Source organism: Moschus berezovskii, chromosome 23, assembly GCF_049115385.1.
Source record: "Moschus berezovskii isolate FMDL1 chromosome 23, NW_MosBer_1.0, whole genome shotgun sequence".
NCBI classification, from domain to species: domain Eukaryota; kingdom Metazoa; phylum Chordata; class Mammalia; order Artiodactyla; family Moschidae; genus Moschus; species Moschus berezovskii.
Genome location: NC_142482.1, coordinates 49,594,730 through 49,883,087, shown reverse-complemented (window position 1 = coordinate 49,883,087; position 288,358 = coordinate 49,594,730).

The following is a 288,358-nucleotide window of genomic DNA, read 5'->3' as shown; positions in this document are numbered from 1 at the left end:
AATTAAAAGACAACTACTTGAATTAGAGAGAAGAGGCCAAGAGATGTTTAATTTATGCCTTGTACTTCATGGGAAATAGGTGGAAAAACAGTGGAAACAGTGTCAGACTTTATTTTTTTGGGCTCCAAAATCACTGCAGATGCTGATTGCAGCCATGAAATTAAAAGATGCTTACTCCTTGGAAGGAAAGTTATGACCAACCTTGATAGTATATTAAAAAGCAGAGACATTACTTTGCCAACCAAGGTCCGTCTAGTCAAGGCTATGGTTTTTCCCGTGGTCATGTATGGATGTGAGAGTTGGACTGTGAAGAAAGCTGATTGTCGAAGAATTGATGCTTTTGAATTGTGGTGCTGGAGAAGACTCTTGAGAGTCCCTTGGACTGCAAGGAGATCCAACCAGTCCATTCTAAAGGAGATCAATCCTGGGTGTTCATTGGAAGCACTGATGCTAAAGCTGAAACTTCAATACTTAGGCCACCTCATGCGACAAGTTGACTCACTGGAAAAGACTCTGATGCTGGGAAAGGTTGGGGGCGGGAGGAGACGGGGACGACAGAGAATGAGATGGCTGGATGGCATCACCGACTCTGTGGACATGAGTTTGAGTGAACTCTGGGAGTTGGTGATGGACAGGGAGACCTGGCGTGCTGTGATTCATGGGGTCGTGGAGAGTCGGACACGACTGAGCGACTGAACGGAACTGAACTGAACTGACCCTGGCCCACAGCCTATTTTCATAGCTGGACCAACACAGCAGTAAATAAATGAATTCTCAGAGTGGAGAAGGCTGCCTATGAAGACTGTTGTCCAGACAGAGGATACAGTTGGTAAATAGGACAAAGAATTGAGAAAGGAGAGATGGCTCCATTTCCTTGGGATACCTAGCTGGTGCTTGAAGAATCCATGTTTTGTTCCTTTTATCCCATGACCCTAAATGAAGTATTTTTTGGCATATACACTTAAGAGGAAGGTTCCAGCATGTCCCATTTACCACAGAATATTTCAAGTTTATTTCAGCACCATTTGTAGCAGCCAAAAAATATTTGGGGTTATGAATGGAAATAGATAAAGAATGGCCTATTATTTCACCCAGTTAGCTGAGAGTAGACTCTGTAAAATGTACTTCAGAAAATGAATATATTTTCCCCTATCAAACATATACAATGAGGTACAAAAACACTCAAAGGCATTGGATTTGATTTTTATAAGTAATAACCTAGCATGTTCTTTATCATCCTTCAAGAGATTCAAGTGGTTTGGTCTGGAGGCAAGGCAGGTGTCTATTAATAGATAAATGAGTGATGGAAACTTTGATTCTAAGCAAATAATTTGGAAACCTTGGTACTTCTTTGATAGGATAAACCTGGTTTAAGTGTTAGAAGACAGGATGTCCTATGTCTATTTTGCCAGTAACATTTTTTATGACCTTAGAGAAGATACTTAGGCTCTCTGTGTCTTAGTTTCCTTATGTACAAAATGAAAATAACAACCACCCCAAGACTACCTATTATAGGTTGAATTGTAACCTGAAAAATATGTGGTGAAGACTTAATCTCTAGAACTGTGAATATGACTTTATTTGCAAACAGGGTCTTTGAAAATGTAATCAAGTTCAGATGAGGTCATTACTGTGGGCCCTAATTGAATCTGACTGCTTTTCTTACGGAGAAGGCAATGGCAAGCCACTCCAGTACTCTTGCCTGGAAAATCCCATGGATGGAGGAGCCTGATAGGCTGCAGTCCGTGGGGTCGCTAAGGGTCGGACACGACTGAGCGACTTCACTTTCACTTTTCACTTTCACACATTGGAGAAGGAACTGGCAACCCACTCCTGTGTTCTTGCCTGGAGAACCCCAGGGACGGGGGAGCCTGGTGGGCTTCCGTCTATGGGGTCACACAGAGTCGGATACGACTGAAGTGACTTAGCAGCAGCAGCAGCTTTTCTTACAAGAAGAGGGAAATTTGGACATAGAGACACACAGAGAGAAGGCCACATAAGCTACACAGACACCAGAAGCTAGGGAGACACGAGGAAGGATTTTTATCCAGAGTCTCAAAAGGAGGTTGGCCCAGCCAACAACCTGGCTTAGGATTTCTAGCCTCCAGAACTATAAGAGTATATATTTCTATTGTTTTAAGCCACCCAGTCTGTGATAATTTGTTATAGCGGTCCAAAAAAACGAATTTACTACCTAACTTATGTGGTATTATGAAGCTAAAAGTAATAAAGTTAAAAAATGTTCTGAAATCTATTACATTAGGATAAATTGCTATAGAAAGATTAAGATTACTTCAACTTTCTATGTCTTAAAAGATGACTAAAATGAACTTTAAAGCAGACAGTGTTATGGAAAGGATAAATTTAAAACCCTGTTACAATACTTTTTATCACTAAAAAATATTTCATGACAAGATTTTAGCCTTCAAAAATATCTCTAGTAGAACCCTGAAAAATAAGCAGTTAATAAATATTCTCATTTTCTGTCTTCTTTCATTTTTATGTATTTAAATAATTTTCCCCCCTAAGTACTTGAGTTTTTTTCCAAGGAAGCTTGAGTGTCTTATTCATTATACTTGGAGTGTTGGCTTTTGTACAGCCTACACAATAACCAGAAAATAAAAACAGCAAAATAAAGAAACTTATGAGATGTAGCCACAACAATCCCTTAAAAGGTCTGATTCGCCATTCACCACCCCAACAACCACAGAGGTGAAATACTATCACATTGTAGTCATTTTGCAATACTCTTTGTTCATCCAAAAGAGTGATCGGTCCAAAGCAACACATTCATCATGTCAACAATTATATTATGCTTCAGAGAGGACTGTGGTGTATCTCCCCTTCTATATATGTCTATGAGAGGAATTAATATAATTATTGTTATAGACACCTGTTAGTAGTTCCTCTTCATTTCTCATGATTTTCTTGAACTTGAATTTTTCTCATCAGGAGATGAGAGTTAAATGTATCAGACTAAAAACTCAGAAACTTTAGAGGTCATGCAGTTTAAATCCTCTCATTTTACAGATAAGGGAAGCACAGCATAGCTGTTCAGTGACCTGTTGAAGGCTGCCCAGGGATTTGGTGACAGAATAGAATTCCAGTCGCCTGACTTCATCCAGTCTGGTCTCTTTCTTCTCTAAATCCACAGTGGTCATACAGACTTGGTATTAGTTCTTGGATCTCTAACATACTAGCTATGTGACCTTGGATAAGTCTCTCAAATTTTCTGAACATGTCTTTTCTAGCTTATAAAATGAAAACAGAGACATCAGTAAAAGCTGTAGTGCAGCTGAGAGAAATATCCGGGCCACAGAGTGTATCCAATCTGAGAAAACATCAACTTCGCTTCTCCCTTCCCCATGCCTTGTTAATGACTACTTGTTCTTTTCAGAGGTGGCTTTTGCGTGTTGCTTCCTTGACCCTAAGAGACCTGCAGAGGACCCTTCCTTCTGCACGTGTAGCTCCTGGGGCTGTTCCTCGTGTATAAGCACTTTCCCACTCTACTGCAGTCCCTGATGATTGGACTATAGAGCTTTGATTGCAGGAACTGTTTCCCATTCACTGTTATACATTGTGACACTTAAGATATTACTCAAGAAAATGTGCTTGGTGATTGATCAATGAATGAATTGTTTAGTACACACATTCTAGGGGGAGGGGTTTTGGGAGCAACATATTTTTATGGAAGGAATTCCTTCGTTTTCCCAGCTGCAACCAATGTAAAGTTTGGATCCACACATTTTATGGATAATTTTTTTTTCCTAGTGATTTTTAACCTTCATGATTATGTTTTGTGTAAGGATACTGGTGCAATTACTTTGTATTACCTGAGCTTGTACTGACTAAGGGTGGAGGGAGGTTAGGCAGCCTTGGGCAACCATGGTTTCACCAGAAAAAAATTCAATTTAGAATCATGTCTTTACTGACCACAGGGTGCCACATTACTTGTAAATAAATAAAGATTTCTGAAGTGAAAGAGGTAGTTGTAAAAGAGTTGAAAGTACTCCAAGGTTATTGTCAAGTTTCCTGGATCTGAGTCCATGATTCTGTGTTCTTGTTCATAATGTGAAGATAACAGTGTCCACCTCATAGAATGTGAAGGATCAATGAGAGAATGTTCATGAACATACTGTGTAAATGGTGAAGTACTGTGTGAATGTGAGGATGTGTAATCATGACTTTGATTACCAAACTAGAGAAGGACAGCTAATTCCTTTCTTACTTTAGTATCCAGGACTAGAAAATGGCGAAACTTGGTCATTTCATCCTGTTAGAAAGTAGGATGCCATTGACAGTGTTCTAGGGTTTGCCCAACTACCGATGCTCAGTGACTGCTTAAACGCTCCAGTTTGAGCTTGGGAAGCAGAACGATCTAAAATAAACCAGGAAGAACAGGAACAAGAACATGTACAAGCATTAACTCCTGGAAAATCTGGTGCTGGTTGGGGAGATTTGAATGAATAGCAGCACTTTTTCTCTTATCCTAGAGCTCTGTTCTAGCATGATTTTCAGAGGACAAAAGTCTGAAATTCTCAAATTAGTTCTTTTCAATGGATCTCTCATCTGCATGGTTCCTAAGCTGTGAGTTTAAGTCCACCCCAGGATACATATCAGTTCAGTTCAGTTCAGTCGCTCAGTCGTGACCGACTCTTTGCGACCCTGTGAATCACAGCACGCCAGGTCTCCCTGTCCATCACCAATTCCCAGAGTTCACTTAAACTCATGTCCATCGAGTCGGTGATGCCATCCAGCCATCTCATTCTCTGTCGTCCCCTTCTCCTCCCGCCCCCAATCCTTCCCAGTATCAGAGTTTTTTCCAGTGAGTCAACTCGTCGCATGAGGTGGCCAAAGTATTGGAGTTTCAGCTTTAGCATCAGTCCTTCCAATGAACACCCAGGATCGATCTCCTTCAGAATGGACTGGTTGGACATATCAGTTCAGTTCAGTTCAGTTCAGTCGCTCAGTCGTGTCCGACTCTCCGCGACCCCATGAATCACAGCACGCCAGGTCTCCCTGTCCATCACCAACTCCCGGAGTTCACTCAAACTCATGTCCACAGAGTCGGTGATGCTATCCAGCCATCTCATTCTCTGTCATCCCCTTCTCCTCCTGCCCCCAATCCTTCCCAGCATCAGAGTCTTTTCCAGTGAGTCAACTCTTCACATGAGGTGGCCAAAGTATTGGAGTTTCAGCTTCAGCATCAGTCCTTCCAATGAACACCCAGGATTGATCTCCTTTAGAATGGACTGTTTGGATCTCCTTGCAGTCCAAGGGACTCTCAAGAGTCTTCTCCAGCACCACAGTTCAAAAGCATCAATTCTTCGGCGATTAGCTTTCTTGGTTTCTAATATATTAAACTAATGATTTTTATTTTTCACTTTTTATAGAAGGCTTGTAGAATATTTTAGAGCCAAAAGAAAACCTGTAGATCATTATTTCTCTGTTTTTCATTTTGGTGTATAATCAGGTAGGTTCCATGATTGACTATGTAAAAGCTTATCTCTTCATATATTTGACCGATCATTATGTAGAGTTTTCTTTTAAAGTTACAGATTTCTTTTAAATCTACAGATGTAGATTTCAGCAAAATTTTTTGATTCACCAATTTAACAATTTCAGTTAGGACTTAATATTTGAGTAATGTCACTACTCTCCAAATCTTCCATAATTATAATTCAATTTGTCAAAATTTACTTAATAGCCATGTGCCTAAGCATAAGGGAAATGCTTGGTCTGTTTAGCAAACCTTCTGTCAGAGCAGGAATACAAGAAGACTGTAGCTGTTGATTACTGTTTTAGTGTGGGTAGGATATGCCATATGATGCGAGATGGCTCCTGCCAACTAAGTCAGCAAAGGATTTTGTTTAGCAGAATTCTGTTTAATAAGAAAGAGTTTTGATAAATAGTCTTGTCTCACATGGTTTAAACTATTGATTTACCAATACTGCTCCCATCTTGACCCAAGGGGACATTGTTGATGCCACTTAGAATATTACAAACTCTCTGCCATATGCATGTTGTCTTGCCTGTGCTTCAACCCTATCACCTTTCAGCAGATTGCTTTAGACAAGAGATCTCATGGGCAAGGAATCTGCAATGCATATAAGCTTACTTGCTGATTTAATACAAGAGAGTCCTAGATGTTGACCTTGTCTTGAGTTATTCTAACTTGGCAGGGCTGTAACACTGCAAAGACCTGCAAATCCCTTTTTAACAAGGCTACCTGAACCAAATGGCCCCAGTCCAAATACATGAAAATTTAAAGATGTCCAAGAGATCAGTGGCTTACAGTATTAAAGAGCAGGAAGACTGGCACTGCATTGAACTCATTCTACTTGTTTATCCAGTCAAGGATTCTGTCTCCAAGCATAATAGCTGCTCTGTTATCACTTTATAAATTGCTGTGCATATTATTTCAATGATAAACTGGGAGAAGACATTCTGTTTGCAGATATTAAAGGCACAAAATGCCCTACTACAATCCCCAGATGTTCAATTATTTGAAAGAAATTATTTCTCCTCTAAGCAGTTGTATATTTAATTTTTCAAAAAACAGCAGGTAGAACAGATATTATAATGTCCATGGAGCCTATGGTCCTTGAAGTACCCACAGGTATTACAGGCCAACCAGAGTGGTTCTCAAGGCAAGAGGCAGGCCAAGAACGGGATGCAGGTGCTCACAATTCTGCTTATGAGTGCTTTCTTTCATGGGGAAAAAAAAATCCTATCATTTTCCAGGATGAGAGAGAAATTGGCAATATCTATCAACTTGGCACTAAGTAAGCCTAATTTGGCAAGATTTATAGTATACCTATTGCAGAAATGATCATATGTGCACATCATGTACTGTGGCTAAAAGGGCAGCCTAATGCATTCTTTGCTACTCTAATGATGGTGTATTGAGCACAAGTGGTCTGTGAGTTTTGCATGGAGAGTCTTCCCTTGGCAAACACTTCTACATTATGTGTTGAAAAATATCAGTTTTCAAAAGGAAAGCAAGCACACAAATATTATATCTGTATCTATCTATCTATCTGTCTGTCTGTCTCCTATCTCTTCCTGTACCAGGGCATGTGAATTTAAACACTCTATAGTTCTATTGTATGTAATGTATTTCAACATGATCTGGACCAAACACTCCCGGTAAGAAGCAAAGTAAAAACAAATGGATGCAAATAAAGAACTAAAGAAAGGCAGAAGCAAGTTTTTTAGAAAAAGAAATATAAGCAGTGGTAAGCACCTACTGTGGATGCTCTGGTAAGTATCTTTCTTTAACTGAGCTCCAGTTTCCTCATTGTAACATGAATGAATTCGAGTAGGTGATTTCTTAGCCTAGTAGGTATATGGTTAGCCTGATATTGTTGTTTAGTCATTGAGTAATGTCTGACTTTTTTGTGGACCCCATGGACTGTAGCCCGACAGGCTCCTCTTTCCATGGGATTCTCCAGGCAAGAATACTGGAGTGGGGTGTCATTTCCTTCTCCAGGGGATTTTTCTGACCCAGGGATCAAAACCACATCTCCTGTGTTTCCTGCATTGGCAGGAGGACGATTTACCACTGAGCCACCTGGAAAGCCCACAGTTTCTATAATAAGCATGGTTAAACCAGAACAAACATACAGACAAACCTTTAAGTTTATAATTCGGCACTCACATGTTGCCCATCCATCTTAGTCCACTAGAATTCTCAGATTTAAACATGCCCATATTATGAAGAAGGAATAAAAACAGGTAATTGTGGGTTTCTAAAGGAGTTTTCCTGTGAAAAGGTGTTCAGGGCAGTATTGATGGTTGTGTGCAAATAAGGAAGGAAATGTGCTTTCATTCTGGGTTGGCAGGCACCCCACCAAAAATGAAATAAAGGAGGAACTGATTCACTGAATAATCTGGACACTAGAGAATGCAAGCAGGAAACAATGAAAGTTTCCCTTCAAAATTCATCTTTAGTTCCTTCAGTCACCCTCTGTGGATTAATTCTTTTTCTGCCCCTGGATGAACCCATAGGCAGGCCTTGCCCCTTCGATGATAAACAAACAGTCCCTTGTTTGGGGATTAAAACCTCAGTCTGATCTAATAATCACACTACTCCAGTCCAGAATATTAATCAAGACTTCACATGCCTATCCAGATAAGTCTTCTTCCTCCCCCCACCCCCAACTTGGGCCTGACCAAGAATCCAGGGAAAGGTCAGGGTCATTTCTTCACCACTTCCTGTGGCTTTTGACCCCTCTGGCTTTGGAGGGGATGATGGGGGAAGTAGTAGGGAATGGCAGAGTCTTATCTGCCTGGTACCACTGTGGTGATACCAACTGGATACAGCAAAGTCCAAAAGATGAGTCTGTCTTTTGAACAATTTTTATGGATATCTAGGGGATCCACTGCCTTTTTTCCAGCTGGGCACAATTCTCCACTCACGTGTTCCTTACAACTCAGTCACCTGGAGAGACAGAAACAAGACTGATAGAGATGGACTTAGGTTTAGAACTAGGGTTAGGGTTAGGGTTAGGTGAGAGAATAATCTCAGATATGCAGATGACACTACCCTTATGGCAGAAAGTGAAGAGGAACTCAAAAGCCTCTTGACGAAAGTGAAAGAGGAGAGTGAAAAGGTTGGCTTGAAGCTCAACATTCAGAAAACAAAGATGATGGCATCTGGTCCCATCACTTCATGGGAAATAGATGGAAAAACAGTGGAAACAGTGTCAGACTTTATTTTTTGGGGCTTCAAAATCACTGCAGATGCTGATTGCAGCCATGAAATTAAAAGACGCTTACTCCTTGGAAGGAAAGTTATGACCAACCTTGATAGTATATTAAAAAGCAGAGACATTACTTTGCCAACCAAGGTCTGTCTAGTCAAGGCAATGGTTTTTCCCGTGGTCATGTATGGATGTGAGAGTTGGACTGTGAAGAAAGCTGATAGCCGAAGAATCGATGCTTTTGAACTGTGGTGTTGGAGAAGACTCTTGAGAGAGTCCCTTGTACCGCAAGGAGATCCAACCAGTCCATTCTAAGGGAGATCGATCCTGGGTGTTCATTGGAAGGACTGATGCTAAAGCTGAAACTGCAATACTTTGGCCACTTCATGCGACGAGTTGACTTACTGGAAAAGACTCTGATGCTGGGAAAGGTTGGGGGCGGGAGGAGAAGGGGACGACCGAGAATGAGATGGCTGGATGACATCACTGACTCTGTGGACATGAGTTTGAGTGAACTCCGGGAGTTGGTGATGGACAGGGAGGCCTGGCGTGCTGTGATTCATGGGGTCGCGGAGAGTCGGACACGACTGAGCGACTGAACTGAACTGAACTGAGGTGAGAGAAAAGAAACTGAACCTGCCCCTGACTGTGTCCTCAGTATCTCAGCCTGAAGGAGGCCTGATCTAAGGGTCGGAGCATTGTTTTTAATTGTGGTAAGAACGTTTAACATGAGATTGACCTTTAAAAATTTTAAATGCTCAAGGCAGTAAAGAATCCACCTGGGATGGAGGAGCCTGGTAGGCTACAGTCCGTGGGGTCGCTAAGGGTCGTACAAGACTGAGCGACTTCACTTTCACTTTTCACTTTCACACATTGGAGAAGGAAATGGCAACCCACTCCAGTGTTCTTGCCTGGAGAATCCCAGGGAGCCTGGTGGGCTTCCATCTATGGTGTCACACAGAGTCGGACACGACTGAAGTGACTTAGCAGCAGCAGCAGCAGCAATGTGGGAGACCTGGCTTTGTTCCCTGGGTCGGGAAGATCCCCTGGGGAAGGGAAAGGTTACCCACTCCAGTATTCTGGCCTGGAGAATTCCATGGACTGTACAGTCCATGGGGTCACAAAGTGTCAGGCACAATTGAATGACTTTCACTTCACTTCACCTTAAGAAGGGGAAGAACAGTACTCTGTGAATCCCCAGTGGTTACTGAAGAAGCACATAAGGGATTCTGGGAGATACAAATTTGTAAGAAAGATTTTGAAAAGAGATCAGGTGGTCCTTTATCCCCATGTCATCTGCTGTGATGACTTAGAAATGAGTAGCTACAATGAGACAGCACATTGTTTGAACGCCTTGGAAAGGGAACATTTCTAATAATAACACTAGGACTAATGAGTTCCACATTAATTAACGAATGTGACAGTAGTTGAATCTTATTCAAATAACATGAATACAAACAAAAACATGCCCAGGCTTGCTTGTCACACTGCTGCACTGAATGGTACAGTCTGTTAAATAGCTGGGCCTGGGCCAACAAAATACCTGGAGTGCTTCATGGAATAATACTCAGTAGTTCACCAGTCAGCATCTGAAAAAAAATGATCTATTCTTTTACGGCTTTAGGTACAAGTAGTGAAGTACAGGCTAGATGTCTATATTTGTGAAAGAAATGCTTCTCCTGTATGTTCCATGTGACTACGAAGCTCCCATTACTGATATTTTCCCCCCTAACAACGTATTACTAATGTTGGGATCCTGAGATTTTCCTCAGAAAGTCAGGGAGTTCCTTCCAGACTAATCTCAAGGAGCAGGGTAGGTCTCCAGATACCTGTTACAGAACTCTGAAATCTTCTGCAATCCTCTGTGGATAGCTGGGCTTTGCTTAGACACGCATGGCACGCTGTTAACATCAGCACGTGCATAGGACCTGTGCTAGCAACTTTACATGCGCCAACTTTTGCAAGGGTTTTTTCAACAATTGGGTGGGACTCGGTGAATAGAATTATAGCATCTAAATCATGTTTTGTTTTCAGTATATATTCCCTCAACCTGTGAAATTTTGCCTCCATATTACCAGAGAATTCTATGGATCCCTCCAACCTAAGGTGCCTAAGAGCAGAGTTTCTCGATCACAGCAGTGCTGATGTTTTGAGCAGGATGATTCTTGCTGTTGGGAGAGGATCTTGGCATCCCCGGCCTCTATTCTCCAGATGCCAGCACAACTCCTCCAAGTTATGATGACCAAACATGTTTTCAGAAATGACCAGATGCTTTCTGGGGAGCCAAATCATCCCTTCCCCCAACTTGGGGACCACTCCCACAGAAAGAGTCCTCTCTCCCTTTCCAGGCTCAAGCCTTGAAAATGCCTTGAATATGACTCACATATGGTAGCAAACCTGGAAATAACCCCAGGGACCTTTCCAGAGTCCAATTTTAAGCTGACACGTGAGTGTTGCCAGTTTTCAGAAAGAATGCACATTAACAGTTGCACTGAGATAGAAAATACGGTTTTAAGTAGACAATGGTGGTTTTAAAAGAGCAGGTGCATTTTAATAACATGCTTCCATTTTATAATGATATGGGTGAATTGAAAGTGAAAGTGTTAGTCACTCAGTTGTGTCCAGCTCTTTGCGGCCCCATGGACTATAACTCACCAGGCTCCTCTGTCCACGGAATTCTCCAGACAAGAATACCGGAGTGGGTTGTCATTCCCTCCTCTAGGGGATCTTCCCAACCCAGGGATTGAACTCATGTCTCCTTCATTGCAGGCAAATTCTTTACCATCTGAGCCACCAAGGAAGCCCTTTTCCAGTGATAACAACTCTAATAATGCTATTAATGCTAATAGTTTAATGATTCATATATCACTATTAGCAAAACTGCCCAGTAAGATGCATAAGTCAATCTTTTTATAATGAAAAATGTGAAACGATGCATAGAATAAAATAGTTGTACTTGGGATTTTGTTCAAGGGTGAAAACCTAATTCAACAGTTATAGGACTAGAGATAAGTGATATGCAGAGAGAGAAAAAAGCAACAGGAAAAATTTAATAGTTACAGGAATAGAGTTAGATAATCAGCAGAGAAAGAGAATAGGAGGGCAAAGTGACCCAAAAATAATTTCAACAGCAAATGGTCTCAGTACTCCAAGTGAGAACCATTGAGCATAGCTGAGAAAGTAGTTTTAAAACACCTTCTTTGAGGAAGAACATTTAATGAGTGTCTATAAATGCATTGCCTATGATGTCTAACTTGTGAATCCTTCCCCAAAGCCTGGAGCATTTAGAGCTGCCTTTTAAAAATTATTTTCTCAAAATAATGGTAAGTGAAGAAAGTGGCATGCTGATGATCAGAAATCCTATGAACACCAGAAGAATAAAATGGAAAATACACTAAAATGGTGAGTATTCTGATCACTTTCCTGTCTCACCCTCAGAAGCAGTATGAATCTACCCAAGCTCCGTGGTGATCATTTAACCACTGAGAAATTTTTAGTCATAATCGTTTGTAGGAAATACCATTAATGTTTTTAGAGACACGGAATATGTTTAATTAAAAAAAAAACCCAAGCTTACCATCTTAGCCAAAAGAAGCTGCTTTTTTTTTAATACAGGAAATTAAATTTTTTTTGCCAAAGGCATGCTTGCAGGTTGAATCGTTTATTTTCCTCTGAAGCATTTCTGAAAACATTTGCCTTTCTAATAATAGTTCATTAACTTGAATGCATCCTTATTAGGGCTGTGTCTTGGCCTCTGCATAAGTTTTTAGAGGGCTATCGGCTAAGTGTCCCCAGAATTTATCTGACAGCCATAAAGTTATTAGGAGTAGGAGAATTGCTTACATAATGTGAATAAAAATACTTCATGGGCTGATACTATAAATCATTGTTCTCCAATTCTCCCTTTTAAAAATGATTCAAGAAGCTGTTATTTTATTTTCACATGAAGATTTTATTCAGATATATTCTAATGCTATAGGACTAGGAAGCTGAAAATCTTCAAGCTCACTTTCAAACAAGGAGTGTGGTTTGATGGGAAAAGACATTAAATTTATCATGGATCATGGGACATGAATATAAGTGCTATCTCTTCCATGTATTTCCTGCGGATGGTAGAAAGAACACTGCCATGTTGTACAACTCTAGGAATATTTCCCCCATTTGAGTCTTTACAAAAACCCTGTCCCGTGAGGTATTTGGGAGAAATATCAATAACCTCAAATATGCAGATGACACAACCCTTACGGCAGAAAATGAAGGAGAACTTAAGAGCCTCTTGATGAAAGTGAAAGAGGAGATGGAAATAGTTGGTTTAAAACTCAGCATTAAAAAACTAAGATCATGGCATCCAGTCCCATCACTTCATGGAAATAGATGGGGAAAAAGTGGAAACAGTGACAGACTTTATCTTCTTGGGCTCCAAAATCACTGCAGATGGTAACTGCAGCCATGAAATCAAAAGACGTTTGCTCCTTGGAAGAAAAGCTATGACCAACCTAGACAGCAGGGCCATTACTTTGCCGACAAAGGTCCATCTTGTCAAAGTTATGGTTTTTCCGGTAATCACGTATGGATGTGAGAGTTGGACCATAAAGAAAGCTGAGCGCTGAAGAATTGATGCTTTTGAACTGTGGTTTTGGAGAAGACCCTTGAGAGTCCCTTGGATTGCAAGGAGATACAACCAGTCCATCCTAAAGGAAATCAGCCCTGAATATTCATTGGAAGGACTGATGCTGATGCTGAAACTTCAGTATTTTGGCCACCTGATGTGAAGAACTGACTCATTTGAAAAGACCCCAATGCTGGGCAAGATTGAAGGCAGGAGGAGAAGGGGACAACAGAGGATGAGATGGTTGGATGGCATCACCACCTTGATGGACATGAGTTTGAGCAAGCTGCCAGAATTGGTGATGGACAGGGAGGCCTGGTACGCTGCAGTCCATGGGGTCTCAAAGAGTCAGATACTACTGAGCGACTGAACTGATGAGGTATTTGAATCAATAGTGCTCATTCTCTGAGACTTTGTATCAGGTTAGTTTTTTCAGGTCTCCCTGGGGATTCTTGACATAGAATATAGTCTGTACATCAATTGTATAATTTTGTTTTTGTAACCTTTTATTTTGATATCATTTTAAACTTATAGGAAAGCTACAAATATAGTGGAAAACACTCATACATATGGAGATCCAACCAGTCCATTCTAAAGGAGATCAATCCTGGATGTTCATGCTAAAGCTGAAACTGCAATACTTTGGCCACCTCATGCGACGAGTTGACTCACTGGAAAAGACTCTGATGCTGGGAAAGGTTGGGGGCGGGAGGAGAAGGGGACGACGGAGAATGAGATGGCTGGATGGCATCACCGACTCTGTGGACGTGGGTTTGAGTGAACTCCGGGAGTTGGTGATGGACAGGGAGGCCTGGCGTGCTGTGATTCATGGGGTCGCGGAGAGTCGGACACGACTGAGCGGCTGAACTGAACTGAACTGAACTCATACGTATTCCTCACTCGGACACCCTAGTTATTGACATTTTATCAAATTTGCTTTGTCATCTTCTATCTCTTCTTTTCTTCCCCTGCTGCTGCTGCTGCTAAGTCAAGTACTTCAGTCGTGTCTGACTCTGTGTGACCCCATAGACGGCAGCCCACCAGGCTCCCCCGTCCCTCTGATTCTCTAGGCAAGAACATTGGAGTGGGCTGCCATTTTCTTCTCCAATGCATGAAAGTGAAAAGTGAAAGTGAAGTCACTCAGTTGTGTCCGACTCTACATCTCCATAAACATGTATACCATTTTTTTGTGAACCATTTGAGAGTAAATTGAAACATGATGCCTTTTACCACCAAATATCTTAGTGTATATTAGTTAAAAGAAACAATTCTCTTACATAATTTCAGTAGAATTGTGGAAATCAGAACAGTAAAATTTATAAAATATTAATATCTAATTTGTAGATTATTAAAATTTCAGTCATTGTCTGATTAAATCATTTTACAGAGAAAAAAATTGTGGACAGAATTCCATCATGAATTGAATCTAGTTACTATATCTTGTCCACTTTACTCTGGAATAGTTGCTCAGTTTTTGTGACCTTGGTGTATTTTTTGATGACATATGGCCATTCTGACCAGTGTGTGGTGATACCTCCTTGTAGTTTTGATTTTCATTTTCCCAATAATTAGTGATGTTGAGCATCTTTTCATTTTCTAAATATTTTAAAAGTTGTATATCTAGTTATCAAATTTGCTAAATAAATTTTCTCTTTCTGAAAAATGCAACATCAGAATTACAAATAAAGGTATCAAGATAAAGCTTTAGTATGACTAAAAATTAGCGAAAAGAAGCCCCCAAAGCTGGCTGGATTTATTGTTATTGCACATACCTGAGTTTTCTCTTGTTTGTACAGTGATGTTTCCCCCATGGAAACAGGCCCTGAGGAAAGACCTTTGGTGCAGGTAACCAATTAAGGAGGTTATCCTAAAAAGTACAAGGGAGAGAGCAGGGAAATTGAGACAAGAAGGGGAGAAAAGCCAAAAAATGTGTGGTTTTGATTAGCCTATGATGGCGGACAAGTGGGCCTCAGTCCACCTTGGAGGAATATCTTTAAGAAGCCAGCTTTTGCCTTTGTCCATGATCATGATGAAGTTGTTTCTCTTTAATATGTAGTTCAATTACAGGAAATTAATTTTCGATGCTGGAAGCATGTTTGAAGGTTGATTAGTTTATTTCCTCTGAAGCATTTTGGAAACTATTTCTCCTTTCTTATAATAGCTGATTAACCTGAATGCATTTTCATTAGTGCCCTTCATTAGTCTGGTCCACATCTAAGAATTGTTTCACAGTGAGATGGGGAAGCTGGGGGAATTTATTCATCAATTTTGACTCTCTCTTTGGTTGGTGATTGTTTGGGAGAGTATTAAATTCCCCACTGTTTGGGACTGTTCTGTGCCCTGTCTGAGCCAGGCCCCATAACAGTAGAGGAAGATCTCACTAGAGAAACAGGAAGTTACAAGCCTTTGAGTTGATGTTCCCCCTGCACCCCCCCCCAGCTTTTTATAATCAAGTTTGTGGTATCATGTCTTATATCCAGAGTAATAAGCTAAATGCATCTTAAGCCCAAAATTGCTATATTTTTCATTAATGATGAAATTTAAAGTAAATATAAAATTAAGGTGTTATTTACAGGTTTTTAAGTACTTCAAAAACATTTAAGTGATGAGACAAAATACAAGTTTTCCTAAATTCACATCAAAATAATAAATACAAACATTTACAAATGAAATTAGAACATTCCCTAATACCATATACAAAAATAAACTCAAGATGGAGCAAAGACCTGAATGAAAGGCCAAACACTGTAAAACTCTTAGAGGAAAACATAGAATGCTCTTTGACATAAGTTATAGCAGTACGTTTTTTGACCCACCTCCTAGAGTAATGAAAATTAAAACAAAAATAAATGGAACCTAATTAAACTTAAACATTTTTTGCACAGCAAAGAAACCATAAACAAGACAAAAAGACACCCCTCAGAATGGGAGGATATTTGTAAATGAAGTAACCAGCAAAAGATTAATCTCCAAAATATATAAGCAGCTCATGTAGCTCAATATCAAAAAACCAAACAACCTAGTCAAAAAAATGGGAGGAAGATCTAAATAGACATTTCTCCAAAGAAGGCATACAGATGGCCAATAAACATATGCAAAGATACTCAATATCACTAATTATTAGAGAAATGCAAATCGAAATGACCATGAGCTATCACCTCACACTGGTCAGAATGGCCATCATCAAAAAATCTACAAACAATAAATGATGGAGAGAGTGGGGAGAGACGTGAACCCTCTTACACTATTGGTGGAAATGTAAATTGGTACAGCCACTATAGGGAATAGTATGGAGGTTCCCCCCAAAATAGAGAAAGAACTACCGTGCTCCGCTGCTGCCAAGTTGCTTCAGTTGTACCCAACTCTTGGTAACCGTATGGACTGCAGCCCGCCAGGCTCCTCTGTCCGTGGGCTTCTCCAGGCAAGAATACTGGAGTGAGTTGCCGTTTCCTCCTGCAGGAGAGCTACAGTATGACCCAGTAATCCCAATCCTGGGCATATACCCGGAGAAAACCATAATTTAGAAGATATATGAACTGCAATGTTCACAGCAGTACTATTTAGAATCGCCAGGACATGGAAACAACCTAAATGTCCATCAGCAGAGGAACTGATAAAGAAGACATGGTACACATATACAATGGGATATTATACTCAGCTGTAAAGAAGAACAAAACAATACACAATATTGTAAAGCAAATACAATAAAAGTTGCTTTAAAAAAGAAAGTGAAGGTAAAATGAATGTATTTCAATATTCTAAAAACAAAATTAAGGAATAAAATTATATAATATGTTTACAGTAATGTAAAGATATGTCAGATACAAGGAGTAAATCTGTCGAAAGATCATCAAAGTTCTACACAGAGAACTATAAAAGATTATTGACATGTTTTAAAATAACGCCTGTTGTCTGTCGTGAATGACGCTGCTATGAACTAGGTGTACAAATATCTGTTCAAGTCCCTGCTTTCAATTCTTTGGGGCATAGGCCCAAGAGGTGGAATCTTGGGATTATATAGTAATTCTGTTTTTATTATTTTTTTGAGGAACATTCATTCTGTTTTCCATAGTGAATGCACCATTTTGCTTTCCACAGAGATTGCAGAGGGGTTCCAATTTCTCCACATCCTCATCAATGCTTGTTATTTTCTGTCGGAAACTAGCAATTTTAAATATGATGAGGAAATAAAGCTTTACTGAATAGATGAAATTTGAGTAAAAACTTTAAGAAAGTGAAAGTATGCGCCATATAGTTCTCTGGGAAGAATAGGGAAATGATATGAAGAGAGAAGAAAAAGAGGGACATAAATGAGTTATGTAAAGTAAGAATAGAGGAGAAAAAGATGGTGCTTGCCAGATATGAAGTCAGTAGTAACGGCTGTCTATTGATTTATCATCATGGAGATCACTGGTGGCCTTGACAACATCTGTTTCAGATCAGCATGAGCACAGGGTCCATTAGAGTGGATGTGCCCACACAGAAAGCACGGAGAATATATTTTTAAGAAGTTTGGTTGTAAAAAGGGAGATGGTGATAGTGAGGTTTCTGGGGGGAATGGCAGCTGAAGAGCTGTGTTGGTTTTTCAGGACAGCAATGTCTTGAGCATGTATAATTGTTGATGACAAGATGGAAATAGAGAGAGGTTGTGGCCAAACATATTGAAAAATGAGAAGACAGTCAATGAGGTAAATAGGTTTCTGGGATGATGGGAGACAGGGAGACATTGGGATCCAGGTAAACCTTTAATGGAAAGAAGGTAGAAGAGAAATTGGGTGTGGTTGAAGGGAATCTACGGGACTTTTGATGGTTCTTTTGATGATGACATCTGTTTCAGTGTGAGGTAGGGTGAGCTCATCATCTCAGACTGGTAGTAGAGATGGTGGGACTGAATATTTAAGATGAGGAGACAAAAAGTTTGTGGATTTCTTTTGAGGACTTGACTAGAAAATAATGAAAGTATTTTTTTGTGAGCAACATTGAGAATACATTTGAGATCAGACATAAATATAGATTTATGAAAGAAAGTGTTGGTTGCTCAGTCATGTCCAACTCTTTGCGGCCCCATAGACTGTAGCCTGCCAGGATCCTCTGTCCATGGGATTTCCCAGGCAAGAATATGGAATGGGTTGCCATTTCCTTCTCCAAGGGATCTTCCTGATCCAAGGATTGAACCTGAGATTCCCACATTGCGGGCAGATTCTTTACTGTCTGGGTCACCAGGAATGGTAATTATTTAATACAGGATTATTTTTATAGGAAAATCATGCTTCAATTAATCACTTCTATGTACTCAATCACGTTCAAAGAAAGTGTTGCTTCATGCATCCCTAACTTGAATTAGGAACTTCTGTTTTTATGACAGCTACCTGAATTGGAGGGAAAATGTCCAGAAAGAAAGAATCTGATTCAGTAGGCTTGATTTATTTAAACCCTATCAGGAAAAAATATGGGAATGTGAACTTATGTGAAGCACAAATGTGAACTTAAGAGAAGGAAGAGTACTTAAATTCATAATAAACAATTCAAAATGTAAATGAGTATTTACCAGTTTAGAAATGACACTTTGGAAATACCTCAGTTCTCTGTGCTGCTGTAGGAATTTCTTGGTGAAAGACTGAACCAGCAATTACAAACTTTACAGATGAGGAATGCACATGTCCCCTGCCTGGTATCTGTTGCAATTGCCCTTTATTCAATCACCCACAGCTGGAGTAATTGGATCTTTAGGTACAGGTTAATGGGATAATTAGGCAAACACGATCAAACTTGTATACGATGAGGAAATGGATGGCTGCTGTCTTCCAGCCTCCTGTTGTACACCGTGCTTGTGCAACCTGTTCTTCATTTCTATGGGCAATAAAGTAGGAGATGGATTAGCTGCAAGCGATTTCGTCTGTCTGTAAGGGGAAGTGTGGTTTGATTTAAATGATTTTTTTTTAAGAGGCAGCTACTGGAATAACTAGCTGGAGACGAAATGGATGAGGTATGCTTGCTTCATAAGCCAATGTAATTTGGCCCTAGTATCTCACAGAATCCTTTGCCTGCCATTTTCTTCCTAGTATATTAATAAGATATTCATCCATAGAGTGTTTTCTCATCATAGGCCTTATAGAGAAAATAGAAAATGGTATGATTTCATGGAGGAACATAACAGGAAGCATATACCCAGCAATGATCTCCCAAATAGACTAAAGCCAGCACAATGCGAAAGGTCTACGATATTGTCTTCTGAAAACTAACGTGATTTGATCTATTTTTTCATGGTTATTTCTGCACGTTCTCACTGGTTAGTTCTCTTGTGTTATGGGACAAGTTGGGAAATTTGATGACTGACTTCCAGAGATAGAGCTACTTTAGTAGCACAAATATCCTTCAAGGAATAAAGACCTTGCATCAACAAGCATAATATGCTTCTGCTATTGAACCTCACCCTCTCCTTCCTTGTTTCACAAGCCCCCTGTGAGAATTATTAAGTGACTTGTAACCAAATTACCTCAATGGATTGTACTGCTATGTAAACCGGCTGATGCTCTTCTAGAGCTTGTCAGATTAACTTGCTGAGTGCTCATGTATGGGACTGGAGTATAGAAGAGGGAGGAAAGTCTGATGAGTCTAACAAACTCTGTTAAGGAAGGTGCTGAGATATAGATATCAAGCTTGGACTCATGTTCTGGAGCAAGCATTTGGGTGGTAAATTTGGTACCACACACAACTTTCACGTTTGCCTCTGCCTAGGGTCCATCTCACTTTTGCAAACATATAGTGAATTCAAATGAGAACACTTTATTATTTTTTAAAATAATCTTTTCATTTTAGGACAGTTTTAGGTTTACAGAATTATTATGAAGACAGTACAGTGAGTTCTCATATACTCATGCTGTTTCCCCTATTAACATCTTATATAACGCTATTATATACAGAACAGCATAACTGTTACAACTGACGAGTCAATATTTATATGCTAAATATTAACTAAAGCAGTAATTTATTTAGATTTCTGCAGGTTTTTTCCTGTTTTATTTTTCCTTCTGTTTTTGTTGCTTTGTGTTCTGTTCTAGGATCCTATCTAGGGTACCACACTGCATTTAGTTGACAAGTTTTTTTTTAATTAATTTATTTTTTAATTGAAGGATAATTGCTTTACAGAATTTTGTTGTTTTCTGTCAAACCTCAACACCAATCAGCCATAAGTATACATACAGCCCCTCCCTCTTGAACCTCCCTCCCATCTCCTTCCCCACCCCACCCCTCTAGGTTGATGCAGAGCCCCTGTTTGTGTTTCCTGAGACATACAGCAAATTCCCATTGGCTGTCTCTTTTATATATGGTAATGTAAGTTTCCATGTTACTTTCTCCGTACATCTCACCCTCTCCCGTCTCCCCATGTCCATAAGTCTATTCTCTATGTCTGTTTCTCCATCACTGCCCTGCAAATCAATTCTTCAGAACCATTTTTCTGGATTCTGTATCTATGTGTTAGTATGCATTATTAATCTTTCTCTTTCTGACTTCACTCTGTATAATTTTTTTTTTAGGCTCCTCTTGGTTGTGACAGTTTCTTAGACTTTTCCTGCTTTTAATTGACCTTAACAGTTTTGTGGAGAGCTGTTCAAGTACTTTGTAGGGTGTCCCTCAGTTGGATGTTGTCTGATGTTTTTCTTATGACTAAACTGCAGTTATGGGTTTTGGGGAAGAAATCCGCAGAGATGAAGTGCCACTCTTCCCACATCATGTCAAGGGTACACACTCTCAATATTACTTGTCACCATTGATGTTGACCTTGATCACCTGACTTGAAGTAGTGTTTTTCGAATTCTCTACTATAAAGTTACTCTTTCCCTGCCTCCCTTTCCATACTGTGCTCTTTGGAAAAACATCACCATGCACAGTTCACATTTAGAGAGTGGGGAGTTATCTTTGATCTTTTTAGTATGAAAGAGCTACCTAAATTATTTCTGCACAGGAATATTTTTCTGTTCTTTGCCGTTTATGTATTCAATCATTAATCAAATCAATATTTAGTTTGTACTTGGAGTTGAAAGTCCAATACTACCTTATTTCCTTGCTCCAGCTGTTCTAGGGTGGGTCTTGGGAGTCCTCTCTATCCGTTCCTGTGTTCCTGTGATGCATCCCCATTGTCGTGGAGCCTTTTACATTTGTTAGTTTGTTTTTAGCACTTTCTAACATTCTGACATTCCATGGGATGCTCCGTGTGTCCTTCCTTCGCCAGTCTTAGAAACAGCTATTTCTCCAAGGAACCTTTTATTAGCGAATGGTACTAGAAACATAGATTTGGGCAATAGATGTGCTTGTTGGGACTGGGCTGTCATTGCTTCTAGGCCTTCTTGGCTGTCAGAAGGAAATATATGTATGTATTCAGAATGAACGGAGTTTGTCATGCAGGAAAAATAGAAATGGGATAGTAGCATTGGGGAAGGAGGGAGGTGAGAGGGTTTGTACAGTATATAAAGGAAATTAAAGCATATTTGGACAATAAGATGAAAGGTGGTATATGTTGGGATGGGGAAAGTTGAAGGGAAAGAATAATTCAGAAAGTTATGATGTTAAAAGCACAACTGGTTGAATTAGTTCTGAAAAAAGGAGATGGATGAGTAATTTTCCCAAGACAAGAGTGAAATACTAAAAATTCTTGCTTTTAAAAGAATAGTATATGAAAATGTAGTGTTATTTTTCTTTGAGGACTTTTTTAAATTAGAAAAGCACTGCATGCCTACAAAAATTCAAACAATATAAAAGTATATAAAGTAGTATATTATAAACCTGCTTGCTTCTCCTAATTCCATATCCTGGAGATAACCACTTTTAACAATTTGGTTTATGTTCTTCCTAGTGTTTCACACGGAGAAGGCAATGGCAAGCCACTCCAGTACTCTTGCCTAGAAAATCCCATGGATGGAGGAGCCTGGTAGGCTGCAGTCCATGGGGTCGCTAAGGGTCGGACACGACTGAGCGACTTCACTTCACTTTATAGTTATTATAGGTGTGTGAGTATGGGCACACATACATATATACATATGTGCATATATACATTTATGCACGGGTGCGTGCTAAGTTGCTTCAGTCTTGTCCAACTCTGTGCAGCTCTGTGGACTGCAGCCTGCAGGCTCCTCTGTCCATGGGATTCTCCAGGCAAGAATACTGCAGTGGGTTTCCATTTCCTCCTCCAGGGGATCTTCTCAACTCAGGGATCAGGATCAAGTCTACCTGAATGGGCAGGTGGATTCTTTACCACTGGTGCCACCTGGGAAGCTCATATACATTTATATGGGTATACATATACATTTCTCTAAATATTTCGGTATATAACCATCTGTATCTGAGGTCATACTGATGTCTTAAACTCTAATCCATTACACCACATGGATCACTATAATTCTTCCTCTTTCTTATTTGTAGCCTTCTACTCTAACAGTGAGAAACCTGACTCCTATCATCTGCCATCTATTTACTTGAGCTGTTCAATTTCAGTGTATATATGTAACAATATCAGAATTGTTAACCTGTCTTCCAGTTAGAAAAACTTCATCACCTAGAATACAATGCTTATGTACAGTTCCTTTGCCTTAATTCTTATTGACTCAATTCATTTCTAAATGAGCACCTTATTCTCACCCTTTTCTATTTCCATTTAACATTGAATATCAGAGTAATCAATACTGTATTAAGAAGATTGTTTTAAGCTTAACACCAAAAGCTTTCAGACGTTCCTCTCCTTGGATTAGATGCTTATACTCCATTGTGATCATTCTATGTCCATCTCAATATCCTTCACCGTTGCTTTCTGGCTATTCAGTAGCCAGTAATATTTGGGTATAGACAGAAAGGGTCCTATCTCACCTTAGATTATCCCCATGATCACATTGACTTTGGACAGTCCTAAAATGGAAAGTCTCAAGTCAGAGGGAAAGAATACATTTCAGAATGAGCAAAAACTACTGTTACCTTCTCTAGAGTCTTTGCTGGGTTTTTAGCTTTGTTTCCTTTTTTTTCCCTAGACTTAGTCTTCACAAACTCTTTAATGTCTAGTTTTTGACAACCTAGGAATACTACTAAGCATAAACATTTGAAAAAACTATAAATTGAAGAAAATGTGCAGGTCGAAAATTCTTGCTTTCTTCTCAGACATCATATCTACAATGATAGATATGACCAAACCATGGCAATAGCTGGGATAAAGCTTCTAGGTCAGTCAGTGTGTAAGAAGCATAAGAAGAAATGTTATTAACGTGATTTGGTGAAGTTAAAACTGAGTCAACACAAGCAGGGATACTTCAGATAAATCCTTGGACTTCCACTCAACTTTAATGTCTGTATTTTAGTCAAACAGAGTAATAATATTTGTACCCATGATTCATCAATTAAAATATAGAACTGGAGGATTGCAAGATGGCAGAGGAGTATGTGGATGTGGAATGCATCTCTCTCCATGGATACTTCAGGAATATACCTTCAGACACAGAAGTGCATGCAGAACACCAGCTGAGAGTGGACAGGAGGACCTGACCAGCAGAAAAGAATATATAGACCCACACAAAACTCAGTAGGACGAAGGAACTAGGGGGAAAAATGGGAATGTTAGTAGGACTGGACCTGCCCTTGGTGGGTGGGGGAACTGAAGCAGGGGTCTGATCCCCACATCAGGGCTATTGTTTGAGTCAGAGGAGAAACACTGAAGGCTGAGAGGGAAACAGCTGATCTGTGGCAGCCTAAATGGAATGAGAATCAGACCGTCCTTGAAGCAGCAATACATACCCTAGACTGAGCAGTGGCTGGGAGCTGGAGTTTAGGGATTGTGGAGCAATCCCAGGGAGAGGGCTGCTGTTGACTGCAGAGAGGTGGATTGAGGGGATGTGAGAGAGGAGATTGTGGTGGGAAATGCCTGTGGAGGAAAGCTGGGCAGTCATGAGAAGCAAGGGGACACTGCTGAGTCATACATAGGGGGTGGAACCATCACCATAGTCTCTCTCCACATGCCAGCATCGGCAGCTGAACAATAGAGAGGCTGGCCCACTGAACTATAGAGTAAGACCCCACCCAGGGTGCCTCCTTAAGGGCCTGACACCCTGATCTACAGAAAAGGACCCCAGGCAGGGGGTGGAGGGGGACTCTATGTGCCTGACGCTCTGAACAACAGAGAAGGACTCAGGCAAGGAAGCCGTCTAAGTGCCAGAAAGGGCAGAGCTTTGGAGAAAGACAAGCCAAAGAGGCCTTCTGATCGCCAGATCGAAAAAAAGACTCTGATAGGGCTATGACTCCTGCAGTGGAGGCAGTCTGAGTCCCTGCACACTTGACGCTGCCAGGGTCCCCATAGGCCAAGCAGCTGTGCCACCTTCATGTTCAACTCTCATTGGGGCAGAGCTGCCACAGGCAAAAAAAGTCTTGTGTCTATGCATGCAGGGTCACTTTGGTTGTGTCTGACTCTTTGTGACCCTGTAGACTGTGGCCTGCCAGGCTTCTCTGTCAGGGAGAGGGGTTCTCCAGGCAAGAATACTGGAGCGTATTGGCCAATACTCGTTGCCATACCCTTCTAGAGCACTATATTTCCTGCTTCCCTAGCCACCAACCCCTGAGTACCTGGTGATGTCAGAACCCCTGAGACCCAAGCAACTGCAGCACCTCCATACCTGGCTCTCACAGGGGCAAACCCAAGTCCTCCAGGGCAGCCTCAGGAGCAAACCCCAGTGGACAGCCCCTATCCAGAGGTGGAAATAAAACCACAACTGAAACCCAGGGGCAGTGTGACTAAGGAAGAAGACCCAAAACCTTCCCACCATCTGTACAAGCTGCAGATTAAATCCACATGATCAACTAGGCAGATTGTGTCTATGGAATATATAAAAGGTCATTGACAGCTCCCACAAAAGAAAACACACTAGCTCTGATAGCTGTGGACACTGGAGGCAAGAATATAGAGGAGTAGGAGCAGATTCGGAGAAGGCAATGGCAAGCCACTCCAGTACTATTGCCTAGAAAATCCCATGGATGGAGGAGCCTGGTAGGCTGCAGTCCGTGGGGTCGCTAAGGGTCGGACACGACTGAGCGACTTCACTTTCACTTTTCACTTTCACACATTGGAGAAGGAAATGGCAACCCACTCCAGTGTTCTTGCCTGGAGAATCCCAGGGATGGGGGAGCCTGGTAGGCTTCCGTCTATGGGGTCACACAGAGTCGGAGACGACTGAAGTGACTTAGCAGCAGCAGCAGGAGCAGATTAGAATCTGAGCTGCCCTGACAGCAGGTCCAGGGATCAGCACAGTGTTGGAGGGCATCCTAGGAAGGTGAAGTGGACTGTGACTCCCAGCCAGGGAAAGGACTCTGACAGCAGTGACTCAAGAAAAACATTTATTATTCTTATGTTTTGGCTTGTTCTGTAGATTCTTTTGGATTTATCCCCCCACCCCCACCCCATTGTAGTTGTCGATTTTATTGGCAGTATTGGCACTATACCTAAGCTTTTGAGCTTTTTTTTTTTTTTCCTTTTCTTTCTCAGTCACATTTTTTATTGTTGTTACAAACCTCTTCCTCTATATTGGACTTCTGCAGTTCTGGGGATTTTTTTTTTCTTTTCTTTTTTTAAAATTTTAATTGTTTAAACCTATTATTTTTCTACAGTTATTCCTTTGTTGCTTTTCCTATTGTTCTTTTCCCCTTGCAGTTAACCTTTAATATATATAAATCTTCTTTATCTACCTCTATTTAACTTTGCATATCTATTCTTTCTTTCTTTCCTTTAGTCTCCACATATTTGTTAGTTTTATTTTCATTGTTTTATACCCCAGTTGGCACCTTGCTTTAGTTTTGTTTTCCAGTTTGTGCTTTAGTTAGTTTTGTTCTGGTAGACATAATTTTTGGTTCCCTTTGTTCGCCAGGTCTATCTACTGTGCTATATTTTTGTTGGAGTGTTTTGATTTTGCTTATGGGTGTATATGTGTACATTGCATATTCAGTCACACTTTTTATTGTTGTTATAAACCTCTGTTGTTATCTACCTTGGGCTTTTGCAGATCTGTGGAGTTTTCCTTTTTTTTTTCTGTTTTTCTTTGTTCTTCTGTTTTTGTTTGTGTATGTGTGTCTGTTTTAATCTTTTCTATTTTTGATACTTTTAACTTTTAATTTTTTAAATCTATTATATTTTTTCTACATTATTCCCTTGTTTTCCTTTCCTACTGTTCTTTCCCCCTTGCAGTTTATCTTTAATGTATGTGAATCTTCTTCATCTACCTCTATTTAACTTTGTATATTTATTCTTTCTTTTTTTCTTTCTTTCCTCTCTTTCCTCTCAACATATTTGTTAGTTTTCTTTTCATTGCTTTATTCCCCACTTGGCAGTCTTGTTTAGTCTTGTTTTCCAGTTTGTGCTTTAGTTAGTTTTGTTCTTAAGTGGTAAATATAATTTTTGATCTCCTTTGTATGCCGGATCAATCTATTGTACTTTATTTTTGTTGGAATATTTTGACTTTGCTCATGGGTGTGTATGTATATGTGTATATTCCATTAATTTAATTATTTTTTTGCCTGACTTTGTAACTGCCTTTTATCTGTGGTTCATCTTTGGTTTCTTGTTTTTGGATATTTGTTTTAATCTCACTTAATGCCATAACAAACCACTTGTGGAATCTTCATTCTTGACCAGAAATCAAGCCCTGAGCCTTAGGAATAGGAGCACTGACTCCAAGACCCTAGATTACCAGAGAACTAACCCTCGGGGGTATCAAACAGTGAAAACTCACACAAAGGAAACCACTGTAATACAAGACCTGGCATCACCCAACCACCAATAGCACCCTGTGCAGGAGCTTCATCTAAACAACAAACAAAACAAAAATACAAACCCAATCATCAGCAGACAGGATTACCACCTCACTCAGCCTTGCCCATCAGAGGAAAAACAAATAAACAAACAAAAGCTCAACACAAATCTCACCCTATACTAAGCTTACACAAACCACTGGACCAACCTTAGAGAGCAGAAACCATAAGGAAGAAATAATTCAGTCTTGAAGCCTAGGAATAGGAGACCTCAAACACAATAAGCTCAAAAAATATAATGAAAAGGCAGAGAAACACTACACAAATGAAGGAACAAACTAGAAACACAGAAGTCCAAATAAATGAAGAGGAAATAGGCGAACTACCTGAAAAAGAATTCTGAATAACGATAGTAAAGATGATCAAAAACCTTGAAAGCAAAATGGAGAAAGTGCAAGACTCAATTAACAAAGACCTAGAAGAATTAAAGAATAAATATGCAGAGACAAACAACACAATTACTGAAATTAAAACTACTCCAGAAGGAATCAATAGTAGAATATCTGAAGCAGAAGAATGAATCAGTGAGCTGAAAGATAAAATGTTAGAAATAACTTCTGAAGAGCAAAATAAGGTAAAAAGAATGAAAAGAGCTGAGGACAGTCTCAGAGACCTCTGGGACCATTTCAAATGTACCAACATTCAAATTATAGGGGTCCCAGAAGAAGAAGAAAAAAGAAAGGGAACGAGAAAAATTTTGAAGAGATTATAGTTGAAAATTTCCCTAACATGGAAAAGAAAATAGTCAATCAAGTCCAAGAGGCACCCATACAGAATAAACCCAAGGGGAAACACACCAAGACACATACTAATGAAGCTAACAAAGACTAAACACAAAGAAAGAATATTAAAAGCAGCAAGGGAGAAGAAACATATAACATATAAGGGAAACCCTATACTCTTAACAGCTGATCTTTCAGCAGAAACTCTGCAGGCCAGAAGGGAATGGCAGGATATATTTAAAGTACTGAAAGGGAAAAATCTACAACCAAGATTACTGTACCTGGCAAGGATCTCATTCAAAATTGATGGAGAAATAAAAAGTTTTTCAGACGAGCAAAAGTTAAGAGAATTTAGTACCACAAGAACAGCTTTACAACAAATGTTAAATGGACTTATATAGTCAAGAAATACAAGAGAAGAAAAAAGACCTACAAAATCAACCCCAAATAATTAAGAAAATAGCAATAGGAACATATATATCAATAGTTACTTTAAATGTCAATGGATTAAATGCTCCAGAAAAAGACACAGACTGGCTGAATGGATACAAAAACACAACCCATATATATGCTGTCTACAAGAAACCCACTTTAGAACTCGAGATATATATAGACTGAAAGTGAGGAGATGGAAAAATATATTCCATGCAAATGGGAAGAAAAAGAAAGCTGCAGTAGCAATCCTCATATCAGACAAAATAGATCTTAAAGTAAAGAAGATTACAAGAGATAAGGAAGGTTACTACAAAATGATCAAGGGATCAATCCAAGAGGAAGACATAACAATTTAAAATATTTATGCACCCAACATAGGAGTATCTCAATACATAAGACAAACACTAACAGACATAAAAGGAGAAATTGACAGTAACACAATAATAGTAGGAGGCTTTAACACCCCACTCACACCAAAGGACAGATCATCAAAACAGAAGATTAATAAGGAAACACAAGCCTTAATGATACATTAGATGAGATGGATCTCATTGATATCTTCAGGACATTCCATCCAAATGCAGAAGAAAACACCTTCTTCTCAAGTGCACATGGAACATTCTCCAGGTCACATCTTGGGTCACCCAACATCTTGGGTCACAAATCAAACCTCAGTAAATTTAAGAAAATTGAAATTGTATCAAGCATCTTCTCCAACCACAATGCTATGAGACTTGATATCAATTACAAGAAAAAAACTGTAAGAAACACAAACATATGGAGATTAAACAACAAATTTCTAAATAATCAACAGGTTACTGAAGAAATCAAAAGGGAAGCCAAACAATTTCTAGAAACAAATGACAATGAAAACACGGCAACTCAAAACCTATGGGATGCATGCAGCAAAAGCAGTCCAATTTTATAGCAATACAATCCTACCTCAAGAAACAAGAAAAACATTGAAGAGAACCTAACTTTACACCTAAAATGACTGGAAAAAGAAGATTAAAAAAAAAAACCCAAAATTAGTAGAAGGAAAGAAATCATAAAGATTCTAACAGAAATAAATGAAAAAGAAATGAAAGAATAGTAAAGATTAATAAAACTAAAAGCTGGTTATTTGAGAATATAAGCAAAATTGACAAACATTGATCTAGACTCATCAAGAAAAAAAGAGAGAAGAATCAAATCAACAAAATTAGAAATGAAAAAGGAGAGGTTACAACAGACAATGCAGAAAGACAAAGGATTATAAGAGACTATTACGAACAACTATATGGCAATAAACTGGATAACCTGGAAGAAATGGACAGATTCTTAGAAAAGTTCAATCTTCCAAGACTGAACTAGGAAGAAATAGAAATTATGAACAACCCAATTACAAGCACTGAAGTTGAAGCTGTGATCCAAAATCTCCCAAAAAACAAAAGCCCAGGACCAGATGGCTTCCCAGGAGAATTCTATCAAACATTTAGAGAAGAGCTAATGCCTAGCCTTCTAAAACTCTTTCAAAAAATTGCAGAGGACGGAACACTTCCAGACTCATTGTACGAGACCACCATCACCCTGATACCAAACCAGACAAAGACAACACAAAAAAGAAAGCTACAGGCCAGTATCACTGATGAACATAGATGCAAAAATCCTCAACAAAATTTTAGCAAACAGAATTCAGCAACACATCAAAAAGCTCATACACCATGATCACACTGCGTTTATTTCAGAAATGCAAGGCTTCTTCAATATATGCAAATCAATCAGTGTGAGACACCATATAAACAAATTGAAAGATAAAAACCATATGATCATCTCAATAGATTTAGAAAAAGCCTTTGACAAAATTCAGCACCCATTTATGATTAAAACTCTTTAAAAAATTGGCATAGAAGGAACCTATTTCAACATAGTAAAGGCCATATATGATAAGCCTACAGTAATCCAAAGGAACTTTTCATGCAAAGATGGGCTTGATAAAGGACAGAAATGGTATGAACCTAACAGAAGCAGAAGATATTAAGAAGAGGTGGCAAGAATACACAGAAGAACTGTTCAAAAAAGATCTTCATGACCAAGATAGTCATGATAACGTGATCACTGACCTAGAGCCAGACATCTTGGAATGTGAAGTCAAGTGGGCCTTAGAAAGCATCACTAAAAACAAAGCTAGTGGAGGTGATGGAATTCCAGTTGAGCTATTTCAAATCTTGAAAGATGATGCTGTGAAAGTGCTGCACTCAATATGCCAGCAAATTTGGAAAACTCAGCAGTGGCCACAGGACTGGAAAAGGTCAGTCTTCATTCCAATCCCAAAGAAAGGCAATGCCAAAGAATCTCAAACTACCGCACAATTGCACTCATCTCACACGCTAGTAAAGTCATGCTCAAAATTCTCCAAGCCAGGCTTCAGCAATATGTGAACCGTGAACTCCCAGATGTTCAAGCAGGTTTTAGAAAAGGCAGAGGAACCAGAGATCAAATTGCCAACATCCGCTGGATCATGGAGAAAGCAAGAGAGTCCAGAGAAACATCTATTTCTGCTTCATTGACTATGCCAAAGCCTTTGACTGTATGGATCACAATAAACTGTGGAACATTCTGAAAGAGATGGGAATCCCAGACCACCTGACCTGCCTCTTGAGAAACCTGTATGCAGGTCAGGAACCAACAGTTAGAACTGGACATGGAACAACAGACTGGTTCTGAATAGGAAAAGGAGTACGTCAAGGCTGTATATTGTCACCCTGCTTATTTAACTTATATGCATCATGAGGAACGCTGGGCTGGAAGAAGCACAAGCTGGAATCAAGATTGCTGGGAGAAATATCAATAGCCTCAGATATGCAGATGACACTACCCTTATGGCAGAAAGTGAAGAGGAACTCAAAAGCCTCTTGATGAAAGTGAAAGAGGAGAGTGAAAAGGTTGGCTTGAAGCTCAACATTCAGAAAACAAAGATCATGGCATCTGGTCCCATCACTTCATGGGACATAGATGGAAAAACAGTGGAAACAGTGTCAGACTTTATTTTTGGGGGCTCCAAAATCACTGCAGATGCTGATTGCAGTCATGAAATTAAAAGACGCTTACTCCTTGGAAGGAAAGTATGACCAACCTTGATAATATATTAAAAAGCAAAGACATTACTTTGCCAACCAAGGTCCGTCTAGTCAAGGCTATGGTTTTTCCCGTGGTCATGTATGGATGTGAGAGTTGGACTGTGAAGAAAGCTGATCGCCGAAGAATCGATGCTTTTGAACTGTGGTGTTGGAGAAGACTCTTGAGAGAGTCCCTTGTACCGCAAGGAGATCCAACCAGTCCATTCTAAGGGAGATCGATCCTGGGTGTTCACTGGAAGGACTGATGATAAAGCTGAAGCTGCAATACTTTGGCCACCTCATGCGACGAGTTGACTCACTGGAAAAGACTCTGATGCTGGGAAAGGTTGGCGGCGGGAGGAGAAGGGGATGACAGAGAATGAGATGGCTGGATGGCATCACCGACTCGATGGACATGAGTTTGAGTGATCTCCGAGAGTTGGTGATGGACAGGGAGGCCTGGCGTGCTGTGATTCATGGGGTCGCGGAGAGTCGGACACGACTGAGTGACTGAACTGAACTGAACTGAAACATTATTCTCAATGGTGAAAAGATGAAAGCATTCCCCCTAAGATCAGGAACAGGACAAAGGTGTCCACTCTCACCAGTATTATTCAACTAGTTCTGAAAGTTCTAGCTATAGCAATCAGAGAAGAAAAAGAAATAAAAGGAATCCAGATCAGAAAAGAAGAAGTAAAGTTCTCACCGCTTGCAGATGACATAATACTGTACAAAGAAAACCCTAAAGATAGTATCAGAAAGCTACTAGAGCTAATCAGGGAATTTATCAAAGTTGCAGGATACAAAATCAATACACAGAAATCACTTGCATTTCTATATAATAACAATGAAAAATCAGAAAGAGAAATTAAGGAATCAATTCCATTCACCATTGCAACAAAAAGAATTAAATATCTAGGAATAAACTTACCTAAAGAAACAAAAGAACTGTACACAGAAAATTATAAAACACTAGAAATCAAATATCACATAAACAGATGGAGAGATACTCCATGTTCCTTGGTAGGAAGAATCAATATTGTGAAAATGACTGTTCTACCAAACACAATCTACAGATTCAATGCCATCCCTATCAAATTACTAATGGCATTTTTCACAGAACTAGAACAAAAAATTTGACAATTCATATGGAAACACAAAAGACCCCGAATAACCAAAGCAGTCTTGAGAAAGAAGAATGTAGCTGGAGGAATCAACCTTCCTGCCTTCAGATTATACTACAAAGCTACAGTCATCAGTATGGTACTATATGGTGTGGTATGTGTACAGATTTGTACTGGCACTAAAACAGAAATATAGACCAATGGAACAAAGATAGAAAGCCCAGAAATAAACCCATGCACCTATGGGTACCTTATTTTTGACAAAAGAGGCAAGAATATACAAAGGGGCAAAGACAGTCTCTTCTATAAATGGTACTGGGAAAACTGGACAGTTACATGTAAAAAATTAGTTTAGAACACTTCCTAACACCATACACAAAGATAAACTCAAAATGGATTAAAGACCTAAATGTAAGGCCAGAAACTATAAAACTTTTAGAGGAAAACATAGGCAGAACTCTCAATGACATAAATCAAAGTGAGATCCTCTATGACCCACCTCGTTGAGTAATGAAAATAAAGACAAGAATAAACAATTGGGACCTGATTAAACTTAAAAGCTTTTGCACAGCAAAGGAAACTATAAGCAAGGTGAAAAGACAACCCTTGGAATGGGAGAAAATAATAGCAAATGAAACAACTGACAAAGGATTAATTTCCAAAATAAACAAGCACCTCATACAACTCAATACCAGGAGAACAAATAGTCCAATCAAAAAGTGAGTAAAAGACCTAATCAGACATTTCTCCTAAGATGACATACAGATGGCTGACAAACACATGAAAAGATGCTCAACATCGCTCGTTATTAGAGAAATGCAAATCAAAACCACAGCGGGATATCACCTCACATGGGTCAGAATGGCCATCATCAAAAAGTCCACAAAGAGTAAATCTTGGAGAAGGTGTGGAGAAAAAGGAATGCTCTTGCACTGTTTGTGGGAATGTAAATTGATACAGCCACTATGGAAGATGATATGGAGATACCTTAAAAAAATAGGAATAAAACTAACAGCAATCCCACTCCTAGGCATATACCCGGAGGAAACCAAAGTTGAAAAAGACACATGTATCCCATTGTTCCTTGCAGCACTATTTACAACAGCTAGAACGTGGAAGCAACCTAGATGCCCATCGACAGATGAACAGATAAAGAAGCTGTGGTACATATGCAGAATGGAATATTACTCAGCCATAAAAAGGAACACATCTGAGTCAGTTCTGATGAGGTGGATGAACCTAGAACCTATTATATACAGTGAAGTGAGTCAGAAAGAGAATGATAAATATTGTATTCTAACACACGTACGGAATCTAGAAAAATGATTCTGAAGATTTATGGAGAAATAAACATAGAGAATAGACTTATGGACATGGGGAGAGGGGAGGAGAGGGTAAGATGTATGGAGAAAGTAACATGGAAACTTACATTACCACATGTGAAATAGATAGCCAATGGGAAATTGCTATATGTCTCAGGAAACTCAAACAGCGGCTCTGAATCAACCTAGAGGGGTGGGATGGGGAGGGAGATGGGAGGGAGGTTCAAAAGGGAGGGGATGTATGTATACCTGTAACTGATTCATCTTGAGGTTTGACAGAAAACAACAATATTCTGTAAAGTAATTATCCTTCAATAAAAAAATATGGAACTAATATTAACTGTTTCTGGGAGTCATACTGTATTGAGATGCTTCAACTGGACTCAAAATTAATGGTGATCTAAAATTCATTTAAATAAACCATCTTCTTCCAAGTTCTTTGCTGGAGAAAGCTACTTTTGTATAAGTGAGATTCTTGCTATAAATGTCTTTCTAACTGCAGGTGGAGGCAATGTTCTATTACAGAAAGCTGCTGTTTTATTTTGCAATTTTGAAGATGTGGGTAAAGCCAAGAGATGCTTGGAATGCTGGCTTTATAGCAATTCATTCAAGAAAATCAAGGCCTTTTAAATAGGAAACTTGAAGTGAGCATCACCTTCACATAGAATTGTTATTATTGTTATTCAATTGCTAAGTCGTGTCTGACTTGAATATTCTGTTCTAACTCCATCATTGTAGCTGTCACCTGACAAAAAGTAAAGTCAATGCTTTACTTTAGCCCTAATTAGCAATTTATTTTAGCCCAAGATTAGCCCAAAAAAGGGTGCTAAAAGGCTCTTTTGATTGGACAGAAAAGAAGATGAAATAGAAGTATAATTCAGAATGAGCTGTCTAGATTTCAATTTGTAACCAACTCCCTGTTTTCTATCCTTGTACTTTGTAAGGCTAAACATTTAATCAATTTACTTAATATTAGTGCACAAAGAGAAGGTGTGAAGGAGAACACTTTTGGAAAGCTAATGGTTAAATCACAAAGAGGATTAGGGCATGTAAAGTAAGAAAAAACACAGTAAAATGTTAAGAGCCAGACAGTTCTTGTTGCTGCATACCAAAGTGCTGATATTCATAAAGAGAAGGGAGATGTGTAGAGGTGGATATTTTGCCATTACATAGAAAGTGCTGTATAGGTTTTACCATCACTGAGAGAAAGTATTAAAAGCAGGAAAATACTTGTTGATATATATATATGAAGGCAATGGCAAGCCACTCCAGTACTCTTGCCTAGAAAATCCCATGGATGGAGGAGCCTGGTAGGCTGCAGTCCGTGGGGTCGCTAAGGGTCGGACACGACTGAGCGACTTCACTTTCACTTTTCACTTTCACACATTGGAGAAGGAAATGGCAACCCGCTCCAGTATTCTTGCCTGGAGAATCCCAGGGACGGGGGAGCCTGGTGGGCTTCTGTCTATGGGGTCACACAGAGTCGGACACGACTGAAATGACTTAGCAGCAGCAGCAGCAGCATGTATAATGTATCACAGATTTATTTCATCCTATTTGTATATTGTTTTACGGCTTTTTAAAAGTAATTGTGTTGATGGGTTACAGGTATATACATATATATATATATATATATATATAAATTTTATTTCAGGACAGTAAAATTGCCTAACAAAATCAATTTTATAAAAAGGAGGTGTTATGTTCCATAGCATTACTGGCTGGAAGCATTATTTTAACGTATGTATCTCCATTCCATAGCAGTCATTCCGATAGCTGTGCAGGAAATATATCTGTCAGGGACCAGACTGAAGGCAGGATGTCCTGCTGAGTGACTGTTATACTAGATCATGCAAGACAAAGTTCTAAGTCGGTGAGTGTGGACACGAAGAGAGAGATGTATTAGAGATAGTTGTAGAAAGTACAAATGCAAAATGAATGGAAGATGGGAACAAATCCAAATCGGGAAAATGTTTTATCCAAATGTGGACCTCAGGTGTACGTATATATTTTTTAACCCAAAAGTTTAGGTTTGCTTCGTCCTGGAAATGCACAACTTTGCTGATATTTTTCTAGCCCTGTAAGCACTCTTGTTTCAGCACCAAGATGTCATACACAAACTCCAAAAATGCTTATGCCAACAGAACTCCGTATCTTCTCACTAAAACATTTATCTTTACCCTTTTCTGGCACAACTGATGGTTGATGACATCATCAACTATCTACCTGTTCAACCTGGAAATCTCAAGAGTTATTTTTCTTCCCCACAGCCATCATCTCCTTTCATCAAGCTCTGTTGAATATTCTTCACAGTGACCATTGTGTATCTGCTTACCTGCCTCTCTACATAGATTTAGGTCTTCCCTTTTGTGTAGTCTCCTGCACTTTCATAGTTTACCTGCCTCCAGACTTTACAACAAAATTAATTCTGTACGTGGCTGCAGAATTTTTAAAATCCCAATCCTAACTAGCCTTCCCCAATATAAATTAATCATAACATTCTTCCTGAAATCCTTTTATTTTAGATTAAACACTCCTGGCTTTATATACTTTAAAATGATTTCTAAAACAAAGGTCCATATAGTCAAAGATATGGTTTTTCCAGTAGTCATGTATGGATGTGAGAGTTGGACCATAAATAAGGTTGAGCACTGAAAAATCGATGCTTTTGAACTGTGGTGTTGGAAAAGACTCTTGAGAGTCCCTTGGACTACAAGGAGATCAAACCAATCAATCCTAAAGGAAATAAACCCTGTATATTTATTTGTCAGAAGGACTGATGCTGAAGCTGAAACTCCAATACTGTGGCCACCTGATGCAAAGAACTGACTCACTAGAAAATACTTGGATTCTGGGAAAGATTGAAGGCAGGAGGAGAAAGGGGCTATAGGAGAAGATAGTTGGATGGCATCACCGACTCAATGGATCTGAGTTTGAGCAAGCTTCTTGAGATGATGAAGGATAGGAATGCCTGGTGTGTTGTAGTCCGTGGAGTCAGAGTTGAACACAACTAAGCAACTGAACAACAGCTATTCTTTCTCTTTGTCTTGCCCTAGACTGTCGTAGTAGGGGATCAGTTTCAGTTCCCCAAACAGCTCATGAACAATGATGTTTCTATACCTTCCTTTTCTTCATGTATTTCAGAAGATTAATGCTGGATTTGTTTTTCTCTTGTCAGCTCTAGATTAAATAGGGAGTTTTTAATTATTTCAGTTAAAGATGTTGGGCAACATGCTGTTGGTAAGGAATATAACCACCTTATTGCCACGTGAAAATAAAATTTAACTGATACCTTTTGACCCCCTGCTCTTTCCTAGAGATACATTTTCTTAACATTGACAATTGTCTATTTCATAGAAATCAGTCAAAATTAGTAAATTATGCTTGCTTAACAGACTGTGGTCCTCAACAAAGCACATGGAATGTGTTTAGCTTAATCAACTATTATTGGGAATGATGATCATTTTCAAATTGCTCCAAAGGAAAACAAACCAACAAACTTGTAAACATGTGCTTGGCACAGAAATTTGGCTTAATTGAACTAAATTTTTAAACGGAGAGAGAGAAAGAGAACCAGAGTGAAAGGCATGTTTGATGAAGGCTGGAAAATCTACATGTCAGCAATGATAAACTTGTTATTTAATAAGGTTAATAATAGATAAAGTCCCCCAAAGATGAATTGTTATCACAGTTGACGACTGTTTTATTAAAATGTTAATGGCCTGAGGCAAAAGCAAACTGTCCCCTTAGTCTGCCAGAAGAACTGCTTTTTCAGTAATTATCATACCGCACAGCACAGGGGATCTGAACAAGCCATAATAAGCATATTTAAAATTTGGACTAGGCACCACTCCTGAGATCTTAACTCAACTTGACTAAACTATGGATGTATTTCACATCTTCATTCATGGTCAGACTTCTTCTTGTGAGCTAAATCTATGACACTGACTTTTGCACTTGGAACTCTACTGAAAGAAGCTTCTATAGATTAATTTTGTTTTTCTTTTCAAAGTTGAAGAAAATAACTAATGAGATTTTTTTCTTCCCCTCACATCCATGCAATAAAGCAAGCCAAGGGTGTTTTCTAGTGAACGTAATTGCCTGTACCATACAATGTACCTTTTCCATAATGACTGGAATTAAAATTAAAGTATTAAGCAGCACCTTCAAGGACAATCAAGTGAGTTAATTCAAAGCCGAGTTATACACTGTCTGTGTATAACTGTGATGGATTACATTGTGATTTGTTTGGGTCCATAATCAGAAACCCCAAAGACCTCTGTCAGGTAATGCTGTATTTCTCCCAATGTAATATTAGCTCAGATCACAAAAGAAACAGTGTTCAAATTCAATTCTTTCTTATCAGCATTTTCCATAGATTTTTTATAACTACACATGTATGTATGTGGTGTATATCAGTGAAAGAAATTACAAATCATAAGTACACCATAACATTGACCTTTGTATTTTGTGTCTCAAAGAGGAGCAAAAAGAAATACTCAGTACTTTTCAATTATAAGTGAATTTAAGGGGCCTGGTGGTAGTATGGAGGTGGAACTGACACCTAGGAAAAAATGTTATCTAGGGTAAGTGTGGCATAGATTCAGGACAGGAAAGAATCTGGAAAGGACTGTTTAGTGAATGCCAAAGCTCTGTATATGCTAGAGTTTAAACATAGACATTCAGTTAAAAAGAGAAGCAAAAACTGTCGTTAAGTCCAAATACAAAGAAAAAATGGAAAACCAAAAGTTGTAAGACCCAGGGAGGAACAAGTAGTCTCTCACCTGTACTAGCAAGATGGACTGTGGCATCCGATCCTGTTTAATGGTATGTATGGATTATTGCATGAAAGGCGGGGTAGGAAACCTTGAACCCATAGGTGTTCATTTCTTTTTTTTTTCTAATTTATTTTTTTATTGAAGGATAATTGCCTTACAGAATTTTGTTTTCTGTTAAACCTCAACATGAATCCGTCATAGGTATACATATATTCCCTCCCTTTTGAACCTCCCATCCCCCGCCCCATCCCACCCCTCTAGGTTGATACAGAGCCCCTGTTTGAGTTTCCTGAACCATACAGCAAATTCCCGTTGGCTGTCTATTTCACATGTGGTAATGTAAGATTCCATGTTACTCTTTCCATACATCTCACCCTCTCCCCCGCTTCCCCCACGCCCATAAGTCTGTTCTATATGTCTGTTTCTCCACTGCTGCCCTACAAATAAATTCTTCAGAACCATTTGTCTAGATTCCATATATGTACATTAGAATACTGTATTTCTCTTTCTGACTCTCTTCACTCCGTATAATAGGTTCTAGGTTCATCCACCTCATGAACTCTATTTTTAATGATAGTATCTTTATTGTTGATTTTCTGGCTATAAAACTAATACATTGTTCAAAAAAATTTAGAAGTTTAGCTACTTGGTTTTTTATATTTTAAGAAACAAAAATTTACATTATAGTCAGTAATTTTCTAAATTTGTGTATAAATACCAATTGTTTCTTTATGAGTTCGTGCATATTTTCTGTAAGTTTTATTTCCTTTCTTCCTTTCTTTTTCCTCTTTCACCTTTTCTAGTACCTATGGCCTCTAATAAAATGCCAAATGGGTGTTAGTGATCTAGATAAGAGGGGAAATTTTCTATATTTCACTACTAAATGTGGTGTTCCAGGTGGCGCTAGTGGTAAAGAACCTGCCTCCCAATGCAGGAGACATAAGAGATGAGGGTTTGATCCCTGGTTCCGGAAGACCCCCTGGAGGAGGGCAAGGCAACCCACTCCAGTATTCTTGCCTGGAGAATCCCCATGGACAGAGGAGCCTAGCAGGCTACAGCCATGGGGTTGCAAAGAGTCAGACACGACAGGAGAGAATTAGCATGCATGCAGATATCCTTAATCAGGTTAACAGAGTTACCCCATTTGTTTGCTATGAGTTTTACCATAAGTGAGCAGAGAGTTTTCATTAACTTTTTATTGAAATATAACATATTTACACGTAACTGCACAAATTATAAGGATATAACTTGAGAAAGAAAGAAAGATAGCGCTAAGTTGTGTCCAACTCTTGCGATTCCATGAACTGAGCCTGCCAGGCTCCTCTGTCCATGGGATTCTCCAGGCAAGAATATGAATTCGTGTTAAACCTGAGATTTGGTATTATCTTCTGTTTTCGTTTTGGTGTTATAGAAGATATGGAGTAGTAGTCACACATCTTAATTTAATTTGCATTTTCCTATAGAATAACTAAGCTGAACACAATTTCTCCGTGCTCATAGACCATTTGGATATCTTTTACAGTAAAGTGATAAAAACGTGATAAGAGTTTTTACCAGTTTTTCTCTTTGATTTCCTGCAGCTTTTGATTGATTTGTAGGTTTTCTTTGTATGTTCTTATATTAGTCCTTTTCAGATATCTGATTCAAAAATTTCTTTCTCCACTCTATGGCTTGTCTTTACACTTCTTTTAGTGTATCTTTTGATAAACAGCCACACTTTATTTTACAATAATATAATTTAAATGTCTTTTATTTATGGTTATTGATTTGGGGTTTGTTTTTGTCTGTACCAGTATCATGAAGTTTTATCTGGTTACCTTTTAAATGTTCTCGTTTAAAATTATTTTCGCATTTAAACCTATAAGCTGTCTGGAGTTTATTTTTCCATGTGCAGTGAGGTAATGGTCAACACTTTCCCCCATAGTGTTATCTAGTCATTCTAGAACCATTTATTGAAAAAAAAACAAAAAAACACTAGCTACTTCTCTGCACTGTCACCTTTGTCATAAAATCACATGTGTAAACGTCTGTGGCTGGATTCTTTGTTCTGTTTCGTTGGGCCATTTTCCTAGCCCTATGTGAACATCAAATTGTCTTAATTACATCTGTAGAATAAATTTCCTTATCTTATAGGTTAAGTTCTCCTGCCTTGTTATTCCTTTTCAAAGTTGCCTAAGTACTTTGTTTTCTTTTATCAATTTCAGAATATGATTCTCAATTTAACCAAAAATTCTGTCGAAATTTTGAATGGATTGTATTTAAGCTACGATCAATGTGGATAGAACTGATGACTTTACTATACCAGGAAAAAAGCCAGAAGTTTACAAAAGAAGACAAAATTTAGATATAAGTCTCCCTGCTATCCAAAAATAGAGCATTCCTTTAGAACGTTTCATAAACCAACAAGCTGTAAAACTAAGAAGCAATTACCTTAGGACACAAAATAAGACATCTGATCTTTTGTTAATTAGCTTCTTCATATGTATTAACTATCTTTAACCTCTGAGCAATTTTTAAAATATATATTATTGTTCTTTTTCTAAAAAAGAAAAATACGATGTCTAAAGAAATTCAGGAACATGTAAAGTCAAAAGTCATGAAGCTTGAATCGGAGGTCTTGTCTGTGAGACTGAAAGTTCAGGCTCATTTCTTTTTTCCTTACAGTTGTATTAATACAATACAATGATTTACAATTTTTAAAGGTTATACTTCATTTATGTGTGTGTGTGTTTAGTCTCTGAGTTGTGTCTGATTCTTTGCAACTCTTCGGACTGTAGCCTGCCAGGCTTCTCTGTCCATGGGATTTTTCAGGCAAGAATACTGGAGTGGGTTTCCATTTCCTCCTCCAAGGGATCTTTCCCATTAGAGTTAATATAAAATATCAGCTATATTCCCTATGTTGTACAATATTATCTTTGCAGCATATTTTATACATAATTCATTACCCCATATTTCATCTCCCTCTTCCCTTTCCCCACTGGTAACCTCTAGTTTCTTCTCTGTATCTGTGGGGATGCCTCTTTTTTGTAATATTCATTATTTTGTTATATTTTTTGATTTTACATCTAATTAATATCATACCATATTTGTCTTTCTTTGTCCGACATTTCATTTAGCATAATGTCCTCTAAAAGTCCAAGTCCATTCATGTTGTTTCAAATAGGCACAATTTTGTACTTTTCTTTCATATCTAAGTAGTATTGCATTCTATATACAAGTTTACGTATGTATACATATAAGAAAGTGAAAGTGTTAGTTGCTCAGTTGTGTCTGACTTTTTGTGACCCCATGGACTGTAGCCTGCCAGGCTCCTTTGTCCATGTGATTCTCCAGGCAAGAATACTGTATGCCCTTCTCCAGGGGATCTTCCCTTCCCAGGGATTGAACCTGGGTCTCTTGCCTTGCATGCAGATTCTTTACCGTCTAAGCCACCAGAAAGCGTGCTGCTGCTGCCGCTAAGTTGCTTCAGTTGTGTCCAACTCTGTACAACCCCATAGACGGCAGCCCACCAGGCTCCCCCGTCCCTGGGATTCTCCAGGCAAGAACTCTGGAGTGGCTTGCCATTTCCTTCTCCAATTCATGAAAGGGAAAAGTGAGTGTGAAGTCACTCAGTCATGTCCAACTCTGTGCAACCCCATGGACTGCATCCTACCAGGCTCTTCTGCCCATGGGATTCTCCAGGCAGGAATACTGGAGTGGGTTACGGTTGCCTTCTTCGATCAGGAAGCATATTCCTATGTAAATATCATGGTGATCATGAAAGAGAAACATTTCTGTTTCTTCACAAAGTTCCTTCATGATGATTTCCTGTAAATTCTACCAAGCCCCACTTCCAGGCAAACACTGAAATGCTTCCTTCCATTACAGTTTAGTTTGACCTGTTCTAGAATTTCATATACAGAATAATACAATATGTACTGTTTTGTGTCCTTTCTTGGCTGTCATGTTCCTTTTCATAGCATTTATCATCTGTGTTTATGTATATGTATATGTATATGGGTTGCTTCCATACAGAAACACTAATTCAAAAAGATACATGCAGCCCGATGTTTTTAGCAGCATTATTTACAATTGCCAGACTTTATTCTTAAACTTCTTACATTTTCAGGTGCAGATTGCCGAAGAATTGATGCTTTTGAACTGTGGTGTTGGAGAAGACTCTTGAGAGTCCCTTGGACTGCAAGGAGATCCAACCAGTCCATTCTAAAGGAGATCAATCCTGGGTGTTCATTGGAAGGACTGATGCTAAAGCTGAAACTCCAATACTTTGGCCACCTCACGTGACGAGTTGACTCACTGGAAAAGACTCTGATGCTGTGAGGGATTGGGGGCACGAGGAGAAGGGGACAACAAAGAATGAGATGGCTGGATGGCATCACCGACTCGATGGACATGAGTTTGAGTGAACTCCGGGAGTTGGTGATGGACAGGGAGGCCTGGCGTGCTGTGATTCATGGGGTCGCAAAGAGTCGGACACAACTGAGCGACTGAACTGAACTGAACTGAAACCGCCTAGGGATCTTGTTAAAAATGCAGATTCTGAGTCAGTAAGAGTGGATTGCAAATAACTTGCAATGCCAAAAAATTCTCAGGTGAAACCAACTCTGCTGGTCCAAGAACCACACTACAAGAAGCAAAGCAGTTTATAATGTGTTGTAGGAAATTTGAATTAATAAAATAATTAGAATGCTAAATAGCATTTTAAAAATTGAAATGTAGTTGATTTACAACGTGTGTTTAGTTTCAGATATACAGCAAACGGATTCTGTTATAGTCTTTTAGATTCTTTTCCACTACAGGTTATTATAAGATATTGAATATAATTCCCTATACTGTACAGTAGGATGTCTTGTTGATCTATTTTAAATATAGTATTATGTATCTGTTAATCCCTAGCTCCTAATTTATCCCTTTCTCCCCAACCTTTAGTATTTCTAATGGAACCATAAAGTATAATTATATAAAATATATATAGTAAATATTTTAAGGGCTTCCCAGGTGCCACAGTGGTAAAGAATCCGCCTGTCAATGCAGGAGATGCAGAAAACACAGGTTCAATCCCTAGGTTGGGAAGATCCCCTAGAGAAGGAAATGGCAACCAGCTTCAGTATTCTTGCTCGGGAAATCCCATGGACAGAAGAGCCTGGTAGGCTACAGTCCATGGAGTCACAGAGTTAGACACAGCACAAAATATGTTAAACATGTATAATTTTTATATTAAAAACTCAGGTGTTTTCACAGAATTTTTGAATTGTCATTATGAATCTAGATCCTAACTGCTCTAAAAAAAAAAAAAATCAGTGCTTGTTTAGTCACTGCAGGTCATGGATACTTTCTTGTACTGGTACATCCATAGAGATTAATTTTTAATGCCCATCTTTTAAATTTTCCAGCATTGACTTAATTAAGAATGATCATTTTGCTAAAATAAAAGTAAAAAGAACACCAAAAACAATCAAGATTGGCAATTCAGAAATTATTCTAATTAATGAGCTACAGGGGTAATGAATGTGTTTCCTTAAAAATTTTTTTACCTCGAACTTCTTAAAAATGGCTGTTCCATATTGCCTAGAGATCACTTCTGAGTTGAGAAAGTAGTATTTTTATATATAGTAACTCACGAATCACCCTGACCCCTCTTCCTTACAGCTAAATAAGCTGCAGAGCATGTGGTCTTTGGTGTTCTGCTGGCAGGAGCAGGGAGATAAGAATTCCCACTCTGAACACTGTGTTATCCTTTTGCCACTATCTACTGATTAAACCTCAAAGGCCCTTTCAAACTGTCAGGAAAAGCACACACAAGGTGCTCTATGTGGATACGTATGGCAGGAAAGGACAGGCAGTTCTTGAATTCTGCATTTTGTGAATACCTGACTCCATCCTTAAAGCACGTTGTGCTTCTGCTTTTGGATGTAGCATAGGATTGTGCTTCTAGGAATGCTGCTGGTAATAAAGAAAACACCAGGTGCAAGCTGTAACTAGAACTCAGGGGAAATTATTAGACTCTAGCATATGAGGCAGTACAGGGTCAAGAGCAGGGCTAATGGAAGAGAGCTTTGTGTCGATTAGCAAACAAACAACTGCAACCTATCGGGTCACAGGTGGCAGGAAGCTTATATTATCAGCAAAGGGAAAATACATATCACATGGGAAGCTCTCAGAAGTGGAGCATGTCACACTGCTTCACCAGTTTGCTAAGAGTGGGATAGGGAGAAGGTTCCAGAGGCTTGCAAAACGTAAATATTGTTTAGATGCACAGATGATGAATATGTTAGCTCCAAATCTTGATCAGACTCACAAAAGTGCCTATAGATTTGAACCCAAGACATTTTATTTAGAAACAAAGATCATTTAATGTCACAAACTAGGCTGAATGTGATGGTGGATTCCAGGCTGGGAGTTTCTTGATTCCTGAGGGAATAATAGTTTCCTGGGGTATCTGCCTGGTGGACAGACATTTTCCTGAGAGCGGATCTATCTAAAGATGGTTCTTGATTTGTGAAGTATCTCTACTAGAAAATCCTGACTAACCAGCTATGATTTCTAGACGGGGGCTACAGGAAGAGAAGGAGAAGGACCATGTCATAGTTGGGGGGAGCAGTCTGCATGCTCTCACTAACAAGGCCCTGGTGGCTTCTGCATTGGTTACTCCACCTGCCCTAAAGCACAGACATAGCTGTTGGGTCCTTCTCACCCAGGGGCTTTGAAATTAGTATGAGATCATATTTATTGCAGAGCTCGTCTAGATTTTAAAACAGGTACTCTGCTGGTAATGCTTCAGATGGAGAGAAGTTAGGGCAGGAGATTTCCATTCTTTTCCTTACTTAGAGGTCAAGCTGCATATTTTCGGATATGGAGAGAAATCAATGGCTATGGAAATTTTTATATGAAAGTGACCATGCCTGAAACAAGTCATTATGATAATGTGGTCTTCCTTAAACACTTTTCAGTTCAGTTCAGTTCAGTCGCTCAGTCGTGTCCGACTCTTATTGACCCCATGAACCACAGCACGCCAGGCCTCCCTGTCCATCACCAACTCCCGGAGTTCACTCAAACCCATGTCCATCGAGTCGGTGATGCCATCCAGCCACCTCATTCTCTGTCATCCCCGTCTCCTCCTACCCTCAATCGCTCCCAGCATCAGAGTCTTTTCCAGTGAGTCAACTTGTCGCATGAGGTGGCCAAAGTATTGGAGCTTCAGCTTTAGCATAAGTCCTTCCAAAGAACACCCAGGATTTATCTCCTCTAGAATGGACTGGTTGGATCTCCTTGCAGTCCAAGGGACTCTCAAGAGTCTTCTCTAGCACCACAGTTCAAAAGCATCGATTCTTCGGCGATCAGCTTTCTTCACAGTCCAACTCTCACATCCATACATGACCACGGGAAAAACCATAGCCTTGACTAGATGGACCTTGGTTGGCAAAGTAATGTCTCTGCTTTTTAATGTGCTATCTAGGCTGGTCATAACTTTCCTTCCAAGGAGTAAACGTCTTTTAATTTCATGGCTGCAATCAGCATCTGCAGTGATTTTGGAGCCCCCAAAAATAAAGTCTGACACGGTTTCCACTGTTTCCCCATCTATTTCCCAAGAAGTGATGGGACCAGATGCTATGATCTTCGTTTTCTGAATGTTGAGCTTCAAGCCAACCTTTTCACTCTCCTCTTTCACTTTCATCAAGAGGCTTTTGAGTTCCTCTTCACTTTCTGCCATAAGGGTGGTGTCATCTGCATATCTGAGGTTATTGATATTTCTCCCAGCAATCTTGATTCCAGCCTGTGCTTCACCCAGCCCAGCGTTCCTCATGATGTACTCTTCATAGAAGTTAAATAAGCAGGGTGACAATATACAACCTTGATGTACTCCTTTTCCTATTTGGAACCAGTCTGTTGTTCCATGTCCAGTTCTAACTGTTGGTTCCTGACCTGCATACAGGTTTCTCAAGGGGCAGGTCAGGTGGTCTGGGATTCCCATCTCTTTCAGAATTTTCCACAGTTTATTGTGATCCACACAGTCAAAGGCCTTGGCATAGTCAATGAAGCAGAAATAGATGGTTTTCTGGAACTCTCTTGCTTTCTCTATGATCCAGCGGATGTTGGCAATTTGATCTCTGGTGCCTCTGCCTTTTCTAAAACCTGCTTGAACATCTAGAAGTTCACGGTTCACATATTGCTGAAGCCTGGCTTGGAGAATTTTGAGCATGACTTTACTAGCGTGTGAGATGAGTGCAATTGTGTGGTAGTTTGAGCATTCTTTGGCATTGCCTTTCTTTGGGATTGGAATGAAGACTGACCTTTTCCAGTCCTGTGGCCATTGCTGAGTTTTCCAAATTTGCTGGCATATTGAGTGCAGCTTAGGTTCATATTAAGTTCTGGCTTAGATTTTTTTTTTTAATTTTTTATTAACTTGCTAATGTCTCTTTGATCTTTACAGATAGCATTCTTAGACTTAAAGGTGGAAAGATTTTAGATGTGATCTATATTAGCAATGGTAAAGGGGTTATTGCATGCCATTTCTGGTTAATTGGTGTACCTTTCTATAGCCCTGGACTGAGAAAACTACAACTATGCCTGCAAGTCAATTAAGAAAAGAAAATGCCATGATCATTTTGTAATGTTTTTCATGGGGGTAAAATGGGACAAATGGCTATATACATTCTTGATCTTGAGCATTTCTTTTATTTTATAGTTGAGGAAAGCTCAGATTAAATAATGCAGATGACTTGCCAGAAAGTGAAAGATAAAATTAGAACCTCAGAAGCTGAGCTCTATTTTCTATGTTCTTTCCATTATGCTCTCAAATTAATGCCTTTCACTTTTGATGACTGTGTAGAAAATGAGCTGATGAAAAGGAAGCTATGATTTGTTTATTAATTATCATACACCACTGGGAAGAGAATATGTAGTCACATGAATTTATCTCAGTGGAACTTATATCCCTTTAATTCATCCATGCACTGTCTCAGTGAAGGTGTCCTCTATTATTTGGAGAGTCCTGGTGGCTCAGAGGTTAAAGCGTCTTCCTGGAATGCAGGAGACCTGGGTTCAATCCCTGGGTTGGGTAAATCCCCCCGGAGAAGGAAGTGGCAACCCGTTCCAGTACTCTTGCCTGGAGAATCCCATGGAGGGAGGAGCCTGGTAGGCTACAGTCCATGGGGTCACAAAGAGTCAGATATGACTGAGCGACTTCACTTTCACTTTCATAAGTACCAAATATGATCTGGAGACAAAATTTTGATTTTGGAATAAACAGATTTTGAGGGTAACATTTTGTAAGGTGGGAAGGAACTCTGACTCTTTGGATCCACTGATTAATGGTTGTTTCACGAATACATATAGGTATAAATGAGAAGTGTAGTGTACTAGAAAGGAACTGAAAGAACACGTGAGTTCACACTTCAGAGCTGTTATTTGGTAAAGCGTCTGTCTGCAATGAGAGAGACCTGGGTTCGATCCCTGGGTAGGGGAGTTACTCTGGAGAAGAAAATGGCAACTCACTCCAGTACTCTTGCCTGGAAAATTCCATGGACGGAGGAGCCTGGTGGGCTACAGTCCATGGAGCTGCAAAGAGTCGGACACGACTGAGCAACTTCACTTTCACTTTCAATGCTTTAGGAATGCCATATAATTTCTCTGGTCCTTGGATTCCTCACCTGGAAAAATTTGGAGTAAAAATGAATGCCTTTATGATTACTGTAAAGGTTGGAATCATGTATCTAAAACTCGTGACTGTGTGACTAATAAAAATAGCTTCTCAGTAAGTATTGATTTTTGCTATACAATTTTACATAAAATTAAGTAAAAAATAAAATTCCACTTATGTGAATTTGGAGAGTTCCATTTAAAAATCTTCCTGGTGCTGAGGCATCACAGCCTCTCCTGAATGCATTTAAAACAACATTTCCAGAGTCAGCATGGCAGCCTACTACATTCTTACTTGGGAATCTTGTTAAAAATGAAGATTTCTATGAGTTGTCCCACCTTAGACTTACTAAATCAAAATGTCTGGGGAGAAGTCTAATTACCTCTATTGTTTAACAAACTCATTCTTGTTGGGAGTCTCAACAAACCTCTTCGTCTCCTGACTCGAGAAGCAAGAAAAAGGGCACAAAATATTACATTGGTTACTCTTAAGATTTACATTGAAAGAGGTAGGTTATGTCTGTAAGTCTACTCTCGAATGTTGAACCCCAGAATTAGAAAAGCATGCTCTCAGTCACAGGTGATGCTGAACCAGTAAGCCAGTCACCCCCGGACTTCAGACTTCTGGAAAGGAGGAGGAGAGAATGCAGGCCATCTTGTCCCCTTGAGGAAGTGGCAGGATCACTTGGGCAAACGTGCCATATTTCTGCTGTCAAAATCACAATGTAGGCCACTTCACTTCCTGCTGACAAGCAAAGGGTAGAGTTGCGGGCTAGGAAAACCACTCAAATTTATATCCCTACACATGAAAGAAAACTTCATCAGTGAATAAAAAACATCCACCACCACCCCCACCTTAGACCCAATCCTGAGCTATTTTTATACACATCGCTCAAAAATACTCGTTGGTCTTGAGTCTACATTTCTGTTCAGTAGCCCTCTGTAAAGTATCCCTGGCCTAACTCTGCTGCTGCTGCTGCTGCTAAGTCACTTCGGTCGTGTCCGACTCTGTGTGACCCCATAGACGGAAGCCCACCAGGCTCCCCCGTCCCTGGGATTCTCCAGGCAAGAATACTGGAATGGGTTGCCATTTCCTTCTCCAATGTGTGAAAGTGAAAAGTGAAAGTGAAGTCGCTCAGTCGTGTCCGACCCTTAGCGACCCCACGGCCTAACTCTAACATAGACTAAATGCCACTGTATGTCTGGAATGTCTGCAGGGGTTGAGTGTACAATGAAGTTGGAGCCAGTGCGATACTACTGCTGTGGTCTGGGGCTTGGATGACGTGTAGTTATCTTCCCTGTCCCTGGGACACCTGCGACTGCTCTAAACTCCCAGATTTGTGAGAGGTCATTACAAAGGAATATAAACAGTCCTGAATATTCATTGGAAGGACTGATGCTGAAACTCCAATACTTTGGCCACTTGATGCGAAGAACTGACTCATTGGAAAAGACCCTGATGCTGGGAAAGATTGAAGGCGGGAGGAGAAGGGGATGACAGAGGATGAGATGGTTGGATGGCATCACCAACACGGTGGACATGAGTTTGAGTAGTCTCCGGGAGTTGGTGATGGACAGGGAAGCCTGGTGTGCTGCGGTCCATGGGGTCGCAAAGAGTCAGACACGACTGAGCTACTGAAATGAACTGAACTGATTACAAATGAAGGCTTGACATACCCTTGTCAGCTGACCATTTTTCCAAACACCAAACTCTTAAATGAGGAAAGTAGGAATAGAAGAAAAGCTCAACATGTGTGTAAAATAATAGGCATGAGAAGAAACGATGACTATTTAAGAACACAAAGGACATGGAAAAATCCAGACAATCTTTGGTTTTCTCTCACCTAAAAGTGATAATATGCCACGGATTTATTTATTATAGTTCCCCATTTATGGAATATTTCTTATGCACAATGTTTGCAGTAAAGGCCATGTAATGACTGCTATTGCCATTACTACTAATGCTATGAATTATAGCATAAAACAGTAAAGAAAAGTTTATTTTCTGTTTGAAAAATAAAATCTAGAAATGCAAGAATAGAGTGTTTTTATTGGGCTACAATTGACTTACAATACTGTATTCGTTTCAGGTGTACAACATGGTGATCTGATATTTTTATACATTACAAAATGATCACCACGATAAGTCTAGTTACCATCTGTCACTATACAAAGTTATTACAATATTATTGACTGTATATCCTATGCTGCACATTACTTTCCCGTGACATTTATTTTATAACTGGGAGTTTGTACCTTTTAATCCCCTTCATCTATTTTGCCTGTCCTCCCACCCCCATCCCCTCTGGCAACCACCAGTTTGTTCTCTGTATCCATAAGTCTGTTTCTGCTTTGTTTTGTTTGTTTGTTTTGTTTCTTAGATTCCACATATAAGTGAAATCATACACAATATTTGTCTGACTTATTTCATTTCGTTTAACTTTAGGTCCATCCATGTTGTTTCAAATGCCAATGACAAGATTTCAAGAGAATGGAGTGTTTTAGTGGTCTGGAAAAAGCAAAGAAACAAGGGAGCCGCATGTCTGTTACTTCCAACACCATCTCCTTCACTGACTAGAATTTTTTTCAATAGTAAGAATGTATGAGTTGTTTAAAACAGAGTTTGGCTAATTGACAGATGAATAGATAAAGGAGATGTGGCATATATATGCCACACACACACACACAAATATATATATATAAAATGAAATATTACTCAGCCATAAAAAAGAATGAAATAATTGCATTTGCAGCAACATGGACTGACCTAGATAGAGATTATCATACTAAACAAAGTAAGCCAGACAAATATCATATGATATTGCTTATATGTGAAATCTAAAAAAAAAGTGATACAAATGAATTTACTTACAAAACAGAAATAGACCCACAGCCATAGAAAACAAATTTATGGTTACCAAAGGGGAAGCTGGAGGGGATAAATTAGGAACTTGGAATTAACATAAGCACAGTAAGTAAAGTAAGTAAGTAAAGTCGCTTAGTCGTGTCTGACTCTTTGCGACCCCATGGACTGTAGTCCGCCAGGCTCCTCTGTCCATGGGATTCTCCAGGCAAGAATACGGGAGTGGGTTGCCATCTCCTTCCGTATATAAAATAGAGAAGAAACAAGGACCTATTGTATAGCACATATCAGTATTTTAATATCATATCAATATGATATAAAACATCATATTATGATGATATATATCAATGATATCAATATCGATATTAATATTTTATATTGATACCATATAAATATTTATAATACAGGAAAAGAATTAAAAATAATATACATATATGTGTGTATATACACACATATATATACAATATATAATATATATATGTGTGTGTGTGCGTATACACACACACACACACACATATGTATGTATAGGGCTTCCCAGGTTGCGCAGTGGTGAAGAATCCGCCTGCAGTGCAGGAGATGCAGGTTCAGTCCTTGGCTTAGGAAGATCTCTAAAGTAAGAAATGGCAACCCACTCCAGTATTGTTGCCTGGAAAATTCTATGGACAGAGGAGCCTTGCTGGCTACAGTCCATGGGGACATAAACAGTTGGACACGACTGAGCACTCATGCATGCACGCAGCCACATGCATACATAACTGAATCACTTTGCTGTATACCTCAAACTAACACAACATTGTAAATCAACTATATTTCAGTTTTTAAAAATGCCATCTATATAATAGAACAATAGAGTCTGCCTGGGTGCTTGGTTGCAAGAGGATATTTATATTTCTGAAAAAGTATGAATCTAAAGCATGTAAGAAATAGTTATAAAATATACAGTAGAAATATAATCCTACAGAAAAGTGAGCAAATAAAATAATCAGTTTATAAAAGAGAAACCTAAATGGTTGACAAATATAGGAAGAGACGTTCAGCCTCACCAATAAAGAAATAAATAAAAATTAAGATAAAAAGAGCAACTTACATCCATGTGATTGGCAAAAAATAAATTTTGACAATATCAAGTACGGAGAAATTTGTATCCTCAGCCACTGCTAATTGTCATGAAGGTGGTATAGACCTTTTAAAGAACAAGTTAATAGTAAAAATAACTGAAAATGCCCTGTGCTTCAGCTATTCTCTTTTGGATTTTTTTCCATGGGGAAAAAACTATACAAATATTTTTTTTCTGCAGGAAGCTTTTACAAAGATGAAGTATCTTCTTGAAGTACTATTGATAGAGGCAAAGAGTTGAAGACAAACTAGAGTCCTCCTTGTGAAAAACAGAGAAGCAAAATATAGAATATGCACCAAAAGGAATAATACACAGGAGTGAATTAAATCTATAAATGGAATCATGAGCAGATTTCAAAAATATAATGCTACAATGATAAATGATAAGAAATGTGAAATTAGTAGCAAACAAAAATTTATATACATTTTAAAATTACACAGAATGTTTTATTTTTTATAGACACACATATAAGAAAAAAGGGCCTGAAATTTAGACTGAATATACATACCTTAAATATTTGAGAATGGGTATTTTAGGAGAAGAGAATGGAATTGGCTAAGAGATGCAGAAAAAAAAGAAAGAAAAGATGACAATTGCATCAACCAGAGACTGTATCATGCCAGGCATGATAGGGGTGATTGATGTAACTCTATTTGTCTATGAATCTCAAAAACATAACTGTACATTATTAATTACATAGATAATTATTAGTAAAACAGAGATCAACTGGCATTTCTTGACACAGTATCTTCAGATTTTTCACTAAAATATCAATGTGAGCAAATTAAAAGACAAAAATAATACAGAAAAATCTGTTGCCTGGATGAATTTCCATTAACTCTTAGGCCAAAGCAGGTGGAATAATGCCTGTACTATGGCCTGGCCAGGTTTGGCTTCATGAGATCAAGCATCCCTGTTCTCCTGCCAGAAGCTTGGAAGGTGTTTTGACCACCTCTCCAACCCTGCTCCCCACCCTGGCTTGTAACTGTATGATCAGAATATGTATTAAGCAGACAACTGGCCCACTATTCCTTGATTACCAAGGGCCTGATGATAGACATGACCAGAAATAATCTCAGATCTCACTTTCTATATCCGAAGTAATCAAGAAGCAGATAAAAAGCATCAGTTAGGTTTATTGGCTGTAGCATTGTTTGTAATAGTGGAAAACAAAATTATCTGAAGGCTCAGTAGTCAGGGAATGGTTAAATAAATCATATCATAGCCAGATGGTAGCATATCATATACCCATAATAATCATGTCTTTGAAGAATACTAAGAATAGAAAATATGCATAATATTAAATGAAAAGAGTAGACAACAAAAATTATATAATATGCCACCATTTTCAATTTAAAAGCAGACATAAGCGTGTATATGTCAAATATTGGTAAAGTGCTAAGAATGCCAACATATTGTCAATGGGTAGCTTTGGATCTTAGGAATAAATATGGTTTTCATTGTCTTCTTTTCTCCATTTAAAAATTTTTTATAATGAATACACAATAAAATTTACAGTAGCTAATGCTTGATAACTACTTACTTTGTGCCAGGCACAGTTCTAAATACTTCTTATGCATAAACTCCTTCCATCCTCACTGCAGATCTTTGAAGTAGGTACCATAATTGCATCTACTTATCTTACCCTTGGAGGTCCCTGAGACAGAATTTGAGCAAATTACTCATTGGCACTTTAGCTCTGGCGTCTGAGTATAACCACTGTACACATTATCTCCCTAGTCTCCTTATTCCACACCTGGAAACAAGGCTTAATGTGAATTCGCATTGAAAGATGGTGGGTTCTTAATAACAGCTTTGGGACCAGGGAGGGGCCAATGTACCAGGTGAGGGGGAAAAAAAATGAGGGGGGAAAGGAGAAGCAAGAGCCTGAAAGAGAGAAAAAACCTTTTGTCAAAACAGTGCCCTCAGTTCTAGAGCCAAGTCGTTTTAAGGAGAGAAAATAATTAGCTTAATTTAGCTTTGTTTGGTGTGCTTCCTCTGAGAAGAGGGAAGGGGGAGCAAAAGAGACTCATGTTAGTTTCATGGTTAGCCACACAAACACCTGTGGAGCTGCATGCTTTAGTGCATACCGTTGATGGTTCCTGAAGAGAGTGCTCAAGGGTGGTGGTGTTGGGGGGCCCTTTTTGAATGAGATCCCCAAATGAAAGCGCTTCACCTTTCAGGTCACCCACAGATAGCAGATCTTCATCCCCAGTGAGATCTTGGTATTGAAATGGATCAGTGAGACCATGGCGCAGTTCACGTGAATCAACCTTCCAGCCCCCTTCCCGTTTGTAAGAATCTCTGGTTAAGCTGTTGCTCTCATGGTTTTACTTTTCTTATTTCTGATTTTGTAATGTGAAGCCCCAAATTATTAGTCAGGGCTCTCTGGGAAAACAGAACCAGTAGGAGATCAATCTATCTATATGAAAGTTTATCAGAAGTCTCACCAGCTACAAAAGCCAGGGGTGTAATTCAGTCCCCATCTGAAGGCCGGGGAATTGGTGAGCTGATGTTGTAAGCCTAGATCTGGGCTCACATAGAGAAAATTCACTCTTCCTCTGCCTTTTTGTCTATTCAGGCCCTCAACCGATTGGATGATGCTCACCTACATTGGTGGCAAAAAGGCAAAGCTTGTCTTTAACACCCGGGTAATGCTGCATCGTCAGGGTTCAGATCCATTCACTGCTCCTTCAGCAGTCAGCAGTAACTGAGAAGGTTTCTGTGATCATCAGAGATTTGAAGCTCTTATTCTATCTTGTTAAAGAACTGCCCCATCATCTTTCTCCCTTACCACCCAGACCAAATTTAATTGCTTCAAGCTCTGATCCTGAGCTCTTTTAGTGCCTCCAGAACCTGATTAAACTTTTAAAGGTTTCACTGGGGCTGTAGGCTCTTGTCAACACTAACCTGTTATGGTGCCCTTCGAAGTACTTTTTTCTCCAGTGTTGCAGTGAACTGGGAGATCTTATTTAGCATTTATTAAATAGTAAATAGCTAATTACTCAAAGTAGCTATTTACATATTGAATTTATTTTTCTTGGCATCTTTAATGTCTGATTAACATTTTCTTCCTACAGCTGGAAGATACTTACACAGAATAAAACATTCCCTTATTTAATCTCAAGTGGAATATACGATAAGTGTGATCATTTTAATTTGTGTCATTTATTAGCAGGAGAGACAGATCGTACAGGTGGGATGCTCTATCACCCGCCAATTAGCAGGTGGCTTAGAGGGCAAGAGGGAAAACACTTCCACCAAGGGGATTATAGAAGTCACAGAAATAGAAGTTCAGCTATGGGGAAAGTAGAGGAAATGACACTGGGATGTGTGATTTTGGAGACGGGGGACAGAGCTTAAAGCAGTAATAATAACCCTGTACAGACATCCTAAGAGAATACTCAAGATAGGAAGTCTGGCACTCTCTTTGTAAAACTCACAACTTCTTTTTCTAATCATAAAAAAAACCCAGAAAGTGAGAGCTGAAGGAGACCTTATAGATCTAATGAAAGTTCATTATGTAGATATGGGAACTGAGGCCCAGAGGAGTCTTGTTCAACATACTTTAAGCTAGTACCATGGACACGTGTGAAATCTAAGTCTGCTATCTTTTGTTTTGTTGAATTTTAAAAATCTATATACGGTAGCATTTTTTTTTTTTTTTTTGCCTCCAACACACTCTTCTGAGTTGGTCCTCTGATGGCCTACATCAGGGTGTTTCGTTTGTTGAAATAGGAAGTATGTCATTCTCTTTAGCTTCCAGCACTGAGTGCAGAATTAATTTTATTAACTGAGAAAGTATTGAGTTGACCAGAAAGTTCATTCAGGTTTTTCTTCAGCCCCTTATGGAAAAACCTAAATGAACATTTTTGCCAACCCAACATTTTGGACTGATTAAACCCAACATGCTCCTGGAGGTTTTTGGTGACTCCAGCCTTCTTCCCTGAGTGGTTGTATGTGTGGGTAATTTCCCTTGGTATCCTACCCGTTTTCAGGTTGGGGAGCTGATACTCACAGGTGGATAGCTGTTGCTGGCTTCTATGCCTTCACACTTTACACTTCTTCCACACTACTGTGTTCAGTGGAGGCTGATTCACGTGAATTGCGCCAATAAGCTCTTCTGGGTGGGTTCAGTCAATGGCGCTCCCTGATAGGAGATTGGAGGAAGAAGATATTTATTCCTGGATTCAGATATTTATTCCTCTAGCTTCCTCCCTGAGAAGATGCTTCAAAGTTGTCTGTTTCAACCTAAGGTTTCAGGGTCTCATGGTTTCCTTCTAAAATCATTAACTTTCCCTTCTAAGTACCCAAGACCACTCCTTTGTCTCACTGCACTGGCTTCAGGAGTGCTAGAGGCTCTGTTGTTTCTGCAGGTTATGGTGCTATCCCTTATAGTTTTCCTACTCGCCACCCCACCACATATCTGTAAATAATTTATTAAGCCTTCCTCAAATGACCCTATTTGGAGAATACCACATGTCTAATCTTGGACTCAAGGCTTGACTACTTAGTACCATCCTAACATAAGTCAAAGGTGTGAAGAGCTGAAATCTCCGCCCTGCAATTTGCCCTACTTTGCTGCTCTCCTTAACAACCCTCTAACTCCATCTTCTGTCTCCTTTCGTGTTAATCCCATCTTCAGCCTTTGCATCTTGGTTTACCTGTTTTTTTCATGTCACCTCAACTTTCAAGTCTGGTGCAAAGTTATGTTTTTCACTTGGGTTCAATCATATTTGGGATGATTTCACCTCCCTTCCATGTGTTCCTGGAGGACACTGCCCAGGACTCCCCAGGTCTGCTTCCTTCATGGACTATCCCCTGAAGATAGTTTTCTGACAAGTTACAGCTGCATTGAGTGTGAGCCACTTGTGTGTCCCTTCACTTATTTACAATAGGAAAATTGCTACAAGTGAGCCCACCCTCTTTCTTTCATTTTTGAGAAGACCATTCCCTCCTATACTACATCAGCTGAAACTTCAATCAACTCCCTGCCATTCGGCTTGGTGTCTTGGCATACATATTTTATGAGGTTACTGGCCCTTAGTCTAACAGAGCAATAACTTTAACAGATGAATTCTTTAAGGTTGGGACCTTGGGTTATATAAAATTAAATGAGTTCCCTGATGTTATCAGTTCTATAAATCCAAAGTTTTGTTGTATTTACATAAAATGAAGGTTCATTAAATTTTATCCTCCTTGTAGTCTATCCCCAAAATGGTATTATAAATTTTATTCTCCTGGAGTTCTTAATGATCCAAAATAGACTCTTTAAGGAGATCTACTGACAGTGTTCTGAAATATAGAAACGCTGCCCTAACTATAGATTTTTTTTCCACAAAAGGTCTGGCTGCTGCTGTTTGTAGATTTGTCTTGAAATCTGTGCCTGTGAAATATTAAACACTAAATGCTGAGATGTAGTGGATAAAAATACTTACATCTCTCTGCCTGCATATCAGGGGACAGGACTTGCTCAGGAAATATTCATGAGAAAGTAAAAGACTGTTGATGAAGCAGGGCTCAGATGCTCCTTAAATGTCAAGTCAGAATCAATAATAGCATTGAGACTTTATCCTAGTGGGAATGGAGTATGAGAATTGAGCACACTACATTGTGGCTTTCAGAGGGTGACAAATGGGGGAGGGATTGATAAGGACCTGTCAATAAAGTATACGAGTGAGTTTTGAGTTCAGTTCTAGTGATTGCTAAACTCCTGAGTATTGATCTCTGACAGATGTTAAGATAAAGAGTTTTCTAGAAATCTCACTGAAAAGTAGTTGTGAGTCACAACTACCCTTTAAGATGTTTATGATTCAGAAAGTAATCCTTAGGTTCACTGAGCTGTGAGAGAAGTGTCCTCACAAGAGTAGGCTGAGTAGATTTCAGGGCGCCCTAAGCAACTCCATCATCCAGAAGTCACCAAGGCATTAGGAATGCCCCTACAATGGCTCCCTGCAAGTCACTGCAACTTGAAACTATAGGAAACTATTTTTACCTCAGAGCCATCTGAGCATTGTTTGGAGGAGGAAGGGAAACACCTTCTTGATCTAAGAAAATGTATTAAAATAGGTGAGGAGTCACTACAGTGAATCTAAGAAGTACTGACTTGCTGGGTCTGATCATGACAGGTGTTGGAGGGTTGGAAAGTTTGGGAACCATTGAAACAGGCTGATAGCAGTGTTGCTATGGGCATCTTGAATCAGGACCTAAACATACGGCTGACTTTGAAATGTTTCTATATCTACATTTCTGTAAGAGTGTCACCACTACAGCCTGTAACTTTTCATCTCTGTATTCCTAGGTCCCCTCATTCTCCATAAAGCCTCTTCTGACAAAACTCACTCATTGTAAACTCACTGGACCCATTGAGTAGACACAGACACTTATTTTCCTATCCTATATGTTTAGATAACTTGCAATTAGATTATAATCTCATGAGGGGCGATGTTTCTCAGCCTTCTTTAATTCTCCAACATGAGCTCTGAGTGTGCCTTATGATAGTACACTCTTAAAAAATACCCTGGTGGAAGAGTAATAAAATACTTAATAAATACTCTAAATACACTGGTTGTTCAGCTGATCCTGACATTACCATCATATTCTAGATCATTCTCAGCCAGCTGATGAAGTCAGGCCATTCTGGCCATTAATATTGCTTGGTTTGGGTTCCCCAGCTGGCTCAGTGGTAAAGAATCCTCCTGCCAGTGCAGAAGATGTGAATTTGATCCTCGGATTGGGAAGATCCCTGGAGGAGGAAATGGCAACCCATTCCAGTATTCTTGCCTGGGAAATCTCAAGGACAGAGGAGCTTGGCGGGCTACAGTTCATGGGGTTGCAAAGAGTCAGACATGACTGAGTGACAGCGTACACACATTGCTTGGTTTCCTATTTGTCTACTGCTAATATTGTGTAAAGGAGATCAATCCTGGGTGTTCATTGGAAGGACTGATGCTAAAGCTGAAACTGCAATACTTTGGCCACCTCATGCGGTGAGTTGACTCACTGGAAAAGACTCTGATGCTGGGAAAGGTTGGGGGCAGGAGGAGAAGGGGACGACAGAGAATGAGATGGCTGGATGGCATCACCGACTCTGTGGACATGAGTTTGAGTGAACTCCGGGAGTTGGTGATGGACAGGGAGGCCTGGCGTGCTGTGATTCATGGGGTCGCGGAGAGTCGGACACGACTGAGCGATTGAACTGAACTGAACAGATATTGTGTCAGGCATTTGGAACACTGGAAACATGCTGTACATGTATTGAGTGTTTCAGATGCTCTATAATATGTTGTCTCACCCACATACATTGAAAACTGATGACCCTGTATGCCTCAAATCTTTCTAGTTTTGGAACTGAGTCTTCCATACTCTAGGCTGAGCCTCATGCCAGACCTTGTTATCTAGGACAGGGAATAAAAGGAATCATGTTAGGAAACCTGGCTTAGCTTCAGGCTAGTTCTTTACTCTTCATAATCTGAACTGGTGGCCCTGTTTTTCAGTAGCATCTCTGAAAGTCTCTGTCCAATGTTGTGTCCCTAGTTAGATTTCCTACCTCTGAAATTCAGGATCCTCTTGCCTGGATCTTAGATTCCTGATGCTACATTTCCTATCATCATATTAGCCCAGTTAAGAGTGTTAGGTTGGATCCTAAAGTCTTGGAAAAAATTTGTAATTTTCACCTGCTCTCTGAATAAAATTTCAGATTCTCATTGTGGCCTATGAGGGCACCCAGCATCCAGCCAATGCCCGTTTGTCTGCTTCTTTTCCTGATGTTCCTCCCAGGAGAGTCTCCATTACTTCTATAATTTCCCATGTTCCTTCACCTTTGGTCTTCCTCTTTGGGATGGTCTTCCCTTATTTAACTTTTACTCAGTCTTCAGCTTTCAACTTTGATATTACTTCCTCTGCTAAACTCTGGTCTATTCCCAAGGTACCACATACTGGCCTTATGGAGTATAATATCACACTGGAGTTGAATATCTTATTTGATTTCTATATTCCTCATTAAATGTTAAGTTCATGACGGCTGAGACCACAGCAGCCTTCTACACAATTTTATCCCCAATGATCAATACCCTTTTTAATGAGAATGAATATATTGCAAGGATGGATAGATATCAATCTCTCCTACTTAGATCTCCTCTAATTATATTTTGGATTCCTGAGATAATACAGACTACAGCTGTGATACAAAATGGAGAAATATGCCTGGTTTTCTTTGTAGACTTGTTTCTCTCTCATACACAGAGAGAGAGACATACACAGAGACTGAGAAATGGATAGGAGTGGATGTTAAGAACTCTGGGAAAAGCTTACGCTACTTAATGGAAAATGTATTTCCTAAAATGTTCTTGGCAAAATGAATTGTTCCTCACCTAAATAAAACTACTTAAAATCAAGGGTCATTTGACAGATCCACAGAACGTGGTGATTCCCACATCAGCCTAGGTGTCATCTTAGTTGCCTGTTTTCTCAATGTGTGAAAAGCACTCAGAAAATTCACAGCTTGTCAAAAGACAGGGAATCACCTAGTCTGGGAAAATGTTCAGATCCATAAATTGCAGAGCCTTCTGTCTTTAATGAAACAAAAATCTACTTTCTTTGATTTGCAAATTTGGAACTTTGCAAAATGGATTTTCATAATAGATTTATTCATGACTTAAAAAAAAAAACTTGTTGAAGGAGTTGATGGGGAGGGTAAGGATGAAGATGAGATAGATGTAAGGACTATATATTATAAAGTATAATGCTTTACCCTCGGGTTTAAAGTACTAATAGGTACACACTAGCCTCTGGGTCTTCTGACATCATTGCAGAGAGCAGGCACGCTGATGGGCCAAACCAGTAATTCTCCCATGGCTTTTATTTGACTCTGGAATGTATAGATCTTGAAAACAGTCTATTGTGACGTCTGGAGTATTCACAGTGTGTCAGGGCCTTGCATTTGTAGGAAAGGTAGTGGGTTCTACTGTGGAAGAGAACCATTTCAGAAGACTGCCCTGTAAACAAGGCAGATTCGACATTGCTGGTGGCAGGCAGTTCAAGCCTGCAGCAGATGCTGCTCTGCATATGGCTGCCTTCTCAGCTTTCAAGAAAACAGGTTACTGAAACCCACCTATCTGTCCTTCATCAGCTGGTGTGTATAGTACACATAAGCTGTTGAGAGGAAAACAGAATATCCTGAAGGGGAAATGAATTGATGCTCTGTTCTTTCACATGTTATATAACTTTTATGTCCAGAATGATAGAAGCATCATGTTTTCCAAACACATCTCACTTTGAAACACGTACTTGACTGTGCTGAGGCCCTTAGGACTCTGGCTTTCCTTGCTGACTTGTCATTCTGTTTTGTCGTTACAGAAAGTGTGAACTTGGGAGCATGGCTCTCTGAGACATGGGGGGCTAGAGGCGGCTGTCAGAGTCATCAAATGGGCTGAAACAGCTGCTCTCCCCTCCTCCACTTTGGCTCTGAACTTCACTGCACACTGCTGTCCCCCAGGGTTCAAAGAGAGACTTGTCCCCAGCAAGGACCAGGACTCTGCGACCCATTTGCTTTCACAGTTGGCAACGTTCCCTAGTCTGATCACCCCTTAAATTTTTGCACCTGAAAGTAATTCAGGTTCAAAAAATGTGAGGGAAATTCATGATTCCATCTATAAACAATTGAACATAGTATTTCGTGTTACTCAATGCTTCTAACTTGGGTTTAAAATTTTAAATTTGTTTGTTCTGTTTTCAGTTCTTTTCATCTTTAGACCCTTCTCTCAGATTCTAGTTCCTGCAGGGAAAGATCTGGTCAGTTTGGTATACTTTCGCTCTCTCTACTCCAAGTCTGAGCCCCCTGTATTCCCACTTTCATCTCTGGAGGAATAAATTGATGTCTTATTTAGGTACTACACAGTTTGGAAGTCCTCAAGACGTTCCTGTCTGACATCAGTTGCAAATTCAGAAATAATCAAGACCACGCTCAGGTTCCAGAGTTTACTAGTGTCAACTTAAAAAAGGACAGTGTGAGAGCTGTGAGTCGAGTGTTCTCTGGGGCAAAATGATGACTATAGCCCAGGAGACAGCATCTCAGATAGCTCTGAGAAACTGCTCCAACGAGGTGGGAGAGAAAGTGAACATGGATGTGATTTTGGGGAAAGGGGAGTGCATGCAATTCAGCATTGTGTGGTTTTTTTTTTGCAGATTTCTGCTAGTCATGAGGAGCACTCATCACCACTGAAGGATTTTAGTGCTTTTCTGGCTATGAAGAGATATAAAAATTTTATATATATATATAATTTTTTATTTTATTCTTTATTTTTTGGGGCTCCAAAATCACTGCAGATGGTGACTGCAGCCATGAAATTAAAAGACGCTTACTCCTTGGAAACAAAGTTATGACCAACCTAGATAGCATATTAAAAAGCAGAGACATTACTTTGTCAACAAAGGTCTGTCTAGTCAAGGCTATGGTTTTTCCAGTAGTCATGTATGTATGTGAGAGTTGGACTATAAAGAAATCTGAGCACTGAAGAATTGATGCTTTTGAACTGTGGTGTTGGAGAAGACTCTTGAGAGTCCCTTGGACTGCACGGAGATCCAGCCAGTCCATTCTAAAGGAGATCAGTCCTGGGTGTTCACTGGAAGGACTGATGCTAAAGCTGAAACTCCAATACTTTGGTCACCTTATGCGACGAGTTGACTCACTGGAAAAGACTCTGATGCTGGGAAGGATTGGGGGCAGGAGGAGAAGGGGACAACAGAGGATGAGATGGTTGGATGGCATCACCAACTCAATGGACATGGGTTTGGGTAGACTCCAGCAGTTGGTGATGGAAAGGGAGGCCTGGCATGCTGCAGTTCATTGGGTCGCAAAGAGCCGGACACAACTGAGCGACTGAACTGAACTGAAGAACTGGGTTCGTAAAATCAGCTCCTGAAGACATTTAACTATCTCAAGACCTGTTCTGCCAGTTTTTCTCAGAGCACAGAGTGCCTCATTTCTGCGTTCCACCTTGAGAGTCTTTCAAGGAGGTGTTGAAAGTCAGCAGCCGCCACAGCACATGATTTAATTCTTGTGGAGGTAGATGGCAAGTGCCAATTTGTAGTTGACACTGGAAGGACTCACAGAACTCATTCAGGATTATGGTTTATTACAGCAGAAGAATTCAGAATACGGTCAGCCAAGGGCAGAAGGGCACAGAACAGGGCCTGGAGAAGATGCAAGCAAGGAGCTTTCTGTTCCCCTCTCTCAGTGACATTGTGTGGACAGTGTTTACTTGTCTCAGTAACAACGCATGACAATTCACATAGAGTATTGAAAACCAGGGGAGCTCACCTGACCCTCGGGGTTCAGAGTGTTACTGGGGCTCAGTCGTGTATACATGTTTGACCACCAGTGTATCTGACCTCAGTTTCCAGCTTCAAAGGTTGAAGTGATACCATAAATCACATTTTCAGCATAGACTATCTGGCATGTCCCAAGTTTGTAAACACTCTTATCAGTCAGGACATTCAAAAGACTTAGAGATTACCTCTTAGAAGCCAACACAAAAACCAAACCTATCTTTGAGCAAGATTCATCCTGTGCAGAATAGGTACTTTTATGCCTCCAGTTAAAAATGTTTTGGGTCTTTTCCAACTTTTAGAAATTTTGTTGTTATTATTTTTATTTTATATTTTTAACCAGTGAAAATGTTTTAGTCATGTCTGACTCTTTGTGACCCCCATGGTCTGTAGCCCACCGGGCTCCTCTGTCCATGGGGATTCTCCAGGCAAGAATACTGGAGTGGGCTGCCATACCCTTCTCCAGGGGATCTTCCCAACCCAGGGATCGAACCCATGTCTTCTGCATTACAAGTGGATTTTTTACCCTCTGAGCCACCAGGGAAGCCCTTTATCCAGTGGAAATGTTTTAGTTTGAGATAAATGAAGTTTTGGGGTCTCCTTCTTGAAAACCTCCCTACTGGCTGGTATGTTTCAGAAGGCAAATCTTGGGCTGAATTCTGTCACACATACAAGCTCTTACTGTCAGACCAGTGAGAAATAAATTTTTAAGATTGCAAAAACACTTTTAAAACTCAATAAAATCTTGGCCCTTTTTCTTTTTAAGGCATTCTCCCAATCTTAAGCAAAAAGTTCATTTGAGGCAGATATGAAAATGTTCTAACTTCACGATTCAGGTAAGTAGTTAGGTGATAGAATCATTTTGAGTCTATAAACACAGAAGCCACGTGTTCTAGGGCCAGGGAACCCATTCTGAAAGTCGTAGTTTGCTGTTGCACTCAGATTTTTACACTCCGTGTGTGCTGTGCTGTGCTTAGTCGCTCAGTCATGTCTGACTCTGCAACCCCATGGACTGTAGTCTGCCAGGCTCCTCTGTCCATGGGGATTCTCCAGGCAAGAATATTGGAGTGGGTTGTCATGCCCTCCTGCAGGGGGATCTTCCCAGCCCATGTCTCTTGCATTGCAAGTGGATTCTTCACCATCTGAGCCACCAGGAAAGGCCAAGAATATACTGGAGTGGGTAGTCTATTCCTTCTCCAAGTGATCTTTCAAAGCAGGGTCTCTTGCATCGCAGGCGGATTCTTTGCTGACCGTACTACCAGGGAAGCCTACGCTCTATCTAGAAAATGCAGAAGGTATATAATACATGTATATAGATCTATGATATTTTGTCAATCTTGAATTCATTCCAGCAGTGGAAAACCATTTCTTATGCTAATTATAAAACCCTTCAGCAATGGTGAAAGCTTCAAGAGAGTTGATGTTGGTGGCTCTCTGGAGTGTAGATTCTTGATTATTCTTTCAGAGGCTAACTAAACACTCCATCATATGTATCCTAATTAGAATACATTGAATGTTAACTAAATAACGCCCATAGGATATACACAAACTCTGACCTGTGACTATAACACAGTCTTTAGACAATATAAAAGGCCTTTCTAGAGACGGCTGTTTCTTCAGCTCTTCTGATTTCAAATTCACCTGGATTCTTTTGCTTTCTTTCTTTCTTTTTTCCCTTCAATGTCATAAGACCCCTTGGGTCCTCACAGCTTTCTTTCATTCTCATTTCACTGGCCTAATCTGAGTTTCTCTTGAACTGATCCTAGGACTTACTCACAGGTGAAAATGTATAACTTATTCTGACAAATTTTGTGGGTCATTTTTAAAGCACTTAAATCATCCTACATGACAGGGAGGCCTGGCGTGCTGTGATTCATGGGGTCGCAAAGAGTCGGTCACGACTGAGCGACTGAACTGAACTGAACTGAACCGATTCATTCAGAAAATTTTTATAAAATCCTATTCTTTGTCAGTAAACTTTTCTTTTTAATGAGAGAGTTCCTAAAAGAATGGTCCAGAGAACACTGGTCTGCAAGCCCCATACTATTTTCACAGTAACTAGGATGTTATTTGCCTTTTACATGGTATTGACATTTGCAGTGATGGTGCAAAAGGAATGGTGTGTAAAACTTCTAGTATATTAATGATCAAGGCAGTGGCATCAAACTGAAGAATGGTTACCCTAGTCTTTCCAGTTTAAATTTAAAAAAAAAGACCATTTCTCTTTTAATAAGCAATACAATTTATTAATTTTTTTAAACCTGACCTTTGAGTAAACATCTTTTTTACTATTTTGTGTGACAAAATAGGAAGTATACATAAAATATTTTTGCTTTATGATGAAGTATGAGGGCTATCATGAGGCTGAGTTGTGAGCTGAACTATTGGCTTTTTGCATAGAAGACCATTTTTCCTTGACAGAGCCTCTGATACCGAAACTATGGTTGTTCAGATTTGTGTACTTTACAGACATTTCCTTAAAAATCTCATTTAAAGAAAACAAACTACTGTATTTATTGCCAAGGATACAATTGGAAATTTTAAAGTAAAATACGTTTTTGAAAATTTGTGTCTTAACTTGGGCTTGAAACCTGGAGAAAGGAGTGACAGCCCACTCCAGTATTCTTGCCTGGAGAAGCCCATGGACAGAGAAGCCTGGTAGGCAACAGTTCATGGGGTCACCAAGGGAGGGACACGACTGAGTGACTAACATTTTGGGCTTGAAAACTTCCGCATTCTTAACTTCCCCATTTCTGATAAGCTCAATGATGATACAAAGGTGCTGCTGCTGCTAAGTCACTTCAGTCATGTCCGACTCTGTGTGACCCCATAGACGGAAGCCTACCAGGCTCCCCTGTCCCTGGGATTCTCCAGGCAAGAACACTGGAGTGGGTTGCCATTTCCTTCTCCAATGTGTGAAAGCGAAAAGTTAAAGTGAAGTCGCTCAGTCATGTCCGACCCTTAGAGACCCCATGGACTGCAGCCCACCAGGCTCCTCCGTCCATAGGATTTTCTAGGCAAGAGTACTGGAGTGGCTTGCCATTGCCTTCTCCGGATACAAAGGTGAGGTTTTGGTATTGTGTAGTGAAATATGTTAATGTCTGGAAGATGAGTGTAACTCAGTAAACCAATATTTTCTAAAAGGTGTTGATGTATAATGCCACAGAATTATGTGTAGCAAGAGGACCACTTGATGTACAAGATAGACCAATTGATTTTAATGTAATAGAGTAACAATGTTTACTTAGCCAATTTAAGTTTCCACACTGTGACTAAACTAAAAGACTTCTGCTTATTGAGTTTTGATATAGCTTAAAAAATAATATCCACAATCATGTGAAAAGAGCTATGAAAATGTCTCCTTTTTTCTCAGTATCAATGTATGTCTTTTGAAGTCACATATTTTTCAAATACTTCAGCAAGAGTATTAAGCCAGACATCAAAGATATTTGCAAAAATGTGAAACATTGCCCCTCTTCTCATAATTCTTTTCTTTGGAAAATATAATTATCTTTTGTAAAACCGGTGTCATTTTATTTAAAAATAATAAAAATAGGTTTATCGTCATTAATTTTAAGTAAATACATAGTTTTGAATTTTTTAGTTTTAAATGTTGAATGTCACGAAGTGACAAATGTAATGTTCACCATCATTCATGGTGACGAATTTTTTTTCTCATGATGAGAACTGTTAAGATCCACTCTCTTAGCAACTTTTAAATATGTGACACAGTGTTACTAACTGTAGTCACCATGTCCTGCATCACATTCCCATGACTGATTTATTTTACACTGGATGTTTGTACCTTTTGACCCTTTTTGTTCATTACATTTCTTCTTGATGAGGTAGTAGATCCTTTAATAATTCTTTCATCTAGGTTTGAGTGTGGATAATAAAATCTCTAAGTCTGTGATGCTTCATGAGTGAATGATACTTTAGATTTTTTTATTTTTACAGTTTCACTTATTGTGTTACTTTCTATCTCTATTTTTTGCTGATGAAAAATCTGATTGATGTTTCTTTGTAGACAATCAGTATTCTCTGGGATCTAAATACCTGGATTAGGCACACTAGCAGAATTTTTTTTTAAAAGATGTTTTGGGGGCAGGTGCTGCTTCCAAATCCTACTGTGTAGACAAATGTCAAGTTTGCTTCTGAATTAGGCTTTTGTCTCTGGGCCTATCACTGTTCCCAACCCATAAGAGCTGTTCAAGACAATTGTTTGTTCTTGTTGTCTGTTTTATTTTTTAATAAAGAACCAATGAATGAATGACTAAATCTTGTCAATTATGTGGGCAATTATTATAAAACTCAAACTTCTTGCTGGTGGAGGTGTTGCTGAAGGAAGTTAATTTGAGAGTCTAGAGTCTGAAGCTTTGTGTAGCACAGAGACAAACCGAGAAGTGGATTTGGTGGTTAGGATTGGTAGAAATCTGCGCGGTGCCATTCCATGTTGCACAGGATCGCTAAATGTTGCTTGCTGAATTTTGCTGACATGGCTGCAGTGGGATTCTGACCCAGTGTGGTCAGAAATGGTGCCTCTACACTCCACACCTAGGAGTGAGGTCCTTAGAAATATTTCAGGACCTTGAGTCCAGGCTTGAGTGAAAAGCAAGAAGTCGGGAACAGAAGAGATCAGAACCCACTAGTCAATGAAACACAAACTGATGTGAGAGAAAAAAGATCTTAACCAAACCAACGGTGCATGATGTGGGGACAGGTTACCTGGTTCAACTGCAATGTCAGGCCAGATATTAGCTTGACTTTACTATGATGCCATGATGATTTATTCTGAAAACTGAATCCACATTTTGAAAAAAATTCTTAATGCCGTTTCTTTAAAAATCAATTTGTGTAGGTGACCAATACCAGACATTAGCAAAATCTTATTATCTATTTCTGCTTATTAATCTCACACCCTCATTCTGGTAACCTGCTATAGGACTTTGTAGAGAATATTGTTTGGATTAGCAATAATTTCTAAAATATCTTTTAGCCACTGGAGATATGCAGGCTATTATATCTCTGCTTAAATCACTGATACACTCATATACACCCCCACACCCCTAAGCGGACCCACACACACATATACATATACACTCCTGTAAGTACTTAAGGAAAAGTCTAGAGATGTGTATTATTAGATGTAGAAACCCAAAGCAAAATTTTTGATGTCAGTGAACTAAAATTTTGTCTTTCCCCAAGCCCCTTAAAAAAGGCTTATAATATTTAGAAACATGTGGAAGAATGCCCTGCCTGTCTTTCCTCTCAATCCAGGTTGAGTTAAGCGCTATGTGGTCACATTCTTGGTTCTATGTATGATTGAATCCTACTGCACTCCTCGTTGTTGTTTGTTGGCTAAGTCATGTCTGACTCTTTGTGACCCCATGGACTGTAGCCACCAGGCTCCTCTGTCCATGGGATTTACTGGAATGACTTGCCATTTCCTACTCCAGGAGATCTTCCAGGGATTGAACCCATGTCTCTTGTTTGACAGGCAGATTCTTTACCACTGAGCTACCTGGGAAGCCTGTATTACTCTCCTTGTGCTGTGCTTAGTCGCTCAGTCATGTCTTACTCTTTGTGAACCCATGGACTGTAGCCTGCCAGGCTCCTCTGTCCATCGGGTTTCTCCAGGCAAGAATACTACAGTGGGTTGCCATGCTGTCCTCCAGGAGATGTTCCAAACTCAGGGATCGAACCCAGGTCTCCTACGTTGCAGGTGGTTTCTTTACCATCTAAGCCACCAGGGAAGCCCAAGAATACTGGAGTGGGTAGCCTATCCCTTCTCCGGGGGATCTTCCCAACCCAGGAATCAAACAAGGGTCTCATGCATTGCATACAGATTCTTCACCAGATAAGCTACCAGGGAAGCCCTATTACACTCCTTACTTGTATTATTTATCTCTGAGCTTTTCCCTACTATTAAGCTCCTTTTCCTCACCCCATTGTTGCAAACAATGGGGTGAGGAGGTGGTCATTCTTTAACAGCTTTTGTGTTTGTGATTGTCTTTGACCCTACTCTCTTTCTCGGAGTAATAGGGTCAAAATTTTGTTCTAGTCTGGAGGTGGTGATGTACATTTGTCTTTAAAACCCTCACTGGGAAGAGCTTGGTTTCTCTTAGAAGCTGGCCTCCCCAGCTCCCATCTCACACCTGCTTCCAGCTGCCACATTTCATGAGCCTGCTGGGCTAAAACACGTTAAAATGGCAGGCACTGACAATTTCACATAATCCCCAAAGCCAGAGAAGCTGGATCAAGGGAAAGTTTACCCAGTGAAGATCAAGGTGAAAGAATTCAGCTCTTTATTAGCAGTTTTGAATTCTCCATTGAGGAGCCGAGAGAGCCTGCCTCTGTGAGTCTGAGCCAGAGCACTAGTTGCTATACTCTACGTGGCTGCTAGTGGAATTGACAGTCACAGGCAACACTCAAGAGTACAGAAAACTTATTGTATTTCTACAAAACCCAACTCCAAATGCTAAGTCAGTTTAAAATCCCAATCAGGGCATTTTCCATTCTCAAATACTCTCTTCTTTTCTTCCAGAACAGTGTGTGGACAGGGAGTCAGAAGTTCCAAGGTAACGAGGAGGATGTATGAGCCTTGTAGATGCTCCCAGCTCCCCGTCCCCTTACTGGCTTCTGCTGAGACACCTCTTCTGTCTGTGGCTGTGGTTATCCGCTGTCCCCAATGCCTCCCAGTTAATGGAGGACACTGTTGCTCCCACCTAGGGTACCTCCGCTGCCCCTGGCTGCTGGATCACCTGTTGACCAGGTAGGCATCCTATCTCAGTTCTCATGTACTGTCTGAAGCTCAGTGACATTATCTAGAGTCGGACACAAGTTAGCAGCTAAACAACAAATTTCACTGTATTTGCTTTATACATTTCTGCTGAAATATCTAAAATAAATGATAGATTGTGATAATACATCACTAAATACTTTAGAAAGAATTTCCCCCTCCCCCAAATAAAGACATTTTCCTATTTAACCACCTACTTAAATTTATATTATCATCCATAGCGTCACCGACTCGATGGACAGGAATTTGAGTAAGCTCCGGGAGGTAGTGATGGACAGGGAAGCCTGGCATGCTGCAGTCGATGGGGTCAAAAACAGTTGGACACGACTGAGCGACTGAACAGAACAGATAAGCCCTTACTATTAACTGATATCCCATCCATATTTAAATTTCCTCCATTAGCTTTTAAATGCCTTTAGGTGTTGGTGTGTTCAAAGTGGGATCCAGTTAAGGTCCACACACTAGCTTTGGTTGTTACCACTTAATAGTTTCTCACCAGGAACTGATGTACCCACCGTCGTCCCCTTTTCCCCCTGTGCCATGTTCCTGGTGAGCAGACCCAGCAGGTTATCTTATAGAAAATCCCACCATCTAGATTTCTCAAACTCCTTCCTGGTTTAACTTGCTCCTCTCATAGCTGCTATTCCTATTAGCTGGAAATTAGATCTACTATATGGATTAGATGTATAATTTATACAGAGCTTCTGGTAGCTCAGATGGTAAAGAATCTGCTTACAATGCAGGAAACCTGGGTTTGATTCCTGGGTCGGGAAGGGAATGGCTACCCACTCCGGTTGCCTGGAGAATCCCATGGATAAAGGAGGCTGGTGGACTACAGTCCATGGGGTTGCAGAGTCAGACACGACTGAGTGACCAATACTGTCACTTTCACTACAATTTCTACAATTAGAAAGACTATTTCAGGGGTGAGGGACAGGGGCCATGAGTCTGGTTGATTCACCCTTGGTGACTCTGCTATTGATTACTATGTGAAGGTGATCCTTGTTCACTTCTAAAGTACTATATATATTTGCAGTATTTTTCACACTTTATAATTTCAATTAATTCTGGAATCTAACTTGGGCATGTGTACTCACTGAATAAGTCAGCTTTTAGTTTAGGACATTGCTCAGGTTCCATAGAATACTGAATGCAGGCATTTACAAAAAGATAAATGGTGCTTTGGATGGTGCATTCAATATATTTTCAAAATGAAACTAAAGTTGCTATTTTTCACTAAGGAGACATATAGACTACTCCTTTGATTCATTTCCCCTGCTTCCCTGTAACCTTCAATTTTTTGTCTAATCATATTCCCAAAGCAGCTGGGTATGTATATCTTACCTTACCAACACTTCAGAGATCATAAGAGCAAGGGCACAGATTGAAGGTTTTTCCCATCTCCATGTCTCTGAAACACACACAAACATATACACATATGCCCAGAGAGAAAAAGAGTTGCACAATAAACATAACTCATTTACTCAGTTTTGTGATGAAGTTTTCACATAACATTGATTATCAGGACAGGTATCGCTATCAGTATGTATAATGTGTGTATCTCTCTCTGTGTGTATGTATCATATATTTAAAAAGCTAATTCAAATCTAAAATGTGCCTGCAAGTGACTGCATTTTAGAATCAAGGGGATTTGTGAGTATACCTGCTTGAATCAGCTGTGTGAAAAAAAAAGTCATTCCTTTATATTCTGTATGTTTATGTACTTTCCTATATAGCGGTCTTGATGTATTAATAATTTTTAAAGTAATTTTGTTTTCACTGAGAGTAGCACTTTGTTGTGGGGACATGTGGCCTAGCTTCACTGATCTGCAAACGACACCCCCTCCGAGTACTATTATCATCCAGACGGTTTTCTTACTGAGCAGTTATGAAGGTTTATGACCAAGTTATAAACAGGGGAAGGGAGCTTATGTTAATGAGGTCAACACTGTTTCTGTTATGTCTTTGACTTATTAAACAGTCCCCCAAAGGGAATACCTTTTCCAAATGGGCTAAACAGAGAGATAAACTTTTACTAGCTGAAGACTTAAACTACAAGTGTACTTAATGATGTGGAGCTGATCTAAGTTTACATCTAACTTTGCAATGACACCAATGTCATAGAAACTATTAGAGTAATATTTATTTAAGTATTTGTATAGATAGTTATTTCTGTGACTATCTCAGTCAGCTTGGGGTGCCATAGCAAAACTCCATGGACTGAATGACTTAGACAACGGAAACTTGTTTCCGCATAGTTCTTTGATTTCTCCCTTCCTGGCCTGCCGGATGCCATCTTCTCATGATGTCCTTACATGGCAGGGAGAGAGTGAGCAGGCAGCCTTTCCAGGCATCATGAGGGCCCCACACCTGTGACCTCCTCTAGTCCTGATCTCTGTCTGAGGACCCCGCCTCCAGATACCCTTACTTTGTGGGTTATATCTTCATCATACAAATTTGGGGAGGATATAATTATTCCTTAACAGTCTTAATATGGGAAGTGGGTGAATGAGAGGGAAAAAAATAGATCTATTTTATTAGACTGACTGGTTTACCTACCAGCCTCTAGAGATTTAGGGACTTCCCTGTAGCTCAAACGGTAAAGAATCTGCTTGCAATGCAGGAGACCAGGGTTCGATCCCTGGGCAGGGAAGATCCTCTGGAGAAGGGAATGAAATCCATTCCAGTATTCTTGCCTGGAGAATCCCATGGACAAAGGAGCCTGGCTGGTTACAGTCCATGGGGTCACAAAGAGTCAGACATGACTGAGCAACTAACACACACACACACACTGGAGATTTAGGTTGTATGTGCCTTATTCTGACACTGTTGAGTTCTGTATGAGAGGAGATGCCCTGGCCACAGTCCAGTCATACTTGATTGCATGAGAATATGCCTATTACCGATGAGTTTGTGTAAAAGCAGACATTACAGAAAAGTTCAAATATTGAGTATATGGTTGATAGTCTATATAGACTAGCTCATTCTAGCACAGTGAATAAGAGCATGCTGGTTGCAGTTTTGTTGTCAATATTTCCATGGTTTATCAATTTACAATTATAGTCTTAGCTCAGGATTTGTACAGCTTTTGATAAGGAAGCCACCAGCTTGCAGTTGGGTGGGGTGGGTAACCAGACAGCTGCTCTTGCATACCAATGAGGGTTTTGTCAATGCAAATCTGGAGAGCCCTTTAAAAAATTTAGCCCTTAGTGTCTACTTTGAGCGTGGATGTGATATGTGATATGAGACCACTTAACCAGCAAGTTTACCTCTAATTTTAGCTTCACCTGAATTAAAACTGGCGTGATATTGCATACTGCTACAGACATTAGCAACTTTAAAGTGAAAAAAGAAAGAACTGGAAATTAAATGCAGTCCAAGGGAAGAATCATAAGAATGCCACTGGTGGTTTTGTGTTGTTGTCAAATTTTCAGGAAATCTCTGATGAATATTAGGATAAAAGAGATAATTTGCTTCTTCACAGGAACACATTTTTAATGCCATTTATTTCCTGCTTTGGCAGTTTAAGACAATCTGCCCACATACAAAGGAAGCAAAACAAAACAAAATACGCTGTTTGGGGAACTGATTCTTCAACAAATCCCTGTTGAATAAGTCAGGTCTCCAGTAAAACAGTATGCTTTATTCCTCCTGCCTGCTCCCCAAACATCTGACCACTGGGCTGATGTTCCATCAAACAAAGCAGCTGGACTGGCCATTGTGCTTTGACTAGCCATTTTGTTTTGACTAGCCCAGGGGTATAAGCTTTGTCTTTTTTGTGTGTGAGGGAAGAGAAAATACAAGGTTTCTCTATCTTCTCCTAGATTATTGAAGAGACCACTCCCTGACACTCACGTGCCAGTAAAGTGACTGGAGACTAGCTGTTCTCATTGACTGTACGGAATGATGGTGGATAGGAAAAGGGACAGTTACACCTGGGATAATAGTCACAAAACAATAAAATGAAGAATATCCTATAGTTGTGTGCATGCATGGTCAGTCAGGTCCAACTCTTTGTGACTCCATGGACTGTAGTCCATCAGGCTCCTCTGTCCATGGAATTTTCCAAGCATGAAATACTGGAGTGGGTTGCCATTTCCTACACCAGGGGATCGTCCTAACCCAGGGATCGAACCTGCATCTCCTGCAGTGGCAGGCAGATTCTTTACCACTGAGCCACCTGGGAAGTCCAGTCTTATAGTTAGTGAAGGCTAATTATGCAGGAATTTATGGTATTAATTAACAAATCAAATCATTTTGCACTAGGAAGTGTTATAAGTTTTAAAGACCCAGAAGTGTTAAAGTGTTGTCTTTACCTTCAAGGGATTAGCTGAGAAGCATGTCAATATGCAGATGAAAGTATTATATTCACTGTGATATAAGTTTGTACCATATACAAGAGAGACTCTTAGGAGCGAGCCAGCCTCCTTACTGGGGAAATCAGGAAAGGCTTCAGAGGAGAAATAGAGAGTGAAATACCAGGGGAAAAAAATCACAAAAACATCACAAAGCAGTAAATATTAAATAAAAATGAAGAAACCAATATCTACTGAATAGGAGCTAAGATAGGTGAAAACTTCTATTTAGAAAGGGAAGATAACATAAAAGAGGGGGAAATGGAAGTGGCCTCGAGTAATATTTGTTGTGTCATTGGAAGAGGAGAGTGAAAAGGTTGGCTTGAAGCTCAACATTCAGAAAACAAAGATCATGGCATCTGGTCCCATCACTTCATGGGAAATAGATGGAAAAACAGTGGAAACAGTGTCAGACTTTATTACTTTGGGCTCCAAAATCACTGCAGATGCTGATTGCAGCCATGAAATTAAAAGACGCTTGCTCCTTGGAAGCAAAGTTATGACCAACCTTGATAGTATATTAAAAAGCAGAGACATTACTTTGCCAACCAAGGTCCATCTAGTCAAGGCAATGGTTTTTCCCGTGGTCATGTATGGATGTGAGAGTTGGACTGTGAAGAAAGCTGATCACCGAAGAATCGATGCTTTTGAACTGTGGTGTTGGAGAAGACTCTTGAGAGTCCCTTATACTGCAAGGAGATCCAACCAGTCCATTCTAAAGGAGATCAATCCTGGATGTTCATTGGAGGGACTGATGCTAAAGCTGAAACTGCGATACTTTGGCCACCTCATGCGACGAGTTGACTCACTGGAAAAGACTCTGATGCTGGGAAAGGTTGGGGGCGGGAGGAGAAGGGGACGACGGAAAATGAGATGGCAGGATGGCATCACCAACTCTGTGGACATGAGTTTGAGTGAACTCCGGGAGTTGGTGATGGATAGGGAGGCCTGGCGTGCTGTGATTCATGGGGTCGCGGAGAGTCGGACACGACTGAGCGACTGAACTGAACTGAACTGAACTGGAAGGTGGAAGAGTTGTTCAATCTGAGCTATTCTAACATCCTTAGTTCCTTCTTATACACACAATCTTTGGGGGACCAGGCCTAGTGATGTGAGGATAATTGGGGCAACAGAAAGCTGTAAAGTTGTAACCTTCTTGATATATGTGAAGATGAGAAGATAGAGCTAAGCCAGCCCAAACTGGGCTTGTGATTGACATTTGGTTTCCCAGTATTTTGTTATTTTTTTGCTTTAAAAAAAATTAATATACTTTTCTAGAAATACATATGAAGTGAAGTCGCTCAGTCGTTTCCGACTCTTTGCAACCCCGTGGACTGTAGCCTACCAGGCTTCTCCATCCATGGGATTCTCCAGGCAAGAATACTGTAGAGGGTTACCATTTCCTTCTCCAGGGGATCTTCCTGACCCAGGGATCGAACCTGGGTCTCCTGCATTGGAGGCAGATGCTTTAACCTCTGAGCCACCAGGGAAGCCCAGAAACACATATAGAATTAGCTTATTCTCCACTACAGTGTAGTTTCCTATGAAATAGCATGAAGTAGAACTTACATAGTGGCAACTATATTATGGTACTAGACAAGAGGGAGAAATGTGAAATTTGTCTCATTTGAATATAAACTTATGGGAGGAAATCTTAGTTTACATTTTGAGCTTGACCCTTTATCTCTTAAATCATTCCCAAGAAATCTTTGAGTAAATGTCCTTGGATTGCTGAGTGATTGCTTCCTCTCTGAGCTATAATCAAAGTATTCTTACCACTATTAAAAATGGATTTTGGGTTGGGCAGACTATGTGATCTTAACGATCACTTAATAACTAGTTCTTAACATAACATGAAGTAGGGTACAGATTTGTCAGCTTTCTTCAAAGATACCTCTTTCCAACTGAGGAAATTCTTCATGGTTAATCAACTAGCCACTCACTCATGCAGGCCCCAAATGGTAATGTCTGAATGTGAGTGTTTGTGCCTTCTGGATGTGTGCAAGCTTTTTTGTGCAAACCCCAAAACCTATAAATGGTTTGATGCATTAAATAGAGGCCTAAATTGGTATATCACATTGGTTACATTTTTATCAATACTTCTCAATACTAGACTAATTCTCTCATGCACAACAATGCAAGCTTTATAGGTAAGTTTCGTCATGTGATGGAAAGACCCCAGAGTGTTTGGATGGATTTCTAGTTCCTTCAGTTCAGTTCAGTTGCTCAGTCGTGTCCAACTCTTTGTGACCCCATGGACTGCAGCACACCAGGCCTCCCCATCCATCACCAACTCCCGGAGCTTACTCAAACTCATGTTCATCAAGTAAGTGATGCCATCCAACCATCTCATCTTCTGCCATCCCCTTCTCCTCCTGCCTTCAATCTTTCCTGGCATCAGGGTCTTTTCCAATCAGTCAGTTCTTCCCATCAGGTGGCCAAAGTATTGGAGCTTCAGCTTCAGCATCAGTCCTTCCAATGAATATTCAGGACTGATTTCCTTTAGGATTGACTGGTTGGATCTCCTTGCAGTCCAAGGGACTCTCATGAGTCTTCTCCAACACCACAGTTCAAAAGCATCAATTCTTCAGCACTCAGCCTTCTTTATAGTCCAACTCTTACATCCATACATGACTACTGGAAAAATCATAGCTTTGACTAGATGGACCTTTGTTGGCAAAGTAATGTCTCTGCTTTTTAATATGCTGTGTAGGTTTGGCATAGCTTTTCTTCTGAGGAGCAAGTATCTAGTTCCTTAGCTGTGCCTTGAATTACCTCTAAGACCTCAACTGCTTCATCTGGGGGGACTTTGTTTTCTTCTTGTTTCAATGGAATGAGTAAAACTAGTTGTCAGTACAAATCCTTCATATTCAATAGTCTTTGATTCTAGGAGTTCTGTGCAAAAATCAGAGTGGTCTTAGTTTCAAAAATGAGACTTTTAGAAATCTACTGTTAGGGACATTAACATCGTTTGATTCCTACAGTGTCTAATTCAAGCTTACTATCAGGAAACAGCTATCCATCTTGCTGTTGAGAGATCGACATGGAGTTTGGTAATATTGCCTAAATTTGGAAGTTGAGTTATATAGAACCCAAACGGAGAAGACAATTTGTGTAAGGTTACACGTGTCATGTGGGTGACAAAATATGTTCCAAGATAAAGTCTTTTTTCCCCTACGGCTCTTGGCTATGTCAGAGGAATTTTGTTTCTGCTAGTATTTCTATTACGGATAACAATTCCTATTATAGATAATTTACCTTATGATGGCAGAAAACTAACAGGAAATTATGACCATTTGGTAATTTGGTGTAGCTCTGGTATATAGAGGGCTTCCCTGGTGGCTCAGATGGTAGAGAATCTGCCTGCAATGCGGAAGGCCTGGGTTCGATCCCCAGGTTGGGAAGATCCCCGGAGGAAGCTACAGAAATCCACTCCAGTATTCTTGGCTGGAGAATTCCATGGATAAAGGAGCCTGGTGGGCTGCAGTCCATGGTCACAAACAGTTGGACACGACTGAGCGACTAAGCACAACTGGTATATAATGGTAGGGAGGCATGGTTGTCAGGGGGAATCGTGACCTCTTTTTTGGAGCCATGTGGGGAACCAGTTTGTAGGATTTGTCCCATCCATACTTTGCTTAATTTTATATGCATCTGACCAACTATATCCAAAACTATTTTACCCTAAAGAATTGATTATTTGCTATAATATGGTGGCACAGAGGTTAAGAACCTGCCTGCCAGTGCAAGAGATGCAGGAGACACAGATTTGATTCCTAGGTTGGGAAGATCCCATGGAGAAGGAAATGTCAACTTGCTCCAGTATTGTTGCCTGGAAAATCCCATGGACAGAGAAGCCTGGTGGGCTACAGTCCATGGGATGTCAAAGAGTAGGACACAACTGAGTGACTGAACATACAATATTCAAGGCATTGTTTTAGCCGCTATAGAAAACACGAAGATGATCCTTTTCTTCAAAAAAAGAAAGAAAGAAAAAGAAAAAAAAATAGTGATGGAGACCAGTTCACAGTAAGAATACAAACCGTTATTCTGTTTTTAGAAAATAAATGCTAATTATACTATTTATATAGTAAAAAAAAAAATACCTAAGAGACCTAGAACAAAACCATGCCAATGTTTTTTATTCAAAAGTGACATTAAATTTTGTTACAAGCAATGACTCGTTATACTCAGAAACTTAATTCAGTTCATGCTTAATGGATAGAATCCCAGGTGACCCATGAAAAATACTTGCATGTAAGAACTACTTTTCACTTGATAGGAAATGTCTAATTTAATTTTTCCAAGTTGAAATATGTAGGACAAATTATAATAGATCATTTTCCTTCTTAGGAAATTTTAATTATTTGGCTTGCATGATACCCTATCATGAAAAAATGTTTTCACCCTACAGCTTTTTAGTTGTTCTCGTCCAATTTCTAGTTGAAGGATGAGGGTACTGGTACTTTTGATATTGATATTTTAATTAAGGCTTAGGATGTGGACAATTATGAGAAACCAGAGGTGTCATTTCTTTACTTGTAAATGTAGATTTGTATTTGAACCTGGTTCTACAGTTCAAAGACTCTTGTGGGAGAGTAAAACTCCTTGATCTATAAGCATGAAGGACATTATATTTCCCAGGTGGCTTGAATGAGATAGTAACTGTGGTTATAAGGTTTTCAGATCCTTTGATTCTCTTACTTTCTAAATTTAGTTAAACACTATGGAAATAATTTCTTCTGTCCTGTTGTTACTATAAGAGAGATAAGAAATGCATCTCAAAAAATATAAATGGGGTGGACATGATCACCTAAAACATTCAAGACGATAAAAAAAATCTCTACCTAGATTGATTTATACTTTGAGGTTACAGGATTTTAGAATCTGGAAAACTTCAGGTTAAGAAAAGTACCTGTTTATAGGCAGTGATTTCTCAGGAGCCACGCTATCTTCCTGCTGGTTTCCTCCACATACATTTTTCAACAGGATAAGAGAGGCAGGACATTTACACACAATCCCTTCATTGATATTTTTTTCCACAGAATACTCTTCTATTAAACAAATAGAAATGCTTTTTTTTAAGTGTTTCATTTCATTTTGATTCTGTAAGAGTAGAACAGGTGTAGAATAATACTCAGGTGAAAAAAGTACCCTTCTTAAATAATGATTCAGAAAACTTTAAGATACACTCTCTCATTTATTAAGGTTTGTTGACCTTCTGGCTCCCAAGGGAAGTTGCTTCCCTCAGGCTATAAATGTTAATGTTATGGAAAAGCTCCATGTGGAGGCCTGGCTTCCAAAGGGGCAGCTCTTCCAGTTGGTCCCAGGAGCTGTGCAGCAGTGGATGGAAGGAATATTCCACCATCAGCCCGTTAAACAACACTTCCATTGAACAGACGCTGTTCTAGGGAAGATTAAATTTTGGAAAACTATAGATAAAAGAATATTTGCATGATACTTGATTCAATAAAGCTGATAGGTGTATCTACCTTGAAAGCGAAAGTGTTAGTCACTCAGTCAAGTCTGACTCTTTGCAACTCCATGGACTTAGTCCACCAGTTTCCTCTTCTATGGAATTCTCCAGCAAGAACACTGAAGCAGGTTGCCATTCCCTTCTTCAGGTATCTACCTTAGGTCTTCTTATAAAGATTAATATGCCAATACTCATGAGGAATATCCTGGTAGGGTGATGCTGTGAGCATGGTCTTCTAACCATATTGTGCCAGGCACCCCATGGCACACAGCAGGCGAGGTTTTGGTCTCTAACCATTGTTTTGTCTTTATGACCTTGCCAATGACTGGTCCAGATGAAGCCTTAGGTGCTTAGCTGGAAGGATTCTGTAGGTTTCCAAATTAAGAGATCAGCACAACTGGATCCTAAGAATGGAACCAGTTTCTAGCTGCATTTGCTAAGCTTTCTTTGTGGGCAAGCGCTTCTGTTGATGTGTAGCATGGCTAAACTAGACCAAAGCATGGCTCTCAGCGACAAAACTGTGGCCCGAACTCATCAAGATGCCTGTGTGGGAGAAGTGCTGCACTCAGACTGTCCGCAGAGGGGGTGGCTTGTGTACTGACTGTAGACAAACGGTTCTGACATCTGGCCATCCATTCCATTGCCTGCCATGAGGCCTCTGCATATTAAATCGCTCTTTCGCTGCAAAAATTGAAAGCAGCTACTTGGACATAAAAGTACAGATCTGACAAATCTAAGCCCAGCTAGAGGACCCAGACTTCTTCCTTAGGACATGCATAAAGGCATACTATGTGTCCCTTCTTGAGACAACTCAACATTTCTGAGTTTTAATGGAAGGTGATCCCCAGTATCCTCCAAACTAACAGGCAAAAGATATACACACATATATATGTATGTGTATGTTATACACATACTGTATATTAAAAGTCTTTCCTTCAGCAGGAAAGAGGATACTGCTTTAGTTTGCTCCATCTTTCTTTCTGTTCTTTGGTGTTTGTCTGTCTGCCTGTCCTCTTCGTCTCGTTTCTACCTCTAGCTCTTCTCTTTCTCTTATTCTTTTCCCATCCTCCCTGTCTCTTAGCAAAGCTGCTGCTTAAAAATCTCTCCAACTGCACTTGAAAATGACTACGCTGTCACCTGTAGTTGTTACTTACTAAGCATTGCAAGGCAGACAATAGTTTTCCTGCACCCTAGAGGAAAGAGCTCATCTTTTCGCAACAGCCAACTTTTTGAAAATAATAGCTTTCATTTCTGTGGTGCTCCTGTAGAATTTACAAAGAACTCTCACACACCTAATCTCATTTAATCCTCACGGATATTGTTATCATCTTCACTTATAGGTGAGGAAAACCTAGGGCAGGGAGCAATGAATTAATTATGTGAGGTGCCTTAGCAAGTGCCTGGGAGGTGGGAGGTGGTCCTGAACTTCCTTTGTCTCTGCTTAGGCAACACGCTCAACCTCAGTTCCCTGTCTTCCTACTCCAAAGAACAAACCCCACATTAAATCAGCGCCTCTAGGACATAGCCATCGGTTGAGCTGTGCGTTTCTGGAACACAAGAGAGAGGAGGTCAGCAGTGTGGCTAATTCTCTGTCTCCCTCCGCCTGCTGTCAAACATCATTTCTTCCTGGATAGAGAGGGTGGGAAGCCCTCTGAAATGGCAGTTTAGACGGACAGAGAAAATGCATTCTTGTGCTTCTGATTTGTTTGTGAAACTGAAATTGCAGCATACCTATCTGTAGAAAGGGATAGGTTTTTCTTCGGGTGGCTTTTCCCCCTCTGTTCATTTATCTTGCAGAAAACACAGTGAACTTCCCTGCCCTGCAGGGCCCTGGATTTGAGGCACACTTGGGGACAGGAGAGCCACGCGCGCAAATACAACGCGAGCGGTGGCGCAGAAGAGTGAGCGGCAAGTGGTCATTTTTGTTGGAATGCTTCACAGAACAGATGGGCTTTTATGCATTTTCTGAAGTTTGTTATTATAAATCTAAACTGTTGTTCTGAGGATTCTTTCCTGCTCCGTACATTTTAATATCTCTATTTGTGTTTGGTGCTTATGAGATGGCAAGGCGGTTCCCCTTAGAACTGGGCATCTCAGGGCATTGTAAACGTCCCTCACTAGGCATTCCACCTCTTCAAGCTGTTGGGCTGGGGGAACAGATTTGGCGGTAGGGTCTGTGACCACACCTGAGGAATTGTTCAGGGGAGGTCATGCTACAGAAACAAACTCATTGCCAGATATCATGAGAGACCCTAGGTTTATTTCTTGCCCTTGAATTTTAACGCAGGCTCTAGGGGTGCAGGATACGGGAGGGCAGTGGCACCGTCTTCCACATGGTCAGTCAGGATATAGACTGACCGATGCCCCGACAATGTCACATGAGGTTTACCAAAACAGGAAAAGAAAGAACCTGGAGAATCATGGAGAGAATTTCTATCCCCATAGTTCAGAAATGACAGAGAGCCTTCTTTCCCAAGCCTCATTGGCCAGAACCGATTGCATGGCCTTGCCTACCTGCAAAAGGATCAGGAAGCATGGTTTTCCATAAGCCAAGGAGGAAGAATAGAAAATGGAATTTTCTCTGAGAGCTCTTTCTCAGCCTTGTTAGATATTAATATTTGCAGAGATATTGAGTTCACCATTATTTGAAATTTGGTAATGGATGTATGTTCCACCGCCTCCTTCTTTATTCAAAGTGAGTGAGTGAAGTTGCTCAGTCGTGTCCGACTCTTTGCAACCCCATGGACTGTAGCCCACCAGGCTCCTCCATCCATGGAATTTTCTAGGCAAGAGTACTGGAGTGGGTTGCCATTTCCTTCTCCAGGGATCTTCCCGACCCGGGGATCGAACCCGGGTCTCCTACATTGCAGCAAGATGCTTTACCATCTGAGCCACCAGGGAATTATTATTCAAAGAGAAGAACAGAAATACATGTAATGAGAACAATCAGATAATAAAATAATTCTTTGCCTTTAATTAAAATATGAATTGCTTTATATACATAACCAAAGTTTCTATGTGACAGTCACCTTTTAATTGCCACTTTCTCAAGTAAAACAGTTTAAGCACACATTAACCATTGAGCCAGGAAAGACCCTAAAATTTCCTGAGTGGTTAGGACAGGTCAAAGTAGCATGAAATAGACATGTCTTTGCTATTAGAGCTCCATCCATTTAAAAATTGAACATGATGAAATTTGAAATTCAAATGGTAGGGCTTTCCTTTGGTGTTTCAGGCTGAAAACCACATCTCTTAATAGTTTCTAAATGCCAGTTTCATCTACTTTTAAAGACAGAAAAAAATTAAAACCAAGGTCTAAACATTTGAAGGTGAAAGGAAATCACCTCATGCATTTCTGGTAGCATTATAAATTAATACAATCCTTTGGGAAAATAATCCAGCAAAATGTATCAAAAGCTTCACAAGTGTAGTGTTGCTACCAATATGTCAAGAGTCATAAAAATGCTTATAACCTCACTAATCCCACCTTTGGGAACCTAACTCAGAGAAACACAGTAATCCCTTATCAACCATCTCAGGTAACATTCATGAAAGGCAGTGTGGTTGGCTGCCACCCTGAAAAACTACTTTGATAAGGTCATGATTTGATTAAAATTAATGGATCAGTGATAGAGAAAATATGACCTTATATAGATTGTTTTCAAAATTAGGTAAATGAAAATCCTGCAAAGTATCTATTAACCTGAATATGCTAGGTTGTTTGGCTTAAAATCCTGGTTCTTCCATTTTTCTGCAAGATCACTGTCGACATTGAGAACTCTTCTGGCAGAATCACCCAGAAGTTTTCTGTTCTACAAACTATTTCTCTCCAGGTTCCCAACAAATACTTAGTGGCCTGGAAATCTAACATTTTTTCACTTTCATTCTTGTGTGTTTTATACCATAAATGTTGACAAAATTCTTAAGTAACCAAGTGGCCTTAAAAATATTCGTGTTTCATTTTGGCATATATTTTGTAGGTCTGATTTCCAAATCCATATACTGAAAGTATAGAGGATACATACATTTTGCCTCCATGTTATGTTCATAATATATTACATAAAAAGCAGAAAGTTATCCTGTTATTTTTCTCCACTTTTCATTTTGTTTTGTTTTAGGAAATTGATTTGAATGGGCTATTTGTACAAAGAATGCTAGCTTTATATTTTTACGTATCTCTGAAATGTACTTTGTAAGAAATTCTAATTTCATAATTTGGGTAGAGAAGTCTCTTTGCTTAAGGAGTATCACTTAAAGAGCATGACAGATTTATTTCAGCATTTTTAATTTCAAGGAGAATTAAAGTACCACCCAAATATTAAAAACTTAAAAACAATATAATAAATCATTCACTGTATGGAATATTATGCAACTTAAATTAATTCTTATGAAGACTATGAATCACTTGCGATGTAATTTTTGAAGAATTAATATAAATAACCACTTTCTACTGCTGCCTACTCTGTACCAACCATGCTGTCTCCTGCCCACTCTAACCTTAATGTCAAACATTTATCCTAGGAGAAATTAAATATTGGGCTGACAGAGGGGCTGGAAGTGAATGTAACTAGGTTTGGGGCAGCATCTCTGCCTCCCTCTAGTTCCTCTTAAGCCACTCCCCATTCAAGCCTTCCTGGATTCTGAAGAGCTCCTGTCCATGGTGAACATAGTGTAGGAGAGTACACATTCAGCTTTCTCTCTTTTCATAGCCCCCAACCCCAGCTCTGCCCTCAGGCCACACCCCTGAGCAACCTTGCCAAGCAGCTGTGCTGCAGTTGGCTCTGCTTTACTTATAGGAAACTCAGGACTCAACATATGTGTTGCATCTGTGTCTGCAGATTAGATAGGAGCTGCATTTGTGCAAGATGGTTGCTATAGGAGAGTTAGGGGGCCAACCCAATCATTTTTGCTTTGGTTTGTATTAAGGTACTGTTTTTTTTCCCCCAGCTTGATTGAGGTATGACTGACAAATAAAAACTGTATACATTTAGGTTGTACAACATGACTTTTTAAAGGTGTATAATATGATAATTTAATATATGAATACATTGTGAAATTAGCCCAATCAAGTTAATTAACACATCTGTCATCTCAATAGTTACCATTTGTGGGTAAGCTAGTTATAAACACACACAAGCATAAAGTCAGAACAGGCTACCTTCTTCAGTATCCATGTTTTTTTTTTTCAGTTTCTTTGAATGTGGTTTCCTAAGGGATTCCAAAAAACTCCTGTGCAAAATTTTATATGTATGTGCTTCTTTCAGCAGACTCTCTAATGCACCATAGGTCAGTTGGTAAAGAATCTGCCTGCAATGCTAGAGACACCGGTTTGATTCCTGGGTTGGGAAGATCCGCTGGAGAAGGGATAGGCTACCCACTCCAGTATTCTGGTCTAGACGATTCCGTGGACTGTATAGTCCACGGGGTCGCAAAGAGTCAAACACGACTGAGTGATTTTCACTTCCACTTTTTCACTTTCAAAAGCACCTATAATGTTAAAGAGCCTCACTTTATAATGCCCTAACTCTTAAGTTAGGTTCATTTCTCCTAATGAAAAGCAATGTAAATACCAGTTTCCAATTGTGATCTCATTTTAGAGATTTAAGCACCTGAGTCACATAAGACAGTTAAGGCTTTCTAACTTGGGAGCTAAAATAGAGATTCAGATTTGATGTTTCTCTAAGTCCAATCATTCTGATGGTTTTATTTAATATAAAACCAGTGTCCATCCAGGAGGATATTGAGCCTTAACACATGTCACAATCTATATAGTTCTTTCTAAATTCGTATGACTAAATAGTTTAAATATATTTATCGTGATGTATAAAAACATTGACATTTATTTTGATAGTTTCCCCAGGAAGAAAATATCTTTGTCTCTTTCACCTTCTCCTCTAACACCAGAACTAGCACAGACTGCATTAAGACTGTTTCTTTTAAATTATTTACTTGGAGTTTTGTACCTTCCTGTGAAGCAACACCCTTGTTCCGTCTCCCCAAAATATACTTTTCCATGAAACCTCTGGTCTGCAAAGATGCATGATGGCCTTGGAGTCTTAGTACTCCTAGTAAGATGAAGGGAGGAAATCTGTTCAATTGCATTTCTATGAGATAAGAAAGAGGGACAAACATTGTTTGCAACTAAAAAGTCATAAAACCATTAGTATAATTTGAAAGTAGTAATTTGTGTGTGTGAATCAGAAGATATAGATTCTCAGGGAAGGTGACTTGTCTCATTTATTTTTGAAATCTAGTGCCTGAGTAAGTGCCAGATACCTAGAAATCATCCAATACCTGTTGGTTGAGTAAATGAATCAATGTTTGCCCCAAAGATTTTGAAAGGCATTAATGACTGGGAAAGTCGAGGGTGCCAGACACAGCAAGGTAGTTATATTACCTGTATATGTGTTGATTATTTTATTTTAGATTCTTTTTATTGTTCTAAGTAATAAAATATTGCTATCCATTTCACTCATGTAATTTTAAATGCCATAAAAATTGATGATTTGCAGATACATCAAAGCAAATAGTGAAGAGTAATTCCTAGTGGATCAAAAAGCAGCAGTGAAAAATCCTCGTTTCTTTTTAAGGAGCCAAGTGAAAAAGAAGAAACAAAAACTAATTGAGTGTGTATTATTGGTGTGTTTGTGCATGGGTGCACTGTCTTTCAAACATTCTGTTCAGTGTTTTACACACATTCAATTAATCTTCTACTCAACACGATGAGGAAGTTACTATCCTTGTTTCCACTGTACAGCTTTTAACAATAAGATAAGACTTAGAACACTTAAGTAACTTATACGAAATCATTTATCTGGTTAGTGGTTGCTGCTAAGTCACTTCAGTCGTGTCCAACTCTGTGTGACCCCATAGACGGCCTCCCCCGTCCCTGGGATTCTCCAGGCAAGAACACTGGAGTGGGTTGCCATTTCCTTCTCCAATGCATGAAAGTGAACAGTAAAAGTGAATTCGCTCAGTCGTGTCTGACTCTTAGTGACCTTATGGACTGCAGCCTACCAGGCTCCTCCGTCCATGGGATTTTCCAGGCAAGAGTACTGGAGTGGGGCGCCATTGCCTCTGGTTAGTGGTAGAGCTGTGTTTTTAAACCAAACAGTCTGATTCTAGGACCCATGCTTATAGCTTTTATACTATACTACACTCTCTTTGTATTAGGAAAATAACACTTTCACGGGCAAAAAGATTACTATTTTCATACTATATGGGGAGGTCAGAATAAAAAATCAAAGAGATAACGAAAACTGTAAAAGTGAATTTCACTGTGGTTCATTGAACCCAGAAATAGTCTCCTACAAACATGAGTGCTGGAATCACTTTCTAGAAATAAATAATAAACTTTCTTTTTTAAAAATTTTGAATCCTTAAAGACTCTATTTCAATGTGTTCTCTGAATCTTCTAGTATCTCTCTGCTTTAATTAGTAGCTGTTTCCAAGTGTGATAGGTGATTCATGCTAGTCTTAATATTGTATATAATTGGATCTCTAAGGCAAATTTATCTGTCAAAGTAAAATTGATCTACAAGTAGTTCCCTCTAGCTAATACCTAAATTAGTTTCACCTGGACTCTGCCCTCTGATTCCTTCTGAATTATACCCAAGGAAAGAAATCTAATAGCTAGTATAGGAAAGAGCAAGACTGTAGGGTGAGTCCAAGCTGATTATGAAAGGAATAAGAAAACTAAACATGTTTATAGGACAGCTTTGGGAAAATCAAGCTTACAATGCATCGTATTTAAGAATAGTTAAAACCCACAAATCAGAATGGATACTTTGAAGAAATGTTGGTTAAGACTTTTAAATCAGTAAGTATTAGAAAACCGTGATGAGCCAAGGGTTTTGAATTCTACCGTAAATGTTTTACAGTGTAAACATAGGCTCTATCTAAGTCTGTTTTCCTCATTATTTCCTCTTATTTTTAAAGAACCTCAAAGGAGTGTCCATATCTACTTACTTTCCAGGGGCCAAATATGCAGTGATTTCTCACTCAATGGATAATGAGTTAGTCTTAGTTAGAGGTAGAGTAAATAATGATTCATTTTGTGTATTCTAAGAGCACATTCAGAGAAGGCAATGGCAAGCCACTCCAGTACAATTGCCTAGAAAATCCCATGGACGGAGAAGCCTGGTAGGCTGCAGTCCATGGGGTCGCTAAGGGTCAGACACGACTAAGCGACTTCACTTTCACTTTTCACTTTCACACATTGGAGAAGGAAATGGCAACGCACTCCAGTGTTCTTGCCTGGAGAATCCCAGGGACGGGGGAGCCTGGCGGGCTTCCATCTATGGGGTCACACAGAGTAGAACACGACTGAAGTGACTTAGCAGCAGCAGCAGCAGCAAGAGCACATTGCTATTCGAAAGTTCTGTTTTTAGGAGCACCCCACTGCGATAGGGCAGTGCTCCACAATGCTATGCAAAGTGTGTCCCCTCAGCTCTGTGTCTCGTCACCTCCTATCACTTTCAGGACCTCATCATGATAATCATCTTTTCTTCTGTATTAGGACACTTATCAATCGTACTCACTATGTCTTGTCCTGTTAAGTTATGAATTCTCTTTTTCTTATATCAGATCTCAAGTGGCCTCCCACAGAGTTGAGAATTCTTCCATCATCCATTATCGGAAAAATTGCTGGTGAAATTGGAAGCCCCAGTTCTAATGTCAATAAGACACTGGGGCTACCATGGGTCTCTGATCATCGTTTTCTTCTTTGGTTAAATGCAAGTAATCAGCATCACTAGTTTTGTCCAAAGCGAAGAACACCAATTCTGTGGGATTCTCTACAAATAAACTGATTTTCTCTCAAAAATTTTTGGCAAATATTCATATAGCCCTTTTAGACATCAATGGCATATGAGGAAGGCCCTTAGAAATCCTGAAATCAGAAATAATGCAAACATAGATTAGATTTTCTGTACATTATATCCTCACATTTTTAGACCACGGAAGCCTCTTATAAGAAAATGTGTTAATATCTTGTAACACAAGATTCCAAGAGCGAAAGTGAGGAATCATCAACCTGCAAAATCCCTTCTAATCCCTTCCAGAATTATTACTGGGCAGCATCCGTGAGTATATCACTGTCAAGACCAGAATATACTGGCAGAGATAACATATTAATCTGGATGCCAGCTGTCAGCCTTGCATTTATTTTCTCCTTACAACAAGCAGTCATTCAGTATATATTACACTAGAACTTACAGAGGTGAAATTAGTAATACAGTTCATTCTACAACAACAGGGGTTTGAACTGCAGGGATCCACTTATATGCAGATTGAAAAAAATCAGTAAATAGTACAGCACTACAGATTGAGTTCGAATCCATGAATGTGGGACTGGAGATGGGGAAGAACCAAAGATAAGTTATCTGCAAATGCTCAACTGAGCAGACGGTCGGCACCACTAACCCCCACGTTATTTGAGAGTCAACTCTCGTAAAAAGGTTTTGGTATAAGGGAGGAGGCCAAAATATAAAATATAAGAACAATATAGTTTCTGATGGCATTATGTGTGAAGTGCACGGGAGACACAAGGGATATTTGGCCAAGTCTGGGAAAGGATGCTGTGGGGGCATCATTATAAGAAGGAAGGTGCCCCTCACACTGAGTTTTGAGAGATAGCCAGGATCTATCATGGAGGAGCATTTTAGGGAGAGAGAGCAGAATGAGCAAAGCCTGGCTTGTTCGGAGGTCACTGGAAACATTTGCCAGAGTGGTTTCAATGGACTTGAGGGAATGGAGGCCTGATTAAATGGAATGACACATGAGTTGGGAGATGAGGAAGTAGAGACACACTTCAAAAAGACTGTTCATGAAACGAGTATAAAGAATGGATTTGCGACTGGAAGGGGAGGTCTTCCTGCAAGTGGGTTTATCAGAATGTGATCTCCCCCAATAGTGAAATGGATCGAGAAGCAGTAGTAATGTATCAGAAAACTACTGATGGAAGAAGAGAAAACTTCAGAGCATTGCTGAAAAGGAATATGTGAGCTTGAGGTGCTCATATACTTTTAAGTTAAGCAGCTTCAAAGAGAGTTAAAAAAGTGCTGAAAACACAAACACATTTTCCCCCTAAAACTTGGCTGGGTTAAAAAACAAAACCTAAAAAACAAATTCTGATTTCTCACTTTAAATATTCAGAAGGCTGGCTTTATATGATTTAATATAAAAGGATGACATTTCATTGAGCTAGTTCATAAAAAATAGAAAATTACCTTTCCTTTTTGTCTATGCTTATATATACCTTGAGAGTATCCAAAGTGTTTCCTTGCAGGCTGGATACGTTGCTCTGAGCTGTATAAATCCAAAAGTGAAGCAAAATATAACCAGCACAGTGGTCTGACTTGATCTTAAGAACTGTTTTCTAGGGAAAGAAAATGTAATTCATAGCATGCCTTTCTGGAGAGGTAGCGTTCCCAGCAAAGAGACCTATATTATTGTAAATATCAAGCAATCCCAGTCCTGTGCATTCTCTTTACAATTTATCTGCCTCAAGTTGATAATAATAATAATGTGTTCACTTCTGCAGCATCTCAAATCCAGGGATTTCCAAGTGCTTTGTAAATGTGAATCAAATCTTAAGACACCCCTGTGAGGCAGGTGAAAATGGATACTAATATTTTATAAAGACAGTAATGGATGAGGAACTTACCAGGTTCACAGAGTCATTCGTTTGTTGAAGCCTAAGATTCTGGGATGAAATCATGCATGTGTGCAAACACACACACACATATACACACATTGGGCCCTGACTTCTGTGAGTCCAACACATCAAAAGAGGCAAGTGTGTAAAGAAATCATTGTGCTAAATGGAAGATATGTACATGATCCAGATCTGGTTCAAGGGAGGTAATATTACCTCTGCTTGGGGAAACCAGGGAAAGTTTCAAAGTACAGAAGATATTTGGTCATAACTCTGAAGGATGTTAAGTATTTACAAGGCAGAAGGTGCATAGGGTATAAAGCCCTGAAGATAGGAAACTGCATAATGGATATATATATATATATAAACTAGAAGGAGTCCTGTATGACTGGGACAGGGATCACCAACTGAAATGCCTATAAGGCAGCACATAGTTGTAAATGAAGTAAATGGTCTATGTGGAGATGCTGGCAACTTATAAATTATGCACTTGGCATAGAGGGCAGGGGTTGTTGCTCATTTCCAGCTGGGCTGTTGCCATGCAATGTCATATAGCTTGCTTTTTCAAGATAAGCTAGAGATCAAGATTTCAAAATGGTCTCTATTTTTGAATGTTTGTGACTAATTTTATTTTTTTTTAAATTGTGTACACCAGAATTATCTCCACCACATCTATAGATAAACTCAGCCTATCCGCAGCTATGTTGCCACTTCTACAAATGTCCAAAGAAAGGGATCTCAGTTTTCACCCTCCTGTTTTGGTTACAAGGGGCAGAAACAAAATCTAAGTTAGTCTTGGAGCTGTATCTGGAAATTTAGAGAATCTATGGGAAGCCTGGAGAACAAGGCATGAAAAATCATCACAAACCAAGGGAGATTAGACAGGGAGCACAGCTGAGGTCACACTACAGAAAGAGTCCTTCTGCTGGACTCTTGATGGTGCTATAGCTGTCTCTTAACCGCTCCTAATTCCTAATGCCAGAATCTTGACCTCCCTCTGTGATGTATCCTGCCCTCCATAGTTTCAGTATCAGAATGGAGGACCCAGTGGGCACAGCCGTGGTAAAATGCTCACAGCCAAGTTGCTAGGAGGATGGTATGGTCCATCCAGTTCAAGAATGGAAGATAGAGTCTTAACTCTAACCGAGACTCACACATTGAGGATTGGTGTTCAGTGCTTTATAGCTCGAAAATGCCAAGTGTTTACCTAACATATATTGAGATGGTAGAATAATCAACCCTCTCATCTTGGCTCAGAAATATTACCTCCTGTGTGCTCCTGGGTTAGTTACTTAACCTCTCTGGTGTTACTGTCCATATCTATAAAACTAAGAGACTAGGTCCAGAAAGGCTCTAATGTGAGTAGTAAGTGAGGCTTCTAATTATAACTGATGTTATAATGATAAGTGATGTTTCCTTACAACTCTGTAATTGAATGATTTTCATTGTCATTACCATCAACACACAAAATGTCTAGAAAATGAACATGACTTCTATAAGATTGCTACAGTTCGCAGTCATTTAGAATGTTGAACAGTTAGAATGACTCAGCACATTGGTAGTCTGGACACTGATGTTTTGCACTGGCTACTAATGCCTTTATATCACAGAGCATTTCAAGAGACAAACTATTCCAGTTTTTCTTTTCCTTAATTCCACTGTAATCAGCAAATATACCTTTAAGTGTGAAGGAACAAGTGAGAATGTATCCTTTAAAGGCAGAAGTTGCTGTACTAAATAAAAAGTAAGAAAAATGCACATTAAATATAAACATACAGGGAAGCTCAAGGTAGAATGATAGGAAAATATATGATGCAATCTCTAAACATTAGAATGCCAGAGGCTGGTGTGGCTATTAATATGGCATAAAAATAGACTTCTGGAAAGGAGTATTACCAGGAATAAAGAGAGAAACTTTATAATGCTGAAGGGGCCAACTCATCAAGAAACATTATTTCTAAATGTATTGTGTGCTCAGTTGCTTGGTCATGTGTAACACTTTGTGGCCTCATGGACTATAGCCTGCCAGGTTCCTCTGTCTAGGGGATTTTTAGGCAAGAAAACTGGACTGGGTCACCATTTCCTACTCCAGTGGCTCTTCCCAACCCAGGGACTAAACCCTCATCTCCTGTGTCTCCTGCATTGGCAGGCATATTCTTTACCACTGCACCACTGGGAAGCCCAAATATGGATACCTTATGAAGGAACTGAAAAGAACAGGAAGCAAATTGATAGACCTTAGGGAGGCCTGGCGTGCTGTGATTCATGGGGTTGCAAAGAGTCTGACATGACTGAGCGACTGAACTGAACTGAAAGATGGAAGTAGAAAAATTCATAGTTACTGTTAGAGATAGTGATACTCCTTTCTTAGTACTATGTATAACAGGTAAACAGACAATCGAAGAGTATGAAGAAGATTCGAACAAATAACCTGACCTAACTGACATACACAGAGCACTCCAACCAGAGCCAGAAGAGTACATGTTCTTGTCAAGTGTATATGAAACATTCACTGAGATAGACCACATGGTGGTTCATGAAACAATAAATGTAAAATGATTCAATAATAAAAATGTGTTCTCTTATCATAACAAATTAAATAATAAATAATAAGTAGCTTTCTGGGAAAAAATTCAAGGTTATTTTACATTAGATAACACCCTTTAAATAATCCATTGATCAAAGAAGAAATCACAAGAGAAATGTAATCCAAAGTTGATTCCTTGGAAAGATCATTAAAACTTATAAAACTCTAGCTGGACTGATCAAGAAAAAAAGAAGGCAGAAGACACACTCTGCCATTATTGGGAGTTTAAAAAGGAGGAACTGTATTTCCTAGAGATGTTAACATAATGATGAGACTGTTTATACCAATTTTCTGGTGGTTTTGAAGAAATAGACAAATTTCTTAAAACTCAAAAATTATCAAACTGACACATGAAGAAAGAGAAATCTAAATATCTACCTGTTTATTACAGCAAATTAAGGCATAGTTTAAAATCTTCTCTCAAAGAAAGTTCCAGAAGTGTCTGGCTTCATTGGTGAATTCTATTAAGCATTTAAGAGAGGAGAGATATCAATCCTAAACAAATTATTTTGGTTGGTAAATGAAGAGGGGATGATTCCAAACTTATTATAAACCCAGCGTTACCCTGAGACCAAAGTTAGAAAAATGACATTTCAAGGAAATACTATTAATAATTTTTTTCAACACAGAAGTAAAATCTTAACAGAATATTAGCCAAGTGAATCCAGCACTACATTAAACTGATAATACATCCTGAAAAGTGGAGCTTATCTGGAGAATGCAAAATTGATTAACATTTTAAAATTGGTCATGTCACTAAACATATTAATATAACAAAGAATAAAGCACATAAATATTTCAATATGTGCAGAAATACTTGACATTATTTGACAGAAATGAACACCCATTCACAAAAAACTCAGCAAACTAGAAATAGCATTTCTCCTGTTATATTATGGGCATCCTAGGCAGCTCAGATGTTCAAAAAATCTGCCTGCAATGCAGGAGACCTGGTTTCAATCCCTGGGTTGGGAAGATCCCCTGGAGAAGGGAATCTCAACCCACTCCAGTATTCTTGCGTAGAGGATTCCAGGGACAGACCATGGGGTTGCAGAGTCGGACACAACTGAGCGACTAACACTTTCATTTCACTTTTACTATTATAATAGAATTAAAATAAAATATTTAGAAATAAATATGAAATATTTGTATGCAAGACCATATACTGAAAAGTGCAAAATGTTGCTGAATGACAGCTAAAGCTAAACACGTGGAGAAATACACTGTGAGTCATCAGGGAAATACAGGTTAAAACTACAATGCGCTTCCATTACACCTCCTTTGCTGCTGCTGCTGCTGCTAAGTCACGTCAGTCATGTCCGACTCTGTGCGACCCCATAGATGGCAGCCCACCAGGCTCTCCCGACCCTGGGATTCTCCAGACAAGAACACTGGAGTGGGTTGCCATTTCCTTCTCCAGTGCGTGAAAGTGAAAAGTGAAAGTGAAGTCGCTCGGTTGGGTCTGACTCTTCGTGACCCCACGGATTGTAGCCTACCAGGTTCCCCTGCCCACAGGATTTTCCAGGCAAGAGTACTGGAGTGGGTTGCCATTGCCTGCTCTGACACCTCCTCTAGAAAGGTTAAAATTAGAAAGACAGACATTTAATAACAAACCTAAATCAACTGAACAAGGATGAAGTTCTACGATTCTATTATTATAGAAGATCTTTTCTAATAGAAGGAAATAAAATTGATCTTAAGACACCCTTTCTCACATCATTGATGGATGTGGGATTTAGGACAGAATGCTCATTCATCACTGGAGGACCAGTTAACTGCCAAAATCAGAGCTACATACTGAGCACAGGATCCCTTCGTTAGAAGCACGTGCAACTGCTCTGAGTCCAGACCCAGTGAGGTCCGAGTGGAGAATGTCTAAGCCGTGCTGGTCAGGGAGAGGATGGGGTAGAGGTCAACCTGGAGAAGTGCCAGATCCTGACAGCAGGCACCACTTGCCTCTCAGCAGATGGGCTGTTCTCTGAAAGGAAACAACTGCTAACTCTCAGACTTATTTATGGGCTTCCCAGGTGGCACAGAACCCATCTGCCAGTGCAAGAGAAATGGGTTCAGTCCCAGGGTTGGGAAGATCCCTCGGAGGCGGCATAGCAGCCCACTCCAGTATTCTGGCCTGGAGAATTCCATGGACAGAAGAGCCTGGTGGGCTACAGTCCATGGGTTCGTAGCGTCGAACACAACTGGAGTGACTTAGCACAGCACACAGACTTATTTGTAAAGAATTTTCACTTTATTGGAACCATTGTTAATGAGTTCCCACAGGAAGAAGTCTCTAGACTTGTGAGTTCTGTCCCCCTAAATCAGGATAACTCCCATTTCCAGCTCCAATACAAATACCTTCCCATTTTCTGAGTCAGAATGGGATGTAGAAGGCTCTATGCCCAGACAATTCTGACCCCCATTAATCTCAGTCATGGACTGAGATGGAAAAATAGCTTTACTGTAACTTGATGTCTTGGACTTTTCCCACCACCTTTCTGGCCCTGAATTTACCATGTTAATAATAAAATACCCAAAACAAAAATAAGTAGGCCTAGCTGACCTCAAGTATAAAATTGGGGCTGGAGGAAATGGATCTGCTTCTAATGGATTTTCATACAAATCTCAGGCACCTCTGTGGCGCTGTGACTCCTATTTGAGAAATGCTTTTATAGATTAATGGTTTTATTTTTTATCCTTTGTGTGTGTGTGTGTGTGCGCGCGCGTGCACACGAGCGTCTGTGGTTTGTGGGATCTAAGTTCCTTGACCGGGGATTGAACTTACACCCCCTGCAGTGGAAGCATGGAGTTTTAAACACGGAAACACCAGGTCAATTAACTGTTCTTAATTAGTTAAAATATAGATGCATGATGTTCTCCGCAGAATGGAGAAAACTGGTTTTCAAATAAAACCAAGAATTTAATGTGGTTTCTTCCATATGCATACATGCATGCTAAGTTGCTTCAGTCTTGTCTGACTCTTTATGACCCTGTGGACTGTGGCCCTCCAGACTCCTCTGTTCATGGGATTCTCCAGGCAAGGGTACTGGAGTGGGTTGCTATGACCTCCTCCAGGTGATCTTCCCAACCCAAGGATTGAACCCATGTCTCTTAAATCCTGCATTGGAAGGCAGGTTCTTTACCACTAGTGCCACGTGAGAAGCCCTTTCTTCTGTACATTGAAACACCTAATGAGAAAGTTCCTCTAGTTTATTGAGATATTTACTCTATTTTAGTGCAGTTTAGAGTGAGGACCAAGTGTTATCAAGAAAAGATCAAGTGTTTAGGAAAGTGTTTAGAAAGTGTGTGATGTGTTTCAGAAAATTTCATCTGCAACTAATAAAATATATATTTAACTTCTTAATTATAAGGATTTTTGAACATATACAAAAATAGAAAAAAAAAACCCTTTTTTTATACTTAATACTCAGCTTCAACAATTATCGATGTGTCCAGTCTTGTTTCAAATAGAGCCCTTCTGTCCATATCCCTACCCTTCCCTGTACTGCTGCTAAGTCACTTCAGTCGTGTCCAACTCTGTGCGACCCCATAGACGGCAGCCCACCAGGCTCCGCCATCCCTGGGATTCTCCAGGCAAGAACACTGGAGTGGGTTGCCATTTCCTTCTCCAATGTGTGAAAGTGAAAAGTGAAAGTGAAGTCGCTCAGTCTTGTCCGACTAGTAGCGACCCCATGGACTGTGGCCCACCAGGCTCCTCTGTTCATGGGATTTTTCTAGGCAAGAGTACTGGAGTGGCTTGCCATTGCCTTCTCCGTTCCCTGTACTAGTTTGGTGCAAATCCCAGAAATGTTATCATTTCACTGGTATTAAAAGAGACTGTAGCCCACCAAGTTCCTCTGCTCATGGAATTTTCCAGGCAAGAATACTGGATAATTTTCCTTAATATCCCTCATATCATCAAATATTCTGTTAATATTTAAATTTCTACACTGATCTCATAATTGTTGGTTAGAATCAATGTGCATCTTTGTCTCTTTTAATTTGTAGTTTATTGCTAATCCTATTTTATCCATTGTAATTTATTTGTTAAACTGAGTTTTCATCTGATTGAATCATTTCAACATTCTGAGTCTTACTGATTGTACTCTTGCGCCATCCTTCAACAGCTATTTTGTACTTTCTGTAGTTAGAATTAGAAGGTCATAAGGTCAATGGCAAGCCACTCCAGTGTTCTTGCCTGGAGAATCCCAGGGACGAGGGAGCCTGGTAGGAGGCCGTCTATGGTGTCGCACAGAGTCGGATGCGACTGAAGTGACTTAGCAGCAGCAGCAGCAAGGTCAAGGAAAAATTGTCTTTATTCTTTAGGGATGCATACCAGTGAAATGATAAAATTTCTGGGATTTGCACCAAACTAATACAGCGAAGGGTAGGGATATAGACGGAAGGGCTCTATTTGAAACGTATGGTTGTGTGTTAAGTCACTTCAGTCATGCCTGACTCTTTCCGCATGGACTGTAGCTTGCTAGCCTCCTCTGTCCACGGGATTCTCCAGGCAAGGATACTGGAGTGGGTTGCCATGCCCTCCTCCAGGGAATCTTCCCAACCCAGGAACCAAACCCTAATCTCTTATGTCTCCTGCATTGGCAGGCAGCTTCTTTACCACTAGTGCCACCTGGGAAGCCCAGTGTTATGGTTATGGGAAGGAAAAAAAAATTTAATACTCTGCCATAAAACAAGAGTAAACTCATCTATTTGGAAAACTTGATAACCCTGAATGACTCATACCTTAAAAGTTCTGAGTAACTCCTTTCTTTCTGTGGTAATTATTTTTATTTTGAGTAACAAAATGAGAAAACTGTTCAAAAATGAAATGAAAGAACCAAATTCTGAATTCTAAGATAAACCTACCAACTCTAGATTCCTTCTGTTTTGAGAGGCCAAGAGCTGTGTCTAAGAGCAATAAATAGCAGAGCAAGATAACCATTATTGTCTACATGCTGCTTTTCTTTTAAATAAAGATGCCTGGAAAACAACCCTGAGTCTGGCAATACCTTTCAGCTTTTGTGATTTTCGCCTTGTTAAAAACAGAGGGAGTCATTATTTTATGAATCCAGTTCAAACACTCTCCTCTATCCTGCAGGGGTGATGTAGGCCATTGTAAAAGGTACAGAGAAGATTCCTTGAACATTTTTCCCCCAGACTTTTCACACCATGCCATATATTTAAATAACGGGCAGAAATGGGAAATGATGAGTCTCTTAAGGAAATAAATACAGCACTCTCATTAGAAGGCTCATTAAGAATAAAGTACAGGAAGGGGCCTCTGAGAACAGACTCTTATTCTGGTATTTATTAGGACAAAGCATTCTTTTTAATGGAGCAGCTGAAAAGCTCTCTGCTGCAGTCATTATTAGGCATTAGTGCTTTTACTAACTTCTTGGGTTCAGCTTTGCCCTTCTCTCTGCCTTGGTAAACAGTTGACAGCAACATCCTTGTGTTCCAGGCTTCTGTGGAGAATTTGTTCACACTCTGTCTTTGTTCAGGACTCCATCCTTGCAGGCTGGTCTGAGAGGGCATTTGACAACTGGATCTCCCTTTGGAGCAGTGCAAATTGGAGGACATAACCACACTTTGATTGCAAGTCTTCTCCACTAAATCTCTCTTCTCTTCCTCCATTTCACGTACATCTCTCCTGTTCTCTTTCTGTCTCCCTTAGGGTGTGGGTGTGTGTTAGTTGCTCAGTTATGCCTGACTCTTTGCGACCCCATGGATTGTGACCTGCCAGGCTAGAATACTGGGGTGGGTTGTCATTTCCTCCTCCAGGGGATCTTCCCGACCCAGGAATCGAACCCAGGTCTTCTGCATTGCAGGCAGATTCTTTACCATCTGAGCCACCAGGGAAGCCTCTCCCTTCCGGTAGAAAAGGTTGACAAACTTTTTCTTTAAAGGATCAGTTTGTACAGTTAGTCAACATTTTAGGCTTTGCAGTCCATAGGGTCTCCTTTGCAACTCTGCTGTTTCAGTGCAAAAGCAGTCATACACTATACAGGAATGAGTGGGTGTGGCTATGTTCCAATAAGACTTGATTTATACAAGCAGGTGGTGGGCCAGATTTGGTCCACAGGCTGTAGTTTACTGATCCCTTTCCAGCAATGTAAAAGGGAAGTTCCCATCAGATTTATCAGATGAAAATGGGCATATAGTATTCCCAAACAGTTTTAACTTCATTCATTCATTGACTCATCAAATTTCCCCAAGATTTTTTAAAAATTTATTTTAGTTAAAAAAAATTATTTTATTTTTTGGCTGAACCACTCAGTATGTGGGATGTGCCCCCTGCATTGGAAGCACAGAGTCTTAACCACTGGCCCACCAGGGAGGTCCCCCCTACTAAGTTTTTAACACTGACTCTTTGCCAGATCCTGTCTAGGCATTGGGGACATGGAAGCATAAAAACCCAAAGAGCTCACAGCCTTGTGAGTAGTGGGGCAGACAAACAGCTCCAATATGATAGATGTGCTTGAGAGGGTAAATAAAATTGACAAACCACTAGCCAGACTTATCAAGAAACAAAGGGAGAAAAACCAAATCAATAAAATTAGAAATGAAAATGGAGAGATCACAACAGACAACACAGAAATACAAAGGATCATAAGAGACTACAACAGCAATTATATGCCAATAAAATGGACAACTTGGAAGAAATGGACAAATTCTTAAAAAAGTACAACTTTCCAAAACTGAACCAGGAAGAAATGGAAAATCTTAACAGACCCATCACAAGCATGGAAATTGAAACTGTAATCAGAAATCTTCCAGCAAACAAAAACCCAGGTCCAGACGGCTTCACAGCTGAATTCTACCAAAAATTTAGAGAAGAGCTAACACCTATCCTACTCAAACTCTTCCAGAAAATTGCAGAGGAAGGTAAACTTCCAAACTCATTCTATGAGGCCTGCATCACCCTAATACCAAAACCTGACAAAGATGCCACAAAAAAAGAGAACTACAGGCCAATATCATTGATGAACATAGATGCAAAAATCCTTAACAAAATTCTAGCAATCAGAATTCAACAACACATTAAAAAGATCATACATCATGACCAAGTGGGATGCAAGGATTCTTCAATATCCGCAAATCAATCAATGTAATACACCACATAAACAAAATGAAAAATAAAAACCATATATTATCTCAATAGATGCAGAGAAAGCCTTTGACAAAATTCAACATCCATTTATGATAAAAACCCTCCAGAAGGTGAGAATAGAAGGAACATTCCTCAACATAATAAAAGCTATATATGACAAACCCACAGCAAACATTATCCTCAATGGTGAAAAATTGAAAGCGTTTCCCCTAAAGTCAGGAACAAGACAAGGGTGCTCACTCTCACCACTACTATTCAACATAGTTTTGGAAGTTTTGGCCACAGCAATCAGAGCAGAAAAAGACATAAAAGGAATCCAAATTGGAAAAGAAGAAGTAAAACTTTCACTGTTTGCAGATGACATGATCCTCTACACAGAAAACCCGAAAGACTCTACCAGAAAATTACTAGAGCTAATTAATGAATATAGTAATGTTGCAGGATATAAAATCAACACACAGAAATCCCTTGCATTCCTATACACTAAAAATGAGAAAATAGAAAGAGAAATTAAGGAAACATTTCCATTCACTGTTGCAATGAAAATAATAAAATATTTAGGAATGTATCTACCTAAAGAACGGAGAAGGGGATGGCACCCCACTCCAGTACTCTTGCCTGGAAAATCCCATGGGCGGAAGAGCCTGGTAGGCTGCAGTCCATGGGGTTGCGAAGAGTTGGACACGACTGAGCGACTTCACTTTCACTTTTCACTTTCACACATTGGAGAAGGAAATGGCAACCCACTCCAGTGTTCTTGCCTGGAGAATCCCAGGGATGGGGGAGCCTGGTGGGCTGCCGTCTATGGGGTCGCACAGAGTCGGACACGACTGACGTGACTTAGCAGCAGCAGCAGCAACAGCAGCAGCAGCTACCTAAAGAAACAAAAGACCTATATATAGAAAACTATAAAACACTGGTGAAAGAAATCAGAGAGGACACTAATAGATGCAGAAAAATACCCTGTTCATGGATTGGAAGAATAAATATTGTGAAAATGAGTATACTACCCAAAGTAATTTATAGATTCAATGCAATCCCTATCAAGCTACCAACGGTATTTTTCACAGAGCTAGAACAAATAATTTCACAATTTGTATGGAAATACAAAAAACCTCGAATAGCCAAAGCAATCTTGAGAAGAATGGAACTGGGGGAATCACCCTGCCGGACTTCAGGCTCTACTACAAAGCCACATCAAGACAGTATGGTACAGGCATAAAGACAGAAATATAGATCAATGGAACAAAATAGAAAGCCCAGAGGTAAATCCACACACCTATGGACACCTTATCTTTGACAAAAGAGGCAAGAATATTCAATAGAGAAAAGACAGTCTCTTTAACAAGTGGTGCTGGGAAAACTGGTCAACCACTTGTAAAAGAATGAAACTAGAACAATCCTTAACACCATACACAAAAATAAACTCAAAATGGATTAAATATCTAAATGTTAAGACCAGAAACTATAAAACTCCTAGAGGAGAACATAGGCAAAATACTCTCTGGCATAAATCACAGCAGGATCCTCCATGACCCACCTCCCAGAATATTGGAAATAAAAGCAAAAATAAACAAATGGAACCTAATTAAAATTAAAAGTTTCTGTACAGCAAAGGAAACTATAAGAAAGGTGAAAAGATAGATGTGCTTTAAAGGACATAAGGCCATATGAGACCACAGGTAAAGGGGATGCAAGGTTGCCTGATACAAAGCATTAAGACAATTTCACCAGGCAGAGGGCGTTTTGAGAGGACGCAGCGCAGGAACATGTATGGAGGTCGAAGAAAACACACCTGCTCCTGGGCCTCTGGGCGTCTGAGTGTCCCTGCAGCATCAGTGTAGAAGCAGGAGCTCTAGAAAGGAGGTGTCAGGGATAGGCGGGAAGACTGGTTAGAAGAAACGGAGGCTGGGCAGGTAGGAGAGTCTTGTGTTCTGTGCGATTGTTAACATATTTTGTAGAACATGGGAGCCACTGAACAATGTATAGCACGGGAATGCCAGGTCACATTTCCCTGCTGGTTTGTGGCGAACCATGTGGGAGGTGCAATTCCATCAGTCCTGGAAGGCTTTGACTTTTCTCTTGAGAAGCTATCAATAATAAGCAAAATTGATGGAAGGAGGATCTAGAAAATCAGGAGGGCAATTAAAAAGAGCCTGAGTATTCTTCCCATTGTACAGTAGTCACTGTACACTTCAGCTCCCAACAGTTGACTGTTGTCGTGGATATTAATGATTTATTTTTGTTTGCTTGGGGGCTTTTTATTTATTTTGATACAGAAGGAGACTTCTCCTAGTTCAGTGACAAAAGGTGGGGAATCATTGGGGTTATTAAGTCCAAGATCTATAGCGAAGAACTTTTTCTGAGTATGATATAGAGGAATTCCAGGAATCCCTTTGCCCTGAAATTCCACAATATCCGTCTTCTACAGGAGCTAAAATTACACAACTGCAGATTTTATTCCTTTAGGCTGAGCCATGCCCTCTCTAGGCAGGGTGTTTTAAAATGCAAGTACTCCCGGGAAGAGTGAATGAGGGCATGACTTTGATAGGGACTCAGGAGCGATGGGAAGCCACTCAGTACTCTTGCCTAGAAAATCCCATGGATGGAGGAGCCTGGTAGGCTGCAGTCCGTGGGGTTGCTAAGGGTCGGACACGACTGAGCGACTTCACTTTCACTTTTCACTTTCACACATTGGAGAAGATAATGGCAGCCCACTCCAGTGTTCTTGCCTGGAGAATCCCAGGGATGGCGGAGCCTGGTGGGCTTCCGTCTATGGGGTCGCACAGAGTCGGACACGCCTGAAGTGACTTAGCAGCAACAGCAGAACAGAGACCTCGGTGAAGGAAAACAGGATAAGGCTTTCAAAACAAGGGAAGGACTACAGAACCAGGGACATGAAAGGCAGAGAAGAAAGACCAACTTTGCCTATTTCTCAGTAACGCTCAGGGCAGCATGGAGCCTAAAAAGACAGATGAGGAAAAGGCACAGCATTAATCAGCTGACTAATAAATACGGGAAGCAGAAATATGTCTTTTTCAGACTCAGTGGAACTCTTACTGACCACAATTCCAGAGTCCATTTGTAAAGCAGTCTGGGAGCGTTCAATGCTGAGAGGCAGACACGGAAAGGGGAGGGAGACAGTCAGGCTAAAGATGCTTCAGACAAGGGATGCGCTGCAGGTGACAATGGAATGAACCCCCCACCCCCTGCCTCTGACTTCTGGCCGCTCTTATTCTGCTCGCAGCAAGTTCTCGCCGGCTGCTTTGTCTTCTGAGTGCAAAACTCCAGTGCTTGGGTGAATAAATAAGAGCTCTCTTTATCAAGGAGAGGCAGCGCCCAGTGTCCTTGGGGTGGGTCAGTGTCCCCGTGTGAAGCCTGTTGAACTGAAGCCAGTGAAAGATGTGAGTGCACCGTGCCAAGTGGATGACAAGGCAGCAACTCGGGGACCACAGACTAAAGTCCTCAGGGCCTGTCCTACTTGCGGCACCCTTGTATGAAGCGAAGAAAAGCACCTCTAAGCTGGTAAGGCCCCCAAACCCCCTCAGCCTTTCTTACCTGATTCACACATGTATTAAATATTTACCCATATTTGTTGCAGACCTACTCTGTGTGAGGGTCCTGATCTGGTGCCGGGGAGATTCTAAGTGAGAGGCGTGAATGAGTGCAACACAGGATAGCTGCATGGGAGGGCCAGGGAAGTTATTATCTGAATATAAACGGTCTACATTCCTCAACTATAGAAGCGTGGCCATTGTGCAGAGACTCAGAGGAGGGGCCTTGGGTACCAGGAAACCAGGATGGCCAGTGGTCAATGGGCAGAGACAGGAACCGGGAAGCCAGGTGGGACCCTAGGCACCAGGAGGCAGTGGAAGGGTGGCAGGGAACCTGTTCCTGGAGGCAGCTTGAGGACAGGATAACTGTGAGCCCAGGCCCCAATCCCTGGGTCATGTTCTATCGTCCCATTTGGCTTTGCTTACAAAACCTGAAATTCAGAGGTAACATTGTTAAAAATTCAGAGATAATGACTGCAGAGCATTAAATACTAAGGATGGACCCTTTTGAGTGTGGGATCTTCATGACTTCCCTGGTAATGCCCCATAAAGCTGAGCCTGGTCAGTTGTACTGAATCTAGTTTCAGAAAGAGATTAATTGAGCAGGGTGGAATTTATAAGGAACCCAGAAAGCAGAGAGATGAGGAAATCATTGTGGGCACTCACTTGCCCAGGAGCCTCCAAACTGAGCTCGGCCACAGTGAAAGGGGAATAGGTGTGCCGATAGCGGGGCAGGGGTCTTATCAAAGGATTAAGTAGCATAGTCAAAATGGAAGAAATGGGACTTGATCAAAGACTTGAAGAGGATGAGACTCAGCCAAGAGGAGAAACACTGCAGGCAGAGGGCAGAGTTAGAGCAAGGCCCTGTGTTAGAGAGAATTCCACCATCCCAGAAGACCACATCCTCATCTGTAGAACTTGTGAACATGTTAGGCTACACAGCAAAGGGCAATTAAGGTTGGATTAAGGCTGCTAATCACATGACCTTAAAGTAGAATAGTCCTGGATTACTCAGATAGGTTCAACGCAGTCCTGAGTCCTTGAAGGTGGAAGAGGGAGGTGGAAGAGGAAGTCAGGGGGAGGCAGGAGGCAGAGTCAGAGGAAGCTGTGCCTGTGGGGGAGAGACATAGAAAGGAGTCATGATTCTGGCTTTGAAGACAGAGGAGGGGGTCATGAGCCAAGAAATGTGGGCAGCCTCAAGAAACTGGTAAAGGTAAAGAAATGAATTTTCCCCTAGAGTCTCTAGTAGGGAACACAGTCATGCAATCACCTTGGTTTGAGCCCAGTGAGACTCATTTCAGTATTCTAATCTCTAGAACTGTCATATAACAAATTTGTATTGTTTTTGGATACTGTTTATGTTAATTTTTTATGGTGACAACAGAAAACAAATATAGACCCAAAGGAGATGCTGTTCAGTTGCTCAGTCGTGTCCGACTCTTTGCGACCCCATGGACTGCAGCATGCCAGGCTTCCCTGTCCTTCACCATCTCCCGGAGTTTGCTCAAACTCATGTCCATTGAATCTGTGAGGCCATCCGACCATCTCGTCCTCTATCGTCCCCTTCTCCTGCTGTCCTCACTCTTTCCCAAAGTGGAAAGCATATTTAATAATATGAGGTTAATGTAGGGAGGCCACTGTGGCTAGAATGGAGAGAGCAGGAGAGGAGTAGGAGAAGAAGGTGTTGGAGAGGGTTGGTGGGCCAGGCGTGTAGGCCCCTGCCGCTCTTGTATGCAGGCAGGTGTTTACCTTTATTCAAGTGAGGAGCCATCACAGGTTTTTGAGGATATGATCTTCTGCACCTGTTCAGAGGCCCTAGGGCTGTTGATATTAGTCAGCATAGGGCTGGGGAGACTGTCAGGAGTCAATAATATAGGTGAGAAGTGATGCGGGCAGAAGGATAGCAGAGGTGGCAAGAAGTGAGTATGTTTTGGAGATAGAGCCAGCAGGACTCCTGCTAGATTAAATGATGTTCATGCCTGAGAGAAAGGACCATCAAGGATTGCTCCAAGGATTTCTCCTGAGCATCTGGAAGAAGAAAGCTGCCATCCACGGAGATGGGAAAGGTTGCTAGGGGAGCAGATTTTCAATGTGGTGCCTGAGACTGGGTGACCTTTGAGACTTATTTTGATTTGATTTACTATATCCATGCAAAGATTTTGAGTAGGTAGTTGGGGAGACAGTTCTAGAGCTTGGAGAAGTCTGATCTGGATATATCCATTTGGGAGTCACGAAGTGACACAGCAGCAGCAGCAGCAGCAGCATATAGATGTATTTGTTGCTGTTTAGTCGCCAAGTTGTGTCTGACACTTTTGTGACCCCATGAACTGTAGCCTGCAAGGCTCCTCTGTCCATGAGATTTTCCAGGCAAGCATACTGGAGTGGGTTGCCATTCCCTTCTCCAGGGGATTTTCCTGACCCAGTAATCAAACCTGCGTCTCCTACATCAGCAGGCAGATTCTTCAGCACAGAGCCACCTGGGAAGCCCCGTATAGATGTACAGTGAAGTGAAAGTCGCTCAGTCATGTCTGACTCTTTGCAACTTCATGAACTACAGTCCATGGAATTCTCCAGGCCGGAATACTGGAGTGGGTAGCCTTTCCCTTCTCTAGGGGATCTTCCCAACTCAGGGATCGAATCCAGGTCTCCCGTATAGATGTATAGGATAGCATTTAATGCCTTGGGACTGAGTGATATCACTGTGGGGACAGGTAGGGAAGAGGAACGAGAACTGACCCCAGGGAAGCGATTAAGGAGAAAAAAAATCATCAAAGAAAACCAAAATGGGTGGTCACAAAGTAAGAGTAAGTTCAAGAGAGTATGGGATCCTGGAAGCCAAAGGAAAAAGAAAAGAAAGAGGATTAGGTTGACTGTATAGAATAGCTGAAGAGGGAGACGAACTGATCAACTACTTTAGCACTGAAAAGCTTATGGGGAAATTTTCTTCCTGATTTAAACATTTTTAAAAAATTCATTTATTTTTAATTGGAGGATAATTACTTTTAATGTTGTGCTGATTTCTGCCATACATCAACGTGCATCAGTCATGGGTATACAGATGTCCCCTCCCTCTTGAACCTCCCTCCCACTCCATCCCATCCCACTGGATTTCACGGAGCGCCAGGATGAGCTCCCGGATGAGCTCCCTCTGTCACACAGCAAATTCCACTGGCCATCTGTTTTACTTATGGTAATGTTTATGGTTCAGTGCTACTCTCTCAATTCATCCTCTCCTTCCCCCGCCGTGTCCATAAGTCTGTTCTCTACCTTTGTGTCTCTATTCCTGCCCTACAAATAGGTTCATCGGTACCATTTTTTCTAGATTCCATATATATGCGCTAATATGCGATGTTTGTTTTTCTCTGACTTCTTGATGAGAAAAATTCAGTGGTGTGGTGGGAATGAAAATATAATTGGGTTAGGCTGAAGAGAGGAAAAAACTTGGAGCCACTAGAAACATAGTAATTTTTTGAAGTTTTGCTGCAAATGGGAAGCAAAGAAGTTGAGCAGTAGAGTGGTCAGCGGGGACTAGGTAGAAAATGTAGTTTTGCCAAGTGAGTGTGACAGAGTGAGGGCAGGGAAGTCCAGGGTACATGCAAGGAAGCGATGATAATATCTGGCTAGGGAATTTGCGTAGAATAAGGAAGAAGAGGAAGTGCTGAGGGGAGGTGGATAAAGGAGATGGGAAAATCAAGTGAGAAAAATGTGGGACTGGCATTAGTTTAATCTATAAAGATATTGACCCCCTGTGTTGTACACCTGAAACTAGTAGAACATTGTAAATCAACTTAATTTAAAAAATGAAAAAATAATAAAAATGACTTAAAGGAGGGAAAGAAAGTAGAACTAGCCAAGCTATGGGGATGGTGAACAAAGATCAGTGGTTGCCAGGGGTTTGGGGTAAGGGAGGAAGGGGTGACCAGGAGAGGCACAGGGGATTTTTAGAGAAGCTATTCCACGTCATTTAGTAACAGGTGGGTACGTGATATTTTATGTCTGTCAGATGCATAGAATGTATAACACAGAAAGGGAACCCTAATGTAAACTGTGGATTTAAGTTAATAATGCATTAATATTGGTTCATTGATTATAATGTATCACAGTAATGCATGGTGTTGGTAACAGGGAAAACTAGTGGGGTGTGGCCTGGGCTATGTGTATATAGGAACTTTCTATACTACTGCTCAGTTTGTTTTGTAAACTTAATCTGCTAAAACTATCTTTTTAAATGTAGGACTTCATATAATTCGCCATGGGACTAGTTTGTTTTTAACCATTTTCTTCATCTGCTGCAGAAATAAGACAGTGCCGGGTTTGTATTAGATGACCTACAGTTAAATGCAGTTTTGTCCAATCCAAAGTTGCTTCCTCTAGATGAGAACATGAATAGTCATAGTGTAGAACATGGATAAATAAATAAAACATTTTAAAAAATTTATTTTTGGGTTATGGAGGGCATACATTTTCTTGGTACCCAAACTGGAAAAACACACTTTTAATATTCCAAGGCAGGAATAGCAAAGGAGGCAGTGAGCCTGGACAAAGAATAAATATTCAAGACTGGTCTCCCTAGCCAAGGGTAATGCGCTTTAACCCCATCCCCATGGTTTCTCTCTTGGGATCTATAAGGTATGTGGATCATTACAACTTCAGTGTAAGAAAAAAAGGACAAACAAGGTCACATGATTATCAAACTCAGTAGTCCCTTAGTGAAACCTTGTCAAATACTGTACGTGCACTTCGTTTTTTGAGAATTTAAAGGTGAGATAGTTTTACTTGCCTGGTGAAGCTGGTTTAAATTTTCTGTAATAATAGCTTTAAACACTAAATTCTCATAAGTTCTTCCCTGGCTTAAAAAAAAAAGGCATGGTTGTAATGGCAAATAGGCTAAAACTTTATGTAAATAGACCTTTGAAAACGCACTCTTGAAGTTAACCAAAGTATATTTAAAGGCTTATAGTATCCTGAGTAAAGTTTAACTGGTTAAATAGCTTTCAGTACAATTAACTCATTCTTGCATAAAATTGTTAGAAAATATTTTCTTAAGTGTTTGGTCATTGATTCAGAAATCATTGTATTTTGAAATTAAATGGAGGACATGATAAATGAATGAACAGTGACGTCAGATGCATGTGAAGTTATCTCTGCTGTCCACACAGGCACACACATTAGCACAAACTCATCTTTCCATTAATTGCCTTTTGCGGCAGTGAACCTCTGATCTCAGAAATACAATGATCATACACACAGAAAGCCAGATAAGCTACTTGGGCCACGTTTTAGAAATAAGAAATCAGGTTTTCATGACTGATGCAAATGGGATCGCTCTTTGAGTGACCAGCTGATGGTTTTTGTATTAAATTCTTTCAATGATTGCCATACATTCTAAAGGAATACAGCTGTGAGGCCAGAAAAGGAAATTCTTTTACTGGAGAGAATTGTATTCCTTATTTCTTTCTATTAGATTAAAAACCCATTGGGATGAAGGAGGAGACAAGAGATCATCAATTCAATCTTGCTAAAACTGGTCTAGTTTCTAAAGCCCTTTGAAAGGCAACTTGCCCAATTTCCTTTGTAATAAGATATTTCAGGAAATTCTTAATAGTCTGATAACTCTTGTTTATGTCTCACCTAATTTCTTCATTCCAGTGTATAGTCCACCTATTGTTTTCTGATTTTTGGAGGGGAGAGTAGGTTTGTGTCCATCTCTAAGTGAGAATATTGATATACTCGAAGATTTGTTATTAATCCCCTACTCACTTTTGTTTTTCTGGTCCAGTAACCTTTATTCTTCATTGTCTGGGTTGGAAAATTGAACCATTTTGATGGCTTCTTTCAAGTTGGCTCTCAAAGTTTTCTGTGCCTTTCTATATTTTGGCGTTCAAAATTTGACTTAAGTCTAGTGGCATGGTAAAAGCCTAGTTCCAGTGTACTGCATATATTTTTAAACAATAGCATGGAATTGTTTAGAATAGTTGTAATCCTGATGGCTTCCAAAGCCCCTGCAGTAGTGATATTTTTCAGTCATGGGTTGTTCCCCATCTTTCACTTTTTTGTCATCTGTTATGTATGTTTATTCCATAAATTACTGAAAGATGCTCAGCACCGTTGCTTTGGACAGTATATAATGCAAACAACTCCCATTTGTAACTGTGATATTTAGTGGATTATCTCCTTCTTTCAATATCAGATCTTGGCAGAAAAAACGAAAATGAAGCCTAGAACATTATCTATCACGCATCTTTCCATGCAAGCTGAAAGCAATCGTAGAAATGCAGATGCACCTCTTGTCTTTGTCAGTCAACAGATAATTATTGAAAGCATTCTGTGTATCAGACAGAGATCTATATACGCATTGTCTTTGCCTTTATCAGTTGGCTTCCTGAAAAGCGTACTGGGATGTGTTTTTATAATTGGGGTCATACTCCAGATATAAAAGATCACAATTTAAAGAGAAGCAGGGTGACTCTTTCTAATAAAGGGAAGCTTCTCTTTTAAAAGTGATATATATAAGCTAGTTTCTGTGCCTTAGCCTGATGCTGTCACGCAAGTAAGCAAAAGGTGTCAGGACGCAGAACCTTAGGTTTTCTTTCAAGGTTCTAGCTGTCTTTCACAGAGTTCATCTTGGTCACATGCAGTGTAACTTCCAGGGCTGCAGATTTTAATATTGTGTGTGTGAAAATCTAGTGGAAGCTATGGGTTCTGATTGCAGAAAGGAGATAATGGACTTTAAATTTCCTGTATTCCCCAAAACCCTATTATGGACACTAGGGTAAGACACTGTCCATTCAAGGGCGTTATGCTCACCCCCTGCTCTCACCGTGTCAGTGGAAAGAAGAGGAAATCTGGTAATGATCACATCCCCCAATGAGGCTTCAAGAACAAGCGAACTGGGGGAATTAACCTGCCGGACTTCAGGCTCTACTACAAAGCCACAGTCATCAAGACAGTATGGTACTGGCATAAAGACAGAAATATAGATCAATGGAACAAAATAGAAAGCCCAGAGATAAACCCACGCACCTATGGACACCTCATCTTTGACAAAGGAGGCAAGAATATAAAATGGAGAAAAGACAGTCTCTTTAACAAGTGGTGCTGGGAAAACTGGTCAGCCACTTGTAAAAGAATGAAACTAGAACACTTGCTAACACCATACTCCAAAATAAACTCAAAATGGATTAGAGAGCTAAATGTAAGACCAGAAACTATAAAACTCCTAGAGGAGAACGTAGGCAAAACACTCTCCGACATAAATCACAGCAGGATCCTCCATGACCCACCTCCCAGAATATTGGAAATAAAAGCAAAAATAAACAAATGGGACCTAATTAAAATCAAAAGCTTCTGCACAGCAAAGGAAACTATAAGTAAGGTGAAAAGACAGCCTTCAGAATGGGAGAAAATAATAGCAAATGAAGCAACTGATAAAGGATTAATCTCCAAAATATACAAGCAGCTCCTGCAGCTCAATTCCAGAAAAATAAATGACCCAATCAAAAAATGGGCCAAAGAACTAAACAGAAATTTCTCCAAAGAAGACATAAAGATGGCTAACAAACACATGAAAAAATGCTCAACATCCCTCATAATCAGAGAGATGCAAATCAAAACCACAATGAGATACCATTTCACACCAGTCAGAATGGCTGCTATCCAAAAGTCTACATGCAATAAATGCTGGAGAGGATGTGGAGAGAAAGGAACCCTCTTACACTGTTGGTGGGAATGCAAACTAGTACAGCCACTATGGAGAACAGTGTGGAGATTCCTCAAAAAACTGGAACTAGAACTGCCATATGATCCAGCAATCGCACTCCTGGGCATACACACCAAGGAAACCAGAATTGAAAGAGACACGTGTACTCCAATGTTCATTGCAGCACTGTTTATAATAGCCAGGACATGGAAGCAACCTAGATGTCCATCTGCAGACGAATGGATAAGAAAGCTTTGGTACATATACACAATGGAGTATTATTCAGCCATTAAAAATAATACATTTGAATCAGTTCTAATGAGGTGGATGAAACTGGAGCCTATTATACAAAGTGAAGTAAGCCAGAAAGAAAAACACCAATACAGTATACTAACACATATGTATGGAATTTAGAAAGATGCAAATGATAACCCTGTATACGAGATAGCAGAAGAGACACAGATGTATAGAACAGTCTTTGGGACTCTGTGGGAGAGGGTGAGGGTGGGATGATTTGGGAGAATGGCATTGAAACACGTATGTTGTCATATGTGAAACGAATCACTAGTTCAGGGTCGATGCATGTTATAGGATGCTCGGGGCTGGCATGCGGGGATGACCCAGAGGGAGGATAAAGGGAGGAGGGAGGTGGGAGGGGGGTTCAGGAGGGGGAACTTATGTAAACCCGGGGCAAATTCATATCAATGTATGGCAAAACCAACCAATATAATATTGTAAAATAATTTGCCTCCAATAAAAAATAAATTAACTACAAAAAAAAAAAAAAAGAACAAGCGCGGGATCTCTGTGATAAGGGAAGAGGTATGGTCTTGTAGAAATAAAGAAAAATCCATTGTATCTTCCTTCACCCAGCAAGTGGTAAGATGGCCAAACAAACGAGGACCAGAATAGTGCCCAGGGAAATGTGTTGCACAGTTGGATGTTCAGATTTATTTCTGATCTATTATATTAATCTAATCTATTAATAAGTTTTGAGCTAGAGGGAGAAGAGTGGCCTTTGAGATTCATACATTGTTTCAACTAGCCGCCTGCTAAGGTAGTGTAGAGGAGAACTTGGAGCTAAAAACCTCAAGTCTTTTGTTCATTGATCAAATATTCACTGAGTAGCCGCAACGTGCCAACAACTCAGAAAGACCCAGGAGCTGGTTGCAGAGAACTCAGCTGTCACCTTGTAACTACTGGGACAGTGGTGGAGATACCAGAGGGCTTGATTTTCTCCAGTTCATGCTGGAGCTGTCCAAGCCCTCAATAAATATTGCTTGGATGATTAGTTTAGTGCTTTCCCCGATGAGCCGGTTTTGCTGCAGAATCTGTAACAGCTGGGGTTAATAAAAGAAAAGTTTAGTTTTGAGAGGGGCACAAAGCTACATATACTAATTATAATAAAATATTAAAAATCTACTTAGGGTAACATAGTTATGGACATGAAGCGCATGCTAATGTGAGATTCGTTCGGAGGTAAAGCATTTTCAGAATCAGCTATCTATCCTCAGAGTGGCCAAAACAGCAGTCCAGAGACTGACAAGGAGCATTTCAAATTCAGCAGTCTGCTCTCTTATTGGCCCAGGGATGGCAATAACACAGGCAGCAGCTGGTACGAATCTGGGTCTGTTCTGACTACATCATGCTGCCTGAGAGTCTAATTTTGCTTCAAAAATGGTCTAATTTTGTTCACAGTGGAAAAAGTGGTATATTCCTTTAGTGTCAACAGACCAGATTGCATCTCCAGTTTGTTTGATGGGAGAACTTGGTTCTGTTCCCAGATATGGCTCTCCTTCATGGATCATTGAATTACGCTAAGTGTTTTGAACAAAGTCCATTTCAAAACATACTGCTTTCCTCCCAAACCTTGGAATTTATCTTCATACCAAAGTTCCAAGAGCTTATGTTTGTAGGAAGAGAACACCCAGCAAATACATTCACTTTAAGTCTTCAGATACTTCTTCTCTAAGTAGGTAAACTATAATAACCCTACTGCAATTAACATTCTAGGGTTTCTATGGTGAGTTGTAGATGCACTAATGTTTTGAAACTGATGCAAAGATATGTATATGTTCCATAAAGTAGTGAATACAAATATTAGGCCCTTTCTATAAAAAAAAAAAAATCCTAGATTTGGATATTCTGAGCTTTGCCTTTTAGTTGGGAAACTTCTGATATTTTCCTATGTTCCCTCACATCGCTTGAGGAAGTAACAGTATGTAAAAGCACCTATTATTACTTCGGTATTTTTTTTTTCCTTGAGAATATTTCCAGCTGAGGGCTCATTGCCTATTTCTAACTCACCTAGTTTCAAACTCTCTGGTCTTAAGTAATGAGCCGTGAAGGAGACCAGGTTAGAGAAGGACCAGGGAAGGACTTGCAGCCGAAGCCCCCTCTGATTGAGGAGCCCTGTTTCTGCAGCACGTGCTTGTCTGTGCAGCTGCCTGTGGCGACGAGAGACCCAGGATCCCTGCTCCAGGCAGACCATGTTCCACTGAAAACCTGACTTTGCTAAAAATGAACCAGGAAAGCTGAGCAGATGATGGCCCCAAGAGTGTGGGACTGGAGGAGGAGGATGGGCGGGGTGGGTGAGCGGCTCTATTTATGCTCCATCGATGGGCTAACCTCTCTCACACACCTGGAGGTGATCTGCATTCCTGCCCACACTTAAGGGATCCTGGCATTTGCTCCAGTGCTAACCAGTCGTCACTAAGAGCTCAGACTTCAGTTTGGCTGGAATGTGCAGTACACTAGCCGGATTCTCGGGGAGAACCAGCTGGGGTCTCCCCGCACTGGCAATTGATCTTGTGGTGAGGGCTGGAAAGGACGGTAGGAAAGGAGTGATCATTCTGAAAAGAAACCCCGGGGGAAAATTGTAGGGAGAAGGGCATCCCTCTTTCCCTGTCCTACATTTTTCCTTACATCCCATCTAGTCCCTGGGCTTCTGGCCCTTTGGTTTTTCTCTTTAATTTTTAAGAGTCTGAGAAAATGTAGCACTTAGATATGATATGTAATAGGTTTTTTTTTTTTTGATGAACCATTTGCTTCATTTGGTGTCATCCAAAATGGGTGGTTCCTTTTATGTAATACCTGAAGGCAGGATTTTGCTTCTCTTTCTGAAACCCGTTGACTATTTTTAGCTCCTCCTTGGAATCTCTGGCTGGACAGGGCACAGGCGCCAGGGAAAAAGCCTGCAAGTCAGCCCCGATGGTGGTAGAAAGACTTTGGCATGTGATAGAAAGCCTACCTCCCCAGGCACACAATGCTGCGCTGGCTGTTTCTGATGAGTTCTCTGGATTGACTAAAGGCAGCTACAGAAGTGGGTGAAGCTATCCCTCATGCTGACATTTAATTTACCTAGGAGCACAATAATCTCAGAAAGAATCAAATACTTGAAAATTTTGCTTCAGTGAGCAAAAGCTAAGTGTTTGTATCATATTGAAAAGTGATACTTTGGTTCGGAATTCAAAATAAAAAGGGTGATGGGGTCACTGACTAAAAGCAAAATGAAAGAACGAAATTCTTTTTTTCACACATTCACAATTACAGTATTGGAGAAAATCTGGGCTTTTGCACATTGTAGTACTATTTTGTCAGCTTCAGCAAGGTCAGTGGGGCCTAGAAAAAGGATGTGGTGGTGAAGCCTAAAAAAGGAAGGGTATTTTTAAGTGTATTACAGAGAAGCAGCTGGACTTAATAACTAACAATATGTGGGAGGTGGAAGTATGTTAAATCTTGTACAGAAGTTTGATGATCAGAGAAAGGGCGGGTAATATTTCTGGCCAAATCAAAATAACCCTCTATAACTAGCTCTACCTGTGCTAAAATATTATGCTCACATACTGTTCCCAATTTGTTGAAATTTATGATCATTAATATGTGAGTAATAGTTACTACTGAACCAAAATCAATATGTAGTTCTCTGATGACAACTTGGGTTTATATTTTATTCACATTTTTGCTTTCAAGACCGAACATGATGCCTGGCAGCTAGACGATGTTCAAAATGCTGAATGTATGGGTGAAACAGCACAGCTGTGGCCTGCCTAGTGCTCTGATTTTTGTTTATAATATCTGACCAGGTTTAATTGTTTACTTTAATGAATTAAGTACTTTGGTTTACTGAAATCTGGCCCTGGGTGTCATATTTCTTTTGCAATGCCTTAACAATCAGGAGATTAGAAATTAATACCTGCTTCAGATCAAACTTACAAGGTAGTTGTCATGATGAGAAAGGGAAAGGTTGGGTGAAATTACCAGATACCCAGTATATCAAAGCAAGGATCATGGCCAATTCTGTCTATCTTTACAGAATTATATTGGTTGGTTTTGCCATACATTGACATGAATTTTCCCGGGTGTACATGAGTTCCCCCTCTTGGACTGCAAGGAAATCCAACCAGTCTATTCTAAAGGAGATCAATCCTGGGTGTTCACTGGAAGGACTGATGCTAAAGCTGAAACAATGGCACCCCACTCCAGTACTCTTGCCTGGAGAATCCCATGGACAGAGGAGCCTGGTGGCTGCAGTCCATGGGGTCGCTACTAGTCCAACACGACTGAGCGACTTCACTTTCACTTTCACGTATTGGAGAAGGAAATGCAACCCACTCCAGTGTTCTTGCCTGGAGAATCCCAGGGACGGGGAAGCCTGGTGGGCTGCCGTCTGTGGGGTCACACAGAGTCGGACACGACTGAAGCGACTTAGCAGCAGCAGCAGTAGCAGTAGCAGCAGCATGTTTCATGACCACATGATAATTCAGGATCATGTTCCCAATGATATGAGCAGGCTTTCCAGCCACCCTCCATCATATACCTTGTGCCCCCACTCTGGAAAGTCTTTCTTTATCTCTGGATCTTTGGAGGTGGTTTGTGGTGGGACATCACATTGTCTCATGTTGCCACAAAGTCTCTCTTTCCACTCTCTCAAAGGTAGAGAACAAGATTTCTTGCAACAGACTGGGATATTTCTGATATAACCAAGGCAGTGTCAGGTACAAATGGAAAGTTTGACAACAAATCAGAACAAACAGCTCCTTGTGTGTGAGATGTGCAAAATTCAGTAGTCATGCCTCCTTGTCTTCAGTTCAGTTCAGTCGCTCAGTCGTGTCCGACTCTCTGCGACCCCATGAATCACAGCATGCCAGGCCTCCCTGTCCAACACCAACCCCCGGAGTTCACTCAAACTCATGTCCATCGAGTCGGTGATGCCATCCAGTCATCTCATTCTCTGTCATCCCCGTCTCCTCCCACCCCCAATCCCTCCTAGCATAAGAGTCTTTTCCAGTGAGTCAACTCATCGCATGAGGTGGCCAAAGTATTGGAGTTTCAGCTTTAGCATCAGTCCTTCCAGTGAACACCCAGGATTGATCTCCTTTAGAATAGACTGGTTGGATTTCCTTGCAGTCCAAGAGGGGGAACTCATGTACACCCGGGAAAATTCATGTCAATGTATGGCAAAACCAACCAATATAATATTGTAAAATAATTTGCCTCCAATAAAAAATAAATAAATAAATAAAAAATACTTGAAGAAAACACTATAAGAAAAAAAAAAAAAAAGAGTCTTCTCCAGTACCACAGTTCAAAAGCATCAATTCTTTGGCGATCAGCTTTCTTCACAGTCCAACTCTCACATCCATACATGACCACGGGAAAAACCATAGCCTTGACTAGACGGACTTTGGTTGGCAAAGGAATGTCTCTGCTTTTTAATATGCTATCTAGGTTGGCCATAACTTTCCTTCCAAGGAGTAAGCGTCTTTTAATTTCATGGCTGCAATCAGCATCTGCAGTGATTTTGGAGCCCAAAAAAATAAAGTCTGACACTGTTTCCACTGTTTCCCCATCTATTTCCCATGAAGTGATGGGACCAGATGCCATGATCTTCGTTTTCTGAATGTTGAGCTTCAAGCCAACCTTTTCACTCTCCTCTTTCACTTTCATCAAGAGGCCTTTGAGTTCCTCTTCACTTTCTGCCATAAGGGTGGTGTCATCTGCATATCTGAGGTTATTGATATTTCTCATGGCAATCTTGATTCCAGCTTGTGCTTCTTCCAGCCCAGCGTTCCTCATGATGTACTCTGCATATAAGTTAAATAAACAGGGTGACAGCCTTCTTGTCTTAGGTTATTCAATTTTTGGCTAAAAATTCCACCTAAGGCATAGGCATCTAATAGAAAAAATCTGAAACTGGGCTGGACACAGAGTTTCAAAGGATTCTTAGCTCTAATCTACTAAAGCAATGTTATAAAGAGATTAAGAGCAAAGAATTTGGAGTCAGACAAACCACAGTTGGTCCTCAACTCTGACACTGCATAGCTGTGTGACGTTGGAAGTTAGCTTAATCTCTTCACAGTTCAGTTTTCTCACGTGTCAAGTGAGAATAACACCAACTTAATAGAACTGTTGTTAAGAATTAAATGAGGTGATGCTTAGTGGAAAATGATCATTAATAAAAACTGTATATCCTCATCGCCTCTACTGTTGTTTCACCATGGCATAGACCTATGAAAATTCCCAACATTACCCTAGTAAGCTTAGTTTGTAGAGTGAAAGTTTCCTGGACATGGAGGAACATAAGGGCTGCCTCAGATGGAAGGGTCATCTTGATGATAAGTTAGCATCGCGCCAGAAGAAGACAATTGCTGGGCAGAACATCCTATGGGTCTATGGGTGTAAAGGCACTTAATGGTCACTCCGATATGGTTATTTTCCTGGAATTTTGGTGTCTGATTTATAGTATGATGCACATGAACTACCCCAAGAGCAAAACAAGCCCAGTTAGGGCACCATCCTTAACTTAAAGCAAAGGGGTAATCATGAAATCAGTTTGTAAAATGGCCAGCCCATTTCAAGAACTAAAAATTTATATTGTAAAATAATTTGCCTCCAATAAAAAATAAATTAAAAAAAACTAAAAATTTATAAGCATAACTTAACTCCATCAACTGTTTGCTGTGTCCAGACCAACCTTTAGTTACAGAAATTTGTGGACAATGATAATAATTTCTTAAAGACTAGAGAGAGGGAAAAAAACTTTCAAGAAGGCCTTGTAAATAAGGAAACCTTTAAAATGAAAATGTTCTGAAAGTAATTTAATTCAGTGTCTTTTATGCAAACTCCACTAATTAATCTCATACAAACATGGATATTTTTGTAAAGCATAAGCCCAAGTGCCATTTTATGACCATGTAATTTACAAGTCCTCAAATTACATTAAAATCACCACACGCAGTGTTTGCAGTTTAATTATATGGTTATTTACCATTCCCAATCAAGTGTTATACATTCAGTACCTCTTTGCCTGATCTTACCTAAAAAAGAAAACACTTTTTGCTGGATTTGAGTGGTAAACATTCAAACATGCCAATACTTCAAGGCAACAAAAATGTGACTTGGAGTAAACAAACTCCACTGACAGAGAGTTCAGAGAACTTTAAGGGGAAGCGAGAATAGAGAGAGATCAACATTTTAGTAAAACAGTATGTCTTTGGATTTCTTTGATTATTTCAGTTAGGCTGAGAAAAAGAAACCTATCACTGTTCACGTTACACTATGTGCAATCCATATTTTGTATTACAAAGTGATATATTTCTTCAGTCAAGAAATGTTTATCAAGTACCTTCGATGTTCAGGATACTATGATAAGAATAAGTATAAAAAAATAAGACATGGCCCCTTGATGAACTCAGACTGGATACCCACTAAGTATGTTATAAATATCTGGACACACAGACTATACTTACTTCTAGTCTTCTCTTTGTCATTTAACAATACCATCCTGAAATTAAAGAGTCTCAGTACCACCATAGAATATCTGGTTTTTGAGGGCAATTGCATAACCTTTCTGACCCTTAAGTCTTTTCACCTGTAAAATATAGAAGTGGGGAATATAAGAGTAATAATGCCAATTCCCCACCCCCCCATAAAAGTGTGATTATAAAGATGAAGCAAGACCGATAGCAGTTGAGGGTTACTTCTTCACCCTCTGCCTCTGCAGCTAATTCCCGAAGCCCATGTGAACCGAATGCTTATTTCCCCCGCCGTGTTGCCCAGCTCATGATGCCTCTCACCTCTGGTATGGTGTTCGACAGTTACATCAGGAAACAGCACATGAATTAACTATGGTGACCCTGAATTCCTAAGGCATAATTCCGCGTGCTGGGGGAACTCAGATTTCAACAAAAGTGGTCCTCATTGGAAGTCCTTGGGCCACTGGCCTCAGAGTTAGCAGACTTTCTAAAATATCTTCCTTTCTTGATCCCACTCCGGACTTAAAGAATCGGAATCTTTAGCAGTGGAACCTAACTAAGCACATGCCTCTTAGTAAGTTTTTCTGATAATTTTAAGCACACTAGAACCCAAGAGGCACTGTTGGATTTAATGGGATTGTTTGCAAATATTCTAGTTTTCTTCTTTCAGGTACACAGTAGACTCACACTTCTCCACCCACCTGGAAATAGGTGTACACGTCCCACTTGTTTTGGTCGTTGAACTATGAATTAACATGACAAAAATGAATCAAAGTGACATATAAGTCTTGTGACATTAAATTGAAATAATATATTTGGGATGACTTTATAGTTCTCATAATTTTAAAATTTTATTTCCCTTCTCACATGTTAGAAAACATGATTTCCAGTATATGATTTAATGGTGGTGGCAAAAAGCACTAATAAATATCAGATTACAAATTAATCTCCACCAATCATTATGACATAATTTTTTATGAAAATAATTAGATAGCAAGGTTATTAACAAGCCCTCTTTTCTTTATATCTCAAATATAGAAGATGCAAAAACATTAACATAGGCAGATTTTATATGATGTTTCTATTGAACACTAATTTAAACTGAGCCTGTACTTAGCAAACAGAAAGTGGAAATACTTGTTTGTGAGGAAATAATTCATTTAATAAATTGAGCATCTACCACATATTACTCTGTTGAATACATTTCCATTTTATCACATTTAACAATAGTCCATAAAGACATTGCTTTTTATATCTTGAATGTGAACAAACTGGTTGAATAATTTTCTAAAATTTACCAAATTAGAAACTTGAGATTCAAATTGACAGCTGCCTGTTTGCCCAGCTTGTTAACTTCCTATTGCATCATGTCAACTCTGGAAAAAATCAGTCTTTCAAGATGTTGATTGATCCGATTTCCTTATTAGTTGCTGAATCTTTACGGATGTTAATAAAATTTACCTTTTTTCAATAACGAATCACAAAATTCTATAGACCATTCAGAGCATGCATGTAATGTGTATCTGTACATCAAAATGCATTTTCATGGCACAGGTAAATGGTAATTAAACTCTTCATTAACAGTTTTGTAATCCATTGCCTCCTTTTGTCTGCAATAGATGCAAGTGAATGTCATAACTAAACTAAGGTGATCAGTTTAAACTGTTGGTCTTAAGATACAGACATTTAAATGACTTTCAGTCTGGGGAACACATTAAACATATGATACATCATTACCATCCAATAATTATTCAAACGAAATGTGAAATACAGAATTATTTTAAATATTAAGTCTTTGAAGATGCTTTGGGAAGTTACACATAGAAGAATATAAGCCCATTTTGTGAAGGGAATTTTGATAAGACAAGAATATAGTTACAAATTCTACTTTATCTCTGCTACTTTATATTTGATCCTTAATTGGAGAAATAAAGCTTAAAGTAAAAGGATAGAGTTCAGTTTTGGGGAAACAAACTGGGAAAAGATTAAAATAGGCATTCAGTTCAGTTCAGTTCAGTCACTCAGTCGTGTCCGACTCCTTGTGACCCCATGAATCACAGCACGCTAGGCCTCCCTGTCCAACACCAACCCCCCGAGTTCACTCAAACTTACCTCCATCGAGTTGGTGATGCCATCCAGCCATCTCATTCTCTGTCGTCCCCTTCTCTTCCTGCCCCCAATCCCTCCCAGCATCAGACTCTTTTCCAGTGAGTCAACTCTTCGCATGAGGTAGCCAAAGTACTGGAGCTTCAGCTTTAGCATCAGTCCTTCCAATGAACACCCAGGATTGATCTCCTTCAGAATGGACTGGTTGGATCTCCTTACAGTCCAAGGGACTCTCAAGAGTCTTCACAATTTTTGTGGTATATCTAACTGAGGATTTTTTTGGGCTCTGGATATGGAATGGTACACATTAAATGGAGTGTTAGTTGATATCCTCTAAATGATGCATACACTATAGAGTATGTATGCACAAAAAACACATACATGACAGCTCAAGTACAAAACAGTAATAAGTATTAATATTTTGTGTATGTGTGTATGCTCAGTCGCTCAGTCATGTCCGACTCTTTTTGACCCCAGGGACTGTAGCCTGCCAGGCTACTCTGTTGGTGGGATTCTCCAGGCAAGAATATTGGAGTGGGTAGCCTTTCCCTTCTCCAGAGGATCTTCCAAACCCAGGGATCGAACCCAGGTCTCCTGCACTGCAAGTGGATTCTTTACTGTCTGAGCCACAAGGGAAGCCCAAATATTAATATTAACCAGTGAGAATCAGTAATAACAAAACATTTTTAATAGTGTAACCTGAGCAAGTTTTCTTTTATTAAGTACTGTACATGATATCAAATTGAATTTGTGGGCAAGCTATTGTACAGCTTGATTTTAACACCTTTAATTAGTAGCAATTAGGATTTTACTCTAGTAAAGTGAAATTAGACTTTTTAGAGCTGGAACACCATAGAGATGATCTTTTCCAACTCTCTGATTTCACAAGTGAGGAAACATATTCAGGAAATTAAATGATTTGTCTAATGTCACTTAGCAAATAAGTGGAAGAGACTGGGCTTGAATGATCTTTCCTGAAGAGCACCCTTTCAAGTCCACATTTGTAGTTAAAAGAGTAAATAAAAGTAACAAAACGACTTTTGTCAAAATTAAATTAAAAAGTCAAATTAATTATATAAAGATATTTTTCAATTTGAATAAATCTATATTGTAGGTGGTATAAATAGATATATCCCCAAAGAATTTTCACTCAAACTCACGTCCATCGAGTCAGTGATTCCATCCAGCCATCTCATTCTCTGTTGTCCCCTTCTCCTCCCGCCCCCGATCCCTCCCAGCATCAGAGTCTTTTCCAGTGAGTCAACTCATCGCATGATGAATGGATGTGAGAATTGGACTGTGAAGAAAGCTGATCGCCGAAGAATTGATGCTTTTGAACTGTGGTGCTAGAGAAGACTCTTGGGAGTCCCTTGGACTGCAAGGAGATCCAACCAGTCCATTCTAAAGGAGATCAATCCTGGGTGTTCATTGGAAGGACTAATGCTGAAGCTGAAACTCCAATACTTTGGCCAAAGAACTTACTGGATGTTAAATGGTCACCTTTACATCTACTTTATTAATTACTGAGTATCACTCTAGCACCATTATAGCTGAAAAAACAAAATTTAATACAAGCTATGCCTTTACCATGATTTTGCTGCTGCTGCTACTGCTGCTGCTAAGTCGCTTCAGTCGTGTCCGACTCTGTGCGACCCCATAGACGGCAGCCCACCAGGCTCCCCCGTCCCTGGGATTCTCCAGGCAAGAACACTGGAGTGGGTTGCCATTTCCTTCTCCAATGTGAAAGTGAAAAGTGAAAGTGAAGTCGCTCAGTCATCTGACTTGTAGCGACCCCATGGACTGCAGCCTACCAGGCTCCTCCGTCCATGGGATTTTCTAGGCAAGAGTACTAGAGTGGTTTGCCATTGCCTTCTCCTACCATGATTATACTGTAAGTGAAATACTTACAGTTTGAACTGAGGTTCTTCTGATTCTAGAACAAATATTCTTTCTACCTTGCTACACGCTCTCTCACCAAGATTGTTTAAAAGGACAAAAACTTTATAACACAAATCTGATTAGCAAAGAGATAGTAAAACAAATACATTTAAATGAACCCACAGAAAAAACTAGAGAGAAAAAGTGAGGAAAGAGTTGGAGTCAACATTGAGATTACGAAGAGGTTGGGTGGAGCATAGGGAGAGCAATCGAAATATTGCAGCACTGTTTATAATAGCCAGGACATGGAAGCAACCTAGATGTCCATCTGTAGACGAATGGATAAGAAAGTTGTGGTACATATACACAATGGAGTATTACTCAGCCATTAAAAAGAATACAGTTGAATCAGTTCTAATGAGGTGGATGAAACTGGAGCCTATTATACAGAGTGAAGTAAGCCAGAAAGAAAAACACCAATACAGTATACTAACACATATATATGGAATTTAGAAAGATGATAATGATAACCCTGTATACGAGACAGCAAAAGAGACACAGATGTATAGAACAGTCTTTTGGACTCTGTGGGAGAGGGCGAGGGTGGGATGATTTGGGAGAATGGCATTGAAACATGTATATTATCATATGTGAAATGAATCGCCAGTCCAGGTTCAATGCATGATACAGGATGCTCGGGGCTAGTATACTGGGATGATCCAGAGGGATGGGATGGGGAGGGAGGTGGGAGGGGGGTTCAAGATGGGGAAAACATGTACACCCAGGGCAGATTCATGTCAATGTATGGAAAAACCAATACAGTAATGTAAAGTAATTAGCCTCCAATTAAAATTAATAAATTAAAATAAAACAAAAAAAAGACAATAGGCTTTGTCTTTATTATCAAGTGTTTCATCAGCATGTAAGTATCATTCCCTTTAAGAATCTCAGTACTGTGCAAAATGGAGAACATTACAATTAACTTATGAGTTATCGTTAAAACCCCAAGGAAGAATTACAATTAACTTGAGTCAATTAGATTTCTCAAGGATTCCTGACTTTAGCTCTGGCTAACAGGAATCTTAATGAGACAATTAATATTAGCTAATATCGGCTTGATTAATGTAAAGGGTTTGTATAATTATATAGAAGAGTATATATAAAAGTATGTGTGTGTATGTTCTACACATATTCATGGCATTTGAAATTGAGCCTCAAAATATTTTGGAAGCAAAATAATAGTGTATGAGAATTCTCAATTCACAGATAGAAAGTATATATCTCAGTTTTGAATATTATTGTTGGTAACAAAGACAAGATAAGCAACAACGGTATAGGCATGATCTAGACTACTGAAATTTTTATACAGTTAAATGAAAGAAAAGGTTTGAAAATTTTTTGAATGCCAACCATATATCAGGCTCCCCTGGTGGCTCAATTGCTAAAGAATCTGCCTGCTAGTGAAGGAGACATGGGTTCAATCCCTGGGGGGAAGATCACCTGGAGAAGGAAATGGCAACTCACTCCAGTATTCTTGCCTGGGAAATCCCATGGACAGAGAAGCCTGGCAGGCTATGTATGGTCCATAGGGTCGCAAGAGTGGGATACGAGTTAGGAAGTGACTCAACCATCACCAATGACCACATTTCATTCATTTTCAGTAAATTATCCCCTTACTCTTCACAATCTTGGAGGAATAGGAAATGGAAGCTCAACAGGTAATGACCAGAGAGTGGTCTGTGCTGTCATGCAAGGCTGTGCCTTTTGTATCCTGCACAACCACATCTGGCGGCATGAAGGGGCAAATTGGGACTGACACACATTTTGTGCTCTGTTTGCCCTGGAGGGCGACGGTCCATGGGGTTGCAAAGACACAGCTGAGCGACTAACACTTGCCCAGTGGTGCACCCTCATGAAGGATTCTGTCATTCCAGACAGAGGGTGTGCCTTCCTCTAATTTTTCCAGAGACCGCAAACCTCACTGCATTGCAGAATTAAAATTTGAGTCTGTGTATGTCTAGGCAGAGACCAGCCTCTTCCCACTGTGTCTTGAAGCCTCTCCCACACTAGAAAGAACCAATCAGAATAAGTTACGAGTAGCTGGTGACTGTCTTGTAATAAGAGGGCTAGATGGTCTGAGTCTGAAAAGTTAGGATAGTGAGGAGGCAAGACAATGGAAGTCTCCTCTTGACTTTTCTCTTTCAGAGAAAACATTATCTGACCTTGACATTTGTGTATGCAAAGAGGGGGGAGAAAATAAATCTATTTTTGATTGGGTGGCTTCATTTATATGATTTTTTAAAATATTAGAGTCACTCTATACTAGACCACTCTCTGCACATAAGCCTATAGCAAGAGGATTAGCACCATGCCTGGCATATAGTAGGCACTCAATTCACATTACTCCCCTGTTGTACTAAATGAGTTCTGAGGTTTTCGTCAGCATTAGAAGTATTTGAGGGTGGTCATGTAAACGGACTCATTATGTTTGATGTTAGAGATTTCAGTGACTAAAATTTAATGATTGCAGCCATGAAATTAAAAGACGCTTACTCCTTGGAAGGAAAGTTATGACCAACCTCGATAGCATATTAAAAAGCAGAGACATTACTTTGCCAACCAAGGTCTGTCTAGTCAAGGCTATGGTTTTTCCAGTGGTCATGTATAGATGTGAGAGTTGGACTGTAAAGAAAGCTGATCGCCGAAGAATTGATGCTTTTGAACTGTGGTGCTGGAGAAGACTCTTGAGAGTCCCTTGGACTGCAAGGAGATCCAACCAGTCCATTCTAAAGGAGATCAGTCCTGGGTGTTCATTGGAAGAACTGATGCTAAAGCTGAAATTCCAATACTTTGGCCACCTCATGCGAGAAATTGACTCACTGGAAAAGAGTCTGATGCTGGGAGGGATTGGGGGCAGGAGGAGAAGGGGATAACAGAGAATGAGATGGCTGGATGGCATCACCGACTCTATGGACATGAGTCTGAGTGAACTCCAGGAGTTGGTGATGGACAGGGAGGCCTGGCGTGCTGTGATTCATGGGGTCGCAAAGAGTTGGACACGACTGAGCGACTGAATTGAACTGATGAGAGCCATTATGGCCACACAAGGAAACAAAGCCTAGGGAAAGGGTCCATGGCCCCATTTTTCTCAGCCCTGGGTTTTCCTATCTCCTGCCGTGGTCACCACATTCCTATGGGGTAAGACATATGGACACTCTACTCTGACTTTCGCACTTTGCCAAAAACTGGTGCTTATTTTGAATACTGTTGAAGAAATTATTACTTCTTTTTCCTCCCTCTCCCAATACTCATGGTCATAAAGTTCCCTTGTAAGCATTCAGGTTTTTTACTCTGTTAGAAAAAAAAAGTGGAAAGGAGTTACAAAGAAAGCCTACTTGGATACAAAGTGTTAAAGAGCAGTAGGAAGCAATCTATGGTTCTATCTTCCATAATCCAGAAATGTCAAGAACTCAGAGAAGAGAGGTATTACCAAGAGCTGAGGGTGCTAGAAGTGGAAGTAAACCACTAAAGTAGAGATTATGGGGACAAATTGTGCAAGAAGAAAGAATATCGTGAGGGGGTGGTAGGCCTCAGAAGAATGAGTGTTCAAGGAAGGACAGTAAGAAGCTATTGACCTGGAGTAGAAAATCCTCATTACAGGTGCTGAGGAAAAGTTAGAACTTTAAAGCCAAGGCAGCCTGAAATTTGACCTTCAGCTATAGTGAGTGCAGTGGAGTAGGACTAGGTCGGGCTACAGGAGGAGTTGAAAGCATACAGTTTTATTTTTTAACCTTTAAAAAAGTTGTATACAGACAAAAACATGATTTACTTAATGTTATTTATTCCACCCAGATTAAGTATTTATATTTTGACAGTGGATTTTTAGGAGATGGTGCCTTATTCTAAAGCCAGGATGGATGAACTGGAGGAGGAAGAGAGCTCTTTGCTGCCCTTAAAATCACACCTCAGAAGGGAAAATCTGCCTGCAAATAACCTGCTGTAAATTTTCTTAACTGGAATTACGGTGTTGGCCCACCTTATCAGAGGTAGGTGCTGTACAGATGTGGAATGGCATATTGGTAGCTCCATCAGGAATAATGGCAGCCATTAAAAAGCCACGGAAGAGTCTTCAATTCAAAACTCTCACTCCAGGCATCCTAGTCTTTGACTTTCTGCTCTTCAGCTCACCCAAAGCTGAAATGGATTTCACTTTTGTAAAATGACTTAAAGATAAGATGAATATAAACAAATCCGGGTCCTAAGCAGCAGTCAGTGTCAGATAATGCTGCTCTGTTGGCCCACTAGAAAAGCACATTGATTTAAGTCAGATATAATAAAATGAGTACTAGCTTGAAAGGGTGGTATCCTAGGTTCTAATCTGCCTGTGTCATAGATCCATCATGTGGTCTCTCTGTAGTGTTGGCGATGGGGATTAGAGCTGTCTGAGTCCAGTTGACCTAATGTAATAGACCTTTGAGTTCCAGCATCTCAGGGAAGCTAATTCGGGTCTCTTCTCAGACTTGTTCTGTGGTGTAACGCATTTCCCTTGTAACATCAATGACAGAGTTGAAATCCCAGTACAGTGTTAGAAGAACTATAGGCTCAAAGCTTTGCCACTAGGCACCAGTTCTTTATAAATTTTCTCTAGGGCCCCCCAAATTGTGTTGCAGCACTTATGTGTTCTACAAATGTAGTAATGGCTGACTTGGGATACAGTGCCTCTTCGTCTTGTATTTCCCTTTCAGAAAGGGAAGACAGCACAAGCTTTTTGTTAGACAAAATGATGCCTTACCCCCTTTAGCTGTGTATCTCTCAGTGGATGTATAGAAAATATTAACCTTTGGAATTAAGACAATTTTAGGAACTGAAAATCTTCCATGGACGACCTGTTTGTTATGCGGTCACGGTGTTTTGTGGATGGAGAAGACCGGATTTTTTTAGGACCTTAGTCAGAAGGAACATCTGAATAAGCCTGGGGCTTAATAACAGAAAACTGATTTTTTTGTCCAGGTTTTGCCATTGTCTCTGACATTCTGAATCCGTCTTCTTTGTCTTAGTTATGTCACTTTAAAATCAAAGGAGGGGAAAAAAAAAATCAAAAGAGGGTTTGAAACACTGGGCTAGATGATCCAGTTTTAATACTTTGTTTTAGTATAGATTCCATTTTGGGGTGGGCAAAGAAATAGATCCCCAAAAAAGAAATTTTAACAGAATTGTGGTTGCTTTTAAAATGGGGTTCATTATCAACTTGCGTGCCACCTGTTATCTCTGGACACCCCCCCCCCAAATTTCTCAATATAAAAATCACTATTGTTCTTATATAAAGTGAAGTAGGTCTCCATACGACAAGTATCAGTAGATTTCCTTGGATGTCATGGCCTAAGTGCTCTGAACAGGTCAGAGGTGATCTGTGTTGCTATAAAATTGTTACCCTGTTTGGCCCCTGCTATCCAGCCCTCCTTCAGAGGTTTTTAAAGTGGACTGTAGCATAATGTGTGCCTTGCTTTCCTCAGTGCGGCTCTGATATGAAACCCCTTGAGTACTTTGCAGCTACTCACCTGTGCTATTCTTTCCCTGGCCATTTAACACATTAAAGGAACCTCTGTTACAGAGTGGTTTGTCCAAATCACACTGTTTCTTTCTTAAGGCTTGATTGTCTTTTTACAGCACATTCCAGTGTGTCTGGCTCTACTGGCAACAGAGTAAATAGCGGGTTGGAGTTTATATTCTTCCCGGAGGAAAGACAGATGGCTCTGTTCTTTGTCTAGGTGATTTGGTTATTATTGTTCTTTTCTAACCTATTATTTTATCAGCTGCTTTACTGCAATTAGCTTGCCTACAGGTTTTACTTTCCAACAGATCTACCTTAATGCCCTTCCCGTCTTTTGTGAGTACATTGCTTACCTCTCGAGAAACACCTAACCTTATTAATGATGACTTAGATTCCACGATAGTTTAAGATACAAGGAAAGTGGAGACAGCATTCTGTGGAAACACAACCCTACACCATGTGGCTTTTAAGGTTGGTTTTCCATTCTTCTGCTATTGTGGAGCATGTGTGGAAGTTAACCAGACAAGAATGATTGCCAAAAGGTGCCCACACAGAGAGTCCAGTGTGAAGCAGGGCCTGCAAATGATTGAACAGGTGTAGCAGGTGTGAACATGTTTCCTTATCTTGGATCCTGGCTTTTACATCCTCCTAGAAGACTCTCTGTACTGCAGAAAAGGGTTATCAGTACAGATGGTAAACTGCTGAAATGCCCAGAAGGTTTGAGCTCATCTGCGCTTTTAAAGACGGGGAGGAGTGTGCGTTATCTGACTCACAGGTGTTTGGAAGGCTCCAAATTACCTTCAGGTTTTTCAGTTTTACTTTGCTTGAACAGATGTCTTGGGTTATATGTTGGAAGTCTCCACTCCTTATGGTGTCCAAGTGTTTGAAACCGGCAAATGTGTCCCAAGAGCAAGGGGGTGGAGTCGAACTGTTGGCACACGAGCCCCTTAGTCCTTGCCGATTGACGCTCTGAGCCTCTCTTGTCTCTGGGCTGCTGCTACTGATTATTTTCTCTGGTCATTGGCTCCTTACTTTCCTGCTTCGCAGAGTTCTTCTTGGACAGTGTTTCTGGCTCAAACACTTCATTGCTGCTGAACCATAAAGTCCCTCGTTCTGTTTCTGTCTCTCTCAGCCTGTGGCAGCAACAGGTGTGTACAGGTGATGATCACACGCTCCAGGTGTTCTGCTAGAGCTGTTTCTGTGAAGTGAGCACCAGAGATAGCCTTCTGTTGCAGCCAGAGACTGGCATAGAAATCTATCAGCATCCTTTCTCACAGCAGTCAACTATAATCCTCTACAAAGAAGGCAAAGCAAAACTAAATTAGACTAATGTTAATGCCCGTGACATTATTTAACCTGTTAGATTTGCCCTTCTGCAGTGTCCCTCTTCCTACTTTGAAGAAAAAAGTAACATTTTCACAGAAGAGTATTTCCTGCAAGGTAGTCCATAGGAATTTTGCCGACAAGATGTTTGGGAAGCTCTGTGTTTATATGCATGTAAACATTTTTTTTTAAAACTTTAGAATTTTATTTGGGGCATTTAAATATGCTAACTGAGAAGTCAAGATCTTTATAAAGATGTTATGCAGGATTTCCCATTACAAGAAATAGTTTTTGTGTGTGGAGTATGTCACAAGACCAGGGCTCCTTGGAATAGGTTTTGGGAAATGTTTGCTTAGACACAACAACAAAGCCCAGGAGACCCACATCTAGCAGAAGTCAGCCCCAGGGAAGTTCAACACACAATTAATGGTGTGGTGGTTTGTTTTTCTGTGTCTTTTTTCCCCCTTGTATTTAAATCTGGACAAAGAGAAATGACTTTAGGGAGTTGTGCAGATTGTAATGGACATGTTGGCTATCTCCCCAACATCTCTTCCTCTCCCATACAGTTGTAAACATGCCCATTGAGAGGGACTGTCCCCACTCTTAGTAAATTTTATGGACTGAATTCTACCACCGTCAAACCAAGGTATTGAGGCCCTAACCCCCAGTTAGAACGGTTTTTGGAGATAGGGCCTTTAATGAAGTTAAATGAGATCGTATGGATGGACCCTAATACAACTGACCAATGCCATACGAGGACACAGCAAGAAGGCAGCCACCTGAGAGCCAGGGAGAGAGGCTCAGGAGAAACCAGACCTGCCAACACCTTGGTCTTGGACTTCCAGCCTCTGTATCTGTGAGAGTATAAGTCTTAGTCGTTTAAGCCACCCTGTCTCTGGTGTTTTGTTACCGCAGCCCTAGAAAACTAGTACTACATCCATTGGGCCCTGTACAAGGGTCTCAAGGCAGTCCATCCTATTCCCTGCCGCAACAGTTTTTCAGATAACCCTGACCTTAGCCGGTCAGTCCTACATTTCCCTGCACAGAGCAGTTAGTTCAGGAGTACTTCCATGAATATTCTGCTCAGAACTTTGTTTCAGGATGTGGAACATGCCCCCTTTGTTCCTGATGCATGTGACAGCTAAGGAAACATGCAACATCTGTTGCTGGGGGGCAGTCCTCTCATGAAGGCAGTCAGAGGATGACAGACAGAAAAAGCAGACAAGAAAACAGAAGAGAAATGCATTTGGAGTTCTGGTCAATCCAGAGCTTAAGACTGAGCTTTTCAATTTTGTGAGCTAATGACTCTCCAGGTTGTTTAAGCCACATTGGACTATTTGCTTTTATTTGCAATGAGAACCATCCCAGCTGATTCACGGGTTACGAAGGGGCCGTAGTGGATCAAGCTTCAGCCCCAAGCCAAAGTCTCCAGGGTAGGTTTTAGTGTCCAGATTATTGTGTGTCTGACTTGTCACCTCTGAGTTCCTAAGCACTGATTTCAGTTTATGTTTCACCGTTCTGGTCTATTGCCTTCAATATCAGGGTATGTGCCCAATTTGTGAGTCTTTCAGGTCTTTTAATTAGCTATATTTCTTAATCCTCTATAAGTGATTAAATGATAGGCTTCAATGCGTAATCCTTTCCATGGGTAAGGGACTCTTTAAAACAGACATGCCTTCAGAATCCAAAGGAATTTCTTCTTTGAAAATTTAAGACCATCAGACAATCTAATAGTGGAGGTATTTTGGGGCTAGGACTTAGGTCTTCTAAGCATCAGCCAGCTATGGATATTATAAAATCTGGCTGTGGAAACATAAGATGAGGAAGTGTGTCCTCTTAGGCTGTGGGAATTAAAGGCATTTTCAAGACATTCAAGAAAATGAATTCTCCAGATTTTGAGGCCTGATGCTGAAAACACATATCTCTTTGGCTAAATTCCTGATTTCCTGTGGGTAAAGCTGACACACTAGGTCCATCCACATTGACCCTTATTTCTTTCATACCCTGAACTACCTGTAAGCTTCCCTGAGCTTAAAGGCAGATGTAAGGCCATGAAATTAAAAGACGCTTACTCCTTGGAAGGAAAATTATGACCAGCCTAGATAGCATATTAAAAAGCAGAGACATTACTTTGCCAACCAAGGTCCGTCTAGTCAAGGCTATGGTTTTTCCTGTGGTCATGTATGGATGTGAGAGTTGGACTGGGAAGAAAGCTGATCGCCGAAGAACTGATGCTTTTGAACTGTGGTGCTGGAGAAGACTCTTGAGAGTCCCTTGGACTGCAAGGAGATCCAGCCAGTCCATTCTAAAGGAGATCAATCCTGGGTGTTCATTGGAAGGACTGATGCTAAAGCTGAAACTGCAATACTTTGGCCACCTCATGCGATGAGTTGACTCACTGGAAAAGACTCTGATGCTGGGAAAGGTTGGGGGCAGGAGGAGAAGGGGACGACAGAGAATGAGATGGCTGGATGGCATCACCGACTCGATGGACATGAGTTTGAGTGAACTCTGGGAGTTGGTGATGGACAGGGAGGCCTGGCGTGCTGTGATTCATGGGGTCGCAGAGAGTCGGACACGACTGAGCAACTGAACTCAACTGAACTGAAGGCCACTGCTGGTAGTCAATTGAGTCAACTTCTTACAGCTGTGGTATGCTAGCTGCACAACGCCTTATGTACTGGCAGACTCTGAAGACTGCAACAATGTCTCCGTGACTTGCTTAGTTTTTTGGAATTGAGCACTTATTCATTTCCTGAACCTAGATTTTGTCAACCATAAATTAATGATCCTGACTCAGACTTTGCCCCCAGGTATAATTCAAGGGCAACAATCAAAAATTCAATCAACAATTATTCATTGAATATTTGCAATCTTCTGGATACTGAAGTGTATAAAACAGATAAAAGTCCCTGAATTCATAGGGTTTGGGACTCTGTGTATGCTCGCACAAGTGCACACACCCACAGGCACATACAGATAAGAGAAACGTGTAATTAAAGTATGAGTATGTGAGATGATTAAAGACTGGTAGTTTTGTACTGTGTCCAATTGGTTAAGCTGGAACCATGTTTCTCCGCATTCCATCTCTTGTATAGCTTCCAGTTAAAGTTAGCCAAAAATGGAATTTGCTCAAGATGGGGAAGCTGGAAGTGAAGAAATAGCCATACTGTCCAAAGAACATCATGGTTAGATGCTAGGGGAGACAGACACAGAGGAGCCTGAGGATTCTGCCTCTCTCTGCTCTCCCCCTGATCTGTCTCCAGCTCTTCTTGCTGACCAGCTCTTCTACTGACCTCCTGCAACCCCAGGCGGACCTGCAGAGCAGAGCCTTCCGGTGGCTAGTCCACAGGTCCTCCTGTGCTGTTCTGCTTCCTCTGGACATACCTCATAGGACTTTGATTTCCCTGTTCCCTTTGCAGACCTTTATTTCCCCAGCTTCTCTTGTAATTGTGTCAGGCCTGATTTCTATAACACACCCATATTCCATACTCCTGAGTGGTTCTGCTTCCTTAACTGAATCTCAGTGGAAAAAAATAAAGCAGGTAAGGGGCAGATAGAGTGCTCGTAGGGAGTGAGCTGCAATTTTAAGTAATATAATCAGGGAAGTCCTCACCAAGAAAGAGATATTGGAGCATACACCTGAGGAGATAAAGAAAATAATTGTAAAATTTTGCTAAATCACATGAAGACCATTCAGAGGATTATCAGAATAATCAAAGATTTGGCCCAGAAACACCTACAGCTAAATATCTTATAATACAGCATAAATATAGTAATCACAGAAATACTCTATGATTTTCTTTACAGGCTCCTTTTGAGGTTGTATTTTCTTAAACCTTATGGCAACTTGCTGAGGCAGAATCAAGGCCAGAATTGTTCTTTGGGCTTTTAGAAGGAAAATAGCTCTGTAGGTATGAAACCATAAGAATAAAGTACCCTTGTTAAGTCACATTGCTCCACTGACTACTGGAGCTCAGCCATCTCTTTTTCCGAAGCACTCCTCCAGCAGTATCTTGTGTTTGCAAGGGCAACAATGACAAGGAAATGTGAAGAGTGTAGGGAAGTCAGGGGAGGTGGCCCTGGAGAAAGAGAAAGTGACATAGGAAAGTTTCTCCACTGGGACTCGCTGAGACAAGCTTGGCTTCAGAGCACTGGAGCAGGGTCTGCCCCACGCTGGTGTTCTAGAGAGAGATGCAACTGCTTAACCAAATTCTGTGCAGAAAGACCTTCTGCTTCTGCATTTTCCTGTCTCCAGCGTCAGGGGGTTGGTTTCCTGGCAACAGGCCACCTGCTTTCTCTCTGCGGAGCCTGGCTGCCCCTAGGGGGAGCCCTTCATCTGTCAGCCTCCAAGGAGCACTGTGTTTGAACTCCCTCCTCTTGGGACAGCAGGCTGGCTCTCTTGCAAAGCACAATTAGAGCATCTGCCAGGAAAAGATTGTTTTGAGGCCCGTATGCATTTAATAAATTGGTGTTGTGGGCCTCCTGTGCCAAGGCCTCGCTGACTGCCCATGGACAATCGTGGACTTTCTTTTGACTCTAAAATTTAAATAGAAGGTGGATGTCTGTAAACAATTCTCTTTACTGCTGCTGCTAAGTCACTTCAGTCGTGTCCGACTCTGTGCGACCCCTTAGACGGCAGCCCACCAGGCTCCCCAGGCCCTGGGATTCTCCAGGCAAGAACACTGGAGTGGGTTGCCTTAGATCATGGTAAATCAAACACTTACCTATCTGATAATCATAAGAGCTGCCAAAATTCTGTTTTGCAGTGCAAATGTTTGTTTCATTCTTAGTTGGAATTTTAAAAAAGCCTTTCTTATAAGAAATGGATGTGTAAAAGTTGTTTACATTCTGACACTCTAAGATAAATGATATCTTGTATACATATTTTCCTACCTTCCAAGTTCTTTTGTGGAAGCAACAAGCACAAGTCAGCATAGTTAGATGGGGACCCAGAGTTGCCACTTGAAAAGGTAAAAACTGACCATGACCTTTTGTGCATATGAAGGCAAACTGATGAAGGAAAATGTGTCCCTGTTGAGGGGCATGACCCAGCCCTGCATTTCCCTGGTTCTCTTACTATATTCTTTGACAGTTAACATCAGTTTAGAAGCGCGCTCTCTCCACACACCTGTGGATGTGGCTTAAGTCAGAAGGGAAGGCCTGAGGGCTGGAATCGGAAAGCACCTAATCTTCCCACATGTGAACTCCTTCAGTGATTCACCAGCTATTGACAATGGTCCCCATTGACTACAGCGTTCGGAAAGGAAGGAAGGAATGAACCAGCGTACCTGGTACGAAGCCAAGTTCATGGCAAAGTTCAGTGATAGGAAGACTCTTTACTTTGGTCTCTTTCTTCCTTTTTTTGTATAATTTTTCACTTTCATTTATTCTTCTTAACGTTCCAGAGGATAGTCGAGGCCAAGACAATGTCAACCGTTTCATAGATGTCACTTATTAAATTAAGGTAAACAAATGTGGGAACAAAAGCCAAGAGTCGAGTATTCGTCTTTTCAAACATTCAGTTCCACAAAAGCCAGTGGGAAGAACCAGGTGTGAACATCCCATAAATGTTTCTTATCTGACAACACTGCTCAGATATGTTGATTTTCCCTCATATCGAGTGCCAGTCTGTTCTAGGAAAATATCCAATATTATCCATTGGTTTCAGAAGTCTCACTGTGCATACCAATGTTCTAATTTGCCTCTTCACAGAATGAAAGTCTATATCCCTCCCACCTATGATTAATACACATAACCTGATCTGTAATTAGATACATTTCAAATAACTGAGTAGGCTTTCGCTTTTTTTTTTTTTTTTTAGTATCTCTTAAGAGCTAGCATGTTCCATTCCTTCAGTAATTACTTGCATGTGGGAAATGAAACAGTTCATTTGCCTCCATTGTGTTACCATCAGGATCCCATAGGAACACCTCTTTACCAACCAACCAAGGGCTATGGAAGCAAAGTGAGGGCAAATCAGGAGAGAAGGACGTGATGATGGTGTTTTCCTATCTTTTAATAAAAAAAAAAAAGATCTTATCTGAAGTGGAGAACTGACGTAAATTTGGAGTTTGCAAGTCTTGCCTTATGACTGAATAGCTTGAACTCCATTCGGCATATTATGAGGTCTTTCTTATTCATCTCATTGAGAATCAGCTTTAAGGAAGCAAAAAATAATCATGTCTTTCTGATAAGGTAACTGCTCTAGCCAGTCAGATTTTATTTTTGTGTTAGTTTTATGTCAAAAGTGTACTTAGAGTAAAAATGCCTTGCCAGCATTTACTTGTAAAAATAAAATTGTTCTCATCATTTACAAATGTGACAGCATTATAAAATATAAATTCTGTAAGGCAAAGCAAATTAGCTTCACACTTTCCCCACCTTTCTCTAGCTCTTATTTTAATGCCTACAATGTTTACAAGCCTTGAATATGAGAAGCTTTTTTTTCATTCTCATAATTATTCATGAAATTCAATTAACTTGTCATCAGATGAACAATTATGTTATCCTGGTCTTTTTGGCCCCCAACAGCTAGACTTCCTTTGAGTTATCTGAGTCAAAGTTTTACCTGATTTTCTTCTATATTGTAATTTTTTCATGAAAAATATTATGATATTGGAGCATATTAAACTATAAACTCAGCAAAACTATTTATAGCGATACTCAATATAAACACTCAGGTATGCTTAGCACCCTAACCTAATCCTTGCTTCCCACAGAGATTTTGCAAAAAAAAAAAAAAAGCATGCTTAATCTTTCTATCTCTGGTTAAAACAAAAACAGAAGTCCCAGACAAACAAACACCAAAAAGCTTCCTGGGCTTGTGTATAGCTCCAATAAAGCTTTCAGGCATTTTTAAGATAATGTGTCTCTTCAGTCTTTTAGCACATTTGCAGGAAAGACATACCTGTCTCCTGCTCATCTCTTAAAGGATTAAAAGGCTGATTGCTCTCTATGTTACTCAGATCTTCCCCTTGGTCTCCTACACCAAAAGCCTTCAGTTCAGTTCAGTCGCTCAGTCGTGTCTGACTCTTTGCGACCCCATGAATCACAGCACGCCAGGCCATCACCAACTCCCGGAGTTCACTCAAACTCATGTCCATCGAGTCGGTGATGCCATCCAGCCATCTCATTCTCTGTCGTCCCCGTCTCCTCCCACCCCCAATTCTTCCTAGCATCAGACTCTTTTCCAGTGAGTCAACTCGTCGCATGAGGTGGCCAAAGTATTGGAGTTTCAGCTTTAGCATCAGTCCCTCCAATGAACACCCAGGATTGATCTCCTTTAGGATGGACTGGTGGGATCTCCTTGCAGTCCAAGGGACTCTCAAGAGTCTTCTCCTACAAGGAATAAATGACAGTATAGAAAACAGTAATGGATGAGGGTAGAAGAAAACAAAAAGAAAAATAGAAATTACACAGTAAGTATAAAGCTACTGGTATGTATGAGAAAAAATAAAACCTATGATGGCCTTTTCCCAATCACCAGGGAGTAATTTTCCCTTTTCAAGTGAGAGACCTTCTTTACCCTTTGAAACCAGAGTTGATGTTCACTAATTAATATATATAAAATGGTCCCTTAGCAACCATTTCAAATGGGATCTGTTACCTCTGCTCTCTGGGTTTAGAGGTACATATCCTTTTTCAAGACAACACTGTTTGTGGAGGCAAGCAGAGTGTAGCAGCATCTAAAGATGGTATCAAGTGGTACTTCCATAGCACCCAGGGATTGAATGGATGTCTTAGAAACTGGGATGCTGCTATTTGATGATGAAATGTTGTTTTTTTTCTTATAACATCAAGTTTGTAGTTATTGTTATACCAGATGAGAAGACCTTTAAATCACCAAAGAATTACCATCTGCCACTCTATATCCATCCGTTCCGTTCCGTTCCGTTCAGTCGCTCAGTCGTGTCCGACTCTTTGCGACCCCGTGGACTGTACCTACCAGGCTTCTCCATCCATGGGATTCTCCAGGCAAGAATACTGGAGTGGGTTACCATTTCCTTCTCCAGGGGATCTTCCCGACCCAGGGATCGAACCCGGGTCTCCCGCATTGGAGGCAGACGCTTTAACCTCTGAGCCACCAGGGAAGCCTCAACTCTATATATTTAACTTATTTATTATCATCTCTCACTCACCCTAATAATGAAGCATGTAAGTGCTACAAGGAAATTATATTCTGCATTTTGTTCATTACATCCTCAGAATCTGGTTTCTGGCTTACAGTAAGCACTCAAACATTTGTGGAATGAGAAATGAATTCATGGATCAGGATTTTTTCAAATTTTGATAAGGGGACAAAGGGTACAGATGAATCAGTTCAGTTCAGTCGCTCAGTCGTGTCCGACTCTTTGCGACCCCATGAACCGCAGCACGCCAGGCCTCCCTGTCCATCACCAACTCCCGCAGTTCACCCAAACTCATGTCCATTGTGCCATTGAGTTGGTGATGCCATCCAACCATCTCATCCTCCGTCATCCACTTCGCCTCCTGCCCTCAATCTTCTCCATAATCAGAGTCTTTTCAAATGAGTCAGCTCTTTGCATCAGGTGGCTAAAGTATTGGACTTTCAGCTTCTGCATCAGTTCTTCCAATGAATATTCAGGACTGATTTCCTTTTGCATTGAGAGGTTGGATCTTCTTGCAGTCCAAGGGACTCTCAAGAGTCTTCTCCAGCACCACAGTTCAAAAGCATCAATTCTTCTGCGTTTAGCTTTCTTTATAGTCTAACTCTCACATCCATACATGAGCACTGGAAAAACCATAGCCTTGACCAGATGACAAAGATTACTTTGTTGACAAAGTAATGTCTCTGCTTTTTAATATGCTGTCTAGGTTGGTCATAACTTTCTTTCCAAGGAGTAAGCATCTTTTAATTTCATGGCTGCAGTCACCATTTGCAGTGATTTTGGAGCCCAGAAAAAGAAAGTCAGCCACGGTTTCCACCGTTTCCCCATCTATTTGCCAGGAAGTGATGGGACCAGATGCCATGATTTAGTTTTCTGAATGTTGAGCTCTAAGCCAACTTTTTCATTCTTCTCTTTCACTTTCATCAAGAGGCTCTTTAGTTCTTCACTTTCTGCCATAAGGGTGGTGTCCTCTGCATATCTGAGGTTATTGATATTTCTCCCAGCAATCTTGATTCTGGCTTGTGCTTCTTCCAGCCTAGCGTTCCTCATGATGTACTCTGCATATAAGTTAAATAAGCAAGGTGACAATATACAGCCTTGATGTACTCCTTTTCCTATTTGGAACCAGTCTGTTGTTCCATGTCCAGTTCTAACTGTTGCTTCCTGACCTGCATACAGGTTTCTCAAGAGGTAGGTCAGGTGGTCTCAAGAGGTAGGTCATCTCTTTCAGAATTTTCCACAGTTTATTGTGATCCACACAGTCAAAGGCTTTGGCATAGTCAATAAAGCAGAAACAGATGTTTTTCTGGAACTCTCTTGCTTTTTCAATGATCCTTTGGATGTTGGCAATTTAATCTCTGGTGCCTCTGCCCTTCTAAAACCAGCTTGAACATCTGGAAGTTCATGGTTCATGTATTGCTGAAGCCTGGCTTGGAGAATTTTGAGCATTACAGATGAATAATATTGACCAATTTCTTAAGTTACTGTTTAAGGGGACTTTTAAAGGATGGCTATAAATGCTTTCCAGGGTTTTATAAGTTAGAATGGAAATTCAGGTCTTATTTTCATTGCAGTATTTTAAAATGGGATTTTCTTATAGTGGTCTTATCACTTTACCCATATCTCCTTGCCCTTACCTGTAAATAGATTTTCTTTTTCTTAAATGTTACCTTAACTTAGTTTTGAGGTCCTGGTTGGAAGCTGGCCAATTCCCCTTCTTGACCAGCAGTCCCAACCATCTCTCTTACTGGCTCACATACTCTGGTCCACTATCCATCTGCCTTCATCATCTCAGAGCCTGGTACCAGATAACTGGATACAGCCCACATTGCCCCAGAGCCCCTGATATGATCCAGATTATCTAGTCCTAAACTCAGTTACCGACTCAATGAACATGAGTTTGAGTGAACTCTGGGAGTTGGTGATGGACAGGGAGGCCTGGTGTGCTGTGATTCATGGGGTCGCAAAGAGTCGGACACGACTGAGCGACTGAAATGAACTGAACTGAACTGAAACTCAGTTACCTCGCCCCCCTCATTCCTTGGGAAACCACAGTAATGGTGCTGGTCTGCAGCAGTTTCACTTTCTCCCTCTGCCTCACGCAGGCTTGCTGTGTTCTCTCCAGGGAAGTGTGAGCATGACCGAATTGCCAAGACTTTTTCTGGTTACCTTCTCTCAATCTGTGTCTAAGGTCACCATACCTCACCCAGTAATATAGTTAAGACATCTCCCGAGTGGCCAGACCACAACAGATAGTACCTGCACTCTCTGTGTGGCCTCCCTCTCCCGTGGCATGAATCAATTTTGGCATTCATGTGGGAGCTGGAAATGCTGGGGAACCAGCATCCCTGAGAGTAGCCCTCAGCCCATGGCAGACTGGGGTGGGTGTATAAATACCCCAGCTCCCTTCTCCCCAGATCCATAAACTCTGAGGCATGTACCTCATGCTGTCTCTAAGCTTCTCCCCAGCAGTACTGAACTCCAGTTGCTCACACTGATAGTTAGATAATAATTTTTTGGACTGACTTCTCCCTCTCAATCTTCCATTCTCCTATCCATGTTTTCCTTTGCTTCCCTAATAAACTACTTGGATCTTGTTTTCATTTTCTGCAGCTGCCATAACAAATGACCACAATAGAAATTTATTTCCCCACAGTTCTGGAGGCCAGAAATCTGAAATCAAGGTGTTGATAAGGCCATACTGCCTCTGAAAGCTTTAGGGGAACCTTCAGTTCAAGGGAGCCTTGCTCATGTATTCATTTCTGCTGTCTTCAGGCATTGCTCAGCTTGTGGTAAGATAATTCCAATCTCTGACTCTATCATCACCTTTTCCTCTTCTGCAGTTCAATGTCCGACTTCCCTCTCTTAAGGGCATGTGTCATTGGATTTTGGGCCCACCCTAATCCAGGAGAATCTCATTTCAAGATCCTTAATTTAATTACACTTGTAAAGGCCCTTTATCCAAATAAGGGCCTTTCACATTTGCAAATTCTAAGTGGATGTATCTTTTGAGGGGCTGCCATGAAACTCACTATAGACCCGAATACTTGTCTTAGGCTCTGCTCTGGGCAACCCAGATTAGAACTTGGCTTGTCATATAAAATAGATTGAGATTGTTTCAGAGTAGCTAGGAGTTCAAAGGTTGGAGGCTGGGGTCCAGATCCATCCTTCCCCTTCCCCAGCTGATGTTCTCAGAAGACTGTGCTCCATACATGGCAATATTTTCTACTTCTCAGTCCATGCTTGGCTTCTATCCAACCAAAATGAGTAACGAAGCAACATTTTATTCTTATCTGTAAGTTTTTATAGCCCTTGGAACATTCCTATAGTGATGGGAGAAGTGAACCTCAGAAGTCCCCAAAGAACTTCTTTCCTTCATTTCTTTTTATTTTTCCTTCTTTTTTCCCATATGCTGCCTGTTTCTTTTGCTGTCACTGACCACCACTTCTTTATCAAAATAATTTGTACTTCCCCATTGAGCCCACTGTTCTGATTTTCCCAAACATTGTATTAAAGCTTATTTATATTTGCTGGATATGGGGGGAAGCTGGTTCAGAGATTTCTAGGGATGCGAGATACAGACATACTTAAATATCATCTCTTTCAATTCCATCTTTTTATAGATTAAAAAAATAATAATAAGGCAACAACACAGAGGAGACCCATCAATTGAAACTTCTGTGTAGTGCTGTGGATATCATAGGCAACTTTAAGCTTTGATTTGTCACATCCATTTAAGTGAATATAAATTTAGAAAATACATGTGATTTTCCCAATGAGGACTAATTATGGTACTGAAGGTAAGGCCCCCTTTCTTCACGAAATACTGAAGTCTTGGATTCCAAGGAGACTTTTCCCTAACCTACATGGTGGAATTAGGAGTTGGTCTATCTGCTATACATGAGGTCTTCTGTGTTGCTCCCTAAATAGTGAGTACTTTTCTCTTTGCTGATAACAAAAGTGGTCCTACATGATAATCTACCTGAGGCAGTCAATGACTTTCTGTTCACTTCTCTCCAGAAGCTCTGAAGATTGAAGGGCCGGCTAACTACACATTCCTTAGATCTGAGAGAGGAATGCTCTTACCAATCAAAGCCTTTATAAACAGGATTTTCATCATAAATGCCCTATTCACCCATTAGTTTTTTTTTTCCTAACCCTAACCCTGTTGTTCTTGTATCCACAAGCAGTTTCCTATCAAACCTTCAGTCTGATAGCTTTAACACTCTCCCTAAGAAGCCCTGCCTCCCTGTTTCAGAAGAAGCCTAGCCTATAGGTTTCCTTGGCAGGCCTGGCAGCCTTCAAGTTTGGGCGGGATGTATATCAATACCTACTTGTATTTGGTCATTTCTGGTCCATAATGAGTGCTGGTCAAGGTAAACCCATCACTTTCAGTCCAGACTTTAGTCTCTTTCCAAGAGGGGAGACTCTAATTTTATAACTTAGTTATTTATAAAATAAAAACAGCTCACAAAGATAATCATATTTTTTTCCAGGGATAGTATAATCTAATCGCAGGTTGATGGATGATGTTTTACAACTGGGAGCTTCTCTACCCTGCTTCCCTGAATTATGGTGCTGAAAATCATTTGGTTTTTCTTGTTCTTCTTGAGGTATAGCTGCCATCCATGGTACATCAATCATTTTTAAAAATTGAGGTATAATTGATTTACAATGTTGTCAATTACTGCCATATAGCAAAGTGATTCAGTATATAAATGTATATATATATATATTCATGTTATAAATATTCTTTTCTATTATGGTTTATCATAGAATACTGCATATAGTTATCTGTACTATATAGGAGGATCTTGTTGTTTATCCATTCTGTATATAGAAGCTTACATCTGCTAACCCCAACCTCTCACACCATCCCTTGCCCACCCCCTCCCACTTGGCAACAACTAGTCCGTTTTCTATGTCCATGATTCTGTTTCTGTTATAGATAGGTTCATATTTTAGATTCCACATATAAGTTATATCATGTGGCATTTCCCTTTTCTCTTTCTGACTTACTTCACTTAGTAGGACAATCTCTAGTCACATCCACGTTGCTGCAAATGGCATTCTTTTTTTCTTTTACATGGCTGAGTAGTATTCCATTTATATATGTGCCTCATCTTCTTTTTCCATTCATGTCGATGGACACTGAGGTTGGTTCCTTGTCTTGGATATTGTGGATAGTACCGCTATGAACACTGGGGTGCCTGTATCTTTTTGAATAGCAGTTTTGTCTGAATATGTGTCCAGGAGTGGGATCACAGGGTCATACGGTAATTCTATTTTGAGTTTTCTGAAGAACTTCCAAACTGTTTCCCACTGTGGCTGTACCAACTTACATTCTCTGTGGTGTACCTGTTTTGGTTAAGGTATTTTGATTTGAGGTTTTATTTTAGTAATTGAATTTAGATTCTCATATCAGGCAGATAGCATCTAGTATTATAGATATGCCTGCTTCACTATGCAAAGAAGTTAACCATGTGAATCTTTCTCATGCTTTTATGATGCATTTTCATTCCATCTTACACTGTGAAGCACATACACACCTTCTACCCCCAAATAGCCTTCCTAATCCGAGACCTCTAGGAGGTGTTCTGTAGGCTTGAACAACATTGTCTTGGAATTAGATCTGAGGGAAGATGGTGACTAACTCTCAGATGCTAATCAGGTGCCTATTTCACACCCATCTCTCTTCTCCCAAAGGTCTTGGTAGGGATTCGGGGTTAGGTTTGCACTGTCATTCTCTGCCTTGCCTTAGCGTCTCCTGCCTGGACTCAGATAGGTGCCACAGTCTCCCTCACCAGCTCCACTGTGGATAGTTAATTATTTCTATCCACCTTGTTTTGGGCTAGGGGCTGCTCTTGCATCCACATTATATACAGTTCAACACTGGCTTGGGGCATTGTTATACCTACGTGCTATTTTGGGCTTCGCAGGTATTTCTCAAGTTCCTCCACCAAATGGGAACACCTAAAGGAAAAAGCAAATTAAAGCATCACACTCTAATACAACCAAGAAGGTTCCGTTCAGCTAAGGTGCAGGGTGCCACAGAGAAGGTGTGGAGACAGGTGAGAGGTGGGGCTGGCGAGGGAACAGGTGCCAGGTCAAGTGCTTAGGGTGCCAAGAAAGGAATTTGGACTTAATCCTCAGGGTACCGTGGGGCCAATAAAGTGCTTTAAGTAGGATAGAGCATGACATTCTTGACAGGATACTGAAGCATGTCTAAATCCAGCATCCTTGACGTGATCCTTTAAGGGAGGTCACTTCTCCTTATGGACAAAGTAAATGAAGGTCTTACATGAATATCTCTAATCAGTATTAGACAAGTACCAATCAGTTTCTCTGTGCTCTGGCTCCATAAGATGCCATTAAGATGATCGAAACCCGACTTGTGCACCATGCCAACACGAGTCCTGACCTGCCCTGTCGTGTCATGGCAATCTTCTCTGCTTTTCTCACTTGTTAGTTCAGTACTGCTGATCATCTGATGAAAACACAGTATTGGAACTCAAGCTATTCTGTGGCACAGATTTATTTTTGAAACCTTAGTTTGTTGTGTCTACAACAAAAATTGCAGATAGTAATTAATGTTAATTGAGTTTTAAAGTTGTGTTTGAAGAAAAGACACGGCCAGAGATTTTAACTCTAATGTGTATGAAAACATATCTCATCATTTGAATGCTATTTTGGCATGCTGCACTAGACAGAGTAGGATGATACACCTGAGAGATTACTATAATAATAATTTCTATTCAAGAAACAGAAGGCAGTAAATAATCTTGAAAGTGTCCCCCAAATCTGTATGTGTGTATATATATACTTTTACTTATATCACAATAAGTATATACACATGTAATATATATGTATACTATGTGTATAATACATACATATTACATACAACTACACATACATAATGCATGAATTAAAAGTGTTAGTGGTTGTAGCTGACTCTCTGTGATTGCAATGGACTGTAGCCTCTCTTCATGGAATTCTCCAGGCAAAAATACTGAGTGGGTAGCTATTCCCTTCTCCAAGGGATCTTCCGACCCAGGGATTGAATCTGGGGGCCCCATATTGCAGGCAGATTCTTTACTGTCTGAGCCACCAGTAAATCCCCTTATAATACATTCCTATAGCATATTAAACACATTTTTATATGTATATGTGTATATACACATGCAGACATATATCTTTTTTGACCATCAGTCTACTCATCTATAAAGTCAGGATTATAATGCTCATCTCAAAGGTTGGTTCTGAAGATTCAGTTCAGTCGCTCAGTCATGTCCGACTCTTTGTGACCCCATGGACTGCAGCACGCCAGGCCTTCCTGTCTAGCTGAAAATTTAACTAGTTGTTTAATCTGAAGATTAAACTAGTTGTATAAATAGTGTGCTTAACACCAAGCCTCATGTATAGGAGGAATACAAATGCAGTGAATTTCCTTTTCAGAACACTTAATCATCAAAGCCAAACACTTAGAGATTTACACATGTAAAGAAATGTGAATATGAATTCCATCAAATTATTAGCAGAGAAAAATTTAGTCATACCTATTTTTTCCTCTACTTTTACCATGTCACTTATTTTATATCATCTCTGTGTGTTGTATTCTTAGTCGCTCAGTCATGTCTGACTCTTTGTGACCCCATGGAGTGTAACCCACAGGCTCTTCTGTTCATGGGGATTCTTTAGGCAAGAATCCTGGAGTGGGTTGCCATGCCCTCCTCCAGGGATATCATGTATAAGCATCTATAAATATATACATAGTTTATACATAATATCTACACACATAACATGTATACTATCTATTTCATTTTTAGTCTCAAAGTTTAACTCCAAATATTGCTAGGTCCAGATCTGAATGCCTTTCAAAGAGATTATTATATTTCATAAATTTGACTACAATTTTCATGTTTGCTTCTGTTGTATTTTTGGAACCTAAGTTGGTATACACAAACACATTTAATATTCAGGGTTATACATAATTGGCTATTATTAAATTACATGGATTAAAGAAAACCTCAGATTGTTTGACACACTATCCCTTAAGAGTTAAGAGTTCTACCTGTGTTCTCTCTCCTTGAACTTGAATAGTTTTCTTTACTGCCTGCCAGAATGACAATGGCAGAAGTAATGTGCCTGTTTCCAGGCTCAGGCCTTAAGAAACCAGCAGTGTGAGTGCACACCTCTAGAATAGTGCCTCCAGGAACCATGAACCACCACGGTGGTCTCATTACTCTGACTCCACCACGTTGGAAAGGTCACTTGCAAGTGCTTCAGGTGACAGTCACACTTGAATCCAGCCTTCCAGGCATCCCTGCCAATACCCCAAACATCTGAGTGCAGTGAGCATCAATCCTCTACCTAGCCCATCCACCAGCTGAATACCACCAATGGACATTGATTAATGCCACACGGAGCAGAAGAGCTGCCCAGCTGAGCATTGCCAGCGTTCCTGTGAGAATCTAATATTATGCGGATGGCTTCAGGCCACTAAGTTTTGGAGTAACTTGTTCCGTAACAATGAATAACCAGCAAGATGGATTTACAGACAGGGAAGTAGACAATTTCCTCCGTATTGTTAGTTTGAATTCAGAGACCGTGTTGTGAGCTTTAGTAAAATGTAATGGGTGAATAATAGGCTTCAAATAAAACTGTAATGTTTTTAGCAACAAGATAAATTTATAAGTATTTGTTGATCATCTAATACAAACCTGGGAATATTTCATGTTCCACTTTGATTTAAAATACGGTTCTTCTGAAAAGTATTCATTTTCTAGGAGATTAGCATGGATATCTGATTCGTACCTCTGAAATTCACTTATGAAGTTACAGATGTGATAAGTTAACATCAATTTTGTTTAAGTGGTAAGATATTTTTGAAATAACTATGATTATAATAGGTTCAATCTAATACTATTTTCTGGTAATACTATGATTCAGATACAAGGGATTTATTTTATTGAGCTTTGTGGAACACCAAACACTATTTCTGAAGCCTCCAAAATAGTTCTTATACTTAAAAGATAGATAATAAAGGGCAAGAGAATATGAGAATTACGTGGGTTCACTGTGTGTTTAGATGTTTAGATATATGAGGGTCACTTAACAGCAGTTAAATAACAAATGAGCTCTCCTAATGACCCCAGCTTCTGTCAGGTTCCCTTCTTTCTCACATCTCCTAAGGTTGCAGAAGCTTTAGCCACAAAACATAAATTTGAAGAGACTCAAATTTAAATTTCTAGTTTTGACCTTTTTACTAAGTTTTGACCCATATTTTCAATTGCTTAAGTATATGCCCATCTAGATAAATCTCTGGTATCACCAACCAAATGTGTCCTAGATTAAAAAAAAGAGATTCATTGTGTTCAACTGCATAATCATTCATATCTGTCAAGCTAGGAACTTTAGAGTGACTTTTATCTTCCTTTTTCCTCATTTTCTAGATAACTGAACTTCAAGTCCTCTGATTTCTATCTCTGAAACGTTGCTTCTGTTCTGACTCATGTCTCTATTCCCACACGATTTAGACTCTCATCTATTTCCTGCATTTGCACAACAATCTCTCTTTATCTTTTTTAAGGCAGAACACTTTGATATTTGTTGTTGAAAACATTGTCCAAGAGGAAACAGACGTCAGCCAAAAAAAAATCTTTCAACATAATGCTAGAAAAAGTTATATTCCATCAGAGAAAATAGCATGTTTCCTCCATTCTGATTAAATTCCTCTGAAAATGTTTAAAGTAAAATTTGTATAGTTATAGCATAAACACAGAAGTATGCACAAATCATATGTTCAGTAAATTTTCAAAAAGTAAACACACTTTACTGGTACATATGAAAAAAAATAGAACACTCTAGAACTCCCAAAGACTCTTTCATGCTCCCTCCCTAAAGGTAATCATTTACAGGACTTCTATTGGAGAAGGAAATGGCAACCCACTCCAGTATTCTTGCCTGGAAAATCCCATGGACGGAGGAGCCTGGTAGGTTACAGTCCATGGGGTAGCAAAGAGTTGGAGACGACTGAGCAACTTCACTTCACTTTCATACTATTAATTAGTGTTGCCTGTTTTGAACTTTATATAAAGGGAATAATGGTATGGTTCTTTTCTGTCTTCTTTGACTCAACTATAAAGCTGATGTTTATTCCCATTGTTATGTGTAACAGAAATTCACTAATTCTCAGTGTTGTTTGATATTGCATTATGTGAATATGAAACGATTTATAGCTCCCTATTGACACTTGCATTTTTCAGTTTTGGACTCCTTTAAAGAATAGCCTTCTGTCTAGTGAAGGCTATGGTTTTTCCAGTAGTCATGTATGGATGTGAGAGTTGGACTATAAAGAAAGCTGAGTGCTGAAGAATTGATGCTTTTGAACCGTGGTGTTGGAGAAGACTCTTGAGAGTCCCTTGGACTGCAAGGAGATCCAACCAGTCCATTCTAAGGCAGATCAGTCCTGGATGTTCATTGGAAGGACTGATGTTGAAGCTGAAACTCCAATACTTTAGCCACCTAATGCAAAGAGCTGATGCTGGGAAGGATTGATGGCAGGAGGAGAAGGGGACGACAGAGGATGAGATGGTTGGATGGCATCACCGACTCAATGGACATGGGTTTGGGCAGACTCCGGGAGTTGGTGATGGACAGTGAGGCCTGGCATGCTGCGGTTCATAGGGTCGCAAAGAGTTGGATACAACTGAGCAACTGAACTGATGGTGAACATTATAGATACATATTTTGGAACAAATGTGGATGCAGTTGTGTTGAGTATATTCCTAAAGAGTGCAGTTATTGGGTTGTAGGAACATTTGTCTTTATAAATATTACCATTTTTCCCAACTGGTTATACCAATTTTTATTTCAAGCAGCCATCCATATATGAGTGTCCCTTGATCCAGATCTTGATAGCACTTGGTATTGTTAGTATCTTCAATCTTAGCTAATTAATGAACATATAATTATATTCATTATGGTTTTAGGTTCCAGTTCATGATGAGTAATGAGACTGGCCACATTTTCATATGATTTTTGGCAATTTGGATATCTTTTCTGTGAAGTGCCTGTTCAAACATTCTGATCATTTGAAAACTTGGTTGCTGGCTTGGTTTTTTGTATGTATTCTGTACTTCATTTCTTTGTCAGTTATATGTGGAGCAAGCATTTTTTACTCTGTAGTCTTCTTGCAAAGGGATCTTTTGATGAACTTCCCCTGGAGAAGGAGTTGGCAACCCACTCCAGTGTTCTTGCCTGGGAAATCCCATGGACAGAGGAGCCTAGAGAGCTACAGTCCATGGGGTCACAAAGAGCCAGACACGACTGAGTGAATGATACCAATAGCGTTGATAAACTTCCCCTTTAAATTTTAATGCAGTCCAGTTTATTAAGGTTTTTCATTTTGGTTTGTGTTTTAAAAAAAACATCTGTGTAGAAGATGTTACTTTTTATAATGTTTATTATTTTACCTTTACCTTTTTGATCTGTGGACCATCTAGAATTAACTTTTATGCAGGGAGTGGGGTACGGGTAAACATTTATGCTTTTTTCCATGTAGATATCTGGTGGGCCCAGTACCATTTATTGAAAGTACCATTTTTTCCCGTTACTGTGGTACAGTGATGTGCTGTGCTGAGTCGCTCAGTTGTGTCCAACTCTTTGCTACCCCATGGACTGTAGCCCTCTAGGCTCCTCTGTCCATGGGGATTCTCCAGGCAAGAATACTGGAGTTATTTGCCATGCCCTCCTCCAGGGGATCTTCCCAACCCTGGAATTGAACCAGGGTCTCCTGCATTGCAGGTGGATTCTTTACCAACTGAGCTACCAGGGAAGCCCAGTGATACAGTGATAACTTTTTATAAATTAAGTGATATTGTGTGTGTGTGCTTTTTTTCCTAGAATCTCTACACTTTTCTATTGGTCTGTTTAGCTAGTCTTCTGATAATACCGCAGTGCCTGAATTTTAGAATAGGCCTACTAAATTTTACAAAACTTCATGGATTTGGACTTTGATGGCTTTGAATTATAGTTCAATTTAGGAGGAATGGTTATTTTTGAAATACTGAGTCTTTGAGCCTTCCAATGTATGAATACAGTGTACTTCATTCATTTTGGTGTTCTTTAGTTTCTCTCAATGTTTTGTGGCAAGAACTCAGAGTTCTTATCATATGATCTCCAAGATCCCTTCTACCCACCTTATTTTTTGCCTCTTCTCACTATCCCTGTATTTTCCCCACTTCTTTGAACTTCCTAAAATGCCTAGAATATAAAAGGCAAATTCGTAGCTCCTTGCTTTTGCATGTGATTTTTATCCTACTTCTCAAAAATTTCCTTCTCTTCTACGCCTTGCAATTTTCTTGAAACAGTTGAAAACAAAGCTTAGCTTTTATTATCTTTGTTAAATCTCTCCTTCTTAAGTAAAGTTCGTTGCCCTAAATGAGTTAGTAATGCATTTTGTATCACTATGTGCCACCAGTGCCTAGTACAATTCTCAGCTGAGCAAGGGTTCAACTAGTATTTACTGACTGAATGCCCGTGTCACCATTAGCTAACGCTAGTCATTTCGTATACCTGCACACACTAACCCAGAGAACTCTGTATGCCTTCAGGTTTCATAGTCTCAAGGCTACCTGGTACCCAAAACAACTTAAGAGGATAGATAACAAGTATACCTTAAAACCCAACTTTCAACATATATATATATACATATATAAAACAAATTCCCCTTGCTGTGTCTCTAAGCCTCTGATAGTTTAGGTTAGCAACACTCAATGTGCTTCCCAAACTACACATCAGAATCGCGTGCAGTGATGTATCAAGCCCCCTCACCCCAGTTCTGAATCCAGACCTTCTGAATTGGACAAAAGGGATCTGAGAGTTTGCATGTCTGAAAAATGCTTACAATGATACTAATAAGCATTAACTTTTGAGGCTCATGGACCTAAAATGTGACCTTTTGGTAATTCTTTCAAATGGCAGCCATAGATCAAGCAGAGCTGTCCTCTGGGAATTGTGGCCTTCAAACCTCTCCCTGACTTCCACTCCCTCTGAGAGGATGTACAGTAATCAGGAGCTAAGCTTCTAGAATTAGAGCAGTCTAAGGCATTTAGCAGGACTTCCCTGGTGGCTCAGAGGTTAAAGTGTCTGCTTGCAATGCAGGAGACCTGGGTTCGATCCCTGGGTTGGGAAGCTCCCTGGAGAAGGAAATGGCAACCCACTCCAGTACTCTTGCCTGGAGAATCCCATGGACGGAGGAGCCTGGTAGGCTACAGTCCACTGGGTCGCAAAGAGGCAGGAGACGGTTTCAGTTGAAACAGAGCCTACATAGGGACCTGTCTGAGATCAGGATAAGGGGAGCATGAAGGAAACCATGTCTCTGCTATTATTGTGGAAATCCACCCCACTGGATGCCATCCAGCACCAAAGGGTATTTGGTTCTTCAGTTCTTACTCATCCTGCTTTAATCACTCTTTCCACCTGTGGTGGCAATGGACATGGTCCAGAAATTGGCACTGACAGTTGTATTTATAATGCAGAAGACCAAGAGCAATCTCTGAGGGTTGCACTGGCCATTTGTGGTGGCCCATGTAAAAGGCAGAGGAAGCAGTGTGTGAATTTCTTCCATCCAGGGCATAGTGGCCATCTGGATTGTGTGGCCATTCTATCCTGAGGCATGGACACTTTTGTCCTGTTTTTTTTTTTTTTTTAAATCTACAATAAGAAACCCCCCCCTTTTTTTTTTGCCCTCTTCCCACTTCTACAAGGTAAGCCACTCTACTCTGCCCCAGAGCTCTGTAACTAGGAAGACCCCAGTTGTTTGACATGCCAATGAGTTAATGGCAGAGAAGATCATTCTGTGACACTAAAAGGCTGATCTGCAGGAAAATGGTGAGAACTCAGCTGACTCATATGTAAACAAAGTCAGAACAAAGTAAAACCCCTCCATACCCTGAGTAGAATGCAAACTAGAAGAATATTTCAGCCTCCCTTAATTTTGATGCAAGTGCTGTTTTATTTCTTCATTATAAATATCTCCCCACACTCTTTTTAGCTTTCTGAAGTTTGGATGCTCATAGATGGCTGTGTGACAGTGAGGAGGGAGAAAACTGCTGAGTTTGGAACCACAGTGATGTTGAAATTATTGGGAGAACGTAGTCCCTGGGACATATGCTGAGACAGTAAGGGCTGATCCATTTCCAGATGGAGCTTTCACACCGAAACTGCAGAAGGACCGTAAATTTGATTTCCCAACTAACAAAGCCTCATTTCCAATCCAGCTGCCTCAGGAACCTGTTCCAGAACAGATTTACAGGGGGGCCAACAAAGACCATGGAATTAAAATGTTTCTAGGCAAAGACCATGTAGGAAAACACGTAATGATTCCTCATACTAAAGACTATGCTAATTATTAATAAGTCAAATTAGTCAATAACACTCAAGTGATACTTCCATTGCTTGCTGAAGAAATATACCGAGAGAAACAAAGATGGTTCTACTTCAGAGACTGGTAATATTCACGTGCCAAGAAAAGAGTTATCTTCTCTGAAATTCTGGGCAGGATTGAGCTTTAGAAAAACAACAGCATAAGTAATATAGACCGCATACTTCCCCATAATTTTAAAAGTATTCCCCTGAGGTTGGAGGACACTAAAAATGTGGTGAGATTGAAGGTTATAAAGTTCACTGAAAGCCAACTCCACGTTTCAAAAACTCCCTAAAATGTAAGATATCAGTAAGGATGAGAGACACTGATGCTCATGAAATCATGAATTGCCCAAGGCCAATTCCAGGACAGCATTTGCTCACAGGGGATGATATTAATATTTGCTCACAGTAGACTCTTCTCAAAATATTGTGGAAGCAAATATATCTGACACACTAGAGCAATTCTCTGATCAGTGACAATATTCATCTTAGTAAAGGTGTGATGGAATTTGAAATTAATTTGTTAATTCCATATGTGAAACAAAGATGAGGAGTTGAATATGATTCCCAGCTGCAATGAGCTGGAATATAAAACTGTGTAATGGATCATTTGATGCTAATGTACATCATAGTCATTACTTACCAGCACAACAAAGGCAATGGTTCTCAAATCTGGTGGCACATGCTGGGGAACTTGAAAACTACTGATCTCCTCTACCCCCACCCACATTCTTATTTAATAGGTCTGGAGTGTGCTCTAGCCAGGGCCTCCCAGGTGGCTAAGCAGTAAAGAATCTGCCTGCCAACGCAGGAGATGTGGGTTTGATCCCTGGGTGAGGAAGATTCCCCTGAAGAAGGAAATGGCAACCCACTCCAGTATTCATGCCTGGAAAATCCCATGGACAGAGGATCCTGGTGGCCTACAGTCTGTGGGATCGCAAAGAGTTGGACATGACTGAACATGCACGCGTATGCCTTGGACATCAGCATCTGTTTTAAAGCTCCCCAGGTGATTCCAATGAACTACTGAGGCTGAAAACCACTAACCCATAGATGTAGGTCATTATTTCTGACCCTATCCCGGACTGATTAAGGTAGAAGAGGGGCAGTACTGGCTATAGAGATTTCTTAAACAAAGCCTAAGTCATTCTATTTTTGCAACCAGCATTGGGTATTACTGTCAGAGGGTTAAGGCAAGTTAAATTAATTTTAGTAGTCTTCAAATTTAAAAACCACATGGTTAATTGACCTAAAAGCAGCTTTTTTTTGCTTTTCAAAAATCTATTGTCTAATATATATCATAGATGAAAGTGAAAGTTGCTCAGTCATATCCGACTCTTTGTGACCCCAAGGACTATACAGTTGATGGAATTCTCCAGGCCAGAATACTGGAGTGGGTAGCTTTTCCCTTCTCCAGGGGATCTTCCCATCCCAGGGATTGAACCCAGGTCTCCCACAACGCAGGTGGATTCTTTACCAGCTGAGCCATAGGGAAGCCCATATCATACATATATATACATAAAGATATACATATCTTTACTATGGATTAGAACATAGAGGATATAAAAGAAAAATGCATGGTCTTGTCTTCAAGAAGTAATGAAGACATTGCATTAAACTTGAAAATTTCCTTCAGAATTGCAACACCAAAAAAATATTAGCAGAAAAGACACCAACTTCTTTTCTTTTCTCTTTTTAACTTTTTATTTTATATTGGAGTATAACTGGGAAAGATTGAAAGCAAAAGGAAAAGGGAGTGGCAGAGGACAAGATGGTTAGATAGCATCACTGATTCAATGTAATGAATTTGAGCAAATGCTAGGAGATAGTGAAGGGCAGAGGAGCCTGGCATACTGCAGTCCCTGGGGTCACAGGGAGTCTGACGTGACTTAGCAACTGAACAAACAAAAAAAGAGCCAATTAACAATGTTGTGATAGTTTCAGGTGAACAGCAAAGGGACTCAACCATATATACACATGTATCCATTCTCCCCTAAACCTCCCTCCCATCCAGGCTGCTGCATAACATTGAGTAGAGTTCCCTGTGATATACAGTAGGTTCCTGTTGGTCATCCATCTTAAATAAAGCAGTGTATACATGTCGATCTCAAATGGAGTTTTTATTGTTTTCTAATTTGTGAAGCTGGGAAAGACGATTCTCATCTCGGGTTCTGTGAGGAGAAAATCTCTTTCCTCCAGGAGATACTGTGATTCAGCCCTTCAGTTCCTGATGTACTTGAGAAATGCTGGTATGCTAGATAGATTTTTCCTTTCCAAAGGAGTTGGTTATGAAACATCTAAAACTGAAGCACGAAACAAAAGAGAGAGTTAATTTATAATTGTTCTGTTAAAGCATCTTGTGCAAATCTTGGCAGATTGGTGACTCCATTTGCAAATCTCAAATTTCTTAAAATTTGAAAGTTAGCAAATCTTAGGTGCTTGGAATCATTATGCCCAAGGCTTGTGTCAGTATATTTGCAAATTCCAAGTAGATTTTGAATAAATGAAAGAATGAATAAGAGATCTTTTATTTATTATATGTGGATCAAATACATCATCACTTCAATTCAGTTTAGTTGCTGTCGTGTCCGACTCTTTGCGACCCCATGAATCACAGCACGCCAGGCCTCCCTGTCCATCACCAACTCCTGGAGTTCACTCAAACTCATGTCCACAGAGTCAGTGATGCCATCCAGCCATCTCGTTCTCTGTCATCCCCTTCTCCTCCTGTCCCCAATCCCTCCCAGCATCAGAGTCTTTTCCAGTGAGTCAACTCTTCTCATGAGGTGGCCAAAGTATTGGAGTTTCAGCTTTAGCATCAGTCCTTCCAATGAACACCCAGGACTGATCTCCTTTAGAATGGACTGGTTGGATCTCCTTGCAGTCCAAGGGACTCTGAAGAGTCTTCTCCAGCACCACAGTTCAAAAGCATCAATTCTTCGGCGATCAGCTTTCTTCACAGTCCAACTCTCACATCCATACATGACCACTGGAAAAACCATAGCTTTGACTAGGCGGACCTTGGTTGGCAAAGTAATGTCTCTGTTTTTTAATATGCTATCTAGGTTGGTCATAACTTTCCTTTCAAGGAGTAAGCGTCTTTTAATTTCATGGCTGCAGTCACCATCTGCAGTGATTTTGGAGCCCAAAAAAATAGTCTGACATTGTTTCCACTGTTTCCCCATCTATTTCCAGATGCCATGATCTTCGTTTTCTGAATGTTGAGCTTCAAGTCAACTTTTTCACTTTCATAGGCACTTTTATAATCTTTTCCCCATATAATATTGATAACATTTCTGTGATTCAGAAATTTATTATACGTGCTTTTAAAATGAGAAAACAGAAGCCCATCGAAGTTGAGGAACTTTCCCAAAATTATACAACTACAAGGTATCAGAAATCGGTTTGAGCTCGTCATTCAGTCCTTAAAGGGCCGGTTTTCATCAATATCTCTAAAGTTTCCCAGCAGACAGAAATAAAGGCCATATTGATTCTCTCCACATACACAACAGATGGGAATGGCCTTCTATATCTTTGTTCAATTCGTCGTTAATGCACAGTGTCATGTTCGTTAGCATAACCTGAAGGGACTGTGACCTTCTGTTAGTGCCAATCCTTACTATTCCAGTTTCTGTTGGATCTTCCTAAAATGAATCACCAAAACCCTTTGCCTTTGTAGGTACAGGATGGAAAATAAGACAGATTGCTACTTCGGAGTGCCTACCAGGATCAATTTTCATTGGGAAGATCAGGTGGCATTATTAAACACTGTATCATAGAAAAAGGTCAACTTTTAAAATATTCTTTACTAGTTCCTCCCAAAAGCAGTGCTCAGAAATAAGTTAAGTGTGGCATTGGATAAATGAATGGTATTGAGTTGACCCTCAATGCAAGTGTTGAATTTTATATCCTCAGTATATTGCAACATGCCTTATATGCATCAGGCAGTAGACAAATGTTTGTGGCAATGATAGTGATGGAGATTTGAAGGCTTATAATATTACCTGCTTATATCACCTCTGTTTCCCTTATCCTGTTTTTTATTTTAATCTCAGGTATATGTATGTGCATAGAGATGTGACATTATGGAGAAGAAAAATAAATTCTTGTTGATAACTGTTGCCTTGGAGAGAAAACCTCATTGTTCATTGAAGGGGCTTATATTCAATGACTGTAAAAGGAATCTCTGAGTAAAGGAGAAATGTGATTAACTGAGGAGAGCTGTGGATTTCTAGAAAGCGTCTCCTCTGATCTCTACCCAATTCCTATCATGTTAGTTTCCTGTTGCTGCCCCAACAAATTACCACAAGCAGTGGTGTCAACAACACACAGTTCTTATCCTGCGGTCTGTGGGTCAGAAGGCCAATATAGGTTTCATTGGATTAAATTCAAGGTGTTGACAGAGCTGTAGTCTTTTCTGAGGTTCCAGGGCAAAAATCGGTTTTCCCTGCATTTTCCAGCTTCTCTGAAATCTCTGCATTCTTTGGCTAGTGGCCCCTTCCTATATCCTCACACACAGCAAAATCACATCTGCCTGACCCATCTTCTATTCTCATATTTCTCTCTGCACAGCCAAGAAAGGTTGGACCTAGATAATTGGATATTAGGTTGGACCTACCTAGATAATTCAGGATAATCTCTCCCTCTCAGGATCCTTAACTTAATCACAACACCAAAGTCTCATTTGCCGTGTGAGCCATAGGTTTCAGAATGTGGTCATGTATGTGTGCTTGGGGAAAGGGGGGGCATTATTCTGCCTACCACACCCACTCCCACTCCTGATCTTCTGCTCTCTAGCCTTTTCTTTCATTAAAAATCTTTTAAAATTTGCTGTGATGCTATGGGAAAGACTAGATATTTGCTGTAGCCAAAAGTGGCATTATGGGTAAAATGAATTCTGAAACTCCTAAGTGTCTTTTAGTCATTTAGAGTTGGGGTACTGTGAAAAGTTTGATGAGTGCAAGTCTCAAAGATAGAGCGGTTGTAATTACCAAACAGGGAGGGGTAACGATTTCAAGAGAAAGGAGATGACCAAAGTACTCCTGAGCAATGGGTCTTAAGCCCCTGGTAAGGGGAATAAGCAAGATTAAAAATCTTCCCTGATCCATTCTCTAAAGGACTCTGCCCCTAATTCTGAGTCTCTACAGGGAGAACAGTTCATCCCCTTTGTGATGGTAGAATGTTATCCCAGTGTGATCCTCAACTCTTCAGATACTTGAAAAGACTTCTCTCCAAAAGACTAGAGGGAATTGGAAAAAGATTTGGAGTAAACAGAAATCAAATCTGTCCATCCTCTTTCAAGTTAATCTTTCAAGACCGTATCTATAAAATTACAAGGACCCACTTATGCTCTGAAGTGTTTGCCAGCAGACCTGTCTTCTGAGAGAAACAGGAGAACTAGAATTAAATGAACTTGCAGGAAGTCCCTACTATGTGTTACATGCTCTACTTTTAATTTTCTGTATTTGTTATGAGTTAAATATTAGTAAACCTCTCTGTCTTTTGGGACTGAATCTTAGATTGATAACATATTTGAGAAGCAGCAGAAAGAGATTTGAATCTAATTTCTTTGTCTCCAGAGACCTGTTCTTTCCCCTACCTGACTAGACAGGTATTAGCTAAAGATTTGTAATACAGATAGAAGTTAAAGGGTAAAACAACAATGAATATTACTGTTTTGTTAAAAATTTTTAGAACAGTATTTAGATATAAAATCTAATCAATTGGAGCTATTAGTATTTGTAATATTGATCAAAATTACAATGAAGTCCATTCTTCCTACTCATTAGAAAAGCAGCTGCAGGCTATATGTATCAATCTATTTTTCTCAGCTTATCCAACTCTTACATAAAGGGCTGCGAATTAGTCTTGAAAGAGGCTTAAAGTAAAAAGGACATGATTTTGAACTCATGGACTCCATGGTAGAGCAAGGGATCGTACAATTAAATAAATAGCTAAAGTGAAAGGGAAAATATGATACATGTTATAAGGGGATTGGTACAAAGTTCTATGAAAATATTTCACCAAGGCACTCAGGATAGGTTTCATTTAGTACTTGTTTTAGTATTCATCTAGTATTCATTTCAGTAGTATTTGCTTGATCATAGGTTATGGCATAGTTTCAAGATTTGGCAAAAATAACAATAAAGGAGATGGAAATAGTCTACAGCAGAGGCTAGCGGAGACAGATATAGATGGCTGATTAATGAGATCTCCTAGTGTTCTCACTGCCCATATGCCAGAGTGACTCATCATGATTAGTGAAGCTCAGGAGAGAAAACTTCAGATCGCAGTAATCTTTCTGAGTCTAGTTAGTCAGTTTCTTAAAATAAGATCATTTTGTGTAGGTAAAGTGTATATAGTAGATGGATTTTTAAAATGACTAAATTTCTACTGCTTTTTGTATCCAAACTCTTCACAATATGACTTGCATCTCCTCCCATCAAGAGGCAGCGTATGTTTCTGTAATCCTTGAATATGGGCTGACCCTATAACTTGTGTTGGCCAAAAGAGTGCAGCCGCTGTCTGTGCCAGACCAAAAAGCCTTAAATAATTCCATTTGCTTTCTTGGAAAACTGCCACCACCATGGGATCAAATGTAGACCACGTGGAATAAAACTGAACCAATCTAGTTGTCCCAACTGAGGTCTAAGATATGTGAAAGAATTCGGCTAAGAGCAAAAATGAAAACTTTGAATCCTAAAGTTGAGCACAAGTCAATAAGTGAGCCACAGCAAGCCCACTCAGATCAGCAGAACTGACTGGTAGATTCCTGAGGAAAAAAAATATAAATGGTTGTTATCTAAAGCCACAAAAATTGGGGGATGGTTTGTTATATGGGAGTAAGTAACTGATGCAACATATATAATATTTGATGTTTTAATCCTGAACAGATGGTATGAATGATAGAGGATAACCTCTGCTTTTCTAAGTACAAATAGATGTCAGCCTGAAAAAAGCATACAATCTATTGACTTCTTTTTCCATTTGACAAAGATGGAGTAAACTTTGGGGTAAGGGATACTTTCTCCTATGTAAATGTAAGTTTTTCCCTCTTATAAGCAAAGAAATTTTAGAGAGATCACTACCCACATAAGTCTCTTCGGAAAGATATGTCAAACTTCTGCCTTCAGCCATGATAGATTAATAGATTTATCCTCACATCGTAAAAATCTAGAAAATGAGAACAAAACTAGAAAGATGAACCAACTATGTGAAGAAACTCTTCCAGACATTAGACAAAATATAAATCAGGGTGGTATCATGAGAGAAGAAAACAAACAAGGTGAGCACTATGATCATCCCAGAAATCATAGCTTAAAGCGAAAAGCTGAAGTCACTTTCCAGACAATAATACAGGAAGGTCATCTTAACCTAGATCTACAGTAAAGGAAATCAACTACCTGGAATATTTGTTGAAAGGACCGATACTGAAGCTGAAGCTTCAATACTTTGGCCACTTTTCTGATGTGAAAAGCCAACTCATTGGAAAAGGCCCTGATGCTGGGAAAGACAGAAGACTAAAGAAGAAGGCAGCAGAGGATGAAATGGTTAGATAGGATCACCAACTCAACAGACACGAGTCTGAGCAAACTCCAAGAGAGAGTGAAGAACAGGGAAGCTGGTGTCCTGCAGTCCATGGGGTCACAGCGGGTCAGACATAGCAACTGAAGAACAACAGAGAGATTGGGAGAAGAGTGGAGGAGAGACGAGAGAAGGAAAGGAAAGGTTAATAACGACCGTGGACTTGTCTTTCAAGAGATTACGTGGTTAGAAGGAAGAGAAAGAAAGATTTGAGAAGCGCTAGCTAGGAATGAAATATAGCAGAATGTATTTCCCTGTTTCTCTGCATCAACTGGATGCCTGATAATCAAATCCTCTTCTGACACTACCTGGAGGTAGCATCAGCACCCCCAGGCGTAAAGGATCAGTTCCACAAGACTGCCCTGCTGCTGCTGCTGCTAAGTTGCTTCAGTCATGTCCGACTCTGTGCAACCCCATAGACGGTAGCCCACCAGGCTTCCCCGTTCCTGGGATTCTCCAGGCAAGAACACTGGAGTGGGTTGCCATTTCCTTCTCCAATGCATGCAGGTGAACAGTGAAAGTGAAGTCGCTCAGCTGTGTCCTACTCTTCGTGACCCCATAGACTGCAGCCTACCAGGCTCCTCTGCCCATAGGATTTTCCAGGCATGAGTACTGGCATGGGTTGCCATTGCCTTCTCCAAGACTGCCCTAGTTAATACAATTCTGTTCAACTTGGCTACAAATTCAGGGGTCCCATTACCCTTTCAGATAATTCAGTAAAATGACTCACAGAATGCAGGAAAATTACGTTTGCCAGATTATCACAAGGAATTCAACTCAGGGACATCTAAATGGAAGAAATGCATATGGCAAGGTCTGGTGGCTTTGGTGGGGAGCTTCCATAGCCTCTCTGGACTCACCACCATTCCACTTCTACATGTTAACCAGTACAGAAGCTCTTTGTATCTCATTATTCAAGAGATTGTATAACCCAAACTCCAGCCCCACTCCACTTTCCTCCCCTCTCCAGAGTCTAGTGTGGGTTGGGGCTGACAGTTCCAACCTTCTAATGACAAGTTTGGCTTTTCTGGTGACCAGACCCATCCTGAGACTATCTAGGAAAACTGCACTGAGTCACCACACTAGCAAAGATTCAAGTGTGTTCCAGAGGGCCTCATTTTGAACAACAAAAGACACTCTGAATACTCAGTGTTTTGGAGGCTCTATGCCAGGAACATGGGTCAAGCACCAAATATATATATTTTTTATTGTACCACAGTATCTATTAGTTGAGGAATAGGAACCAACAAAGAGAAAGAGATGTATGATGGAATAGGGGAGATTAGAATTGTATGGTCTCCACGGAGATAGAAATGTGATAAAGAGCACAACTGAAGTGGCAATGTGGATTTTGAAAAGAGGAAAGAGACACAGATTTGATGAACACAAAAGAGAAAGAGATCTAAGTGGATTCAGATTATCCACCCATCTTATCTTTCTACCTATCTATCTATTCACACACTTATTCAAACATCATTTATACTTGAAGTTTGACGACAAGGAAATTGAAGGAAAGGCTTGAGAGAACAGGAAGACAGGAAGTCAAATCAGCTTCTTGCTGTGCAGCTTTAGCTGTCTGACAGCACTGAAAACCATAAATTTGTAAGGTCCTCATTTTATAATATTATACAAATTCCCCCAGCAACCTGATGACACAGAGAAGCAAGAACAGAGAAGTTGAATGTTGGCTACTGGTTTATTGGGAATTTTATTGTGGACTCACTGTAGTGCCAATGTAAGAAGAAATTTTCATACGATTTTTATGTTGGAAACTTGTCAAGTGTTCATTGGGATTCTGAAAATTGCAAAGCAAGGTTATACAGTCAGAAGACTTAGTAGGAGCTTCTAGATTAAAAGGAGTATTAACTGATGGGGACTTTCTGGGAGCTAGAGTAGGACAAAACATTCTTGAGTTGGAAGAACACTTTTTAAGGTTGGGCATCCCTGATAGCTCAGTTGGTAAAGAATCTGCCTGCAATGCAGGAGACCCTGGGTCGAGAGGATCCCCTGGAGAAGGGATAGGCTGCCCACTCCAGTATTCTTGGGCTTCCCTTGTGGCTCAGCTGGTAAAGAATCCGCTGTAAATCTTCTGTAAATCCGCTGTAAATCTCCTGCAATGAAGGAGACCTGGGTTCGATCCCTGAATTGGGAAGATCCCCCTGGAGAAGGAAAAGGCTACCCACTCCAGTATTCTGGCCTGGAGAATTCCATGAACTCTATAGTCCATGGGGTTGCAAAGAGTCAGACACAACTGAGTGACTTTCACTTTCATTTTCCAAGGTAGATGTCCCACAGGGAAATTGAGCTGGAGAAGGGCTTTAAACATGTTTAAGGACTGAAGGGCTTTGAAAAGCAGGTTCAGAACTAAGTTTATACGAAAGAAAGGAATTATGGCAGATAATGGACTGTCAGAAACATAAAAATTTTCTTCCTTATCTTTGTAGATGTCTATCCCTGTTTCATGTCGTCAGTGCTACCTCTTCTTTTCCTTCTCACTCAGCAACTGGGTCAGTGAAGGAGGCAGGGATGGGAGTGAGGGGAGGGATTGTCATATTTTCTTTTGACCTTAGAGCTCAAAGTAAACCAGTGGAACAGAGAGGAAATAGGCTGGAGTGGATGTGTAAAGACGTGGGCAGGGTGAGAATCTGAGGATGAGGTCTCAGTCCTAAAAGAAAGGAGTCTTGGGAAGATGCACTAGAGTAGCAAATGGCAATCCACTCCTGTATTCTTGCCTGGGATACGGCAAGAATGGACAGAGCAGGATACAGTCCTTGGGGGGATACAGTCCTTGGGGTCGCAAAGAGTCGGACATGACGGAGCATGTACGTGCTTGCACTTGATGGTGATGGCAGCAATTTGTGATCCAGGCCTTCCCAAATCAGAAATTCCTTATGCTGGTTGTGTGTGTGTATATTCCAGACTGATTATACATTCTTTTTATTTACTCCCACCATAAAAATTTATTCGGAACATTAAAATTTTAGTGTTACTGCTTTCAAGACTTATATTGGTTGAGTGGTGTTGGGGTTCTGGTTACCATTTGAGCTACAACATTTTTTCACTGATGTAATCTGTGGTCACTTCCAACTTTCTCTATTTTGATCTGTCATTTAATACTCACTTGAAGAGGGGGAAAAATGTATATGCATGTGTGTATGTGCGTATGTGTAACTACTGAGTGAAGTCAGTTTTGCAAGGCTATGGTCTGAATTGTTTGGTTTTCATTTGAATAGTGTTTTGTATGAGATGTACTACTCAAGAGAACAGGGCCCTCAGGGTCATATTTTCTTAAAACGTACACTCCTATCATGTGCTTTTGTGTCTGAAAAAAACCATACAAGTTATGTGTATGAGAATGAAGTATAGTTAGAGTGAAATGTATCTTATTCCTGAAGGACTTTTCACAGATATGAACTACTTATTTTCTACAATTCAAGTTGGCGGCTTTTAAACTCTATGAAATAATAATAGAGTTTTATGCCTTTCTACAACCTAATATAATGACGGTCTGAAATAGGACAAAAATTCCCATGAAGTGTTAAATGATGCAGAGTCACTTTATGAACTGAGGTTCTTACTGCAATTTTTAAAATGTAAATACGAATGTGTAAATAAACAAGAGGCAGACTTTGGCATATCCTCATTTATCCTGCTGCTCTGATGATTATAAGCCCTAGAAGCTGATTATGGAGGAAGACCTGTAAATTGAAGAAGCTGTCTTTTACCATATTGTGCTAATGTCTCTCTACCTAGTCATTTGGTGAAATAATTTAGCAAAATGCATCCAAGGTAAATAGATTTATCTTCAAACCTCATGTTCTTTTCCATCTTAACTGAGCATAAAATTATATCTTTAAATATCTGCAAGTAAGAAAGGATTGATGCCTCTTGAACAATGCAGTGTGACATATGGTTTTAAATGTAACAATTTTATGGGCAGCACACAGTATCTGCAAATTTGAGCTAGTGCTCCTATGAAAACAAGAAGGGGTTTACACCCAAAAACTAAAGGCAAAGCAGAAAAAAAGAAAAAAATCTGTGTAGCTCCCATGTGTAGAACACTGAAAACTGTATATAAATGGAAAACAATATTGATATTTATGCATCTATAATTTTTTAAAAACATGCTTTTACATCTCACTATTTTATTTAAACATGAAAGGTAACAGGGACCTTAAATGCAGATTCCTACAGGGGCCAGGCAGGTAATATATACTAGAAAAGTAGGCCCAGGGAGGATCAAGTGAATCTGAGAGGGCTGCCCTTTCTAAAGCAGGCAAATGTTTCACAAAATCCAGTAGGCAGTTGCCTTGGTCTGCTGCTGGCCTAGTGTGGCCAGATGTCCCAAATTTTCAAGAAATGTCCCACAATTTGATTTTGTGTGAAAGCTCACAATCATACTGGCAACAAGTTGTTTTTTTTTTTAACAAACAAACAAACTTGATTTGTTTTATAGTTCTAGGTCAGATTTAGTATGTGTGGCTGCTGCTGACTTGTTCCTCTGTTATCTCATGCATGTGGATTAAAGAATAGATTGTCAGAAAGCATGAAGTAAAGGAGGAAGGAGAACAAAACAGAGGGGAAAGTGGAGAGAGGAAAATAAAATTTCCAAAACATACATGAAGATTCGATCTTAGTCTCCATAAAGAAGAATACCTAAATTACTGCTGCTGCTGCTGCTAAGTTGCTTCAGTTGTGTCCGACTCTGTGTGACCCCATAGACGGCAGCCCACCAGGTTCCCTGTCCCTGGGATTCTCCAGGCAAGAGCATTGGAGCGGGTTGCCATTTCCTTCTCCAATGCATGAAAGTGAAAAGTGAAAATGAAGTCGCTCAGTCGTGTCTGACTCTTCGCGACCCCATAGACTGCAGCCCACCAGGCTCCTCCGCCCATGGGATTTTCCAGGCAAGAGTAATGGAGTGGGGTGCCATTGCTTTCTCCGACCTAAATTACTAATTCAATAGAAATGAAAATGAAGTGTAGTAAAAGACATATATGACTGATTAGACTTTGGAAACTTTGCTTTCTGATGAGATGTATGCCTGGTAAAGACTGAAAGCCTTGGGAAGACTGGGGAATTGATTTTGTGTATCATGTGAGATAAGGATCAAGATTTATTTCTTTCAGTATGGGTGTAATATTGACCTGAAACCAAGTGTTGAAAAGACCGTCCTTTCCAAGATGCTCAACTGTGTCAGCTGTATTGTAAATCAAGTAGGAATAGATATAGATTTTTTTATCTGTCTATCATCTGTTTCTGGACTCCATATTATATTTCATTCTTTATTTGAGTATTGTGTCAGTACCACCCTGTCATAGTATAATATACTGTTATACCAAGTATAATAAATCAAACTTGGTACTGTAAGCCTTTTTACTTTAGTAGGATTTGTTTTTCCTAAAATATCTTGGCTATAGTTGGCTTCGTATATTAACATATAAATTTTAAATCGTCTTGTGAATTTCAAAGGTTCAGTTTCCTTACGCCTGTTTCACTGAGGCCCACTGCATGTACTGGACTCTCCTGTAGTGCTCTGAAATGCAGACTCCTGGGCCATGACTGAGTCAGTCATGGTTATTATGGTACTGCTGAATCAGCCAGGGTCATAGAATCTCCATTTTACATAAATACCATTGTGACTATGCACAATGAAGTTTGAGGACCAAGACTGCTCGTTTGGATTAGTTTCTAGCTGTTACCTGTGAGCTTACACATCCTGATTCAGGAATACCTCTTTTATAAAAAGCTGATACCATTTCTTATCAGGCAGAGCAGTTACTAATATCAAGGACAGTGAAGCAGGAAGGCGGTAGAACAATTATTTTGTGAATAAAGATACAAGACACGCATGTATTCTCCTTGGAAATGTTGTCTGTCCATCCCTTCCTCTCCTTCACTTTTTCTGTACAACTTCAAGCCTTTTGGGTTTTGTTGAAATACTTTTGACGTTTATGCTTGGACACTTGAATAGTTTCCTCTCTTTACACTCTTAAGCATTTTATTGATTGATTTCGGCCTTTGTACTTTCTCCAGATCTTTTTTTTTTTTTCTGCAGCTTTCTCACTTTGCGGGGTATTTCTGGTCTAAATGTTGACCAAATAATTCTCTCCACTATAATTCATAAAATATTTCCTCTTGGGTCAGGGAAGTAAGAGGTTTTATTGCAGCTCAGTTCCAAAAGTAGTAGACAGGCCTGGATGTTTAAACAGGGTCTGAAGCAAGATTTTGTCAACCTTTCAGAGGCTGCATAACAAATATTCTTTATTTGCTTCTTCAGGTGTTGGAGTTAGCTATAGCTTCCTGAAGGTCATCTCTGAGCCTTCACTCTCTGCTACCCACACCAACCTTTATGAGTCCCCTATGAAAATAAAAAGCATCATCCTAGAAGAGATCATACTAAGCTATAATCAGTTAATAGCTTACTTTTCAATTAACACTCTAGCAGGGATTATTTGAAAGTCAGCTGAGGACAGGAACAAGGGGGCAAGTTGGCACTTGGAACACCTGGTTAGAATAAAATGAGAGAAACAAAAGAAAAGGTAGGTAATTTTTGTAATTTTGCTTAAAATTAATAAGTGGTTATGGAACTTTGGATCATTTCAGTTCAGTTCAGTTGCTCAGTTGCGTCCGACTCTCCGCGACCCCATGAATCACAGCACGCCAGGCCTCCCTGTCCATCACCAACTCCTGGAGTTCACTCAAACTCATGTCCACAGAGTCGGTGATGCCATCCAGCCATCTCATTCTCTGTCGTCCCCTTCTCCTCCCGCCCCCAACCTGGGGCTACCTTAATTTGCCAGCCTAGGGTTAAAGGTACATTGTTTTAAAGATTTGATTTTTAAAAGGAATCAGTGTTTCCCTAAGAGATTCTTGTCCTAAAGGCCAAGGAAAGCCACACAGATCGTTTACTTTCTTACCTCTTGTTATGTGGTGTTATTATCCCCCTACTAGTGTATGATCATAGTCTAGAGAAAGCGGGGGAAAAAATCATATGTCATCTTTTATTTGTCCTGGGTTTATTGCCAATACATCTCAAAGTCAGGGGTGCTTGCTGCTTCTGCTGCATCACTTCAGTCGTGTTCGGCTCTGTGTGACCCCATAGACGGCAGCCCACCAGGCTCCCCTGTCCCTGGGATTCTCCAGGCAAGAACACTGGAGTGGGTTGCCATTTCCTTCTCCAATGCATAAAAGTGAAAAGTGAAAGTGAAAAGTGAAAGTGAAGTCGCTCAGTCGTGTCCGACTCTTAGTGACCCCATGGACTGCAGCCTACCAGGCTCCTCCATCTATGGGATTTTCCAGGCAAGAGTACTGGAGTGGGGTGCCAATTTGTTTGGGGACTGATATTATAGAGAATTGCCAAGAAGGAAAACATTGGGCAAATTATACTGCATTTTGAGCCTGACTTTAATACAAAAACACTGTAATTTTTGATTTTGCATCTCCTTTCCAAAAAAACAAAGTGAGTTTGTTTCCCTAATTTCAAAGTGATGTGTGTGGTCATATTGTATAACCCACCCTTACAACTTCTGCACTGAATAATTTTTTTCCATTTACTTATATTTTAATGTAATATTTGGTACCAGAGTATATATGACATATATGCATGTATTATGTATCTATATCCATATACAAGTTATAAAGTATGAGAACATAATAAATAACTGTGAACACATTTATACAACCCAAGTGTTCAAACATGGTCACATAACTTGCTTCTATTTATCTTCCCCCAGCCTTCCATGGTTTTCCTTTTATCTTCCACAAGAGGTAACCAGTACGTTGAATCTTATATATCATTGCCTAGCCTATTTTTGTAGTTTAAGCATATGTTTTTCAGTTCAGTTCAGTCTCTCAGTTGTATCCGACTCTTTGTGACCCCATGAATCACAGCACGCCAGGCCTCTCTGTCCATCACCAACTCCCGGAGTTCACTCAAACTCATGTCCATTGAGTTGGTGATGCCATCCAGCCATCTCATTCTCTGTCGTCCCCTTCTCCTCCTGCCCCCAATCCCTCCCAGCATATGTTTTTCAGTTCAGTTCAGTTCAGTCGTTCAGTCATGTCCAACTCTTTGCGACCCCATGAATCACAGCACGCCAGGCCTTCCTGTCCATCACCAACTCCCGGAGTTCACTTAAAATCATGTCCACAGAGTTGGTGATGCCATCCAGCCATCTCATTCTCTGTCGTCCCCATCTCCTCCCACCCCCAATCCCTCCCAGCATCAGAGTCTTTTCCAGTGAGTCAACTCGTCACATGAGGCGGCCAAAATATTGGAGTTTCAGCTTTAGGATCAGTCCTTCCAATGAATACCCAGGATTGATCTCCTCCAGAATGGACTGGTTGGATCTCCTTGCAGTCCAAGGGACTCTCAAGAGTCTTCTCCATGTTTTTAGGTATGCCTAAATATTGGATGCTTTAGTTTTTCTTGTTTTTGAACATTACATTAAATATGTCACTTTGGATGTCTTCTTATGAGATTTACTCTTTTCTCCCTTGTATCACATCACTAGAGTTCACTGTCTATAGCTGTAGTTCAGTCGTGTATATTTCACTGAATAACTAATTCATAATTGATGTATTTATTCTGTTGTCAAAACGGAAGTATTACTTCTAGTTTGTGGTTGTTGTTTCGAATATCTTCTATATCTCCTGGTAGACACATGTGCAGGAGTTTCTCCTGTGTATATATGTAGGCCTGGGTTCCTTGAAGGTGGTACTATTGACATCCGGGACCAGATCATTCTTCACTGTATGGAGCTGTTGTGTGCAGTCTAGGATGTTTAGCAGCATCCCTGGGTTCTACCCACTGGATGCCAGTACTGCCTTTCAGTTCTGACAACTGAAAATGTCTCCAGACTTTACCAGATACTCTCTAGGGATCAAAATCACTGACCTAGAAATACAGCTGTTGGGTGGACATCAGGTGTGTGAATATCCATCTTTACAAACTGCCACATTATTGTCCACTTCACTTCACATTCCAAGATGTCTGGTTCTAGGTCAGTGATCACGTTATCGTGACTATCTTGGTCGTGAAGATCTTTTTTGTACAGTTCCTCTGTGTATTCTTGCCACCTCTTCTTAATATCTTCTGCTTCTGTTAGGTCCATACCTTTTCTGTCCTTTATCGAGCCCATCTTTGCATGAAATGTTCCCTTGGAATATCTAATTTTCTTGAAGAGGTCTCTTGTTTTCCCTATTCTGTTGTTTTCCTCTATTTCTTTGCATTGATCACTGAGGAAGACTTTCTTATCTCTCCTTGCTATTCTTTGGAACTCTGCATTCAGATGCTTATATCTTTCCTTTTCTCCTTTGCTTTTCGCTTCTCTTCTTTTCACAGCTATTTGTAAGGCCTCCTCAGACAGCCATTTTGCTTCTTTGCATTTCTTTTCCATGGGGATGTTCTTGGTTCCTGTCTCCTGTACAATGTCACGAACCTCTGTCCAGAGTTCATCAGGCACTCTATCTATCAGATCTAGTCCCTTAAATCTATTTCTCACTTCCACTGTATAATCATAAGGGATTTGATTTAGGTCATATCTGAATGGTCTAGTGGTTTTCCCTACTTTCTTCAATTTCAGTCTGAATTTGGCAATAAGGAGTTCGTGATCTGAGTCACAGTCAGCTCCTGGTCTTGTTTTTGCTAACTGTATAGAGCTTCTCCATCTTTGGCTGCAAAGAATATAATCAATCTGATTTCGGTGTTGACCATCTGGTGATGTCCATGTGTAGAGTCTTCTCTTGTGTTGTTGGAAGAGGGTGTTTGCTATGACCAGTGCATTCTCTTGACAAAACTCTATTAGCCTTTGCCCTGCTTCATTCCGTGCTCCAAGGCCAAATTTGCCTGTTATTCTAGGTGTTTCTTGACTTCCTACTTTTGCATTCCAGTCCCCTATAATGAAAAGGACATCTTTTTTGGGTGTTAGTTCTAAAAGGTCTTGTAGGTCTTCATAGAACCGTTCAACTTCGGCTTCTTCAGCGTTACTGGTTGGGGCATAGGCCTGGATTACTGTAATATTGAATGGTTTGCCTTGGAAACGAACAGAAATCATTCTGTCATTTTTAAGATTGCATCCAAGTACTGCATTTCGGACTCTTTTGTTGACTATGATGGCTACTCCATTTCTTCTAAGGGATTCCTGCCCACAGTAGTAGATATAATGGTCATCTGAGTTAAATTCACCCATTCCAGTCCATTTTAGTTCACTGATTCCTAGAATATCTATGTTCACTCTTGCCATCTCCTGTTTGACCACTTCCAATTTGCCCTAACATTCCAGGTTCCTATGCAATATTGCTCTTTACAGCACCGGACCTTGCCTCTATCACCAGTCACATCCACAACTGGGTATTGGTTTTGCTTTTGCTCCATCCCTTTATTACTTCTAGAGTTATTTCTCCACTGAGCTCCAGTAGCATACTGGGCACCTAACGACCTGGGGAATTCCTCATTCAGTAGCTTATCATTTTGCCCTTTGATACTGTTCATGGGGTTCTCAAGGCAAGTATACTGAAGTGGTTTGCCATTCCCTTCTCCAGTGGGCCACATTCGGCTGTGGTCCATGTGATCAGATTGACTAGTTTCCTGTGATTATGATTTCAGTGTGTCTGCCCTCTGAAGCCCCCTCGCAATACCTACCCTCTTAGTTGGGTTTCTCTTACCTTGGGCATGGGATATCTCTTCACAGCTGCTCCAAGAAAGCGCAGCCACTGCACCTTATGTTGGATGAGGGGTATCTCCTCAAGGCCGCCCCTCCTGACCTTGAACGTGGAGTAGCTCCTCTTGGCCCTCCTGCGCCCGTGCTGCCACCGCCCACTGGACGTGGGGTAGTTCCTCTCGGCCGCCGGCCCTGGCCTCAGGCATGGGGCAGCTCCCCACAGCCATGCCTCCTTGCCTGTTCGGTTGCGCCGGGGCCGGCATCCCTCGCATCTGCAGACATCTTGGAATGTGAAGTGAAGTGGGCCCTAGAAAGCATCACTACGAACAAAGCTAGTGGAGGTGATGGAATTCCAGTGGAGCTATTTCAAGTCTTGAAAGATGATGCTGTGAAAGTGCTGCACTCAATATGCCAGCAGATTTGGAAAACTCAGCAGTGGCCACAGGACTGGAAAGGTCAGTCTTCATTCCAATCCCAAAGAAAGGCAATGCCAAAGAATGCTCAAACTACCACACAATTGCACTCATCTCACACGCTAGTAAAGTCATGCTCAAAATTCTCCAAGCCAGGCTTCAGTAATATGTGAACCGTGAACTCCCAGATGTTCAAGCAGGTTTTAGAAAAGGCAGAGGCACCAGAGATCAAATTGCCAACATCCGCAGGATCATGGAGAAAGCAAGAGAGTTCCAGAAAAACATCTATTTCTGCTTCATTGACTATGCCAAAGCCTTTGACTGTGTGGATCACAATAAACTGTGGAACATTCTGAAAGAGATGGGAATCCCAGACCACCTGACCTGCCTCTTGAGAAACCTGTATGCAGGTCAGGAAGCAACAGTCAGAACTGGACATGGAACAACAGACTGGTTCCAAATAGGAAAAGGAGTGTGTCAAGGTTGTATATTGTCACCCTGCTTATTTAACTTATATGCAGAGTACATCATGAGGAACGCTGGGCTGGAAGAAGCACAAGCTGGAATCAAGATTGCTGGGAGAAATATCAATAACCTCAGATATGCAGATGACACTACCCTTATGGCAGAAAGTGAAGAGGAACTCAAAAGCCTCTTGATGAAAGTGAAAGAGGAGAGTGAAAAGGTTGGCTTGAAGCTCAACATTCAGAAAACAAAGATCATGGCATCTGGTCCCATCACTTCATGGGAAATAGATGGAAAAACAGTGGAAACAGTGTCAGACTTTATTTTTTTGGGCTCCAAAATCACTGCAGATGCTGATTGCAGCCATGAAATTAAAAGACGCTTACTCCTTGGAAGGAAAGTTATGACCAACCTTGATAGTATATTAAAAAGCAGAGAGATTACTTTGCCAACAAAGGTCTGTCTAGTCAAGGCTATGGTTTTTCCTGTGGTCATGTATGGATGTGAGAGTTGGACTGTGAAGAAAGCTGATCGCAGAAGAATTGATGCTTTTGAACTGTGGTGTTGGAGAAGACTCTTGAGAGTCCCTTGGACTGCAAGGAGATCCAACCAGTCCATTCTAAAGGAGATCAATCCTCAGTGTTCATTGGAAGGACTGATGCTGAAGCTGAAACTCCAATACTTTGGCCACCTCATGAGAAGAGTTGACTCACTGGAAAAGACTCTGATGCTGGGAAAGGTTGGGGGCGGGAGGAGAAGGGGACGACAGAGAATGAGATGGCTGGATGGCATCACCGACTCTGTGGAGATGAGTTTGGGTGAACTCCAGGAGTTGGTGATGGACAGGGAGGCCTGGCGTGCTTTGATTCATGGGGTCGCGGAGAGTCGGACACGACTGAGCGACTGAACTGAACTGAACTGAACATTATTGTCCAAAGTAATTGTAACAATCTAGAACTCCCAAACTTTTTTGTTGATTCACTTCTTCTCCAACACTTGGTATTGTCTGATCTTCTAATGTGAGACAACTTAATTGGTGTGAAATTGTGTCTTATGTTTGAAATTTTTTTCTTGATTGGTATCTAGATTAAGAACCTTATATGTTTGTTGTCTACATATTTCTTCTTCTAGGTGCCTGTGTTTGGGCCTTTGCCTAGCTTTCTGTTGGATTTTCTGTCTTATTGATTTGTAGAAAATTATTTATGTGTTCTGGATACTAATCCTTTGTTTACTAAATGAGTTGTAATGATCTCTCCTAATTTGCTATTTTCTATTCTCTTTATGATGCCTTTTGATGAACAAAATTTCTTAATTTTAATTTAATTGAACTTATCTTTTTTATTTGTGGTTAGCCTTTTTTTGCCCCAAGATTGCAAATGAATTTGCTCATGTTTTTATCAAAGACTCGCACATAAAATAGGGTAGTTTTCTGCCTGACTTTCTATCAAATCATTTACTCTGGGGGAAACCAATTACTGTATCTTGAAGACACTTATCTGGCCTGAGAGAAGGCTCACGGGGAAGGAACTGAGGCCTCCAATGACCAATACCAATATGCCGGACAGTCAGTGAGTCTGTTTGGAAGTGACTCCCCACCCCCAGTCAAGCTTTGATGACCACGACTTTATGAGAGCTCTGAGCCAGGACCCAAGTTCTAGATCCTCAAATTCCTGACCCTCAGAAGCTGGGGAGATAGTAAATGTTTAATGTCATTTTAAGCTAAGTTTTAGGATAGTTTGTTACACAGCAGTAGATAACTAATACAGCTGGCCTTCTTGTTTGCTAATGATCTTTGATTATGAAAGGAGATCAGTCCTGGGTGTTCATTGGAAGGACTGATGGTAACGCTGAAACTCCAATCCTTTGGCCACCTCATGCGACGAGTTGACTCACTGGAAAAGACTCTGATGCTGGGAGGGATTGGGGACAGAAGGAGAAGGGGATGACAGAGGATGAGATGGCTGGATGACATCACCGACTCGATGGACGTGAGTTTGGGTAAACTCTGGGAGTTGGTGATGGACAGGGAGGCCTGGCATGCTGTGATTCATGGGGTCGCAAAGAGTTGGAGATGACTAAGCTACTGAACTGAACTGAACTGAACTGATGAACACATTACTTGATTTATTTGGTGAGATTCTGTGGGTTCAAAACAGATAAGGCTTTCTTTCAGAGTAGGTGTGCTTTCTGCATGTGGCTTTGATTTGCTCATAGATGGAAACTTCTGTTTATCTTGAAAGCCATCAGCCAGATGCAGAATCTTAGGCTCAGCTTCTATACCGTACTAAAGACTGTGTCCTATGTAGTAAGTTCTAGTAGCAGGGAAGCCTTCAGAACTCCTGGTCAGCCACAGTGCTAAAGCAAATAGCCAAAAAGATTTTACAAAGGCTTTCTCACCTAGAGGATTGGAGCAGACTACTTCTTTACACTTCAGGGATGCTCAGTATCATTTTTTCAAGGGCTAGGTGGCTCCAGAGGATTAGCCTGAAAGACTTCTTTTAAGCCACCATTGACCTGTTGATAGAAATAATCAGGTTGAGTTTGAATACGCCATCAAACATGGAGGTCCATAAGTTGACATTGTTTTTCAGCCTTCCCAAATGACATAGGCTAAATTATTTCACTTTCTAAATGCCAAAAATTCAGGGTGCTTAAGCAGTGTAGTTTTACCAAGGCAAGATTTCTAGAAACCACGACGACCCTGGGAATCTGATGGGGTTGAGGGTTACCTCTAGCCATGCTCCCCTGCATCTCTGGTCCTCAGTTTCTAAGCCTATAAAATGGAGATGGTTTGAGATGACTCTTAAGATCTTTTCCAGCTCCCATGTGTTTGAAAACATCTATGGATAATGTATTTTGGCAGAAGAAAATGATATATAAAATAGACCCCTCTTAACACCAAGCTGCGGAGAAAGCCGAGACGTAGTAAGATTTATTCTCTAATTCCAAGTAACCAAATTCACATTTCACATTTCATTACCCTCAACCTTTAAAGACTCTTTCACTAGCAGTAAAAAGGTCTCAGACACAGTAGTACTTTTGAAACAGCTATTAGTAAGCATGTTAGCAGGAAGGAGTTTAAACCTGTCAGAGAATAGGAATGAGACAATGGAACTCTTCGGGATGAGACAAGGAGAAAAAAGGTGGCTTTAAAAGAAGTGAGTAAACAGCAAGTCACACTTTGCTAAATCACAGTCCTGTTCAGGGACCAACTCTGGCTTCAGAAAGGGCTTTTTGCCAACTGAAAAATGGATTCTGTATGTCTGTGTGTGTTCATGTATGTATGTATGTATGTGCAGAAGTGTTTACAAGTAGTAAAGAAGAGTTGACAGTTTTGAGGTGGCACTGTTGTAGGCCTTCTTCAGTAATGATTTTCTTTTATCCTTTCTAAGCAGAGTGCTTCCTGCAAGATGAAGATGATGAAGCAACTGGAATTGGGATCTGCCAAGAGGGGCTTTGTCTTTCCTCTCTTGGGTAAGTTGTTCTGTGGCTTCAGCCCCTGACCATCCTCCCAGCTGAACTGGGAGCCTTGCTTTGAGCGCATTGCTCCAGGCACTCACATACCTGCTTGTAGGACTGGGTGGTAAACTGGAGCTCATGCGCGTGATTGCCTTCGGCATGTTAGTCATACAGTGGATGCGTTCGTGATGACTTGTTCAATTAATGTGCCTTCATTTATCTAATACAACCTGAAGATTCCCTTAATTTTGCCACTTCCTACATCAAAACCAGAAGAAAGCTGAAGAAGGGAGAGTGTAAGGAAGGTTTGGTATTAAGGATTCTGGTGACAACAACCTGGTGATTTTTCAGTTAATCAGAACTTTTTTTTTCCCTTGGGAGGAAATAGAAAGTAGGTGGATAATTATTTGGTTGAACTTAAACTGTTTCTTCTGCATGAGTTCCGGAGAAAATGAAGATGCTTTTATTATCAGCAAGGTATGAAAGGGGGGTCTAAGGTTTTGGGTAGGTGGGGGAATTTGAGAGGGGGTGGAGATGAAGGGGAGGTTTTCAATTGCGGTATTAAAGGAAGAGGAAAATGAAGGAAAAAGAAGCGGCTTTTTAAAACAAAATTTTCAGAGCTGTGTGGAAAACAGGCTAAAACTTACTGAAGAAAATCAAGTTTAAAGTTGCCATTAAAGGTGTGAATTTAAAGTGTACCATAATGATGACATATTTGATTTGTTCTTCATGTGAAATATCACATAGCCTAACACCGTAAAAATAGTCTTTGATCAAATGAAAGATTTTCAAGAAGTGGAGGAAAAAAATTCCAAATTATAATTAGATTTATATACGTCTCATTAGGTATTTCCTTGATGGCCAGAAACAGGATTCAGGTTTCTCTTTCTAGGAAAGCCCTGAATTCACTGGGGAAGATGCTAAGTAACGTATTGGTTGAGATAAATTATCTATCTCTAACAGAAGGAGGAAGCATTTGTCATGTTATGATGACATACGTTTCCCCTGAGTCTCTTTTTTAATATTAATGTTAGTGCACAGAACTATGAAATGTTGACACCGGAGCAAAGCTGCCCATCTGGTCTCACAGGTTGATTGACTTGCTCAATTTCTGAGTACCTGTCTGTACTTCAACTTTTTGAGTTCTCAGTCCATTTGTAAATTGATGAAGATTAGATTGGATGAAGTCTTAGGTTTTTCCTCAACCTATAACTCTTGACTCTTATCTAGCATATTTAACTGAGTTTAATATTTTCACACCTTAATAGCTCTAATATCAAAGTGTATCTTATAGATATTTCCTAAACATTGTGTCATAATCAGCAGGTTTTACTTTTCTTTTTTGAAGGTACATAAAATAATGGTGCATGTAGCAATTAATGTCATGGTGGATTTGATGAAATATGTATAACTGAGGTATAAGCCCTGAACCTTCCAAACTCAGCTAATGTCATCATCCCGCCATTCCAAAACTTACTTAGTTCATATTATTGGGCATTTTTGAGAGGCGTATGGAATTTTGATCCCAGAGAAGAATTTAGCTGATAGGTGTTTCACAAAGAAATTTGTGAATATATTTCTTATAATAAATCACAATGTCACAAAAATAGAAGTGCATCAGTAATCAAAATGGTTGGAAACATATAACTGGTTATTGAGCAGAGGTACACAGAGAAAGCAATTTTATTTTTCTCTAATTTCTGTTCTTTAACATGGCTAGTCATATCTCTAATTCCTTCCTGTAATTGTTTGAGGTGATCCTTAGTTCCCTCATCATTTTAGATTATAAGACTGTTTAGGTACATATTGCTCACTTTCAGGAAGCAAAGAATTCTCAGCAAGTTTAAATCAGAATTCCAGTCTCCTATCTCATTTGAGTTGAGTGTCTTGTCTTTTCACAGTGGAAGCCAGACACCTGGCTCTGGCTTGAAGTGGGGAACAAGCCATGAACTCAACTTTCAGATTTCTTCCTTCCTCTTTCAAGCCTGTATTTAGCCGCTGTTTTTGTAGTTCTGTCTTGACTAACAGTAAATGACCAGTGTGTTCTCCATAATAGCAAGCGTCTAGATATTGATTTCTTCATGTACACCTTTTCTTCTTCTTTTTTTTGAGTTCTTCAACCAGTGTCTCCAAGCATTATTGTTCACTGAGATTGTTCTAGATCATAGCTTCATAACATCGGTGGGTGATATACTTTCCAGCTGACCAAGAATGACATCCTTTCAGGCTTTGCCCTCAGGGATCCATCTTGTTAGGATCCCTTCTTCCCTAGAGGCATTTTCAAAAGTTTGACTCCATCAAGACCACTCAAGATCACTTGGTCTAAAAAGAAATTCATGCTTTGTTTTCAGGCCAGACTGTGGGTAGTCTACTCCCCAAGCCACTATCTCTTCCTTGCCTTGCCATGGATTGCAGCTGCAGCCAGTCATTTATCTTCTGATTCTTCCAGTTTACATCAGGTTCCAGGATCTATTTTTATGGCCACTCTCAAACTTCAGGGGACATACATAAATTTGTCCTTAATGGCAGCCAGTCCTTCCAGGGCCTCCCTTCTTAAGATTGGATGTACTGAGTAAAGCTAAAAATCTGCATCTTGAAAGTATCCAATTTGAGAGTATGATGTGGTTTATTTTCTTTCGTAGACATTCAGAGTCTCAGGGAGCCCCACTTACTTGGTTTGTGGGGAGAATCCTCCTTCCCTTCTTCCTACACACTCCACCGAGTAACAGCGGGTGGCTGAAATGGGGAACTTTCAGCCAAGGGAAACTCCTTGTGTTGATTGATGACCTTCATAAGAAAATTCTTAGGCAAGCAGTAAAGTTGAAAACAAGCCAAAGGGGTTAAGAGAACAGAGGAGAGGGGATGAGAGGATGAAACTGGCAGATGCAGACAATTCAAGTGTGGAGTTGTGGGAATGGAAAGAAGTTGCAAATTAGTAAGAAATACATACAGAGCAGGAAAGCTTGTTCAGAAATTTGCTCTTATTATTATTATTTGCTGTTGTTGTTAATAACTTCAGCATGTTTGAAGGCAGAAGAGAAAAAAATGTGGAGCACAGCTTCTCTGCATCTGGATGGACTTTATCAGGAGCTCACACAGATAGGTAGATTTACTTTCTGAAAGAGAAAGTTTCCCCACCATCTGAGACTGGATGGTGGCATCAGAGTATTCACCAAGGTGTGGACTATCTTCTGAGTCAAGTAGGGGGCTAGAGCATCACTGAAAAAGATCAGAGTGAAAAAGAAGAAAGAGAAGGTCTAGAACATCCAGCAAAACCCAAAGGAGGATTTGTAGAACTGAATTGCTGCTTAGTCGCTAAGTCCCATCCAACTCTTTATGACTTCATGGACTGTAGCCCACCAGGCTCCTTTGTCCATGGGGTTTTCCAGGCAAGAATACTGGAGTGATTTGCTCTTTCCTTCTCCAGGGGGATCTTCCCAACTGAGGTATTAAACCCGAGTCTCTTGCATTGGCAGCAGATTCCTTACCACTGAGCCACCAGGGAAGCCCCAAACTAAATTATCAGGCTGTAAAAGTAGGTTCCAGCTACAGGTGGACACTAGGTTGTTGGTGAGGCTGGTGGCTCTTGAAAAACACATATATTCTGGGGCTCAGGATAAGGAGTGTAGAGAGAGAAGATGCGTTTGATCCAGGGAGAGAAACTGCCATGACTGGGTGGTTAGACATGGCCAGAAAGGGCGAGGAGAACAGAACTGAGTGTCTATGGTGCAGGCTTGGGTGTGAATCCACAGAGCAATTAGGAAGAAGCAAGAGGTTCTGCGTACACCATGGGCTCTGTTCAAGCAGGAGGCAGCTCATCTAACTATCAAATTTGAGAAGAGGGGTTGACATACTGGTTATTCTTTTGAAAGGAAAGCAGGTTCCAGAGATGTTGAGGACCTGGAACTAGTATGGGAAGTTGGGAGAGAATAAAGTCTTCATCGGGTTGCCTTTTGATCTGAAATCACTCCAGCAGTGAAATAAAGAGGAGCGGCCCTGGAACGGACAAGAGTGAAGCCACATGGACAGATGCAAAATATGTGTGTGTTCGCTTGCTTTTGAAAGCAAACATTTTGTTTTCAGCAAACAGCTTGCATCTTGTGCTTCCTTGATTTTTTTTTAAAGGAAAGTACACACACAAAACAGCCTGTCACTGCTGGCTTCCCAGAGCACGAAGACAGGCCCTTGAGTGTTTTCCAGTAACCAGCTCCCTAAGCTGGTTCTCACACGAGAAAGAAACTCAGAGTAACAAAAGGTGCCTGTGAAAGGTTCTTTGAGACTAAAATTTGGTGCAGATTAAAAGAGGGCAAAAGTTCAAATGAGAAGGAGCCATTGCCAAGTAAGCAGGAATCTTAGCCAAGGGGAAGGAAAGGGGGACACTGGTTTAAAATGCAAGTAACCATGGCGAGCCAAGAGTTCAATGCTAGAATCTGGTTAAGAAGTAATATCACACAGAGCCGGAATTGTTTATTCAAAGCAGACCATGAGAGAACAGTTGTCTCCAATGGGTCCTCTCACAGCTTGGATTCAGAATTGTAAGTGCATTTTTAAAAGCGTCCGGAGCTTCTCCCTGACCCACTTGGTATTAAGCAGAAAGAAAAGAGAAGAGAAAGTTTATTCTCAGTGTCTCTTGTGGGTTTAAGACAGCTTTACATATGGAAAAGCATTCTGCTGTCAGCTGTGGAACTGGTTTCCTGCTACCCTCCTTTCAGTTGCCATTGGAAACTCTGCCTGACCGTGTGGTAACACCACCCATTTCCCAAGGTTCAGACACCGATGCCCCTCGGAAGGGAAGCGGAACGTTTCTTTCTTTACACATACATGTTGTGTTTTGCTCCTGTTTCTGAGTGAGAAGGGCTTGCAAACAGCAAAAGACTGTGAGAATCAAGATGAGGTGTTGAAATGCAAGATAAAGATAAGCCTGAGGGAATGAAACAAGAGGCTCGGCAATGACCAGAGACCTACCCTCACATTTATGCCTTTCCAGCTAGACAGCCCATTTGCTGTCATTAACACTGTGGAGGGTGGAGCGGAGGCCTCTGTCCTCTGAGATGGCTATTAATACAGCAGGGGTTTTTAGAAGGGAGAGGTCCCCGAGCCTCTGAAATTTATGCAAAACCTTCTATGTCATTTTGTATGTGCATTATTCTGGGGGAATGTGTCAATCATGTTCAAGAGAGAAATCATCTCTCTCACTTTTTTTCTTTTTAAGGTACTGAACGTGAGTAAATGTCGCTCAGTTGTGTCCGACTCTTTGCGATCCCATGGACTATAGAGTCCATGGAATTCTCCAGGCCAGAACACTGGAGTGGGTAGCCATTCCCTTCTCCAGGGGATCTTCCCAACCCAGGGATCTATTAAGGTACTAATCCTTGACTAATAGTCAAGGGCAATATACCCTTATATTTAATTATCTCCCAAATTTTCCACCTGGAATTCCATCACTTTGGAAATCTACCTATGAACTTGAGTGGATACAAACATTTAGTCCATAACAACTGTTTGACTTAGAGTAGATAATCAGTAAATGCCCTTTATTATTATTTTCTCAGAACCAGAATAGCAAAATATTACTCCACAGTTGGAACAATAATTGTTAATAGTTGTTCAAAGTGTTATATAATCAGGATTTATAATAAGACAGAAAGAGAATTTATCAGCTGTTGGATTGTCTATCCCACCATTTCATCAGAAATATCCAAAGATGCTAAAATTTCAGCTGTAGATACAGCTTGGGTTACATGATTCATTCTTTCATTTACATCATCTGTCAGACATTTACTCTGCATATTTCTGTGGTGATATAAGTGCTGTACGTATACCAAGATGAATAAAATTTGTGTATAACTAAGTAAATAAATAAAGATGTGGTATAAGCAGTGGCTTAATAGGAATGCAAAGAAAATATTAAGGGAATAGAGAGATGGGGTCAATTCCCTGATAGTTCTCTTAGCATTTTTCTGGGAACTTCCTGATCTTAACCTAACCCCCAGGATGACATTTGAGATGCATTAAAATGAAAGAGTTTTCAGCTTCAATAAGGCCCATGAGGCAGATCTGGGGGGAGGAGGACCAAGTTGGCCATCATGGCTGGTTAGGACTCCATCTTCTGCACTCATTCATAGCTTGGTGGATCAGAGCCCAGATTCTGGAGGAAGACTACCTGGGTTCAAGTCCTATTTTTCCCAATACCAGCTCTGTGACCTTGGGCAAGTTACTTAATCTCTGTGGGTTCCAGTTTCCTTAATATACAAAATGAAGATAATAGTACATTCTAGCATTGCTATGCGGAGAAGGCAATGGCAAGCCACTCCAGTACTCTTGCCTGGAAAATCCCATGGATGGAGGAGCCTGGTAGGCTGCAGTCCATGGGGTCGCTAAGGGTCGGACACGACTGAGCGACTTCACTTTCACTTTTCACTTTCACACATTGGAGAAGGAAATGGCAACCCACTCCAATGTTTTTGCCTGGAGAATCCCAGGGACGGGGGAGCCTGGTGGGCTTCCGTCTATGGGGTCACACAGAGTCGGACACGACTGAAGTGACTTAGCAGCAGCAGCAGCAGCAGCATTGCTATGAGGATTAAATAAGTAAATATTTGAGAAGTACCAGAACAATGTCTGGCACATAATATACTTAATTTCTGTACTTAATAAATAACCAGATCATCACCTCTGAATTATGATACCTCTGTCCCAGACATATCCTCGTGGATAAATAAGATGATTAACAATCAGTTGTTGAATGAATGAGTGAAAAGTAAATGACCTTGGGAAAATGCCAGTAGGAAAGAAAATACAAGGAAATAACTTTAAAAAGAGCTAATTTGATAGTTAAGATACTTTTAATTCTTGCTTCCTTGTATGAAATCCTTTAAAGTTCCAACTCCATTAAAGTCCAAAATTTTATGGCATGGTTTATAAATTTAAAAGGGTAGGGCTTGCAGTAGTCATATGTAAACCCTTATAGCTTGGTGGTTTAGGAAAATAAAAGTGTATTTCTTTCAGTAGCAAGGTCTGATGAGAGTTCTCATCCATCTAATTGCTGAGAAATGCAGGCTCTGTTTATCTTGCGAGGCTGCATCTCATGTCACCAAGATGAGAAAACAGAAGAATGGAGAAGGAACCTTAACCCTTCATTTACTCTTTTTTTATTGGAGTATAATTGCTTTACAATGTTGTGTTAGCTTCTGCTGAACAACCAAGTGACTCAGCTATATGTATATATATCCCCTCCCTCTTGAGCCTCCCTCCACCCGCCCCTGACCATCCCACCCATCAAGGTCATCACAGAGCCCCAAGTTGAGCTCCCATGCTATGCTGCAGGTTCCCACTAGCTATCTGTTTTACGGATGGTAGTGTATTTATGTCAATCCTAATCTCCCACTTCGACTCCCCCGCCTGGTTGTCAACATGTCTGTTCTCTACGTCTGCATCTCTATCCTGCCACGCAAATATGTTCATCTGTATCATTTTTTAAAGATTACACATACATACATTACTGTACAGTATTTTTCTCTTTTTGACTTACTTCACTCTGTATGACAGACTCTAGGTCCATCCACATCTCTGCAAATACAAACAGTTCACACAGCTCAATCTCAATAAAACAACTCAATAAGTGGGTGAAACAGCTAAGTAGACTTTTCTCCAAAGAAGACATACAGAAGGCCAAGAGGTGTATGAAAAGATGCTCAACATCACTAATTATTAGAGAAATGCAAGTTGAAAATACAATGAGGTGTCACCTCATACCAGTCAGAATGAGCGTCATCAAGAAATCTACAAACAATAAATGCTGGAGAGGATGTGGAGAAAAGGGAACCCTCTTGTACTGTTCATAGGAATGTAAATTCATACAGCCACTATGGAACTCTATGGAGGTTCCTTAAAGAATTAAAAATAGAAGTACCATGTGACCCAGCAATCCCACTACTGGGCATATACACTGAGAAAACAATAATTCAAAATGATCCGTGTACCCCAGTGTTCATTGTAGCCCTGTTTACAAGAGCCAGAACAAGGAAGCAACCTAAATGAATGTCCCCTGACAGATAAATGGATAAAGAAATGTGGTATATATATATTTATGTGTGTGTGTGTGTGTGTGTACACACACATATGATGGAACATTGCTCAACCATAAGAAGAATGAAACTGGGTCTTCATTTACTCTTAAGTGCTGTGTCCCAGATGCATGTTCTTTCTGCTCACACACAGCCCATCCCTCAGAACTAGTCATGTGGCCCAAATGCAGCCAAGCAGGAGGCTGGTAAATGTAGGGGCCCCTGGATATCCAGTGAGCAGCACCTATGCCACAAAGGGCATACAAGTCCTCAGTAATCTGATCCCAACTCTTCCCACCATGTCTTTTGAGTTAAATGAGGTCTTGATGTCTCATCAGTGTCCAATAATCACGAGATGTATACAACAGCCTTTCATCACAAGGAGTCTGGCAGTGGTCTAAAGAAACCATTCTCTAGACTCCTATTTGGTTTTTTGGGGAAAACAAATACAGAATGGGGGTCCTGCTCTCAAGTTGCTTATAATGTATTTAAGGAAATATTGTAAAAGAGTCAAGAGGTTAAGGCGGTGTCAAATCAGTTGTAACTGAGTACAAGAGATGCGGTAGCCAGGTTCTGTAGAAGGCCCTTGAGAGTTGGAGTCAGACAGTGCCAGGCTCCAGAGTTTAGTAATTGTATTAGGGAAGTCACTTCTAAAGATATATATCCAAGTACATACTGTAAGTATACACACACAAGCATCCTTAGTAACTCAATAAATAGTAACTATTACTGTTATTTGTTTTTCTTTTATATATAAAAAAACAATCTTTGAGAAATAGATTGTCCCCCCAGGTATGCAATAACATAAGATATTAGCCCAGATATTTTTTAACCCCTGTTGTTAGGCAGCCTCAAAACAAAACAAAGGTAATCGAGTCTGAAGGAATTTTTTCTACATCTGGTCAGGTTCAGAGCCTGAGCTCCAAACACTTTTCCTGCTACATTTCTGGGGAACACCAGCCCATGAAAGCTACACTCAACTAGATGAGAACAGCAGCTGGCTGGGGTGCCCTGCAGTGGTGAGTAGCCCGGGAGCTTATACCTCATCCCTGCTGGCCCGCAGGAAACTCATGGAGCCTTGGAGTGGACTGAGAGTGTGGGAGGGCACATAAAACAGGAAAGTACCAGCGGCCTTTCCTCTGCAGCAAATGCCTCTCTACTTGCCAATCCTGGATTAGGGGGGACTTCTTTTTCCCAAGTCAGTTGACTGAAGCTTTGGATTCATTACCATTTGAGCCACCAGGGAAGCCCTTCTAAGTCATAGATTACTGAATTATTTCAAAGTTTATGAGATGCGGGACTGTTATTTGCTTGGCCCTTTTGATCACTCTGATATCCAGAATCAATTCTGAATAGCAGATATCCCCTCTCTTTTCCCAAGCCCTGTTCACCCCAGGCCCTGGGAACTCACAGAGGGTGTTGACAGGTGTCCTGCATGTATCCTGACCCATGTTGTGGGGGCTCTGGCTGAATGGAGTTCCTACTCTCTGGCATCACACTATTGAATGCCACAAACATCAGTGGATCCCTTTTTATTCTTCAAATACTCACTAGTATTATCAATAAGAATATCTTCTTACCATCTCTCTCAAAGCACAGAAGCAAATAGAAAGGAAAAAAATATCCCATAATTTTAACTGCATAAAGCCATGTGGGGTTCTGTTCATCAGAGAATTCAATTCCACTGAATAATTCTCCGTAGGCACGAATGATAAAAGAGGGGATTATTACCCATCTGTTTGCCCTCTCGGCTTCTGTCCAGCCCCGATTGTCTTCTCAGGCTGGATCCATCTGATGGCTTCAGTGATGCAGGAAAGCATCACCAAATATGAACACACTCCCAGGCTCTGGGCGCCTCTCGCCACACTGAGGCGGAGTGACACAGAGTATTTTGTCTTTGAGCATTTCAGCCAACTGAGGCTAGAATAAGATATTTAAGGTCAAGGCCATGACATCTGTGGCTGGAAAAGGGCCAAGAGAGATCATTTTTCTCTTCTGCAGCATGCATGCAATCTATTCATCACCAGGCATCAAGATCTTGACAGGGCAGCCAGGGAAAGCACAGAGAGAAGGGCTCTCAGCTCTGCTGTCAGGGTTGCTGTGTATATTACTCTGCCTTGTTTTCCCTCCAACCTAATATAGAGCTTTCTTAGGCCTGGATGAGACTTTGCAGGGCCTTTCTTTCAAGAAGACAAATTTGAACGGGAGTTGGACAAAAAAGGAAAAGGACTCTGAAGCATTCATTATTCTTGACCTCCAGGTTGTGTAATCCATTTTAGGGAAATGGGCATGGTGGCCAAATTTTATAAATCTCATCAGAAAACAAAATAGTTTTTTTTTAATATCAAACCACTTCCACTTAAACCCCATGTGAAAAACCTATCCGTCACTCTCTTCTACCCCTTCAAGTCTTTTCAGTTTGTGAAGAATTACAGATGATGAAATAGAGACACTTTCAATTAGAATAAAAATATTTTCCTTGGTAAAGATCACCTTTTCCTTATTTTGTGAATTTTTATGAATTATCTTAGACAGTGGAAATTGTAGCTTTACTTAAATGCTTTCAACTCATACTCTTAGACCCAATCATACAGATGATAGTAAGAGAACCAGTATGGTGTCAAGGACCTGAATTCACGGCTTTGAAACTGACGACCACGTCTCCTCTACATCTTCAGTTCAGTTCAGTTGCTCAGTCGTGTCCGACTCTCCGCGACCCCATGAATCACAGCACGCCAGGCCTCCCTGTCCATCACCAACTCCCAGAGTTCACCCAAACTCATGTCCATCGAGTTGGTGATGCCATCCAGCCATCTCATTCTCTGTCGTCCCCTTCTCCTCCCGCCCCCAACCTTTCCCAGCATCAGAGTCTTTTCCAGTGAGTCAACTCATCGCATGAGGTGGCCAAAGTATTGCAGTTTCAGCTTTAGCATCAGTCCTTCCAGTGAACACCCAGGATTGATCTCCTTTAGAATGGACTGGTTAGGGCTTCATTTTCCTCACCTGTAAAATGATACAGTTGGGCAAGATTGTTTTCAAAGTCCCTTCTGACACTGATAGTCTTTTTCTTGAGGGTGTTTGCTTCAAGTGGCATTTGCACTAAGTATTAACAATTTCTCTGTATTGATTTTGTGGCTGCTCTATTAAATAGGAACATGCTTATCTTCATCTTCCTGAGTGTAATAAAGGCTAAGAAAGAGAAGGTGACATGACCTTCACCTTTTAAAGGCACATTATCCTGACCAACTTCTGGGCCGTGTGCTCCTAATCTACTTTTGATTATGTCTCTTCTCTCACTAAAGACGTGGCAATAAGAAATTTAGAAAGAAGATGCCTATCATGATTTCACACACCCCCACTTTCATTTAAAAATGCACTGCGATAATGCACTTATTTTGTAATTTACCATGAATCTCTGTGATACTACTGTGATCAGAATTTCAGAACATTTATGAAAGGTACATTGTCTCCTGGTGCTTCTGCACAGGGAATTGTGTTTTGCTTCTGCACACTCTCAAGGCTACAGAAGCACACTCCTAAGTAGTTATCATGAACCCAGGTAACAGCAATCGAGCAACACCAGCCTACACACCCAGTTCCTTACAGGGATCTTATTTTACTTTTCAGACTCAAAGAACTGGCTTCACCCTGCACTTTTTCAGGATCCAAAAGAAAAGTATAACGAGCTGTAACATCTCGCATCAGAATTCACCTCCTCTGAAGTCTTGGGTAGTCATTACTACTTTTACTACATTTCTAAGGACAAAGGGGAAGGGGTTGGTAATTGACATTTATTAACTCCTTTCTATCATATATTCCAGATACCATGTTAGGTGTGTCATAAACCTTTTCCCACCTAATCCCTCCAAGCTTTCTGTGAGGTAGGAAGTATTAAGTCTGTACTACAGGTAAGACCCTGAGCCTTGGAGCTATTTTGGATATTACTGAATATTGTACTCTGAGGATATATGTAAACAAGACTGGAACCAAGCTCTGTTTATCAAATCTATATGGTGGGTTTATGATTTTTTCCATCCTTTTGAAAATGTTCAAACTGATTGCTCTGTGAAGTGAAAGTGTTAGTCATTCAGTCATGTCTGACTCTTTGCAACCCCAGGGACTGTAGCCCTCCAGGCTCCTCTTTCCACAGGGATTTTCCAGGCAAGAATACTGGAGTGGGTTGCCATGCCCTCCTCTAGGGGATCTTGCTGACCCAGGGATCAAACCTGCATCTCTCGCATTGCAGGCAGATTCTTTACTGTCTCAGCTACCCTTTGTTCTGTATGCATAATATTAATACATTTCATATATCAATTCTTTCAATATCTAATAGCTTATTTTCATTTCCTACCACACAATCATCAGCAAATAAACAGAAAAACACATCTTTTGGAGTCTGATGTTTCCCTGTCTGGCATTTTACAAGGAAGACCAAGATTCTGCAAATGCTTTTAGATGCGATGTAAAATCTTTGCAAGCCAATCATTGTTGCTGTTGTTGTTTAGTGGCTAAGTTATGTCCAACTCTTCTGCAACCCCATGGGCTATAACCTACCAGGCTTCTCTGTCCATGGGATTTCCCAGACAAGAATAATGGTGTGGGTTGCCATTTCCTTCTCCAGAGGATCTTCCCAACCCAGGGATCGAATCTGTGGCTTTTGCATTAGCAGACGGGCTTTTTACCACTGAGTCTCCAGGGAAGCCCAAGCCAACCTTAATGGAGTCTAAAATTCATGAGCCTTAAAGCTCTTCCCTGCCCCCAAAGTGTCTACTTGCCCTGCCTTTTTATCAAGCGAGGGGATGTTGTTCTTAGGGATAAAGAACACAGGCAAGTATATATGAGAGTTACTGGTGGCAAATAGCCACTAGAGTCTTGTGTACATGTTTAGTCAGTTTAAGAGCTTAATTTTTAAAAATCTTCACAAAGAAGGGGAGATTTCAGGATTTTATTCTGTCCTGAATACGGTTACCTGTATGTGTATAAAAATGGAAAATATCGATTGTGAAAAACACCAAGTTACTTAGAAACGATGGAAATTTCTTGCAATCTCGAGAGAGAGAGGAAAGTCAACAACACCAAAGGCAGTCTGCAAGCCTCAGGCAGGTTGAAAAGACGGAAGGTCACACGTATGTCGTCTCACCAGATGTGTACATCAGCACAAACGATTGTGCGTCCCCAGCAATCCCTGCGGCAGCGTGCCCCGGGGGAGAGACGCTCAGTCTGTATCTAAGGAAACATCCTTAGCTCATGCCATCAAATGCTGAGATTTAATGTTTCTTTTACTCTTATACAACTGAAGGATGCTTTAGTCCTAAGAGAGAGAGTCCTGAAAAACAATCCCCTTTTAAACATTAATAGTTTTTAAATTCTTAACAAGATCTCGTATTTCTAGGAAGCAAGGAATCCTTTGCAGGCTTTTCATCGAGTTATGTTCTCTTGTTGCAGCGCTTGTCAGGATCCTGTAGCTTCTTGGTGTTGCTAGTCCCATTTTAGATATGTGACCCTCTGTTGCATGCGTGCTGAGTCGCTTCAGTAGTATCCGACTCTTTGTGACCCTATGGGCCAAACCCCACCAGGCTCCTCTGTTCATGGGATTCTCCAGGCAAGAATGACTGGAGTGGTTGGCCATGCACTCTTTCAGGGGATCTTCCTGACCCAGGTTTCAAGCCTGAGTCTCTTATATCTCCTGCATTGGCAGGCGGGTGCTTTACCACTAGCATTACCTGGGAAGCCCATGACCCTCTATACCCTGAAGTTATTTTAGAGATTGAATGTTCTTGTGAATTTCATATATTTAATTTTTCTTCTTAGCAGATTCTACTGTTGTGCCTGGGTTGTTTAAAATGGAATTATTGGCATTCACATTCAAGTTATTAACCAAAGGAGATGCTCACTTCTTGCTCCTTTTTTTTTTTTTTTGGAAAAGATGATAATGAATTGACAAAAAGGAAAAAAGATATAAAGGAAAAATGCCAGATCTGTTTAAATCCAAATTCCTGTTGGTGCTTTGATATAGGCACATGCTATTCTTTGTGTTGAAAATAAGAAATCCCAATGTTTAAAATCTTGACGAAAGTTTTATTAACAAATTATCTCACAGCAGAGGTCCTAGCTCACATGTAAGAATATAAAACTTGCTTGAGGAGTCAATACATAACATCTCATCCTCTGTTTCTTTGACTATGGAGTTCAGAGAACAAGATGCTCTCTTTAGTTCTAAGCCCTTGCTGCACTTTAGAATCCCCTTGGGAGGGTTTGAAACCTGCCATTGCCCAGGCCCTTCCTGCCCCCAAAGTTCTGGTTCGGTTTTACTGGGCTGAGGCCCAGACTTTTTAGTTCTAAAAACTGCCCAGGTGAGTCTAATATGCAGCTAGGCTTGAGCATCACCGCAGCTTCACACAACTCTATCAGCGGAAGACACACGTGGGAGCCAGAAATATAATTATTATTGAAAAAATGCTTAGATTCATCATGAATTTGGAAACAGAAATTTTTACAGGTGGACTATTAGGCCACACTTATTTGAATGGGATACAGATTACATTGAGCATGTTAATATTTGTCTCATGAAAATTCCAGGTTCCCTCCTGCTTTAAAAAAAAAATATTTAGAGCAGTTTTAGGTTCACATCCAGATAGAGCATGGAGTACAGAGAGTTGGCGTCTGCATCCTGCAGACTGCATCACCCCTACTATCAATATCCCGCATCACAGCAGTACACTGACACAGGAGCATCACCCAAAGCTCACACTTTACTTTAGGGGTCACTTGTCACATTCTGTGGGTTTTGACAAATGTCTAATGACACATATCCGCCATTATAGTATCATTCAGGAGACTCACTGCCCTGAACAGCCTCCGTACTCCACATGTTCACTCCTCCCTTCCCATAACTCCTGGCAACCATTGAACTTGTTACTTTCTCTGTAGCTTTGCCTTTTCCAGAATGGCATATATTTGGAATCATAACGTTTGGAACTTGTTCAGATTGCCTTCTTTCATTAGTAAGTGCATTTAAGTTTCCTCCATGTCTTTTCGGGGCTTAATAGCTCATTTCTTTTTAATGCTGATCACTTCATGGGAAATAGATGGGGAAACAGTGGAAACAGTGTCAGACTTTATTTTTGGGGGCTCCAAAATCACTGTGGATGCTGATTGCAGCCATGAAATTAAAAGACGCTTACTCCCTGGAAGGAAAGTTATGACCAACCTAGGCAGCATATTAAAAAGCAGAGAGATTACTTTGCCAACAAAGGTCCATCTAGTCAAGGCTATGGTTTTTCCAGTGGTCATGTATGGATTGAGAGTTGGACTGTGAAGAAAGCTGAGCACTGAAGGATTGATGCTTTTGAACTGTGGTATTGAAGACTTTTGAGAGTCCCTTGGACTGCAAGGAGATCCAACCAGTCCATTCTAAAGGAGATCAGTCCTGGGTGTTCATTGGAAGGACTGATGCTAAAGCTGAAACTCCAATACTTTGGCCACCTCATGCGTCGAGTTGACTCACTGGAAAAGACCTTGATGCTGGGAGGGATTGTGGGCAGGAGGAGAAGGGGACAACAGAGAATGAGATGGCTGGATGGCATCACCGACTCGATGGACATGAGTTTGGGTGAACTCCAGGAGTTGGTGATGGACAGGGAGGCCTGGCATGCTGCAATTCATGGGGTCGCAAAGAGTTGGACATGACTGAGCGACTGAACTGAATATTCCATTGTCTGGATGTACCATGATTTATTTATCAATTCACCTACTGTAGAATACCTGGGTTGCTTGCAGGTTTTGGCAGTTGTGGATAAAACTGATATAAACACCCATGTGCAGAGTTTTGGACTTAAGTTTTCAATTCATTTGGGTAAACAGCAGTGAGCACAGTTGCTGGATCATAAAACCTCTATTTTTGTGTTTCAGCATTTACTGTCACTGTCATTTACAACATGGGAGATTAAATTCACTTTAGAGTCGTAACAGAAGCTTCAGTCAGATACACTCAACCCTCAAGTGGGATGCTGTACTCAACAGTTGGCTGATTCGAGCAGTACAAATGTCATAATTTCAGAGATGCTTGCTGTTTTGATGGTGTACTTCACGCTATGGAGGGATCCCAGTGAAAGAATTCGTTGTTTAGTTCTTGTGTGTCATGGTTTTCAAAATGTTTTGCCCCAACCCATATCCAATGCTATGCCCACTTAATCCCCACTTTAAATATGAATGATCTGAGCATATCTGCTAAGCTCATAGAGCTGCTCCAAACAAAGGTATTTAGAGTGAGAGGTGAGGATAAGAGATCTTGTTTTGGGGAAAGAGGATCCTAGGTCAATGAGCTCATAATAATAAATATATCATTACAAAAGAGAAATATTCTGAATACAGATTGATTGCCACCTCCCAGATGTGTCTTGCAACCTAGTTCTCCCAGATGCATATCTAGGGCAATGGAGAGCAGAAACTGTATATTAAAGCTGAAATGATTGTCTTATTTTTCTAAGATAATTACAGAACAATGAAGTATAAACGGTCTTATTTCAGGAACTCTAGACCATAGTGTAATGAAAGAGGAAAAACATGCTTTCCCACTGAGCCATAGATAACCCTGTTCAGTTCAGTTCAGTTCAGTCGCTCAGTCGTGTCCGACTCTAGACTTATCAAAATAAACCACTAGTGGGTGATGGAACCTGTGAGAGCCTGCAAGATACCTGAGTGCCAGTGTTACCGCCTATCAGATGGGAGGGTGTAACGGTTACCAATTAGAGCAGCAGTGGAGTGGAGCAAAGCAAAATTGTTTGAGAGCACATGGAAGCTAATTCTTGAGAATTCTCAGCAGGTGAGGCTTGGAGGGAAGACGACATTTAGGCATGGGGAGCAACAAGGGAGAAGGAGCCTGGATCTCTTATGAAGCCAGCCCACAATATTAGCCCCAGCTGTTTCTCTCTATGCCATTCAGGGAGAAAGAAAGCAAGTTCTCTCTCTCTCTGGCCAGTGTTATTTTGGGTCTCTGCTAATTGCAGATGATCCTGTGTCTTAGCAATACCCCTCTTTCTCAAACCATCCCCACAGGGTATTCTCAGGCTACCTCCTAGTGTCCCCTGCATGTCCTCCTCTGCAAAACCTATAGTCCAGTTATTTCCTAAAACACCCCTCCCCTTTCCTGTGACAACATCCTTGTGATCTGACAAATTCACTCAGATCTTTGTTTAAGACATTCTTTAGGAAATGTTGTTTTCAGTGGTTAGCATTATTTGCATTTTCACAAAGGTTTTAGTATATTAGTAAAAGGGTGATGAACGGAAGAGATGTCAGGTATGGTGACTTAACTATGGAGGTGATGTTTTTGTGCATTAAGACCTACACGCATCCTTTAAATAACATTTGGACTCCCTCCTCCCCACGCCCCAACACACACACCCCACTGCTCTCATGTGGCTGCCCTCAGGGAACAAATGCACAGCAGTCTCCCGTAAGTGCCCTATATAGTAATCTAAGTGTATTTCCTCCAGTATTACGAGCCTGAATTGTATCCACTCTGAAAATTACATATTTTCCAAGATGTAAGACTGACAAACTAAAAATATTAAGAAAGTAAAAGGCATTCACAAGGTCAAGACTCATGGGTGTTTAGGTAAATACAGTTACAAATAAGAAGCCATTTAATTTAAATTGAAGACAAGGGTCTGAAACTACACGCCTGATGGCTGCGTCTTCTTGCCGTTTCAGCACGTGAGCCTCTGAATGATATATGGTTCCCTGAACAGTGTCTATCACACAGTTTATGATTAAAAATTTTATTGCATGAATGATGGATAACTGTGCTATGTGAGCATGTAGTTAGTAGGTAAATCTCTACTTGCTATACGAATTATGCATTTCTAGTCCCTAGGAAACCCTGGGTATAAGACTGGAATGGAAAATATGTCACATAGTCATAGAAGTCTCCCCAGAGCTCCACTGGATTGTGCTTTAGGCTTTCTGCAAGCATCTCCAGTACTGTAGAACCACGACTAGTATCAGCTTCCATCTGGGATTGCCTCTACAGTATTCTCAACATATAAATATTTTATCCATCTTTAAGGTCTAGAAGAAATGCCAATTACTATGTAAAGTAATATTCCCACGTGTCTCCAAGTAGAAAGTAACACATCTTCTCTCAGAATTCTCAAGCCTTTTATTCACAACTCTTAATAGATGTACATAATTAACCAAAAAAATTTTTTAAAAGATAGTACGTACCATATTCCTGTCAGATTTGAGGGCAGAATTGAATTTTTCTTCCTGAAGTATCAGTTCAGGTTCTTTCAGTAAGTACCCCTCGAACATTTGTTGATCAATGAACAAATTATTCATGTTATTACCTTTCATTTCTCTACCTCTTGTATTTTGCCAAAAGCATCTGAACTGCTAATAAGCATTCCTTTAGGGGTTGACTTTATGCTGCATTTTCTATGTATTTTCTCACTATCTTCCAAACTACATGTCACTTTAATAGTTCAACATCACTTTTATAAAGTTGATTCTTAAATTTCTTACATTTTTCTTTTGTGGTATTAGACTTGCATTTAACTGCTAATTTACCATCGCTGCATTCGTCATCTTGGCTTCCCTGGTGGCCCAGACAGTAAAGAGTCTGCAATGCAGGAGACATAAGAGACACTGTTTCGATCCCTGCATTAGCAAGATCTCCTGGAGTAGGAAATGGCGACCCACTCCAGTATTCTTGCCTGGAGAATTCCATGGACATAGGAGCCTGGTGGGCTAGAGTCCATGGGATTGCAAAGAGTTGGAAATGACTGAATGACTAACACACACACACATTAGGCATCACTGCTTTAACACCCCCCAGTAGTCCATGCTGATATAACAATCCTGTTGTTAAAAACAGCTCTTTAGCCCAGTTTTTCCACTTCTTAAAGTCATCTGTATCCTCCTGTAAAACACAAAATCAGAAACTTAGAATCATCTTAAAATATCACTTCTCCTACTTGATTCTTCCTCTGAAAGTTCCCTTAAATCATAAAAATATTTTCTACAAGTACTCCAATCACCATAATTCATCCCTCCCATGTATTTTTGCAAAAATTATTACTACATACTAAACAGTCTCCATATTTCTCATGTTTTCCTTATTACAATACCCAGACCTTTGGTATCTGAGAGCTGGAATAGATATCAAAAGCCAAGTTTTCAACCTTTATTTTACCAAGAGATCAATGGGGTCAAGAGGGTATCAAATGACTCACTAAACCTCACACATCTGGGTAGTGTGGAAAAGCTGGAAGGGGAGACTGTCTCATAACACCTGCTGTGGCCTTTTCTTCCCACTATCTCAGGATTCAACATCTATCCTCCTGCCAGATTAATGTTCATCCCTGCTGACCTATTCGTATCATGCTCTTGCTTATACGCATGCTCTTCTTTCTGTTGTCCATTAGATAAGTCACCCTGCCATTCAGTTGTCCACACGGCAGCTCCATACTCCACTTTTAGTCTTTTTTCCCACTGCCCCCAAGCACCTGTGTGTATAAAATCATATGCTTATGATATAGCTTGGTCTTTTCCAACTAAATTCTATGTTTTACCACCTCTGTGTCTGAAGCTTATGGTTTTGTACTCTTCCCTGACCATCTCTGAAATACACTATCAATGCCATGTTCTCCAGTATGCCTTCTGATATCCCCTTAGCTGGGGATCCTAGTCCACCTAAATGTTGGAATCTATGATTTTTTATTGAAAGTACTTAATGCCCCTTTGTAGAATGATCATAAGCATATTTGCATCTCTTTCCATTTTGCTGTCTCTATTTGCTCATATTTATGTCTCTCACACCACTATGTCCAGTACTTTATACAAAATGAACATGCTGTCGATAAACTGTAATGTTTATGACAGCCCAAGCCATTGAATTTAAGTGCTTCATATACCTGCTTATTTATTTCAACACATTAGTATTTAATCTATGTTTTCAAGATGTGTGTCTCACAAATACAGTTGAATATAACTTTGAGTCTGAGGGGTGATAGCACATGAAGCTGTGGTATAGAATCTCCTACCTTCAATAAACAAAAGCAAAAAAAAAAAAACCAAAACAGACAAAAACCCTACCCCAAATTTTTCATCAGTAGAAAGAAACATGGAAAATCATAAACTTTAAAAAGTGATGACCAGTAAAAGGACAGAAGATTTTGGTATAATGACCAAGTGAACAGAATTCCCAACCCTGCTCCTGCCTCAGGACTAAGGATATAGGATGTTATAAAAAATCCTGAGAAAACTTCTGAATATTCTAACTTGAAAAGGAGTGGGCAAAAGGGATGAGTAGATGTGCCTGAGAAAATCAAGATAAACACGGAGTAAATTCTCTGTCAACCACATCTGGACCTCGACAGAAACAGGAAGGGCCCCTGATTCTCTTGCTCCAGCTTACAGTGCTAAGCTGGGGGAGTGAGCCATAGCCCCAAAGAGTTGACTTCATGCCAAGCTGGGTGGAATAGAATCTAATAAAGGACATCTGGTGGGATCTCAGCAATAAGAGTGAACTTGAGACCTCAGAAAAGACTGTAGTCAGCCTCATCTGTGCTTTCCCCTTCTCTGCATCCTGCTCTCTATGCCCTTCACTTCAGAAGGGAAGACAAACAACCCCATATAAGGTGGGAATGCTGTTGAGGTAAAATCACAAACCCTACTTCAGTGAAAAAAAAAAAAGATCTGAAAAAGGTAGAAGAGGAAAGGAAGTGGTTTGAGAATTATGAAATTACATTAAAGCTAAAAAAAAGCAAAATATTCAAGTGTAGAAAGGCATTTATTTTAAAAGGTAGCATGAATTCTTCAGTATTAAAAAAAAAAAGAAAAACAACATATAATCCAAGGAACCAAGGCAAGATTCTCTGCTGCTGCTTTGCATTCACTGAGTAATCCAATAAGGATATGGATTCAGTAACACAAGGAAGGCACAGTAACAAAAGATCAGAATAAGAAGGGGGTGTTGCAAAGGAAAAAGAGTAAGATAAAAGGTACAAAAGTAAACTAGAAGCAGTAAGAAAGAGAAAATTAGGGAGATGAGTCTTTATTCATAGTGACTAACAGTAAAGAGATAATAAACTTAAAACAATTAGAAAGGCAGTAGATGTGGAAACTACAGTCCATCCAACATAAACGTGATTGATATTTCTGACTCCAATCAATCAGTTCAGTTCAGTGCAGATACTCAGTCGTGTCCGACTCTTAGCGACCCCATGAACCACAGCACGCCAGGCCTCCCTGTCCATCACCAACTCCCGGAGTTCACTCAAACTCATGTCTATCGAGACGGTGATGCCATCCAGCCAACTCATTCTCTGTCGTCCCAGTCTCCTCCCACCCCCAATCCCTCCCAGCATCAGAGTCTTTTCCAGTGAGTCAACTCGTCACATGAGGTGGCCAAAGTACTGGAGTTTCAGCTTTAGCATAAGTCCTTCCAATGAACACCCAGGATTGATCTCCTCTAGAATGGACTGGTTGGATCTCCTTGCAGTCCAAGGGACTCTCAAGAGTCTTCTCCAGTACCACAGTTCAAAAGCATCAATACTTCGGCGATCAGCTTTCTTCACAGTCCAACTCTCACATCCATACATGACCACGGGAAAAACCATAGCCTTGACTAGACGGACCTTGGTTGGCAAAGTAATGTCTCTGCTTTTTAATATGCTATCTAGGCTGGTCATAACTTTCCTTCCAAGGAGTAAGCGTCTTTTAATTTCATGGCTGCAATCAGCATCCGCAGTGATTTTGGAGCCCCAAAAAATAAAGTCTGACACGGTTTCCACTGTTTCCCCATCTATTTCCCAAGAAGTGATGGGACCAGATGCCATGATCTTCGTTTTCTGAATGTTGAGCTTCAAGCCAACCTTTTCACTCTCCTCTTTCACTTTCATCAAGAGGCCTTTGAGTTCCTCTTCACTTTCTGCCATAAGGGTGGTGTTATCTGCATATCTGAGGTTATTGATATTTCTCCTGGCAATCTTGTTTCCAGCTTGTGCTTCTTCCAGCCCAGCGTTCCTCATGATGTACTCTTCATAGAAGTTAAATAAGCAGGGTGACAATATACAACCTTGGTGTACTCCTTTTCCCATTTGGAACCAGTCTGTTGTTCCATGTCCAGTTCTAACTGTTGCTTCCTGACCTGCATACAGGTTTCTCAAGAGGCAGGTCAGGTGGTCTGGGATTCCCATCTTTTTCAGAATTTTCCACAGTTTATTGTGATCCACACAGTCAAAGGCTTTGGCATAGTCAATGAAGCAGAAATAGATGTTTTTCTGGAACTCTCTTGCTTTCTCCATAATCCAGCAGATGTTGGCAATTTGATCTCTGGTTCCTCTGCCTTTTCTAAAACCTGCTTGAACATCTGGAAGTTCACGATACATATTGCTGAAGCCTAGCTTGGAGAATTTTGAGCATGACTTTACTAGCGTGTGAGATGAGTGCAATTGTGCGGTAGTTTGAGCATTCTTTGGCATTGATTTTCTTTGGGATTGGAATGAAGACTGACCTTTTCCAGTTCTGTGGCCACTTCTGAGTTTTCCAAATTTGCTGGCATATTGAGTACAGCACTTTCACAGCATAATCTTTCAGGATTTGAAATAGCTCAATTGGAATTCCATCACCTCCACTAGCTTTGTTCGTTGTGATGCTCTCTAAGGTCCACTTGACTTCACATTCCAAGATGTCTGGTTCCAGGTGAGTGATCACACCATCGTGATTATCTTCATCGTGAAGATCTTTTTTGTACAGTTCTTCTGTGTATTCTTGCCACCTCTTCTTAATATCTTCTGTTTCTGTTAGGTCCATACCATTTCTGTCCTTTATCGAGCCCATCTTTGCATGAAATGTTCCCTTGGAATCTCTAATTTTCTTGAAGAGATCTCTTGTTTTTCCTATTCTGTTGTTTTCCTCTATTTCTTTGCATTGATCGCTGAGGAAGGCTTTCTTATCTCTCCTTGCTATTCTTTGGAACTCTGCATTCAGATGCTTATATCTTTCCTTTCCTCCTTTACTTTTCACTTCTCTTCTTTTCACAGCTATTTGTAAGGCCTCCTCAGACAGCCATTTTGCTTCTTTGCATTTCTTTTCCATGGGGATGGTCTTGGTCCCTGTCTCCTGTACAATGTCACGAACCTCCGTCCAGAGTTCATCAGGCACTCTATCTATCAGATATAGTCCCTTAAATCTATTTCTTACTTCCACTGTATAATCATAAGGGATTTGATTTAGGTCATATCTGAATGGTCTAGTGGTTTTCCCTACTTTCTTCAATTTAAGTCTGAATTTGGCAATAAGGAGTTCGTGATCTGAGCCACAGTCAGCTCCTGGTCTTGTTTTTGCTAACTGTATACAGCTTCTCCATCTTTGACTGCAAAGAATATAATCAATCTGATTTCTGTGTTGACCATCTGGTGATATCCCTGTGTAGAGTCTTCTCTTGTGTTGTTGGAAGAGGGTGTTTGCTATGACCAGTGCGTTCTCTTGGCAAAACTCTATTAGCCTTTGCCCTGCTTCATTCCGTGCTCCAAGGCCAAATTTGCCTGTTACTCCAGGTGTTTCTTGACTTCCTACTTTTGCATTCCAGTCCCCTATAATGAAAAGGACATCTTTTTTGGGTGTTAGTTCTAAAAGGTCTTGTAGGTCTTCATAGAACTTTTCAACTTCGGCTTCTTCAGCATTACTGGTTGGGGCATAGACTTGGATTACTGTAATATTGAATGGTTTGCCTTGGAAATGAATAGAAATCATTCTGTCATTTTTAAGATTACATCCAAGTACTGCATTTCGGACTCTTTTGTTGACCATGATGGCTACTCCATTTCTTCTAAGGGATTCCTGCCCACAGTAGTAGATATAATGGTCATCTGAGTTAAATTCACCCATTCCAGTCCATTTTAGTTCACTGATTCCTAGAATGTCGACATTCACTCTTGCCATGTCCTGTTTGACCACTTCCAATTTGCCTTGATTCATGGACCTAACATTCCAGGTTCCTATGCAATATTGCTCTTTACAGCATCGGACCTTGCTTCTAGCATCAGTCACATCCACAACTGGGTATTTGTTTTGCTTTGGCTCCATCCCTTTATTCTTTCTGGAGTTATTTCTCCACTGATCTCCAGTAGCATACTGGGCACCTACCGACCTAGGGAATTACTCATTCACTATCCTATCATTTTGCCTTTTGATACTGTTCATGGGGTTCTCAAGGCAAGTATACTGAAGTGGTTTGCCATTCCCTTCTCCAGTGGACCACATTCTGTCAGACCTCTCCACCATGACCCGGCCGTCTTGGGTGGCCCCACACGGCATGGCTTAGCTTCACTGAGTTAGACAGGACTGTGGTCCATACGATCAGATCAACTAGTTTTTTGTGATTATGATTTCAATGTGTCTGCCCTCTAATGCCCCTTCCCAATACCTACCTTCTTATTTGAGTTTCACTTACCTTGGTCGTGGAGTATCTCTTCACAGCTGCTCCAGCAAAGTGCAGCTGCTGTACCTTACCTTGGACGAGGGGTATCTCCTCAAGGCCACCCCTCCTGACCTTGAGTGTGGAGTAGCTCCTCTTGGCCCTCCTGTGCCCAAGCAGCCACTGCCTCTTGGACGTGGGACAGCTCCTCTCGGCCACCACCCATCCAATTAATAGGACAGAAAATAATCAGAGAGATAATACAGGAAAATTTACCTAAAGTAAAATTATGATTGACTCTTCCAGTTGGTAGGATGCATCAATACCAAGAAGGATTGATACAAGGCTAGTGATATAAAAACACATTTAGTTAAGTTATTGAATAACATAGCATCTTTTAAATTTCCAGAAAGAAAAAGCATTTAAAATACAGTAGGAAAATCCACCTGGGTCTTAGAATTAATGTCACTTTCCAAAACAGTGTAACAAAATCTCCATGGTATCAAGTCAGTGTGCTCTTCAGATAGAAAACAACATGTGTTTCCACACATGAAATAACATGTTCAGTGAAACTCAGCAGCAATGAAACTTTCTTGAGAAACCTACTTGAAGATTAAATGCAACCAATGGAGAAGTTAATCAAAATAAAGAATATAGAAATTAAGAAAACCATGATAGGACAAGAGGTCAAATTATTTAATGATTCTTTGATTAAACAACTGGCTTATTATTATCCCAGATCCATTATAAACTACCAAAAATTAAATATTATAAAAGCAACAGACTCAAAGGAAAGGAGGCATAAACATTACTAATTACCTCATGTTTCATAGAAGGAGTTAATGATGATAACTCAAAATATGTAAATTAAATAATCCACATTGACTGTAAAGTCTCAATTTCTACAATTATTTAATTTACCCAGTTGCTTTTTCTGTCACTAAGGAGAATATATTCATTTGTTATATAAAACTAAACAAAATGAATGAAGTTAGAAGATATGAAATGTAAGTACTATAGTACTCCATCTTCAATACCCAATCCAATCCCCCCATTAAAAGAAATGTTTCTTGACCAATACATCTTTCCTGGTTTGTCGTATCTACTGTCTTACAAACTACATGATTTAGTGTCCATTAATATGTTTAAATGAACTAATTACATGCAAAAACACTTGCTAAACTGTACAACACAATACACATCGTGACAAGATGTTGAGCAGTCTTTTGGCAAGACTAAAAGTCTTTTGGTAAGAGTGAAACTTAGGACAGTAATGCCAAAAATTGGAGGTAGGGGTCAGAAGATAAAGAAAGAAGGGTTTGGATGCCAAACCTAAACCCTTAACATTAATAGTGATGTCAGAGATCAAGCTGAGATGATATATTCTGGGTTCACATAAAGATCTCATATCTAATAATTTCTGGGTAAATCAGTTTCAAGCAAGCAGTGTTTGATAAGCAAGTGAGCAATTGTATTAATAGTATGTCCAGAATTCATATAGAAAAATCTCTTGCTACTCTCTGAAGGAAAAAAAGATCACAAAACAAAAACAAAACCTAAGACCAAAAACAAGATGAAAAAGACCTAAGTGGATAGGCTCAATACATAACAGTTTTAAAGGAAAAGTTCATATATATAATATTTTTTCTATCTCTGCATTCAATTTGTTTTATATATGTTAACCTCAATTCCCCAGTTATTTTCAAGACTGCAATCTGCGATGATTTAGGAAAAATGCTCACTTGTATTGTGCAGCCTCTAATACATATCAGACTGGACACCTGGTTAATTTTGTTGATTTAATTAATAGACTACTGGTTATAGTAGGCTTGAAAATGAAAATTAATTTTGAAAAAATACTGAGATTCTGTTTTGACTAAACCCCAAATAATATATTGAGTGGTCATGATTACCTAATAAAACGTGTCATCTATTTCACAGGGATCATACTAAATCTGATATGGAAAATAAAATAGAAAAAGGAGTTTGCCTGCTTATCCTAAACAACCAAAGTCTGACTGGACTTTTAAAAAAGTACTCCTTCCTAATTTTTAATGATTGTGATTGGCATTAATGCTTTACTAATAACGGAGAAGGCAATGGCAGGCCACTCCAGTACTCTTGCCTAGAAAATCCCATGGATGGAGGAGCCTGGTAGGCTGCAGTCCATGGGATCGCTATGAGTCGGACATGACTGAGCGACTTCACTTTCACTTTTCACTTTCACACGTTGGAGAAGGAAGTGGCAACCCACTCCAGTGTTCTTGCCTGGAGAATCCCAGGGACAGGGGAGCCTGGTAGGCTGCCGTCTATGGGGTCACACAGAATCGGACACGACTGAAGTGACTTAGCAGCAACTTAGCAGCAGCAATAGCAGATAACATGTATTAAGGTGTATGCCCTAAACATTTGATTAACAATTTAATGTATATTATCTCACTTTATAATCATAATAACCCCATGCAGCCATAATTACTGATAATTATGATGACATTATAATCACATTTATTGTACAAATAAGAAAGCCGAGGCTGAATGGATTAAATAACTAGTCCATGACCACACAAGCCATTGGTGGTACTGTTGTGATGTGGTTTTATTTCAAGCTTTCCTTACTCCCAAATTCTTGTTCTTGACCAATATACTCTTCTAGTTATACAAAATTCGCCTGCAATACAGGAGACCTAGGTTTGATCCCTGCTGCTGCTGCTGCTGCTAAGTCACTTCAGTCGTGTCCGACTCTGTGTGACCCCATAGACGGAAGCCCACCAGGCTCCCCCGCCCCTGGGATTCTCCAGGCAAGAACACTGGAGTGGGTTGCCTGGGTTGGGACAATATTTCGGTTCCGTTCCGTTCCGTCGCTCAGTCGTGTCCGACTCTTTGCGACCCCATGGACTGTAGCCTACCAGGCTTCTCTGTCCATGGGATTCTCCAGGCAAGAATACCGGAGTGGGTTACCGTTTCCTTCTCCAGGGGATCTTCCCGACCCAGGGATCGAGCCCGGGTCTCCCGCATTGGAGGCAGACGCTTTAACTTCTGAGCCACCAGGGAAGCCCACAATATTTAGTATTTGAATAATTAAAGATCCTAGATTCTCATGTTGTCCTGCTATGATAATCTGCTTCTTTAGAGCTGAAAGGAAATATATGTCCAGAGGACAAAGCCAGTGAAGGGTTTAGTCTCCAACTTCAGTAAAATATCTAGTAACTCATCTTGATTTTGTGGATGACTCTTCTTGTAGAGGCTAATGGTCAAATAGCCTCCTTCTTCCTGAGTCCATCAGTTTACTGAACCAAAGCTGAAGACTCGTGAGTCCAGAGGAAATGCCTGGCCAAGAGCAAGCCCATCAGGTCCCATTTTCTCTCCTTGTTCTCCCTCATTCTCCCCTCTTTTGCTCTGTTTGGTGACTGTTTTTAATCTGTCTCATTATTAATGGGAAAAATGGCTCATTTTTATGTTATCTTCTAACACATTAAAAAAGAGAAAGATGTCTTGCCTTGAAGATGGGGTTTTCAATTGTTGATTTTGGCAGGATAACCGGGAAACTTGTTAAGCACAAAAATGCTAACAACCTATAGGAAGGTATTATGCAAACTGTATATTTCAGGGATCATGAGAATCCATTTGATTAGATGATAAGGATGGAAAACTTCCAGGACTAAGAGAAATGGAACAGTTTTATCCAGAAAGTGAAGATTCTTAAATTACCTATCAACTCATGAACCTCAGTGGTCTTGGAAGGCACGAATAGATTCTTTTAATTTGTCTGGAACTGATGACATTATGAGCACATTGGACATGTGATTAATAGTACTTTAAAATAAGAAAATAATAGATTTCTGTTCACATATAGCTTGAGTAGGCGATCCAGAGAAGCATGACATTCAGCTGTGTAAAAAATTCATGTGAGAGATAAAAACTGGCTATTTTACTTTTATGATTAATAAGAAAAAGATTTTCAAAACACTGCTTTTTCTTCCAAAAGTGACATAAGAAAGAAATAAGAGAGAAGAACAGGGCAAAAGAGAAATCTTAGGCTACTCCTGAGAAATCAGTTTATTGAACGAAAAATCAGAAATGCTACTAAATAAAGAAAAAAGAAATGGTCACATAAATCAGAAAGGAAATATCACTGTTAATGAGAAACATATAAACAAAACCTCTAGTGCACAAAGCAATGAATCCCTCACTATCCCATATTTTAAGCAAAACACAAGAGAATGGGGTGGGGGTAGATGATAGCAACACTTGCAGCTGAAATAACTTATAAAGGGATAAATTCTCTCTCCATGTCACATTTTCTCATCATATTCCTTTTGGAATTCAGCAGCCCTTTTAAAAGAACATCCTTGCAAATACTGACCTTTTTTGTTTGTTTAGTCACTAAATCGTGTCCTACTCTTTGCCTAGCCCTGCACTGAGATGTATTTGTCTTTCTCCACAGTTCTTCTTGGATCTTATTGAATGTACTCAGATTTCCTTCTTCACTTTTTATCTGAAGTGCACCCATCTCTATGTCCTGAAGCCCATCCTTTCATCCATTAGCACAGACCTGCAAAAACATTTTTCATTGAGTGGGTGGGTGACTGATTCACGGTGAGACAATGTAATGTATTTATCTCCTGTGCCACTTCTCTATTTTAAAAAATATACTGACATACCATTAGTAGTCTGATTAGCATCTGAAGAAACAACGGCAGCAAACATCCTGTGTACTCCCGCACCCCCTCCTCATTATGACATGTTTCTACTATTCAAGTTATGATTCCATTCTTAAGTTAGCCTCAAATAGGATGTTATGGGTATCTTTCTTCCTCCTTTTTTCCGATGGAGCTAAAGCCAGCAGGGAATCTTCATTAAAATTCACCATAAGGCCCATTTGTTTGCCATTTCCCTTCCCCTCAACTCACACATCCCTCCTACCCTGCTGTGAACTCTTTGCAGTTGCAAAGGAATGACCCATGGAAATCTCACTGCCACGATGAGGTTCTCAGTCCAGGGAAACATTCCAAGCCAGCTCCTGTCTGTCAAATAAAGATGACAAATATTTACCATCTCTGGACACCCCTCCAGGTGGTTTTATATTCATGATTTTGTTTTATTTTGTATTTTAGGAAACAGATTTTCTTTCCTCACGAACCGGTGCAAATACTGCTGACATATATAACACTTTTCAAAGACAAGGACTAAGAGAGGATCTAAGCTTACACAATGTTAGTTCTTAACGAGACCAGTATCAGAGGATATTTTTTTGAAGTGGCTGTTATTGTTGTTGGTTATCACATTCTTCCTATCTGTCCCAATGAGACATAACTATGCCAGAGTCATACTTCATATTCATCTATAGGAACATCTGGCCCATGTCTAACATTTAATTTCCACACCATTAGAGTCAAACAATACATGTACATCAGTAGATAATGTAATGCATTATCACGCAAGGCAGAGAGTAGCAATTTATTAGCCTAATTTAAATAGCCTTCAGCAAAAAATTGTGCATCTTAATTCAGCGTTCTGAATGGAATGACATGTTTTCCAGTAAAATTCAAAAGTATATACCCAGACATGCTTTGGAAAAACTTTCCTGCATATATTATCATCTGCATTATTCAAGGATGAAATATCAATTCTGTTCTTTATGTTCTAAACCAATTTCATCCATAATAACAAGAAAAGAGATAACAGCCTTAGGAGAAGAGGGAAAAAAGGAATTCTCTGGAACATAAGTAGACCCCAGATCTTTATTTCTTAGAAATCACAAGTTGAATGTGTAGGTTACTCAGAATTTCTTTGCGTATGCTTAAAATCACAGAAAATTGCTTGCTTTTAATGTAGCGTGAAGTTTGCTGCTATTTCTTCTCTTTAAGACATTTTTTATTACTATTTTAGCTTTATAGACAATGGATTTGTAGAGTCTTGCTTTGTCATTGTGGAAAAATATTATAAAATTTATAAGGATTTAAATGATATAATCTTAGAAAGTAGCTTAAACTATGTAGCCTGAAGAAATCATTGTTGTTATTAAAACACATATTCTAATATCATCTCAGTTTGTATTAATGCAAATCATTGTCTAGTTTCTTAACACAAATATCTGATCTAGAAAGATGTATAGTACCTGTTAACACTGATAGAAAGCATTTCCAGTCCCATAAATGTTGTAAGTGGAAATAATAGTATATACTCGTAGATTGTATATGGCAATGTAAATTCTGAATTTTGTGATGCAACCAAAGCTTAGTCACAAGGCACACTGCAGAGGACAATTCAATTTCAAAAGAGATGGGCAGTGTTTGTCATCTTGGGGTCCTTGGGTAGTACTTAATCTGGTACTGGATCTTCTTTCACAAGTGATGTATAATGCCCATGGCCAGTCCCTGTGACAAATACATACACCAAAACTTCCATGAGTTCATAGATTTAATGAGGGAAATAAGAAATGCACATATGTAATCAGAGTACATTATATAACATGCTAAATGCCATGATCATTGGGGAAAAAGTGCTTTGAGAGATGAAGAAAAAGGATTATTTCTGGCACTGGGCAACAGAAAGCCTACAAAAAGGAATGATTTTTGCGCTGGAATAGAGAACAGGTTGGTTTTTACTCAATTATGTTAACTCTCAAGATCCTGGTCTTTTAAGAAAGTTACTTAGACAGTAAGTCAGTCATTCTTCACCAGAATTAATATGGACCACCCTGCCCCCACCTTCCCATATCCTACGTCATATTTTCTCCTGATAATCTGAACCCTTAGCTGAGACTCAGCAGTTAGGTTAAAAGTACTTGCTCCTGTTCAACTGTTGAGATCTTCTACTTGAAACCTATACTTTGACTAGTATGTTATTCCCTTTATTCCACTTTGGCATTGTGATGTGTGTAACCAATTTGGTTTGGTATTGTTACCACCTGCAACCCACTCCAGTATTCTTGCTGGGAAATCCCATGGACAGAGGAGCCTGGTGGGCTGCAGTCCATGGGGTCACAAAGAGCTGGACACGACTGAGTGACTAAGCAACAACAGTCACCCTCCCTGTGATTCCTCTGTGAGAAATGCAGGAACCACCCAGGACAGTGATGTTTTGCCCTAATTCCTGATTGCCTGAACTAATTTCAGAGAATCTGGACATTTTACTGTGTGAACTTCCAAAACCGGCTGTTACCCTTGGTAGTCTTTGAACCAGTTTGTGGCTTCATTAGTTCACTTTACCACAGAAGGCTTGAATTTATCACAGATCTAGAACATTTTTGACAACCTCAAATACCTAATCACATGTGCCTTATCCTACACCCAACCCCAACACAGGGTCAGATGTGAAAATTAGGTTCCCCAATCTTCTGGAAGGGAGTGGGAAATTTCCCACTTCTCATCTCTGGTTCTTTGTGGCTGGTCAAATAAAATGGCATGACATATTAACAGAAGAAAATAGAATTTAACTTTGTATGTTTAGGAATCCCATATACATGAGAGAATCAGCGGCAGAAAGGTAAAATGAGATGTATGTGCCATCCTGAGCTAAGGAATGGGGTAAGGGACTGGGGCTTCCAAGCACAGGAGGGTCATTCATTCACAAGATGATAGAACAATGAGCAAATAATTATTAGATGTTTGTCTTGTCAGATGGATGGGGCCACTTAAATAAAATTTATCTCTGGTCATAATTCTTTTTGGAAAAGACTCCAATATAAATTTTTCTAGGTAGTTAAGAAGAGACGCGAAAGGCAAAGGAGAAAAGGAAAGATATAAGCATCTGAATGCAGAGTTCCAAAGCAAGGAGAGATAAGAAAGCCTTCCTCAGCGATCAATGCAAGAAATAGAGGAAAACAACAGAATAGGAAAAACAAGAGATCTCTTCAAGAAAATTAGAGATATCAAGGGAACATTTCATGCAAAGATGGGCTCGATAAAGGACAGAAATGGTATGGACCTAACAGAAGCAGAAGATATTAAGAAGAGGTGGCAAGAATACACAGAAGAACTGTACAAAAAAAATCTTCACAAACAAGATATTCACGATGGCGAGATCACTCACCTGGAGCCAGACATCTTGGAATGTGAAGTCAAGTGGGCCTTAGAGAGCATCACTACGAACAAAGCTAGTGGAGGTGATGGAATTCGAACTGAGCTATTTCAAATCCTAAAAGATGATGCTGTGAAAGTGCTGCACTCAATATGCCAGCAAATTTGGAAAACTCAGCAATGGCCACAGGACTGGAAAAGGTCAGTCTTCATTCCAATCCCAAAGAAAGGCAATGCCAAAGAATGCTCAAACTACCACACAATTGCACTCATCTCACACGCTAGTAAAGTCATGCTCAAAATTCTCCAAGCCAGGCTTCAGCAATATGTGAACCGTGAACTCCCAGATGTTCAAGCAGGTTTTAGAAAAGGCAGAGGCACCAGAGATCAAATTGCCAACATCCGCTGGATCATGGAGAAAGCAAGAGAGTTCCAGAAAACCATTTATTTCTGTTACATTGACTATGCCAAAGCCTTTGACTGTGTGGATCACAATAAACTGTGGAACATTCTGAAAGAGATGGGAATACCAGACCACCTGACCCGCCTCTTGAGAAACCTGTATGCAGGTCAGGAAGCAACAGTTAGAACTGTACATGGAACAACAGACTGGTTCCAAATAGGAAAAGGAGTGCATCAAGGTTGTATATTGTCACCCTGCTTATTTAACTTCTATGCAGAGTACATCATGAGGAACGCTGGGCTGGAAGAAGCATAGGCTGGAATCAAGATTGCTGGGAGAAATATCAATAACCTCAGATATGCAGATGACACTACCCTTATGGCAGAAAGTGAAGAGGAACTCAAAGGCCTCTTGATGAAAGTGAAAGAGGAGAGTGAAAAGGTTGGCTTGAAGCTCAACATTCAGAAAACAAAGATCATGGCATCTGGTCCCATCACTTCATGGGAAATAGATGGGGAAACAGTGTCAGACTTTATTTTTTGAGCTCCAAAATCACTGCGGATGCTGATTGCAGCCATGAAATTAAAAGACGCTTACTCCTTGGAAGGAAAGTTATGACCAGCCTAGATAGCATATTAAAAAGCAGAGACATTACTTTGCCAACCAAGGTCCGTCTAGTCAAAGCTATGGTTTTTCCCGTGGTCATGTATGGATGTGAGAGTTGGACTGTGAAGAAAGCTGATTGCCGAAGAATTGATGCTTTTGAACTGTGGTGTTGGAGAAGACTCTTGAGAGTCCCTTGGACTGCAAGGAGATCCAACCAGTCCATTCTAGAGGAGATCAATCCTGGGTGTTCATTGGAAGGACTGATGCTAAAGCTGAAACTCCAATACTTTGGCCACCTCATGCGACTAGTTGACTCACTGGAAAAGATTCTGATGCTGGGAGGGATTGGGGCGGGAGGAGAAGGGGACGACCGAGAATGAGATGGCTGGATGATATCACCGACTCTGTGGACATGAGTTTGAGTGAACTCCGGGAGTTGGTGATGGACGGGGAGGCCTGGCGTGCTGTGATTCATGGGGTCGCGGAGAGTCGGACACAACTGAGCGACTGAACTGAACTGAACTGAACTGAAGGGAGCGGCAGTATTTCCTTTGAGTTCAAAGGGTTCCCACCGCCAGTAACTCCAAATAATCTGCATGTCAACCTAGCCGTCTTGGGGAGGCATGTTCTGAGCCTCTGTACTCCCAGAGTTGGGAAACTTTCAGTGCAGTTCAGTTCGGTCACTCAGTCGTGTCCGACTCTTTGCAACCCCATGAACCACAGCACGCCAGGCCTCCCTCTCCATCGCCAACTCCCGGAGTTCACTCAAACTCACGTCCATCGAGTCGGTGATGCCATCCAGCCATCTCATTCTCTGTCAAGCCCGTCTCCTCCCGTTCCCAATCCTTCCCAGCATCAGACTCTTTTCCAGTGAGTCAACTCGTCACATGAGTTGGCCAAAGTATTGGAGTTTCAGCTTTAGCATCAGTCCTTCCAATGAACACCCAGGATTGATCTCCTTTAGAATGGACTGGTTGGATCTCCTTGCAGTCCAAGGGACTCTCAAGAGTCTTCTCCAACACCACAGTTCAAAAGCATCAATTCTTCGGCAATCAGCTTTCTTCACAGTCCAACTCTCACATCCATACATGACCACGGGAAAAACCATAGCCTTGACTAGACGGACCTTTGTTGGCAAAGTAATGTCTCTGCTTTTTAATATGCTATCTAGGCTGGTCACAACTTTCCTTCCAAGGAGTAAGCATCTTTTAATTTCCTGGCTGCAATCAGCATCTGCAGTGATTTTGGAGCCCCCATAAATAAAGTCTGACACTGTTTCCACTGTTTCCCCATCTATTTCCCATGAAGTAATGGGACCAGATGCCATGATCTTCTTTTTCTGAATGTTGAGCTTCAAGCCAAACTTTTCATTCTCCTCTTTCACTTTCATCAAGAGGCCTTTGAGTTCCTCTTCACTTTCTGCCTTAAGGGTGGTGTCCTCTGCATATCTGAGGTTATTGATATTTCTCCCGGCAATCTTGATTCCAGCTTGTGCTTCTTCCAGCCCAGCGTTCCTCATGATTTCATCTTTCTGTTACATATTACAATAAAGGTAATAAAATAAGGGTAAAATTGTAAAAGTTAAAATCCACCTTCCCAATCTCAATTCCCAAGCCCTAGCCTTGTTTCCTTGAGATAATTACATTTAAATGTTTCTAATTTTAGTTCTTATATGATTATCACTGTAAGTACCAGGCTGTCAATAGCTTAAGACTCCTTTCTAGAAATAACAGGAACCTACTTTACTTATTAGAATCTTTTCCTTTCTGGATCCAAATTTATATTATGATTATTTTCAGTTCTTCAAGTGATTATCTTCATGAATTTAAATGATACTGGTTCATGAATTTCAAAATTATCTCCAGCATGTAAGATTGTTTCTTTTGCCTGACAGATATTTATTGAGTGCCCACATTGACCAAATACTGTGCTGGATTCTGGCAGTAACATATCTAAGTTAAACATAAACCATGTCATTATGGAAATTACCACCTAATGAAAAGAGGAAAAAATCAATCAGTGATAACATAAACAAATAAATTACTCTGACAAGTACCATAAATGAGTTTCTAATATTATGAGAATTTACATTAAGGAGATTAGGGATGATTTCTCAGAAAAGATTATCCTTGATAAGAGATCTGAAGGATGAGTAGGGTTTAAACTACTCAAAATGGTAGTAAGAGCATTCCAGGCGGAGGAGCAGCCCATGCAAATGCCCTGTGGCAGAAAAGTCTTGGGAGTATGATTTGAAAGAAGCTAGTGTGATTCAGTGGACACAGCCAGAAGTACAAAGAGAAAAGACAGAAAAGATAAGCGTAGGCTGGCAGTGCAGAGCTTGCAGGCTTTATTAAGGAGTTTTGTCCTTTTCCTAAGACCAAGAGGACAGGACTTAATGGTTTTTAAGTAAATTGTGATCAAAAAAGAGTTTCAAAAAGTTTACCCTGTTTATAGTTTGGTGGATATAAACAAATGAGATGGATTATATTTTTCCCACCCAGCTTTCACTTCTGTCAGTCTTAATCTTGCTTTGAAGTTACCAAGACTTTTGTCATTTGATTTACTTTATTGCTGTACATAAGCCTTCAATGTTTTTCCTGTAGGTTCAACATATCAGTTCAGTTCAGTTCAGTCGCTCAGTCATGTCCGACTCTTTGCGACCCCATGAATCGCAGCACACCATGCCTCCCTGTCCATCACCAACTCCTGGAGTTCACTCAAACTCATGTCCATTGAGTCGGTGATGCCATCCAGCCGTCTCATTCTCTGTCATCCCCATCTCCTCCCACCCCCTATCACTCCCAGCATCAGACTCTTTTCCAGTGAGGTGGCCAAACATATCAATAGATGTTAAAAAGCAATAAAACTATCTAGTACCCTGTGACCCAGCGATGTCACTCCTAGGTATTTGTCTGAACACAAATGAGTGAACATAACCACCAAAAACTGTGAAAAGACATTCACAGCAGCTTTATTCATGATAGCCAAAAACCAAATGGGTGCTTTCAAATTGTGGTGCTGGAGAAGACTCTTGAGAGTCCCTTAGACAGTAAGGAGATCAAACCAGTCAATCCTAAAGGAAATCAATCCTGAATATTCATTGGAAGGACTGATGGTAAAGCTGAAGCTCCAATATTTTAGTCACCTGATGTGAAGAGCCGACTCATTGGAAAAGACCCTGATACTGGGAAAGATTGAAGGCAGGAGGAGAAGAGGGTGACAGAAGTTGAGATGGCTGGAAAGCTTCACCAACTCAATGGGCATAAAGTTGAGCAAACTCTGGGAGATAGTGAAGGACAGCGGAGCCTGGCATGCTGCACTCCACAAGGTTGCAAAGAGTCAGACACAACTTAGTGATGAAACAACAACAAACTCGACCATCTGAAAGGAAGATGGCTAACTTGTAGTCTATAAATGAAGTGATCTATTAAATATTACAGAACAATGAAAACAGAATAAACTACTGGTAAATATAATAAGAATGACTCTCCAGCAAAAGAAGCCAAACACAAAATTATACACACCATAGGACTGTGTATAGATGAAGTTCAAGAACCAGCAAAACTAATCAATGGTGATAGAAGTGGACATGGTATTTATCATTTTGGGGATGGGGGTTATAACTAGAAAAGGGCATAAAGTTACCTTGTAGGGGGCTGGAAATGTTCTATACTTTAATCTTGGATTAAATGTACTTAGATTAAACTAAGTACTTAATTAATCTAAATTAATTAATCTAAGTAGTTAATCTTAGATTAATCTAAGTAGATTAAACTTACTTAAATGTATATACTTTTTAAAATGCATCAAATCTTATAAAAATTAGTGAACTTGATGCTCATTAGTCTATATCTACTCTACCTCAATGAAATTATAAACAGAAAAACACTGGAGGAACATTGTCAGCACCAGGTTAATCTTATTGGAATTATCTTTTCATCTCATCATTATACCTTCTCTTCCACAACTAGAACAAGTTATAAGAGCCCTATTTTTCTGCAGAGCACTAGCAACTCTTATGTGTTCAATTTTGTTGTTGAAGAGATTTACTAATAACATAAACAGCCAGCAAAATAACTAGAAAGAATTATTATCTCTAAGAAGCAAAGGAAGGTGGGGAAGAAATTACAATATATTTTATCTAACCCCATGCGACATTTCTGCACTAAGGCATAGATATTTTAAAAGGTGTGTGTTTGAGTCAAAGAGGAAAATAGGACTCTTGGATCCCCCAAAGAATTTCTGTTTAAACTAAAATATGTGAACCTGTTGCTCAAGGCTTACTTTTAACCTGTGACTCTTCCATTTCTAGAATTCTTTTCTTTCTTTTTTTTGCACTGTGCCAGGTATATATAAGTTCTGGTGAAGTCAGATCAAATACTGAGGTCTTATTCAATTTGAATTTTGTAGACCTGGCCTCATACAGAAGTGTGCATCTGTTCTTGCAATGGAAAATTTGACTTCTTTTCTTCATTTTATAACTACATTGACCTCCTGTTTAGAAATTATCTGTGATCAACAACTCAAGGATTTAAGTTCCAAGACACATCAGGCTCATAAAACAGGTATAGCCAAACATCTGAATCCTGTAGATTGAAAAAATAAAGACAAAGAGAAGGTGGTTAAGTTAAAACCACCTTGAGGCACCAGAAAGTTAAGGGTTGGTGGATTTTATAAGAGTACTCACTATGCTATTCAGTTTAATAAAGAGAGAGAGTGGTTGCCATAGCAACACCACATCTAATGGTGCTTATGCTACCTCTGAGATACAAAACACCTTCTTCCAGGGACACATTGACCAATACAGTCTGTTATAAGAAGTTTTATGCCTAACACTAGACTTGCAGGAGTAAAAATGTTTTTCAGTAACATGAGGAGCATACATACACATCCACAAACACATGTAATCTTAATTTTCAGTATTCAGTTATTACAACACAAATTTAGATCATTTTCTTTCTTCTCCAATATTTTTAAAGATCAAATTGCTTTTCTGAACTTCAGGGAACATAAAATCCATTTAAGAATAGCAAATATATTTCTGCACAGTAAAGAAAACCATTAAAAAATGAAAAGGGAACATACTGAATAGGAGAAAATAATTGCAAAGTGTATATCTGATAAGGAGTCAATATCCAAAATATATAAAGAACTCTTTCAATTTAATACCCGTCCAAAAAACCGCCAAACAATCTGACTAAAAATATGGACAGATCTGAATGGAGATTTCTCTAAATGAGTGATATAACTGGCCAACAGATACGTGTAAAGATGCTCAATATCACTAATATTCAAGGAAATGCAAATCAAAACCACAATGAGACATAACCTCACACTATTAGATTAGTTCTTATCAAAAAGATAAGATATAACAAGTGTTGGCAAAGTTGTGGAGTAAAAGTTGGTGGGAATGTAAATTGGTGTGACACTATGAAATACAGTGTGGGGATTCCTCAAAAAATTAAAAACAGAACTAGTATATGATCCAGCAATTCAACTTCTGGGTAATTATCCGAAGACAACAAAAACACTAACTCAAAGATATATGTATATCCCCATGTTCATTGCAGCATTATTTATAATATTCAAGATATGGAAACAATCTAAGTATCCATTGATTGATGAATAGATAAAATATAATATGCACATACAGTTGAATATTACTCTGCTATACAAAGAGATGAAATCTTGCCATTGGCAACGACATGAATGGATCTTGAGGGCGTTTTTCTATGTGAAATAAGTCAGACAGAGAAAGATAAATACCGTATAATCTCCTTATATGTGGAATAAAAAAAATTGCTTGTGAATATATAAGGTGGTTGCCAAAAGCAGGGGGTGAGGGGTGGGCAAAATGGGTAAAGGCAATGAAAACATACAAACTTCCTGTTATAAAATACATAAGTCCTGGGGATATAATGTATAGCATGGTAACCATAGTTACATTGGATTGCATATGGGAAGTTGCTAAGAGAGTAAATCTCATCATAAGGGAAACAAATTCTATAACTATGTACAGTGAAAGTGAAAGTGTTAGTCACTCAGTCATGTATGACTCTCTGAAACTCCATGAAAGGTACACCGCCAGCCTCCTCTGGCCATGGAATTCTCCAGGTAAGAATACTGGAGTGGGTAGCCATTCCTTTCTCCAGGGGATGTTCCTGATGAATTGCAGGTGGATTATTTACTGTCTGAGCCACCAGGGAATCCCCATGTATGGATGGTGATGGATATCAACTAGACTTAATGTGATTGTTTCAGAACAGACACAAATATCAAATTATTATATATGTTGTACACCTGAAACTTATATAATGTTGTATGTCAATTATACCTCAATTAAAAAATAAGAATAGCAAGTATAAATTGAGTTCTGCTGATATATGGACGTGGAGATATTTTCAATTCTTCCCTGAGAGTTGTTAAATTTATATAATTTTTATTGAAACAATGCTTTGTGAGTATTAATACTGAAATTAGGGTATTATCTGTGTTTGAGTAAATTGTATTTTGATTCCTGGGCAGAAAAAAAAAAAAAATGTTAAATTCCTGTTCACTAAAAATAAATAAACACTTATATAAAATAATGACTTAAGGAATTAGAAATAGTTGGACTAAATAGAACAGAATATAGGTCTCTGTTAATCTCATAAACTAGTTAAATAAATATCAAAGAAAAATATGAATACAAAACAAAAACAACATTATCTTATTATAGAAGAGAATGCTCCTTCTACATTTTCCCTGAGATGAATTTTAAGAAACTGAACAGGATTTATCTGTAATTTTGGAACAACCATCAAATACATATCAATGAATATTTTCTTTTTTAACGCTATTTTTGCAGTGTCTGTAGGTAAATAGAGAATCCACTTAAGGACTGTCTTTCTGATCAGAATTTTTCACTCAAATCCAATGTCAAAAGCAGAATCTGCTTAACACAAGATTGCAGTTATATTCCATGTACCGTTCTTGTTTCTTAAATGAATTATATTTACCCAGTCATTCTCTACATCATTCCTACTTCTGAAAACAGGGCTTAATGTGATTGCTGCATGGACATTCAGATGTTCTTAGTGAAACTTGCGTTCTGACCCAAAGATTTAATGAATACTCAGAACTCAATATGGATTGTCATCAATGTAAAAATTACTTTTGAACTCTGTTGGAAAGTAAATTTTTGTTACTTGGACCACAGACCACAGTTTCATACAAAAACAATGTAATAAATATAGTTTTAGGCTCCCTGGAAGGCTCATAAAGCCTATTTGTTCTAGGATATAACAGAGCTGCTTTTGACTTGCAATAAAATATAATTGGCTATACTATATATTATATCAGAACATAAAGCTGAAAATAAATCATTTTTATTACAAATGCTAACATTTAAGAAATTAGATTTTATTCCACAAAATATAGACGAATTAGAACTTTTTGGAACTTTGGAGGGAACTTTAGAGGCCTTTCAAAAGTTTCTTTATTCTATAATTATTCAGGGACCCTCTACTCTAAACCAGGTATTATTCTAAGGACAGAAAAGATGATAGATAAAGTTCTTAAAACTATATGTTGCTAAATGGTTGCAATAAATAGTAATTTTAGGGTAAAAGGATTCTACTAATGTACTCAGGGACAGATGACAAAAACTAGGATTGAATGGTCAGCCATTGATGGAGAGAGAAAAATTGTTGAACATATTTGAAGTGAAATTCTTCTAGTGATGGACAGGAAACTTAAAAAGGGAAATGAAGTAAAGGATTGTGGTAAAAAGTTTAAAAGTGGTAGAAATGCTAGATTTGATACCTGGTTCAGTCAGTCCAAAACGTGTTGCTTGGGGGATGAGGGCATTTGGAAAAGAATAGATAAATTGTAGATTGGAATGGTGGCTAATTTAAGTTCATTCAACATTTATGGCTATTCCTTTTTTAAACATATATTAATATCATCATATCAATCCTATGCTTATTTTCATAATTAGATCATTTTTATTTACTGAAGAATGAAGAACATGAGGAAAATTATGGAAGTGGTAGAAAAGATACAGATACAGAGGAAAGAAAATAAAAATAGATGAAATACAGATATTTAACATGTGGGTTTCTGCATTAAAAATAAAAGTTTGTGTCAGGGAAAAGAAAACCTAAAGAATAACAGGTAAAAAATGGGGTTTAATAATATATATTTAACAAGACAGCTATTTGAAAACACTAGCGATCAACTAAGGATAACAGATTTTATAGGCTAACATCTTAGAGAAAAGAAAATGTCACTCAGTTGAGTCCTATATTCAACAAATATTTTCAACTTGTTCATATATGTGGAAAAGCCTAGAGCCTAAGTAGTAATCCTAGTATCTATGGTAGGTTCACTAGCCCAGAGAGACAAAAATAGGCTCCAATGTTCAAGAAATCAAAGATCCTGGAGGGAGAAGAAGCACAGAGAAATTGGCTCTATATTCTGCATTCAATTTTCTCTCAAGAAATTTCCCAGTTCTTGACTCTCTAGACCTGGGGACAAGAGGTCAAGAAACTGAGCAAAACCAGCTGATAAGAAGCTATTAAGCAGGTTGAAGATTTGCCTGACTTACAGTTCTGAAGAGACAAAACTTGGAATTGGAATTTCTTCATGAAAGTTTTAGTGAAACCTCAGGCTTTCTGTTGAGACCTCTGGAGGGCTGCACTATAAAAGTAAGAGTAAGGCAAACACCACAAAGCTGAAACATAGCCTTGAATAATCTTAATGCCTGATTGTGTTCAAATGGTTTTCTCATATCTATTTGCTGCCAGAAGGTGACTAACTCCTCTCTGGAGGAAGATAACTTCAACCAGAGCACCTATAATTTTTCATATACAGTGTCTGGCATACAATCTGAAATTACCAGACTTGCCAGTAAATCAGACCAAATGACAGAAAGCCAGCAGAAAATTTACACAATAAAACAGATCTGTGATGATGCAGATACTGCAATTTTTATCTGAGCCAGACTTTCAAATAACTATGATTAATATATTCAATAATAGCATTTTTGGAAATACAGTAACTATCACAAGAGGATTGGAATATACAATCAAGAATCAAATGGAAAGTCCAGAACTAAAAACATGCAATAACCTAAAACTGATCATTCAAAATATGGGTTTTGAAGAGAACAGGAGAGAGAGAGAGGATTAGTGAGTTGGAAGAAAGAACTATAGGAAATATCCAGATTGCAGTATAGAGAAAAAGAAATTAAAATACAGGAAATGGCATGTGACCTATGGAAGCTGGTAAGACTAACATAATGTTTATTTGAAATTCCATATGGAAGTGAGAGAGAGATAAATGTGGAAAATATTGTTAGAAAAGATATTTGAAGAATGTTTCTAAACCTATGAAATACATCAAGACACAGGTCAAAGAAAAAGGGACCCAAAGAGATCCCACATGTAGAGAAAACCACACATAGGCACACTGGAGTCAGACTGTTGAAAACCAAAGACAAAAGGAAAATCATAAAACAGAAATGATACAGCACCCTCAAAATACTCACATAAAAGTCTTTTCAACAGAAATAAGAGAAGTCAGAAAATGAATTGTATTCATTTACTAGGGTTACAGTTACAAAGTACCACAAAATTGGCTGACTCAAAGAAACAGAAATTTATTGTCTCATAGGTCTGAGGGCTAAAAATTTGGAAGCAAGGTGGTACAAGGGCCATGTTCCCTCTGAAACTTGTAGAGGAGCCCTTTCTTGACAGTTCCTAGGTTCCAGTGGCTGGCTGGCCATCTTTGGCATTCAGGGATTCTGTAGATGGGTCACTACAATCTTCCATCTTCCTGTGGCATTCTCCGTTTCTTCACATCATCTTCCCTATCTGTGTGTATGTCTCTGTGTCCAAATTTACCTTTTTTAAAAAACAGAACAAGACCAGTCATGTTTCAGTACAGCTCATCCTAAAGATCTTGTATTAATTTGATTAGTTCTATAAAAACCCTAGGCTTCCCTGTAGCTCAGTGGTAGAGAATCTGCCTGCCAAAGCAGGAGACTTTGCATTCAATCCCTGGGTCAGGAAGATCCCCTGGAGAAGGAAATGGCAACCACTTCCCATATTCTTGCCGGGAGAATCCCATGGACTGAGGAGGCTGGCAGGCTACAGTCCATGGGATCACAAAAGAGTTGGACATGACTTAGTGACTAAACAACAACAACAACACATGAAAACCCTATTTCCAAAATAAGTTTGGGATGTATTTGAGTCACCTGAGGAAGTAGTGCTATAGAGTAATTTTAGATCAGTTACTTTTCTAGGATGCATTCCAGAATAAATTGTTTAAAACAAACTTGGCGGAACCAAAGACTGGACCAAAAACAAGAAATGCATAAACAACAGAAAAGAAAAAAGAACAACAACACATAAATAATAACAACAAACTAGGTCAGGAAGCAACAGTTAGAACTGGACATGGATCAACAGACTGTTTCCAAATAGGAAAAGGAGTACATCAAGGTTGTATATTGTCACCCTGCTTATTTAACTTCTATGCAGAGTACATCATGAGGAACGCTGGGCTGGAAGAAGCACAAGCTGGAATCAAGATTGCCGGGAGAAATATCAGTTACCTCAGATATGCAGACGATACCACCCTTATGGCAGAAAGTGAAGAGGAACTCAAAAGCCTCTTGATGAAACTGAGAGTGCAAAGGTTGGCTTGAAGCTCAGAAAACAAAGATCATGGCATCTGGTTCCATCACTTCATGGGAAATAGATGGGGAAACAGTGGAAACAGTGTCAGACTTTATTACTTTGGGCTCCAAAATCACTGCAGATGCTGATTGCAGCCATGAAATTAAAAGACACTTACTCCTTGGAAGGAAAGTTATGACCAGCCTAGATAGCATATTAAAAAGCAGAGACATTACTTTGCCAACCAAGGTCCGTCTAGTCAAGGCTATGGTTTTTCCCGTGGTCATGTATGGATGTGAGAGTTGGACTGTGAAGAAAGCTGATCGCCAAAGAATTGATGCTTTTGAACTGTGGTGTTGGAGAAGACTCTTGAGAGTCCCTTGGACTGCAAGGAGATCCAACCAGTCCATTCTAAAGGAGATCAATCCTGGGTGTTCATTGGAGAGACTGATGCTAAAGCTGAAACTCCAATACTTTGACTACCTCATGTGAAGTGTTGACTCACTGGAAAAGACTCTGAAGCTGGGAGGGATTGGGGGTGGGAGGAGACGGGGACGACAGAGAATGAGATGGCTGGATGATATCATCGACTCAATGGACATGAGTTTGGGTGAACTCCGGGAGTTGGTGATGGACAGGGAAGCCTGGCGTGCTGTGATTCATGGGGTCGCAAAGAGTCGGACACGACTGAGCGACTGAACTGAACTGAACTGAACTGAGAGTGAGAACACTCTTCAGCTATAGGGGATGATTATATATGTGATGATCATGACTCAGAAAGTATTGGGAGGTGACATTTTCCAAATAATTCTAACAAGTTATGTAAACAGTACAAAGTGCATCTTATGCCAATGTTTAAAGATAGTCCTAAGTGACTTTGTAGATGTTGATTACTGCTCTCGAAGAGTTGTTTTATCTGCACTTCTTCACTCTTTGTAATTACATACTTTAAAGAGTCTTTTTATATATAAATCCCTTATTTCCAAAAGCAGGAAATACATTATCCACAGATAGGATCATGTGTGGGGACCTTGCAAATATCCCTGAAACATTCTTTATTTTATAGAATATCTGAAATATGCTATTCCAGATATGCTAGAAACTAAAGCATGACATTTCTTACCTTCAGTAAGTTCAGTTTAGTTCAGTCCCTCAGTCGTGTCCGACTCTTTGCGACCCCATGAATTACAGCACACCAGGCCTCCCTGTCCATCACCAACTCCCAGAGTTCACTCAAACTTATGTCCATCGAGTCGGTGATGCCATCCAGCCATCTCATTCTCTGTCGTCCCCATCTCCTCCCGCCCCCAATCCCTCCCAGCATCAGAGTCTTTTCCAGTGAGTCAACTCGTTGCATGAGGTGGCCAAAGTACTGGAGTTTCAGCTTTAGCATCAGTCCTTCCAATGAACACCCAGGATTGATCTCCTCTAGAATGGACTGGTTGGATCTCCTTGTAGTCCAAGGGTTACCTATTTCAATAGCTTTTCATACTCAGAAGTGCACTATTCATTTTAAGTAAAATATGAGTGACTTTCTTAATTCCATTTTACTTTAAACAATTCAGATTCCTTTCCATGAGGGAAACTATGCATATATCTGAAGTGTCCAATTTTATCTGGGAAAATCAACAAAAATGAAAATGTCTTATGTTGCATATTTAAAAATTTGATGACAATTTAAAACCATCATTTGCATTAATGTATTCCAAAATATGAATTATTAAATGACTTACATTTATATAATCAAAGACAATCTGAAGTACATGCTTTAGCCTCAAGCATTTTGAGTCATTTTCTTCATTCTATTTTGAACACTATTAAAAATGTGAAAGATTATTTTTTTCTAATCAGAACAATATATATTATACTTTTAAAAACATTTTACTGTTTCCTGTATGATCAACATTAGAAAAATATAATGCAGAAAATCAGGGATTTTTAGTGTGCATGAAATTTTTTTGCCATCAGTTCACTGTTCAGTTCAGTTCAGTCGCTCAGTCGTGTCTAACTCTTTGCGACCCCATGAACCACAGCACGCCAGGCCTCCCTGTCCATCACCAACTCCTGGAGTTCACTCAAACTCATGTCCATTGAGTCGGTGATGCCATCCAGCCATCTCATTCTCTGTCTTCCCCGTCTCCTCCTACCCGCAATCCCTCCTAGCATCAGACTCTTTTCCAGTGAGTCAACTTGTCGCATGAGGTGGCCAAAGTATTGCAGTTTCAGCTTTAGCATCAGTCCTTCCAATGAACACCCAGGATTGATCTCCTCTAGAATGGACTGGTTGGATCTCCTTGCAGTCCAAGGGACTCTCAAGAGTCTTCTCCAGCACCACAGTTCAAAAGCATCAATTCTTCGGCGATCAGCTTTCTTCACAGTCCAACTCTCACATCCATACATGACCACGGGAAAAACCATAGCCTTGACTAGACGGACCTTGGTTGGCAAAGTAATGTCTCTGCTTTTTAATATGCTATCTAGGCTGGTCATAACTTTCCTTCCAAGGAGTAAGTGTCTTTTAATTTCATGGCTGCAATCAGCATCTGCAGTGATTTTGGAGCCCAAAGTAATAAAGTCTGACACTGTTTCCACTGTTTCCCCATCTATTTCCCATGAAGTCATGGGACCAGATGTCATGATCTTTGTTTTCTGAATGTTGAGCTTCAAGCCAACCTTTCCACTCTCCTCTTTCACTTTCATCAAGAGGCCTTTGAGTTCCTCTTCACTTTCTGCCATAAGGGTGTTATCATCTGCATATCTGAGGTAACTGATATTTCTCCCGGCAATCTTGATTCCAGCTTGTGCTTCTTCCAGCCCAGCGTTCCTCATGATGTATTCTGCAGAGAAGTTAAATAAGCAGGGTGACAATATACAACCTTGATGTACTCCTTTTCCTATTTGGAACCAGTCTGTTGTTCCATGTCCAGTTCTAACTGTTGCTTCCTGACCTGCATACAGGTTTCTCAAGAGGCAGGTCAGGTGGTCTGGTATTCCCATCTCTTTCAGAATTTTCCACAGTTTATTGTGATCCACACAGTCAAAGGCTTTGGCATAGTCAATGAAGCAGAAATAGATGTTTTTCTGGAACTCTCTTGCTTTCTCCATGATCCAGCAGATGTTGGCAATTTGATCTCTGGTTCCTCTGCCTTTTCTAAAACCTGCTTGAACATCTGGGAGTTCACGATTCACATATTGCTGAAGCCTATCTTGGAGTTTATTTTTTGAACCCTATGTTGAAAGAAGCAGTTTTCTCAAGTCAGTGTTTAAAGCTATTTGTCCCATTCCTGGTGGTTGCAGGAAACGGTATGGCCCGTGAATAAACCAAGCCTCGCTGGTCAGTGATGGCTTGTTCGCCAGGTATCTTCCAGGAAAAAACAGTGTCTCGAATAATTCCAGAAATATCCAGGAGCCCTCCTTCCAACCCCCACCCCCAGTCATACAACTAGACAGAAAGACCACTTCTTCCTCTCTCAGGAGACAGACGATTAATAAGAAATGCCTCTGATAGCAAATTTCCTTAAGGTAAAAATTAAAGAGAAAACAGCATGCCATTTTGCCTACTATTCTCAAGGCAAGCACTGTGAGAAAGATCGAAGCTGGGAGAGAGAAAGAATAGCTAGAATCGAGTGCCTTTGCTCTACATTAGTAAGGAACTAGTCTAAAAATGAGCCTGTATTGAAGGAGAAGAAAAAAGACCAACACCGCTCAACTTCAAGACTTAGTATAAAGTTTGGGTATTGGTGAAAGAATAAACCAATGGCACAAATAGAGAGCCCAAGTAATCTCAGATAAATATAATCAACCGATCTTTGTCAAAGGAGCAAAGGCAACACAATGGAGAAAAGATATTCTTTTCAAAAATGGTGCTAGGACAACTGGACATATGAGGGTAAAATAAGGATTCTAGACACAGATCTTACACTGTTTGTAAAATTTGACATAAAGTGAGTCATAGACCTAAATGTAAAATGCAAAATCAAAAAACTCCTAGAAGTAACATAGGAAAAAATCTAGATGACCTTAAGTTTGATGATGACATTTTAGATACAACCTCAAAGGCATGATCCATGAGAGATACAATTGATAACTTGTACTTAAAAACTGAAAAATTATGATCTGGGAAAGACTTTCAAGAGAGTGAGAAGATACAATACTATGATACAGACTGGGAGAAAATATTTCCAAAAGATATGTATGATAAAGGACTTTTATCCAAAATATAAACAGATCTCCTAAAACTCTACTGTGAAAAAACAACTCAATTAAAAAATGGGCAAAAGATCTGAACAGACACTACACCAAAAAAAAAGTTGTACAGATGGCAAATACACTTAGGAAAAGATGTTCCATATCATATGTCATTAGTGAATTGCAAATTAAAACAAAGTATGACTACAGACCTACTACAGTGAAAATCCAGAACAGTGATAGCACCAAGTGCTGCCAAAGAAACTTTTATTCACTGTTGGTGGAAAAACAAAAAATGGTACAGCCACTTTTAAAGACAATCTGGCAGGTATTTTGTTTTTTGTTTTTTTTAATAAAACTAAACATACTCTCACCATACGATCCAGCAATTGTGCTCCTTGGTATGTACCCAAATGAGCTGAAAATATATTTCCAAACAAAACCCTGCACATAGATGTTTATGGCAGCTGTGTTCATCATACCCAAAACCTGAATGTGCTTCCAAGATGCCCCTCCGCAGGTAAAAGGTTAAATAACTATGGTGCATCCAGAAGATGAAACATTATTCAATTCTAAGAAGACATGAGCTATCAAGCCTTGAAAAAACACGCATAAAATGTAAATGTATATTTTGAAGTGAAAGAAGCCAGCCTGAAAAGGCTACAGATGTGCGATTCCAGCTATATGACTTTCTGGAAAAGGCAAAACTATGGACAGACAAAAACATCCGTGGTTGCCAAGTATTAAAGGGGAAGTGGAGATGAATAGGCAGAACCCAGGGGGGTTTTAGGGCAGTGAAACTACTCTGTACGGTATTATAATAGTAGATACACGTCATTATGTGTTTGTCAAACCCACAGAATGTGCAACAGGATGAGGGAACCGTAATGCAAACTATGGGCTCTGACTGATAATGCTGCGTCAATGCAGGTTCATTGATTTGAACAAATATATAACTGTGGTGCCCTGTGGTGCCAATGCGGGAGGTTGTTGGGGACGTGGGGCAGGAGGCATATGGAGACTCTGTGTACTTTGTACACAATTTTGCTGTGAACCTAAAACGGTTCTGAAAAATCAAGACTGTTAGGAAAAAAAAAAGCATCTTTATTTTGTCATCTACCTTTAACTTCATCTAGCAGTCAAAGGCGGAGAAGGCAATAGCAAGCCACTCCAGTACTCTTGCCTAGAAAATCCCATGGACGGAGGAGCCTGGTGGGCTGCAGTCCATGGGGTCGCTACGAGTCAGACATGACTGAGCGACTTCACTTTCACTTTTCACTTTCATGCACTGGAGAAGGAAATGGCAACCCACTCCAGTGTTCTTGCCTGGAGAATCCCAGGGACAGGGAGCCTGGTGGGCTGCCGTCTATGGGGTCACACAGAGTCGGAGACGACTGAAGCGACTTAGCAGCAGCAGCAGCGGCAGCAGTCAAAGGAGAAGGCAGTGGCACCCCACTCCAGTACTCTTGCCTGGAAAATCCCATGGACAGAGGAGCCTGGTGGGCTACACTCCATGGGGTCGCAAAGAGTCGGACACGACTGAGCGACTTCACTTTCACTTTTAACTTTCATGCAATGGAGAAGGAAATGGCAACCCACTCCAGTGTTCTTGCCTGGAGAATCCCAGGGACGGCGGAGCCTGGTGGGCTGCCGTCTATGGGGTCGCATAGAGTCAGACACGACTGAAGCGACTTAGCAGCAGCAGCAGCGGCAGCAGTCAAAAGTGATGGGCTTCCCTGGTAAAGTGGTAAAGTGGCTCAGTGGTAAAGAATCTGTCTGCCAATACAGGAATGTAAGATGTGGGTTTGATCCCTGGATCAGGAGGAAATGGCGACCCACTCCAGTATTCTTGCCTGGGGAAATCCCAGGGACAGAGGAGCCTGGTGGGTACAGTTCATGGGGTCGCAAAAAAGTCGGACATGACTTCAACAGCAGCAAGCAATCAAAAGGGTCAGGCTTCTTTCTGAGGCCCATATATCTGAAAAAGGAAGCAACAGGCAGTTGTTGCTGGTCACCAGCTTTCAGATAGAGTGTCAATCAGTGTCAGCTTTGTCCTCTGCTCATCAGCCAGCAATGCTTCTATCGGTACTGGGCTTATCAAAGCCATGTCTGAAATTGCACTGACTCTTCCCACAGCCCTGCCATACCAATTCTCTATTTGTGCTTGTGGGTTTCATTTTCACTCATTCTTAAGCCTTTTCTAGATAACTTATGGCTTATTCTGGTATGAAGCTTTTATTCCTTTTAAAGGTGGACCAAAGGCAGAAATCAATAGGAAGAAATAAACAAGCAAAGCATGGACAGATATCTTTAGAATTCTATTCTTCATACATCAATTTCAAACGCATGGCATTGTACCATACTCTAGATGATTAAATAGTTCCCAGGTGGTAATGGTTAACAGTTCTGATGTTACTATATATGTGTACTGGAATTGAACAGTGAAGTAAATGCTTGGCAGATGGTAGTAGCCAGGTTTCCTCACTGTTGGAGTAGGAGTTAATAGGTAAACAAGGGGAAGAGGCTAGAATGATCCATGCAGTAATGGATTAGAGTTGGAGACATCATTACAGACTCATGTAAAGCTTATTATTGATATAGATGGCTACATGCAGAAATGTTTATATTGGGTTGGCCAAAAAGTTCACTCAGATTTTTCCATAACATCTTACAAAACCCCTGAACTAACTTTTTGGGAATAGATACGTCGATCTACAAGTATTAGTTTATAAAGTTAAATTTTCTGGCATGAGGGGGCCCAAGCATCTAGTAGCAGCAGGCATAGTTAGCATCCATTTAGTAACCCACAGTTAATACTATTCAATAAAAAGAGCCCAGGCTCCTTGAAGAAATGGTTATTTCTAGGACTGGGGACACAAGATGAAATGATGAGCCTGAAGCATCTTACAGTGCGAGAAAGTAAAGCAGGGCTAAAAGCAAAACAAAGAAACAAAAAGTTCCTCACAAAAATGAGACTGTGCCAAAGGGACAGAGGCACCAACAGAAAGACCAAAGTTGGGGCACTCTGAACCACAAAATAAATAACATTAGATCATAACCCAAAGTATAAGATAATATCCATGAATCCAGACTGATACCAACAAATGATTCAAGAAATAAGTAGATGGGGAAGAAGAGGTACCTTCTCCATGCAGAAGAATTTCAAAGAAGTTATTTTAATACTCTACCATAAATGAGGGAGTGTGTAACTCACCAGTTCTTCAGTTTAATGGGGAACGTGTGGTGACTTTCTTCCAAAGAACAGAGACTAGAAAGAAGAAAGAGTAACTTTACAGTAGAGAAACCTGAGGATCATGACCCAAGCAGATGATCAAGATCAGAAAGTGAAAGTGAAGTCGCTCAGTCGTGTCCAACCCTCAGCGACCCCACGGACTGCAGCCTACCAGGCTCCTCCATCCATGGGATTTTCTAGGCAAGAGTACTGGAGTGGCTTGCCATTAATGAGCAACAATAAGTCATGTTGATGGTATGCACACTTGGTATGATGTGTTGTAAATGGCTCTTTACCTCCCTCCATGGTCTACCATCCAAACCCCTAACCCTAGTCTAAACACGTTAAAAGCACCAAGCAAGCCCCAGTTGACAGACAGCTTACCTACCTGAGCAGTATCCTCCAAAACTGTCAAGGGTAATCAAAAACAAAGTAAGCATGGGAAACTGCCACAGTCAAGAGGAAACTAAGCAGATAATTAAATGTAATGTGGTGTCCTGGATGAGATCTTAGAACAAAAGAGGAGATTAGACAAAAAAACTAAGAAAATATGAATAATGTGTGGACTTCACTTAATAATTGTGTACCTATCTATATTGGTCTATTAATATAACAAACATACCATCCTAGTGTTAGATGTTATAGAAGAAACTGAAGATGAGGTATACACAAATTCTCTGCATGATCTTCACAATTTTTATGCACACTTAAAACTGTTCTAAAATTAAAAAGCTCATTTAAAGAAAACATGCATTTTGTTGTGCTAGGAAAAAGTGGTAAATGAAGGAAGTGTGTATTAATGTATCTCTTTAACATACTTGCATAAAGGTCAGCATACTTTGGGACTTGAAAGTGGCTCTTGCAATAGAGAAGTTTTAAATAAAACCACAAAGCATGTCCGCAAGAAAATAGCCAGGAATGGTTTCTTTGCAAATAAAACTTTATATTTGAGATTGTCTATGACATAACACAATAGAAGTTCTTAGAAATGGGGGCAGATTCTCAGGAAACCTGAGCATGAACAAATGTAAAAACATTCAAGGGCAAACCTTGGGCTTCCCCGTGGTGAAGACATTTTTTTTTTTTTTTTGGAAAAAGAACTGTGCTTAAAATCCATTTACATAGAATGAATGAAAATCTGTTTGCCCATATATTCAGCAGCTTTTCCCCAAACACTGATGATGAGAGTGATATTTCAGAGGATGGGACATTCTGGAGAACAGTTGAGACTCCCAGGAAATATTGAGCAGTGGATGGCAAAATTGATCCAGACTTAGGTGATTAGGGAGACGAGGAACAGAGTTTTGTAGCACAGAGCATGACTGATATGTGTTAGCATAAAAGATCTGAGATGGGAACGGCTAATATCTGGGGCTCCACCTGGAGAGGGAGAGTTGGAGTTCCAGAAGTCCTTGGACTTAAGAACATAGAGTCATGACTTATAGTTCAGTACAGTTCAGTCGCTCAGTAGTGTCCAAAACTTTGCAACTCCATGAATCGCAGCACGCCAGGCCTCCCTTTCCATCACTAACTCCCGGAGTTTACCCAAACTCATTTGCATCGAGTCGGTGACGCCATCCAGTCATCTCATCCTCTGTCGTCCCCTTCTCCTCCTGTCCCCAATCCCTCCCAGCATCAGGGTCTTTTCCAATGAGACAACTCTTCGCATGAGGTGGCCGAAGTATTGGAGTTTCAGCTTCAGCGTCAGTCCTTCCAATGAACACCCAGGACTGATCTCCTTTAGGATGGACTGGTAGGATCTCCTTGCAGTCCAAGGGACTCTCGAGAGTCTTCTCCAACACTACAGTTCAAAAGCATCAATTCTTCGGCACTCAGCTTTCTTTACAGTCCAACTCTCACATCTATACATGACCACTGGAAAAACCATAGCCTTGACTTAGATGGACCTTGGTTGGCAAAGTAATGTCTCTGCTTTTTAATATGCTATCTAGGTTGGTCATAACTTTCCTTCCAAGGAGTAAGCGTCTTTTAATTTCATGGCTGCAATCAGCATCCACAGTGATTTTGGAGCCCCCCAAAATAAAGTCTGATATTGTTTCCACTGTTTCCCCATCTATTTCCCATGAAGTGATGGGACCAGATGCCATGATCTTAGTTTTCTGAATGTTGAGCTTTAAGACAACTTTTTCAGTCTCCTCTTTCACTTTCATCAAGAGGCTTTTGAGTTCCTCTTCATATGACATCTGCATATCTGAGGTTATTGACATTTCTCCTGGCAATGTTGATTCCAGCTTGTGCTTCTTCCAGCCTAGCGTTTCTCATGATGTACTCTGCATATAAGTTAAATAAGCAGGATGACAATATACAGCCTTGACGTACTCCTTACTCCTTTTCCTATATGGAACCAGTCTGTTGTTCCATATCTGGCTCTGTTGCTTCCTGACCTGCATACAAGTTTCTCAAGAGGCAGGTCAGGTGGTCTGGTATTCCCATCTCTTTCAGAATTTTCCACGGTTTATTGTGATCTACACAGTCAAAGGCTTTAGCATAGTCAATAAAGCAGAAATAGATGTTTTTCTGGAACTCTCTTGCTTTTTCCATGATCCAGCGGATGTTGGCAATTTGATCTCTGGTTCCTCTGCCTTTTCTAAAACCAGTTTGAACATCTGAAGTTCATGGTCATAGTAGCCAGTAAAAATTCTGCGTTTACAATTCTTCTTCTAGATGTGATGTGTCTCAAAGAGACAATAAAATGCAGTACTCTAAATCTCTGAGGTTGAGGATCACCGAGATGCATTTTTTTTCAATAAATTAAGTTGGCTTTTATTTTGAATTAGACCATTAAAAATTTTAATCCTACCATGCAGTCTTTTTAAAAAAAGAATAAAATACATAGTATATTTATTACTGTATGTTAATTTTTACTTGGAATATAATTATTTTACAATGTTGTACAACAGAAACTAAGATAGAAATATGTTTTAAACTTATATAGCCACAGTCCAAACCTGGATCTGGTCCTAACTTAATAGCTATGTATCTTAGTCTGCGTTTTCCTGAAAGCAGAACTGAGATCATGTCTTATGTGAGGTAGCTGAGGCAGTCTCTTGAGGAATATGATGGTAAAGAGCAAGTGTGCAGGGCAGAGGGAATGAAATAGGAAAGAAGAAAAAGTCAGTACAAGGAAGTGTTACTAAGTTGGCTACCAGAGAAAAGTGAAAGTCGTGTCTGATTCTTCGTGACCCCATGGACTATACGGTCCATGGAATTCTCCAGGCCAGCATACTGGAGTGGGTAGCCGTTGCCTTCTCCAGGGGATCTTCCCAACCCAGGGATCGAACCCAGGTCTCCCACATTGCAGGCAGGATCTTTACCAGCTGAGCCACAAGGTAAGCCAGAGAGGGTGACTAAAATTTCATCCCACTAGCATCACAGACGGAGAAGGCAACGGCACCCCACTCCAGTACTCTTGCCTGGAAAGTCCCATGGACGGAGGAGCCTGGTGGGCTGCAGTCCATGGGGTCGCGAAGAGTCGGACACGACTGAGCGATTTCACTTTCACTTTTTCCTTTGATGCATTGGAGAAGGAAATGGCAGCCCACTCCAGTGTTCTTGCCTGGAGAATCCCAGGGATGGGGGAGCCTGGTGGGCTGCCCTCTATGGGTCTCACAGAGTCGGACACAGCTGAAGCGACTTAGCAGCAGCAGCATCCCAGAAGCATGATGAGATGCATCTCAAACTGCCCATCCAAGTCCAGAAGAGTGAACCCTTTAACCACTGGCACCCATACTCACACCTGTTAACTCCTCTGCCCTCCTGGCTCCCACATGTATGCGTGTGAAGTGGGTTCCCTCGAGGCGTTTCCTACCTTGGCATCAGAGAAGCCCCAGGACAGGAAGAGATACAGTCCAGTCCTGAGGTAGGACTTTGCCTGTTATACCTGCATGGATCTGGACAAAGCTAGCATATCGAAGTGGTCACTGAAGCAATGGGTGCCCTGAAATGACGGATATTGTTGTTGTTTAGTTGCTCAGTCACGTCTGACTCTTTTGTAACCCCCTGGACTGTAGCCTGCCAGCGTCCTCTGTCCATGGGATTTCCCAGGCAAGAATAATAGTGTGGGTTGACATCCCTTCTCCAGGGGATATTCCTGACTCAGGAATCGAACCCAAGTCTCCTGCATCTCCCGCACGGGCAGGTAATTCCACGTCCAGTCTATAAACTCACTACTGCATCATTTAGCTTTTCCAGGCTTCAGTGTTCTCGCCGATTAAACACAGTTTAACTTGGCAACTACACATGAAAATCCATTGTTCAATAAGCACTGTTTTAAATGGTTGAACAAGATTTAGGTTTGCAAGCACAGTTTCAATTTTTGCAATTTTATGCAACCCTCTTTTTGTAAAAGAAAGATGAAAGCGAAGCTGTATATATTGAAAAAAGGCATGAAGCCCCAACTCAGTCTCTCTTATCAGGCCCAAACCTTATATATAAGAGATGCTGGGACTCAGAGGTACCCAATTCAGATATCCTGAACCAAGTGCCCACTCATTTTACTCCAAACTTTATGTATTACATATGTCTGTGTGACCCAGAATAATTACTTCCCAAAGGGCACGGAGGGCAAGTAGTTCTGGGATGGTTGCCAGTTACTATGGAGCCTGATATATCTTTCTCATCATGTAACTCAGGAAGCACTGAGAAGCAGCTGTGACTCAAGGTACAATCTGCCAAATTCAGATATGTTTCCTGAATGATATGGTCCTTGAACCAGAACATCAAAGAGGCAGAAAAAGAAGTTCACTTCCTTAAGACTGTGCTAAGCCAGCCACAGAGTGGAAGAAAATATTTGCAATACATGTATTTGACTAAAGGACTTAATCTCAAAATATGTAAAGAATTCCAGCAAATCAACAAGAAAAAGGTAAACAATCTCATGGGGAAAAATCCTGAATGCCACAAAAGTATGCAAATGGCCATTTATGAAATATATTCAGCTTCATTGTTCATCAGAGGAAAACAAATTCAAACCACAATCTGATTCTACTTCATGACACCAGAATGATACAAACAAAAAATATGGGTAACACCAAATCTTCACGGGGTCACAAGGAGTCGGACATGACTGAGCGACTGAACAATAGCAGCACAGATTAATTTGTTTGCATTGAAGCTTGATCAAAGAGGTTATATGATCCACACTGTTCTTTATGATGTTTAATCTGACTGCTACACAGGATACATATGAGTAAATGAGAGCCTGAGTTCAGGACACCAATTAGCACATTTTTGGTGAGACATAGTTAAGACTTTGAACAAGCCTATCTAGAAAACTTTGGAGAAACGGATATATCTGAAATGTATTGAAGTAATAGCCCTGGGAAAATTTGTCAACCGATTTTATTTTAGGTGGGAAAAGGAAAAGAATGCAAAGATTGAGAAACTAAGTAACTCATAATTCACAGAGGAAATTTAAGGGAGGAAGATGCTTGGGAGAGAGGAAAACTGAAAATTTGTGTCTGTGCTTTGGAGAGAATGTTGGGGAGACCAGCTTGGATGAATTGCATTTGAGATACCAGAAGGTGGCTATCTTGAGAAGAAGTTTTAGACAGATAGGGTTTCAAAGTCTGGGAGAGAGAGAATGCTGGAGCTGGAAGTAAAGATCTGGAAGGCCTGAACCACGTGGAAACACTGATCGCAACCATGAAACCAGATGAGATTGTCAAATGACACAATGGATAGAGAAAAAAAAACAGGGAAAAGCAAGCCAATAGTGAGACCCAGGGGGCAAGGACAGCCTTGAGTGGGGCAGGAGAGAAGGTAGAAAAGACAGAGAAAAGCAGGTAAAGAGAGGGAGGCAGAAAGTGCCAGAAAGTCATAAGAGCAAAATTTCAGGGAAAAAACAAAAGGGTAGTGGGTCCACTGTGTCATATGTGATCAGAGGTTCCGACATTGGAGCTGTGCTTAAAAGTCATGCAGCTATTATGTGTCCATAGCACCTCAGGGCAGGCAATGTGTGAACAGAGAGCAACTAGAATTGATACTGCTCTGTTTGATATTTCCCCCAACGTCAGCTTCCTGCGCACTGGGATAACTAAGACTGTAAGCCAAGCGCTGTGAGCACATTTTCATTAGAGCTGAAACTTTAAACACCAAACCAGCCCATTTGAAAATGGTCATTTGGGTGCAAAGATTCTGTAATTCTGTTTTAGTGTCTCTACATAAAACAACTTATTTTAATGACAACCTGAGCTAGAAAGGGGCTCCCCTGACAGCTCAGTTGATAAAGAATCCACCTAAAATGCAGGAGACCCCGATTTGATTCCTGGGTCAGGAAGATTTGCTGGAGAAGGGATAGGCTACCCTCTCCAGTATTCTTTAGCTTCCCTTGTGGCTCAGCTGGTAAAGAATCCTCCTGCAATGCTGGAGACCTGGGTTCAACCCCTGGATTGGGAAGACCCCCTGGAGAAGGGAAAGGCTACCTACTCCAATATTCTGGCCTGCAGAATTCCAGGGACTGTATAGTCCATGGGGTCACAAAGAGTCGGACATGACTGAGTGACTTTCACTTTGCTTGAACTAGAAAAGGCAATAAATACTTTGAAAGCAGAATGTTCTTGATTTAAAAAAAATGCTCATGACAGCAAAAATGAAACAAAGAGAAAGGTGTTAAAAACTCGGCTAACAGATGCTAACTTTCTAAGCAGGTATTCATCTCAGCAGATGAGAGAAAATGGCCTACATTGGAATAGTGGCCTCTCTTGAAAATTTTCCTACTAACTCTGGGTTGAGTTGATATTCATATATTCATATCCAACTGGATCCAGATTTGCCATTTCATCTCTCAGGCCAGTGTCCATCTCATGTCAGTTCCCTTCCTCAATACCGTGGTCATATGTCCTAGCTCACCCTGTTGTCCCAGTAGAATTACCAACAGCACCTCTTTCACTTTCAAATATGCCCCAGAGCAGATGTTTAACTATATGTCCATTCTACCCCTAGGTCCATCATACATTCATTGGAAAATAAAAATTAACTTAAAGGGCTCTGACATTCAAATGGACCTGACTTTGAACCCAGATTCAATCATTTTTGATCAAGACTTACACTTGGTTTTGACAAGACTTACACTCTTTTTCACCTCTAGACTTCAGTCACCTCAAATGATAAATGAGAATAATTATAGAACTTACTGGATAGGGTTACTGTAATGAGCTAATGTGCATAAAAAGTTGAAACACTTTGCCTGGAACATACAGAAACATTTGTTAAATGTTACCAGTTCTTATCATCAGCAGTAGTATCATCATCCCCTACCCAGAGCCCTTCCACAGACTGAGGTTTATTTGAAGCTATGGGGTTTTTGTCTTGTTTTGTTTTGCTTTGCTTTTACAGTTAATGACCTCATTTTCAAAAGGGAGTGTGCCTTTCTCTGTGCCCAAAACTCCACTTCATGGGACTTCCCTGGTGGACCAGTGTTTGGGATTTCACCTTCCAGTGCAGAAGGCATGGGTTCAATGCCTGGTTGGGGAGCTAAGATCCCACATGCCTAGCAGCCAAAAAACCAAAACATAAGACAAAAGCAATATTGTAACAAATTCAATAAAGACTTTAAAAATAGTCCACATCAAAAAAAATCGTAAAAAGAAAAACCACTCCATTGCCTCTGACATTCCTCCTGGTGTCAGGGGCAGTAAGGAGGCCCCCTACTCATTTTTATCTTGTATGGGTTTTTCCCAACATCATGCTTGCTATTGGCTCCATGGTAATCAGCAGTAGCTCCTGGACCCACTCTGAAGTGAAGACAGAAATAGAAGTAACAATTGTAAACATTCTCAACAAGCTACATAGCCTGCATTCTGAGTTCACACCATATAAACGTATAAGGCATTTTGCTATCTTCACATGTATTGTTACGTGTATGATGAAATGAACCTGGGAGGAATAAAGTCTTTTCCTTACAGCAAAATTATCTTCTATGACCTGAAACCGAAGTCATCTAAATCTTTGTCTGCTGCCATTCTATGGATCAAAGGAGCTGCAGACATCTGAAAAACAAATTACACTGTGGATTTTTTTTTTTTTTTTTTACTGTCTCAGAAGTCTGAAAACACACAAACTATTCTTTTGCCGTACGTAGATTCCACTCTCAGTTTAGGGCACAAGTCTGTGTCTCAGAAATTTATGACACACATAATGCAATAATACTATTAATAACATCTCTCTTGCCTTTTTAAGCTTTTCTTCCCCCCACCCTCCCGCGGAAAGTCCTTTGATTAAAAATTTATTTATTTATTTTCATTGGAGGCAATCACTTCACAACACTGCGGTGGCCCTTGCCACACGTCAACACAAATAAGCAATGGGTGCACATGTTATCCTCTGCATCCTGAACCCCCCTTCCACCTCCCTCCCCATCCTTCTGGTTTGTCCCAGAGCACCAGCTTTGAGTGCCCTGCTTCATGCATCAAACTTGCACTGGCCACCTATTTTACATATGGTAATATACATGTTTCAGTGCTATTCTCTCATATTATCCCACCCTCGCCTTCTCCCTCAGAGCTCAAAAGTCTGTTCTTTACATGTGTGTCTCTTTTGCTGTCTTGCATATAGGATCACTGTTACTGTCTTTCTAAATTCCATATATATATATGCATTAATATTGGAGAAGGCAATTGCAACCCACTCCAGTACTCTTGCCTGGAAAATCCCATGGAGGGAGGAGCCTGGTAGGCTGCAGTCCATGGGGTCGCTATGAGTCAGACACGGCTGAACGACTTCACTTTCACTTTTCACTTTCATGTATTGGAGAAGGAAATGGCAACCCACTCCAGTGTTCTTGCCTGGAGAATCCCAGGGACTGGGGAGCCTGGTGAGCTGCCGTCTATGGGGTCGCACAGAGTCGAACACGACTGAAGCGACTTAGCAGCAGCAGCAGCAGCATGCATTAATATACTGTATTGGTGTTTCTCTTTCTGACTTACTTTACTCTGTATAATAGGTTCCAGTTTCATCCGCCTCATTAGAACCGACTCAAATGCATTCTTCTTTTTATAGCTGAGTGATATTCCATTGTATATATGTACCACAACTTCCTTATCCATTTTTCTGCTGATGGACATCTAGGTTGCTTCCATGTCCTAGCTATTGTAAACAGTGCTGCAATAAACATCAGGGTACATGTATCTCTTTCAATTCTGGTTTCCTCGGTGTGTATACCCAGCAGTGGGATTGCTGGGTCATACGGCAGTTCTATTTCCAGTTTTTTAAGGAATTGCCACAGTGTTCTCCATAGTGGCTGGACCAGTTTTCTGTGGAAATTCTTATCACTAGATCCTCTTTGGTGAATGAAATAATTAGATCATTAGAGTCATACTTACCAAAAGTATATGTTGCTTCAGCATCGCCAGTTGCCAGTGTCTTTCTAATTTTAAGAACTATAGGATCACTGACATTGTTATATATCAGAGTACAAGGTATTTTTTTAAAAAATTTTAACTGGAGAATGATGGCTTTTCATGTTGTTTTGATTTCTTTTTTTTTTTTTGGTAATTAATTTATTTTTTATTGGAGGCAAATTATTTTACAATATTATATTGGTTGGTTTTGCCATACATTGACGTGAATTCGCCCCGGGTTTACATAAGTTCTCCCTCCTGAACCCCCCTCCCACCTCCCTCCTCCCTTTATCCTCCCTCTGGGTCATCCCCGCATGCCAGCCCCGAGCATCCTATAACATGCATTGACCCTGAACTAGTGATTCGTTTCACATATGACAACATACGTGTTTCAATGCCATTCTCCCAAATCATCCCACCCTCACCCTCTCCCACAGAGTCCCAAAGACTGTTCTATACATCTGTGTCTCTTTTGCTGTCTCGTATACAGGGTTATCATTTACATCTTTCTAAATTCCATATATATGCGTTAGTATACTGTATTGGTGTTTTTCTTTCTGGCTTACTTCACTCTGTATAATAGGCTCCAGTTTCATCCACCTCATTAGAACTGATTCAAATGCATTCTTTTTAATGGCTGAATAATACTCCATTGTGTATATGTACCAAAGCTTTCTTATCCATTCGTCTGCAGATGGACATCTAGGTTGCTTCCATGTCCTGGCTATTATAAACAGTGCTGCAATGAACATTGGAGTACATGTGTCTCTTTCAATTCTGGTTTCCTCGGTGTGTATGCCCAGGAGTGCGATTGCTGGATCATTGATTTCTGCCATATAACAATGTGAATCAACCGTAAGTATACATATGTCTCCTCTTTCTTGAGCTTCCCTCCCACCTCCCCATTCCAACCCTCCAGGTCATCACAGAGCACCAGGCTGAGCTCCCTGTGTTACATAGCAACTTCCCACTAGCTATCTGTTTGACTTTCTCTTATATCATGTCTGCATGGATGATATTGATGTTTGTGGACATTCATGATCCCCTATGAGAAAGGGAGTAAGTAAATCTAGCGATGTTTCCTTTTTGTCAGGATTACCCCTGTTCTTGTTTCATTTCAGTTAGGAGCAAGTGAAGGGAGCAACACACCTGGGGTGCTGCTCATACCCATCATAGGCCTGCAAGTCTTCCAGCAAGTGCTAATTTCCACTGTGCTTTGAAGAAGTCTTTGCTGCTGCACTCTGTTCCCTCCAACCCCTTCCATACTTAAAGGATCATCTGGACAAGGAGCAGATCACAGCAGAAAGAAAAAATCCCTCTTAAATTTCAGACTTTAGATGTATTTGCCAAACAGTATATTATTCTCTATTCAGGAGACTATAGCAATTCACTGTTCTGAGTGATAAAGTCTCATCTTCCCATTGCCTGAGACTTGCCCACCACCAACAAAAAGTGCATTTCCCTAAAATATTCATAAGCAGGGAAGTGATTTAGAATCCATCCTTTCACCAAGAGGGACCTAAGAAAGAATGTTATATTTGCCACAAATGAGTTGGATAACTTCAGATATGTACCTGAATTTCTTCATTTTAAAACTTGTGGTCATAACAGAAACCACTATAAAAAGCTACACCAGAGATTACACGAGATAAAATGAGCACTTCATCCAGGCTCTGGCACACGTGTTCAACTACTGTTGGCCATCACAATATATTAACTTATCATGTTTGTTAGTCACTCAGTCGTGTCCAACTCTTTGCGACCCCATGGACTATAGCCTGCCAGACTCCTCTGTCCATGGAATTCTCCAGGCAAGAATACTGGAGTGGGTAGCCATTCTCTTCTCCAGGGGATCTTCCCAACCCAGGGATCGAACCTGGGTCTTCTGCACTGCAGGTGGATTCTTTACCCTCTGAGCCACCAGGGAAGCCCCAGCCTATCACTGAAGTGGCAAGCTTTCATTTTCATAATGGTAGGTTGTAGCCTAGACTGAGACCTGCCATTGGGATGCACTGTTCTTCCCCATCACAGTAGAACTAGATTTGGTGGAGGATATAATTTGGACCCTCTCCAGTCTTCTGTCTTCGCTCTGAAGATAGCCAGTAGAGAAGAGCTGATGACAAGTTACTGAGCTGGAAATAAGGGGGTAAAGAGAATGCGTTTGTGAACACATGAGTTTTCAAAAACCTCTCAGCATATCTACGAGACTTTATTTGGAACCAGAGCCATCTGTTTGCCGGATGTCTCTAACAGAAATGTGTCCATGAATTTGGACCCTTCTTTTTTTTCCCCTCAGCTGTGCAGGGCAGCCAGATGTTCTTGTGTTTCAGAAGCAACCACATCCATCAAGCTGTTTGTGGGATGGATCATTCATGCTTGTGTAACTTCATTCCTCCAGCAGTGAGACCAGTGGGCTTGTTTATCCACTTTTCTCCCCCTGATTTTTTTCCTCACATGGCTTCAAATTAAATTAAAAGCCAACCCTGTCACTAATTAACCAAGGGTGGCACATCTGTAAACCTGCATTTGCCGGGTTGCCAGTTGAGAAAAATCCTTCTGCACTCTTTGCCAAAACCGTGTTTACTGGGCACCATCAGTGTCTTGGCAAGGCTGCTTGTGTTTTGTCAGAACATAACGTAGCTATGTAAAAGATGTCCTTCCGAGATGTCAGCTGACTTATGTCTTTCCCAGACTTAAATATGCTGTGAACTAATTAACACCAGCGTGAGAGCAAATACTCAAATATCGTTACCTTGCAACTAACAGCACACAAATTTCTGTGCATGAGTTTCTGTCTCCTAAAAAGAGAATGATGATGGTTGTTATCACAGGAAGAGAAAATATTGGGAAAGTAAAGCGTTGGCGTCTGCTAACAGGCAATCTCTCATCCCAGTTTCTAACAAGCTTGCAAACTCCAGGTTAGAGCCTAAATATCAGAAATGCAAAACCAATACAATATTGTAAAGTGATTAGCCTCCAATTAAAATAAATTTAAAAAAAGAAATGCATTTGAAAATACTGCAGACTTTGGCCATAGGAGAGGCCAAAGACTCTGTATTAGGGGGGCAAATGTGCCATCAGTTTGGTTCAGTTGAGGGGGTTACTTGAATTCATGCTGGAAAGAAATGTTTTCTGGCTTTTTCTCCATGCCCCACCCCCATCTGCATCTGAGCTCTACTGGCAGAAGGGTCATTTGTTTCCAGGGACTCTGACTCCCAACTTTATTGCATATGGACACTCGGAGGTTGATACCCTCTGGGCTGTGGAGTAAAGAAAAGATGCCTGCTTCCTCTGATTCTTGGTCTGAGTGACCATGAAAGTGAGACTCTGAGAGTCCAAGAACTCAAAGGAAGTGAATTTGGAGAGGAGAACAGAGACCAGTTATATGGAAATAATGTTGAGTTTTATACGTTCCAACAGAAACTCATTTCAGGCTTTTTCCCTTAAAAACTTGCTTTTAGTATAGAGACACACAGACCCAAAAGTCATATTTACATATACAGCTGACTCTTGAAAATATGGGTTTGCACTGTGTGAATACACTTAAACACAAATTTTTTTCCACTGTAAATACTATGGTACCACAGAATCTGCAGTTGGTTGAATCCACAAATTCGAAACTGCAAATACAGAAGAACCATGGTATAAGAAGGGCCAAGCATAAATTATGCTCAGATTTTTTTCTGCAGTGGGGTTGACACTTCTAATACATCTCGTTGATCAAGGGTCAACTGCATGCTCTATAACAGTGCTGCCCAACAGAACTGTCTGTGATGATAGAATTGTTTTCTGTGTTAACCTCTAGGTGCATTGTGGGGACTTCTGTGATAGCTCAGCTGGTAAAGAATCTGCCTGCAATGTGGGAGACCTGGGTTCAGTCCCTGGTTTGGAAAGATCTCCCGGAGAAGGGAAAGGCTACCCATTCCAGTATTCCGGCCTGAAGAATTCCATGGACTATATAGTCCATGGGGTCACAAAGAGTCAGACACGACTGAGCGACTTTCACTTCACTAGGTGCATTGTGGCCATGGAGCACATAAAGTAAGCCTAGTGAGACTGGGAAAGAGATTAATTTATCATCAATTTAACAAATTTAAATATAATCAGTCACATATAACTGTGGCTTCTGTGTTACAGCTCAGCAGCTCTATAGCATACGGAATGTAGCATTATTTTACATTCTTGAAAACTTTTTAATGTCTTTATAATAGAAGGTGGCTGATTCTTATAGCTGTTTCTGCATTCTATTGTAACAGTTTTGTTTTTTGGTGGAAGTTTATAAAGAAAATATAGACATTCCCAGATATATACTCAGAAAGGGAGAAATATACTCAAGAATCAAGATTTAATAAAATTAGCAACTTTTTATTGCTTCATGAAAGACATTCTTAAATGAAATTAGCTTAAAAATGTTTGTTGCCATTGGCTGAATCTACGCTAAGGCACCAGCAGTTTTACCCACCACTGCTTTTGTAGCAATAAAAACAAACAGCATCTAAGTATTATTTTGTAAGTGATCTAGACTTTTCAGACCCCTGAAAGGTATCAGGGACCCCTAGAGTTCTATTGACCACACTTTGATAAGTGCTCTTGAATCTCTGAGTCTTCCCCATCCTGCACACCTCTCCCCTCCTCCAAATCACCCATCCTACCTTTTATCTAACAGAAATCATAACTGTGTTCTTGGAGACCTTGGAGCCAGACAATGAAAAGGTTACCACTTTCTCCCCCAAGCACTTAAGTTCTATTTTCCACAGAGTTTCCATTTTAAAAGAGATTCTGGCACCTTTTGTAAGAATTGTTACATTCCTTGTTTACCCTCTCCCATCCAGACAGATTTGTAAATTCTTATTTCATCTCCAAGCTCAGCATTTTCAACCAAACTCCTGAAAAATCCCGACCAGGATATTTACCTACAAATAATTATGTGTGTCTTTGTGTCTTTGATTATCTATTTCTGCTGTTAGGCTGTGCATTTTTTATAAGAACATCACATTTACTTAATAAATGCTGGCTGGACTAAGCGACTGGTGAATAATGTATCAGCTTGGCCAGTGCACACTGACCTGCTTCTTTTCTTGTTTCATTTTTTTCTTAATGGTCTTTCCTTCCACAGTCACTAAGAATAGTCATTGGAGCCAAGCAACATTTTTGAGCATTTCTTCTTTTGCCTAGTTTATGAGACAATCGTGAGATAAAACCCGGTCCTTAGTGAATAAATGCATGGCTACATGCCACTGGGATGGATGACGACCTGGTAATTGTGAGTAAAATATGTCAAGTTGGTATTTTAATGGCCAAAAAAGAGTTGTAGCTTCTTTTAGCTTTCTAGTTCTCAATGTAAGACTTAGCTGAAATGAGCTCTACCCATATCACATGGCAATGTGAAAAATATTTCTGAAGAAATTGTCAAAAACTTTAAAAAGATTCTCCACAATTCAGACCTATTTAAAATTTCAGAGGGTTTCAGATATGCTCCCTGCCCTGGGTTTCATCATGCTAAAACTTCAAGAGTTTAGCAAACATCACAGACCACTCTCTTGGCAGAGGATCCACAGCCTTGCATTATGTGGAGTTCCATATACCATCTTTGAGTTACCAGTTTATTTCTGGACTCATTACTGACTGCCTGAATTCTTTCTGGCCCCACAGAAAAATGTCTCCAGAGGATTGTGACACATTCTGTATTTGAGTTTCAAAACTAGTCTGGAGACTATTACTTTTCACTGGATCCCAGAACATTTGCAGTTATTTTCTCACAAAAATATATTTTCCTAACAATAACTAAAAAAAAAAAAAAAATCCATTGTATATGATCAAGATGTGTTAAGCTATTGATATGAAAATCTAGTATTCTAGGGGCAACATGGTTTAGTGATATAAGAAATGGACTAGGAATTGAGAGACCTCTCTTTCAGTCTTGGTTTTGCCCTGGCTGGTTGCATGAACTTGGGCAAGTCACTGAACTTCTTCGGGTTTCAGATTTAATCTATAACATATGATTTACAATATAACTTTCTTATTCACCCTTGAATTCTTTAAATCCAAATAATTCTTTGCTTCTCTATTCTGACGAACTAGGTCACATACATGTAGCTTTGCTTTTTGCGAACATGGATTACTAAAAATTGAACTTAATTTCATTTTTGCTTGGAAACTACTTATTAACATACAGACTATGAGATGCAAATGCTTCCATGTGTACTAAGCAAAGTACAGTGTTAGAAACCTGGGCCAGAGGCTCTTCATTTTTCACTCAATGGAATAACTTGTTTTGTCTAATCACTCAGTAAAATCTAGAGTCAGCAACACTTGAGTTACAAAAACATAAAGATGAAAGTTACATCTAAGTTTTCTGGTTTGTCAATAGCACTGAATATTTGCAAATGTAGATTCATGAATATAAAGTCATATACTTGATTAAAATTTTACAAGGTAGATAAAGGATGTAATAGGGCATTATTTTCTAAATTCTTTATTTCATTGAATGGAACAAAACAAGTACCCATTCATCTTGGTTAAAATACTCAGGCCAAGGTACTCAGGCACACATGCACATCACAAAGTACCATTCCTGGAAAGCACTGCCATCTAACAACTTTCCAGCATTGCCAAGTTGAGTACATGGACGTGTGACTCATAGTGGAAGCATATCTCAATGGTTCAGAGAAACTTGCAGAATATGGTTTATACCTTGGTATAACCACTCCCTTTGCAGCAAGGGTGTGCCTCATTAACAGCTTAACACACTTGTGTCTTTTCCCATACCACAATTATCACTGTGTCATATTAGTGATCAAACAGTATCACAGGGAATGTAAAGAGAGGGGATTTATGAGTGTTAGAATATTCAATGACAGACATTAGAACAAGTCAGCATGCTAAATTTGTTTGAATAGACTGTCAATAGAAAAAAAAATTATGATTACAAATAAGAAACTAATTTAGAGAAAGTGAAATTCTTTCCAAGAAGTACGTATATCAGAAGAATCAGCTGTCGTCTCTTAAGAGATGGTGGAAACTGCTTTATCAGCAAGTAAGGCTAAGTTGGTGGTGTGAATTTTCCATTGAAGCTATTCATTGCATTAAAAAACACAATTTTAGCCACAACAATTCTTAAAAATTAGAGTTATATTTTTTATGAACAGATCTTTTTCTGTGGAATGTCCATTTTACTAAATAGATACTATTTTTGTCCTTTTTGGACAACTCCGGTTTATTACTCACTAAGTTAGAGAAGTAAAATTCTAGAGTCACCTACAGTGAGTCATTTGGCTGATCACAGTAAATTTAACATCAGCTCTTTAGTGTCTGACCCCATCGCTAGGAAACTGAACTTTTCTAAAGGCACACGTTATACTATAGTGAAACAAACATCCTTAAGTTAAATGACCAGTGAATCCGTGTATTTACTCCTTGCCTGTATTCAAAGGATCCTGGATACAGCAAGATGTCATCATTCTCTTCCCGTCATGATTTTTTGCCCTCTCATCTCTCACTCCCATCAGTTTTATATTTCCTTATCTAGAAATTTCAAGTTAACTCTCAAAATGCCCTCAGTTTTATTTCTGTTCTTTCTTCGGGGAATATTGCTTCAAGGTGGCCCTGTCATTATATTTTGATGACCAAGTATAAAGTGAGGGCAATAAGATAAGAGAAACCAGAAAAGAATACAGTTGCAATGTGAGATTACTGTTGTAGGTGATAAATGTGAATGAATCTAACTTCGCCAGCATTTAAACTGAGCAGAGTATCATTGGGAAATTAAGGATAAGAACTTTAATCTGCTATGACCATCCATTAAAACGCTTATAAAAACATTCATTTTGCTGGTCTGCAGTATGATACCTTCATGTTTTTTTTTCTCTCTCATCATTCCTCCCATGAGACTGTTTTGTTTAATTTATGCGGCTGGCTTGCAAGTCTGAGCTAACTGAGAAAGGGCTGTTTCTAAGGATAGTAAATCAAAATAACATCAGAGTCACTTCAAACAATGTTTTTGAAATTCAAGTTAAGAACAAGTAGTTCAGACTAGAAATACTTCTAGCTTCACACCTGTTTTCCTTCTGAACTATGGAATCGTGACATTATGCAAAGCAACTACAAGGGCGGTTCCATTTCCACAGGTTACACTGACCTTGCAGAAATGAAGAATCAGAAAAAGAATGAAAGAATAAAACAAGCCTTCTTGGTGTGGGCCTAGAAACTAAATAAGCACCAGATAAAAATCACAGTGGAAGTTGAGTGTCATTGAAATAAAGTGACTTGTTTTTATCACAAGGCTATTTTCAGTTAAGTCCACTTTAATTCTTATCTTTATTCATCCTACAGGTTATAGATAATGTATGACCGTATTAAAATTCTCTTCTTGATCTGAATCTCCCTATCTCTGGTAGACAAGCTGGGTCCTTGACAGCCTGATTGTATGTGTGTTGATTTTTAAAAGACAACACAAAACCCTTAAAGTTGGGATTTCCTGATTATTTCAGACAGCATTCTATATACTGCACAAATCTTGCACAGCAGTTTTAAAGAGCAACAGTAATTGAATTAAATGATTTAGAGTGAATAGTATAAGCAAGGGAATAGGAGATCTGTGTTGTTTTTAAGAAAATTGTTACCGAAGCATAATACACAAAGAGAAAAATTACAAAAATATTGACTACTCAGTGTGATGAATTTGCTCAAAGTCAACACATTCTCCTAACCTAACCATCAATCAGATCAAGAAATAGAACTTTTAATCAGCACCCAAGAAGCCTCCCTCCATGCCCTGCCCATACATTCCAATCACCCTCCAAATAATCATTCTGAGGACTTCTATCAACTAGTTCCGTTTAGCCAGTGTTTGAAAAGGATAGAGACAAAATCATATGATGAGTATTCTTCTGTGTCTGGCTTCTTTGACTCTACCGTACTGTCTTAGAGATTCACTCAGGTTGTTGCATAAGATAGGAGGTCACTGTTCCCTTTGCTGTACAGTATCCTGTTGTATAGACCTGCAGCTGCTGCTGCTGCTAAGTCACGTCAGTCGTGTCCGACGCTGTGTGACCCCATAGACGGGCAGCCTACCTACAATATGTCAAATGTCCATTAGTATCAGGACCCTTAGGGTAGTGCCATGATCATGCTCGTTTTGGCATAGAAACATGGACGTTTCTGTTGAGCATATACTTTGGAGTCCTACAGTGTGCATATTGTATCCATTAGTAGATACTGCCAAACTGTTTCTCAGAACAGTTGTACCAGTTCAGGCACGCATCACAGGTTGCGTGAGGCTTCCAATTGTACTGTGTCCTCACAAGTGAAAGAAAGAAAGTGAAAGTCACTCAGTCGTGTCCAACTCTTTGCGACTTCATGGACTGTACAGTCCATGGAATTTTCCAGGCCAGAATACTAGAGTGTGTAGCTTATCCCTCCTCCAGGGGATCTTCCCAACCCAGGAATCCAACCAGGGTCTCCTGCTTTGCAGGCAGATTCTTTATCAATTGAGCTCCCAGGGAAGCCCACCATGTCCTCCGAATCTTCTTAGCATTGCCAGTCTTTGTGATTTTAGCCAGTTGATGGGCATGTAGGGGGTTTACATTTTAGTTTTAATTAGAATTTGCTTGACAGCTAATAAAGGTGGACATTTTCACATGTCTACAGGCCATTTGGAAATGCTTGTTAAAATCTTAAACTCATTTTTCCTGCTGCCATGTCTTTTCATTATTGATATGTAGGAGTTCTTTCTGTATTTCTTGTATGTCTTTTGTTATATATTTGCATTGCCAATGTCTTCCCCTCTCTGTAACTTGTCTTGTCACTTAATGATGTCTTTTAATGAACATACATTTTAATTTAAATTGTGTCCATTTTACCAAAATTTTCCTTATGATTAGTACTTTTGGTGGTCCTGTTTAAGAAATCATTTTCTACCCAAGTTTCATGAGAACATTCTAGGGGCTATAAGGTTTTTTACTTTTTTCATTTAGATTTATAAGCCACCTTGAAATATGAATTATATTGATTTTTCTTCTACAAATGTGTGTCTCACTCAACATCACTCACTGAATGTGCAATCTGTTCCCTCACCGCATTGCCATAACACCTTTGCTATATTTCAGGAGGCTACTTACTTTTAGTCTATTTCTAGATTCTGGATTCTATTCTTTTGGTTTATTTGTCTATCATTAGGACAATATCACATTATCTTAATTGTAAAGCTTTACAGTAAGTTTTTGTATCTGGTATTATAAGTTCTGCAACTATGAAAAGATAGCTTTTCATTTATACATATATGTTTTTGAATAAGCTTGACAGTCTCCCTGTATCCCTCATGGCAACAATACAACAAAACTTTCTGGGGGTTTGATAGGAATCATGGAAACTATATGGATCAGTTTGGGGAAATTTGAAACCTTGAAATTATTGAGTCTTCCATCTGTGAACATGAAACAAATATGCTTGCATTTATTTAGATATTCTTTAATTTCTTTCATAAATGTTTCTAATTTTCACTGTAGAAGCCTTGTACATCTTTCCTAGGTATTTGACAGTTTCTAATTTTTGAGCTATTGTAAATGGTATATATTATTTTTAAATTTTTTATTTATTTCATTTGATCCATTTTTCCTGTATCTCATCACTGAAAAGTTTAGTCTACTATAAAGTATGCTAAATGAAAGTGGAATGTGAGACCTATGTGGATTAGAAGTCACTATATTAATAGGATTAGCTTTGTACAAGAGAAAGTTGCTCTGCAGAAGCACGTCATATTGCCGTAGAGTGATTCTAAAGGTAATTATGGGAGAGAAAGTCAGAAATACCTGCTCAGTTCTGAGAATCTCTCTTACTATGAGAGACTATGTGGGCATTCACAGCAAAACTCAAAGTAAAGGGTTAAGTGGACTAAATCAGCGGCTACAATGAGGGTGCAATAAATGGGCACATAACCACCCCACCATGAAAAACTTCTTCAGTGGAAATGAGCCAAGCTGCTAGTTACTTGTCTGCTGCTCTGTCATTATCCTGCAAGCATCCATCTCTAATAGGGACTATCAGAATCATGTACGGTTTGAAGTGCTGGATCTCTCCTAAGTAGTTCCTGTCAGTTGTGAAACTGACTGGTTAGGGGAAAAGAGTAAGGAAAAAAGACAATGCCTTGATTGACAGCGATTAGAATGGGGTGATGAAATGTGGGGAGTGAGAGAAATGGAGGGAAGACAATGTAGAAGCAGAAAGAATTAAACATTGTACACTCTGTGGTTGATTCCATCTGTCTTGTAGCTTGAATGGTTAAGTCACACATTTAAATACTAGACATCTTATTATTATTTTCTTCCCGACTAATGCACATGGAATCATAATCAGCAAAATAAACTCCAGCCCAGGGAACAATCTTCTTGAAGCCCACAAAAAATAAATTCAATATGTAAATAAATTTTCCACACACTTTATATGGACTTCCAATAATAAAAGCAAATATATGAGTTGTGGAGAACACGTGTAATTCTCATTCAGTGGGGGAACTGGCCCTCTAGGAAATTAATGACCAATGCCTTGATGAAAACCTGGTTCCCAGGACTTGGATCTTGCTTTAAAATTGTTTTATTTATTTTATTAATTTACCATACTGATATTTTAATTTTATTCCTTCTAGGAATGCCTTTTTGGCATTTCAAAGCAGAACAGTAGTGATCTTAGAATACTTCTGAAGTGCATCAAATGTATATTCTTCTTACATTGTAAGCGTTTGTCTACATTTGAATATTTCATCAAAATTTTCACTGGAGCTCCCTTCAGGTAGTATCTTTCCTAGGCCTAGTGTTTTGACCTTTGCTCTCTCTCACAGTATGGAACAATGAACAGCAGCCCAACTACATGGAAGACAGAATGGAGCCCTTCAAATGGCTAAATAGAGTCAAAGCAACTTCCAAAATGTCAGAAAGAAGAGACTGAAATGTAATCAAAGTGGAAACAATCATAATTGGCAAACACGCACTAGACTCTTGAAGCATTTGAAAATATAACTGAAAAACTGAGGGCTATTTCAGGCAAATCCTAAATCAACTTAATAATATTTATTGTTCCAGCAGCCATGAGAAAGCTAAGACAAGAAGCAATATAAACAAATAGGGACAAAACTACTGAGTTGTGAGTCTATTGCTTTCTCAGTCTCTACTAAATGACCGTGTGACCTCCATCAAGACCAGTCACATACTCATCTCTAAAATGAGAGCATTTGGCTCAATGTCATTTAGTGTCCTGGCCAGCTCAAAGGTCCCTATGATCCCGTGACCCAGTGGGGAGAAGAGAGAGAGAGGCATAACAGTATTTGATGATGACCCTAAACAGCTTGTATTTGCCTCATTTGGATGTATTTCCCCATTTCCAAGGGCTAGCAATGAGGTTTAAACACCACATGCTCAAAGGATTTAGGGAAAAATACTTTGAATATTTGTATAAACTCTTTTAGATATTATGTGGAATATAAAAATGTCTGTGACACAGTCCATGTCACAGAGGAGCGTTCACTCTCCTTGGGAAAGACATTCTTTGTGAAAACACAATAATGCTGTAAAAATCCAAATAAGCCTGAATGAAGTGCTAACATCACAAAAGTATAAATGTTGGCTGCTCTGGAGATTCAGGGATACATGATCTCCAGCTGGAGGAGTGCTGAAGATGGCCTTAAAGGAGAAGCTTGGACCACAGACACCTGGATGGACAGATATCTAGAATATAGTAAACACTTTGGATGGGAATAAGATCACCAAGGGAGTAAATACATAGAAATGAAGGTGACATCTCCCAGGAAAAGTGAAAAGAAAGGCCTCTTGGATCAGAGAGACTGTTAAGAGCACTAGTGGGAGGATTGGAAAATCAGAGAACACTCATACTTCCTAGACGTTCACACAGAAGAAGATGAACTTTTTTTTTTCTTTTTTTTTTTTAGGACTTTCCAGTGGTAAAGCCCTGTAGTGCAGTGGTAAAGAATCTGCCTGGCAATGCAGGAGATGTAAGAGACATGGGGTCAACCTGGATCAGGAAGATCCCCTGGAGTAGGAAGTGGCAACCCACTCTAGTATTCTTGCCTGGAAAATTCCATGGACAGAGGAGCCTGGTAGGCTACAGTCCATGGGGTCGGAAATATTCCGACATGACGGAGCATGCATGCACCCACCACCATAGTTGTTTTACAAGGCTGTGTTCGTTTCTGCTGTACAGCAATGTGAATTAGCCATAAGGATACATATATCCCTCTCTCTCTGCCCCCATCCTCCATACCCCTGCCCCCAGTCGTAACAGAGCACTGAGCTGAGCTCCCTGTTATACAGCAACTTCCCACTAGCTCTCTATTTTGTAAATGGTGATGTATATATTTTCCAGGTGTAAGGGCTTCCTAAGTGGCACTAGTGGTAAAGAACCCACCTGCCAGGGGAGACATAAGAGACGTGGGTTCGATCCCTCGGTTGGGAAGAACCCCCTGGAGAAGGAAATGGCAACCCACTCCAGTACTCTTGTCCAGAGAATCCCATGGACAGAGGACTGGTGGGCTACAGTCCATGGGATCACAAAAGAGTTGAACACGACTGAAACAACTTGGCGCCCAAGGACAAGGATGTAAATGTTTAAATGTTACTCTCTCAATTTGCCCCACCCTTTTCTTCCCCCAATGTGTCCACAGTCCCATTCTCTATGTCTTCTTCTCTATTCCTGCCCTGCAAATAGGTTCATCAGTACCATTTTTCTAGATTAAGATGGCCTTGTCCTAATAGTTTATGTGGTGCTAGCAATGGGAAAGGATTATGGGAGACAACTTAATCTTTCAGAAAGATCAAGCAAGAGCCAATTGGAAGAATTGATTGAGGCAAAAGACAGGTAGCAAGAGTCAAGGTAGACATCTATTGGGCTTGTCCTGAACAGGTGAAGACCTAAAGCATTAGAAATGGAAAAACTCCAATAGTGAAGGAGCTCCCTCACTAACTCTTTTTTCTTCTTTCTTCTTTTCCTTCCTGATCTGAATAAGCCTCTGGGTAATGAGGTAATATAGATAAAATTATGCTTTCACTCCCCAAGCCAAAGAAATGCTCCCAGCCCCTAGTGGTGGTCTTTGGTGGGATGGGTTTGAACCATCGAACTGATTTTGTAGCTTGTCTCACGGGGGCCTCTGGGAAAATCATTCAGTGGGGTGACCTTTTGTTTTCACACAATTATCGAGATATGACCCAAATCCCCACCCTGAGTTCAAAAAGAAAACAAATCCTCTTCATTATTTTGTTGGCTCTCCTCACTTCTTGATCTCAGCCAACTTTCTCCAGGGTGTCCTTCTATCTGTTCTCCTCCCACGATAATAGTCTTGTAAGTATTGTTCCCTTGGAGCCCGAGACACACTCTTTCTGTGGTGAAAAATATTCACCAAAGTCACTGTGGACTTGCTGTCCATAGCCCCCATGATAATCGTTTCACTATCTAAAAGAAAAATGTGATTTTACCACAAACACTCCCGTGATGATTCAGTCCTCACTCTTGCCAGAGGGAGGGCTACGCCATTTTTTCCCCCTTCTCCCCAGCACGCAGGCTGCTGTGAAGAAGCATCTGCTGTCTAATTCTTTTCTATATTAGGATAAAATGTGTTTTGGCTTGCTGATTTCAAGCCCTGAGGACAAGGGCAAGGAGGGGGGGTTGGGGAGAAGAGTTTCTCATAAAGTGTTTGCACAAGTAATCGGTCTGTGTTCTGGGAACCCCAGGCATGTGTTCAGGGACTGGGCCCCAAGAGCAGCAGCTCAGAGCTGATGGGGTTGGGAGCTGGACAAGCTGTGCTCACTCGAGGGGTGCAGATGGTGTCTGTTTAGCTAGAACTCTTCCGCTATGATTGCTTTCACACCCAGATCATTGTAACTGGCTTCTTATCACAGTTGGGAGGGCCAGCATACTTTTCCTAAAGGCTGATCAGGTACAGCTTTTGATTTTCACAGTTTAAATAAGAGATGGATGGGATGGCCAGCTGAAAAGAATGGGGTCTAGGAATGAAAACACTCATTCAAAGATGGATATGTCCCTGAGAATATGTCTGAAAAGCAACTTAAAGGAGAGAGTATTGGGGCGGTATTTCCCTATCAGTATCTTCAGTGCTCCACCCCTCCTCCACACCCAGAGAACAAGGCCACGATGCCCACAGTAAGATTCCCGGCCCAGATCGGGGGCAGGAGACCGAGAGAGCTGAGAATGCCTAGCCAGTACCAACCTGCTGAAGGCTCTTGGCCTTTCTACCTCATGAGAAGACTACATAGGAAAACTTGGGATAAAATGATTGTACTTTGCTCTATCCCTCTCATCCTTCAGCTTTCTGTGTGCCAGTGGCCTGGCTCATTCAGCAAGTGCACCCCCAGACACCCGGCAGAAGTCAACTGGAGGCTGACACACAGCCCAAGCTACCTCCTGGGAAAGAATCCCATCGACAGGGCTGTGAGCTTTGTTTTTGTTCAGTTTTGATTTTGTAATGTAGTTAACAGTAATAATGATTCTCATCATTTTAGCTATGATTGTGTCAAACTGGCCTATTTGATATATTTCCTAATATGCTGTGAAAGCCTTCATAGACATGGAAAATATAGCTGTTGAACATGCTTTGAATTAGCAAATCTCATATATCTCATTGCTTGCAATTTTTACTTAAGGACCAGAGAGAATGCAGTCTCCTTTTTTGTTCAGTAAGATAGATTTTTTAAAAAGAAATAAAAAATAGGATAGATTTTAAAGCCAAAATGAGGCATATCACAATCAAAAGGACTTTTTTTGTTGTTTAAGTAAAGGTGATAGATAGAGGAAGAAGATGCTTATTAAGGGGAGTGCTTCTTCATAAAGAATCCAAGACTTTACACTTCCAGTCAGAACATTTCAGTTCTCAGAGTTTTTACAATGCAGCTCTCAAAAGACTTCCCGTTTGGTTTTGGGCAATTCACAGATTTCAGCTTCTTGCTCTCTGGTTAGGGTTGATGGGCCAGGGAAACATTTTTATGAGGTTCTAACGCATCTGCAGTACTTAAATACGAGACCAAAACAGGCATTTGTTCTCTGCTGTAGGGTGATAAGTTGCATTAATTTTTATTTTAGTCTGTCTCCAAACATGGCTTTTATAGACTAATAAAAAAGCAATTTTTATAAGTTCACAAAAAAACAATGAACACAGTCGAGCATAAATATCTTACAACCACGGCCAGAGGAACATTATGAACTGAAAAATCTGCTGAAAATGGCACAAAAGCACAATACCTAGATGCTTCATTCTCAAGGTAAATTAAACTCACCTAAATAGAACATTCTGGGATGTAAATTTCCACTAGTGATCCCTCACTGATCTCATCCTGTTGTGTGGGAACTCTGTCACCCTACCCTTCACTAATGTTTGTCCATTTTGCTCTTTTAAGATCAGTCTCAAAAACTCAGCTCTTTAGGGGTAATATCAATATCACCCATTAACACAAGTCCTCATGTTTCCTTATAGCATAAGTATATTCAGAATATACTGGAAAGCACTAAAACTTTAAGAGGAAATCTTTCAGGAAAATTATTCCACTGTCATATCTCTGGAGAGATATTTTATAAATGTGTGGGCAGAATCTCTCAGACAATAAAACATGTAAAGTATATCTGAATGAGCTTCCCACTAGATGGGCGCTAGTGGTAAAGAGCCCATCTGCCAATTCAGGAGACGTAAGAGACACAGGTTCGATCCCTGGGTCAGGAAGATCCCGTGGGGATGGGCATGGAAACCCACTCCAGTATTCTTGCCTGGAGAATCCCATCAACAGAGGATCCTGACGGGCTACAGTCTATGGGGTTGCAAAGAGTTGGACACACCTAAAGTGGATTAGCACACACACATGCACCTACTCTGAATATCCCTCTTATCAAAGCAATCCCAGATGGTTTTGATATAGAGGCAGCTACTACACTGTTATATAATTATAATGCTATGTGAAATACATGGTCTCAATTAACGTTATAACTGTGCGTGTGTGTATGCACGCTGAGACATTCAATCTTGTTTGACTCTTTTCTACCCCATAGACCAAAAGAATTTCCCCCAAAGTTAAAAATATATATATCAATAACTCATCTCGATCTTTTGTTTACTCATTGCCAGAAATCTGAATATTTGGAAACTTCTAGATGACTGACAGTGATGTTGACTTATGATTCTGCCAATCTGAGCTCATGAGATTACCCTTTAAATCTGAAGCATAAATCCTTGCTTTCACTACTTGAGTAAATTTTTGTTTCAGCCACACAATTAGCCTGACATGAAGATTTTCCATTGCTTCAATACTCCATGCAAAAAAGGAAAAGAAACATGTTGGCAAACAAAGTATTCAAGAATTTTCTTTTTAATACACAACTGTCACCTTAGACAAAGCATGTTGACTTTCTTAGGCTTTAAGTTGGTTAAAGTTTCCTAACATAGTGACATCTCACTGCCGAGGTGTTTTGGTTTTTAGAAAAAATAAAAGTAGTAGATAGAATTTAGTTAGAGATCTTTGTATTTGACATTTTCTCCATTCTACCCCTCGGTGGAAGCACATGGGAGGTGGCAGTATGGGAAGCTATTCCATAATTTCTATCCAAAAGGGATTTGAATTCAAGAGTACATGCCAGAAAGCTGGCTTTACTAGCAAGTACATCATTTTACATAAGTTGCGTGTTTATTTTGAGAGTCTGTTGAGGGCCTTCTGGAGATTATGAGGAAAATGATCCATGTTACTTAAGGTGATACTAGCAGCTAAAACTAACAAATTCCAAAATCTCAATGGCTTAACACAATAAAAGTTTACTTTTTATTCATTTAACTGCCTAATGCATATTTACGATCAAGTGACTTTTCTTCAAGTACTAATTCCTGGCCCCAGACTCCTTCCAGTTTGGAGCTTAGCAGTCTTTACCAAAGACCTCTAAGGACACCAAATTTTTAGCATTAAACTGTGCAAGGGAAAGAGGAAGGAGAGACTTCTTTTTGAATTTCCTAGATTAGCCCTACAAGTGGGTATCCCCTTGGCTGGGACTTATTCCCATGGCCACACTTAACCACAGGGGAGGCTGGGAAATGTAGTCTAGCTTTGTGTCCAAGAAAAACATCTTTTTTTAAACAAAATTTTTTTAAGTGAAGGATAATTGCTTTACAGAATTTTGTGGGTTTCTGTCATACTCAACAAGAATCAGCCATAGGTATGCCCATATCCCCTTCCTCCCAGATCTCCCTCCCATCTTCTTCCCCACCCCACCTGTCGCAGAGCCCCAGTTTGAGTTCCGTGGGTCATACAGCAAATTCCCATTGGCTATCTGTTTTACATATGGTATTGTAAATTTCTATGTTACTCTTTCTGTACATCTCCCCTTCTCCCTCCTCTCCTCCCACCTTGTCCATATGTCTCTTATCTATGTCTATTTCTCCATTCCTGCCCTGAAAATAAATTCATCAGTGCCATCTCTTCAGATTCTATATATATGTATCAGTATATGATCTTTATATTTCTATTTCTGACTTACTTCACTCTGTATAATAGGCTCTAGGTTTGTCTATCTTATTAGAACAGATTCAAATGTGTTCCTTTTTATGGCTGAGCAGTATTCCATGTATATATGTACCACAGCTTCTTTATCCATTTATCTGTCAATGGATATCTAGGTTGCTTTCATGTTCTGCTGCTGCTGCTGCTAAGTCACTTCAGTCGTGTCCGACTCTGTGTGACCCCATAGACGGAAGCCCACCAGGCTCCCCCATCCCTGGGATTCTCCAGGCAAGAACACTGGAGTGGGTTGCCATTTCCTTCTCCAATGTGTGAAAGTGAAAAGTGAAAGTGAAGTCGCTCAGTCGTGTCCGACTCTTAGCGACCCCACGGACTGCAGCCTACCAGGCTCCTCCATCCATGGGATTTTTCCAGGCAAGAGTACTGGAGTGGCTTGCCATTGCTTTCTCCGGCTTTCATGTTCTAGCTATTTTAAATAGTGCTACAGTAAACACTGGGGTACATGTATCTTTTTCAGTTTTGATTTCCTGAGGTTATATGCCTAGGAGTGGGATTGCTTGGTCATATGGTAGTTTTATTCCTAGCTTTTTAAGGAGTTTCCATACCATCTTCCAAGAAAAATTTTAAATGAGCTAGCAATCTCAGCTACAAACTTCAACTTTGGCCTCCAAGTCTTCCCTTGATAATCCCACTGGAAGGAAGATGAAACATAAACTTCAGTGTCAAGCTTCCATCTCCCAAGTACTCACCTAAGAGGTATCAGTGAAGGCCATGAGATTCCCCCAAAACCTAGCAGCCTTGAATAGGTCGCCCTTGCACTGAGTGTCTCCCGTCCACCATGCTCTACTGCACTTCCTGATTCATAAGCCCATGTCACTGTAGGGATCACCAGGCACCAGGGATGACATTTAAAAGATGGGACTTATTGTACACAAGAGTTAAATCTCAAACCACCAAAATTGAGTCTTCTCATTTCTTTTTTTTCCTGATTTGGCATTGATTTTTTTCATGTTTGAATGAGCTTTATAATTTTGCCAAGGTGGAAGTTCACATTTGCAACATTTTTTTTTTCATTTCAAAAGAAAATGAAAGTTAAAAAAGTCTGATTAATTTTCAAGAGCTAGAAAAGGTTAGTTTTTTCCCACCCCCATATAATACAAAAATGGATGTGCTAATTTAGCTGAAATGTTATGAAATATGTACTATTGGGTTGAAACCAAGTATGGAAATTCCATGAACATTTCCCACTGTGATATCTCTTCAGAGACACCTGTTCACATCCTACCAAACAGATTTCTGTTCCAATAATTAAAATGTAAATACATCCAACATCAGTAAAAGAAATTCAGCTACCAATGTTGGGATGTCTCAGCTCTCTGAACAAGTTTGATTCTTTACAACAATATCAAGCATGACTCAATCTATTATACATTTATACTTGAAAATTAGCAATAACTGTCAGATTCAATTATTGTTGTCTTCAGCTAAAAATTTTAAGGGCTTTCCTGGTTGCTCGGTGGTAAAGAATCCACCTGCCAAAGCAGAAGACATGGGTTCAGTCCCTGGTCCAGGAAGATCCCACATATTGCAGAGCAACTGAGCCCATGCACTACAGCTATTGAGCCTGTGCTTTAGAGCCCAGGAACTGCAACCACTGAGCCCTTGCACTGTACCTACTGAAGCTGGAACATTCTGGAGCCCGTGCTCCACAACAAGAGAAGCCCCCATAATGAGAAGCCTGTGCACCACAAATCGAAAGTAGCCCCTGCTTGCTGCAACTAGAGAAAAGCCCACACAGCACAGAGATCCAGCACAGCCAAAAACTAAATAAAATTTAAAAGAAGAGATGACCTTTTAAAACAGAAAAACAAATTTCAATCTACAGTTACAATTTCACTGGAGTTCAAATTTTCTCCCATGAATATTTTTCAGCAGCCCACTAGCCTTATGAACACTTTGATTCTTAATGAAATGGTTAGCAGGACAGTTTCATGTTCAGATCTTGTATAGCTCCTTGGAAGCCAGTTTCCCACAGCATTTCAAGTTCTTAGAATTCCATTGATGATGTTCTCACACTATGCATGCTCAAAAATTCACTGACAACACACATCTGTGTTTACCCTTTTAATCAGGACAATGTCCACAATAATTTTCATATTCCTAAAGGATTGAGTAATACCTTTAGAATCTTAGAAGGCAAACACGACTTATGTTGGACCTGAAATCATCCTACCATCCATGACAGGAAGAGTCCAAAATTGGAAGTCACTTACAAACCAGACCCAGAACATTGTATGAACTGCCTATTTTTGGAAAATTAATGTAATGAAAGAATCTGTAAAGTTGTGAAAGACTTTGGGTCTTGTTATAAGGGCCTTTGGCATTCTTTTTCTCTTCATCCACATTCCAAATCACTTATATTTGAATTGGGGATTTTTTTCAATATGTAGTGTATACTGTTGTGCATCTTGCCAGCTTTATTTATTTATTTATTTTTTACAACAATGAATACAGATGGGAGCAATCACAGGATGAGGCAGGGTCGTCAGTCTTTCCACGTTTTATAGAGAGAAAAAAATGTTTGACTCCTACTTATCCTTTCTTAAAGGGTCTTAGGAAAGAAATAGAGATCCCATGCAATAAGTTTCCTACAACTCTGGGGTATAATCAGAATCAAAGAACCAGAAAGCAACTGAAACCACACATGTTCAATAACAGTCATTACCACTCTGCTTCCTACTCTCTTGGCCAACATTGTTAATTGATCACATTAGCCCACTGAACCCAGATATGAGTGAAGAATTGTTCTCAACGTAAAGCTTTAGGTATCTATTTCCAACTGACAGTTGATTTAAGTTGTTGAATCCTGTTATAGCAACTTTGGTGGTGGTTTAGTCACTAAGTCGTGTCCAACTCTTGCGACCCCATGGACTGTAGCCCTCCAAGCTCCTCTATCCATGGAATTTTTCAGGCAAGAATAATGGAGTGGGTTGCCATTTCCTTCTCCAGGGGATCTTCCTGACCCAGGGATTGAACTTGGGTCTCCTGCATTGCAGGCATATTTTTTACCATCAGAGCTACCTAACTAGATATAAAAATCTATGTTTCATTCTTGACACAGAATATCTCTGGATAAGAATCAGAGTGAAAGAAAAGTTGCAGTCATCATCTTGGAAACATCTCTATAGATTCAAGCGGTCACACCTACAAAAGAAGCTGCCCTTTACACTCTGAGGTTATTTCCTTCTGGTTTGATTTTACCTCAAGAAGCTTTGATGCCTTCCCGGCAGGCATATCTGTAACAATCATGAAAAGTAAATAGCATGATAGAGAAATAAGTTTAACATCCATTGTCTGTAGCTACCCTTTTCCCTATGTTGAAGTCTCATCAGTTACAAAGCTGTGGTATATACAAGCCATCAAATGCAGTAATCTTATCAAAAAATACTGGGCCATTAACCTTGACAGTGGGGCCCAAGGTAGGGTTTCCAGGGGGCAAGAGTTCAGGGCTGCTTTCTCTCTTCTGGGTCTTTGAAAAGTAAAATCTCTGCTAGTCCATAGCTTTTTGGTTAACTGCTTGGTGGTGGAATGTGTGTGTGCTCAGTTGTGTCTGATTCTTTGTGATCCCATGGACTGTAGCCTGACAGACTCCTCTGTCCATGGGATTTCCCAGGCAATATTGGAGTGGGTTGCCATTTCCTCCTTCAGGGGATCTTACCACCTAGGGATCAAACCCACGTCTCTTGTGTCTCCTCCATTGGCAGGTGGATTCTTTACCACTACACTTTCTGGGAAGCTCCTGACTGATTACTAAATTAATTCTGAATCAGACAAAACCAGCACATATACAAAACCACACAAGCCCTTTTAACTCTAAGTCATTTTTAATTTTTAAAAATCATTTTAATGTTATTCTTAAACATCTTAAAACCTTTTTGATACAAAGAAAGACAAAAATAAATTAACATAAATAAATCAAAATTACCACCTCACCACTAGCCTTTTTACTGATGCATTTCACAGTCCACAAATTTCACAGAAGGTTACTATTTTCTGAAATTCGTTTGTTTCAATAGTGTGTCTGTTAGCCGGAGGGGAGGGGGTCTGTTTACCAATATATCCAAGAGAAATAAGTTAAAGACATGCTAATATACCTGAGAATAACACCACAGCTATCATCAGTCTTACAGTTACCTTTATAAAGGTGCAATGTTCTTCTTTGCACCTTTAAGATATTGTTGGGTCTTTTTTTTCCACATGGAGAAATTAAAGTTATTAAAGATATTCTATGATTTAACCAATGCCTCAGAAAACACTAGAGGCGCAAGAAGCTGTAAGAAATTGACTCGTGTCTCCAGGGTTTCATATTCCCTTGAGAGAAGACATTATTTCTTCTCTTTATTTATATCAGTGAAATCTTGCTTTTGACTTGACCAGGCCAAAGAAAATAATGTCTCTCGGGTAACTGATAGACTGTGAAATTAAGTTCAAGAAAACAGATCACTTGAAGGAGTAATCCTTATCCTTGAAGCCATCCCACCATCACTGACTCAAAGAAATCTAACTTTGAACTTATCTATCAGTTTTTTTTCCTCTCTTTGTTTTTGCAGTTGTTGGAAGAAGCTGGTGGTTTTGAGATTGGCAGGGAGAAGTTCAAGTGAAAACAAAGCTTTCTTGTAGGCACTTTTGCTGGTAATAGGGTCCCTTTCTCCTTTGAGTTCTCAATGAATTTCTCAGTTTTTCAGATATTTTCCTTTTGAAGTCCTCTCACCAAAGCTGTCAGTGGGATTTATGACAAGTACAACTTATGCAGACAAGAGCACTTTCTTTATTCTATACCTGCCAAATATATTGCTTTTTAACCTGGCTATTTGTCACCACTGGTGGTTCCAACTTTAATGCTGAAATAAACTAGGTTTCTTAGACGGCAAGGAGATCCAACTAGTCCATCCTAAAGGAGATCAGTCCTGGGTGTTCATTGGAAGGACTGATGTTGAAGCTGAAACCCCAATACTTTGGCCACCTCATGCGAAGAGTTGACTCATTGGAAAAGACCCTGATTCTTGGAGGGATTGGGGGCGGGAGGAGAAGGGGACGACAGAGAAGGAGATGGCTAGATGGCATCACCGACTCGATGGACGTGAGTTTGAGTGAACTCCGGGAGTTGGTGATGGACAGGGAGGCCTGGCGTGCTGTGATTCATGGGGTCACGGAGAGTCGGACACGACTGAGCGACTGAACTGAAACTAGGTTTCATGTTAAAGGAAGATGCCTATTGTCTTGTTGACAGAGGTGGCTTCTTATCATCTTACAGAATAAAGTTAAACTTGCTCTTTATTGTGCACACTATGTAAGTGTCAGGTGCTTGGTCACTTTGTGTCAGGTTTTCTCTGAGTCAAACAAAAATAATATGTAGTTATCATCATTATCAGTATTAAAGAGCTTCAAAACAATGTCAAAGGAATTTAAAAGTAATTATATAGGTGACCAAAAGCCATATAAAATTTAGAATTTAAACCCAAGAAAAATCTGAATTCAAAATCGGTGTTCTATACTATCAGCCTCTTACTGTGAGGGTTCTCTGAATATGTTTCACTCAGGCTTCAACTTTTCAATATACAAAGTGTATACTAATCACATTTTTCAGATTTATTAATTAGAGTCACCTTATAGTCTTTACTTTCTTCTCCTTTCAAGAAGATTGTAAATGTCAAAATGCATGGACCTTTACACAGTGTTATACCTATCAGTTTTGCAGTGAGCTTCATTTGGGATCTTTAGTCATTTGAACTGCTATAATTCAGGAATCAGAGAAAATAAATCAGCAAGTCTTATGTCGGGACTTGCATGCATTATTTTTCAAAACACAAATGAAAAATCACTGCCGAATGTGGTTGGCATAATGAATGAGATTAGGCACTTCATTTGGATTTAGACTTAAGTGGTTCTAAGTATTTTCTTTAATATTTTGTGGAATTTTAAGAGCTATTTGAGAGACTGTGGCCTTCCATGCTTGATTTTCATTTAAATATTTTTGTCATATCTACCTCCATTTTCCTTCACATTCTGTTTTCTTGTTCCTTGTTTTTTTTTTTTTTTTTTTGGCATCTGTGAACTATAGTTTGATCCAATAAGAATGATAAGGAACTTACATAAGAGTATGTCTGTCAGCTGGAATCAACACTTGCCCAACGTAATTTTCTTTTTATGTTTCATTGAACATCCTGTACTGTGTGTACTCACACAGGAAAATAAGGACTTCTATTTTATTTTGGCTCATTTTTCTTACCTTTTTCTAGATGTATACAGGAAACAAGTCAAATTTCCTGAATTCTGAGCACTGTCACCTATCAATCCATCTTGCAATTGTTCATTTATTTAATTAAGAGCTATTTTCTAGTGCCCTGTGTGTTTGGGCCAAGTATGATACATACTCTAGTAGGCACCAGTACTATGGCAGTGAAATAGATAAAGTCGTTTGGGTCCTCTAGAAATCTCAGAGCAGGTAGAAGACAGAAACTGAAATCACCAGTATGGTGAGGGGTACAAAAGAGGAGAGACACCATTTGTTGAACCAATGACAGAGGACTCAGTTTAGTCTGGAGACTTGGAGGATCAGTAACATCTTCCCTAAGGAAGTGACATATATCCTGAGGAATAAAGGAATTGGCCAGATACGAAAGGGAGGGGTAGGGGTAGTCAGGCTTTCTAGGCACCATGAGCCGCTTTAGTGAGGGGCTCTAAGGTGATATAGAAGGCCTAGAGTTCATTGCCAGTATTCTAGATGTATTTTAAAAGGCCTTTTTGCCAAATTCAAGCTTTAAGGAGAAAGCTTTTGCTGCTGTATTTCCCACTTCCCATGTATTGGTTCTTTTTTAACTCTTGATACAGTCCATGGAATTCTCTAGGCCAGAATACTGGAGTGGGAACCTTTCCCTTCTCCAGAAGATCTTCCCAACCCAGGGATCAAACCCAGGTCTCCCACATTGCGGGCGGATTCTTTACCAGCTGAGCCACCATGGGAAGCCCAAGAATACTGGAGCGGGTAGCCTGTCCCTTCTCCAGGGAATCTTCCCGACCCAGGAATTGAACCAGGGTCTCCTACATTGCAGGTGGATTCTTTACCAATTGAGTTATCAGGGAAGCCCCAAGATAATAACTGAGGATGAAAAACCAGAAGAGGTTTCTGCAGTATTAGCAAGAAGGTATTTCAAGGGAATTTTAAAGGGAGAGGAACCATTTACTATAGGCATTGTGATAAGGTCTCCTTTTTGAATTTTTATTTATTAAAGTGAAGGATAATTGCTTTATAATGTTGTGTTGGTTTCTGCCATACAACGTGAATCAGACATGAGTATCCACATACGCCCTCCCTCTGGAGCCTCTCTCTCATCCCCCACCTCATCCCATCCCTCTGGGTTGTCACAGAGCACCAGGCTGAGAGCAACTTCCTACTAGCTAGCTATTTTATATATGGTAATGTATATTTGTAAGTGCTGCTCTATCAGTTCGTCCCAGCCTCTCCTTCCCCTGCTGAGTCCACAAGTCTGTACTCTACCTGTGTGTCCCTGTTCCTGCCCTGCAAATAGGTTCATCAGTACCATTTATTTCTGGATTCCATATATATATGTATTAATACATGATATTCGTCTTTTTCTTTCTGACTTCACTCTGTATAATAGGCTCTAGATTCATCCACCTCCCTAAGTTCTACTTTTAGTTTAATGTTGAGTATAACTTTCTGAGATCAATATTGTTCCTGTCTGTAAAGTGGTAGAAACTGAGGCTTCTGGAGTGTAAGTTATTCATTCTGTATGAAGTAGAGCCAGAAGTTGAAACCAGGAATATCACTGACTCAAAAGCCCATGTTTAATGCCCCTACAAAGTAGCAGAGGCACAGAAGTGGCCTAAGAAGAGGGTGTTTGTTAACAGTGGTAGTCCAATTCCACGAAGATAAGGAAAGCACACAGAAAATAGAGCTGGAAGGTGAAACATGATAAAAGGAAGTGTACCAACGGATGTAATGGAAATTGTTGGCCATCCACTCAAAGCCCAGTTCCTTTCCAAACAGGTATTTTCCTAACATCATCGCTGCATGCAGGGAAATCTGACCATTTCCAGCAAAAGGGGCTTTGAATTTCTAAGGATAGTTGATCATTTCAATTCCTTTGTCAATAATTGGTTCAGGAACAGAGGCCAAAGCTAGTCAGCACTCATCATTCCCCAATCCACTGGGATGTTTATACAATGGCATATGACCCGCCTCAATGGGCATATGACTCAGTGAGCCAGTGAGATGTCAGGAGGGAGTTTAAAATGTTATCTGAGAAAAACAGTATTGTTTTTTTTAAGACAAACAAACAAACTGCTGGAATATGTGTGAGGGCCAGAACTGCTATAGTGATTTTACCACCAGTTTGGAGGAGAACACCACTGAGGTGAAGAGTTATAGCTTTTTGAGAAAAACAAAATCACAAGATGATTAAGACCTTCATTTATTGGATTATCTGGTACCTTCTGATGCTGGCTCCACCACATATTAGCAGGTGACCATGAACAAGTCATTTAACTTCTCTAAGCTGCTGGAGTTTGGTCAGTTAAATGGGGATATTAACAATACCCCCTCTTAGGGTCTGGGGGAGGAATAAACAGACATATGTCTCCTAGCATCTGACACAAATTAAATGGTAGTTTAATTATTATAAATAGGCCACAGTGAAACATTTCTTTTTCTCATTAAGGAGAAAAAATTAGTGGCTGTATTTGAGTTTAAGGATTTTAACAAACATTATCAAATATTTTTCTTATTTTCTAAGAAACAGAACTATTACATTTACCATTTCTCTGGATTTTGAGCATGGAGGGGAATCAGCTGTGAAACTGATCATGGTATTGTAAAATAACTAACCTGCATCAACCGGAAATTGATATACAGCTCAAGTTTTATACTTCACAGCACTTCTGAACCAAAAAGGAAAGAGGGATTTTCATGAAGTCAGATTAAATAGAAACTTAGGCCTTAGCCCCTTTCTGATTCTGAAGGTCTGCTATCAGTTCCACAAGTCACCCGGTTCTGAAGCTTCAGAGTAAGTAAGACTAATACATGGAACAGTGCGCTTCTCTTGATTGTCAATGGGATCCAAGGACAAGGTATTCAATTCCACGTACAGAAATTGACAGGAAGAACACATTTCACGTACTTCTACCAGCAAGGGAAGTTTGCATATTTATTCTCTGATTTGGCAATTAGGTTATTTCTGTCACAAGAAGACAGTTTCTAGAGGAGAAGAGACAAGCTGCAAATGTGTACTTCACATTTGAATTTGGGATGAATTTACTGATGGTTCATCATCTTGGCCCTGAAGAATGGTTTTATAACACTGAGTCTATATGTTTTCAACTTTTTAATGGGGATAATATGAGATAATATTTAAAATTGGTTTTTCATTTTCTTAGCTTTACTTTTTATATCTCTAGTTGTGGGAGGAGTAAGAATAAAGGAAGTAATGATGGCAACTATTATTAATTTTTATTACTGTTAAGAAAGAGAAATTAACGAAACAATTCCATTCACCATTACAACGAAAAGAATAAAACACTTAGGAATAAATCTGCGTAAAGAAACAAAAGACTTATATATCAAAAACTATAAAACACTGATGAAAGAAATCAAAGATGACACAAATAGATGGAGAAATATACCATGTTCATGGATCAGACGAATCAATATAGTGAAAATGAATATACTACCCAAAGTAATCTATAGAGTCAATGCAATCCCTATCAAGCTACCAATGGTGTTTTTCAGAGAACTAGAACAAATAATTTCATAATTTGTATGGAAATACAAAAACCCTTGAATAGCCAAAGCAATCTTGAGAAAGAAGAATGGAACTGGAGGAATCAACCTGCCTGACTTCAAGACTACACTACAAATCTACAGTTATCAAGATAGTATGGTACTGGCACAAAGACAGAAATATAGATCAATGGAACAAAATAGAAAACCCAGAGATAAATCCATGCACATATGGACACCTTATCTTTGACAAAGGAGGCAAGAATATTCAATGGAGAAAAGACAATCTCTTTAACAAATGGTGCTGGGAAAACTGGTCAAACACTTGTAAAAGAATGAAACTAGAACACTTTCTAACACCACACACGAAAATAAACTCAAAATGGATTAAAGATATAAACATAAGACCAGAAACTATAAAACTCCTAGAGGAAAGCAGGCAAAACACTCTCTGACATAAATCACAGCAGAATCCTCTACGACCCACCTCCCAGAGTAATGGAAATAAAAGCAAAAATAAACAAATATGACCTAATTAAACTTAAAAGCTTTTGCACAACAAAGGAAACTATAAGCAAGGTGAAAAGACAGCCTTCAGAATGGGAGAAAAAAATATCAAATGAAGCAACTGACAGAGAATTAATCTCAAAAATATACAAGCAGCTCCTGCAGTTCAATTCCAGAAAAATAAACGACCCAATCAAAAAATGGGCCAAAGAACTAAACAGACTTTTCTCCAAAGAAGACATATAGATGGCTAACAAACACATGAAAAGATGCTTAACATCATTATCAGAGAAATGCAAATCAAAACCACAATGAGGTACCATCTCATGCCAGTCAGAATAGCTGCTATCCAAAAGTCTACAAACAACAAATGCTGGAGAGGGTGCAGAGAAAAGGGAACCCTCTTACACTATTAGTGGGAATGCAAACTAGTACAGCCACTATGGAGAGCAGGGTGGAGATTCCTTAAAAAACTGGAAATAAAACTGCCATCTGACCCAGCAATCCCATTTCTGGGCATATACACAGAGGAAACAAGAACTGAAAGAGACATGTGTACCCCAATGTTCATCGCAGCACTGTTTATAATAGTCAGGACATGGAAGCAACCTAGATGTCCATCTGCAGACAAATGGATAAGAAAGCTGTGGTACATATACATAATGGAATATTACTCAGCCATTGAAAAGAATACATTTGAATCAGTTCTAATGAGGTAGATGAAACTGGAGCCTATTATACAGTGAAGTAAGTCAGAAAGACCTGTATGCAGGTCAGGAAGCAACAGTTAGACCTGGACATGGAACAACAGACTGGTTCCAAATAGGAAAAGGAGTGCGTCAAGGTTGTATATTGTCACCCTGCTTATTTAACTTCTATGCAGAGTACATCATGAGGAACGCTGGGCTGGAAGAAGCACAAGCTGGAATCAAGATTGCTGGGAGAAATATCAATAACCTCAGATATGCAGATGATACAACCCTTATGGCAGAAAGTGAAGAAGAACTAAAAAGCCTCTTGAGGAAAGTGAAAGAGGAGAGTGAAAAGGTTGGCTTGAAGCTCAACATTCAGAAAACAAAGATCATGGCATCTGGTCCCATCACTTCATGGGAAATAGATGGGGAAACAGGGGAAGCAGTGTCAGACTTTATTTTTTGAGGCTCCAAAATCACTGCAGATGCTGATTGCAGCCATGAAATTAAAAGATGCTTACTCCTTGGAAGGAAAGTTATGACCAACCTAGATAACATATTAAAAAGCACAGACATTACTTTGCCCACCAAGGTCCATCTAGTCAAGGCTATGGTTTTTCCCGTGGTCATGTATGGATGTGAGAGTTGGACTGTGAAGAAAGCTGATCGCCAAAGAATTGATGCTTTTGAACTGTGGTACTGGAGAAGACTCTTGAGAGTCCCTTGGACTGCAAGGAGATCCAGCCAGTCCATTCTAAAGGAGATCAGTCCTGGGTGTTCATTGGAAGGACTGATGCTGAAGCTGAAACTGCAATACTTTGGCCACCTCATGCAACAAGTTGACTCACTGGAAAAGACTCTGATGCTGGGAGTGATTGGGGGCGGGAGGAGACAGGGATGACAGATAATGAGATGGCTGGATGGCATCACCGACTCAATGGACATGAGTTTAAGTGAACTCCGGGAGTTGGTGATGGACAGGGAGGCCTGGCGTGCTGTGATTCATGGGTTCCCAAAGAGTTGGACACGACTGAGCGACTGAACTGAACTGAAGTCAGAAAGAAAAACACCAATACAGTATATTAATGTATATATATGGAATTTTAAAAAGATGTAATGATGACCCTATATGCAAGACAGCAAAAGAGACACAGATGTAAAGAACAGTCTTTGGACTCTGTGGGAGAAGGCGAGGGTGGGATTATTTGAGAGAATAACATTGAAACATGTATATTATCACATGTGAAACAGATCACCAGTCCAGGTTCGGTGCATGAGACAGGGTGCTCAGGGCTGGTGCACTGGGATGACCCTGAGGGATGGGATGGGGAGGGAGGTGGGAGGGGGCTTCAGGATGGGGAAATATGTATTTATACCCATGGCTGATTCATGTCAATGTATGGCAAAAACCACTACAATATTGTAAAGTAATTAGCCTCCAATTAAAACAAATTAATTTTTCAAAGAAAGAAAAAATTTTTCTATTACTGTTAATAACAATTATTATACAACCAGGGGTTAAACCTGTTGTTCATTAAGGCTAGGCTGCATACGAGAAGTCAGAGCATATTGTAGCCACATCTTAACTCAGGTCATGGGTAGATGGCAGATATGGGGAGTACGAAATGTACAAGAGAGAAGTCAGAAACAGAGAAACCAAGGAGAAAAAGATCAAAGTCAAGTGGTAAGTGAGAAATATAATTAACTATTTTCAGGTGTGAATCAGAGATAGAAGTCTACGAACTCTTCATCTCTGCCCCAAAGGAGGGCTGCCCATTCCATGGTGTTCTGGGCTACCTGTACTGATAAATTCAATATACTTTTTTGAGAATAATTTTTTTTATCTTGCTAAATGCGATTCTAAATATATAATTTTAGTTCCCCCACCTTCTCCCAGTCAGGGCCTAGCATATAAGGGATTTCCTGAACTCACTGCAGTTAGCATCAAGCCATAGGAACCTTTAGGTGACCATAAGCCTATTCTTGTTTTCCTAGCAATGAAATAGGGCAGAACCAAGAAGCTTAGCAAAACTTGGACCAAGTAGTTTTTAAAAAGGAGCTGTGGTCTGTGTGAGATGACCACTAACCCCCTCAAATCCTCCCATCTAACTCCTCACATTGTCTTAGAGCGATAAGCTTCAAGGTGGAATCTTGCACCATATAAATCAGATTCAACCGTTTGTTTTTTTTTATTATTAAAAAGGCATATTCCTGAGTTCTAATATGCCTGGCATGGCACTTACTTGCCTGAAATTTTGACAAAAACTTCAAATAATATTGGAAATAAAGCTTTCTCTAAGTCCTACTTCTTCCACCCAACTACCGTTCCCAAATTTGCTCTCAGGTGGCTGTCAATCAATCTTTGCAGAGGTGTGAAAATTAATCACAATGTTCACAGAATACTTAAAAGAGTATTTCTCCCACAAAGGTATTTGCATTTTTGAAGTGGTCTCCAAGAAGGTAAAATGTATTTCTTGATGAGAAGGAAACTGTAAATATTAAAAGAAGTTAGTTTGTCAATGTGTGATATGCAAATGTTCAAATAATGAGACTATAATAATAATTATAACCAAGAATTATGGAACATTGATTTACTATGTGTCAAATCCATTATAAGCATTATTGCTAATTCTTCTTATAAATCATAGGAGAAGATATATCCCATTTTCACTGAAGAAAAACCTGAGGGTCAAAGTGGTAAAATGCTTTGCTCCAAGACCATACATTTGGCAGATGTCTAATCAGAATTTAAATTTTATGTTGTTTTGGCCATATAGTTCAGTCACTTCCCATTTAGACTATACTACTTTCTGAAAAAAAAATAGCCTTTTAAAAATAGTACACATTAGACATCATCCTTAGAGAATTACTGTGACATCCATTTGGCTAAAGTTGCTGAGAACCATAATTATTTTTATGAATGATTAAAGCATTTTACATGTTTCTAGACATTTCTTTAATAATGTTTAGCACTGCTGGGTTGAAAATGTGTCATTTTCATTACTGCCCTGAGACTATTTCTGCATCCAACTCTTTTTTTCTGCTACCTTGGTTTCATTTCTATCATCTTTCAAAAAGCTGCCTGTCTGAAAATATGTTTAGTTTATTTGAATTACTATGAAGTAACTCCAAAAAATGGGAAAGACTAGAGATCTCTTCAAGAAAATTAGAGATACCAGGGAACATTTCATGCAAAGATGGGCTCAATAAAGGACAGAAATGGTATGGACCTAACAGAAGCAGACGACATTAAGAAGAGGTGGCAAGAATACACAGAAGAACTATGCAAAAATGATCTTCATGACCCAAATAATCATGATGATGTGATCACTCACCTAGAGCCAGATGTACTGGAATGTGAAGTCAAGTGGACCTGAGGAAATATCACTATGAACAAAGCTAGTGGGGGTGATGGAATTCCAGTTGAGCTATTTCAAATCCTAAAAGATGATGCTATGAAAGTTCTGCACTCAATATGCCAGCAAAATTGGAAAACTCAGCAGTGGCCACAGGACTGGAAAAGGTCAGTTTTCATTCCAATCCCAAAGAAGGGCAATGCCAAAGAATCTTCAAACTACCGCACAATTGCACTCATCTCACATGCTAGTAAAGTAATGCTCAAAATTCTGCAAGTCAGACTTCAACAATACGTGAACTTTGAACTTCCAGATGTTCAAGCTGGTTTTAGAAAAGGCAGAGGAACCAGAGATCAAATTGCCAACATCCACTGGATCATCAAAAAAGCAGATGATCCAGAAAAATATCTATTTCTGCTTTATTGACCATGCCAAAGCCTTTGACTGTGTGGATTACCACAAACTGTGGAAAATTCTTCAAGAGATTGGAATACCAGACCACCTGACCTGCCTCTTGAGAAATCTGTATGCAGGTCAGGAAGCACTAGCTAGAACTGGACATGGAACCACAGACTGGTTCCAAATAGGAAAAGAAGTACGTCAAGGCTGTATATTGTCACCCTGCTTATTTAACTTATATGCAGAGTACGTCATGAGAAATGCTGGGCTGAAGGAAACACAAGCTGGAATCAACATTGCTGGGAGAAATATTAATAACCTCAGATATGCAGATGACACCACCCTTGTGGCAGAAAGTGAAGAGGAACTAAAGAGCCCTTTGATGAAATTGAAAGAGGAGAGTGAAAAGGTTGGCTTAAAGCTCAACATTCAGAAAACTAAGATCATGGCATCTGGTCCCATCACTTCATGGGAAATAGATTGGGAAACAGTGGAAACAGTGGCAGGCTGTATTTTGGGGGCTCCAAAATCACTGCGGATGCTGATTGCAGCCATGAAATTAAAAGACACTTACTCCTTGGAAGGAAAGCTATGACCAACCTAGACAGCATATTAAAAAGTAGAGACATTACTTTTCCAATAAAGGTCTGTCTAGTCAAGGCTATGGTTTTTCCAGTGCTCATGTATGGATGTGAGAGTTGGACTGTGAAGAAAGCTGAGCGCCGAAGAATTGATACTTTAGAACTGTGGTGTTGGAGAAGACTCTTGAGAGTCCCTTGGACTGCAAGAAGACCCAACCAGTCCATCCTAAAAGAGATCAGTCCTGAATATTCATTGGAAGGACTGATGCTAAAGCTGAAACTCCAATACTTTGGCCACTTGATGCGAAGAACTGATTCACTGGAAAAGACCCTGATGCTGGGAAAGATGGAAGGCAGAAGCAGGGGACGACAGAGAATGAGATGGTTGGATGGCATCACCAACTTGATGGACAGGAGTTTGAGCAAACTCCAGGAGTTGGTGATGGACAGGGAAGCCTGGTGTGCTGAAGTCCATGAGGTCACAGAGTCAAATCCAACTGAGCAACTGAACTGTGATGTGTGGGAAGATTTGCTTTTCTGTGTAAAGTCACTGAAATTTCAAGTTTAGAATAACAAGTGCTTATCTTGATTAGTACACAGATAAATTAAGCACTGACAGAACAAAATTTCAGAAATATACTATCAATCTGATACCTAAATCCTTCAATTTGGGCTCTTTTTACTACCTCATTCATCGTTTCCTCTCCTTTTCCTTCTTCTAATATCCATATGTTCATTTTAAAATGGAAAAACGGACTCTGTTGAAATATAAATTAACTAAGGCACACTGCCAAAGTCTTGTCTTGTGGTGTGCCTTAAGGATTTAACTTGCATTTTATTTTTCATAGCTATAGCAAGAAATCTTTTTGTTAGTCTTTTGAGGGGTAGAGCATTGGGAGCAAATAACAGGGACTTGATCCATCTCCTTGCCAAGCTGGACATAAGACTTTCTTTGTGTTTATAGCAATTAGGCCTTTCTAAACGTACCATCAATCTCTTCTTGAAGGGATAATCTGCCCTTTTGCAAGAGGAAAGGCATGAAGGAGCTCGTTTCATGAGGATCTTAAAATAATCAAGGACTGGCAGGACATTGAGGACAGAATAGGAAAAAGAAATAGGTTTGGGATATTTAATGATATTCTAAGACCAGGGCGAATGCACTAAATGAAGTATGCAGAAAGGTCCCCTTATAAATGCTTGGGACCAGTAGCTGGACTAGAGGACCTATCTCATACTTATTCCTGTGTTTCCCTAGGAGTTAACAAATGACCATGTAAGGATTTACATCTCATGTCCTAAGTCTACTACATACCAAATAGAGCAGTGGAAGAGTAAAAGACTCAGCATTTTGAGAGCTGGAGTGATCTATGCCAGTTATTTATGAAAGTAGATGAGAAGACAGTGGATTCCTTATTGCTTGACAATTTTGTGAAACTGTCCTAGGCATGGATGTGTGGTATCTTTACTGAGGTCCATTCTTCAGTATTTTCATCTTAAATGTCTTTGTAAAGCTTATCCCAAATAAATTAGAGCATTCAGTTCTCTAATAAAGCAGTTCAAGTTTGTATTAAATACTCTGTTCAGTTCAGTTCTGTTCAGTTGCTCAGTCATGTCTGACTCTTTGTGACCCCATGAACCGCAGCACGCCAGGCCTCCCTTTCCATCACCAACTCCCGGAGTCCACCCAAACCCATGTCCATTGAGTTGGTGATGCCATCCAACCATCTCATCCTCTGTCGTCCCCTTCTTTTCCTGCCCTCAATCTTTCCAAGCATCAGGGTCTTTTCTAATGAGTTAGCTCTTCGCATCAGGTAGCCAAAGTATTGGAGTTTCAACTTCAACATCAGTCCTTCCAATGAACACTCAGACTGATCTCCTTTAGGATGGACTGGTTGGATCTCCTTGAAGTCCAAGAGACTCTCAAGTGTCTTCTCCAACACCACAATTTAAAAGCATCAATTCTTTGGTGTTCAGCTTTCTTTATAGTCCAACTCTCACATCCATACATGACCACTGGAAAAACCATAGCTTTAACCAGACGGACCTTTGTTGACAAAGTAATGTCTCTGCTTTTTAATATGCTGTCTAAGTTGGTCATAGCTTTTCTTCCAAGGAGTAAGCATCTTTTAATTTCATGACTGCAGTCACCATCTGCAGTGATTTTGGAGTCCCAAAAAATAAAGTCAGCCACTGTTTCCACTGTTTCCTAATCTATTTGCCATGAAGTGATGGGACTGGATGTCATGATCTTAGTTTTCTGAATGTTGAGCTTTAAGCCAACTTTTTCATTCTCCTCTTTCACTTTCATCAAGAGGCTCTTTAGTTCTTCTTCACTTTCTGCCATAAGGGTTGTATCATCTGCATATCTGAGATTATTGATGTTTCTCCCAGCAGTGTTGATTCCAGCTTGTGCTTCCTCCAGCCCAGCGTTCCTCATGATATACTCTGCATATAAGTTAAATAAGCAGGGTGACAATATACAGCCTTGACGTACTCCTTTTCGTATTTGGAACCAGTCTGTTGTTCCATGTCCAGTTCTAACTGTTGCTTCCTGACCTGCTTACAGGTTTCTCAAGAGGAAGGTCAGGTGGTCTGGTATTCCCATCTCTTGAATTTCCACAGTTTATTGTGATCCACACTGTCAAAGGTTTTAGTATAGTCAATAAAGCAGAAATATTTGTTTTTCTGGAACTCTCTTGCTTTTTCAATGATCCAGCGGATATTGGCAATTTGATACTCTACAATGAGCATAAGTTTGCCTTCTCTTGCATGTGGTTCCTTCTCCAAGCTCATGCTGACTTCAGAATGCTGTCCTGACATAGCAGAAAGTACACCATCGTTGAAGTAAAAAAAACAAAAAACCTTCTGTTTGGCTACTGGAAAATCTATTTGTCCTCTTTTGATTTATTTCCTCTCTGGGCTACCTATATTATGGAAGTGTGACCAAGATGAAATAAAATAATATATATGCATGCACCTAGCATGTTGCCTGGCACATGGCAAGCACTCAGAAAATACTATAGATACTATGCAGGGGTATCTTCAAAAAATAAACGGACCTTGGTGTTTCTGTATCCAGGAAGACCTGCAGAGAATATCTGTTGTTCCTGATACAGGTGGAGCCATGCTATTTTTCTCATATCTTTTCAAGCATTTAACATTCTTCTCCACAGCTCCTGTAGGTCCTGACAGCTCCAGTGGTCAGGGCAGAATGTAGACTATAGGAAGAAAGCCTTTCACGGTCTCTGGTATTACCTGCACTCTACCACTTCAAATATTATCTGGAAAGCAGACTCTAAATGGCAATTATTTGATTTTCTCTACTCTGATGCAGGAACGGTCACTGTCTCCTAGAATCTTTACAATAACCTCAAGAAAAAGGTTCATGATCTTGTTTTTTGTTGATCTCAGCCTATCAGTGATGATGCTATGCCTAGGAATGCCTGGGAACACTCACCTGGGCCCCATACCACTTGTGGTAGTCCCCACAGAGGTTTCCCTGCCTGGACCAGAGTCAGAGTTATGGCTGGACTGGGCCTTGTGGTTCTTGTTATGATTGTAAGATGCACCTCAGAGAAAAGCTATCTGGGAACTTTGAAAAAATAAGATTTATTGTTCGCAGTTCTTGGATGGTATATGGCATGCCCAGAGCCACCCAAGGAGGTTCTGGGTAGAGACACAGTGTGGACCTGGGTTCTCCCTTTATTGAGATTCATGGTGGGGTGCCTAGGGTTTTATAGGTTTATTCTTTATTTGGTGAATTTAAAACCTAAAGGTAGGAATTTGGGCTTGGAAAGGGAAAAGCAGGGTCACTCAAGAGGTCAGGAATCTTGAGTTGCCTGGGGCTTATCTAAAAGGGAAACTTCCTGGGTGGAGTGACCTTGCTATTTATTTAGATGTGTAGCTAGTGGTGTGTTTATTCAAGATGGGTGTCTTTGAAATGGATGCATTGGCAATCAGAAACTAAATGTTAGGCACATACGTTACAATCAAAAAAGCTTACTGCCAAGCACTTACACCATGGATCTTCACTTGATGCATGAAGAATCTGAGTCAGAATGTAACTTGATGAATACCTTGCAGCAAGACTTCATCTTGAACTTAAAAGAGAGATTTCTTTTATCATATGACATATATCTGGTGAAAATATATGATATATGTCATTTTCCAAGTTACTTTCCTCAGTTCCAGAAAAGGCAAGCAGAAAGAGGTAAACTTCCTTCCTTTCTTCCGATTTCCTTTCTCTTTCCTTCCTTCCTCCCTCCCTCCCTCCTTTCCTTTCCTTTTCGGTCTTTATGTCATTGGAGGAAAGCAAACAAACAAACAAAAAAACCCAGAACATTATCTTTGTGTCTCTGGACCATTTGCAACTCTCTGATATACCCTGAAGATGGTGCTCATTTTCCTTGTTTTCGTTGTCCAGTTGTTAAGTCATGTCCAACTCTTTGCAACCCCATGGACTGCAGCACGCCTGGCTTCTCTGTCCTTCACTATCTCCTGGAGTCTGCTCAAGTTCATTTCCTTATCCTGGTCTAAAAACTCACCCTCAGAGCCATTCACTAGGAATGGGCAGCACAGTTCCCCTGAGTCCACAGAGAATGACCTTTCGTCATAGTTACCCTTATTCAAAAACACTGCAGTAATTTCCCCTTAGTACAGTGAATTATGACCAAGGAATAAATAATAATGTTTCAATCATCTAACTAACAGGCTGAAGATAAGCAGGCTATCAATTTTTCAAAACTTTGGTCTTATGACTCACAGGCCAGTGCAGTTTTTGAACACAAGGCTGTTGCATGTAAGCTATTGGGTGAAAAGATAAAAAGGTACATTAATTGAGATTTTTGTTCATGAGGGCAGGATGTATATAATAATACAAAGTTCTGTGTAAGGAGTTGTCAAAGGAGAGGAGTGAATAGTAAGAGAGAGATCTAGGTGTGAGGAGGTGATAGAGAAGGCTTCCTGGAGGAAGGGAGCTTTGCCAGGCAATTAGGATTTGAAAGCGTAAGAAAGGTTAAGGAGGATTGATCTAGATCTAGGAGAAGAGCATATACAGAAGCACAGAGGAAAAATGCATGCAAGGATGCTATAGAGTGGCAAAGAGTCCACCTGCCAATCCAGCAACTGCAAGAGACACTGGTTCAATCCCTGGTTTGGGAAGATCCCCTGGAGAAGGAAATGGCAACCCACTCCAGTATTCTTGCCTGGGAAATCCCATGGACAGAGGAGCCTGGAGGGCTACAGTCCATGGGGTCACAAAGAGTCAGACACGACTGAGAACAGCTCACAACACAAAGTGAGAATCAGTTTGGGCAGAAAGGAGAAATACATTCTTAAGTTTGGTCAGAAATGTGTACAATGCAGAATGTTAAAAAATATGATAGGACCATTGGACTTCACCCAGTGAGAAAACTCTAGGGATTTGAAGTAAGGGACCGCAATGAAAGGGTTGTTTAAGGAAGATTCTAAGGTCAAAGGAAATGGATACTCGAGGCAGAAAAATTTGTTAGGGATTCAGTTTTCTAGGAGGAGATGCTGATTATCTGACAAAGCAAAAGGAATGGAAGAGGTTAAGAGACAAACAACAGAACCCTGCAGCACAGTAGGACAGAAGACAGCAGGAGGAAACATCACTTGGAGTTAGTGGTTGAAGAATTATGGCTGAGGATCTCAAACCTGAGTGTGCGTCAGAATCTTCTGCAGGGCTTGTTAAAACACAGATTTCTGGGTCCCAATGCAGAGAATCGTGGGGGCCAAGAAGTCTTCACGATTCCAGAGAAGGAAAAGTTACGTGTCCATCACTTAATGTCAAGCACCACATTGTGCGGATCGCATTTCCTGTAATTAGAGATGTGTAGTCAAGTTAATCGGTTTTATGAAGACCTACAAGACCTTTTAGAACTAACACCCAAAAAAGATGTCCTTTTCATTATAGGGGACTGGAATGCAAAAGTAGGAAGTCAAGAAACACCTGGAGTAACTGGCAAATTTGGCCTTGGAGCACGGAATGAAGCAGGGCAAAGGCTAATAGAGTTTTGTCAAGAGAATGCACTGGTCATAGCAAACACCCTCTTCCAACAACAAAAGAGAAGACTCTACACATGGACATCACCAGATGGTCAGCACCGAAATCAGATTGATTATATTCTTTGCAACCAAAGATGGAGAAGCTGTATACAGTTAGCAAAAACAAGACCAGGAGCTGACTGTGGCTCAGATCATGAACTCCTTATTGCCAAATTCAGGCTGAAATTGAAGAAAGTAGGGAAAACCACTAGACCATTCAGATATGACCTCAATCAAATCCCTTATGATTATACAGTGGAAGTGAGAAATAGATTTAAGGGACTAGATCTGATTGATAGAGTGCCTGATGAACTCTGGACGGAGGTTCGTGACATTGTACAGGAGACAGGGACCAAGACCATCCCCATGGAAAAGAAATGCAGAAGAGCGAAATGGCTGTCTGAGGAGGCCTTACAAATAGCTGTGAAAAGAAGAGAAGTGAAAAGCAAAGGAGAAAAGGAAAGATATAAGCATCTGAATGCAGAGTTCCAAAGAATAGCAAGGAGAGATAAGAAAGCCTTCCTCAGAGATCAGTGCAAAGAAATAGAGGAAAACAACAGAATAGGAAAAACAAGAGATCTCTTCAAGAAAATTAGAGATTCCAAGGGAACATTTCATGCAAAGATGGGCTCGATAAAGGACAGAAATGGTATGGACCTAACAGAAGCAGAAGATATTAAGAAGAGGTGGCAGGAATACACAGAAGAACTGTACAAAACAGATCTTCACGACCAAGATAGTCACGATAACGTGATCACTGACCTAGAGCCAGACATCTTGGAATGTGAAGTCAAGTGGGCCTTAGAAAGCATCACTACTAGCAAAGCTAGTGGAGGTGATGGAATTCCAGTTGAGCTATTTCAAGTCTTGAAAGATGATGCTGTGAAAGTGCTGCACTCCATATGCCAGCAGATTTGGAAAACTCAGCAGTGGCCACAGGACTGGAAGAGGTCAGTCTTCATTCCAATCCCAAAGAAAGGCAATGCCAAAGAATGCTCAAACTACCGCACAGTTGCACTCATCTCACACGCTAGTAAAGTCATGCTCAAAATTCTCCAAGCCAGGCTTCAGCAGTATGTAAACCGTGAACTCCCAGATGTTCAAGCAGGTTTTAGAAAAGGCAGAGGCACCAGAGATCAAATTGCCAACATCCGCTGGATCATGGAGAAAGCAAGAGAGTTCCAGAAAAACATCTATTTCTGCTTCATTGACTATGCCAAAGCCTTTGACTGTGTGGATCACAATAAACTGTGGAACATTCTGAAAGAGATGGGAATCCCAGACCACCTGACCTGCCTCTTGAGAAACCTGTATGCAGGTCAGGAAGCAACAGTTAGAACTGGACATGGAACAACAGACTGGTTCCAAGTAGGAAAAGGTGTACGTCAAGGTTGTATATTGTCACCTTGCTTATTTAACTTATATGCAGAGTACATCATGAGGAACGCTGGGCTGGAAGAAGCACAAGCTGGAATCAAGATTGCTGGGAGAAATATCAATAACCTCAGATATGCAGATGACACCACCCTTATGGCAGAAAGTGAAGAGGAACTCAAAAGCCTCTTGATGAAAGTGAAAGAGGAGAGTGAAAAGGTTGGCTTGAAGCTCAACATTCAGAAAACAAAGATCATGGCATCTGGTCCCATCATTTCATGGGAAATAGATGGAAAAACAGTGGAAACAGTGTCAGACTTTATTTTTTTGGGCTCCAAAATCACTGCAGATGCTGATTGCAGCCATGAAATTAAAAGACACTTGCTCCTTGGAAGGAAAGTTATGACCAACCTTGATAGTATATTAAAAAGCAGAGACATTACTTTGCCAACCAAGGTCCGTCTAGTCAAGGCAATGGTTTTTCCCGTGGTCATGTATGGATGTGAGAGTTGGACTGTGAAGAAAGCTGATCGCCGAAGAATCGATGCTTTTGAACTGTGGTGTTGGAGAAGACTCTTGAGAGTCCCTTATACTGCAAGGAGATCCAACCAGTCCATTCTAAAGGAGATCAATCCTGGGTGTTCATTGGAGGGACTGATGCTAAAGCTGAAACTGCAATACTTTGGCCACCTCATGCGACGAGTTGACTCACTGGAAAAGACTCTGATGCTGGGAAAGGTTGGGGGCGGGAGGAGAAGGGGACGACGGAGAATGAGATGGCTGGATGGCATCACCGACTCTGTGGACATGAGTTTGAGTGTACTCCGGGAGTTGGTGATGGACAGGGTGGCCTGGCGTGCTGTGATTCATGGGGTCGCGGAGAGTCGGACACGACTGAGCGACTGAACTGAACTGAACTGAACTGAGTCAAGTCAGGGGATACTGTATTCATACTCTTTAAATCTCAAGTGTCATTTGAACATATAAAACCATAAGCATATTTCTTGTCCCAAGCACCGATTGCCACACCCACACTTGCTTTCTGAGGTCAGAACAGCGATTTAACAATCTCATTGCCCAGTGTGATATACTATGTATTTTCCAAAATTAACCAAAATGAGAACCCCTGGGGTACATAACTCAGCTCTCTCCTTCCAACACGTGCATGGTTTCCTTCGTCTCCTATTATGCTCTTTGCACCCGTAGTCATGCAAATGGCCCAAATGAACAGCTGCCTTCTGCGAGCCAGATGGTCACATGTGGGAACAGAGATGGGATGGAGACAAAAGAAGTAATAGCCTATAAAGTAGGTTAGCACTACTGAAATTCTACTTTCTTCTATTAATACCAAGTGAAAGGTTAATTATTTCCATCCATGTTCACTTAAGGGAGAGAATTAATCTCCAAGGCACAGCAAGAGATTTTTAGCAAAATTTTGCGACCGCTTATTCCAAAATAGGACAGAAGCATGATTGAGTGTGTGCTGGAAAGCATGATGGAAAGTATGAAGAGGCTTATGGAACACTTTGCTTGAGATGTAAGGCTACATTTGTAGGTGTTTGGGAGGAGAGTAAAGAAAGACTATGCTCCCATCTTCTTTCTCAGTATTGAATCCCAATGGAACAAAGGTGACTGGATGCTGTTCTTTTCTGAAATCAAAACTACTTGAAATTAAGATATAAACTTCTTTCCTCTGTGCATGACATGAATCATGTTTAACATCAGTTAATTAAAGATGCTGTGTACACACATTTTGTAGACATAGTAATATTTACAATCTTCCTAAATTTTGCATACTCATGTTTTTACTTTCCTAAGACCTTCCTCATAGCACATTATACGTATATAACATCTTCATTTATAAGATCACATTTAATCACATTTTCGATATCTATGACGAGTAAGATGTCTTTTCCTTGTGCTGGGCACTTCTGTTTCACAACTTACATATTTACTTGCTAAAGGACTACAAAGTTCATAATGTATGTGTTAGTTGCTCAGTTGTGTCTGACTCTTTCTGACCCCATGAACTGTAGCCCACCAGGCTCTTCTGTCTGTGGATTTCTCCAGGCAAGAATACTGGAGTGGGTTGCCATTCCCTTCTCCATGAAATCTTCCCAACCCAGGGATGGAACCCAGGTCTCCTGCACTGCAGGCAGATTCTTTACCATCTGAGCCACCAGGGAAGCCCATAAATAGTAGTTAAAATTCAGAATGATGTTATTTCATCCACTTCTTCATTAATATAAAAATCAAGGTTGATCTGTTGCCTGGCTCAATATTTTTTACAGAAATATCTAGGGTCCACTTACTTTGGAAATAGTTACATAAAATAAAAAGAATAGCATATTCTGTTGTATATTAATTAGTGTTTAAAAAACAATGAGATGCAGGGAATAAAAGAAGCCTATGGCAAAATAAATATTTGGCTCCATTTTTAGCAATCAAAGGAAAGCGTTTTGGTGAAATTTACTGAATAATAAAAGAAAACTATGAAAAAAATTTAAAATGACCAAGAAAATGGTAAGAAGAAAATGACTAGCCCTGATTCTATTACATAAAATATTTTAATTAAGTGGTTTTCTTAATATAAAAGTAAAACATGCTTATTTTAGACAGTTTGGAAAAGAGCCAAGAACACAAAGAATAAAATAAAAATTACCCATTATACTAAAGATAATCAATGTTAACATATTGCAGCATTTTCTCCTAGTCACTTCTTTGCACACTAAACACATATACAGTTGTGGATGTATACTTAAGATACCCTATATTTAAAATAGTCCATGTTCCTTTAATAAATTATAACAGTATGCATTATTATTTTCCTCATAATACTCAAAGTTCTTTTTAGGCACTATTATTAGTCATGGGATGCCGTATGTTTAATTATTTCTCTTTTGAAACTCATGTATATTAAAACCAAATTTTGGAGCCACTAATAATGGTGTGATAAAACTTTTTCTTATTTTTGGATTCTTACTAAGTTCTTGCGCTCTGATGAGGAGGACAGAAATTTAGCTGGCAACTAATCAGAGTCAGCTTTTTAATTGATTTCATAGAGGGTAAAGGAGTCAAGAATTCATTCATTCAAGTATTTTTTAATAACTACTCTTTTTTTTAGCCATGGTTCTAATGGGGATACATCAATAGACAAAATGTATAAACATCCCTGTGTGTGTGTGTGTGTGTTTGTGCGTGTGTATGCTAGTTGCTTAGCCGTGTCGGACTCTTTGCGACCCCACAGACTGCCCCACTGGGCTCCTCTGTCCATAGGATTCTCTGGGCAAGAATACTGGGGTGGGCTGCCATTTATTTCTCCCAGGGATTTTTCTGACCCAGGGATCTAACCCAGGTCTCCAGCATTGCAGGCAGATTCTTTGCTATCTGAACTATAGGGAAGTCTCCATAAACTTCACGTAACTTAGGTTCCAGCATACTCATTTTTTAAGACAGAGAAAACAATAGAAAAAATGCTTTGTAAGGTGGTGGTTTTTTTTTTTTTTTTTGAGAGGGATGGAGTTGTGTAAAATTCTGCCATGTACATGTTGGTCTGAGGTGCCAGTGAGGTATCCATGTAGGGATTTACTGGAGGAGCTCAAGAAAAAGTCTGGGCTGGAGACATTGATTTGGGCCTCGTCAGCATACAGGTGAGAGCTAACACCATGGAGGGGATCTATTCAACCAGGGGGAAATGCTGAGAATTACTGATGGGGAAGACTTACACCTAAGGAACATCAGCATTTTAAAAAGAGGATATGGAAAGAGTACAAAAGCAGGAAAGAAACCTCTTCAGACTATAGAGCCATGGAGCCAAGGGAAGTATATTGCTTGCAAAAAGAAATAGATAATGATAATCCTTCTCAGAAATCAAAGCAGAATCTTGAAAATGCACCTTGCATTTTGAAAACATGAAGTTCATTACTAACAGGTTCATTACAAGCCCATTGTGAGGCTCCACACTTCTTTGACCTCTTATCTCCTTTGTCCCCTTCATCTTAGCTATTCCCTTCTGTGGCCACACCTTACAATTTGTTATGACTTGTTACTGTGTCACTCCTGAAACGATAAACAATATACTCTGTGACCGTACATCATTTCTCCCGTCTCAGGCACTCAAATGCTTTCAGTACACTAAACTATTTGCTATTGAGCCCTTCTGTAAATTGATTCCTTTCCATTCTATCCATTATTCTTTTCCATTCCATAGTTCAACACTCTCCCAAGAAACTTGAACAACTTAGATCCAGGAAAAGAGGAACATTTTGAAGGTGTTGGTCACGTGACAATGTGCCTCCACGTGTGAATCAATGGAAATGCTAGACTCAAAAGCATGGAACCACCTCTTCTTGTAAGATTTTTTTTTTAACAGGTGAAAGATGAGTTCTAGCAATCTCCTTAACTGCAAAACACATCAGGAGGCACATCTACATTTCCACTGTAGAAGGTATAACTACATTTCCAAATTAATCAAACTAAAATTTTAGTTAATTAAAAGCCCTCAAAGCCTCTTGTAATATCCATTTTAAAAACTTCCACCCATCTGCCTAAAATTGCCACTTATAAGTCCATTTATAAATCTCCTAGAGAGAAGATCTGAAACCATGGAAGCCAGAGTGGTTGGGATAGTTTGAATTCCACTCAAATCTTGAGAAAAGGATTTAAGTGCAAGTGGTTTTTTGGGCTGTGATACCAGGAAATAACAACTGAGGGAGAGGGGGTGAGACAGAAAAAGGAAAGCAGCCAGTAAAGGATGTGTCATTGTGTCAGTGAGCCCATTGGGTAACTGGGACTTGATTCTACTAAGAAACCCAGGGATTCAGTGTAAACCCTGTGACTCAGAGCGGTGCCCCCGTCCCCTTGCCCCCAGGAAGAAGCTGGAGTGTTGCATGTGATCATAAAAATCCTCAGACAGCACTGCCTCCAGATGGTAATGTGCAGGGAAGGGAAGGGAGAGGAGAGACAGACAAAGCCCCAAGAAAGATGCTGGACATCACACATTACAGTGAGAAGTCAGCCTCTACTCCAGCCCATCCAGAGATGCTCTAAAAGGTCTAGCATTTTTATCTCCAAGGTATAGGATTCTGTACAATTGTCTAGGTTTCTATTTGGGGAAAGTACTCTGTTTTAAAACTATTTGGATTTGAAGAGTTCTAGACTAATAATGTTGTTCCCATTTATGTTAATCAGTAGATCCCCTTTCTGCTGAATTTCATTCAAATAAACTAGTACAGAGACTGCTAGTTTTATCTAACAGTATGACCCTGTAGAAAGAGATGGCTGCACACAAGCAGATGGTCGAATAAGATCTAACATGAGAGTTTGATTTTGTTCTCATAATTTTGTTGTCTTTGCCTGCTACCTTAATCAACATAAGCTAGCTTTATTCCAGCATAGAAACTAATCCCCAAATCCCAATGACTTCACACACCAAAGGGTTATTTTTCAATCACAACCTGTCCATTATGGCATCACAAGTTTCTCTGCTCAACATATTCAAGGCCCCAGGATGAAAAGAGGGTCTGTAATCTTATGTAGCTGCACCTTGTGCAAGAGGCAGCTTCTTTTGTCATAGTAGCAAGGAAAGAGACTATGAAGAATCACACATGAGTTTCCTTTGTCTCAGCTCAGAGGTAATGAATCATCTCTGCTCACGTTAGCCAGACCATTGACATCCCAGTGCTTAACTGCAAAGCACTGAGTAATGCAAGGAAGCAGAGAGAACGTGTGATGATCACAATAGTTTTCACCACACCTACCTACCAAATAGAAGATGCCTTTAAGATCATCCAGGCTGGGGGTTTTCCAGCTGTACATTTTAGGACTCTACTGCTCCCAGCATCCATTCAGAACTCCTGAAGGTGAAACAGTTATTTCCCCCATCCTTCTATGTGAGCCAGAAAAGCTTTTTTTCAATATTTTCTCCATCTTGATGTTTCTCATATGATTTTCTTTGAGGAAAGGATTTTGTAGCTTTAAAAATATTTGGAATATGATAAAGGTAATCCAGCTTGTTTTATTTTAAAGATAAGAAAAATCAAGCCCCAACAATACTGAGTTTCCAAAAAGATGCAACTGGTGAGTGGAAAATCCTGAACCAGACCCTTTCTCAGACACCATCCACTGACATTTGAATCGTGCCCTGATGGATTCCTCATTGTTGGGAAACCCTTTTCTCTATGACGTTTGTCAGGAGTATCTGGAAAGACTGAAGCCAGAATTAATTTGAAAAAAGAACAGTGAAAGGATAAATGAAAGAAGAAAAACAATCACAAGAGACCGGAAAAAAAAAAGTTGGCAAAGTGAAAAAGTAAAGTGAGAGAGCTAGCGAGAGGTCTGGGAGGTGTGAAGAGGCCATGAGCCCAGATGAGAGAGCCACTCAGTCTAGACTCCAGATGTGAGGCCAGGGCTCCAGTGAGTTCAGGACTGGTTGCTGCAAACACTCTTGCCAGCTGACATGGCTGAGCTACACACCCTTGGATGGCTGACAGAATTGGCTGTGTTTCTGTTCAGTGTTTTACTTCTTAGTGTGTGACTGTTCAGCCTGCTGGCTGCTCCAACGTTGTAACACCAGATAATGGTAGACCTTCTTTTAATACTGAAGTCAGCCTTTAGCAAACCCCAAAGAAGGAAAGTCATTTTCAGTGTCCAAAGGCAGGTTGGTGCACCTTAGACTATTGGGAGTGCCACCTTCCCAAATGGAGGTTAATCTGACCCCAAGAATGGGAAAATGGTGGAGAGAAATAGAATGAATAAAACAAAAAGAGGCTACTGCTTGTTAGCAGCAGGAGAATGGGTGAATGTCCTGGTGCTTCTGGGATTGCATTTCCTCTGGGGGATTTCATTAAATAGTTTTCTAAGTTCCAGTTGAACTATTTCAAATCTTGAAAGATGATGCTGTGAAAGTGCTGCACTCAATATGCCAGCAAATTTGGAAAACTCAGCAGTGGCCACAGGACTGGAAAAGGTCAGTCTTCATTCCAATCCCAAAAAGGCAATGCCAAAGAATGCTCAAACTGCCACACAATTGCACTCATCTCACATGCTAGTAAAGTCATGCTTAAAATTCTCCAAGCCAGGCTTCAGCAATATGTGAACCGTGAACTCCCAGATGTTCAAGCAGGTTTTAGAAAAAGGCAGAGGCACTGGAGATAAAATTGCCAACATCCGCTGGATCATGGAGAAAACAAGAGAGTTCCAGAAAAACATCTATTTCTGCTTCATTGACTATGCCTAAGCCTTTGACTGTGTGGATCACAAGACACTGTGGAACATTCTGAAAGAGATGGGAATCCCAGACCACCTGACCTGCCTCTTGAGAAACCTGTATGCAGGTCAGGAAGCAACAGTCAGAACTGTACATGGAACAACACACTGGTTCCAAATAGGAAAAGGTGCACTTCAAGGTTGTATATTGTCACCCTGCTTATTTAACTTCTCTGCAGATTACATCATGAGGAACGCTGGGCTGGAAGAAGCACAAGCTGGAATCAAGATTGCTGGGAGAAATATCAGTAACCTCAGATATGCAGATGACACCACCCTTATGGCAGAAAGTGAGGAGGAACTAAGAAGCCTCTTGATGAAAGTGAAAGAGGAGAGTGAAAAGGTTGGCTTGAAGCTCAACATTCAAAAAACAAAGATCATGGCATGTGGTCCCATCACTTCATGGGAAATAGATGGGGAAACAGTGGAAACAGTGTCCGACTTTGTTTTTTTGGGCTCCAAAATCACTGCGGATGCTGATTGCAGCCATGAAATTAAAAGATGCTTACTCCTTGGAAGGAAAGTTATGACCAACCTAGATAGCATATTAAAAAGCAGAGACATTACTTTGCCAACAAAGGTCCGTCTAGTCAAGGCTATGGTTTTTCCTGTGGTCATGTATGGATGTGAGAGTTGGACTGTGAAGAAAGCTGATGGCCGAAGAATTGATGCTTTTGAACTGTGGTGCTGGAGAAGACTCTTGAGAGTCCCTTGGACTGCAAGGAGATACAACCAGTCCATTCTAAAGGAAATCAATCCTGGGTGTTCATTGGAGGGACTGATGCTAAAGCTGAAACTGCAATACTTTGGCCATCTCATGTGACGAGTTGACTCACTGGAAAAGACTCTGATTTTGGGAAAGATTGGGGACAGGAGGAGAAGGGGACGACAGAGAATGAGATGGCTGGATGGCATCACCGACTCGATGGACATGAGTTTGAGTGAACTCTGGGAGTTGGTGATGAACAGGGAGGCCTGGCGTGCTGTGATTCATGGGGTCGCAAAGAGTCGGACACGACTGAGTGACTAAACTAAGTAAAATGTAAGCACACAAAAGGCTGGAAAATTAATGGATGAAAATATATCTGAGAAAATATTGTTAAAAAATAAAGCTTGTTTTTAGCTATGGTAATAGCAGATAAAATACAATTACAGGGAAAAGTTATTAAAGACTCACTAAGGACAAAAAGGATTATTAAAATAATAGAAGGAAATTGTAAGATTTACACAGCCACACTAAATTATTTTGGCACTTAATTATTTTGGCACATAATTATATATTATATAAACATGTAGATTGACAAAATTGCAATCAGTTCAGTTCAGTTCAGTCACTCAGTCGTGTCCGACTCTTTGCGAACCCATGAATCACAGCACACCAGGCCTCCCTGTCCATCACCAACTCTCAGAGTTCACTCAAACTCACGTCCATCGAGTCAGTGATGCCATCCAGCCATCTCATTCTCTGTCATCCCCTTTTCCTCCTGTCCCCAATCCCTCCCAGCATCAGAGTCTTTTCCAGTGAGTCAACTCTTCTCATGAGGTGGCCAAAGTATTAGAGTTTCAGCTTTAGCATCAGTCCTTCCAATGAACACCCAGGACTGATCTCCTTTAGAATGGACTGGTTGGATCTCCTTGCAGTCCAAGGGACTCTCGAGAGTCTTCTCCAGCACCACAGTTCAAAAGCATCAATTCTTCGGTAATCAGCTTTCTTCACAGTCCAACTCTCACATCCATACATGACCACAGGAAAAACCATAGCCTTGACTAGACGGACCTTTGTTGGCAAAGTAATGTCTCTGCTTTTTAATATGCTATCTAGGTTGGTCATAACTTTCCTTCCAAGGAGTAAGCGTCTTTTAATTTCATGGCAGCAATCAGCATCCGCAGTGATTTTGGAGCCCAAAAAAACAAAGTCGGACACTGTTTCCAGTGTTTCCCCATCTATTTCCCATGAAGAAATGGGACCAGAAGCCATGATCTTCGTTTTCTGAATGTTGAGCTTCAAGCCAACCTTTTCACTCTCATCTTTCACTTTCATCAAGAGGCTTGTGAGTTTCTCTTCACTTTCTGCCATAAGGGTGGTGTCATCTGCATATCTGAGGTTATTGATATTTCTTCTGGCAATCTTGATTCCAGCTTGTGCTTCTTCCAGCCCAGCGTTCCTCATGATGTACTCTGCATAGAAGTTAAATAAGCAAGGTGACAATATACAGCCTTGACGTACTCCTTTTGCTATTTGGAACCAGTCTGTTGTTCCATGTACAGTTCTGACTGTTGCTTCCTGACCTGCATACAGGTTTCTCAAGAGGCAGGTCAGGTGGTCTGGGATTCCCATCTCTTTCAGAATGTTCCACAGTTTATTGTGATCCACACAGTCAAAGGCTTTGGCATAGTCAATGAAGCAGAAATAGATGTTTTTCTGGAACTCTCTTGCTTTCTCCAGCGGATGTTGGCAATTTGATCTCTGGTGCCTCTGCCTTTTCTAAAACCTGCTTGAACATCTGGGAGTTCACGGTTCACATATTGCTGAAGCCTGACTTGGAGAATTTTGAGCATGACTTTACTAGCGTGTGAGATGAGTGCAATTGTGCAGTAGTTTGAGCATTCTTTGGCATTGCCTTTCTTTGGGATTGGAATGAAGACTGACCTTTTCCAGTCCTGTGGCCACTGCTGAGTTTTCCAAATTTGCTGGCATATTGAGTGCAGCACTTTCACAGCATCATCTTTCAGGATTTGAAATAGCTCAATTGGAATTCCATCCCCTCCACTAGCTTTGTTTCTAGTGATGCTCTCTAAAGCCCACTTGACTTCACATTCCAAGATGTCTGGCTCCAGGTGAGTGATCACACCATTGTGATTATCTTCGTCGTGAAGATCTTTTTTGTACAGTTCTCCTGTGTATTCTTGCCACGTCTTCTTAATATCATCTGTTTCTGTTAGGTCCATACCATTTCTGTCCTTTATCGAGCCCATCTTTGCATGAAATGTTCCCTTGATATCTCTAATTTTCTTGAAAAGATCTCTTGTTTTTCCTATTCTGTTGTTTCCTCTATTTCTTTGCACTGATCGTTGAAGAAGGTTTTCTTATCTCTCCTTGCTATTCTTTGGAACTCTGCATTCAGATGCTTATATCTTTCCTTTTCTCCTTTGCTTTTCGCTTCTCTTCTTTTCACAGCTATTTGTAAGGCCTCCTCAGACAGCCATTTTGCTTTTTTGCATTTCTTTTCCATGGGGATGGTCTTGGTCCCTGTCTCCTGTACAATGTCACGAACCTCTG